At 46.8% G+C, this 288,358-nt stretch overlaps 7 protein-coding genes, 1 long non-coding RNA gene, 1 other non-coding gene and 2 pseudogenes across 13 annotated transcripts in view; 4 read left to right on the forward strand and 7 right to left on the reverse strand.

Annotated features, from left to right (window-relative positions):
- Positions 1–2,381: 2,381 nt before the first annotated feature.
- Positions 2,382–31,503, reverse strand: LOC144112791 (uncharacterized). Its single transcript, XM_077645602.1, has 18 exons — positions 31,252–31,503; positions 29,855–30,148; positions 28,829–28,963; positions 26,479–26,778; positions 25,540–25,746; positions 24,718–24,879; positions 21,249–21,435; positions 19,654–19,790; positions 19,235–19,355; positions 18,392–18,556; positions 17,365–17,511; positions 16,852–16,973; positions 15,448–15,744; positions 14,145–14,257; positions 7,549–7,783; positions 6,430–6,765; positions 5,274–5,521; positions 2,382–4,143 (listed from the first exon to the last, which is right to left on the reverse strand). Exons 2-18 carry the CDS (start codon positions 30,053–30,055, stop codon positions 3,867–3,869), a joined length of 3,390 nt encoding a protein of 1,129 aa, XP_077501728.1. The 5' UTR covers positions 30,056–30,148; positions 31,252–31,503; the 3' UTR covers positions 2,382–3,866.
- LOC144094023 (uncharacterized) lies at positions 31,116–33,939 on the reverse strand. The gene is made up of 4 exons (XM_077627904.1): positions 33,312–33,939; positions 32,387–32,789; positions 31,252–31,509; positions 31,116–31,151 (listed from the first exon to the last, which is right to left on the reverse strand). The coding sequence occupies exons 1-4, from the start codon at positions 33,614–33,616 to the stop codon at positions 31,116–31,118; spliced, it is 1,002 nt and encodes a 333-aa protein (XP_077484030.1). The 5' UTR covers positions 33,617–33,939.
- A 6,344-nt stretch (positions 33,940–40,283) lies between these two features.
- Positions 40,284–46,888, reverse strand: LOC144112793 (inactive selenide, water dikinase-like protein; annotated as a pseudogene). The gene is made up of 5 exons (XR_013310473.1): positions 46,720–46,888; positions 45,966–46,115; positions 45,516–45,626; positions 43,743–43,936; positions 40,284–42,416 (listed from the first exon to the last, which is right to left on the reverse strand). The product of XR_013310473.1 is annotated as an inactive selenide, water dikinase-like protein (transcript).
- LOC144112792 (uncharacterized) lies at positions 46,888–88,734 on the reverse strand. The gene is made up of 13 exons (XM_077645603.1): positions 88,392–88,734; positions 84,033–85,449; positions 79,672–79,818; positions 78,992–79,084; positions 78,429–78,514; positions 77,773–77,859; positions 77,217–77,323; positions 74,636–74,785; positions 65,084–65,273; positions 64,296–64,457; positions 62,313–62,451; positions 54,664–59,592; positions 46,888–49,447 (listed from the first exon to the last, which is right to left on the reverse strand). The coding sequence occupies exons 8-12, from the start codon at positions 74,775–74,777 to the stop codon at positions 59,581–59,583; spliced, it is 645 nt and encodes a 214-aa protein (XP_077501729.1). The 5' UTR covers positions 74,778–74,785; positions 77,217–77,323; positions 77,773–77,859; positions 78,429–78,514; positions 78,992–79,084; positions 79,672–79,818; positions 84,033–85,449; positions 88,392–88,734; the 3' UTR covers positions 46,888–49,447; positions 54,664–59,580.
- Positions 88,735–89,080: 346 nt separating this feature from the next.
- On the forward strand, positions 89,081–89,244 carry LOC144116545 (U1 spliceosomal RNA). The gene has a single exon (XR_013311878.1). It is a non-coding gene; the product is annotated as a U1 spliceosomal RNA (small nuclear RNA).
- A 2,571-nt stretch (positions 89,245–91,815) lies between these two features.
- LOC144112794 (uncharacterized) lies at positions 91,816–99,972 on the forward strand. Of its 2 annotated transcripts, XR_013310474.1 has the most exons (3): positions 91,816–92,113; positions 96,885–99,683; positions 99,775–99,972. XR_013310474.1 is itself a non-coding variant. In XM_077645604.1 (2 exons), exons 1-2 carry the CDS (start codon positions 91,843–91,845, stop codon positions 98,963–98,965), a joined length of 2,352 nt encoding a protein of 783 aa, XP_077501730.1. In that variant the 5' UTR covers positions 91,816–91,842; the 3' UTR covers positions 98,966–99,972. The 2 variants fall into 2 exon arrangements, 1 of the variants encoding a protein (XP_077501730.1); XM_077645604.1 differs by having other exon boundaries at positions 96,885–99,972.
- A 14,537-nt stretch (positions 99,973–114,509) lies between these two features.
- Positions 114,510–115,102, reverse strand: LOC144112798 (uncharacterized). Its single transcript, XR_013310475.1, has 2 exons — positions 114,986–115,102; positions 114,510–114,902 (listed from the first exon to the last, which is right to left on the reverse strand). It is a non-coding gene; the product is annotated as an uncharacterized LOC144112798 (long non-coding RNA).
- A 548-nt stretch (positions 115,103–115,650) lies between these two features.
- On the forward strand, positions 115,651–171,815 carry olf186-M (Ki-ras-induced actin-interacting protein-IP3R-interacting domain olf186-M). 2 transcript variants are annotated; one of them, XM_077645605.1, is made up of 14 exons: positions 115,673–115,827; positions 122,864–123,100; positions 123,494–123,928; positions 129,607–129,690; positions 131,544–131,619; positions 134,916–135,058; positions 137,805–137,856; positions 139,050–139,145; positions 140,742–140,950; positions 164,614–165,341; positions 169,021–169,136; positions 169,767–169,914; positions 169,980–170,043; positions 170,349–171,815. In XM_077645605.1, the coding sequence occupies exons 3-14, from the start codon at positions 123,805–123,807 to the stop codon at positions 170,357–170,359; spliced, it is 1,851 nt and encodes a 616-aa protein (XP_077501731.1). In that variant the 5' UTR covers positions 115,673–115,827; positions 122,864–123,100; positions 123,494–123,804; the 3' UTR covers positions 170,360–171,815. The 2 variants fall into 2 exon arrangements, with proteins under 2 accessions (XP_077501732.1, XP_077501731.1); XM_077645606.1 differs by lacking the exon at positions 129,607–129,690 and having other exon boundaries at positions 115,651–115,827.
- A 209-nt stretch (positions 171,816–172,024) lies between these two features.
- Positions 172,025–228,091, reverse strand: LOC144112797 (uncharacterized). The gene is made up of 2 exons (XM_077645607.1): positions 227,923–228,091; positions 172,025–176,134 (listed from the first exon to the last, which is right to left on the reverse strand). The coding sequence occupies exon 2, from the start codon at positions 176,080–176,082 to the stop codon at positions 175,444–175,446; it is 639 nt and encodes a 212-aa protein (XP_077501733.1). The 5' UTR covers positions 176,083–176,134; positions 227,923–228,091; the 3' UTR covers positions 172,025–175,443.
- A 49,240-nt stretch (positions 228,092–277,331) lies between these two features.
- LOC144112799 (sushi, von Willebrand factor type A, EGF and pentraxin domain-containing protein 1-like) overlaps positions 277,332–288,358 on the reverse strand; it is a 132,399-nt gene continuing 121,372 nt past the window's right edge. For both annotated transcript variants that reach the window (XM_077645608.1, XM_077645610.1), the window contains one exon: positions 277,332–277,485. In XM_077645608.1, coding sequence (XP_077501734.1) covers positions 277,436–277,485 — 50 coding nt within the window. In that variant the 3' untranslated portion in view covers positions 277,332–277,435. The remainder of the gene's footprint in view (positions 277,486–288,358) is intronic.
- LOC144132707 (CCR4-NOT transcription complex subunit 7 pseudogene) lies at positions 283,480–284,233 on the forward strand (annotated as a pseudogene).

Below are 288,358 nucleotides of genomic sequence, written 5' to 3' on the forward strand. Positions count from 1 at the left end.
GAACCCCAGGTGGTCGAAATTATTCCGGAGCCCTCCACTACGGCACCTAATTCTTCCTTTCTTCTTTCACTCCCTCTCTTATCCCTCCCCTTACGGCGCGGTTCAGGTGTCCAACGATATATGAGACAGATACTGCGCCATTTCCTTTCCCCCCAAAACCAATTATTATTATTATTATCAACGACCGCCGCGTCCCAGAGGACTGCTGCTACGCCGAGCACCCAGATGATTCCGGTTAGGCCCAGAGGGCACATGACAATCGCTGGGTTTAGCGACCGCGAGAAGCGTTCACACTGCACAGGGATTCATTCAACTGCATAGGGCCTCCCTTACATCGTGGGCCAAGATTGAATAAATACCATGTGGATGTAAAATATAAGTTTTACATTGAAGGCAAGATGCATGTCGGTCGTTTTAGTATGCTGGCGTGTTTGAATGTATCCAGAGACGATTCATACAGCAAAAACTGTCTGAGCAGATGAACAAAGAGATTTTACACCCGTGCACATGGTAATAACGAGTACTTTTCTTCACTGACGGCAGACGAGAAGGGTCTGCTAGCAGATGGTGGAAGGCTACTGGCCACTGCCTTTTTATGCGCCCAAAATAGACAGTCGGTTGTGAGGCAGATGTATTGGTGTACTCCAGACTGTTTTGACCATATGGGGTTTTGCAGTGTGCACGGAAATATAAGAATACAGGTGCTTTTAACGCGATAGCTTTAGGGAGTTCATGTGGCAGAACATTCGACGTCGGCATCGGCCACAGTAAGCGAAAAATCCCCAGAGAAGCAACTTAGAAGGTGGGTGGGCCAGCTAAGTCATGTCACCTTGTGGCGGCATCACAACATGCCCACAGGACTGTGCACAAACTGCCCACCGTGGCAATTATAATAATTATTGGTCGAGAGAGGCTGCTGAGAAGAGAAACCTGGATCGCACATGTCCCACCAGTGGCAGCATCGGCCTTCACAGGTTAGTGGCGCATTGCGTAACCGCTGCCCTACTGCTCCAGGAGTGGTATGAGTACTCCTAGGGTTCTATGAATGCTAAGTACAGGATGCCCAGTTTTGTATATATGGGGCATTGATCCATTAGCTTGCGCATTATACCTTTATGGTGAGGCTTGAGTGCCCCCCGGTTTTTGAATATATTTTTGCCTCATTTGAAATATGGTTATTGCAGCTGGGATATAACTCTCAAACATTGCCGCAGTGGTCAGATACTACAGCAACCAAAACCTATGATCATACATGAGAACCTTCAACAGTATTTATTATACTTGCAACAGAAGTTGCCATCGATACTCTGATGGCAGTATCATGTGCAGGTTGGTTTGCATCCGCCATGTTACAGCATGTTGCATCGCTTAGCATTTATGTGCACCACGCAGGAATGTGCAGGAGCGCTATATGCACTGTTAACATGCGCAATGCCCAAAGTAGACAATGGACCAAGCACCATGTTCATGTTCCGAAATGAGATACCGTAAACAAGTCATTTTTCTCAAGGTTAATATTTCACACATTCAGGCAAACTCACGATACCGGAATATTTCGAGAGTGCTAAATTTTGGAAAGGATAAGTGAGAAGCTCCTTAGTGCTCCTTTTTACCACAATATTCACGGCAGCGATTTTTTGCAATGTGCTGTTTATGTGATTCGGGACAAAACGAGAAAATTAGGCATTCACAGAAATTAAAGGTGCACTATATAGGAATCTGAACTCGTCTTTTTATCACGGGAACTCTATCTACACATCCCGGGCATTCTTAGAAACTTAGATCGGATTAAGCGTCCCGGCTCCCCCCTTTTTTTGAACTGAACGCGCTAGGTAGGCGGAGTTAACCAACGCGTCGAGTGCCTTTGAGTGAGTACAGTGGCAGCTCACTTTCGCTTTTATTTAGTTTTTATGTTTTTGTGAATAAACAGTTTAAGTCACAGACAATATACCCGAAAATTAGGCCCGCGGAAATAAAGATACACGTGGACTCTGATTTACGTATCACTCCACCAATGGCAGAGAGACAAGCCGCCGCGGACTCGACGCGTTAGTTGACTCCTCCTCCCTACCGCGTTGAGTTCAAAAAAGGCGCGAGCCGGTACGTTAATTCCAATTTATTTAGGGTAATTGGCAGCACAGGACAATAAATAGAAGTTTCTAAGAATGCCCAGAACGTGTAGATAGAGTTCCCGTGGTAAAAAGCTGAGTTCAGATTCCTCTTCAGTGCAACTTTAAATCGTTTTACAACATAACAGAGGCGAATGGGGCAACTTGTCCCTAACGGTGCTAAGTAATCTCTGATCTTTATGATGATACTCATGGATAAAGCTTGAGTGTGCCCACCCACTCTCTCAGCACAGACAAGAGCCAGAACTTTTGCAAAATATTTTTATTCCCAATGCATGGCGAATGGCTGAACAGGCTTAAGCAACGACAGGGGACAAACCATCCTCCACACCACCGTTATCTTTGGTCAGCGCAGATTCATAAAGGTCTCATAGAGGAACAGCCAGACTCTTAACCGAACAAACCAACACCACTATATGAAATAAGGGGCAAATACTTTACACAACAAACGTACGTAGAAGACTGTTTCATGACTAACAAAAATATTGGTGTGCTCATAAAGTGCATAAAATATCACAAACACAACACAAAATGTTTGTATGGAGCCCATTTAGCTCATGTTCATTTCAGTGGCATGCAGCATAAGAGCAAAGCTGTCACCACTCGTGTATGTGGCATTCGTAGTTGCATGTCAGCCATAAGGTAAACCATCAGTAAAAGCTTCATCGCTCACTCTTTCAAAACTCCTTGCAAGGCTGGAAACCTTCCTCACAACCAATTCATTCCCTGTCTCCTACTCCCAAGCCTGAGTTACCACAGCTCGGACTCCTTGTCGGCTGAAGGCACTTCGAGCACGCATGGAGAGTCCGTCAGCCTTGCTACCCGCTCCCCTTCAACCACATCCCCAATGATCCACGCTGGGTATCCCTCTTGCTGCTCACTTTCTTAGCATTATGCTTTGGCTTTCTCCTTTGGAAGGCACATCAGCAGACCACACGAGAAAGGGAAAATGCAACTCACTAATGCCATACATTTCAACGGTATAAACTGTCACTGCAACAAACGAAATAAACTTGAAATGAAATTGCCGCTGTTTTGCCGCAATTCCTCTATTGCTGCTAAATTGCTGCAATTCCTGTGTTATGATGATAAATATATTATTGCACTCCACTCCTTCTCTACCGCCACAGGGGCCTTTTAGTTATTGAAATAAATAAATAAATAAATAAATTCTATATCCTAATATATTGGCAAGAGGATTTGAGAAAACACCCAAAATGATGCTTTAACACGTTCATTGCATCTTGGGTGACCGGTGGGTGATCCAAGATACTGAATCGCACAATGAATCCGTCGCTATGCTCTGATTTATCAAAGAGCCTGTGGAAAGGACACATGCCACGTCGCTGTAGCCATTTATTGGCGTTTCCAGGAAGTTGTAATTGCCAAGTAAAAAAAAAGTTTGCAACAATAGCACTAAGGGCAGCGTTATCTGTGTGAAGACAAGAAATTTTCTCCATGTGAACCCTCAAGAAGTGCCAAAGACCTCCCTACTCTGCCCTCCACAAGAACCATGCATCCATCACCAACCCGCCTGCCTCCACACACCAGAAGCCCATGCAGCAGCAGAGCAAAAAAGCAACAGTAAAATCAAATCCAAAGACACAGTGGGAAAGTCAGCTGCCCTCCAGAAGCATCGCCAACCGGCCACAGCCTCACCATGCCCCCTGGCTAGGGGGCTGCCAACCTAGACACCTTCAAGAAAAATTCTGTTGCTGGTGCAAAGCATCAAGGCAATCACTCTAGTGTTCCACCGATGGCGTTCTTCTCCCGCTCGAACGCGAGCAAAAGCACCTCGCGGAAAGACGGGTAGACAACGATCTCCTTGAGGCGCTCCAGCGCCCAGCGGCTCCCGGTGACCATTAGCTGGAGAAACCACTCGTCCATACGGTCCGTCTTGAGGTCACACTGGATGTCCTCAACGCCGGACCAGTCCATCATGATCTTCTTGATGATGTCCTCGTAGCGGCGCAGGATTTCGAAGAATTCTTCGTCTTCCCGGTTGATGTAAATCCTGGGGACAGCCAACAGGTTGACAGACTACTATTAACGCATTTCAGGATACTGCGGTGAACACAAATATCGATGCACTGCGAGTAAGGGTGCTTTAAAAAAGCTGTAAATTCGCAGGTTGGATTTGCGAAACATGCAGTGGCTGTTTCTGTTAACTTCCTCAATAAATGGCACTGAGACGGCGTATGCCGATTTTATAGCACTTCTCCAAGCATGCAGGTAACGTACACACGTAACAAACGGCAGTCACACAGCCTGCCAATTGGGGCTCATGGCACGGTTCGTTAGCGTTTCGTTAGAAAACACCTCAAGGAAAGCATGAAAGCAAGGCATTGAGGAGGGTAATGAATATATGACGATTATCGCCGATTGATGCAATATCTGATGAATGTGCAGTGTATTCCCAAGCAACTAGGCCTCACCAATTGGCCTACATCTTTGCTCTCCTTAGACTCCTTGTGAACTGCGTAAGCATGCAGCGGTGCGCACGGAAAAATGTTCACAGACTCACGGACGTCTTTCCTGTGTCAGTGGTGTTCTACGTTAAGGTTCCGTAGAACATGAGCACAACGTAAGCCCTCAACAAAGGTGACGCGAATGTTTAACGACCAATTCCGGGTTTGAGTCAATAGGAGAGAGGAGCATTACTGGTACAGAATTCCCAGCAGTACCCTTGCTCAAAACAGGAATCGATGCCTCCGCTGCTGCCTGGAAATCTTTAGAAGCTGTCTGCTACGTATTTTGATTGTTCTCCCCTTTAAAGGGTAACAGAAAAAATCCTGTGTCAGTTTCTTTGCCTTGAAAGAGGTCCACAGGCCTAGTAATCATGACAATGAGCTCGACCCACCGCTGCACAGAGACAATAATTATTTGCAAATAATTTTGTACAGGCCGTTTCAATCTCCATCTGAGGCTTAAGTGCGCCTCGATGTCAGGATTGCCTGGCCAACCCGGACATATTCCTGATGATGTCGGCGACACCGGAAAGCACCAAACACTGGTTGTTCACAGGTTTCACAGGCGAGTTCGGTAACGTCACAGCGTTAAGGGCAAATGCACCTTGACGTCACTGGATTCATTCAGTTCTTCAAGCGACGTCACTCCAGTTTAGAAGAAAGGTGTGAAATATACCTGATCAGCTCTGTGGAGGGGCACCCCTCGGGTGCCCTGCGCAGGTAGGCAAGGTTGCCGGACATGGAAAGTCGGTTGAGCGTGATCAGGGCCAGGTGTCCCAGCCGGTAGCGGCGCCGGCACTCCTTGGAGATCACCTCCCCGTCGCTTCCGCCCTGGAAGATCTTGAGGCACCATGCGCACGCAAAGCGCAGGCACAGGATCACCAGCTTGTGCGGCGGCATGTCCCTCGAGATGGAGCGGGACACCTGTGATGGGAGGTGAATAGTGAGCCTCCACCGATAACTCCCCCACGCTGAGGATGGCACACAATATTTAAGTGCATTTATCTACGAATACGTTTTTCTTGGTAGAGCGATGACATTCGCTTACTGTGTTACCACACAGAGTCGCCTTCACTTCATACTGGGAGCGTGCGAAATGTCTTGAAGGAGCTTGTAAATACCCTCTCAGCCTACTTAAGCTCTCGGGATTTTCACAAAATAAACCTCAATCCAGGTTACGTGCCCAATCGTGCACATTTCCCTGTTGTTTTAAAAAAAGCCGAACATAAGGCAGGAGAAATCGTCAGTGTAGAATGACTGCTCGTTATTACTCAGTTATGACAGCGGAGACGTACTATCCCAGTCGTGATCGTACCAGCCGATTGTCTAATGCAGGTGCGTCTACTTTACCGCTGGCCAAGAGCAGCTCATCCGGTACATGCCCAGTACGTGGGTGCTATGTTAAAATGTTATATTCATACCACACAACACAAATTGGCGCCTATACCGAGTTACAAGGTCGTCATCATCATCCTGGTAGACCATCGACGCAGCTGTGATATCAGAACACGAAACAAAATGCCAGCACTTCGCAAGCTTCCCATACAACAGCACATGGCGCCTCCTTTCAAAGCTGCCACATGTAGCTGTATGCTACGTTTATGTTTAAAAAACAGACTGAGTTTTGTTCGAACAGGCGAACCACATTGCTGCCTCCACCCCGCTTCTTACGGCCGTTGGATGGCGAACTCTAGGCAGCAAACGGCGATGCAGAAAAGAACCTTATGCACGAAGCACATAAAGGAGCCAAGCCCTCTAGCTTGTAGGTCTACTCTTTGGTCTCGTAGCCCAGGAAATCCACCCAACGCAGCTTTTTTGCTGCCATCACGCACCTTAAAACAGGCCTCGCGCATGATACTCTTGTAGACGCCCAACTCCTCTGTGTTCTTGACAAAGAGAAACTCGCGACTGGAGTCGATCCAGTCGTACATGAGCCTGAGCAGGTTGGTAAGCACCTGCGTGTCGCCGTGCTGTGTGCCGTCCTGGTCACCGCCACCAGGGTGCGGCAGGCCAAGCAGCAGCGCCCCGAGTCGTTGGCAGAAGCTGTTGCGCGATGCCGGCACAGGGAGGCAAGAGGACGTGTTGACCACGATGCGCATGAGCACATCGCACACCACCCAGGGGAAGCTCTGGATGCCACCTTCGGAGGACTGAAGCTCGTACGTCACCTGCTCCCCGACACAGCATAATACATTTACAATGTGTCTTCCACAAGGTGTTAGCCTTAAACTAGTCGCCGTAAGGTGTTCAGTGTGCAGTCGCGTCGAACGAAACACGCCGAAGCAAGACCATGGACCTTTGGCAAAACATGCATCGCAGTGAAATGTCTTCAAAAGACGCTGAAAATTTTGCGGAGACACTGCACCTCCACCTTTAAGGGCGTGATGTGACATCGGCTCCTTTTGCACATGCAGACACGCACACTCAACCGCAAATGAAAGTTAATTTGTAATACAGATATATCTCCTATCTTGCATTGTGACACCGCCCGCAAGCTTAACAAGATTTATCGAGCGTGTCTCTTCGAGTGACATCAGCACCGTTAACGACGATAGAGACGGCAGGCCATCCTATGGCCACCCGTTATCGTCAGCCGCTGCAAACACACTGTGCAACATGGTCTCAGACATAACGGCCAACGCTCCGTGGCACTGGGGTCAGTCCTCCAAGCCACATGCTTCACCATCCGCGTTAAATCTGCGGGTGCTGGTATTCCTCCCTGAGATGTTATTTCAGCCATTAAGTTCTACATATGGCTAAATAACAAAGCGAAGGACAAAGAAAGTGAAACGACTACAACACCGTTGTCAAGATTATAAAGCGGCAGCCTTTATCGTTGCGTTCATGAGCCATATTTTTTTTCGGCTCGTTTGTTCGAATGCCCAGCTTCCCTCAATATGCACTGACGATAGCACAGCTCAATACCAGATTGAAAGCGCAGTACGCCTCACCTGGTACCAGGCGGAGGCCTTAAGCTTCTCGTGAGCCTCGTCGAGCTGCTCAGCGAAAAACTCTTCGCGCGTTCGGCGCACCACATGCTCGACCTGGCTCTCGAGCACCATGGCCATGTCCGTAGGGTCGTTCTCCTTCATATATTTGCTGAGCTTGGACACAGCCCCGGAGAAAGCCTCGCTTTCGGTTTCGATCCGGTACGACTTCAGCAGTGCCCGAATCTTCTTTGCATACCTGGAGCAATGAAAAAGGATGAAGCACTGTCACTGAACTGTGATTTGTGACTGGAAACGGGGAGGAAGAAGTTTGCTTGGCTGATGTGTTTTGCTGGCAGCTGCTGTTCTCTGGTTCTCCTGGTGGTTCCGGCTTGTTCATCATTGGTGAGCCCGCACTATGTGAGGGGGTTTTGGCCAAGGTGTAGGTTAAGGCACAGTTCATGTGAATCTGACGGTGCGTTTTGCTGAAAGATGTCGTTGACCTCCCCAGGTGAAAGGTTGGCAGCTTGGTTTGCCAGCTTGCCAGCCCAAAGCCTGCCGCTTGAGTCCTTCCAAAAAATGGCATTGATGCAATTCCCGTGGATCTCGTCCCAATCGGTGAGGGTGCAAACAAAATGAAAACCCCCCAACTAAATCAACAGGAGCTAAGACCATTGACAGTCCATTATCTGCAGATCTCTGAAATGCGTCAATTTGGCCATTCAGGCATTGTGTGCAAGCCCTCAGGCGCCTATTGTGTTGCTAACTTGCTTTAGTGCAAAATTTCCAGCTCATTGCCGGTGAAAGCATTCATTCCTGAACAGCTTGCATGTTTCAATGGTATCGTACGTGGTGTTGACCCAGCACCATTTCTGCACGAAATTCTAGAAGAATTTCCGGATGCAGGACTTGGGGTCCTTTAAGTCTACCGCTGTAGTAGAGAGGCAAATGGCTCATGTCTTGCTGCTGAATCTGTAATAACAACTTTTGCTGGCTCTTCCTGCCCTTCTGAACTAAAATCTGGCCAATTGTTTACCTTGTGGACCCACTAGAACCCCGCCCTCTTCAATGCATCAACTGCTCTCGGTTCGGGCATAGCGGCAAAGCATTCAAGTCGGAGACCCCTTGCCATTTATATGGAGAAGGTCATTCTGCTGATAACTGCACCTCAGAGCAGCCTCATTGCATCTGCAGCAACATTCACTCAGCTGATGATGCCAATTGCGCAAAACGTAGTGAAGAGCGTAGCTTGTTGGACATTATCAAAGAGAACCGGTGCTCTAGAGTCGATGCCTACGCTGCTCTTAACAGGAAAGTCTCATACGCTAGTCGTGTGCGCGCTTCTGTTGGGGAGATTGAGTCCAACAAGACTGCCTCAACTGTGACCACAGTGTAAAAAGCCCTAAATGATGTGGTTGAGCGAATGCTCAACACATTTTCTGAGGCGGTGGCTCAGTTTGTTGTAGTTCAATCTGTGTCACCATCAACAACCGTCCTTTCAGCAACGTCTGCATCTGTTTCAGCTTGTGCAGGACCACTCAAAATCACCTCCTGATGCACCCCAGGTCCCACCTAACATCTCTGTTCCTAGCAGTGCATGTCGCACTGACACCTGCACACAGATGTCGAAATGTCGTGCCCTACGCTCAAGCGCCTTGCTTCCTCGTCACTAATTCTAGTTCTCCACAGATGAAAGCTAAAAAAGGACCACCCAAACTTCTTCCCCATGTTTACATCCTTAAAGAGACGGTTTCTACCTCTTCAATTGGTCATTAATCATGGCAGGTATTAAAGTGTTAAAATGGAATTGCCGATCCGTATTGTCTTCTCTTCCAGATCTAGAAATACTTATTCACAAACATAAACCTGATATATTGTGCTTCTACAAGAAACTTGGTTATCACCTTGTAAATCGTTTTAAATGAGGAACTTTCGAGTTTTCAGGTCAGATCGAAATGTTGGCAGGGGAGACGGATTGGTAACCATGCTATCTAAACATTTGTGTCATCAGGCATCTATCTCTAAGAAAATTCTCCCTGACTGTGACCTTCTAGCGATCAAAATTTTATTTCCGCATTGCGTCGATATTACAATTGCTAACCTCTATTTTCCTTTAGGTGCACAGAGGACAGACTCTTTAGACAGCTTGGTGACAGGCACAAGCAGTGCAGCCATCGCAGGGGATTTTAACTCTCACCATGGTGACTGGGAAGTCGTACTGATTCCTGTGGCAAGCTTCTCTGGTCGTGGCTGTCTGCAAATTCTGTACGCTGCTGCAATTCTAGAGAAATAACCTTTATGCGAGGGGTTTCTCGCTCTACCATTGACTTAACAGTATCAGCAGGTAGGCTAGAGGTGACTGACTGGTCGACAGAGGATTCGGGTACATCTAGTGATCACCTTCCTATAACATTCACTATCCGGTTATCTCCGCTCAAAGCTAGTTGTGTAACCCATAAAATTGTCAACCACCATATCTATAAAAATCTGATGTCTTCCTCATTTAACTCTATAGTACAAGCTGGGAAGACAGAGCTCAGCAGACGGTTTCATTTTTGTAAAATGCAGTAGACCTCTCAATATTCGCTGTACCCACAGCAGTCTCTAATAAACAGCCGTCTCCTTGGTGGACAGAAGAAAGTGAGAAGGCCTATCGTCGCAGAAAAGGGGCCTGGCACCGGCTATTCTGCAACCAGAGTCCAGCTAACTGGTTTAGTTACAAATTCTTCTCAGCATCTTTCAAAAGAACAACTGCAAAAGCCAAGGAGGAACATAACCAAAATTTAAACACATAACTTTCAAATCCTCGCAATCGGAAGGCCCTGTATAGATTCATGGCGCATAACAAGAGTTCAGTAGTCTCTCTCCTCACTAGTTCAACAGTGTTATCACCACAAAGGCTCAGGAAACCATGGAGCGTATTGCTCAGGGATTGCCATTACGCTTCCAGATGCAGAGAAACGTCCCTTTGTGCACAATCTCACCATCTTCGGATTATACCGAGGTTGATGCATCAGAGCTCCTCTCAGTCCTGGCAATGTTGCATCCTGCAGGTCCTTGACCAGATTGTGTCACTGTTGGTACGATTAAAATTTTACCCCAAGATTTTACAAGCGACCTCTTAGATATGGTCAATGCTTCGTTGGAAAATGCATCGATTCCAAACATTTCGAAGACAGCGGAAATGATTTTATTCATGAAACATGCAGGAAAAGGATACGTCTTAGATAATGTTTGGCCAATTGAGCTGACTTCAAACTTAGTCAAATTATTAGAAAGAACAGTGCACAGTCACTTCACAAAACATATTCATGACGTCAATGGTCTCAGCTCAGCCCAGATTGGCTTTCGCCGCGGATGCTCTATATGGTCCGCACATGTGGATCTAGAGAGCAGAATTCGGCTTTCGCTACACAGAAGGGAAGTTTCAGCTTTGGGCACTCTTGATGTAGCACAGGTCTAAGACAGCGTAGAACATACTTTTTTGCTTAACAGACTTGCTCAGTAACAACCTCCAACCTGCATTTATGCGTGCATATCTGAATTTCTCAAGGACATATACCTTTATTGCACTGAGTGAACCCTATGTTCTAATACATATTATCAATGAAGAGGTTTTCCGCAAAGATCGGTGCTATCCCCGCTGCTTTTTAATATTTTGCTCAGTGGCATCCCCATTCGTCCTGATATAATTCGTCCATTCGTCCTGATCTGTGATGTATGCAGATCACATAGCTTTTTTCGCCTCGTCCAGGGATATCCATTTGCTTTACCAGATTCTGCAGGGATATTTGGATGCTCTTAGAGTATGGTTGCAGGGTAATAATTTAACCCTGAATGTAGACAAATGCAGCGTTTTGGTATTTCCTCCAGACACGCCTTTGCACATTTCATTAGTCCATCACTCTAACCTGATTCCACAAGTGGAATCCGTAAAATATCTAGGTGTTACTGATCACCCTGCATTAGATTGCAGCCTTCTTAAAGGAGAACGCGCTCCAGGCCGGCTGACAAGAATCGCCAATAAAAAGTTTGGGATGCGCCGCGAAACATTATTGTTACTATACAAAGCCTATGTAAGACCTATACTTGAATTTGGTTGCATTCTGTTCTCTGGTAGCGCAAACTACAAGATTCAATCCTTAATCTTACTAGAAAGGCGAGCTCTACGTCTCTGCCTTGGCCTCCCAAAATAATTTTCAAACGCCCTGCTTTATCTGGAAGCTCATATCCCTGATCTAAATTCCCGCTTTCAAATATTCACGGTGCGAGCCTTCCTCAAGTCGATGGACCCGGTGACTAATGTCAGCACTCCTATTTTTGTGTCTCAGCCGGCCGTATTCTTTTCTCATCATTGGCCACGGTATCAAATGCCACAAATTATGTTAGTACAGAACTTTTTAACACCGATTGCTGTTGATCGCAGTTCTTTCCAGTGGGTTGACGACACGCCGGCAGCTGTGGAATTCCATTTTGACCACATCGTCCCATCTCATGCAAAACACATGCCAGCAAACATTTTAAATGGTCTTCTCTCTGATCACATAGAGGAATACCCCTATCATACGGTGCTTTCTACCGACGCCTCCGTCAACTGCCAAAAAGCTGCAGTTGCCATCTTTTCACAGCTTCTCGCATGGAACTATTCTGTCCGCATCCCAGATTATATTCCTATATTCTTTGTGGAATTTTTGGCTCTTGGAATGAGCCTGCACAAAATTCCATGTCATGTGTCTGACGTTAATATCCTCGCTGATTGTTTGTCAGTTTGTCTCCCTTGAAACTTCAAAAAAGATTTTTTGAGCCGTTTCCTGCGATTTTTGTCCCATGCACGTTGAAGGATGTCCGTTTTGTCTGGGTCCTTGGCCATACAGGTATTCATTCAAATGAGGTGGCTGATTACGTAGCAAGGTCGGCTCCTGACGGCTCATTGACACTTATATGCCCCGAATGTCAGCCTGCTGGCGATTTCCAGGTTTCAGTGGTTCCAACACATATCAGCCAGGTTACGTGATCCCCTACTAAATAACACTAATTATCAGCACTTAGCATATAATTGGAAAGTCCGTTCATGTAAATCCAGGCTGTGTAAGTAAATATGACGCGGTTGCGGTGCAGGATTCCCAATTTGAATTTATATCTATGCAGGTGTGGGTTGACACCGAAAAACCCATGTGACTAATGCGGGGAGGTTGAATCTGTTTAGACCATTTTCTCCTCTACTGTACAAAGTTCGCACTTCAGAGAAAGATTTGCCTGGAGGTCCCTCTCTCCAGGTTAGGGCTCCCATTATCTCTGCCAAAGTTATTATCGTTTGGTGCGAGCGCCAAAAGATTTGCATTGGGTTCAATTTTTGGGATTCTCCATGAATAGATAATTGCAACTGGTAGGTTGATTTGCTAATTCTTTTAATATTATTCGAGCTCTTCTTTTTCTCACCAAAATACTGTGTTATTTAAATTTAAATATTCTTCCGTCAATTTGATTGATACATTTTTCAAAATACATGCTTGGTGCTAAAATTTTGTCGTAATCTCCCGTGGAAATTTCTTTGTTTATGCCACTACACCTTGGCCAATCCCCCCCCCCCCCGTGGGTATGTGCCATGTTTACTGAGGTAAAGAAGAACTGTGAAGGTGAAGCAGGCCACTAAAAAGGATGAGGTACTATCACTGAACTATGAAGCTGACACAAACGGAATATGATGGTGTACTGTCAATGAACTGTGCAGGTGGTGCAAGTAATGGAAAATGCAAGCAACCGAAAACGATAAGGTACTGTCACTTAACTGTACAAGTGATGCGAGCAAGCACGGGAATTTTTAACAAACGGTCCTAGTTCGGACGGCTGCAACCATGTGGAGATAAAAAATAAAAATGAGCAAGGAAATTTTGGTCGTTTGGTGCATCCCATTATTTTTCTACGGCTGTCGGAAATAGTTGGCATGAGCGCACGAAGCATTTTTGCAGGTCAGAGTTTGCAGCCAGAAGAAAGAGTCGGCCACGATAATAACTATGTTCGAGCAGAATCTCTCAGGACTCTCCAGTTTTCACAATATTACAAGCTTAATATATTCCCATTGAGTTACGCCGTCTTTCCTGCCGGGGGATAAAAGAAGGCGCTAATTGTTGAATGCCTAAGACCTTCAACATGTTGCAAGAAGCTGTGTACTCTCCATGGTATATAAAGTTGTCATTTTGAAAATATTCAGCACCCTTCGTTGAAACAGTTGTGGTAAGGTCAGTATGAAGCTGATGGTGCCTGCTATTATAGAGACTTGGTATTACCGTAGAGACTGTTAAATAACAAAAACTTGTCAATAAAATAGAACTGTGAGCACTAAATTGGGGTAATATTTCCCCACGTGCTATTTTAATTCCTTACAGGCCTCGCTAGTGCAAAAACAGATTATTCACAACCCACGGCTCCGAAGCAGTCTGTGCTTCAACTAACTGAGAGAGGCCTAATACGACTAGTGATTTCCATGGTTTTATGACCGCATTTTTACCCCACAGTAGTCAGAGCACATTGGCCTAATAAGATAAAGGGTGCAATTTCTGCCATCTCCTTTAGTGCAACACACTTCGTATAGTGTAATGTTCAGAGGCATTAAAGCGTACCGCTTATAGGCGGACGTGGCTTCTTTCAGGAACTGTTCTCTTCCCTCGAGCATTAGTCGGGGGTCCGGAAGGCTCTCTTCCACCACTTCAAGGCACTCGGTGCTCAGTTCAACCTGTTCATCGGAACCACACAAGGATGACACAACAGTGTGTTGCACGCATTCAGCACATCAAGACTAAACAATGCAAACAGCATCCGTGAACGTACAATCGGGGACAAAAATTAACTGGCCTCCTTTTTCAAGTTCACAAACGTGCCACATTGCATGCGAGCGCGCATGACTGTGCACTGGTGGTGTCGATCCTCGGCGCGAGGGACAGGCCAGTTACTTTGGTCCCCGATAGTCGAGGAGCACTGGTCCTGAGACCTCATAACTACTGCTAGATGCGACAAGTGACAAGATTTTCCCCGTGATAATACTGAACGGTAGTCGGTAGAGAGCAACCGAGTGCAGGTTAAACAAGTCAAAACGCTTCTACCTAGCAACACTGGCATGTTGTATAGAAGCTCATTAATTGCACCCTGATGGTTGGTGCTCCAGCAATGACACACAGAACGAAAAACCCAAACAGGCCGCCAGAGTTCAACGGACTTCTTGAGCATCTCGAATACAAACAAACGCTACAGTTCTACTCGTCACTGTCGATGAACAAAATGTACAAAGTACATCGCCAGAAGCAGCCATGGGGTATATCTCGAATATACTATGTGCTATGTACATAGAGCAACGTATTCAGTTCCGACCGTCAAATATATTGCTAAATATCGTGTAAAAAGCACGGCCGCAACAAATAAGTTGCTTATGCAATGATCGACATGCGATCATTCATGAAAACATATAACCTTCATGTCAGAAGCTTCACGGCTCTGTCATAGTTGATGTTATGTTATAAATTGAACCTGCGTAAAGACCGACAGGTTCATGCAAGAGCTCCAGTGGCCCTAAGCTACAGGTTGATGCAACGTTGCTCAAGTGTTTTCAAACCGGGATCTTGCAGATTCCAGCTTTGAAGCAAACATCGGCACTTTCAGAAGTCCTGTCGCTCATTTGAAAACGAGAAACCTAAACATCTTGGAACAGTCACAGATGAGGCCCTGAGATCTAACACCTGAGTGAGCAGTCAGGGAGTAAAGGCAGCGCCAAACAACACCAACCAGGAGCAAGCACGAGTTACAGAAGAGACGTGGGCATTATGAACTGCACTATCCTCGAAAGCAGAGTTTTTCGTTTAATTCCGCCGTCTTCGCCATTAGAGTAACTGCAGTCGCCTGAGCCACAAGTTGGGAAACGCGGAAGTATACCTTTTTGCAATTTCGGTAGAGCTGCCCGAGAACCTTGCGCGAACAGTAGGTGTTCTTCGTGTCCAGCTTCTCCATGAAGTCCGGGTACATGGGTGGCTTCTCAGAGTTCTGAAAGCCCTTGAGGTCACCGCACTTGGCGAAGTCAAGATTGACGGCACATTTGCGTGCCAGTTCGCGGCAGCGGTGCGAGTTGATGCCGCTGTCCAGTATATCAGCCCAGACGAGGTGCGCGTTGGCAATCAGGCCGATCTTGTCACCCTTGATGTACTGGCAAAAGAATTCCACCATGTCCTGGACCTGTGGCCACCGTAAACGAATGGCAAGTTCTCTCGTGAGACGGAGGATATACAGATTTCATGCCCCGTCCATTTACATTCGTCTGAAAACTGAAGGTCAGGGTCTTTACACGTGTGCAAAATATTTGGTGGCACCTTTAAGGGAACGAGCACAAGCGGGAACCTTTTAGGCCTGTGCTGCTCACTTTACTTTTGAGCCGGCGAGAAATGTAGACTTTTAGCAGCCGTCCCCTCCCAGTCAACTACGTATACACTAGCAAAGCCGCGGCAATGCGTTACATGTGCTTGTTTTCTTACACAAAGGTGTCATTATTTAAAGTGAGCCATGCTGCACACTCTCTTGACGTCATCACTCGCATCTCGCCGGAACTCAGACAAGTTTGTTCCTAAGAAAGTTTTGGATGATTTCCTTAGCCAATAATCATCTGCTTGGATCGGTTTGGTTGTGTCGACTTAGCTGCACACAGTCATATTGGTTAACATCGAGGGCACACATATTAGTAAACCTCAATACTCAACAAGACACACATACTGGTTAGCCAACATGATACAATTAGCCCGACAGCTCGTCTTATTCAACTATGGACACAGTCCGATGGTCAAGCCACCGCTCCAATCTAAAATGGTCAAAAAGACGCAAGGTTTGCAAGGTAATGTCACCATTGAGCAAAGAGCATTGCCTCTTGCGAGCGAAAAATGAGCTGCCAGGAGTCCTTTATTTCTGCTTTCTACACGGAAGTAAAATTTCGGAACGTAGACAATAGGTTCACCGCTGTTACAGTCTATTGTACAATGGAACCAAAACTCGACTACAGCCTCTTTTCGAACCAAAAGGCCGCATCTAGCAAATTAATACTCCATTACAACCCATTTGTGATCAATGTTAAAAATACAGCGACAATTCAGATTTCGTCGTATTCCACCGCTGACCGTTGATGTAGCTGAAAAATTTCGAATATATTTCATTATAGACAACACTGCAGTCGGTACAACTGGACTAATAGCACCTAAAATAGTTTATCCAGAATTATGTAGCCCTTCCCCAACCCCACCCCCCAGACTAAGACTAAGCAGACTAAGAGACCACAAAATAAGCAATATTGCTCACCCCAATGGACGCCTTTCGTTCCTTTGGCGGGTCGCTGTGGTAGTGCATAGGATTGCAGTTGTTATTGAAGATGAGGTCCTCGTACCACAGCACTGAGTACTCGTCACCATCCAGGTCAGAACCTAAGCACAGGTAGAGACCACATTAAGGGGTACCATTGGAAACAAGCTGCGTCCGGCCGTCTGTCAAAGCAGTGATGGCGAAGGTCCTTGCTTAATGACCCAATTAAACGGAGATCAGTGAGTGGAGGAATAGTTGCGACGCCGAAATGAGAAACTGAGAAATATTTTATACCTCAGGTAATGGAACCTCACAGTACGTTTTTTCTCACGCTGTGACTATGCTCACAACATACATCAGTCAAAGCCCGCAGAGTCCTGGCCTTGGCAGAGCCCTGACCTAACGCGCACGTAAACTAAGGCACGCTATCCGTCACAAGCGCAGAGAGCGACGGTTACATCCGTCTCCGCATAGCACAGTGTCAACAGGGAGCGCGCCAGGAAGGGTGCGTACCGGCCATCTCGTCGGGGTGTGGCCGCTCCCCCTTTTGAGGGAAGACAATGCAGTCGCGCACGTGATGCAACTGCGGCACATTCACCGCCTCCAGCTTCCGGATGTCGCCCGGGTTCATGCACGGGTTCTTGGTCACGATCACGTCACCTGCGTATCCCACCGTGCATGGAATACTCAGTGACTTTAATGCAAAGTTCGGCTGAAAATTCAGGTGAAAAAAAAAACAATCTCATGCGTCAACCTTTCGGCTCCTCTGTGCGATGTAACGAAAATAGAATAGTCCTTTCATTCCAAGCCAATGAATAAAATGGATATACTCGTGGACAGCTTTTTGTGGCTATGCAGTGAAGCTACGAGGGCGACGCGCAAGGTTTTCCCATGCACAGTCTTACCACGCTCTCACGAGAAAGAGAGATAGGCATTTAAGCTGGCGGCGAGTATAGTATGCTGTTTCGGCTCCAGATGCCGGTTCCTCAAGATTACCGCGATTAGCTGCGCACAAAGCACGGGTACCTCACCACTGTATATATCTATTGCGTATCCGGTGCTGTCAACATAGAAGCATCGATCCGTGCAAACCACGGATATCTCACAAGATATATCCGGGACATTTCTTGGACAACTGAGCATTAGTAAGTCCTAGCTTCGGCTTCAGATATGAGAATGCCGTAACCAGAGAAGGAGCTCGCAAGCGAGGCCAAAACAAGATAATTTCGTTCAGAATCAGCACACGAGAAAATTAGGCGTGCGTTCATGTATACAGACTACAATAACGTGGTAGTACCGTCGGAGAATTCTACTTTTAGATCCGACTACAAGAATCTATATTTCTGCGACAACAGCCCTCGAACACGCAGCACGTTTGCATATGCCTTCGAAGCATGTACTCGGGCACTTTATTCCCCTACCATTTCAACCACGTTCACATTAATGGATCCTTTCGAATAAAATATGAAAGGTGCTGCCTAAACGCACCGAGACAATGCTGCACTATGCTTGCTAGCACGAAAATAGGTTGCTGTGATACCTTCGAGGATGGTCGCAGGGTCGTTGACCTTGTACTGCAGCATGTCGTTTGAGTACTGGACAAACACCTGTCCGTACTCGAGCGTGCCGGTCTCGTCCAGCACGCCAAACATGGTGCGCCCGTAGTTCGGAGGAACCAGAATACGAGCCTTGGTCCTCAGTTCCTCTGCAAAAGGTGTATACATTATCCGGCGTGAAGAGGCAAGGGTTCGTCGTTCACACATGCTGTTGTAGAGAAGTTCAGACAAGCTCCCTGAGGGCCATTCAATGCCTTACGAGCTGAAGTTCTTTGCCTCAGGAAACATTGATCTTTATGGGCAATCTTTGACTTGACCATAATCTTTGTCGTCAATTCGCTGAATGTTAAGCCGGTCATTTCGCTGCCGTATATGCGTTTGTGGGCTATTACAAGGCTCGTACACGGGTCCAAAACATCTCTGCTTTTCACTGTGACACTGATTGAAGGCATTTAAGACCAGATACTACCTTCCAGAAATGTGTGGTTATGCTAGATGCAAAGGGAACGACTGTAACGATTACCACAATAGGCTGGTTAATGCAAGCGACAGGTTCTCGATGGTGTCACCTATAGCATTTAATCTATTTTCCGTAACATTAACATTAGCCTCATAATAAGAACCTTATTTTTGCGCTAAACATCGCACAAAACTGACAAGGAGGATCCGGTGAAGAAATTGGAAATTTGAGATAACTTTGAAAGATCCCGGAAATTAGCGTAATTAATCGGCAAAAGGACGAAGTCAGGGCCAGGGTGCTGCTTCTCTACACTTCTTCCCCGACGACGAAATGAACAAAAGCGGTTAAGCTCATGCGTTTCACTCACTCAGGACCTTCTTGTTGACGGCGCGAACTAGAGCCCGAAAGAAGGGCTCGACTGTCAGGTCAATGCCCACGCCGGCCAGCTCCTTGTACGGGAGATGCAAGGCGCAGTAGGAACGGAGAACCTGCACAATTAGTAAGGCGCACAGTTTCGTTATCAGTATACAAGCACCTTCCCACTTCATAGGTCGTTGACCCTGTCTCCAAAACCCTGAATCCATCCTTCAATGCGACTAAAATGGGATCGGATGTCGAACATGGGTTTCAGTAATTCGACTAAAATAGGATCAGCTGTCGTATATAGGGTTCAGTTATTCGTCTAGTATGGGATCGGCTGTCGTACATGAGCTTCAGTTATACGTAGAACAGTGCACTGACACCACACATGGCACAAAAGCTGCGAAGATGAAAAAAATTTCTCACATGCGCGGCCTCATGGGGATCCATCATGCTGTCGATGAAGGAATCGAGGATTTTGTTCTGCAGCATCAGGAACACCTCGGCCTTTATGCCGCTCTGCTCCAAGATGGTGATCATGGGTCGGTTCAGGTAAAGAACGCCTGTGAGGAGCACGGTAAATCATCACGGGCGTAAATATACTGTCGCGGCAGCACGCTCAAAATGTAACTCTGTTGCAGTAATCTATTCCTACAATTTGCAATGCATGTCACGGATTATCCTCACTAATGAATCAGCGACGTCCACCGCAGAAGGAAGGCGTGCCCTTTCACGCTTTGTAACATACTGTGGCTCAATGACTATGCCTTCTGTCTACTTGTGGTAGCGAGGAGCCAAGTACAGAACAGTGCACAAATGCCAAAATTTCAAGCTCTAAGCCCGCTGTGTAACTGCAACACTCAGAGGCAAATGTACATTGAAATTTTCGCGCAAATAAGCAGTCTTTCGTTGCTCTGCTCCAAGATGGTGATCATGTGTCGGTTCAGGTAAAGAACGCCTGCGAGGAGCACGGTAAATCATCATGGGCGTAAATATACTGTCGCGGCAGCACGCTCAAAATGTAACTCTGTTGCAGTAATCTATTCCTACAATTTGCAATGCATGTCACGTATTATCCTCACTAATGAATCAGCGACATGCACCGCAGAAGGAAGGCGTGCCCTTTCATGCTTTGTATCATACTGTGGCTCGATGACTATGCTTTCTGTCTACTTGTGGTAGCGAGGAGCAATGTACAGAACAGTGCACGACTGCGAAAATTTCAAGCTCTAAGTCCGCTGTGTAAGTGCAACACTGAGAGGCAAATGTACATTTAAATTTTCGCACAAATAAGCAGTCTTTCGTCGCTATCCATTCATTTGGTATTCATTCCAGTGGGTAGAGAATAAGTACCCCTCCCGTATTCTGGCCTTTCAGTTATCAGGTTTATCTGACCCAGAGGAAAATTTCGTCTACAATCCTGCTTCACGTAAACTTTTCTCGATGACTGTTCGTGGCCACGTGAAAAAACGGCACTACACTTCAACAGAAATTGTGGGATACTCTGCACGACAATTCATTGTAAGCGTGGAACAGCACCCCGAACTATGGATCCCTGAAAATTCGCTAAGATGCTCATAAGGAGCCAAGCGCAAGCCCACTAGGACACAGCGTAACTGCAGTCGGATACAATTGAAGAACGAAGCGGCTTTCCCCCATAAAAGGACCCCCTTCCAGCCAATGGCATCAGCAGATTTCCATGACCCTGCTAGCGTGACATGCGGGAAGCGCCAGATGAAAAGAGATTGTCCACTCCCTCTTTGGTCGGGGACAGTCCCCTCCCTGCATTGTCACGCCGCTCCTTGCGTTGTCTAGCTAGCAGGGTCATGAGAGCCGGCCGTCGCCAATGGCTGGAAGGGAGTCCTTTAACTGAAAGGAAAAAGTCGATTCGCTCTTCAGTTGCATCCGACTATAGTGGACTGCGGGAGAGAGCACGGGAGAATTATGTGTCTCTGTGTCCAACTGCTTCTCTAAGCGCTTTCTGTCGATGGTCGCGGTCATAGGACATGAAGACAACGCACGCGGCTTGCTCGTCTTCAGCACGTATAGGTCGGAGTGGTCCGAGTGGAACTTGCGCATGCTCTCGCGGAAGACGATGCGGCAGCCGCTCAGCGTCGGGTCCAGCAACAGCATTCCCTTGCAGCCACCGTAGCGGATTTGTACAGCGCACGGCTCCTCACCCTCCTCTAGCTCCAAGGCGTGGTGGACCTGCGGAAGGGCGGACAATGAAGGCTTCTACGAACGGCTATGTACTTAGGTCACTCCATACATTATATTTTAACAAAAATAGGAAAACCGCCAGGACCTTGTCTTATGCGGGAGCTGCGGGATTACAAGATAACCAGTTCCGTACCGGTACAAGCTTTCTCCTGGCGTTGTGCTCGTGTTTCACGTAATTAGGGTCACAATGGCCAGATCCGCTGGGTCATCATAACCACAAAGGACACATTGCCGAGAGCACCGTCCCTGGACTTTCTAAACGGCAAAGAGGCGAGTTTTAGTCAGGACATAGTAGTCACCACCGATGGCGACACTGCCTGCCACAGAGGAGGTCTCGTATACAGATATCGCTGCAAAAATACCGTCCTATGCATCACAGGTTTCTGTAGTTCATGGAGCAGAAACGTATCTCATGTATGGTGGATGACTAGACATTGGACTTGGGCAGCATTTGGACATTGATGACACGTCCACTGCTCACAATAGACAGGGTTTATGCTGGTGTATATGACAAAAATTCCAGGGTTTTCAAGGACTTTCGAAGCCCTCTGCGTGATTTTCAAGGACCACATTCGCAGTTAGAAATCCAAATAAGACAGATGTTCAGCGGTAGAAAGAGGCGTGAAATGATGAGAATTCACTGAAAAAGGGGATTGTCATTGGAGCCAATATTTTAACAAAGAAACTTGTCTTCGGATAAAACGATGGCAACAGCATATTTCCTTTTTCAACCACTTCTCATCATTGTTTGTTACACGGATGACCACTTTCAGTTTGTTAGATGATGCAAACATTTATTCGCTAATGAAGCAAAGCAAACACTCAATCAGTCCTTAGGTGGCCCCAATTCGCTTCTCCTCAATTTTTATGTCTATGTCCAAGACCTCCTACTGCTTGCTCTTGGCAGTCTTCCTTAGGATGTCCGACTTCATGATGCAAGTCAGGCCACTGGTTGCCTCTGCTTTTTCTGCATACAATTCTGCTGAAGCTGTCAATTCTGCAACTACGGCTTCTAGTTTCTTTTTCCTCCTTCTGAGAGTTTCAATCTCTTCATCAATGCACCGTTTTTTCCGCTGTTTCGCATCTTCGCGCTCCTGCTTTTTATGTGTTTTCAAAAAGGCACGGTATTGGCTCTTTGGAGAAGTCACAGATGCTCTCAATTCCTTAGTGATGGGAACATTGAAAATGCCACCTGCTACGTGTACAGCATCACAGCTAATCCGCTGTGAAATGCCCTGCGTCCATCACAAGTCCATGCTTCTTGCACGCATCCATCAAGTTTGACGACTGCGATGGCGCTGTCTGTGGTTCATTAGCTTGACATTCAGATATCGTCACGAAGCTCCTTACCATACAGCTACTCCCGGCGGCTTGCATGTGCTCTCTATGCTTTGCACTTTTTAGATGGCTTTCTAGTGCCGACTCCCCCATGGCAGTGATGTCGAAACACTTACAGCAAACTTTGCATTTTGCCTTGTGCGGATTTGACATGTCCGACGCAAGCCACTCTCGTTAGTCGTCGTTGTGCAGCCGTGACCTCTGAAATTTGCATTTTCCGGGTATTGTTTCCACGCACGTTGACTGGCACACACTACGCTGCAGATGCACAAAATGTCACGATACCGCCGCACACGCACACCCAAGCACTACACGGGCAATAAATCTCGCGATACAACCGCGCATACACATATCAGCGCTACGCGCGCAGAAAATGTTACGATGGAACAGCACACGCGCGCATAAGCGTTACACGTGCTCAAGACGTGACGATACAACCGCACACGCAAGCGCTAAACGCGCACAAAATGTAACGCTTCGACCGCGCAACCACACACACAATGGCGGCCATTTATCTACTCAACTGGAAAGTGGATTAGATTATATTGGATCTTGGGGCTTCCAACCAGAGGACCTTACACTGAAGTCCTAGCCAACTTTTTTGGGACGCTACGACAGAGTCTGCCCCGCCGTGTCGTCACCACCACCCATCACTTGAGCCTATTCCAATTTTCAAGGCGGCGTTTAGTTGTTTCGACCGCTCTGGCCTTGGAAAAGGCTTCTTGCTCATTCACCTCGCTGTCGGTCGTTCCGCCCTCTGTCGGCTGACCTGAGTCGAAACCTAGCGCCTGCAGAAGGGTACATGTATTCGGTTGGCAGGGGTGGAGTGATCTACACAACAGAATAACATGCTCTATCGAATCCTCATCCTGCCCACACATTGTGCACATGATGTCCGCATTGATCTGGCCGGATACCGGGCTTGCCACTTCTTCGTGCGCAGCACCCCCGCTCGAGCCCCGAAGAGTAAACAGCCCCGAAGAGTAAACGGTAAACAAGCCAGCGTCACTGTGGCTAGACGTTCACGAGCGTCCGCTAGGCACGCGCTTACTTGACTGTACGAAACTTACACTCTATTTTTAACAATATCGCAGCGGGATTTCAGGTGGGTTGATATTTTATTATATACAATCACTTAATGTTTATTAAAAATAAAAATTTTTAAAATTCAAGGGTTTTCAAGCATCTTCAAAACTTCCATGTCCTTCAAGGCCTTGAAAACAGTCCTATCAAATTCCAGGGTTTTCAGGGGTTTCAAGGACCCGCACGAAATTATTTAGACATGCGATGGCCCCTCCTGTCCAAAAGAAGCGAAGCATTATCATGGGCGGCAGAGTTTTGGGATATTGTTCCTGTCAAGAAGTTGGATCGGATGAGATGGCTGTGGGAGGTGCGAGGCATGAAAAAAGGCTTCTGCTATTAACAAAAAAAAAAACTCGCAGGACTGTGCCCCCCCCCCCGTTAAGTGCAAAGTGAAACCATCAGTCAAGCTCTGTCTGCTTCCGTGACCTTCGGGATCCCGGCCGACGGACAGACACACTGCGGAGGATGACTACTTTGAAGTGCGGATTTGACTCGAGGTAATGTTTTCTCTCTCTCCCTATCTCTGTTTCTCACACAGGACAGTTACCGGGTGTCCAAAGCGAATGTATGAGCGTTGGCAGCGGTGTGATAACAATGAATTTTTCAGAAAGCCCTGCCGCTACTTGGCATGCTGCCAATTTCTCTAGTCGATTCATGCCGAGGCATAGTAATTGCGCGGGAGCGTCTTGGCACCAGCGAAGTTCGTCGCTACCCGCGCGGGAGCAACTTAATTGGTGTGCGGGCAAAATCACCGCCGGCACCGCCACGCTTGTCTTGGTGACCTGAGCGACACATTAGCAAAGGTTGTAAGTTTAGACTGGTTGTCGATAAGGACGATAATATACATACCTTGCGCAGCAGGCCGTGCGATATTCGCCCTATGCCGTCGCTGAAGATGTACTCGCGATGGGAACCATCGCTGCTGCGGCCAGGGGCTGCGTGGCGGATGTCCGGTTCCACAGACGTGTTTTGGCTCGGGACCGTTAACAGACCCAACGACTGCGAAAAAGCCTGCATGCAGGAAAAGAGGTCTCCCGAATGGGCCATTTTGCCATAGCTGGCTGGCTATAATAATGGTGATACAGAATTCATGTTTGTGCAGCTGGGAGTTGTGAAATTTGTGAAACCTTTCGCAAATATAGAGAACATTAAAGAGTGCCTTCTCAGCAGTAGAAAGTGTGTAATGGAAACAACACCTCCATAATAGGCATTGGTACTCCGAAAGGAGGCTGATTTGCCTGGTTAGATCTCCGGACACAGTCCGTGCAGTGTCGTAATTATTTATGAACGCTAGTCTTACTTTCCATTCCCCCTCTGGAGCATTTTAACACTCCCACATTCGATTAGAAAACGCGCAAGGCATAACTTATGATGTGGATAATTTCACAGTCAGATATGAGTCACTGCACATGGCGCCTGATCCCTGCGGACCGCTGATCAATGAAGGGCTCACATAGCTACAATGCGATCCAAACATATATGGATTAACGCAATGCACCTGGCCATGAAAGTGTGATGAATGATGGTGAATGGCAGAGACACTTGGCTCAACCTTCTTGAAAACAAAAGCTCCGTTACTAAACGTGAAGAAGAGATTCCCTCACATACTTTCGTGCGATTTAGTCGCTTTTCCCGTCACCTCTCTCAACAAGAACGTGACTGGCCTCTGACCTGTCCAAGCCGTGCCATGAACTTGGGCACGCTGACGATGGTAGAGAGGTCGCCGATACCATCGCGTATCTGCTCCGCGGTGCGGCCCTGATTGTCGTGCGCGTAGAACCAGACGCCGTGGCTGCGTAACTGGCTCGTCGAGCAACCCAGGAACATGAACCGGCGGCCACCAATCTTCAGGCCGGACGACAGCGGAGGCTTGATCACCTACAGAAAACAAGCCCAAGGTAAAAGAGAGGAACTAAATGGACGGTTTACATTGTCATTTCAAGGAGCCCATCAAATGCATCATTTTCCTCAGTGTTCCTATCAAATATCTTCATGCAGTTTTGTGCCCTCCTCTGCACTTCAGCTACATGAATCCATACAGCAGCGGAACGAAAAAGCGACGGTGAAATCAAATTAAAATAGGCAAATAGAAGCTCATCAATGTGAGACTGAAATGTAGCACTACTGGCAATATAGATTTGTCGCATGGCATTCTGATTCCCTGTGCCCTTCAGTGCGAAAGGAAGTAGCCGCAATCCTCGGGTATCAGCGGTGTCTGTGCGTGTGAAGCCTTTCGGTAGCAAGTGTATTACCGGCTCACTAGGTGAGTGGACACGCCAGTCGCACTGTGAATAGGCGGCGCTGTTCACCTACAATTTGAGGCAGTTACATGCCTTTCCTTCTCTCAAAACCGGTGGCATGCCAATTTTGAGTAAAGGGAGGAACATAACTGGATCCCCGAGTAAGAGGACACCTCAACAGCGCTCTGAGCTACGTGGCGGTGGTGTACATGTGAAAAAAACAGTGCTTTCGCACAGTCTTTTGTGCTTAGCAATGCTAAACCGCCTGCCATTTTTTTTCCTTGAGACTTCAGATACTGCATTTTTCCAAAAATTAAGCACGCTACGGCTACTTGTTCACAGGGCGATCATGAACCCCCCAACAGCGTACCGCGCTGAGAAAGTCGTCCTTGCAGGCACCCAGCGAAAAGGAGATGAGCTTGCAATCGTCGTCCCGCACGACGATGCGCAGGGCGTAATCTGGGTCGCAGTGCTGAAGCAGGCGGCTCTTGCACACAAGTTGAGGGGGCATGTAGACGCGCCGAGTGGGCGTCAGGATCACCTTGCGCACCTTGACCATGTGGGATGGTAGCTCCTGGGCGATCACCGAGCCTGTGAAAACGTCGATGCGCTGCCGGTGCGCCCGATACCGGAAGTACAGGTGCTCCAGGGCACTGCGGAACCAGAACACCTGCGCGGTACCGCGCCACAAGGACACTGTTCTTGATATGCTGGATATATAGAAGCGTTGCACAAAGATCGGTAGGAAAAAGAGGCAATAGTGTTGATGTACATAAAGCATTGAAAGGAACTGTAGTCCGAGAAGAAAAACATTGAAAGGAACTGTAGTCCGAGAAGAAATGAAAAAAAAATTTAAAAACACGATTATGTTCAGGGTTCACCGGCACTTCTTATGTGTAAAGTGAATTTTTTTCCTCACTTTCCGCTTAAAATGACACCTTGAGATCAAGCTCCACAAAATTGCTAAGCTACACACCGTTCACTTATTTGTGTGCCCCTATTATCACACAGTTAGCATACTGCATTTCTGCATGCATTCTTTAACCGATCACATGTCTTAATACCGAGTTCCTTGTGTATCAAACTGAGCTCCTCGTTCAGTTCTGTAATATCGCGCACTTGTAGCCACCTTAAAGCAGCGCAGTCTACACCATGTCATGCAGCTCTGCACGAACATCAGAGGTCTCCCAGGCGCCCGCGTGGTGTTACGCTTAGACCTTTTGAATAAGCGCTCCCTGAACGTCCGTATGCACCGTACGCTAGCACAGTGAAAGAGATAGAACGACCTATCCCCTCATTTGTTCGCAACCGTTCAAAGAGCAGCTATATTAATATCAGCGTGCACACATTCCTATGCTATTTATCCGACGATCAGGCACACAATAAAAAATTTCCGACAACGGTGGCTCCCATGCATGAAAGCAAGCGTTATCCACATTTTTTGCGATATTCTGGGAAGACACAGGAAACCAGACTTTGAATTTTCTAACGAAAATTCTCGTGAGCAAGCTTGGTCACGGCATGCAAAGTGCCGACAATAATGCAGACACAACATCTTTGGAAGGCTCAAGTGAAACTTTGCTAAGGAAGCAGCATGCCACTTTTCGATGCAGTCTCTGGTAGTCCCCACTTCCGCTACCATTGCCCTATATAGCTTGCAAGCCGTCGTGAAGGAATGAGGCGGAATGCTGATGCCAACAGTGCACTACACTTGTAACAACTTCATCGGGAAAGAAGCAGGTGCCTCTCAGGTGTTCATCTTGCGGAAACTCGAGGAGGAGTTCAGGAGAACAACCTGCCGGGCTATTTGTTTATGCATGTGGTTTACTGGGAAGCGCAAAAAACGGACGAGGGACGGAATAGGGGACACAAGCGCTCGTGAACGTGTTTCTGTGTCGCCTAATCCATCCCTAGTCCGTTTTTTGTGCTTCCCAGTAAACCGCATGGTGGAGGAGGTCCATCGCTTCTGGTCGGTCGCGCGTTCCCAAGAAAGAGGATATTGCAAACTTGAATGTAATTTCTTTCAATTTAATTTTATATTTCGTTACACTGGCTTCCTAACGTTGCCACTGGCCTAATTTTACCGTCACTATAAAAAAAAAACAGGTTCCACTACTGCACACGAGCGCGTATAGTGTTGTCATGGGCATGAACTGAACATGCTCTGCTACATAAAACACATCTGTAGTTACACTCTTCAATTTTAAAAAAAAGCTAACAGAGGTTTAGCGCTTGTTTAACCTAGTGATACGAGCGAAAGAAATTGTTAAGCAAGGGTACATATGGTTTGGCCCTGGAGTCGGTCTGGTGCGCGTTATCCATGGCAAGACAGAGACCAAGCGCCAGCGAAGCAACTGTTTTTTGCAACATTTTGCTAGACACGTGGCAGAGCAGCGAAGAGGCCCGGAGCGAGCGCAGCTGTGGCGAATCCACAGCGAGTTACGTATTATGACGTTCCTTGCTACGCCTTCGTTGCGCCGGTTCAAGGTGAAACGCGCAGTAAACTTGACCTTGCGAGTTGTGGGAAGAGTCGAGCTTTCGCTCTAAGAAAACCACTGTTCTGCTGCTGCCTTCAGTACAGAATTCTGCAATAAAAGCTTACTTAGCATAGTTCAGAAAACAAATCTTACTGAACGCCAGGCCAGGCGAGCGGGCTGCGGACGTCAAGAGGGCCCTTAAGCTTTTGTTGTTAAAGCCAGCCTGAAAAACCGGGCTCTCACCTTTCCCTGGCTAAGCGAGAAATAGATCTCGAAGAGGGCTTCTTCCAGGGCACGGGGACACTCCTCGGCGCGCGCAGACAACTCGAGGAGCGTTTCCCGGCAGCTCTGAGCGTCCATCGCCAGCTCATCGGTGACCTGCAAAGGCGGTAATCCAGGTGTTGCTCGTCCGCGTTCGACAGTGCAGTTTTCAAGCGCCGTTCGAGTCGTACGCCCGCTTAATTCTACTTCGCTTCGGGAAGCTCCCTATTGAAACCCAAAATGACACCGTAGGTCCGCAAAAATGCGCGCATGGAATAGTGACGCAGTTTTATATTTACGCCAGGTCATGGCACAGAGCGATATGCCAAAACCGCCAACGCAGCAAATCCCCGAACGAAGGCCATCTTTATCCGTCAATAGCGTAGATCCGACCCATTGGAGTAACCCTTACTTTGGAAGCAATATGCATTCACTCGTGATAATCCTTATTGATTCTGCATTTAAAATGGTATAGTGTGGTATGGGGGGAACGTCCCGAAGCGACTTAGCCTATCAGGGACGTTGAAGTAGGCGACTCCAGAGTAATTCCGACCACCTGGGGATCTGTAACGACCAACGACAGCGCACACCGCACGGGCGCTTTTGCGTTTCGCCCCCACTAAAGCGTGGCAGCCGCGACCGGAATTGGAACCCCGGTCCTCCGGGTCAGTAGCCGAGCACCGTAACCACTGAGCACATGCGGCAGCTACGTTTAGAACGTACTTGACATTAATCTTGGAGGTCCTGTACATGTAAATTATGTGATGTACTTGATCCAATTCCAACGGGTATAGAGACACGCAAAGGGTGTCTTGTACTGTCTGTTTTGTATGTCTTTTAACTTATTCTACAGAAAACGAGAAGTTTGAAAGTGACAAGAACAAGAAATGTTCAAGAGGATCGAAGGTTTCACGCCGACGTCCTGGAACATTTCTAATTCGTCAGCTTTTGACCTTTGTTCTTGGGGTAGAGCTTACAAGAAATCCACGCAATGAGTTAAATCCCTACCTGAAAGCTCTCGGACCAGACGCTGAGCAAGGCGTACACGACGCCGAAGTCCTGCACGCTGGGCCTGGCCACTGCCTTCAACTCGCGCGCAAGCAGCTCGCGCACCGGCGCGTAAAAAACCTGCGCGTTTTTGCGCGTGCGCAGGATCAGGTTGCAGAGAGGTGCCCAGTGGCGTGGTCCACTGAGCGTCAGGCGCATCATGCGACTTCTGCCCAGAACGTCGGAACCGCACTTGAAGGGTCCTTCACCGAACTCGACGGCCCGGTCCCACGGGGTGGTGTCGGACAGGTCGAACTGCGACAGGAAAGGTGGTGGGTGAGCAAGCTGTAGTGCGGCTTATTTTGAGGCTGACACGAATCAATTTATTATTATTTCATGGATCAAGGAACAAACTCAGGTTACTGATGTTCTTGTTGAAATCAAGAAATCAAGAATAGCATTGCAGTCCATTGGCAGAGCACGTAATGCGAATGCACGATGACGGATGGTCACTTAAGGTAACAGAGTGGATTCTAAGAGAAGGCAAGTGTAGCAGTGCGAGACAGAGACTAATATGGGCGGATGAAATTAGGGAGTTTGCAGAGATAAGGTGATCGCAGCTGCAAAGAACAGGGTTAATTGGGGATAAGAGCAAAATCCTCTGTCCTATGCTGTCACAGTTACACTACTGCTGCTGCTGATGATGATGACTGACCTAAGTTCAGCGCCCATCATCTACACTAATGGCTGTATTAAGAAGGAGCTTCTAGAGCCACCACTGTCATAACTTTATGTTTGTGTAGCAAAAAACAGTGAGGTCACGACTGTACTGCCACACTATCACTATGCCCTGTGAATGGGATAAGGATATATGGGCTCTTGCCCCGTCAAATTAAACTATTGGCATACCGGCGTAGTCGTTTTGGAATTTTTGTGTGGATTCCCATTCCCCGATGTCCGTTACTGCCTCTCGAGAAAGAAGGGGAGCGGGACATGGTTGAAAAAAAAAATTCAGATACCAGTAACTGGAAAACAAAGGCTAGGCGGTTAGAGTGAAAGTACACAAGGAGCAGAGGACGCAGAAGCGAAAGGATGTATGTCCACTCTTGGTAGTGGTCGTGAAGCTTTACACCGCGCTCTTTTAAGCAGCAGAAGTCCGGTGACGCCTAAATTCGTTTTACGCCCATTACCATCCCCTTCACCACAGCAGTCAGTGGTCCAGTTTTCTATACAGCTTTCCTTGCAGTCCTGCAATTTTGCGTGTTGCCCCACAGCTGCCCTTCTACGCAGTGATGTAGAACTCTACGACTAAAGGAAACTGTAGCGGAAGGGGAAACCGTAAGAGTACAGGAGTGTGTTTGTCGGCAGGTTTTTTCTTTTAGTCCATTGAAAGCAATTAACGATATAGCGCTGCTCACCTGTGGCAGGTAGTCGCCCTCGCGGTTGCACTGGCTGGTGGCGCTGTTGCCAGCGCACACCTTGTAAAGCAGCGGCGGGTGCAACAGCTGCAGGTAGACAATAGTGGATGTCGGCGACGTCTTGCGCAGAATGATGCGGCAGATGGTCGAGTACCGCACCAGCAGCCGGAACAGCGTGGAGCTACGCTTGCGGACATCCACGAAGTACAGGTACAACCCATTGGAACAGTGCTCAAAGTGCGCATTGCACTGCGTCACCTGGTGGAAGAGAAGGCATTCAGAAGAAGGGCCTAAACCGAATTATTCCGCTCCGACTGCGAAACTGCCGTACTTTTTAAGTATGCCTATCCATGTTGGTACAGTTTTGCACTTGCCAATTCATGCAGCGTGGCTAATACGTTCCAGACCCTTGAAGAGCTTTATGTACTGTAAGCACAGTATATCAAACCCCTTCAGAGTCCTCTTTTAAGACTGAGGATACATTTCCTCATCATTTGCGATGTCATGCAACCTAGCCGCGTCACCCCAAATCGCTGCACCGTAAGAAAAATTGGACGACGAATTGCAGGTCGTTGATACAGGAAGGAGTACATAAAATTGGTTGTTTGAAATCATCCACGCAGTGTAAAGCACTCTCCCTTCCCCTCTCACTAGTGTTTCTAAATCTTTCTGGAGCCGCTCTTCGCAGAATTCAATCCCCACAACAATTTAGGCTGCGCGCCAAGCAAGCCAACTAGACATGTAAGGAACCAGATGAATGGATAAGGGGCCCATGTGCCAAAGTGCGTGACCACCAGGCCCGAAGCTCTGCTTTGCCATCACGTACCCAAAACCTGTCCAGGAAAAAAGGGTTAGATTTAATGTGCCTATGAGCTGCCACTGCCTTCCAGAAAAATGATGCATTGACAAGTCCTGACTACCCTTCTCATATCCCTCTTGCGACTGGGGCTCTCAGCATCATCGAAACTATTTGCCCAGCAGAAAAACACGCTGCTTTTAGGATACGACACTTTATGTCCTCACAGACTGCAATGCAGTTTATTCCCATGACCTTCCACCATGCAACCACCACTGCCATAACTCAAACTTCTGGACGGACGCCGTCAGAAAACACCCTACAGGAACATCATCTCACCTTAAAGCCTTCAGATGAGGTCAGCTCACTGTTGGGACAAGACGTCTTCGCAGATGAGCTTGTCCCATCTGAAGGGGAGCTAGACTTGACCGCTCTTCCCTTCTTTCCCCGCTTCACAGACATTGATTTGCCGGAGAGGGAGGACGAAGACTTGGCAGACGAGAGTGGCGATGGAGGAGGCGGCATGGTGTAGGTGCTGTCAAAGTGCGCCACAAAAGTGTTGTACCCGAGGAAGCAGCCGAGGGCGAACGCGTTTACGGGTACGTCCTTGTGCTCCGTGGCTATCTGGGTGCTGTACGGGTCGCAGAACTCCTCGAGCTCCTCGGATGCGAGCCACCATTCTGGCGGGCCGGACTTGCCCGCAGCCGCGCCGTTATTAGAGGCGTTCTGGCATTGGTCGCACCTGCGGAAGTGAATGTAAAATTGACGCGCGGAACCAAGAGCTGGTACAAGCTTAAGAAGCCATATGTTCGAACACAAATGGCGGTACTCTCACCACCCTAGCCACCTCAATATGGCGGCTATGAGCCCGCAGAAACCGATAGTTCATTAATTGCACCAGGCAAGAAATTTTGAATTGAAATGTCTGCATAAACACGCCCCACCCCCCTGATTTCTGAGACTGAATAGACGGAGTTGCCGATAATAATTTGCGCAGTAAGTTGTTTATGAAGCTCTACAACCTCTTCCTCTCGATCACCATATTCTGAGCAGTGCTTCACAATTCATCTGCATTGCTCAAAAGGCACTGCAGTCACCTTAGTTCCAGTGCGCACAAATCTGCAAACCTCCGAATTTTGGACCCATGTCAGCGCATATGAGGAGTTTCTCAACTTACGCGACAGTAGAGGCCTGACAATATGATTGTTGAGGCCGACCGAAGACTGGCTAAGGGGAAAGCCAGAAGTACTTGTCGCGCACTCACCACTTAAGTACGATATGCATGAACGAGTCCTTGGGTGACCGCTCCAGTTGCAGCGTCACGTTTGCCGTCCAAGTGGGGCTCTCGTAGACTGCGACCTCGCCACAGTCTCCGGCCACCACTTGGCCGACGGCGCACTGCAGACCGAGAAGCCGCCGAAGCTGAGACGCTGTCGGCGTGCCCCAGCCGGAGTCCAGACAATGGACGCGCAGCGCCATCTCCCGGCAGTTGTCCTCCCGGTCGCGAGCGCAAAACGCGGTCGTCGGTGCCATCGGCCCCGGAAGAAACGGCTTTGCAGGAGGCTCCATAGTGGCAGGTGACTATTGTGCCATTTCAAACGCGCCGACTGGCTTCTGAGTTGAGTTCAACTATGTCTTCTGCTTGAGCGGTCACACCAGAAGACGGACGGGTGGACCTGGAGCTGCTCGCTGTCTTGGCCTTTGGTGCGAGCTGCGAAGAGGCTTTGCATAAGTAATTAGGGCTGAATACAGCAGCTGCATTATGGGCATGAGTGACAGCATCCCTGATGTTGGGCACCACGACTTCATTCTTGCATAAAAACTGTGATTGCAGTTAACACACACCCGCCGCTGTGGCTCAGTGGTTAGCGCACTCGGCTACTGATCCGGAGTTCCTGGGTTCGAACCCGACCGCGGCGGCTGCGTTTTTATGGAGGCAAAACGCTAAGGCGCCCGTCTGCTGTGCGATGTCAGTGCACGTTAAAAATAATAATAATAATTGGTTTTTGGGGGAAAGGAAATGGCGCAGTATCTGTCTCATATATCGTTGGACACCTGAACCGCGCCGTAAGGGAAGGGATAAAGGAGGGAGTGAAAGAAGAAAGGAAGAAGAGGTGCCGTAGTGGAGGGCTCCGGAATAATTTCGACCACCTGGGGATCTTTAACGTGCACTGCCGCCGCTGCGTTTTTATGGAGGAAAAACGCTAACGCGCCCGTGTGCTGTGCGATGTCAGTGCACGTTAAAGATCCCCAGGTGGCGGCGGCTGCGTTTTTATGGAGGAAGAACGCTAACGCGCCCATGTGCTGTGCGATGTCAGTGCACGTTCAAGATCCCCAGGTGGTCGAAATTATTCCGGAGCCCTCCACTGCGGCACCTCTTTCCTGTTTTCTTATTTCACTCCCTCCTTTATCCCTTCCCTTACGGCGCGGTTCAGGTGTCGAACGATATATGAGACATACTGCGCCATTTCCTTTCCTCAAAGACCGATTATTATATTGTTAACACACCGATACCACATACTGACACATTAAGCACCGCATCCTTCTAGTCTTGTTCGGAATCGCAGAGGGGTCTAGCCAATTGACGAACAACGAACATCTCGCAAAACGCCCTATATGACTTCTGCAAAAACCAGAGGGTATCGGGATTCTTGCACCAGAAAGTTGAGCAATCGGCGCGTCGGATGAGGGTTCTTTTCTTCCAAGTAGTCTCCATCGATCAGGGAGGTGACCTACCAAGGTCTAAGGCCTACGTAGACTGCGAAACGGCATCGGAGCGTAGTGCTTCGGATGAACGACTGCCACGTGGGGCACTGCTATGTCTAGGTGGCCTAAGCAAGGCACCGTAGCGGAACGCTTCCGAAGGATGACGAACACGCGGGGCAGCATGTTTAGGTGGTATAGGTCGATTACAGGCCGGCACCTTAGCGGAGTGCTTTCGATGAAAGATTACCGTACAGGGCAACATCATGCCTAGGTCGATTACGGGCCTGCACCGCAGCGAAGTGCTTCGGGTGAATAACGAACACATGGGCACCTCGGCATCGCATCGGTATGCTTAGAATGAATTGAAAACACGAGCAGCCCCACTCGCCAATGGTTGCCCAGGGCCGACAACGGCGCCACACCGCCGCGGAAAGCTTCGGATGAATGAAAAGCTTGTAGGCCAGAAATACGTCAAGGGGCAATAGGTCTATTATGGGCCAGCACCGTCCTTCCGATGAAGGACGAGCGCGTCGAGAATCGCAAGGACTTAGTTGATTACGGCTCTTCATCGCAATGGAGTGGTTCGGAACAACAGCTACGTAGCGCATAGTCAGTGAGCGCCGAAATTATAGCTTGAGACCATTTTCCCACTTTCGTCTGCATTGGCATGAGCCCGAGCAACGAACCGGAGATCTTGTCATCGAGCAGGGCGCCGCTAAATTCTAACAAGCCTTGCGGTTGGACTACCTCTCCTGCCTGGCGCTGCTTCCATTGCTATAGTTTCAAAAGGGCAAGGATTCATGAAGGCTCAGATTAGCATTTGTTCACACTCTTTGCAGCACAAAAAATTTGGCCGAGGATTTGCTTAGCTAATCCAGGATATACAAAGCTGTTCATTAGCGTTGCCACTGACATCGAAGTCTACGTTGATTTTGAGGAAAGGAAAGGCGCATAGCTGGCTCTATGGGTCAGTGGACACCTCATTCGCGCTTTGAGGTACGCGGCGGTGGTTAGAGAGATGTGGACTGCAATAATTAGCGCTGACAACGTTGTGGCAGACACGCGGCACTGCAGCAATAGGCCGCAGCGTTCATTGGCTGAACAACCTCCCGCGATCAACCAATAACTGCCACCTGGCAGGGTGGGCCATGCCAACGTACATTCCAATAAATAAAATTGTAGAGCTATGCTTACGGGTTTCAGCGGAAGCCGACTGCCCCTCCCCCACCCCCCGCATACGAATTCTTTCAACACTCTCTTTCTTCCGATAGATATGGCCGCGTGGTCGACCAACGGCGCCGGCATATCGGTCGAAGTAGTTCAGTAGTTCCGTCTTCGCCACCGCTAACGGTGTGTTCTTGTTCAGCTCGATATCACGATGCTTTCGACTTTCCCGTCGGAATGTAAATATTCACTTCTGCCGGCATGGCGAATATCCGAGCACCCCACAGCACACACCTTTCGCAATATCCGACGTGGACTACCACGCACCTCGTTAACGCGGCATTCGAATGCGGGCACGTGCGCACGGCTGCGTATTTTGAGGAAAGTGCACAGTAACTTTCTCGTATTGCTGTGCAGGACTTAGCAGCCCTAGCTGGAATTGCGAGGAGGACAAGGAGGAAAGGAAAGACGCAGTATGGAGCCGCAGGGGCGTGCGTAGGCAGGAATGTGAAATTGAATGAAGAAAGATAAAAAGACATGCCCCGGCTTGCCGAGCTTGCTCGCGGAGCCCTCCACTACGCCACCTCTCTCTCAGTTACTTGTTTCACTCACTCCTTTATCGATGCCTGACTGACACATGTTCTGAGCACTGCAAGCATAGGTTGTTCTCCATATATACGTTTTGCCAATGTCAGTATTACAAGTGGCAATTTATACTGCACGTTGAAGTACCCCGCGAGGTCTGAATTATCAGGAGCCCTCTGCTAAGGCACCTCTCTCTCTTCTTTCACTCTCTACTTTCTCCCTTTCCCCATTGCAGGGTTGAGGTGTTCACCGATATGTCAGAGATTTAACCTACCTTTCCTTCCCCCCCGCAATTTTTCTTTCTTTCCATCCCGCGTCCTAGAACTCAGCAGCGGCACACTGTAACCACTATGAAAATGAAAATTGCTTTTGGGGAAAGGAAATGGCGCAGTATACGTCTCACATACCGGTGGACACCTGAACTGCGCCCTAAGGGAAGAGATAAAGGAGAGAGTGAAAGAAGAAAGGAAGAAAGAGGTGCAGTAGTGGAAGGCTGCGGTATAATTTCGACCACCTGGGGATCTTAAACGTACACTGACATCGCAAAGCTCACGGGCGCCTAAGCGTTTCGATGGAGGCGAAACGCTAAGGCGATGTCAGTGCACTATCCCTGCCCCGGATTAGGGGCGTAAGGATTAATAGTTTTCTTCATAACCAATAAGCCACAGCAGCAGATGGGTTTTGATATCACGTGCGCAGCTGCACCAGCATCAAAGTACAGGCAGCAGCATCGAAGAAAATCTCGTGGACAGCTCGTTTGGGAGCACGTTGCTAGAGCACACCGCAGGGTAAACGGACGGGAGGCCGCCCGCGTCCAGTACCTTTTAAAGCTCTAGCTTTTAAAGCGAAGAGTCATGGACCTAACCGACGATCACGCGACCACTCCTTGCCCATAGCCGGCGACTCGCGCTAGCTTGGTCCTAATCACTCGGGGCAACAAAAGAAGTCACAAAAATGGCTATAAACAACGACAAATGCGTCCCATAATAATAATTGGTATTTTGGGGAAAGGAAATGGCGCAGTATCTGTCTCATATATCGGCGGACACCTGAACCGAGGGAAGGGATAAAGGAGGGAGTGAAATAAGAGGTGCCGTAGTGGAGGGCTCCGGAATAATTTCGACCACCTGGGGATCTTTAACGTGCACTGACATCGCACAGCACACGGGCGCCTTAGCGTTTTTCCTCCATAAAAACGCAGCCGCCACGGTCTGGTTCGAACACGGGAACTCCGGATCAGTAGCCGAGCGCTCTAACCACTGAGCCACCACAGCGGGTACAAACGCGTCCCAAGATAACCTGCTGTGACTGGACGACGCAGCGTTCTGCGTTCCTGTGCAGTACCAACCGCAGCAGTTATGATAGAGCTACCACAGGCGAAGTGGCACATAAGACTCGTTGTGGAAGGGTCATAGATGCAGCCGAGGCAGAGCGTCATGCTCGGAACGCTGCACGTAAGTGGGAAACGGGAGCCACAAACGTGCTGCGTGTCTAACAGAAGACGAACGCTGTCGGGACGCTGCAATGCATCTCGAAGTCCTACTGGCCTCACGTTTTCTGGTGGCATATTTTAAAGAAAACTGTGCGGTCATTGCAGCTGGCGCGAGCAGTCTTTCACGCAAGACTAAATAGGCATTCGCGATAAAGGGCGCCGCTGTCGCGGAGCAAAAATTACTCACCTTAGGCAAAACAAAGATCCCTCGTTGAACTCAAGCTTCTTTAAGAGCAAAATAACGCAAGGCTGGCCACCCGGCGCCGGTCGTGACAGGGCCTTAGAGCAGCCAGGAAGGCTTGAGCACAGGACCATCCAGAGAACAAGCGATAGGCCTAGCGGCCGCAATCCGCCAGCTGCCGTGACACAACGTGCGAGCGTTCTTGGCAGCAGCCGTTCTACGTGTGTATGAAAATGTTGATGATGATGATTATGATGTCATACGAGTTTATATGTCATTGTTGTTAGCCTATCAAAGGATGGCACATGCCCACACTGGGGGATCGGCCAAGAATCGGGTGGCTGTTCGCCTGCACTCAGTTATTAAAAACGAAAAGCACGCGGCAATGCAACACCGGTGGATTCTACCTCCTGAGCAGAGAAAGGACAAGAGTTTTGATTTCGAAATAAATAAATAATAATACTAATAATAATAATGTGCGGGATTAAAAAGAATTATTAAGTCAAAATGTAATGATTTGTAGAAAATTTTGTTACACATAGCAAGGCATACGGTCCTTGCCGATGGTACGTGGTCCTGAACCGAGCCATAAGGGAAGGAATAAAGGAGGGAGAGCAGCGATGAAGCCACTCACTCCTTCACGGTTGCCATGGTAACGGCGCATGAGCACAATTGGCCTCTCCCATGTAACATGGTATCCGCGCATACGCACAACTTTCCCCTCGCGTGTACCACGAAATGCTCGACTGGTAGCCTAGTGTAGCTCCCGCTACAAAACATTTAGGACACACAGGTCCTTGAGCCCCTGCACGGCCTCACTGCACTCAAACGTTCATGTCCCGTATAACAAGTGGCAATTTATAGTGCACATTAAAGTACCCCGCCAGGTCTGAATTATCAGGCAGCCTCTGCTACGGCACCTCTCTCTTCCTTCTTTCACTCTTTATATACTTTCTGCCGTTCCCCACAGCAGGGTTGAGGTGTTCACCACAGGGTTGAGGTGTTCACCGAGATGGTACACTATCCTTTCAAAAAACAAAATTTTCTTTTCATCCCCCATCCTAAAGCTTAGCAGCGGAACACCCCTAACCACTATGAAAATGAAATTGGTTTTTGGGGAAAAGAAATGGTGCAGTATCTGTCTCACATATTGGCAGACACCTGAACCACACCTTCAGAGAAGGGATAAAGGAGGGAGTGAAAGAAGAAAGAGGTTTCCTGATAGCCGTGCACTGTGACACCTGCATCAAAGTACAAGCAGCAGGCATCGAAGAGTCTCGGGACCTCATTGCTGCAGCATGCCATGGGGCAAACGGAAGGAAGGCCACGCCGCGTCCAAAACGTTTGAAAGTGCTAGCTGTTAAACAGAGCCATGGACTTCACCTATGATCACGCGACCACTCCTTGCACGTAGCCGGCGCCTTGCGCTAGCTTCGTCACAATCACTTGGGGCGTGCAGTGGCAACAAGACAGCGCTAAAGACAACGCCACATGCTACAGCAACCAAAGCCCATGATCAGATATGGGAACCTTCAAGTGTTTAATGCACTTGCAACCGAAGTTCCCATTGTTACTCTCACTGATGGCAGCATCATGTGCAGTTTGGTTTGAATCTGTCTTGTTACAGCATGCTGCATTGCCTAACATTTACGTCCACCACGCAGTAATGTGCAGGAGCGCTATATGCACTGTTGACATGTGCAGAACCCAAAGTAGACACTGGACCAAGCACAATGTTCATGTTCCGAATTGAGATGCTGTAAACAAGTAATTTTCCTCAAGCTTAATATTTCACAAAATCAGGTAAAGTCCTGAGGAATAAATTTTGGAAAGGAATAAATTTTGGAAAGGATAAGTGACAAGCTCCTTAGCGCTCTTTTTAACCACATTATTCAGGGGAGCAATTTTTTGCAATGTGCTGTTTATATGAGTCGTGACAAAACGAGCAAATTAGGTCTTCACAAAAATTCAATTCAAAAGTCGTTTCACATAAAATTGGATGAAGCAACCTGTATCTAATGGTGCTAAGTAATGTCTGCTCTTAATGATACTGATGGGTAAAGCTTCAGTGTGCCCACACACGCTCTCAGCAAAGACAAGAGCCAGAATTTTTGCAAAATATTTTTATTCCCAATGCATGGCAAATGGCTGAGGCTTAAGCAATGAGAGGCTGTGAGAGATGCCCACGGGAGACAAACCATCCTCCACACCACCGTAATATTCAGTCAGCACAGATTCATGAAGGTCTCTTCAAGGAACAGCCAGTCTCTTAACTGAACAAACCATCAACACCACTACTATATGATAAAAGGGGAAAATATTTTACATAACGAATGCTTGTAGAAGACTATCTTTCATGACTAACAAAAATATTAGTGTGCTCATAAAGCGCATAAAATATCACTAACACAACACAAAATGTTTGTTTGGAGTCCATTTAGCTAATGTTCATGTCAGTGGCATGCAGCATAAGACCAAAGCTGTCGCCACTCGTGTATGTGGCATTCGTAGTTGCATATGACAGCCATAAGGTACCCCATCAGTAAAAACTTCACAGCTCACTCTTTCAAAACTCCTTGCAAGGCTGGAAACCTTCCTCACAACCAATTCTTTCCCTGTCCCCTATTCCCAAGCCTGTGTTACCAAAGCTAGGACTCCTTGTCGGCTGAAGGCACTTCGAGCACGCGTAGAGAGTCCGTCAGCCTTGCTACCCGCTCCCCTTCAACAACATCCTCTATGATCCACGCTGGGTATCCCTCCTGCTGCTCAATTTCTTTGCACGATCCTTCGGTATTCTCCTTTGGAAGGCACATCAGCAGTCCACATGAGAAAGGAAAACAGGAAACTTGTAACTCACTAACGCCATAAATTTTACGAGTGCAACATATGAAATAAACTTGAAATGAAATTGCTGCTGTTTTACCACAATTCCTGTATTGCCGCAAAATTGCTGCAATTCCTGTGTTATGATTATATATTTTTCATGCACTCCTCTCCACTAATGCCCCAGAGGCCTTGAAGGTATTGAAATAAATAAATAAATAAAATAAATAAATAAATTCCATGTGCTAATATATTGGCAAGAGATTTTGAGAAAACACCCCAAATGATGCTTTAACTTGTTCATTGCATCTTGGGTGTCCGGTGGGTGATCCAAGATACTAAGTCACGCGATGAATCCGTCGCTATGCTCTGATTTATCAAAGAGCGTGTGGAAAGGACACACGCCATGTCGCTGTTGCCATTTATTGCCGTTTCCAGGAAGTTCGCATTGCTAAGTAAAAAAAAATTTTTGGCTACAGTTGTACTAAGGGCAGCGTTATCTGTGTGAAGACAAGAAATTTTCTCTATGTGAAGCCTCGACAAGTGCCAGAGACCTCCCTACTCCACCCTCCACAAGAACCACGCATCCATCACCAACCCGTTGCCTGCCTCCACACACCAGAAGCCCATGCAGCAGCAGAGCAAAAAGAGCAACAGTAAAATCAAATCCAAAGAGACAGTGGGAAAGTCAGCTGCCCTCCAGAAGCATCCCCAACCGGCCACAGCCTCACCATGCCCCACTAGCTAGGGGGCCGCCAACATAGACACCCTCTAGAAAAATTCTGTTGCACTCGGCTTTAAGTAAAAGCATTCATTAAAGTAAAAGCATCAAAGTAATCACTGAGCGAAAATCCAACTGCTATTACAGCGTTCTCGCATCAGGTTTCATGATTGTCCTGTCAATTTTGTTTACTTTTCTCCTGGTACTACTCAGAGCAAAGCATCTGAATTACATTAAAAAAATCTGAAAAGAGTTTCACCCAAAACGAGACAACAACATATCTTTCCAAGGAACAACTGGGGATTTCCAACAGGAACACCATCACTTTCATGTAACTCTAAACTCTGCATACATTTTAGCACTTCCTGACGGTGAAAGTTTGAAAAATTGTGTTGTATCTATTTTGAAGAAGCTGTGAAAGACATGAGAAGGAAATCCTACAATAGAGAAAAAAAAATTCGACTGATTGTCAGTCAGTGGCTCAACAGAGGTCTCGGCCGAATGCCCGTGCGTTAGTTTGAAGGAGGTGCCCGTGGCGGCCAGCAGGGCAGGAAATTGGCTCTGATGGGCAGCGTGTGGATCACAAACCGCACTGAGCGTTGCTGCATCTGCACCAAGTTCTGGGTGTGGCCGAGCATACCGAAGCCTGTCACGCCTGTAGCACCGTGGCAGCCATGCTTGTGCATCAGCCGAGCTCCTGGAACAACAAAGGCAAAAAATTTGTTTTAACACAGTTTCTGCACAAGCAGGAGCGAAGTGAAAGTCAATGCTCACTTGGTCACAAAATACACAACTGATGAATAGTCATACAATGCCACTCATTTCATGATATAAAAGGAAAGAAATGTAGCTGGTCTGATAAAGGCCTGCTTTGATCAAAATGAAAAGTTTTCCTCGTCAAAAGTCTGCAATTTTGTGGTAGCCTTCTTGCATGCAGACAGTGAAGTACTAGTAAGTGGAACACACATACTAGCACTTGCAAAATGTGAGACTGCACAGATACTACCAGCATACCCTGTAAGGTGGTAGTAACTCAATTACTGCAGTCTTTAATGTTGGTCGCCAGGTTATCACTGTCCCCCTTCCCATGGGCTGCTAACAAGCTAAGATATTTCCATGTAATAAACAAGGAAGCAAAAACCAGATGGGCAAAATACAGTACTTCCCAGCCCCACCACCTTCTCAAGGTTAGTGTTTTCCAATCTAATCTAACCTGTATCCTTGTTTGTACTATCCAGACACGACTTTAATTATTTTCTTTTTTCTTTTCCTTATTTGTTGGCATAACACTGGAGTGAACGGCTGTGGTAGTAAAGAGACAGCCACAAGGATTGGATGCTTCACAACAGAAAACAAACAACTGGTGGTGGGGGAAGCCTCAGGCCCTTAACCAATATTTCAACAAGACGACTTTCCTTTTCTCCCACCTCTTGCCTAGCTGTGACAGCATCACTCTTCTTGCGTTCATCTTTTCACAACTTATCTTCTTCACTTCTGCCTTTTTAATCCTTCTCCCTGCTTGCCCATCCCTTCTTTTTCTCCAAATGAACTCCACAATTTCTTTGTGCATTTTCATGTCATGATGTCCTTTGCTCACGCATATTTTGCAGAATCTACCATGTGCAGCAACATCTCCTAAAGTGCGTGATCAAATTCTTGGAGCTTCTTTTTATTTGTTTGCACTAATGTCCTGCACTTTTCGTTTTCAATGCTATATCATATCCCATCTCATTATTTATGTTACGATTACTGTAGTGGAAGCTGTCTTCATCATGGGACACGAATTTATTATTGTTGCCCTGACCACTGCGCTGTACTTCAATTATCAACTATTTTGTTGTCACCTTCTTAAAGCATTGCTCACAGTTTGTATGCACTTTAGTATCTGTCCACTCTCTTTCTGTGAGTGCACATGTTTCACCTCTACAATACCTCAGGAAGGCATTGCAGAGACTGCCGTAAATAAGCACATAAGCAAATAGGCAACAAAAAAAACTGCAGACACGAACAAATCAGCACCAACCATTGAGATTGAGACGTGCCATGGAGTCTATTGCATGGAGGTAGACCCTGCGTACATCTTCTTCACTGATGCCAGCCTTGCCCAGCTAAGCATGGCGCTCCGGCTTCTCCAGCCACTGGTGAGCGTTCACTGCCACCTGGGTGCCAAGGGGCTTGGTCAGTACCAGCACGTCTCCAGGCTGTGCATTGTCTGGCCTGTAAAGGGAGCATAACATTTAGCAATTAGGTTAAATGGCCAGGCTGATGAACCTTCCAGTTTTTGTCTAGGGCCTTTCGTGTTGTTCTGAAATAGCTTGCCTTTAATGACGCAGTGACTACTTCTGTAGCAAACCTTCTAAAAGGATAACGTTGAGACAGGCATAGCATTACTATTGCTGTCATTCTTTGCTCTGGGGTAAGGCATATGTTCAAAGGTTTTTGCTGCAATTCTTTTTCTGTTTACATTATATTGCCATTTTCAAAATTTCACTGTCTATGCGACTGACCTGCTGGGCCTTTGCTACAAGTACTCTACTTGCAAAAAGCATCAGCGTTGACTTAGTGGAGTGCAAAATAGTATCAGAACATCTTTGGTGGGTGCGGGATAGCACTTGATATAATGACGACAATTCCAATAAGACATGGTTTGAACTTGTGCAAAAGTGAATTGTACAGTACAGTGAAAGCTCGTTAATAAGAACTCGACGGGGACGACGACAGTTCAAATTGACTGAAGTTCGAACAAACAAAAGTGAACAGAATATGCATTTGGGAAGCAGTCGGGTAGCGAGATTAGCCATTTCATTGTCCGAAAGTATTCCTTCATCACCTCCTACCTTTTATCTGAAGGCCCTTTTTCACCTTCAAAACTGAAGAGGCGCGTAGCATTCAGTGCATCCAAACTACCACAGCGGAGGGCCCCACTGAAGTTGCAAAAGGCATACAACCACCACTGAGCATGGTCAAAAGAACTACCGTCTCACGTCTGGCGCTTTTTGACCAAACCATATAGTGCAACCTCTGTGACTTGCAAATTCACACTTGTGAGTCGCGAGGTTGCGTAAGCATTGAAGTCGACAAGCAAAGGTAAACCGAGCGGCCACACGTATATTGCCCGATTTTGCAGCCTCCCCTGGCTCAAGGCGCACACTGCCAAACCAATGAGTGTGCTTTTTGGTGATATCCTGCTTCGATAATGCTCTGGCATTGACTTCATGCATGGTTCCAACCTTCTCTTCAAGCATTTTGGCACAGTAATTACTGCAAACGGAAGACAATTCTAAATGCGGTACACCGTGTAGGTTGACTGCTCCGGCCGCAACCAATCACATGCAAAGGGCACTGAAAAACCGAGACAAATACACACAGCAAACATCAGCCAAGCTCCAACTCATTCGTTTGGCACACGTCGTCGTTTCGCGCACGACCGCATGGTTTCGGATTTGGAGTGCTGGAGACACTGGGCTTTGTTTCACACAGACCCAGTGGAGCATGGCCAGACCCAGTCGTACAGTTCGAATTATCCAGAAATTCAAATTATGAGCTTTGGCTGTACAGTCAGGTATTTCCACGGGCAAACTACATCATCAGTGTGGTGATTATTTGGGTATTAAGTAAGGTTTATCTGAACTTTGAAAACGACGCTCATGCTGGAAAAATTCATCATAGTACCCAACAGACAGAGCCTCAAATGCTCACATTTTGCATTTCATAAATGCTAACACTGACAAAAATAGCATGAAAAACTTAATTCATTGGAAAAAGAAAAAAAAAGAGAAACGATTACTGCACTCACGAGATGATTTCAGACTCTGCAGACTGATGATGCCACACCACCAATCATAGGCCAAGGATTGAGCATAGTCTGCCCTCCTGTGACCCTTGTGCCTGCTTGTTCAGCCAAGTCCTGTGGAGAAACAAATGCCATTTAAGCTATTTGCACCATGCTTATGACTTCAGTACTGGGGCATGAACTCAGGCAGTGAAAAGAGTTAAAAGCTGAAACACTTGAACAGCTGCTCTTTGACATGGACATCTCTTGTAGATCTTCTCTCAAGTTATCTCTTCACCATGGTAAGCGCACAAACTTGAAAAAGAAATCTGAGACTGCATTCAAATTTTGAGAGCTTACACAACTAGTGCCCTCACACTGAAATTACCTCTGATAGGCTACCCATGGTCTCAACACACCTAAAAACATTGATGCAAACATCTTAGGTTTTACTGCAGAAGGGGCCGATCCTACCTTGACTCCCCTGATAAGAATAGGTACGACAATGTCCCTCTGCTTTTCAGTGAGCTTAGTGCTGACAGCCATTACCATCAGCACGTTATCGCAGCGGGTCATGCCAAGTGCATAAAGATCAGACAGCACATTGGCACACGCTATCTTGCCCTGCAACAAACAAAAACAATGAATAAGAAAACATCCTGTACACATGGTGCCAGCAAAGGACACCAACATGAGGCCTGTCACCTATTTGATTCATTATTGTGTAACAACGAAGATGTGTCAACGCAGTAGCGGCAGTGCTATCGCTGAGCGCGCGCAGCTGGCTGGCTCTAGAACAACCGCCGACGTAAGGTAACAAACGCTGCTATCGTATTGACACATCGTTACAATCAGATTTATTTACACGCTTATAGAAAGTATAATTATAGTGTGGTTTTGAGCCCAATAAGACTGCTCAGTAAGTGACCTGTTATCCAGACTAGCCAATAAGTGAACAAACTTAGCACTTAGAAACTCAAATTATAGAAAAAGTTTGGTGATACTCTTACGGCTACAAGAATATATATTTAATGCTGCTTTGTTTCGTTTTATCGCCTGGTATTAAAACTACAGACACATAACTTTCTGCAAAAAAATAACACTTAGTATTTTTTGTACAGTCGACTGAAGTGACAGCAGAGCACTGTGATGTTGAAGTTCGAGTATACAATCTGCCACCAGGTTACTAAATGCAGGTAAGCATTTTTTTACAATGTTGAACACTTACAGCTATGTAGGGGTCTTCAACAGATGGATAGAAGTAATCAATAGTTTGAACCAGAGAATAACCAGAATCTCCCAAGGGGCACAACACTGGAATCCATGCCAATGTCTGAATGGAAAAAAATATGTATATTAGTCAGGTTGTTATGGGCAGCTTCTTGAAGAAAGGGACATTTTCAGGGAAGTTATCAGAGTTACTACATTTAAAAGCACTGTACAAGGAACCCAAAATGTCTTCAATGAGGTTAAACTGTCCGCACACCATCAGTGTTGGGTTTTGTTCCCATTATGACTTAGAGAACTATAGACACCCAGCATTAGTTCGTTTTATTCTTTCAAATGATGCGTTAAACATTAGAATACTTATGCCACCATGTGGACAACTATTAGCAATAAGTAATTTGTATCTTAATTTCTTCTTTCATGATATTTCACTTTAATCAACCGAACGAGTGCTGAGACATGGGGTTCACACTTAGGTAGCATGAGGCACGAAAAAAAAACCTGTAATATAAATGCTGATACATAGTTTTAATTCACTAAATCAATTAAACCAGCTTGCTTCAAGAGCTGGAATGACAACAAGCAACATATCAGCAGTTAAATTGCCGTTCTTTTCGTGTCTCATGTGTCCTACTTGTCACACCCATCATTTGGTTGATGAAACTGAAACTTAAACAGGGCCAAGAAGAAATTCAGTTATAAATTTAGCAGTCACAAGTGAGTACCAGGTGGTGATCTATGTATTGTAATGTCTAAAGCATGACTTGAAAGAAGAAAAAGTGCAAGCAAAAACTTTATTGTCTAGAGTGTTTAAATGTGAGGCTAAATTTGTACTGAAAGGGAAGATCATTCATAATCCAACACAAATACTATGTTGGGACAGACAAAAAGGAAAGAAACAGTCTACCGGCTTGTACCCGAAAGTGTAATAGCTTTATATCCAAACACCAGAATAAAGCTGGCCACTCAACTGTAAATGTTTAGTCAATCTGCTGTACCAGAAGAGAGTGTCGCGCATGTCTTCAGCTACTAAATTCTTTAATTAATTATTAATCGGTGTGTATTGTAAAACAGAGCACAGCTACTTGAGCGTCCGTGTTCAGTTTGTAAAACTAAAGTACACTTGGATATTTATCAACATTAATGTCATCTCACTGTCATATTTCAGTCACTGACAGCCATTGTCCCTCCCTCATGCTTTTAGTGCGAAAGCACTATTCCACATGTACCAACCCCTAGCAAGAATCTTGTCTTGTGCTTGTACTATCCCAAGCTCGGGTCAGTTCGGAGCAGCATCACGCAAGCTGCAGCCAATAGGATGAAGCTCAGGTAAGTTTGGAGAAGCATCGCGCCAACTGTAGCCATTGGGAGGAGGGCATCTCACCACCTAGGTCACATAAGCTTGTGGCAACATCACATTCTGCGCATTGGATTGTGAAAAAACTGTCCACCGTGGCAGTCAAAATAATGATTGGCCGCAAAAGGTTGCTCGGGAAGAGCAACATGAGTCGCACGATCCCTACCGGTGGCTATGATAGAAACAGACACCTGTCAATGCAGTGGCACATCCCTTAACCGCTGCGCCACTGCGCTAGTAGTGGTACGCCGCCATCTATGAATGTTAAGTAGAGAATTACCACCTCTGCCTATATGGGCATTATCCTACTAAACCCCTCAGAGTGGCACTTAAGTGTCCCCTGCTTTCACACGTGTACTTGGTTTAACTACGTTAAACCCCTACCACTTTTTTTTTTCTTTAAAGGATACTGAACTAGAAACATCACTCACTTTATGTGTCACGTCACTAGTGAATTTTAGGCACGACAGACTGAACAGAGTTCACTGAATGCCAGAGGTATTCTCTCACCAATGACTGATTCAAGAACTGCAATTTTATAAAACAGCAGAAGCATGGAACAAAACAGTCAATAAGTATATCCTGCATCACATAATATGTTCATTTCAATGCTGGTACAATGAAAAATCGTTAATTCCATCATGACATAAATGGCAGCCTTGTTGAGTGGCTGCACTGTTCTGAACAGAAAATAGCTAGATCAAGACAGTGATCAACAATTCCAAGTTGATGAATTTTGTATTTTTTGTAGGCTGAACTAAAGTGAAAAAATAGCAGAATGATGTTAGCGCCTGCTATAGCACACTAATGCATGCAAGTGAACAACTGAGTACTTTTGCGCTGGCACAAGTACATAACACCACGACATGTACTTATGTCCTGAATCCAGTAGTACGTTCGTTTCACTGCCGTACGGTTACAAAGCATCACCGCAGTCGAAAAATCTGTTGAGCGTGCCGTTCTAATGCTTGTACAATCAGGCAAAGACGACAATAAAGTATCGGCACAAGTGTTCGGTGAAACAAATTAAAACAAGCTGCTCTAAAGCTTGAACGCACCGATCTGTGATCCCTCAGGGTGGTACAACACGGTCTGCTGTGCTTCGCCGTCTTCCTTCAGCGAATTGAGCAGCTTGTTGAGCACACCCTGGGGAACCTTGCAGCCTCATCCTTTCATGTCAGCCAGGATCAGGAGCCAAAACTCTGGCTCGAGCCCGTGCTCGGCATTGTCGAACAGGTAGTAGATCACCGTCACGCCGCTGGCTCCGCGTCGGAACATGTAGCTCCGGCCGGTGACAGCATCGACATGTGCAGCCTCACCACTCATCCCGGCGAAAGTTCGAACGGCGGGCGGCAGTGGCAGCTTGTGCAGTCTAAGCAGAAGAAGAAAAGGAAGTAATGACACCTCCAGCCAATAAGAATTGACCACCGATCAATTCAATTAATTCACACAGTGGAGTGGCAGCGGACAGCTTTGCCCAAACTGACTGCTCGTGACAGCCAGCAGACTTGCCTGCTCGCGTTCCTTGGAGCCTGTCGAACGCAGCTCCAATGTCGACCGAGAACTGTCTTCATGCGCTTCACTTCCTTGCTTGCTGGCACTTCCCTATGCGCTTCCCCACTTTTTCTTTTATATGTAGCGCAAAGATAAGTAGTAGCGCTGCTACCTGCTCAAAACTATTTTGAGTTGCCACGTAGCGGCTATTCTTCAGTTTGCCATTTTGTTCCTATAGGCATTAGAAATACTTTTCATTTACTTTGTGATTAAAAATGCAAAAAAAGCAAAAATTCTATTGAAATTTCAAATGCACGCAATGTTACCTAAGCATGTAAGCTTTATGCACACACACGCAAAAATAACTTGCAGTCACTAAAAACCGCAGCGCCAGTAAAAACAAAGTGACAATACTTGGACGCCATCTGGATGGCATGTCTGAATGTTACGCCTAATCCCTTAGTGACCTGACAAAATCAGCAGGAAAGATAGTCGGAAGTGCTTCGGAAAGCCCCTTGAATGCAGGCGAAAGAACGTTTAACTACATCAAAGACTTTCTCTCCGATAGAACGGCTAAAATTCAAATTGGCACAATCAAATCCGACACCGTCAGTTTAGGAGACAGAGGAATGCCACAAGGATCTGTCCTGTCCCTCTTCTTATTCAATATAACCGTCAACAAAAAGGCACACGAAGTCGCCAAAATCCCAGCCCTAGAACACTCTTTGTACGCGGACGATATAGTCCTTTGGACCACTAAGGAGAGTATCGGCACGATACAAGATACGCTACAACAAGCGGCAGATGTAGTAGTAGAGGAGGCACAAGCAGCGGGACTTCCGTGTCCCCCCAAAAAATCCGAAGTCCTCATCCTACACCCAAAGCGTCAAAGAAACAAAGAAAAAATAAAGCACCTCAGATCGAAATCTACGCGGAAGGGGCAGCCATCGCAGAAGTGGAAACACTAAGAATATTGAGAACCAAAAAACGTCACACTAAATAAGAAACTGAGAAACACCGTCAACCAAATCTCCCTTATCATCAGATGGATTGCAAATAGGCGAGGAGTAATTAAAGAAGCCGAGACCAGGAAACTTATCCAAGCCTTCGTTCTTAGCAGAGTCATCTACTGTACAGCATACGTCACCCTCACAGTCAGAGAAAGAGATGACCTGGATGCTCTAATTAGACAATCCTACAAAATTGCGCTCAACCTCCCCCGTCATACCCCAAATGAAAAACTACTCCAGTTAGTTTTCCAGCTGAAAACCGGGAGAGGGCCAAGATCATCTTGATCTGCATGCAAAGGATGCCTGCGTACGCCTTTTGGCCTCAAACACGCAAATTACAGTCATCGAATGCCGGCGCTGCTTCTCAGACAGGCAAAATGTTTAAAACCAAGCACCTGAGGCACATGTACACAGCCAGATCTCAACGAAGGGCATTTCAAGAAATGTGAAATAAGCAGTCACAACTTGCAGCTTTGCAAGAAAAGAAAAGCCTTTATTCGATGCACTCTTGAAAAGCCTATAACTTAAAATTGCAAAATACAAGTGACAGCATCAGGTAGTAGCCAACAGAGATATACTGATACTGGTACTGACTCAACTTAAAACCAGCCAGAAGACACAACACAGGAGAAGACATGAGCTCAACAAGAGGCTGGACTAACAACTGAAATTTTATTGAAAGAAAGCCGCAAAAGAAGATCCGCAAAGACATGCGTGCGCACAGTACCCCAAAGCAGTGAAAGGAGGATATGCAATCGAAAGTCACTGGCATACTAGTGAATCTAAAAAAGCAAATTCCTTACGGCGAAAGTTTACCGACAGCTTAGCCACACGTGTCCTTAGCGTTACCGATGTAGTAAACCTCAAGTATCTACCGACAGATTTCTCCCTTCCGTAAACCACTGATGTGTTGCAGAAATTAGGCGTTCAAAGAGATAGGTCATCCTCATATTTGCGTTCAAAAGATTGAGTGTGTAGTGCCAGATTAGAATTTGCCTTCCCTCCTGTAGATTGAAAGTGCTCAGTCAGGTGCAAAATCAGACATCTACCTGTCTGCCCATAGTAGTTGCAGCCATAAGGCAGTGGAACACAATAAACTCTATTACTTCTGCAAGTGGTGAACGTTTTTATACGTGACACTGTCCATTGTGGATGATTACCCATAGTTTTATCAAGCCTTTTTTTAATGGCCACGCAAAAGCCTCTTATCTTGCACTTAGCTGTTAAGACGACAGCAACATTACACTTTGCCGAGACTTTCTTGAGACTGTGTGAAATACTATAGAGGTAAGGTATATCAGCATCATCCGAGTATGTGTTCCTTTCCCTCGAGCAAGTGAAAACACGCTCTGACAGGTTGGTGAGATGGGCAAGTGGGAACCCAGCTGCCATTAGCTTGGAAACCTGCTATGAGAATGCGTCCTCAGCAGAAATGGCATGACTTAAGTAAAGCTGATGTCATGCATGCGATTGCACACCCATCAAGTGTTTCCATCTTTACTGGCCTTAGCCAGAGACAAGTACACCTCTTCACCACCCTTCCCTAGCCACGAGTGGCCTGACTCGTACCTAAAAAGAGGCTTCCCAGATCTTGGGCTGTAGCCCCAACAAACATGGTCGTCCACAAAGCGCAGGTCTGAACCAAGAAACTGCTAATGGTTCTGCTTAGACAATTCTGACGTAAAAAAGAGGCCTTGACTGCACACCTTAAAGACTTTTAAAACATCTTGTGCCAACTTTTCTGGGCCCTCCATGCCCAGGAAATTTAGGTAGTCATGAAAACAACGAAATGCTCCTATGCTAAGGTCTTCCAAACAGGGCTCTAATGCCTTATCGACTTTAGATTAAAAAGTGTTGCTGATCAAAGGTACGACCTGGGTGTAAATAACGCCCTGACAACTGACAAATCCAGATTTGCGGTAAAAGGACAACAGCCCCATGAAGCTAGCAACCGAAATCACGCAACTGTCTGTAAAAGCCTGTTCATTGTCCACCCTGATGCAGTCTTGCACATGCCTCAGAAGTTTATCATGTGACAATGAATAGTACAGGTCCTCCATGTCGATGCTCACTGCAGAGCACATGCCCAGGTTGCTGTCCACAAGAAACTAGATCTCCACAGAACTCCACTCTTGCGAGTTGGCAGGGCAGTATTTACATCAGAGATCAGGCGTATGCAGAGGGTCCCAGGTCGCACCGTTCCTCCGCAACATTTTTCTGTACAGAGTCGATACGGCATCAAAGCTCTGTTTGGAAGACCTCGGCATAGTAGCATTTCGTTATGTTGATGGCTACCTAATTTTCATGGACAAGGAGGGCTCAGATAAGTTGCCACAAGACATTTTAGAAATCTTTAAGGCATGCGGTCAAAGCCTATCTTTTACGTCTGACTTTCACTAAGCAGAACCGTTTGCAGTTTCTTGATATAGACCTGCACTTTGTAGACGACCACGTGTGTTGGCACCATAGCCTAAGATCAGGAAAACCTCTTAGCTATGAGTTGAACTACTCGCGGCTGGTGAAGGACGGGTTGGCAATCGCATTCATCACGACCGCTTTACGGAAGTCATGCCATTACAGTGTTGAGAGCTCATTCTCGGAGCAGGTTTCCAAGCCAATGGCAGCTGGGTTCCCCTTTGCCCATCTCGTGCACCTGTCAGTGTGTTTTCACTCGCTTGAGGGAAAGGAACACCACTCGGATGATGCTCACGTAGTGGAGCAGCACAAAAATGTGCCCTCTATACCTTACCTCTATGGCATTTTGCACCGTCTCAAGAAAATCGCACCAAATTTAAGTATGATCTTGCTGTTGTCTTGATAGCTAAAAGCGAAGTAGGAGCCCTTTGCACCACCGTTCAAACTAGGCTCGATAAAACTACCGGTAATCATCTGCTATGCACAGTAGGAGATAAAAAAGGTTCACCACTTGCAAAAGTAAAAGGGTTTTTCACGTTCCACTGCCTTGTAGCTGAAACTACTATGGGCAGACAGGCAGATGTCTGAATGTGCGGCTGACTGAGAGCACCTTCACTGTATAGGAGGGAAGGCGAATTCTTACCTGGCACTGCACGCTCAACCTCGTCAATGCAATCGGAGGACGACCTGTCTCTTTGCACGCCCGATTTTCGCGGTACATCAGTGGTTTATGGAAGTGATAATCTGTCCGGACATAGCTGAGGCTTACTATATCGGTAAGGCTAAGGACATGTGCGTGGCTAAGCCGTCGGTGAACCTTCAGGAATTTGTTTTTTTAGATCGTTTACTAGTATGGCAGTGCCTTTCGATTGTTTTTCGCCCTCTCACTGCTTTGGGGTTTGTGCGCGTGCATCTCTTTGCAGGTCTTCTTTTGCTGCTTGCCTTCAATAAAACTTCAGTTGTTAGACCAGCCTCGTCTTGTGCTCATCTCTTCTGTGTTGCCTTCAGGCTGGTTTTAAGATGTAATACTGAATGCCAGAAGACAGCCATTTTAGAGTCAAGAACACTTATAATGGCTGCAATTAAAATGAGTGTTCATTTATTACAAAAAATAGCGCTTGCTTCATTAATTTATGCACGAAGTAAATGACACCACATCGCAATAAACAAGGACTAACCCTCATGGTGAAACTGCAGTTACAGCGAACAAGTGAACAGCGAACAAGTTACAGCGAACTAAACCTGCCACCACATCTAAAAGCTTGAACTTCAGGCCAACGCAGAAATCAGATCAGATTACTTCCCAAACCGCATGACACTGCCAAGCAAAGAATGTGACCACCAATAAAAAGCAACAAAAAGCAAACTGTAGGTAGCAGCCAATCTCAAGCAATCTCATGCAGAAAAGCTACAAGGTCAGGCCAACAAAGATGTGGAAAGAGAAATTTGACTAAAGGCAACAGCAAGCACATTATTAAGGTTTTTCACAGCACACTGAGCCCTTTAAATGGAAAATACTTTCCTGGAAAAACATACCAGAAGCAGCAAATTTTTTTCACCAATCAAGTTTTTTTCATGTACTTCACTGTTCTTGAAGCATGGGTAGGTGCAGAGTAGTCAGTTTAATACATGCATCCTTAAGCAATGCCACGCCAAAAACTGTACTTACAGAAAAAGCTTGCTTTACTGAGTGAATACCACTGGCCATTCACAAATTTCCCAGCCTGCTCCTGGTCACTGGCACAAATCGCACGCAACTTGCTGACTTGTACAACTTCCATGCTACCCTTGGTCTTTAGCTGGAAAAAAAATCTGAGGGATCAGCAAGATATCAAACTTTATATGCATTGCTTTGTTTCAATGACTAAGAAAAAAAAACAGCGTTTTCCGTGAGCATAACTAAACTATTTTTTCACACTAGCTTTCTGCAGTAATTCCCGTTTATCGCGACCTCGTTAACGCTGACTTGCTGCACGGTCCCAGCACTACTGTGTATAGCTCTATGGTTTCAAATGCTTGTTAGCTCTGAGCCCTTGGCCTTGCACTGGTTAATGCAGAAAACCTCGGAAAGGGCAATCAGAGCTTTGAGCTTTGAGCCACAGGTATTCAGAAGCTCGATGGTCCTGTGGGAGAACGTTTGGGCGGGTGACCCAGTAACAAACGCTGCTACAGTTACTTTCACTCCATTGCAAAAAACTCACACAGCAGAGACCTGTCCTCCATTTTGCAGTGCAGAAACAATCACTGAAATTCAAAGCATGCATACTAAATGCACCCCTACCTTCGAACACAGCTTCATAACTATGGGTATAATTATTGCAATGAAATACCAGTCAGTACATATAGTGTTCAATTTATCCTAAAATTATAAGCAAATCGACAAACAATAAACATTAAAAGGAAAATAAAATAACCAGAATTGTTAAAAAATTTGTCAGAAGAAATATGTGACTTCCACCACACTTCAGCAGTTCTTTAGCTTTGTGCACCATCAAACCACACTTTCTTACAGGCACATTTGCAGAAAAATTGGGCTGAACCTGGTCTTTAAGAATCTTTTTGGGTTCAACAGCAGGAAGAAACCAGGTTTTATCCAGAACCAAAGGGCCTTACACATTGCATCACAAGCCCAGATGGTGCAGTTGTCTACAGCCACTTGCATAAGTCTACAATTTTCCTGCCCTCCACAAGCTGCATGATCCCTGTCTGCTACTAGCCAAATTTCACTATTCTACCTGGCTCAGGGCCTCCCACTGCTTTTCTCAATCTTGGAATCCTGCAGCCCTAGCAGATCATCAGCTGTTTATTTATTTATTTACATTTCTGCAGTGCCACGAAGGCATAACTGCAGGGGGGATACATACATACACAATCAATCCTACAGCATGTGCCAACCTTTTGTACAGGATGGGAAAGAATCTATGGTCGATGATAAAAAAGTGTCAACAGCGCATTCACATCAGTCAATTCTTCAGGGAAGGGCAAGAGGAAAAGCAGAAAAACAGCAGCTGAGCATGCGTGCACATCACAATTCCAACAACAGTGCTCGGAAATTTGCTTTGGACTGGCATTCAACAATACATTGAGGCAGCTTACAACATTCATGTGGAAAGAAAAACAATTTGAACACATTAGTACCGCATTTTATCTCATGTATTTTGCAGTCGTGGTTGTGCCTTCTGGATACAAAATGAGGTGGCAGCGAACAAGTTTTGGGGTTAATAGTAGTTTCCTTGAAATAAATGTGGTAAAGGAATGCTAACCTTATTCGTAAACGGCACTCCTCCAGAGAGTCCCAGTTCAGGTCCTGCTTGATACTGTTATTTCGATAATTAAAAGTATATCTGTTGCTGACAAACCACGCCACACGATTCGGAACGCGTTCCAGCATATCACAATAGGTTCTGACTAGAGGGTCCCACACTGCACTGGCATACTCCATAATTGGTCAGATGGTAGTGAAGTATAAAAGTTCCTTAACCTTCTGAGGAGCGTCCCAAAAATTCTTTTCCAAAAAATTTAGCAATCTTGATGCCTCTGCCAAAATATATTGTCTGCTTTCTTTATCATTATTCTCGTTTTAGCACCGTACTCTCCACAGCAATACTGCTAGATATTGTACTATCAACATTTTTGTGTGGCATGCAAATGGCTTGTACCATGATGAATATGTGTAAATATAGCCTAGCCAATTTTCCATACCACAACTACAGCTGCAGCCAGATATCATTTTGTGGAGTAGCACAATGGCCTTCAATTTTACTGTGGTGAAGTATGCAGCATTTTGTTTCAAACATGAGCGTGAAGGGAAGACTTCATGTTTCATGAAAAGAAAGGAATGACACGCATACTGCAGTTTGCAAGAATGCCCTGTGGACATTAGAAAACACTGCCACCCTTGCTTTATCTTTGCCAGCTAACAAACTCATTTGAGCACAGAGTACTAAGCCAAACATGAGTACATGAATGTCTCACTATATTAGGCATATCTAATTGCAGTGAAGATTTGTAGCATATTCCATTGAGTCAGTGCATCACAGCAAAGGTTATGAAAACAAATGCAAGTTTATGAGCTTCACAAGCACATGAGCTTGCCCAATCTATTTATGCATGTAACTGAGAAATTTTCCTTGAAAAGATGTTTACTGCTGCAGGTCACAGCACTTCTAGGCCAGGTAGCCCATTACAAAGGAAGTCAGCATAGATAGCGTAATAAGTAATGTAAGTATGGTTGAATATAAAACTGACTATCCTTGAATATAGAACTTACTATCCAGACCATAGCTCTTGGATCTAAGCTTCACATCTTTCTGCATAATACAACTAACAAAGCAATAGAGCAAGAGAGTTTTTCGAATGAAATGAAAAACAATATTTCACTGGCATTCAAAACCACTGACCTGCTACTCAGCAAGGAGGGAATAAGAGGCAAAGATGAAGGAGTAGAGGTGCAGAAAATTGTTAATGTTTAGAAAATAATAATAAACTTAAGGAAATTTTAAGAAATTATGTAGCCACTAATTTTGCTTGGTTTTATGAGGTTTAAAACCACAAAGCGGCGCAGGCTGTTAGATATTAGAGAAATGGATAAATCTTTAAGTGTGCTAACATCACAGAGTTCCTGCACCTCTAGCATTTCGTCTCCATTAAAATGCAACCACTGCAGCTGGAATTGAACCTGCATCTTTCGGGTCAGCAGCTGAGTAACATAACCGCGGCTCCCATTTGGGGTGACATGCTTAGTTTTGTTTATTTGGGTTTAACATCCCAAAGCGACTCAGGCTATGAGGGATGTTGTAGTGAAGGGGTGACATGCAACAAAGTGGTGACTAACAGACTTTACAAAGTTCACTACAGAGAGAGTGAGCATTGATGAGGTATTAGAGTTTGCCTGGTCTACGAATGCCATATATTTGTGCAGATAATTCATTACAAGTACATGCGGCCTACGACAGGCTATGGCACCTAAAGCACAAAGCAATATGTCCATAAAATGAAGGCAAGAGCAGAGTTTCTTGCTGCCAGCAACCACTCCATAACCCAAAAGGCCAGTCAGCTTTTAAAAATGCATGTCCTACCTAAGTCTATTCAAGATTTCAGCTCTGATTTTGATTTGCATTTATTGCCAACTCACACAGCTCTCTCCTCCATATCTTAGCATTAACCCTGCTTTTCTTTCAGTGGTTGACTGCACTCCTCGCAATTTTAAACTTCTTAGTGTACCACTTTTTGCCCGAGAGATTTGTAGAAGGAATGCAGTTTAAAATTCTTTTTGAGTATACTGCAAGGCACTGTTCATAACTTCTGTGTGCATGCCAAAGGCCTTAAACCCCAATCTACTCGCACCCACTTCTCTCAAATGCTCTGCATTTGCGCACGACCTGGCTTAGACATGTGAATGACCTGGCCTAGATGTACTGTTACCACTTCCACTACCTCACTACCTATCGTAAAATGTTCTCTTTCCAGATTGTTTAGTATTTTAGCTCTCTTCATTTGCACTGAATACTTATGTCCTCAATCATGAACTACAATTCCTCATCACTGATACTACATCAATGCATTAAGACTAAAATATGTTCAGTTATTACAAGGCAACATTTACAAAATTAATTATCAATCTTGGGTGCCAACTTGGGCTTTTTGTCACGAAAGTTTGACTAGGAGTAACTTTGGTTGAAATTCTTCTAGCACAATAATCCTTGTCTTGTTGCACTCTATGATCCTTCTAGATCACTCTGGCAGGTCTATTCTCATCATGCCACAGAGTGTTTAGTAATTAGCCCACCTCCAAATGAGCAACATGAATTAGGTGAAATTTTGAAAACTATTTCATCTACAACAAAACTAATCAGATATTTGAAATTAGCATGCAAAAATATACAAATGGTGCAAGTTTCAACCAGATCCACCCATAAATAAGGAAAAAAGTTCTAAGAGGTGTGTCCCCCCTTAAGTAGACTTGGTCTTTCTCTATTTTGGCGGTTCGAATATTCATATCCTGTAGCAACCCAAACATATCACTTAGCTGCCTCTGCTGTGCATCGTCGTCATCTCCTGCATCGTGGGAACCGGTATTGCATAGTGGTCCTGGGTTTTCTTCCACATCACCGGACAGCAGAAGCAGCTCTTTAACAACAACGCACTCACATAACAAAGACAAAAGTATTCCCGGGCGTGGGAGCAGCAACAAGCAGGCATTGTCCGATTTACTTGCGTAAAGACAAGAGTCATGACTGACCTGGGCAAAGAAACGGACAAAATTGAAGAGCCACATCACGTAGCCGCACCACTGAACAGTTCCGGGACACGCCAGCAGTTCTTATCGACGACGAGTGTTGATGACATAGTCGATCCGGATGCCTTGATCCACGAGGAAGTGGTCCAGCAGGGTTGCCAGTGGTGATCAAAGTCTTCACCGTGAAAGCTGGCGAAACTTGTTGGTGAGTCGTTGCATTCCCGTGCTTCCAAAGTATACAAGGCGCCAAGCTGGAGACATGAAGTAACCTCGGCAAAGAAACGGACGAAATTGAAGAGCCGCATCACGTAGCTGCTCCCTCGCCCACTGAGGGTGGCAGGGTGGCAGTCAGTCATGCACCTATGAAGCAAACAGTGAAAGGAGGCAGGTGCTTCTGGCAAGAAGAATGTGATGCACCCTACCCCAAAGCAGGGCCACTGTCACTTGTGATGTAGCAGTGCCATACTCTACTTGAACACAGGGGCCCCGTGATCAGTACCTTGCGCACTTCAATTCAATTTTATTTACTTTGGAACATACACATTTACAAAAGTGGGCAACAAAAGCATCTGGACCCTTAGCCAGTTGCTAGTCTGGGCCCATGCAATAAGTGCACAAAATAGCATACCTGGGCACTAGTAACAAATAATTGTAAACCTTACTTGTTAGATCAGCAAGCCTGTTCCCATTTATATAATCACTCTCCTTTTTGTGTCTTCAGGCAGTAAGCACTCATAAAGAAAAAAATATGTTTGTTCATATGCTCCATAAGCATAGCATGTTGAAGTCCACTCTCCAATGTTATGGGAATGCAAGGAAGATGATGAAGACCATGCAGCCAAGCCACATTTCATCACCATCGCTGGTCGCCTCCGCACGAGACTCAAGCTTAGGCTGCTGGCATTCGTCGGTGGTTCCTGCCTACACTGCCTTAACTGCTTTGTGCGCTAGTCCCTTCTCCCCCGTCAATAAGTCCCCTCTTCAGAAGTTACATCACGTCAACAAAAAGTCCATTTAGCGGGAGTAGCCATCTTGACAACAAACAATACAGATGTACACAAACACACAGAGTTGCTCAATGACAATCTCACTGTGTCAGTACCATACATATGCTACACCCACTTCAAGCATGCTCAAAACAGACCAAAGTATCCACTAATGATTTTCTTATACTGAACATTAAACTCTTTTTCCACCAGGTTAATAAACTGCCAAGTAAAGGTAGACAATGCTGCTTTCTGAATAGTTCCTGAACTGCATTTGCCATTAAACCCAATTCACGCACCACATTTCTAAGTATTTGAAGCTTCAATACATTTCAAAATTAAAAATATCTCTGTTCATCCCACCTTGTAGCCAAATGCTGCGGCATTTAAAGCATCTCGCAGCTGTCATGTCTATTAAAAGAGTATCGACAACGCATTTTGGTGGCATGTTGTCTTCTTCGCAGTGATGTGTAGGACATTACTATAGATGGCTCACCACGTGGTATTTCCGTTCCGCAGCTAAATAATTTATAATAAAATTTTCCTCCCATGCTCTCTTGGTTTGAGTTTCGGCAGCTCTGTGATGTCAGTTTTGCATGCGTAAGGCATAAAAAAAATGCAATATAACTGCTGCTGCTTCATGCGTTGTCATTCCAGCTCTTGAGGTGGACTGGCTTTAACGTATTGAATTAAAATGATGAAGCAGTGAATACTTCGCATTTTTTGTGATGCCTTGTGTGAACTGAAACTGCAAGTTGGCATCATTCGGCCACTGAAAGTGAAACTAAAACAGCATGAGAGAGAAATGAGACTATAAATTATTCAGCAGTTGTAGGTGAATGTCATGTGGTACTCCACGTATACTAATGCCTGGCGCATCATTAGAAAGAAGAAAACACACATCCAAAAGTTAGCTGTCTATACAGCTTTAATTCAATAAATTAACCAACACAAGGAGGCAAGTCATTTGTTCTGACCACCAAAATGAACCAAAGGCAACCTGCACCCACATCTTGTAAGCAGCAACCAATGCCACTATCAGTGGTGGTGCGAATGGCGAAAGCTTTTACAGCGAGCTTTGTAGCAGAAAAAATGTCAATACAAAGCAGCTTCCCAGTGTTTTGCAACAACCTAAAGCTGAGAAATAAAATAAAAATGCTAAATTATACCCTTAAATGTGAAGTTATCTATTCACCACAAGCACTGATACCCGAGTGCCTCACTTCTGCTGAAGTATACTGTGTAATGTCAGCACCAGCTAAGGAATCTCCAGGTAGTCAAAATTTATCCGGAGTTCTACACTGCAGTGCTTCTCAGTGCTCGGGTGGAGCTTCAGGACATTACCTACTCTCACCAGGCCAGAAATACGCAAAACAGGCAGCTCAGGCACACAGATAAAAATTGACAAAAAAATCTGATACCGATACGACTTTGCCTGCACATTCTAAATGTTCAAAGACTGCGACACTTCCAAGTGGCATTTACTGCACCTTGCTGCATACAATTGATTTGTACAGTTAAACTGCAAAAGGGGGCATGCCATTTGCTTTTACTGGCGATATGAATGGAAGGCAACTCACACCTATGTCTTGTAAACTACTATCTGAACCTTTATCTCAACGCAACCAATGAAAACTACTTTTGAGACAAGGAAGTAACGCAATGAGCAACTCAACCAATCTCAAAAGAAAGCTGTCAAAGCAAAGCTCTCTTAACTTTCCATTCTGAAACACTTTGCTACACAAAAGACATTACATCAACCTTAACACACGTGGCACAACCAAAAGCCCTCGAAGCAAAATAGGTAAAAAAAAACAACACTGCAGTGATGGCCTTGACCATCTGCTTAGTACGGAGGAGGTGCAGGGTTCGATACCCAGTGCCACTACCCATCAGTTTTCTAGCAGATACAAGTTTCTCCTTGGCCTGGTGCTCAGCTTTCTCTGGGGTGAAATCTTAGGGAAAAAAAAACCTAGTCTTTGACTCCCACATCGTGCAGACCAAAAACATGACAGCCACTGTGCACCTTTGTCGCAGTGGCTTTCTGCCACCGAAATCAAAGCCCCCCGTCGTCATCATCAACAGTCCGCACACCTTGGAGTCAACGTGGGTCACCAGTTGGAGTATGCCATTCTGCATCGCCACAGGAACCTGAGGGTGGTTCAAAAGCACCAGGAGTGTGTTCTGCTTTTTCAGGCCATGACTCCATGTGACTATCAGCTCCAGCAGCTCCCTGCATGCAGGCACGACACAGAGCAAGGCTTTTCAGACACTTCATCAACAGCTACTGTTCATAAATGATGGCCAATTTTTCAAGCAGCTCCAGTCGGGGACTGCGGAACACTGTGCTGTCCTGGCACTAATTAACGCCTTGCTCGTTTGACATATATACTTGTGTAAGGGCTGTGTTAGTGCAAGGGCCGCAACCACGGCTTGGCAGCCAATAATTTAGAAAGAAATAAAGTCAGCCAAAAGAATTTCACTTCATGCATGTGTCATTTAAACACATGGTGCATTCCACCCGGAGCCAACAGATGGTGAAACCTGCCTACGACACTCTGTACGACCAGTGCGATCATGCTGATGACGTGTTGTTTCGTCAGACTGCCCCACTTTCTACTTGTGAGCAGGGTGTTACACCAAAAAAGGCAGAACGTTATTATTATTATCTCTAGCTGTACAAAAGTCGGAACAGGGTGCACCCATGCTAGTGCCGTACTTCACTGCAATGACATGCTGCCCGCCTGGCTCAGACGCTAGCGGTTGGGCATGCTTCGCATAGAAGTCGCAGCAAAGATGCTTTGAAACTAGTCGCGTTTATCATAAAAGGCATAACCATGCTACCAGTTAAGCACAACACAATAATCTGACATTAAAATGAAGGTACCACTGACGTTTTTCATGCCTTTGCCAGTGAAGCGATCAGAAAAGCAACCCAGGTAAGGCCAGCTCGCACCAATGGCTCCAGATCGCACAAGCTAAGCATTGTATCGAACCTTTGGCCAAACCATCATTACTCTCAGTAAAGTACTACGCCCCAACAGTTGTATGCACATACCTCTGCCAAGGAAGGGAAGGGAACTTTGGCCAAAAAAGTGGCCTACCAGCATCTTATTTTAGGTGGCTCGTGCTGGCTATCAAGTAATATAGCATGCTACTGTGCACTGTACCATCCATACCTTTAATTATTGCATTATGTACTTAAAAGATTCACCACGGAAGTGCTAATACGTCATAAAAAAACGTGCCACCCCATAAACAGGGCATGGGTTCCATATAATGGCTGCACACCGTCAAAATCGCAAAGATAAAGAGCAGTCCTTACACGAATGCCCACGGTACTTTTTACCTTTTCAGTTTCTTTTCATTCTGGCACCTTCTTTGAATTTCAGTTTGATCATACTTCAGCACAATGCACCTGCAGGGACTCTAAAGACAAGCATTGTAACAAGCTACTGTATAAGAAACTTGTGTAAGGGCCGCACTTTTTATTTGAATTTGGGAGTGAATTTTGTAGATGCGGCTCATACACGAATGAAAAAAAAAGTATAGCCACATTTTTTTCTCAATTATATAGTTCAACACTGAAGGTGTGGTCCATACATGGGTGCAGCCCTTACATGATATTATAAGGTATATATTTGTGGATCATCATTCTAAGAAATTTGTCACTCTACATAGGAACAATCGTCCACAGACCAGAAAAAAAAATTCACATCAAAGGCAAGTGCCAAATTAGGAAAAAAAAACAACAAATGCTACTTCACGAAAATGTGCTGGTTAAACTGTCCCTTCCAATAAAAACATTTCCCCAACTTCATCAATTTAACTCAACTTGGGGTAGGCATGATGCTTACGTAGCATTGCTCCTCATAAAAAATAAAATGAAAAGAACACGTTGTGAAGGCAATGTCCCTTTACTAGCTGCAATTTAATGTAAAAAATTCTACCAAATTCTTGTCGGGTAATGGAGCAAGCAACCAATTACTTGTTTGGGGTGGCGAGCACCACCCCTGACCTCCCCTTGTTGTCATCACTGAACCTGAAACACCAGCATTCGGGTTAGCAAGCACGTACTCCGTGTCAGCGGCCACTTCTGCAGCGTGCTGGTCGATCTCCTTGAAAAGAAGATGGGGCCTGCTGCACCCCTTGTGAGACGAGTTCAATGCCGCCTGTGCCAGGCTGACAGCCACCTCTCGGATCCCTTGTACTGGCGACAGTAGTGACAGCACGATGGCACTGCACATGCGGACAAAAAAACAGAGTTGTAACTCTCGCTAGTGGTGCTCGTAGTCTACTATATTCGGCTGCCATTCTGTGCTAGATAAGGTCACATGGTGTGGGAACGCAGGATGGCATCAAACATTTTTAGCTTCAAAAATCGAAAAAAAAGAGTAAATAAATGAAGAAGAAGCAATAGTGACCTACACACGCAGAGAATAAGCCTCTGCATTATGTGTTCTCCATATCTATCCACAATTCTTGATTATATTTTATTTCAGCAGAGTTGACTACCAATGTCTTCCTTTTTTGCAGAATATTTCTGCCAGACTTCTTGTGCACCATACAATGCACTGCTTCTGACACCCTCACTATGTAACTTCTTGCAAAAATACCGATCAATGACTTTCGCTGTTTGGCCCTGCGCATCACGGGAGTTAAAAGGTGTGCACTGCAACCAGCCACCACTTTTTCATTTCTCTGTAAACATTTTACTGTGCACAACATTCTTTTTTTCAGTCACAAACCACCTAGATTACAAGAAGCTCATCCAACCACCGAGTGTATCCCTTAAACACTCCCATGATTCCCGTCCCAAACATGCTTCCTTTATTTTTCTTTGCTGTACAGGCCACCATACCCACCAAGATTCTGTTCGACCAAGATCCACTTGATGTCCTCGACTGTCTGCAGCAGCTGGGCCGAAACAGCGAGAGCCAGAGACTGAAGCTTCTCCTTTGGAAGGGAGAGTGACGCCCCCTGGCGACCGCTGCTGGCGACGGCACAACAGCTGGCATCCAGGTGCAACAGCCACAGGCCACCCAGGAAGTGCACCTGGGGAAAGCAGGAAATTGAAACAGAACAACGGGCTTAGCCAGAAATGGCAGAGGAGTGCTAATATGTTCTCAGTTCAAGCAAACGGAAGTCAAATAATAATGACAAACTAAATGACTCAGTTCAGCATTTAGAGATATAGTATATCTGCTTTCAACTCAGAACAATCACGAATGCCAGCGTGGCCTTTAAGCAACATACCTGTTTCTTTGTTCAATTATTCATTTAAAGTAAACATTTACATATGTATTCTTTTTCTGTTTATTTATTTACCCTCAGGGACGTAGGGCATTACAGAGGAAAATGGAATACATCATAAGTACTCCACTTCCCTTATCAGAAGTCTGTTGGTGTAAACCTGTCAGTGCAAACCTGTGTGGAAGGATGGTGCTTTTCCTTTTTCCTTTCTTGTATTTATTTATTTATTTATTTATTTATTTATTTATTTATTAGTTACCTGCATCGCCCCGCAGGGCATTACAGCAGGGGGGTACAGACTTCATTTATAGGTATAAAGCAATTATTGCAGTGCATGGAAAAATGCTTCGTTAGATGTAATACATACAATGCTCGATGGCAAACTGTTCCAGTCCCGAACAGTTCTAACAAAAAAAGAATAACGCAAGACGTCACCCTTGCAAGAAAATTCTCTGACCTTCAAGCAGTGGTCCAGTCGCTTTGATATATAATGAGGTGCCTGGGTATATTGTTCGCGGTTTATGCCAGTTTTTGAATAATAAATCTCATGGAAAAATTTCAATCTGATGTACCTTCTACGGTCCTTCAACTCTTGCCAGTTAAGTTTTCGTTTGCTTTCCGTCATACTAACTTGCCAATTATAATTACCAAGAACAAATCTAACTGCCCTATTCTGAATTTTCTCTAATTTTCCTACACACTCAGATGTGTGTGGGTCCCAGCAAACACATCCATATTCAAGTATGGAGCGTACATAACTGAAATACAGCTGTGTTTTTAAGTTACTTGGTAAATGGCTAAAATTCCGCCGTAGAAAACCCAAACGTGACGCTGCCTTATTCGCAATATAATTAATGTGCTTATTCTATCGTAAGTCCGATGTAAAAAAGACGCCTAGATATTTAAATGACTTGCTTATGTTGAGAGTAAAATCATTAATTCTATACCTATACGGATGATTAGCACGTTTTCTTGTGAAGGTGACGTGAACAGTTTTGTTTATATTTAAGGACATGTCCCAACGTACACACCAGTCTGCCACAGTATCTAAATCAGTTTGCAGGATTTGTGAATCAGAAGTGGAATTTACTACTCTGTAAACAACACAATCATCGGCAAACATCCTGAATGAAGACTGTATGCCAGCTGAAATATCATTAATATACAGCAAAAACAAAAGTGGTCCCAATACTGAGCCTTGGGGAACTCCCGACGTAACTGGTGCATACTGTGAAGAAATACCGTTCAGAACAACAGCCTGCCTTCGTAACGACAGATATTCTGCAATCCACGCAATTACTTTACAATCCAGGTTATACGCTTTCAATTTGGAGAGAAGAAGACTGTGCGCGACAACATCAAATGCCTTGCGGAAATCCAAGAAAACGCAGTCCACAATTTGTTGCTTATCGATTGCCGATGCCAAATCATGAACGAACTCCACCAGCTGCGTACTGCAGGAAAATCCACGCCTGAAACCATGTTGACTAGTGCATAGGAGATTGTGTTTGGTGAGATGGGCCATAACGCAACTATATATTACATGCTCCATAATTTTACAGGTTATGCTGGTTAAGCAAACGGGTCTGTAGTTCTGAACAGAGTTTCGCATACCACTCTTATGTATGGGCACGACATGCGCTACCTTCCAATCAGCAGGCAAGTCGGTTTCATTAAGAGACTTCTGGAACAGCCGGGTGAAATACAGACATAATGTATCCGCACAATTCCTTAAAATTGCGGCAGGAATGTCATCAGGGCCACAAGCCTTAGCCTGATTCAAATCCTTCAATAATTTACGCACACCGTCAACACAAAAAGTAACTTCCGGCATGCAATCTATTTCAAGAGGTAATGCAAAACAGACAGAACGTGAACTAGGTGGCAAAAACACAGATGAAAAATAACGGCTAAACATTTCAACTTTAGCCTCATCATCATGGATGATTATCTCATCATTTTTCAGAGCAGGTACTGAGCTGTCATCCTTGCCATTACGCTTCACATATCTCCAAAATTCTTTGGTATCTCTGACAAGTTTGTGTCCTAAATTCGAAAAATACTTTCGAAGAAAACTTTCTAAGTGCAAAAAAATAGGGGCACTGGAATTGTATGCAGAACCTACACACCATGAGTGGTGAACCAAGTTGTGCTTACGGCACAAAATGCCCTACCCCCCCCATTTGCAAAAAAAAAACAGATAGAGGGAGAAAATAAAAGGCATCAGAATGACCTAATTGCATCATATTACAAGGAGCATTGCCAACACTGAAACAGCAAAACTCTCGGTTCAACGAACTACAGTTAACTCCTCTTGAAACAAACTCAGTTGGGATGAATTCTCAGATGAGGTGAACAATGTGTGATCATTTGGTTGGTTTCCCATAGGATCCAATGCAAGAGAAATCCGCATAACACGAACTGTTGTGCATGTCCTTCAGTTAAATAAAAAATAGTTTCACAGCAAGTGTGAACCACAGCGATTCTGGTTTGGTTTATGGGGGTTTAACGTCCCAAAGTGACTCAGCCTATGAGAGACGCCGTAGTGAAGGGCTGCGGAAATTTCAACCACCTGGGGTTCTTTAACTCGCACTGACATCGCACAGCACACGGGCCTCTAGAATTTCGCCTCCATCGAAATTCGACCGCCGGGGCCGGGATCGAACCCGCGTCTTTCGGGCCAGCAGCCGAGCGCCATAACCACTCAGCCACCGCGGCGGACACACAGCGATTCTGCACAGCAGTACTTACAGAATGTCCGCGCAAAACCTCCTAGGAGCGAAAAAAAAAAAAAATGTTTCCACGCCAAAAAGCACAACTCTACAAAGTAGCTTCTGTGCAGTACCTTCACTCCTGGCTGAGCACGGCGCAGGGATCTGATACGGCCAGAGCTTGGCATCGCACAAGCCACCTCCCTGCTGACTAAAAGGCGTGTAGGTACGAAGTGGAGCTGCTCATTGATTCAGGGCTGAAACAGTTGAGCGGTGAATTTTTCAACTGATGCGGAGCCGCAACAAACATTATCAAGGTGCTGAGGTGGCCAGATACTATCGGCATCACCTGGGCATTGCCTGAGCCGGATGGAAAGGCATGTGGTGCAGCTGCTCATAAAATTAGCTGTACAACTAGGGAAGGATTGAGATGTCAGACACATGTGCATGCCTAATCATGCAGTTGTGCTTTTGATTGCTTAGAGCTAGGGGGAAAGCAAAAACAAAAAAGGACAAAATATCAGTCGCTGCGGAAGAGAGAGGAAGAGATGCCGCAAAAATAAAATTAGACTGGTGCCGTTTTCAAGTACAATTATCACAGCTTATTTCATGCCCTCACTCATCTGCTCACTTGATCCCACAATAAATGTTGCATGTGTAACGGGGGCTTAGGTTAATGCTGAGGCAGCGGCGACCGAGTCTCTCATCTGTTCAGGTCAGCAGGTGCTCGGTCTGAGCGATGGCAGTGCGGCTACCTCCTCTTGTTGTTGTTGTTGTTGTTGTAAGCCTATCAAAAGATGGCACATACCCACACTGGGGGATCGGCCAAGAGTCTTCTTCTTTTCCTCAGTAAATATAGGATGATGCCCTTCTTCTTCTTCACAATGGCCCCGGGGAGAAAAGGTGCCATCCTGGCGACTCAGGGTGGCGACAACACAACCGGGTCATAGTATGGCTTCAGTCGTTGGACATGCACAGTCTCGCGACCACGTCGGCGAAGATCGGAAGATGGTGTGAGGGGCTTAATAAGGTAGTTCACGGAGGATGTGCGCTCCAGGACGCGGTAGGGGCCATGGTATTGCGAAAGAAGTTTTTTTGATAGGCCGGGATCAGTGGAAGGAATCCACAGCCAGACCAGTGAACCAGGTGGGAAATCCGGATCAAGCTGACCGTCGTCATGGCGGTGTTTCTGGCACCCCCGAGTGTCTGCCGTGAGCGACCGTGCAATCTGGCGGCAGTCTTCGGCGTGCTGGGCAGCTTCAGAAATAGTTGTACACTCATGAGGCAGGGCGGTATGGAAGAACTGTGTCGACGCGAGCGAATGGATGTTGGCCGTAGAGCAGAAAAAATGGGGAGAAACCGGTGATGGACTGAGTAGCAGTGTTGTAGGCATACGTAATATAGGGTAGAACGAGGTCCCAGTTCGTGTGGTTGGCAGCAACGTACATCACCAGCATGTCGCTCAGAGTGCGATTAAATCGTTCAGTTAGACCATTTGTTTGCGGATGGTAGGCTGTACAAGTCCGATGACTGATACTGCACTCGGCGAGTAGAGCTTTAACGACATCAGACAAGAATACGCGTCCTCTGTCACTGAGCAGTTCACGAGGAGCACCGTGGCGAAGTATAAAGCGCTGCAAAATGAAGCACGCCACTTCACAAGCTGTAGCAGCTGGGAGCGCGGCGGTTACTGCATACGGGTCAGGTGGTCAATGGCAACAATGACCCAGCGGTTGCCAGCAGCGGTGTATGGCAGAGGGCCGTATATATAGATGCCAACACAGTCGAAGGGGCGAGGAGGACACTGCAGTGGCTGCAACTGTCCAGCAGAGTGATGAGGCAGTTGCTTACAGCGTAAGGCTACAGAGATAAGGTTGAAACTTTCCAAGGGCCCAGACAATGGCCAAGCTCTTTTTTTCCGTCACGGAGTAGATGGATTCAGATTTCGTGAGGGTGCGGCTGGCATAAGCAACCACATATTCCTCAAATCCAGACTTGCGTTGGGCGAGCACAGCCCCGAGGCCAATGCCACTGGCATCCGTGTGTACTTCACTTGGGGCTTGCAGGTCGAAGTGACGCAAGATAGGTGGTGCCGTGAGGAGACTGCGCAAGGTGTTTTAGGCATCGTCGCAGGCAGGCGACCAACTCGAACAATCCACATTGCTGCCGAGAAGCTCAGTTAAAGGGGCAGCAATGGCCGCAAAGTTGCGAATAAAACGTCAAAAATAGGAACAGAGGCCTAGGAAGCTGTGCAGTTCCTAATGCAAGTAGGTTTTGGAAACGCAGTCACAGCATGAAGTTTGGCGGTGTCGGGGCGGGCGCCCTCTTTTGACACAACGTGGGCTAAAATTGTCAGCTCACGAGCAGCAAATCAACACTTTCTTAAGTTCAGTTGAAGGCCAGCATCCGTAAGGCATGTTAAGACATGCTTCAGCCGGGATAGATGAGTGGCAAAGTTGGGCGAAAATATCGCGATGTCGTCGAGATAACACAGGCACGACTTCTATTTCAGGCCACACAGAATGCTGTCCATCATGCGCTCAAAAGTAGCTGGAGCATTACAGAGGACAAAAGGCATGACGATAAATTCATACAGGCCATCAGGGGTCACAAATGCGGTTTTAGGGCGGTCGTCAGCTGCCATGGGGACCTGCCAGTACCCAGAGCATAAGTCGAGAGAAGAGTTCCACTCCTTGAAGGCAGTCCAGAGCATCATCAATGCGCAAAAGAGGGTAAACATCCTTTCATGTGACTTTATTCAGGCGGCGGTAATCAACGCAAAAACGAATAGAGCCATCTTTCTTCTTCACGAGGACCACGGGAGAAGCCCAGGGACTGTGTGAGGCCTGGATCACGCCGCTCTGAAGCATGGTGTCAACTTGATCTTTAACAACTTGGCGCTCACTGGCTGAGACACGATATGGGCGCTGACGCAGAGGGGCGTGGTCACCGGTGTCGATATGGTGGGCGACAGTCGACATGCGGGTCAAAGCGGGTTGGTGTGAATCGAAGGAGGAACGAAATTGATGAAGCAGAGCGAGAAGTTGAGTTCGTTGAGGTGCAGGAAGAGAGGCGTCGATGGAGGGAAGGAAAACGTCTGGAGACGAAGTGTCGGGTGCAGGAACCGGCGGGCTGAGGGCATCGACGTCAAGGGACGGGGAATCGTCATTTTCATCGCGGTAGAGAATGAAGTCAATGATTTGCACGGTACCCAGGCACTCACCGCGACGCACAGCGGAAGCATATGTAAACGGACCGGTCACGAACAACGCGCTAAGGCCAGCTGACAGAGTGAGGACGGCGTAAGGTATGGACCGGTAATTGCGGCACAGAAAGAGGGGCGATGGTGTAAAAAGTATGTTGCCGTCGCGAACAAGGTCAGAAGTGAGGGGTGCAAGAACAGAAGAACAGGCAGGCAGTTCAGTGTCTTCGGCAACGACGGCTTTGGCAGGAGCAGCAGAAGGGGCATCGAGCGGCGAGGAACCGCTGAGTGCAAAGAACTCAAGTTCAGCACGAGCACAATCAATGACTGCGTTATGGCGCGACAGAATTCCCAACCCAAGATGATCTCAAGAGAGCAGGTTGGTAAAATGACGAATTCAATCACGTAGAGGATTTCCTGAATAACGACGCGAGCCGTACAAGCCGCTAACGGCGCAATAGCCTGCGCGCTTGCGGTGCACAGCGAGAATCCAGAAAGTGGGGTCGTCACTTTTCGCAAAGAGCGGCAAGAGGAGGCGGCCATGGCAGCCGGTGTCGACAAACGCCAAAACAGAAACACCCTCTACGGGAACGGCCATCAGATTGGTGGGACATAACTGAGGCCTTGGACATTTCACCGGTGGCGCAGTTCTCGCCTCAGGAACTGTGGCATCTAGTTTTCCTCTTGCGAAATATTCGGGTGCCGACGCATGGGAGAAAGGGAGCGGCGACGAGAAGGTAAGCGTCGGGTGGAGAAGGTGGTGCGATCAGGGGAACGCGGGCGACTCTGTGGCGGCTCGGCTGGCGGTGAGTAGTCACTGGGAGGAGGCCAGTAACGACGACGGCAAAGCCGGGCCACATGACCAGGCAGTCCGCAAGAGTAACAAATAGGCCGATTGTCACCAGTACGCCAGGGATCGCCAAATTGTCAAAGCAGTCGCAAAAAAGGCGCCGGAGCGTGAGGAACTTGAGGCACAGACGCTTGAGGTGGAGCGTAGGTTGGGCAGTAGTTAGGCGGCCGCGGCCGTGCGACAGCGGCAGCGTAGGTCAGGGGTGCAGCGACAGGTGCGGGCGACTGTGCTGGTGCGGGCGGAGGGGCCGGTGGAAGGGCCTCAGCCACTTGTTCGCTGATGGCAGTGCGAAGGTCGGGCGCCAGGAATGGAAATTGCACGGAGGAGGATGGCAGAAGCGACAGCTGATGCGCAACTTCCTCAAGCACAATATCTTTGATGTGCGCCAACAGTTGCGAGTGGTCGGGTGCAGCCGACAGGCCGGCAAGCGACTCGACAGGCGCTGCTGCGTGCTGGCGAGTGATGAGCCCCTGCTTGCGCAGCTCGTCGTAGCTCTGGCAGAGACTGACGACTTCAGCAACAGTGCGGAGAACTCGCGACAGCAGCATCTGAATGTCATCATCCTCGATGATTTTCAGAATATGCTTGATCTTGTCCGCCTCGGACATCTGGGGGTTGACACGCGAGCATAGGTTGACCACGTCTTCAATGTAGCTGGTGAACGTCTCACCCGACTGCTGAGAGCGCTCGCGCAAGCGGTGTTCGGCGCGTAGCTTGCGCACAGCAGGACCTCCGAACACTTCGGTGAGGTTCGCCTTAAAAGCAGTCCACGTGGAGAAGTCTGCTTCGTGGTTTCGAAACCACAGGTTGGCAACGCTGGTCAAATAAAAGATGACATTGTTCCACTTGGTGGTATCGTCCCAATTGTTATATGTGCTCAACTGCTCGTATGATGTGAGCCAGTCTTCAGCGTCACGATTGTCAGTACCGCTGAAGAGTGCCGGGTCCCGCTGCCGGAGGGAGCCGGAAGAGAGGCCTGGTGAGCCAACCTGCACGGCTTGGTGGTGGGCGGTTTCAGGCATAGCGGGCATAGCGGGGGTCGGTAGCGTGAGGTTGCACAGGTCCAGGGTGTTACAAGGATGCTAAACCGAACCTCCACCGAATGTAACGGGGGCTTATGTTAATGCTGAGGTGGCGGCGAAACCACGGCGGTGACCGAGTCTCTGGTCTATTCAGGTCAGCAGGCGGTCGGTCTGAGCGATGGCAGTGCAGCTACCTCTTCTTCTTTTCCTCAGTAAATATAGGATGATGCCCTTCTTCTTCACACATGAATGAATTTTTATGGCGCAAGGGCAGCTGTGGCCAACGAGCGCCACGGAACAAGGTTTTATTTTTCTTTTACTCACGGTGGGGTCAAAGACCCATTTCCCAAGCATTTCACCCTATAGAAGCTGAGCACCAGACCAGCAGAAAACTTGAACCCATTTTATCTCCGGTGGGTACCCGGCAGCCCTGGGGAACCACAATAAATGTTCCATTTGCAATTGTCCTCTCATTGCATGGCCACTTTATTCAATTTTTCATATAGCATATATTTGGATACACTTAGCATTCTCACATATGCCTTTTATAGTGGCACATCTGCTAAAACAAACTTCTTATAAGACCCCAGACTATAGTCAGATGATGAAACAGTAAAATTCTGCTTTCAGGAAAAGGCCGAAATCTGCCAAAATTGTGGAAAAAATGTGGCCCTTACCCACATATATACAGTACTTCCAACTCCCTCTCAGGTAATTGTACAATATAATGCAACAACTTTTCCCACAAATGAACGATTTCTGAAATGCGGGTTCTGCTTCAAAGAAGCATTCGCAAAACGAAACTAACTTGAAAGCTTATTCTGCAATACAACTGTTAACCAATTCTTCAGACTTTAAGATTGGAATGCATTTGATTTTTCTGACTTCTCTGTACCTCTGTGAGACATTGCAGTAAATTGTGACTGAAATTTCACATGCGCCACAACTTGCTGCTCGACTTTTCGGAATGTCTTCATGTTCACCTGCACATCGCCCCAGCAATCATGAAGGCGAATTCTGAATCCTATTTGAACTACAAAACTTAAAGAATTTGTTTAAATCAAACTCGTTAACATCGGTTTAGATGACCAGACTAACACGTTTCCTATGGGATGACACACAGCTCACTAACTGCACATTGTGCGCTTTTTTTTATTCTGCAACGCCTCCATTCTTTCATTTGTGCGAAGTGCCACACATGACCCTGTATTAAGCTTTATGTACCCACAGTTCCCAAAACTGGCTAAAGCAGCCTCTGAAAACCTAAGTAATTGAACACTTGGATTTCATCTCATGAGTGTGTTTCTATGTAAAATGAGGACACATACACACAAGCATGCACGCACGCACACGTGCAAGGAAGAAGGCTAGGAATGCACCTTGAACAACTTCTGCATCAGCTGCCGAAACTGATCGGCTGCTGCCCTTGCTGACTGAGTGCTCCACAACTGTACCAAATATGTTGGCAAGAAGGTCAAAAGTAGCGCAGATGGCATCGTCTTGTTGCCTTAGAATCCACATGGGGCTTTCTGCAAGGTTTCAAATAAAAACGGTGCAGCACACGTCATACACAAAAGTTAACAGTAACTAACAAAGACTTGAGCATCAAAGCAGAGGCAGCAGCTGTGAAGCAGTACGCTTGTTTTCGATCACTTCCCAAAGTGACTCAAACAATAAAGGACACCGTAATAGAGGGCTTCAGATAATTTTGACCATCTGCGGTTCTTTAATGTGCACTGGCATCCCACGGTACACGGCCCTCAAGCATTCTGCCTCCATCGAAATTCAACAGCGGCAGCTGGGATCGAACCCATACCTTTTGGGTCAGCAGCTGAGCACCACAACCACTGAGCCACTGTGGCAACTTTAATGACAACAAAGGATGGCTTATGTCATTAGTGAATTATTGACAGTTCTGTCTAGAAAGCAGGAGGCAAGTAGCTGTTAGTGGCATCAGAACTGTAAACCTAAGCGGTCAAGTCAAGTCCCATGGGTAGCATTTCAGCGCATCTTGTAAATCATCTGTGCTATGCAGTCGAGTCCGCTTATAACGAACATGAGCGTCACAAGGCGTCCGCTTGTTATATCCCGAAGTTCGTAGTAAGTGGACCAGAGCTTTAAAGACAGCTGCTTGTCAAACAAAAAAAAATTTTCTTTGCGAAAAAGTCCGCGATGGTCATCTGTTTTTGCAGCGCAGATTCGATGATTGAGGTTTCCAGATTATTTTAAGCAGAAGCGTGGTATCGCCGAGGCCCTTGGCATAGACGAGTTGTCTGAGGCTCTCTATGTAGCTCATTGCTACAGGCGCGCTTATGGGTGCTGGCTCCGAAGCTTCATCCTCATCTGATTCCTCTGCGTCACTCTTGTCCCGCACTTCAGAAACGATGCCCTCGTTTGTGCACGGTTCCGTGGTGTTGGTGTCATCAACAGAAATAAAATCATTCCAACCAATGTCATGACCCCCCATGTCGGAGTTGGTGACACGCCGCCACAAATCGCCGCTGGGCTGGTCATCTTCCGAAGAATCAGGCTCGGCATCAGACACTGTGTCGACGAAGCCGCCCTTGCGGAAGCAGTTTTGCTAGCCAGTGGCCGTCACCACCGCACAGGCCGCTTTCATAATCTCTACCGCTGAACACAATGGAAGTGGGCTCGGTGTTCCCATCCGCCATCCCGAATTACAACCTGGGCCCAAGATTTGAACTAAGCCAACAAAACGTCCGCACCGCAACAAGAGTGACAAAAGCGCGCGATGGGGTGGGTGTGCAGAATGCACAGGCGGCAATCAAGCTAAGGATACACACGCACAGTGCCATCTGAGAGACCAATGAGGGGTCGTCCGTGAGTGTCAGTGCAGCCACCTCTTGGCTCCCACGGAAAGCCTGCTTCACAGTGCGTGGCCTCCGCGATCGATACTGGCGGCGGCGTGGTTGATCGCAGAGGCCATGCGTGGATTTGGAAGAGGGTGAGGATAAAGGAGTGGAGTTGCGAGGAGGGGCGGGAGGGCGATCTTGGATGTCGCGTCAGCTACGAAAGGGTAGCTCGCTCGAGTGCGGCACGAAACGGGGCGGGCAGTTCGCTCGCGATGAGGCTTGGGAAAACATACCGCACACCGGGCACACAAAGGGGTTGGAGACAGGTTATCCCACATTGCAGCGCCGGGTTTACACTGTCCGTTCGCTGTAGCCAATCAGCAGGGCTTAATGACGTTTGTTATACGTGTGATTTTGTGCCATTGAAATAATGTATATTTTGAAGGTTGCGCAGGTCTCGTTCGTTATAACCGAAAGTTTGTCTTAAGTGGGGCCGTTATATGTGGGCTCGACTGTACATGCAACTTTTTTAAAACGAAGATTTCCGGGGCCTGGTTACATGCAACACTGCACTGTGTTTTGCCGCTTGAAAATTCGTCATGTGGTATGAGATTACGGTGACCGTTGATGTTGCCAGCATGCAGCTGGCTGTAATTTGAAGGCAACACCGAGGCTACCAGACAACCAGGCCTGCACTCTATCACTCGTTCTGGAAGCAGCCAGTGGCAAGCTGCACTTGGAGCTGATGCTGCATGCTGGCACCAACATTGCAGAACTCCATGAAACTAGTGCAGCCAAATCAAAGAGAACTTATGCTGTCAAAGTGTTCTCTGATATGAGGCCACCCGTTCGTCGTCCTGCCTGCCATTGCACGCAGTCAGAGGTAAGCAAGCGACTATGCAGCATGAAATTCAGGTTTGAGTAAAGCTATTTCGACGATCTCCTGCCGCACCATTCATACCTGGACACAGCCTCCATTCGGAAGTCCATTTGATTTAACCGGTGTGAGATCCATTGCGTCTGAATTAGCGAGCATCCGACACTCGCTGGGACCGAGCCATCAGTTTGAATCATCCAGATTTACGAATTAACGGAGGCCAAATCAACGAGCTTTTACAGTACTTGAGAAAAAAAATTGTTAGCTCACCACAGTAAGAGGTTGGTCAATCTTTCCAGCAGCCTCCCCAAGATCAGCAAGAAGCAACTCCGCGATGGTGTCCACATCCTCAGTCTCCAAAGCGGCCGTTATCTTTTCTGCAACAAGAGTCAGAAATGAAATGGCAGGTGCAGCTTCCTTGGAACAGATCCTTCTCTGAATGAAGGAACAATGTTCATGAGCAGGCACTGCAAAACAGAGGACATTTCGTTCCTTCTGTTGCTTTTTGTCTTGCCTCCTATTAAGTACTATGTTCAAAGTCGTACAGTTTGGCACATTAGTAGACTATGCTAGGTGCCAAACATGAGCCAAACATGTTGCACTCAACAAAATGCACAAGCAGAAGCATAAAAGCTCGGCAAATGCAGCAAGGCATCACACAGTGTCCTCGTCATGGGAAGATGGAAGCACTGCCAAGAACCAAGAAACCTCAAAAGTTCTACCCCAGTTCTTGGAGCCCTTCGTTACACACATCAACAACTACTGCAGGTGATAATCAAGACCTCGCAGGTTCGTAACCGTGGCAAAGTAAAGCACTTGCACTCACTGTCAGCAGTGACGTTGCTGAGCTCTGGCAACCGCTGCAAGGCCGTGCTTGCGTACGCCAGTCGAGCAAGAGACACCTCCGAGGCGTCTGTCGGCATCAAGAATGGACGCACCATTGTGAGAAGTTGCCCCTCATCCAGTGAATAGCACAGGTCATCACACACAAACACCAGTGCGCAGGTCATACCTACAACAAGCCCTATGGCAGTTGTTGAAAAAAAGAATGGCTACTTCAAAAAATGGGCTCTGACTGGTCAGTTATGTGAGCCACTTTGATTAACTTTCTCCTCGCTTTCTTTCAATCTCCTTCTCCCCTATTCATGAAGAAGTGGGGTGAATGTATCATATTTGAAACTCCACCTACGTGCAGACCTCAGGCATCAAACACACCACAAGACAAAGCCTGTGAAAAAACTTCTTAAGCTGACATAAGTTATGCCCTACGCTAAGGCTCAATCACAATCAACCACAATCGAATGAACGTGCATGATGCCATTCTGACAGCCCCTCATGGAATCATGGAAAAGAAAAAAATGTGAAAGGAACCAGAGAAAAAGAAAAATATGCAAACCAGCAAAGGCCATGCGTCGATCAAATGCAGGACAATTATAAGAATACACGCATGCTAGGGGCAGAGAGGGGACATTCTGCACACACCATTTCTTGCTCTGCTCTGTGGGCTCAAACAGGAGGCGCCTCAAGGTGCCAAGGACAACTCCTTGCTCCAGAAACTTGCACAGATCCTGAAACAAAGAACCACTGCAGATTGAAAGAAACTGCAAAAGGATCCCACAGGTCAACTGGCGTGTAGACATGACTGAAACATTACCCAAAGGATGAAAATTTACAGATGGGTTGTAATTCTCTTTCCTGGCTAGTTCTACCACCATGCAGCCAAAATCAAAGAACCTGAACCGAGGGGCTACAACACAGTATTAAGTAGGGGAAAAGGCACAAACAAATAAAAAGAAAATCGGACTTGAATTACAGAAACATTTCTTTTTTTACTGTTTTGCCAACTGCTGTCACACTTATCCCTCACACTACTCCCAGTGCGTATGTCATTCATAATAAACTGCTGTTAGCATGTTTTCTGTAATGCTTTTATGCAGCAACAGCAAAGCAAAGGTGAGTAGGCAAACAGTGACAAGAATTCAAAGTGAAATCAGTGACAACTATTTAATGCAATCCATGTAACATAGCTGACACAGTGCACTCACCTTGCCAAGTGTAAGCACTGCTTGCACCAGCTCTGGTTCGGTGCCAGCTAGCCAAATTTGGAGAGAATCCCGAGCAAATTTTTCATCCATGTCCTGCACAGTAAAGGCACAATTCTGGCATTGCAACAGTAATTGAAACCTTGGCAACCCGCCATCCTCCCTTTCCAAATCTGTAGCTGAGCTGCATGTTAATCTGACCATTCTTTTGATAGAGGCATCCCCACCCAATGCGGAATATGAAACCAAAGAGCGCCTGATGACTGGGAGCTAGGAGCCAAGCTCCAAAAGCAGCTGGAAGCTGCGCCTCAATCTGTTATAGATTTATGTGATGCGAAGGAATGCGGAACTGCAACATGCTACCAACTAAAATCCACGTGCATCAGTTCGCTATTTAAGCTCTCAGGATGCATCAGAGAGAAGCGAGGCCAATAGGCAAACTTTTTAGACCAGAAATCAGCAGGTTTGATGGAACTATGCTCATGACTATAGCTCCTGGGATCAGTATGAAGCTTCAATACATAGCAATGAAGCTCTATAAAAAGTCATAAAAAGCTACTGCACTGGAAAAGCAGGAGATATGAGGAGTCTTTCCTTTACTGATGAAAATGGCCACAGTGCACCTGACCTAGTTAATGAGCAGTCTAGGAGAAACGAACTTGCTCTAAATGATCACAACTCACCTGCTATGGCTAGCAACCATTGTGTTCGTTGGCGACACAGAAGCATTACAGCATTTTATGATGAAGTCATTAAGAATGTAAGATGCCTTGGGTGTGGAGCAAGTGGAGCGCAGTGCGTCACTCAAGAAGCCTGTTGAGAACTTTGCCCTGAGAAATGATAAAACAACAATGCAAAGACATAACCGAAGCAACCAAGACCGGTTTGAAGGGTATTCCGCATGGTTAGACTCTGAACAAAGAAGTTCACAGCAAAGAATAAATGCAAGAAATTGTCGGACTCATACAGAACCAAATAAACTCGGGTCAAGTCATTACAGGCATTAAAGCAGAGACTATTGCACTGCACGCACTGCATCTCAGGTATTTGAGCATCCTAACAATTCCTGACAGAATGAACAGGACTCCAGGCACGCTTCGTCATATATATACCGAAACACATTATGACAGATGCTGAAGGCTACATATATACCCCGCTACCCACAATGAAGTGCCTTCATTGTGGGTAGCGGGATTGATGATAGCGCACGTGGCTTAGAAATTTGTTTAATGTTTTTTTTGGTGTCTTCATTGTGGGTAGCAGGGTTGATGATAGCGCATCTGCCTTGGAAATTTGTTTAATGGTTTTTTTTTTGAGGGCGGGGGGTTTATCGCATTTGGGTGATTACAGTACATCTGCGCTTGACGGGACAATCTTACATGTGTGTGTGTATTGTATAAATTGACTTCTTACTGTCGAATAAAATTCAGTTGTAAGTTCAGCGCCTTCCGTGTCTCTCGTCTCGTCCTCTTGTGTGTGTTTTAACGCTGGTTTTTAATGCGATGGATAACCACCAACTCGCCCAATCCTCAGTTCTTCTGCAAAGGTGTGCATGCAACCTTCCAAACCCACACAGATTTTTGTTTTTGCAGCCATACTCATTTTTGTTATGAAATTAAACTTCAGGGCCTATGTTTACGAACCGGTGTGGACAGTGGTGGTCCCCGGTCCGGCGCACCCATATCCCACATGCGGACGCTACAAAAACGGGCACTTTAGACCTCTTTCAAAATTTCAGAACCATTTTCTTGACGCTGCAACATGACGGCTTTATAACTTGGTAGGGTGGCTTCACCATAGAGCAGTGGTGTCGCGTGAAGAAGGCACATGCGAAGCCGAAGTTGAGTTTTTATTTTCAAAACAAAATAGTTGTCAAGGAAGTTGACGAAAAGACAATAACATGCCTGACTAAGCGTAAACTTCCTATAACGTCGCACATCACAGAATGATTTCCAGTGAAACAGCGCAACGGCACAAGGCCAGAGGACAAGAAAGGACGATACACAGCGCTGACTAACAACAGAATGTTTTATTCAGTGAGCCATGCTTATAAAGGCGCTAGGGACACTGAAAAAACAGAAAAACAGAAAAAAACACACACAGAACCGTGACAGATATCCCTCCAACCAGGCACGTATATGATAACACAAGGCTAACACATGTGCAAAAATTCATGTTCTTTCTGCAAGATAGCGACAGAAGGGGTGCTTACGCACCTCTGACCCATCTTCAAGATCTCAGACGCTTCGATAAGTTCTCTAGTCAGCTGATCTTTGTGTCTATCAACAATTCTGCTTTTGTCATACAGAGGCTGGCACGAACAATCACGACAGTGAACACCAATGTGGCGGGCAGCGTTTTTGACATCATTTTTGTGCTCCCTCAGCCTATCGTTCAAACAACGACCAGTTTGTCCAACATATGCACCACCACAACTCAAAGGGATCGAATAAACCAGATTCTCTACGCACTTCACAAATTTTACCTCATGCTTTTTTGTGCAGATGGGTTCACCTTCATTTGACTTTTTGGGGCCATTTACACGCGCGCACAGACTTCTCAATTTCACAGGAGCTGAAAAGACAACATCTACTCCGGCTCTCTTACCAATTCTTTTCAAATTATGCGATACAACATGAATGTAGGGTATCACAGACACATTTTTTCTTCTGGTACTATGGTCGACAGCGGCGGAAAGTTTTAACTTTTTCAGCATCCCCTCCGCTACAGCTGCTAAGACGTTGAGGGGGTATCCTGCAGTAACGAGCCTCTGAACCTGATAACAAAAACAATTGGCAGTCCTGTGGGTGCAAGATTTTTTCATGGCGTTACTGAAGCAAGACGCTATAATGCCCCTTTTTACGAGCTTCGAATGAGAGGAACTGTACGGAAGCAACGGCTTTTTGCTCCTAGGTTCAAAAGACCAGCACATATGTGCAACAGTGAAGTACAGGGTCAAGTCAAGAAATTTTATGCAGTCATCAACAGGTACTTCGTGTGTCACTTCAAGAGGCGCGAGGACTTGAGAAAAAACTGAAAGAATGGCATTAACTTCTTGATCAAAATTCACCGCATCAGATTTTATCAGAATCAGGTAGTCATCTACAAAACGGAAAACTTTTTCAGCATTTGAGCTAATGAGACGATTTTCAAGGGTCCTGTCTAGCATGGCTAAGTAAAAATCGCTGAGCAATGGAGCAATGCACGCTCCTATGCATATTCCTTTCTTTTGAATAAAAACACGTCCATCAAATTCAGCGTAAGTGGAATCAAGGTATGTTTGTAAGAGGGCCAAGAAGTTTTGTACGGAGATGCCGGAGGCATTCTGAAAAGCAACAGCTCCGTACCTGTCAACTACTTCATTCATGCACTCTAGCAGTTCTTCATGTGGGATAGAATAATACAAGTTTTTGACGTCAATTGAGAAGGCACGCAACCGTTTGTCCTGGTTATTCTTAAAAAAGTCAATTACATCGTCCGATTTTTTCACCTGATAAGGGTCGCCAATAGTTAAGAGAGCTAAGTTCTCTTGTAAAAACTTCCCCAAACACTTTTGCCACGCGCCATTCTCCGAAATAATTACACGTAAAGGCATACCTAATTTATGAGTTTTTGCTGTAAAAAACATGCTCAGGCCAAGGCCTCGACCAAAAAACCTCCCGATTACCAAGACTGTCAGTTACCTTCGGAATCATTCTTTGGTTTTGTTAACCGCAGATAAGGAAGGGGGTTTTGAGGTATTCCCCAAGGATTGTTTTAATCAAAAAGCGGGGGATGCGGTTCACTCGGTTTTTAATGAGCGCGGTACTGCCTGCCTTGTAAAAGCCAAAACGAAGGCAAAAAAATTGTGCAAGAAGCTCAATTTAGAAGCCCTGTGCTCCTCGATAGATAAGTGCAAAAAAATGAGCCTGAGCATGTTTTTTACAGCAAAAACTCATAAATTAGGTATGCCTTTACGTGTAATTATTTCGGAGAATGGCGGATGTAGCGGCTCAGCGTCAGGTCCGGACTGGTGCCTATGCTGACACTGTTGCCGATCCGCGTGGGCATCTGAAACGTGTTGTTAATAGTGAGTTGGAGGTTCTGCAGGAGCAGCCACAGCCTGTGACCTCGATGTGTCGTGGTTTTGTATCCCCAGTCAGTATGCTGACTGTTGAAGTCCCCACTGATTAGTAGAGGATGTTTCCCTGCTAGGTAGTGTAGCTCTCGCAGAAGTGATTCTAACGAGGCCATCGGCTGGGACGGGGGGTGGTATATATTTGCTATAAAGATTGAAGCAAGTGTATGTGTCTTATGTATAAGTTCAGTGATCACGCAGGGCGTCTCAGACGTGATGTGATGAGTTTCATAGGTGAGGCTGCAGTGGATGAGTGTGGACGCCCTGGGTGTGCTAGTGGTGTCTGAGTCTGTAGATGTGCAGCTGGGGAGGGTTGCCCGGTGTGGTCTCCTGGAGAAGTGTATGGGGAGTGGGTGTGAGGGTGGAAAGGAGAAGTTCCAGCGGTGCGCGCTTGGCCCGGAAACTGCGGCAGTTCCAAGTTAAAATAGGGAGAGAATTAGTGTTCTGCCCCGCCATATTGGAGAGTAGGGGGTTGAGGAGGGGAGTGAGATGGGTGTCAATTGGTATTTGTTGTTCAGCAAAGGGGGTTTGTGCTTGCGGAGGTAGGGTGGGAGGAGTGGAGGTGGCCTGAAATTGGGTGAAGTGATGGGTAAGGTTATGTTCCACGAGCTCCATCATCTTGGTAAGCATAGCATCCATGCGCTGCTCAAGTTTTTCGGTGAGGGTGGCGGCAAGGTGATTGAATCTGGCTTCAAGGTGGGCTTCTAGCTCTTTTAGTTTGTGGTCAAATTTGGCATCCAGTGCAGCGAATTTAGCGTCTGTTTCTAGGGGTATGGGAGGCAGTGTGGCGTCTGAGGTGCACTGCTTCTTTGCAGGAGGGGTGCTCGAAGTGTCTGTGGATGGGTAGGTTGGGTTAACGAGAGGGGGTGCGGGTTGAGTAGGCAGAGAAGGGGTGGGGGTGCTTAAAAGGGAGGAGAGACAGCTTACCTCGTGGTGCAAGGCCCGGAGTTCCTGGTCCCTCGAATCTTCTGGGAGGACTGGGGTGGCGGGGGATGACGGGTGGCGTTGCCAGACACGCGGTCTGCCCAAGTGAGACGCGAGGAGTTTTTGCTGCTGTTCTGTCGGTTTCTGGAAGTTGACCGGGAAGCCATCGAGCTGCGTCCGTTGGCTGTGCTTTGTTGATCGCGGTGAGACAGCCACGATTTAGACGGAGGAGAGAGAGCGTTCCTCGGGGACGCAAGTTTATGGCCCTGTGCTTTGCAGTTCCCAGTTCCGGTCATATGTGGGCCTCCACAGAGAATGCAGTTGGGGGTACATGAGGGCACATCTTCTTTGGGATGGGATTTCCCGCAGCGGGGACATTTATGAGATCTTGGGTGGACACATGCATCTGCCCAGTGGCCTGGGACGTGGCAGTTCGTGCAGACGTCTATATGCCCTCGGTACAGTGTACACCTGTGGAGGGCTCCTCCATAAAGAATGACACGTGGCACAGGTCCAGCATGGAGGGTGACTATAGAATGGAACGCGTGGCCCCCATTTGGTGGGCGTCCACGATGGGGGCTTCTGGGTTGCCGGTGATGAGGTCCTGGAGGAGAGCTGTCGGGGTCTCATTCCAGTACGTATTGGAGATGACTCCGCATACCGCTCCGTCCGGTGGCACTATATAAGCTGCGACTGCGAAGTCCTTGGCTTGGTGTTGTATCTGAGTTAGGCGAACCAGCGCGAGTGCGTCAGTTTGTAGGGGCGTGCTTACTGTGCATGTGTTGTTGAGTGGGTGAACCATGATTTGGGTATGCGTTGGTTCCTGAAGCTGGGACGCCACTTGGAGGATGGTTTCCCATAGTAGTAGGGGCGGAAGCAGGTCCAGCTGTAGCCCGCCTTGAGACCTGAGGGTAATCTAGTAGTCAGCAGACAGGAGCGGCGGCTGCTGCCGCGAACACTGAGCGGCTGCGTGCATTGCTTGCAGGTGCGACTTGTCAAGGCATGCAACAGGTGACATGGGGGCACCGCTTGCAGATGCTGCGGTTTCCTGGCTTCGGGTTTACGTACGGAGGTCCTTGGAGCGGACAGGCACACTAAGGACGTGAGTCCAGTTCCTTGGGTCATAGTCGCGGTGCACCTCCATGGTGGAGTGTTCACGGGGGCACGGCCGCGAGCGAGCGCGGACACAGGAGGAGGCGTCCTTGGCACAGCGCGCTTGCAATCCAGGAAACGGCACGCGCGCGCGAACGCTCAGGCCAAATGCTGGGAGGCGATTGCCGCCAAGATTGGGAGACGGTTCAGCGGGAGCACGAAGAAACGCGACCGCTCTCCTCGGAGGTTCCAGGCGGTCTCCCCGCGAATAGGTAGCAGTTCGAGTCCTGGGTCGCCGAGTTTCTTTTGGTGGGATGACGTCACGACCCTGTAATGAGAAAGTGTGCAGTGACGTCAGCCAAGCACTATGTACTGGTTTTGAATTACCCGCGCGAGGTCACACGGTATGCCGTAATATAGTCATACCCTCTCGGTAAATGATGAATGGAAGCTATGCGGTTTTTGGTAGTGGGGGGCTGCGTTCGCGCTATCCCCCTCATTATAAAATAAAAAATATTAGCGCATATTATACAGATTTAGTAAAACGAGCTCTTGGGCGATTTGGTCACTTATCTTAGGCATAGTAGCAGTGCAAAAAAAGACACACAAAAGAAGAACGAGACACTGAAACACAGATGAATTATTCATTTACTCTACTCCTTACCCATGTGTGCGTTTGTATCAGCATTGCACCGTGGCCAATCCTCCAATGTGGGCATGTGCCATTCAGCCCGAGGACATCATAATCATCATCATAGACACTGCTGTTTCTGTGTTTCGGTGTCTCGTTCATTTGTGTCCTTTTTTGCACTGCTACTATGCCTAAAATTATACAGATTCTTTCCTTTAATCCCACGTTAATAAGTGATAGCATATTCAGATCGTTCCGTTGGCGCTATCCCCCTCATCACACGATATAATAATCAGTGACTGGAAGGTAGATGCTCCACTTCATAGGCTGCTCCATCTGTGATTAAATGTAATCCATATTTGCCCGTGGGTGAAGGTGCCTTGCCCATGCCAAGTACAATCGGTAATTTCCGGTATTGAGAAACCGTTGTATCTGAACACAGCTCTTTGGGGCGTGTAGCGCTGGAATATGGGTTCGATGTTCTTTCATTCTATAATCACAAATTTGTTTTGCACTATGGAACAAAGAAAAACCCCTGCGGTCGAATATCGCGTACTAGTAGGATTTAAGGCACTTCAAAGCTATGCTTGTAGCAAAACGTTTTCTTGATTTAGCGATAAAAGATAAAGAAATATAGCATAACGCATCTGGTCACAGTTGCATCAAACGTCCATAGATGGCGCCGCAGCTTGGGTAATAAAGAAGCTAGGACCAAAATCTAAGCAAACATTAATACAGGTAGTGAATAAAATGATAGTGGATGGGAAAGTCCCCGATGAATGGCGATTAAGTAGAATGAACATGATATATAAGGCAAAGGGGGACAAAGCTGACGTAAGTAACTACTGTCCCATAACAGTGACATCTGTGGTTTACAGGGTGGTGATGCAGATTATAAAGGACAGATTACAGGCTTGGATGGAGAACGAGGGGGTGCTAGGACAGCTACAAAATGGGTTCCAGAAACAAAGGTGGTTGGAGGGCAATCTGTTTTCATTGACGCAGTGTACAGAGATTGCTGAAGAGGAACAAAGCCCCTATAGCTAGCATTTCTGGATATTAAGGGAACCTACAACAACGTTATTCAGAAAAAGTATCTGTTGGACATACTGGGCACATTGGATGTGGAAGATGGAGTAATTAATCTTATAAAAGATATATATAAAGGTAACAGAGTGCTTATAAAATGGTAAAAAGAAGATCAGAGCCTGTAGAGATACAGTGGGGGCTTAGGCAAGGATGTCCTCTGTCTCTTTTGTTGTTCATGTTGTACCTGCAAGGGTTGGAGACCAAGCTAGAGAGGAGCGGACTAGGCTTCAACCTTTCTTTTTTCAAGCAAGGAGAATGGATTAAACAGTCATTACCGGGACTAATATATGCCGATGATATAGTGCTAATGGCTGACAACTGGAAGATTTACAGAAGTTCAAAGACATATGTGGTGCAGAGGGAGATAGATTAGGTTTCAAGTTTAGTAAGGAAAAATCTGCAGTCATGATATTTAATGATGAGGGCGGCGACAGAATACAGGAGTTCACGCTAGAAGTAGTGGATGAGTACAAGTATCTTGGGGTGTGGATAAATAATGGTCCTCAGTATCTGACAGAGCATGAAAAATATGTAATGAATAAAGCTAGTAGGAATGCAGTTGTCATGAAAAATAGGGCACTGTGGAATTACAATAGGTATGAAGTGGTAAGAGGGATCTGGAAAGGGGTGATGGTTCCTAGCCTGACTTTCGGTAATGCGGTCCTGTGCATGAGACCAGATGTTCAAGCAAGGTTAGAAACTAAACAACGTGGTGTAGGGAGGCTAGCTTTGGGAGCACATAGCAATACACCAAATCAGGAGGTACAGGGTGATATGGGATGGGCGTCATTCGAGAGCAGAGAAGCTAGCAATAAGATAGCATTTGAGGAGCGATTGAGAAAAATGGGGAAAAGCAGTGGGGTGGGAAAGTTTTCAGATACCTGTATATAAGGAAAGGTGATACGAAATCGAGAAAGCGGACTAGAAATTTGACAAGCAAATATCTGGACAGCAGTAGGGGGGCAAATAGGCAATTATAGGTTAAGAAAAAGGCTAAAGAAGCAGAGAGAGCTCTGTGGAAAACAGGGATGCTGACGAAATCAGCACTGGGAACATACAGGATTTTTAAGCAGGAAATTGCCAAAGAAAATATCTATGATAATTGTAGGGGAAGCTTTGTTGTTTGAGGCCAGGACGGGAGTTTTGCGGACTAAGACATATAGAGTGAGGTACCACGAGATAGACACGTTGTGCGTTGCGTGCGGAGAGGAGGAGGAAACAGCTGAACACTTGATACTTTTCTGTAAAGGGCTTCACCCTACAGTGGAAAGCAGCAGGGCTGATTTATCCGAGGCATTGGGGTTTAAGGGCAGTGAAGGGAAAATAGGTTTTAAGCGGGTAGAACTAATCAAGCGAAGGTTATCTGATTGGTGGCTAAAATCAAGACAAGAGTAAAATTTCATAAGTCATGGCTAGGTGGCTTGAGCCACCGCCCGATTTAAAGGGTTCAGCCGTATCCATCCATCCATCCGGCGGTAACTTTTGTATCGCAGCATGAGAACGGTACGCGCCTAAGACCTCTTTAATAAAGTTTACCTCCTCCTCCTCACCTGGTTCAGCCGCGCGTGATGCAAACTCGTAATCATCTGCGCCGAGATACAGGAACTGAAAGCAGCCTGCGCCGGGTTGCCGCTGATGGGCGGTGGTGAGGTTATCAAAACACTGGCACACCTCGACGCCCGCCTCTACAACTGTCGTGAGATCCATGGAGCTGGTTGTCTTGGCGGAAACACTGACGGTTCGTTACGAGTTTCTCTGACTTCGTTACCTGCGGCACCATGGAAAAATTTCCAGCTACTCTACAAGTGTACTACACATGTATGTATGTATACATACATACATACATACATGTACACATGCGTGTAGAGTGCAGGCCGTAACAGGCGGTTTAGTGCACTGCAATGGAGGCATGGGAGGAGTGGCATTCTTTGTGAGGAGGCGCTTCAAGTGGCGCCGCCATCAGTTAAGCGTAACGTCTATCAGTCAGTAACAGTGAGGTTCGAGTCGGCGTCAAAGCTTTATTTAGAGCACATTTTAAGCGAGTAACAAACAGAAATCTGTTTAAGGAATTCATAAAATTAATAGCTCAGAGGTTGCTAATAGTGGCTATGTTATGCCGTCAATACAAACTTGCAATGCGAGACACAAAAAGCGGTTCTTTGACTTTCCTGGCGATGCTCGTCGGAGCAGGAGGCGAGGTTCCTGCCGGTGTGGTGAGCTGGCAATGCCGTGCTTAAGCATACTTACCTGGTGCCGGGGCTACCGTGATCAATCAGGCGGTGCCTCCAGGGAGAGGCGTGAGCATTGCACTACGCTCGTGCTGACCCCTGCCACTACCCCAAACTGGGGCAGATGGGGCATGCAATTTTTGGTAGTGGGGGACTGCGTTCGCGCTATCCCCCGTTTTGTGAATCGAAGATCAGACCCTCTTTACACATACATACCCTCATTATATGAGTTTCTAAATTTTATCCGTGTAGAGTTTTCATGCTGTGTTCGCTGCGCACACATCATGAAAACCGTGCGGAATGTGCGTTGGCCCTGCACGAAAGAGTAGACTCGAAGCTGACGGAAAAGCTGCTCTCCCTCGTGGGACTGCAATAATCCTGCGCGGACGCGCGTTTCGTAGGAAGATTCCGTTTATCACGCCAAAAAAACAGCACTGATGAACTGCTGCTGCATTATGATATAAACACCTGTGTAATGTTAGATACAAGCTTGTTGGATGCGAACGTGGCCATGAGTGGTATTCGTTGAGCAGGAGGCGGCACCAGTCGATACCTGAAGACGACTACTGTTTGCCCTGGCGCCTCGCATCCAACATGCATGGGCGTTATTTATGTCTGAATTTCACACGTAGTTGAACTGTCGCAAATATTACAACCGCATCGTTCTAACGTGCCGTCTGAAGAGCATCCTTTTTCATTTTTTTTTAGGGTGGGGGGAATGAGCGGCTGCTCAAATGTCATTATTATTTTGATCTTGAGGGCTGACCATAGTCGCCTGTTGATTGCACTGTAAGCTATGCATTCAATGGACAGAAATGTCAATTAACCCTGTGTTGGCACAGGGTTAATGATTCTCATTGTACTGTGGTGCCATGTTCAAATAAAACACATCATTCTACACTCACCTTGCAGGATGTCTAATGAGCATGCAGCGAGTATGTACTGTGATAAATGCGAGGAACGTTACTGAATTACTTCAAACTTGGCATGTTCTGTTGTCGTAGTAGTTTCGTATGCTTTGGCGCCTGCTGTTTTCCAGTGTAGGGGTGTTGGGCATGTCAATGTTCAACTTAGCAGCTTTTTTCTCTCCACACTCTACTGGTCAAATGGTAAAATAAACTGAACATAATGCGTGCTTGCTCAGGCTTAGCTTAGACTACATTTCATTTTTACTCTCAGGGCCAATCGGCATTACAGAGAGGAGTGGGCGACTAACAAAAATACATGTGTATAAGATCATTATACACAGCAGACTTGAAGCCTCAGTCGCTTTGGGACGTTAAACCCCCCATAAGCCAAACCAAACCAGACTTGAAGGCGTCGGGTGCAGAGGTGAACATGACGGAGGCGGAGACGGTTGGAAGTGTAGAAAAATAGAGATCTGCGTTAGTTGGTACACGACTTAGCTGAACAGTAGCAAAAAACTAAGAAGGTGCAGAGGACTGAGGCCAGAGTTAAAACTGTAACACAGAAAAGCACCTCCAAGCAAGCAAAGATGAGTACACGCAAGCAAATATGGGGACACAGAATTAACATGGAAAATCAAACTCCTTTAAGGATAGAAGAAAGACTCTGGATGCAGCACAATAAATTCAGGGTTTCCGGGTGAGTCAAACCGATTATTCAGGCTAACCGAAATGCGCGCTGTCACTAATGCTTTCCATTATTCAAACGAGCTCTTGCTCTCTATTAGTTCGCTTCTTAAAAACGAAGCACTCAAGGGTTGAAGCGCTTTTCGTTTTGGTGCGTTTTCTAGAACATATAGCTACTGACGCCGCACGCGGTTATCGAAACGCTTTGACCGGCTAGAATGGCTCAGTGGTTAAGGCGCTCGTCTACTGAGCCGGAGTACCCGGGTTCGAACCCGGCAGCGGCGGCCGCGTTTCGATGGAGGCGAAACGCAAAAGGCGCCCGTGTGCTGTGCGATGTCAGTGCACGTTAAAGATCCCAGTTCAGGTGGACGAAATTATCCGGAGACCTCCACTACGGCACCTATTTCTGCCTTTCTTCTTTCTCTCCATCCTTTATGCCTTCCCTTACGACGCTGTTCAGATGTCCACTGAGATCAGACAGTCAGTCAATCAACTTTATTTGGCCAAAGGGTGATAGCTTGCTCCCCCATGGGCCTCAGCCACCTCAGCCGAAACCCCGGGGGTTGGGCTACCGGGCCGGTGACGGGGCCGTTGGTCGGTCACAGCCTCGCGAGACAGTTACTGCGTCATTTCCTTTCCTCAAAAACCAATTTCCGACGCTTTGTAGACGCCTTCTTTTACTTCGTCACTTATATTTATGTTCACAAACTGCGCTGTAGATGTTGTGGCCAAAGGTAAATTACATATGCTTACGATGGGTATTGGGGCAAATTTAATATCCCCCAAAACAAGGGGAAATAACGCAAGAATGACGCACGGCTGCACGCTACTGCAACACAGCAACTACGGCAACTACCGCCACCTCTGCTCCTGCTGGGTGGCGCTGCCATCGTTTTCGGTGCTGCAGGTTTAACTGCGGGAAAAGCGAAGTGCTGACACAAGCGTTTCGGTGCAGGCGGGCTGGAAACGCTGATTGGTCAAACAAAATGTGACGTCACTCATAAAACGTCACGTGACGTCATAATCACGTGACTTTTAATGACGTCGTGTCCGGTTGGGAAGAGACATATTTTCTCTAGGTTTTTCTCGGAATTCCCCACGTTTTTGACAGCGCGCGCGGGTTCAAAAAGCGCACCTGATGCGCCGCGCTTTCACACACTGCATGCGCGTTTCTGTCCAGAATGGCGTCAGTGTTTCCAAACCAGAGTGAACGTCAACCTGAGCACGGTGATCATGATCGACGTTGCGGCGTCTGCGACAAAGTCTTCACTCAGCGGAAAAACATGCTGCAGCATATGAGGATGGTGCACAAGTTGGAGACGAAAGGAGCCTTTCTCCACTGCGACCAGTGCAGCAGCCTGCTATCAACACTCGAAAATTTGGTTCATCACTACAACGTGGCGCACAAATTCCCAGCCGAAAATCTGCAACTGTCCTTTGGGAACGACAAAGGTAAGGAGACATGTTTGCAACGCGACGTGCATGAATTTTCCTGCGCTGCCTCTTTGGCTTTTTTTTTTGTTTGTTTTGCTTTAACGTTCTTAGCAAGTCTGTGCGAATGCATCTATATATGTGCGCAGCGGGCGAATTTACAGCTTTTTGCAGCGAGCTAAATCCCGCATTTTATTTTTATTATATATGATATCCTTGAACTGCTGGTGTATTATTTTAGTGCGCTCGAACGGCGCGCTTCGTTGTGCATTTATTATAATCGCCACTGCCTGGCGGACCCGATACAGCTTTTGCAGACCTGAGAGGTTAAACACGTACTATCCATGCAAAGCCACGCAAATGCGCCTACAGGTGACCACGCCCGTCTATCAGCGCTCCGTCGAGTGCCTGCATTTACAATCGAGTGCTGTAGGACTATGAACCTGACCTAGAGCATACATATTATAATTTTTCCTTGTATTCTACATTCTCTACATGCAGGAGACTACACTCATAGCTTTCGTTAGTGCAGAAATTTCGTACAACCGTGTCAAAATTTGGCGGTCCGGTTTTGTTCTACACGACGTTTTGGAGGAGAAAAGCATTGGGTCTTTGAAGGACGACAGTCTATATAAACTCCTATTCACTGTGTCGTCGTACCCATCGTAATTAATGACGACATAAAAGGCTTTTGATACAACTCTCGTGATTTAAAACAAAACTGTTCGTTTCACTAACCCGCGAAAAAATATTGCGCGCAATCATTCGCCACAGCCCGTTGCTGCGTAATTTTTGTTTTGTGCGGATTTTCTTTTATAATATGACAGCTGCACGCGATAGCTTATATATATAGTTGCGCAGCCGACCACTGCAGGTACCAGTAAACACGTACCCCGTTTAGAATGAATTTAAAAACGCGGTCGGGAGTTGGAATTATTTGTCCGGGACGCTGCGGTCAAAGTTCGCAGTTTTGAAAATTGAAACACGGAAATTTTTGCGCATAGCTAGTCACTCTTGCATAAGTAAATATCTTATTCCTACCCATCATCCCTTTGTCAGAACACATATATTAATGAGAAAAACGACCCATTTGATGCAATTAAGTTCACAGTCCTACAGGGTGGGTTCCACAACAAAGAGAGCAACGGGAGTCGTACTTTATTTACAAATTTGTAACAATTCCTCACGGCATTAATGAAAGTCCGGGTTTATTGACCTCCATCGCCCCTTTCAGAGCCAGTGCTGACCTTAGGAGTGCCGGCGCGTCAAACCTCGGTCGTTTGCCGCCAGCGGCATCTTTTTCAAGCTTCGCTGCCCGTCCGCTTACACAAAGCTCATAATTCATCCCCACCCCTGTCTTCCCAGTTCGACGTACCACCTTGTCGAGCGGGGTGCAATTGAAGAACCAAGAACCCTTGATTAAATGCTCCTGCCATTCACCTTTACCCCCCCACAGGACACTTTCGCGAACTCGTATGTTTTGCCGCCTTTTTTTTCTCTTTTGTGTGTGTGTTTCATGCACAGTGCACGTGTGTGTAGTTAAGCTAACTGCGCCGCTGATTCCGCCTTCACTATTCGTACCGAAGACGCTCCTGGAACGTCTCCTGCCCTGTCTGAATTTATTGTTTATTTGTTTGCTCGTTTTGGCCGGCGGCACGGGCAGTACATGCATCTATGATTCTTATCTGCTCCGGGACTCCGCCAAAGTCTGTCATTGTTGCTTTGAGGGCCCGGATGCCCTCCCTCCCCTCGTTATTCCTTTTTTCCCCCGTGCTGGCCTCCCGCGCAAGCTCGCTGGGCGGCAGGGGACAAAGCGTTTTTCTTTTTCTCTTTATTTCTTTCTCCTTTTTCTAGTATTTTTCTTTTGTGCCCATCAAGGGTTCTTGGTTCTTCAATAGCACCCCGCTCGGCAAGGTGGTGCGTCGAACTGGCAAGACAGGGGTGGGGGATGAATTCAGAGCTTTGTGTAAGCGGGCAGCGAAGCTTGAAAAAGATGCCGCTGGCGACAAACGACCGAGGTTTGTCGCGCCGGAATTCCTAAGGTCAGCATTGGCTCTGCAAGGGGCGATGGAGGTCAATACACCCGGACTTTCATTAATGCCGTGAGGAATTGTTATTAAATTTGTAAATAAAGTACGACTCGCGTTGCTCGAGATCTCTTTGTTGTGGAACCCACCCTGTAGGACTGTTAACTTAATTGCATCAAATGGGTCGTTTTTCTCATTAATATATGTGTTTTAACAAGGGGAGGTAGGGATAAAATATGCGCGCGGTGGTTATTAAAGCGAATTCGTATAAAGTTAACGGCCTGCCCAATGTACTGCGTACTGCACACACTGCATCCTAGGAGGTATATTACGTTGCAGAAATCCCAATCAGAGTTGTCATTAATTTTCCATTTGAATCCTGAAGCTGTCCTTATTTCACAGCTTGATGTTTGTAATGTGTTTGCAGACGTGGAATCTACTTTTTCCACAAGGTCGACACCCCAAAACCGGCTCTTTATGTGACTGAGTGTATTAGAATGTTTCGAATGTTTTTCGGTCGTCTGTAGACTGCATGAGGGAGAGCAGTGAAAATTTTGGCGAGGCGCTAGCTCGCTTTGTTTGAGAATGTTGAAATGTTTTTTTGAAGATTTTGTTTACGTACGTTAGGCGGCTGGGTTACTGGTGAAGGGAAGTACGAGATTTGCCTGATGGTCTGTTTGCTCGCTGTATCGACGTCACTCCAGTATTTGCTCTCGGTTGGGTTTAGATGTCCTTTGAATGGCATCGTCGGCAATGGCGACGGGTATCGCTGCTTAATGAGGACTTCTTGCATGCGTTTGGAATTTTTTACGAAGTCTTCATCTTGGGAACATGTTCCTTTAGATCGATGTGCCTGAGAGTATGGGATGCTTGTTTTAGAGTGACGAGGATGGCAGCTTTGGAAGTGTACGTATTGTTGACGGTCCGTCGGTTTTCTATATACACTGGTGGTGAGTGAGCTTTCGTTTACCAAAATCTCAACATCTAGGAAGTTAATTGTGGTGTGGGCGCACGTGTAAGTGAAAGATATGTTGGGGTGGACGAGGTGTGTCAGTCCAAATTAAAAAGATATCATCCAAGTAGCGTTTGTATAGGGTGGGCTTAATGGGACAATCTTTCAAAAATTTAGACTTATTACTATGCATGAAGATGTTGACGTAGGTGTGGGCCATCCTTGTACCCATGGCTGTGCCGTTAATTTGTGAATAGTGTTGATTGATGAATTCGAAGTTGTTATATTCGAGTACGATTTTCAACAGTATTTATAAAACACGTGGAGCAGGGGAGCATCAAATCACTGATCGAAGCGTATGAACAAAACAGAAAGGAGGAATCCCCTGCTGCACGTGTATTAGATATGTTGTTCACAGCAACATCTTGCATGAAGCTGCAGGGAAGAGAAAAGTCGATGAGACGTAGCCAGTTGTACTTGAGCCGTCTACATCGAAGGAATCACCACCGATCCTCTCACCAGGTTTCGTGAAGCTTGCGCTTTATCGTGCCGGTTTACCACTGTCCTTCTTGCTAGTGAAGCGATTATTTTTTTAATGTTCTCTTTTTGCCCCATTTGCCATCTGCCATTTTTGATCGTGCCATCTTCTGGGCAAGTACTACGTTTGAGGTTCGAAAAAGATGCATAAGCGATCACGACCTATGCAAACAATAACAAAGACGAAACACGCTACAAGAGCACCACTAGCTGCATATCTGCTATAAAAGTAAATAATTCCAACAATACATTATCTTTTAGTATGCACCGTTTACTTGCCATACATACACACACACAAGCAAAAAAAACACGCCATAATGAAGAAAACCGCGAAAAACAACGATAAACAAACCGGCCTCCGAACTCCACTTGCACTTTTACACGCCAGGGCGCGTGGCACATTTCGGCGCGACATCTGAACCGCGCTGTGTGTGTCTTGTGTGTCCCTCCTGTGTCCGTGTCTTTTGCGCTGTTTAAAACAAGTATGCAGCACCAACTAGCCCGCACGTCTACCCTTGTAGCCTTCATTTAAACCGCTTTGAGCGGGCGCTCGAGGCCGCGCTTCCGCAGGACTGTTCCGCATAGTGTAGTCGATTTTTCTGTGCCAAAATTCCAAATTTGATTTTTGGTGGAGGGTTACCCTACCATACTCCCTTAAAAACGCACTGATATCATTGCCTTCAATACCTTTGATATTACTTTATTCATCGGGCGCACACGTCCACAAGACAATAACGATAACACGAGGGGATCGCATTCCAGGATTCCACCACGCAATTGCATGCTTCAGCGTTAAAGTGGGTATTACGAGATAGTAACTAGGGCCACATAGCAAACACGCGTGCAGATATTGAGCAAGGTGATGGCAACAGAAGCATATAGCGCAAGTATCGCAAACCTTCGTGATATTGTTGAATTGGGCATTTGAATGCTGTATTTTCTGCAAGGTACAAAGTTCCGCTTTTTGGTATGTACAGTGTAAACATGAAATTATGGTGCACATAATCCTCCATGTTTTTCGAATATTTTTCAAGCATTGTTCATTCGTCACTGACAATGACAGTGCCTTCAGTTTTAACACCTTGAACAAACAGCGCGAACAAAGACGAGCACAAAAGACAAGAAAGCGAACGACGCCGTGTCGTTCGCTTTCTTGTCTTTTGTGCTCGTCTTTGTTCGCGCTGTTTGTTCAAGATGCTTAACCAACTAGCCCGCCAAAACGTGTTAACACCTTTCTACACAATATTTTCTAAAGTATTTTTTATGCATTTTACAGAGTTCCATGATTGGAAAGGACAGGAGGAAGCGAGCCAGGTGTGCAAGTTCGTAATATCCACAGGTGAAAAAAGGCTCACCAACGGATGTACGAGGACCTACTACGCTTGCAACAGGTCAGGAGTGGCACGACCAGGTCGAGGCAACAAGACTCGTGCGATGAAAAGTCAGGGAAGCTGCAGGAGCGGCAGGACATGCCTTTCTTTTCTGATCGTTACTAGAGACGAGGGTACTGTCAAGGTATCGTACCAAAGGACGCATTATGGGCATGATGCAGATGTTGAACACCTGAGTATGACTGACCAGGAAAGGGCAAGCATTGCGGATGACCTTTCGAAAGGAGTGCCCATGAGGACAATATTGAAGAAAATAAGGGAATCGGTGACAAGCAAGCTAACTCCTCTGCATTTGACAAATCGCATGGACTTGCACAACATCAAGCGGCAATATAACCTCACAGTTCCTGAAAGATGTCATGATAATGATGCTGTGAGTGTAAGCATATGGGTGCAAAGCATGAGGAACAAGGGGCAACCTGTTGTTCGCTTGTACAAAGAGCAGGAAGTTGTTGACCCAACGAATACCTTTAGTACAAAAGACTTTGCTCTTGCCTTAATGACGGAGCCACAGGAAGAGCTGCTGAAAGTTCTAGGTACAGGAACAGTCTGTGTTGATTCCACACATGGAACAACGGGGTACCAATTTGAACTGGTGACTGTTCTGGTGCTGGATGAATATGGAGCAGGATTGCCTATGGCTTACTTCATCTGCAGCACGATTAATGAGAAAACCCTATCAGCATTCTTTGAATCCCTGAAGTCCTCCACAGGAGCCCTGTCAGCTAGAACTTTCATGACAGATGATGCATCCGAATACTTCAAGGCCTGGTCAACAGTCATGGGCCCACCTCAACATCGACTACTCTGCACATGGCATGTGGACAAAAACTGGAAGCGAAGGATTTCTGAGAAGATAAAAGGAAAAGAACTCGCAGTAGATGTTTACCATGCTGTTCGTACACTGCTAGAGTGCCCAAAAAAAGACGAAGTGGCTGAGCTTCTCGAGTCATTTCTTGCCAACAAAGATCCCAGGCTTCAGGAGTTTATTCAGTACTTCAGAGGAAATTATGCTCACCGCCTGGAGATGTGGGCCTACAGTTTTCGAACTGGACTTGGCATCAACACAAACATGTACCTTGAAAGGATGCACAGGACTTTAAAGCATAGTTTCCTGGAAGGTAAGAAGAATCATCGTGTTGACAGGCTCATCACTGCACTGATGGACATGACATACGAGTCTTTGATGAAGAGGGTACAACACATTGTGAAAGCAAAGAGAACGAGCAAGATGAGCCGGATCGAGAAGAACCACAGATCTGCTGTGGCAATTACTACGCCTGCCAAGAGGAATGAAGATGGAACATGGACTGTGCAATCCCAGTCCACAAGAGGCCTCACATACAGGATTTCAAAAGAGAAAGGTAGTGCCTGCTGCCCTCTGAAGTGCAGCGAGTGCATGGTGTGTGTGCATAGCTATTCATGTGATTGTGAGGAGCACCGAATGAGCTTGACGATCTGCAAACACATTCACTGTGTGGTCATCGCTGGCGCACCTGAAGGAAGAGATCAGAAGATCCTGAAAGCTACTGAAGCAGTGTCATCCAATTCAAAGGCAAGCGAGGCTTTCCACATTTTGGAAAGTGTTCAAACAGCAGAAGCCTCTACAAGCATGACAAAATCTGACTTGGTCTTGGCCAAGATGGAATTGCTCAAAGAGTATGTCGCAGAGCAAGAAATTCCTCAAGAAGTGCACAACAAGGCCAGCAAGCTTTTGGACCCTGTACTGAAGATTTATGAAGGCACTAAGAAGCAAGAAATGCCCCACACATCAAGGGAGCCTGCAAACAAGAAAATCGAACACCAAGTCAGGTTTCATTCCACTAAGAAGCAGAGGCTGTCCAGCTCAGGTACAAGTTTTTCAAAGCCAACTGAGCTTCAGAAGGAGAACATAAAAAAGCAAATCCTTAACAGCAATGATGAGGCAACTGTTATAATAACATCTCCAGGACACAACTACATATGAAAGATGAGATCGACTCTATGGCCCTCTCTTCTGGTTTACAACCCGTCTACAAGTTCATCTGTGTACTTATAGACCTCGCCTATGAGGTGTGCAGCTGTCTCGAACCAGATGGATGGTGTGTGCGTTAGAGCGCGAGAGGCACCTCCATACTGGCCATATATGCTGCAGGTAAGTATATTTTCCTTTCAGCAGCAGCTTTGTGGTACCAGTAGGATGGTGTGTGCGTTAGAGCGCGAGAGGCACCTCCATACTGGCCATATATGCTGCAGGTAAGTATATTTTCCTTTCAGCTCAGTGTGTTGCACACTTAAACAACTGAAGCGAAACCTACAGCACAATGGTTTCTCTGCATCTGGCTTAGCCAGACCATTTTTTTCTCTCGGCAGAACCTGACTGCTAGAGAGCGCGTCTCCCAGGTGGCGGATAGGGAGGCTCTTACCAAGCACCTGAAGTGTGCAGCTTGCAAAAGGCACAATAAGTTTGATTAAATGAGGGAACCTTCTGGCATGGTGTGTCTTATAAGTACAGAGTGCTCGGTAAGAGTGGTGCGTGCACCCGCGGACCAACAGGGGTTTCACTGCCTTGACACATTCCCCACCTGTACATGCTTCCTTTTTCCTCAGGTCCATGGCTACACATTGCTGGCAATTCACAAAGTTGCTGTTAGGGTGCAACTTGATGCAGACATTTTCTGAACAACTCTGCTAAGTGGCACATGGTACTATTATGCGCTGTCAAATAAGAGTTCGGTGTGTGCAGAGCTAAAAGCGACGACTGTTCTAATTTGCGCTGTTGTGATTGTCTTTCAGGTGACAAACAACCAAAGAGACGTGAAGACAACATTGATGGCCTTTCATGATTGTACTGAAGATGTCATTAGCATCAGTTATTGAAATACTTGGAAGATCGCAACTTATACTATGCCTTACCTTTCCTTCAGATTCTAGTATATTGCAATCTGCCTGTCATAGCACAGAAATAAACCTATATTTATTTTGTTCCTGCAACTACGTTGTCGTCCAATCTCTTTGCAGGTACATGCATCCAGAGATTTGAATTCATTACCAGCATTGTCTGGCGTGCAGTGCAGAAATAAACAAAGCTGCAACACTTTTTAAAGATGCATTGTCACCACAAGCAATCGTAAATTATTTTTCCAATAAAAACAATCTATACATTGTAGATTGTTTACATATTTTCTTAAGCACCCACATAAATTAAAGTAGATAAACTGAGGTGTGACAACTGAACAGATGTGTGAATTGAGATATGGTTAAGTGAGTGCACAAAATAGACAAAGGGACCACAATAACACTGTTCATAACACTGCTCAAAATGCTATACTGTTGCAGTACTGTAGAATCTGCAGAAAGGGCCACACAGCATTTCACTGAGTTAATAGGTAAGATAGATTAGCCTGAATTCATAGTGACAGTCATTAGAACAGCTGCATGGCAAACTCTTTAAGAATGCATCCAAGTCATCAGAGCCTTTTTTTATTAAATAATTATTGCATTAGCACTGCACAAATATTTACTGTTTACATTACAATAGACTACATTGGTAACAATAGCTTGGATTATCATCTCCTGATATGCGTATACAGTTGAGCTTAAAGTGGTATAGACACAAAATTTTTGCTTACATCTTCTTTGAAATGATGCATCAAACATTAGTATAGACGGGTCATCACTTGACATTTGCCTACGGCCGCTAAATAATTTGTAACAATGTCACTAATTAGGTTACATTGTTCACGATACAAAATGTGTGATGCATGTTCTAGGTTTGGGCTAGGATTAGTGTAATGTATGCAAGTCATTTTTCATTTACAGGAGCTTATTCTAGATGTTCAATAAAGCCCAGGAAGGTGTTAGCAGAACACACAGTTATTCTTTTGATTCCATGACAGGTATGACTTAAGATGAACACCAAGATATTTATATCTTGTGATAAGCACGCTAATAGCTGTTATCTGGAAACTATCTGGAGGATATTCGGGTACTCTGTGAATGATGAATTCAGCATTAGAGACATTAAGGAGCAAGAAATTGTTTCATCGAGATGTGACCTTTAATATTAGCAGTCCATATGAGCAATCACACTGAGGTAAATCAAAGCATCATCAGTGAATAATCTAGTCATGCAGACAATCTTATATTACGTGTCGATCAACGACTGGTTCCATGTGATGAGTATAGGGTAAACTGTGCTTGATGACCTGCTTCAATTCGAACTTCCTCCCCCATGAAAAGTAATGCTGATATTCATATGCCCATACACACGCCCATGCCAATATTCATATGCCCATACACAGAGTGTTTAGCGTGGGAGAGTTGAGATGCAAATATGCAGCAGTATGCAGGCCTCCATTACATTTCTGCTACAAAACAGCTCGAATGAGTTCTGCACCAATTGCGTGAATTAATTATCAACTCTTGCAGGAGAAAATATACAATTTAGATTTCAACAACATATATCATACAAATGCTCACACTGAATTCGAAAATTTTGCTGAGGCTCTTGAGTCTGCCATATCGAAATGCACATTATGCACTACCCGTAGGTACGAACAATTCTTTGTGCCTGTGGATGAATCAGAACATACTTGAGGCTATACAAGAGAAGGATCAATGGTATCGTAAGTGGAAACGTCAAAAAGAAAACATTTGTTATTCAAACAAGTTCAGATCCTCCAGAAACTATGGAGTGGCATTAATACAGATGAGAAAGAAAGAATACAACTGTATGCTAATACAGAAAGCAGAAGGAAACTCCTGAAAAATGTGGGATGTGGGAAATAGCGTAATCGGTAGACAGTTAAAACAGCGCGTAGTTCCTGAACACATTGATGAAAACACAGTTGATAGGTTTGATAATTCCTTCACAAACATTGGCCCTGAGTTTGTAGCTCATATCCCTAATCTACCATGCTCTGTTAATGACCCTTGTGTTCATGACACCTTCTTACCGCAAGCTGTTGCCGATTGTGACATCACAGCAATCAAGAAAACTCGTTGCAAACAAGGCAACCAGACATGACGGGATTACTTTGAGAGCATTAAAGAGAACATCCACCAACTTGCTCCACTCCTATCAATAATAATGGATCATGCAGTTTACGAAGGTATTTATGCAAATATTTTGAGGATCGCTGCAGCTATACCAGTTCACAAACAAGGATAGTAATGATTCAGGCAGTTACCGTCCAATCTCGGTTTTGAGTATCATTAACACTGTGTTCGAAAAACTTGTCGGAAAGCAACTAAATGACTACTTGGAGAGAACTAGAATCATATCTCACTGTCAACAAGGCTTCAGAAATAACAGGTCTACATCTACAGCAGTAATGGCATTGTCTCAAGAGTTATGTTCATCTTTGCATAATTATGAAATGTCTGCAGCCTTGTTCCTAGACTTAAAGAAAGCATTTGATACTGTTAATCATAACATTTTAATTCACAAGCTAATGAAATATCTGCAGCCTTGTTCCTAGACTTAAAGAAAGCATTTGATACTGTTAATCATAACATTTCAATTCACAAGCTAGAGCACTATGGTTTTAGGGATTCCACTCTTGATTTCTTTACAAGCTACATTACTAACAGAAAACAATTTTTCCACATAAAACACTTAAAATCATCTCGACAGCCTGTGTGTGCTGGAGTGCCTCCAGGGGTCAGTCTTAGGCCCTGTGCTGTTGAGTGTTGCTTGCTAATACTTTGTTCACTGATCATTTATAACCAAGTTTCATGTTGGCATCTTCTGTTGCTGTAATAACAAATGTGTACATTGGGCCTATACTAGCTTCGGCTATTGACCCAGCAGTTTTTGCAAACGTTTTGTAGTATCTGAAGTTAAAAGAAAGTACATGCTCTGAATTAAGCATCTGTGATCACGACTACTGGTAGAGCCGGATCAAACAAGTGCATTACGTCACAAGTTGAAAGTAGTTACTTCACTTCATGAAAGCTTTGAACTGCCTCAGAGTCCCAAGCGAAAGCAACGTAGTGTCACAAGAGCCTGCGCAGAGGCTCAACAACACCTGCATAGTGAGACCACAATTGGGACCACTTGTTAAAACCACTTGTTTTGAGGTGGCACCACTTGAAAACAAGTGGGACCATTTGGAATCCCACTTCATATTTGGAATCATTGTCTATAAAGTGGGGACATTTGGAATCCCACTTCATAGACACCTCGAATTGCCATGAACTACTTAAGCGCACACTCCAAGGGAATGTTGAAAATCCGCTGCAGCACGAAGAGGCTCATGACTGAAAAAATGCAGATGCAGGAACCATTGGAAGCAAGCTGTTGTCAATGCACAGTGTTTAGAGTAAATGGTACCACAGGCCCACAAAGCGCAGATTTTGTTTAAAAAATCGGCCGTCTTGTTAGCATCAATGCCGCAGTGTCCAGGTATCCAGTGAAAGCGCATTTCTTTAACATGTAGTGGAATGAAAAATCTTAGAGAATGGCCCAGAAGAGCGTCCTTCGAGCCTTCGAGTGAGTCAGGACAGAAAGGCTGTCAGCAAGTATAATGACATCAGTAACGATGCAAGAGACCTTATCTATAGGGCCAACTGAACCCCTAGAAAATGAACAGCGAATATAGGTGTATAATCAGGGGCCCGAAACGAATAACTGCAATCTAGAGCCAATAGCTGCCTATAGGCGACTTCATGCAAACATTTAAAGCGAAAGCCTTTAATGGCTCTCGTTATCCATCCGTCCGCGAAATCTGTCACACTATGACGTCATCAATGGTATAATAATTGATATAACCCATATAGTCTTAGCAATTAAGAAGTAATTGGTGATTAGAAATTGCGCATTAGTTTGTAATTACACATTAATTTGTGAAGTAAATTAATAGCTCAACACGAAACGTTAAAAATAAAAATAAATAACAATTTTAAAGAAACAAAAATAAAAAGGAAAAATTAACTTATGTGACAATGCAGTTTCAGAAGCGAAAAATTAAAAATAATTAAATAAAAATTAAAAGAAGCAGCCACAGTGGGCGCAGAAAGGCTTTCGCCTCGCGCACTTTACATCGCCAAAGTGACCACTGAATTTTAAAAAAAAGTGCCTCTTCGTACAAGCGATTAATCGCCTTTTCCCGGTTCGCCCTGCACCTTCGAGCAACAATTCCATCCTATGAAGTTGTCCGACGCAACGCCAGAAACGAGCTGATCACGAACAACAGTGTTCACGGAATTGTCGAAGTCGCAGTTCTACGCAGGTTCGCGTAACTGAGCAATGTAAACCTGCAGCTGACAGGCTCGCCAGGGTTCTGTAAACATATCTTGAACCGCGGTAGCGTTCCGTCGTGGCTGAGGACAGACGGTTGCAAGTGCTGAGCGCGGTTTGAAACGTATCTTCGCCTTTCGTAACTTCACTTATGGCGAATTCCACTGCTGGATCTGAAGTGAGGCGCTCGAATCGCAAAAGAGCGCCCCAAACCGCCTCGGAGCAGATCCGCCACTGGTCGGCGTATCAACCTTGTGAGCTCCGTTGGAACGGAGTTGCTCCAATCGACCAGCGGAATTCGCGCGGTCGGTCCAGGTCGACCAGTTGAACTCGAATTCGTCGTCGCGGAGCAAGAAAAGCTGCTCCAGCACGACCAGTGGAAATCGCCATTAATTTAGGTCCCTGCTCCTTCATTTTGCGCTCGTGGCAGGAGGCGTTAATTGCGGAACGACGCTGACCTTCGACGCGAATTCGTCGTCGCGGAGCAAGAAAAGCTGCTCCAGCACGACCAGTGGAAATCGCCATTAATTTAGGTCCCTGCTCCTTCATTTTGCGCTCGTGGCAGGAGGCGTTAATACCTTCGACGCCGCGCGACTGCAAAGGCATGGCTTTGCGCCGGGTTGCAGCAAACTCAGGCCAGACGTCTCCTGAAAGTAGGTAGAAAACAGTGCCTTCCACTGGTTCCATGGTACTGGTGACTGGCCCGGTGTTTCTAGGAATGTACGAGGGGGCGTAAGATCCCGTGCAACTCATAGGTTTACCTCGTCGACACGTTGTTGTATTGTAGATGCAAGATCGAACGACACACCGGAGCGAGCGATGTCATGATGACGCCAAGTTTCCGCCGAACCCCCCCCCCCCCCCCCCCTCTACTTTTCTTGCGTCACGTATACGTGGTGTCAAGAGACATGCATGTGACTGAAACTCTGAAGAAGCGAAACTGAAAGTAAGACAACCGAAACTGAAAATAAGAGAAGAGAAACTGAAACTGCCGCACAGTTCATTGCCTGATGGACACATGCAGTATCACGTATTATTTAACGTCTTCATAAAACCGCTGTTTGTTCTTCTATAGGATTAGCAGCATTAGTATATGTTTGCTATTAATGACACCCAGGTAATGAACATGATTTACCAACTTAAGTAGTGTTGGTTCTGGTGTAACGCACGAATAATTTATAGACATGCCTTTGTGTATACGCCAGAAATGAAATTGTGAAGCAAGCCTTGAAACTGCCTGTGCATTTCTCATAAAAAAAAAGAAAAACATTATCTTGTTTTCAAAGCATGCGTGTCATCTATATCAGATGTGACTAATGTTGAGCTATAACTTTAAATGGCTCATGCTGGCTGCCATCAAAAATCACTTTTTTTGATTCAACAAACCTCATAACTCATTTCTGTCACGAAAGCAACGAAATGCTTCACTTATATCTCATTGCTTTGGTGCAGTCATGGTTCATTATGCAATGTAAAATCTGATTCACGAATATTTTTGTTACTTGTTGCACGATACGTTTGTTCCTGAAATTCAGCACATCCACCAGTATTGCGTTCCCGCGCGGCTTTCTTTTTTTTAACTGAGTACAGGTGAATAGCCACCGGATTCTTGGCTGATCGCCCAGTGTAGGTATGTGCCATCTTTTGATAGGCTAACAACATCAACAAAATTCGTCTTTCACTTCCAATCATGTGTGCTGCGGTATACTTTTTCTTCGACTTTGTATTGATTCCATCCGTAGTAGGCATGGGAGGCATTGGCCACGCTATCAGCTTCCGCAAGTTAGGTTCACGCAGAATTTGTTAGCTCCGCTTCAAGTTGATCTGATCTCCTTGCAACGAGTTGCTGAAGAAAACGGGTGGACGGGGCAGTGCGGGAAGAAGAGTCGTCGAAGGAAGACATTTGTAATGTTTCTTGAATATAGCCAAAGTTTCTGTTACCGTTATTCAGTTTTTGTCCCCCTGTGATTTATCAGCTATTATTCGAACCCCCAAAGTTTAAAGTTCAAAGTAGTAGCATTACTTTTAAATTCAGAAGAAGCTACTAAACATTACAATTGGGATATATTCGCAGGATCTGGCTTGGAGCTATTCTGCTTGTATCCCTGATTATACTCCTATATTCTTCGTAGAGTTTTTGGTTATTTTGGCTCTTCTCTTAATTCCCAGGCATGTAGCTTGAGTTCTCATTCTTGCAGACTGCCTTTCAGTTCTAGTCTCCAAAATTCCGGAAAATCTTTATTGAATTGGTCGCTTAGGTTTTTTGTTCCGTGCACAGTGCGTGAGATCCGCTTTGTCCGGGTACCTGCAGGGACTCGGCGTCTATTTTAACGACGTGGCTGATTTATTGGCAAGGTCAGCTGTCAGCGCTCCTGTAATCTATCCCGTCCCTCACCTCATTCTGTTGGAAACTTCACGTTTCCAGCTTTTCCAAAATATTTCAGCCAGCTTGAGTGATCCGTTGCTCAATACCGTGGATTTTCACCACTTAAAGTCACCCATGGAATGTCCTGTGGTGTAAATCCAGGTGTTTTGAGGTCTCAATGAGGCTTCTGCGGTGAAGAATCCCTCACTTAAATTTGTACTTACGCAGATGCGGGTTCGCTGCGACAAACCCTTGTGTCTCATGTGGGCAAGTTAAAACATTGGATCATTTTCTCCTCTCTCGCCGGCGGTTCGCAGTTCAAGGAAAGCAGTATTTGGAGGTCCCTCTTTCGAGGTTAGGACTCCCTCTGTCTCTTCCAGTTCTTCTCTCGTTCGGTGCGAGCGCCAAGGAATTCCCGTTAAGCAGTGTTTGTGGCTACCTTCATGATTACATAAGTGCGACTGATCGGTCACCTTGTCAGCTGCATACAAAATTCTGTTGCATGTCTAAAATGCTTGATTCTATTCTCGGTAATTCATATTTCTTAAATTTTATTGAATTTTCCAATTTTTATCCTGATTCAGTCTTCTACGCCGCCGCCTCACGTCTTTTTTTTCCCCCGTGCAAATATTTCATTGGCAATCTCCACTGTACCTTGGCAAATCCCCCCGCGTGGGTATGTGCCATATATATTTACTGACGTGAAGAAGAAGAGTGTGGGCTACAAACACTGTCTGTACTTGTGCTCTTCCTTTTATTTGTTGTCTGTTTGCATTGTAAGGCATTAATAGGTAGAAAGGCATGCACGTAATGGGCATACCCTGTACGCATGAATGCGGAAGATGGTCATGGTTGTCCAAGCATTGCCATCAAAGCAACGGGACCTTCAAGAAACAGCTAGGATATGGTTGTGACCCCTCACATGCAGTGATGCTCACACAATTTGAAAATGTTGCAAGTTACAGCAGTCCCGTGGTTATATTGCTGCAAAACAATTAAGCTAGCCCATTCATGCGGAAATATTTTTAGAGGCTGCCAAAAAGGAACATGTCAAAAAGTTACACGTCCTGTTTCATTGTGTTTGAAATGAGGCTTAAGATTAAATTAATGTTACAAATACGCGCTGAAGAAATGAAACGATTAAACTCTCATGTGAAGGAAATACAAAAGGGTATATTTACGAAAACTTATTTACAAGCTAAAATAGCATCGCACACACACTCTCACGGGTTCCTTGTCGTCTGTCACTTGACTGAGTCGCCTCCAAGCGCTGCAGGTTACCGCGCACCTGCAGTGCACCGGAAGCGCACACACACACAAACACACACACTCTCACCCGCACACGTGCATGGGTCCACTTGAAAGGAGACGCCGCACGGCTCTCCGGTTCGTACTTCTGGCAGCGGCGGCATTTCCCGCGGCCCTAACGACCACACCAATAAGCTAACGAAGCGGGCGCCCATCGGTCCGTTCGCAGAACGGAGGGTGCCGCCAAGGACGCCCTCCCGCACCGAAAGCACACATGCGGGCACAAAAGAACGCTCGCTGCGCAGAACGACACTCGCAGAGAAACACATGTATATGAGAAATGGCCCCTTCTTACAAATGATGGAGGTAAACGAAATGAACAAGCAACTGCTGTGCAATCCATGCACTGTCATGCAGTACTTACACAATCACAGTCCAGTGACTGCAGAGCGGTCTGCAACCAGTAACTTGCAAAAAAACTATACTATGCAGCGAGCTTGTTTGCACGGTATTTGTTACATTTATCGAACGATCACATGAAATTGGTATGGCTATTTCTACACAGTGCATTTCCTAAAGATTCCTTTCTGCCATACTGTACTTTTTACCCAAAATGCTTCTTACAGAGTCATAAATTGTTACGTACGCGTATAAAGATGTTTGTAGCAGGTGTGTGAGCGTGAACAAAAAAAACTTTTTATTTTCCTTAATTCTTCAGTATTCCTGATTATGACGACATATGGGCATTTATAAGTTAGTACAATTTTTTTCACGCATCACAATTAACTGATGCACCGATGTGTTTGGTACACATTCATCTTCAGAAATTTCATGTCTGTTTGGTCAAAAAAATACGTAATAATAGTTGACTGCATTAGTTTTGACTAGCATCACACAGCATGCTCTTGAAATTCCTCTAGCTGTTGTACAGAAGTCTGTAATTGGCTTCATTGCATAGCTTCATACTTGAACCATTTAAACTCTGCAAACTGTTCTTTTTACCGCACATGGCGACATGGCATGCGAAGCCGCGTGGGAACGGGCGAGGAGGATTCGGAGGTACAGCTGCAACTTCGCTGGAATCCAAAGACAGCTAGGCACTTGTCACGGTTAATTTCGGAAAGGCGGCTATGCCCCAGTAAAGTTGCGTAAGGTCTTTCCTTGCAGACCTTACTAAGTCCCTTGACTTCGCACCAGAAATGCTCACCGCCCGAGACGGTTACTTGGTTGGATGACCAAAGGCTTCTTGGCACCAAAGGTGCTCCGTCAGAGACGATATTGCGACTTTGCAGAATGCAGGTATTTCAGGGGAGTATAACTTGACTGTATTTACACAAATATTTACATTGCAAGCAGATTGATACACATGAAAGACAAGTTAAAAGTGGCAAAAAGGTTAGAAAGGTTAAACAGCAGAAAAGTGGAACTGGCTACCACTAGGGGAGGCCCCTACTCGGCATAGCCGAAGATGCATCACATCAGACCGTAGCCCAGAACCCTTTTCCATGGCTCCGGGCCCTGGTTTTAAAGACCTAAAGGCCCGGCCCATCCCTTGCATCACCCAATCACAATATACCACATGATTGGTTCATGAGCCGCGTGGCACGCCTTCAAGTTTCAGCAAATTTCCAAATCTGCTCTCAAAAATATATAGCATGAAAAAACATCAAAACTACTATGAGCAATTGAATTCCGAGAATGGACCCTCGGAATCATTGGCCCACCAGGTTTGCATGCCGTGCCCCCTACATCCACAGCATTGCGGGACTCTCTCCCCAGGTAGTACCGAACATTAGAATAGTGTTATAAAAATGTTATCCAAGTTGCAGTAACGTTACATGTTTCATTGTAATACGTTAAAAATTAACATATAACGTGTGTTATGCAGAAAACTCTATTTTAACGCTCTAAAGAAGCGTTTTAATATAGTCTTCAACAAACATGTAACATTATTGCAACGTTTCGGTGCTACCTGGGTCCCTCAGGAGAAGGCAAGCAAATACCACCCGGCGTCGTGTCCGCATGTGCACTCGGTTAGCACTCCTCTCGGAAGGAAAGCAAACACAAGTGCGGTTGGTTTCGTCTTTCTCGGGAGACGAAAGCACCAACGCTTCGCGCGCGCACACGTGCGACTGATTTTCGCTGACGATCGGCCGCTCCCGCTGTATTCAATTAGCTGTGTCGCCAGATCGTCTGTCGCGAGGCGCTTTCGCTGTGCCCGCATGACCGCTTGTCTTGACCTTCCAGGGGAATTGCGCGTTGCTCGCGCGCGGCTTAGCCCGAAGCCGGTAAACCGGCTGGCCACCGCCACATCTGGACCTGGTTTGACTCAAATTGGTCTCAGCCGCGTCTTGTTCGGTTCGGGCGCGAACAATACGCGAGATTCAAAGCGCTCGGCCGTCTCTGTCTCTATGGGGGGGGGGGGGGGGGGGGGGCACTTGACCCCAAGGGCGCTCCTTTTCAACACCACCCCGCCGTCGCCCGCCTCCGATTGAACAGGCGGGGGGTTCAAAGGGGAGCTGCCGCGGAGAGGCCGGGCGGGCAGCTCGTCCTAATGACAGCGCAGAACATGCGTCACTGACAGCCCCCTTCCTTTCGCCGTCTTGTCCATCGTGCGTCGCGCCGAGCCCGAGAAAGAAAAGGCCGTCACCCCCCCCCCCCCCCTTCCCCTTCTGAATCGGGGGGCGGGGGGCGGAAATTCCGCAAATAGTTTCCCAGAGGCATCCTTTTTTTTTTTCATGGGGTCAAGAGAAGCAAGCTTACACTGCAAAATTAAACCTTGTCTTTCTCTTCCAAATGCAATTAACTAGGAGTCCTGTCCAAAACCATTTCAGGTTGTTATGTGGGCACCCCCAACCTTTTTTATTTCCGTGTAACTCCAGCACTTCTTCACCTTTGTCATTGTAGCCGCTATTGTTCAAGTACCATGCAACATCTTGTTATTAAAGGACCTTTTTAATTGGAAATGAGAGCATGTGCAGAGGGTGGAAAGCGCGTGATCTGCCAGGAAACACTAAAGCGGCTCCGAGAAGGGATCTTTATTAAGGATGACAGCCATCTTGCGCCTCTCCACTTGGCAACGACGACACAGCGTGTGCGGTCCCTATGGTTAGGCCCCAGCTGTGGAAGCCATCCTCGGACACGACCATGACCTTCGACATCTGATGTTTTTATTTAAAAACACAGGGACCAAAGTCGTGCTGTATGCAGTGCGATCGCCATGTGGTTCCATAATCATCCACCTAGCCCGGCTCTTTGGACGGATTCAGGAAACGACTGAAAAGAACAAAAGTAACGAGCAAACAAAGGTGCGCTGCATAAAAGTTAGAACGCAAAGAAACGAAGGCGCGCTGCGCTGGGATAATGCTGTAGCGAGGTCTAATATGTAAATTTTCATGGCTGGCGTGGATTTCCACAAAGCGCAAGTAGTCGCTACGGAGACAAACAAAGGCGCACTGGAGCTGGGTATGTATCATGTTTAACTGCGAAAAGAAACGAAGACAGAGAACAAGAAGGCACGACACGAGCGCAGACTATCAACAGATTTTTTCTTCAAGGAAAAAAGGCCTATATATGCATCTTCATCCCGCGAAAAACATGCTAAAAACCCGAAAGCGCAAACCCTATCACACACCATCTTGGCACATGTAACGTGATGCCACTGATCACAACCTGAAAGCAATCTCCGCATCGTCAGAGACAAGATACAAAACAAACAAACAGCGAACTCACAGGCACACTCCTGCCAAGCTAGCGCTCCACACCGCCTGCTTGCGCTAAAGAAACTGCGCAAAAAAGGTATCTCCCCATCAATGAGGCCTACAGATGGTGATGCTACACAGTCATCTGATTCCTTGATCTGGTACGCTTCCACCAACTCCCTGCAAACCTGATCCCTGTGTTTAAACAAGACGCTGGTCTTGTTCAATCGTGGGAAGCAATCTTTGCACTCTTTGCAGTGCAGGGCGAGATTAGAGGAAGGTGCGCCCTTCAACGACCTGCGATGTTCTGCTAACATCTCGTTAATACATCGACCCGTCTGGCCGATGTACTTCTTCCCACACGAGAGGGGGACTTCGTATACGACTCCAGTCTTACACTCTGTGAGCCTGGTTTTCTGTCTGTGCGCTATCGAGCACTCAGCTCCAGCACGATTGCTCTCAGGCTCGAGCTTCTTTTGCACAGCACTACAAATCCTTGAAAGCTTATTCTTTGCCATGAAAATCACGTCCGCCCCGTATCTCGCCCCAACTTTTTTGAGCCGGTGTGAAATTACATTCCCTGAACGTTCAGGACAATCATATCCGAGCGCAACACTTGGCAGCATGTTGTGTCGGGATTTCTACAGCGACATTTGAGCTCACTCAAGCTTTCGGATCCTTTCTTGGTGAACAATTCCGCAAGTGTGGTTAAGTACCTGTCTGGGTTGGATAAGAAAAAGTACTCTACCTTCAGCATCGATGTGGAGGACTTATTTTATTCGCTACCCCATGCTCAGCTCATGCAGAGAGTGAAAGACTGCATTGTAAAAGACAATGACGAGTTGGTGTTCGTGGCGGGGTGCGGGGGTTTCCATAGAAAGTTTCCTGGAGCTGCTATCATTTTACCTAGAGTCAACCGTTGTTGGGCGGGGCGAAAAGGTGTACGTCCAAAAATCGGGTGTGTGCATCGGCTCCCGTGTGGCACCCGTTTTGAGCGATATTTACTTGAGCAGGATGGATCAAGAACTGGCACAAAATCTTGCTGACCTCGCGCTAAAAGTGTTCCGTTACGTCGATGATTTTTTTATCATTCTTAAGTCGAACTCTCCCAGGGCAGTTCCGGACGTCGTCAAAATCTTCAAAGATACAGGTAGTGGCCTGCGATTCACCTTCGAACTACCCAGCTCAGCTACCCTACAGTTTTTAGACCGACCGCAGCGGTGGCCAAGTGGTTGAGCATCCGCCTCGCATGCGGGAGGTGCGGGGTTCGATCCCCAGTGCCGGGGATACAATGGGTACAAGCTTTTCTCTGGTCTGGTGCTCGGCTTATTTAGGGTGAAATGCTTGGGAAATGGGTCTTTGACCCCACCTTGAGAAAAAGAAAATACCTTGTGTCAAGGCGTATTTGGCCATAGATGCCCTTGCGCCATAAAAAAAATTTTATACCTCCGGATCCATTATCTAGAGAGCAGGGTCTGTTGCGAATATCACCATAGGACAAAAAAAAAACCTCTCTTGAACGTCAGTTAGGGGCATTCCACACTCGTCAAGGCGGGTATAGCGACTTCATGCTTAAAAGAGCTCTTGGGAAATCCTGTACACACAGAGCGGAGGCTAGCTTCCTGGGGCAGGTAGAGAGGCTGAAAGAAGCCGGGTATCCTGATCTGAGTTGGCTCAGATCTCCGAAAGGATCCTGTTCAAAGGAGGGAGGCCCATGCTAGTAAAAAAGAGGACGGTGGACGTAGACAAGTGGTGTGGGCATTCCATACATCCATTGAATTTCACACCGGCTCAAAAAAATTGGGGCGAGATACGGGGAGGACGTGATTTTCACGGCAATGAATAAGCTTGCAAGGAATGTTATCGGCGGTCGCACGTGCATGACAATCCTTTCGACATGCGTGACGATGCCCACCGAAGGCATTTCAGGCTGTCGAAGGGACTTGTACGCTGGCTAAGCGAAGAGCGCGGAACATGCGTCACTGACAGCCCCCTTCCTTTCGCCGTCTTGTCCATCGTGCGTCGCGCCGAGCCCGACAAAGAGGAGGCCGTCACCCCCCCCCCCCCCCCACCCACCCTTCCCTCCTGAATGGGGGGGGGGGGGGGGCGCGGAGATTCCGCAAATAGTTTCCCAGAGGCATCCTGTTTTTTTTTTTTTTTTCATGGGGTCAAGGAAGGTGGCCCAAGCAGTGTGAGGCAACGTTCTCTGTTCATTCTAGAGAAGCAAGCTTACACTGCAAAATTAAACCTTGTCTTTCTCTTCCAAATGCAATTAACTAGGAGTCCTGTCCAAAACCATTTCAGGTTGTTATGTGGGCACCCCCAACCTTTTTTATTTCCGTGTAACTCCAGCACTTCTTCACCTTTGTCATTGTAGCCGCTATTGTTCAAGTACCATGCAACATCTTGTTATTAAAGGACCTTTTTAATTGGAAATGAGAGCATGTGCACAGGGTGGAAAGCGCGTGATCTGCCAGGAAACACTAAAGCGGCCCCGAGAAGGGATCTTTATTAAGGATGCCAGCCATCTTGGGCCTCTCCACTTGGCAACGACGACAAAGCGTGTGCGGTCCCTATGGTTAGGCCCCAGCTGTGGAAGCCATCCTCGGACACGACCATGACCTTCGACATCTGATGTTTTTATTTAAAAACACAGGGACCAAAGTCGTGCTGTATGCAGTGCAATCGCCATGTGGTTCCATAATCATCCATTTAGCCCGGCTCTTTGGACGGATTCAGGAAACGACTGAAAAGAACAAAAGTAACGAGCAAACAAAGGTGCGCTGCATAAAAGTTAGAACGTAAAGAGACGAAGGCACGCTGCGCTAATGCTGTAGCGAGGTCTAACATGTAAAATTTCGCGGCTGGCGTCGATTTCTACAAAGCGCGAGTAGTGCCTACGGAAATAAACAAAGGCGCACTGGAGATGGGTAAGTCTGTATACAAGCACGAGTTTTTGTCTCTACCAGCGATTTACTAGCTCACACCGCGCGATTTTGATGTCTGGCGTCGATTTCGACAGAGAGGGAATACGGGCACGAAACGGGACGCTCGCGATCTGCCAGGAAACAATGAGGTGGCCCTAAAAAGGGCCGTTTGCAGGAGCACTTCAACCGCGACCTGCAGCGGCGTGGCGGCGCGGTGAGCAGTAGGCCCAGCAGTGGTCCGTCTTGTGCCCTTTGGCTCCGCACCGACGACACCGGTGCACGACGTACACCTCTCCTGGTCTTGCCCTTGAAGCCGACGCTATCCCTGGTCCGTAGATCTTGACGAGGGCCGCGACGATAATCTTTGACATCTGGTCGATGCCCCGGTCTGCGGCAAACAAGGACAGCATCGGCTCGCCAGAAGCATCCAGGAAACGATGCTGCAAAAAAAGTTACGTTACAAGCGCCGCAATTTGGCGAGTTCTGCACGAGAAAACTTGCGAAAACGTTGTTCAACCCTTACCTCGTGATTGAGAACGTGTACGCCCGACAAGCGCTTCATCGTGGCTGTCAGACGGCGGTTCAAATGGCGACGCCGGCGGTCCTCAAACCGCACCTTATGTGGGTCGTCGTAATGGAGTTGCAAAATTTTGAACACCAGCACGACGTGCTCCTGCAGCAGGAAAACGAGGTCCTGGAATGCGCAAGGCATGTAGGTAAGCGGTACAGATCTTCATGAAGCGAAATTTGAGATAAAATGCGTACCTTTATGTCGCTGGCGATTTCTCGCGGGTCAGCGCCTTTTGGGGGTCGTCGCAATGTCGTGGAAGCAAGAACTGTACAGAAATTTCAGCTGGCTGCGCCGACGAGCGCACCACGCAAAAAAAAAAAAAAGCCATACCTGGACAGCTTCCGAAACGCGCGCGCCGCCGCCTACGCTCACGAAGAGAATGCCCGCAGACCACGCACGCCCGGCGGCCGGCCAGCCGGCCCTAGCGATTCCCTAGGCACTCTAGGGACAGGCCGAGAGAGGCGCGGCGAACCCACGTCCGGTTGAGAACGAGGGAGAAGCAGAAAAACGTCACGGAGAAGCGCATCCCATCGACCAATCAGCGTTTCCAGCCCACCTGCACCGAAACGCTTCTGTGCTGACAGCCGACGGCTTCTCGTCTGGTCTGGCAACATCACGGGGAATTTTATCGGAAGTTGCGGTGTTGCGGTATCCATGCTATCCATGCGGTAGCTGGCTCTTTCGAGCGTTGTCCATGGGTTTGTAAATTGTTTGTTGTAGAGTTGGCCATAATGATTTGTCGCTTACTGACAAATGTCAAGACTCGGGACGTGAACTACCAAGGCTGTTCCCAAGTGAGTTTTGTGTTCCTGTCCTCCTCCGATGTCGAAGTGCCGTGATATGCAGACGTGAAGATTGAGCTCGGCGTGTAACCTGATCTTTTGGCATTTCGGAACACTTTTCAGACTTCTTCGAGAAGCGTTATCAGCGAGAATTTTTGTGCTGAGTGTTTTCAGCTGCGTAATGCAGATGTTTTTTTTTATCATCCTTTGAAAAAACATTGATGCAAGCCGAGTAGCTTGTGGTTTCAGCGCATTCATGTATTCCGTTCTTAGCTTGTGTTGGTGTACCCCCGCGTCAGCATAGAAATGTCTCATCTTTTGCCACCGGTGGTAAGTGCAGCCCTAATAGTAATCGTCATGAAAGAATAGTTGCTTCGCAAAGTGACACTGTTTCCTAGTGCTTTGGTACGATTCTTCGTTTCCCTTCGGTACGCGTAAAACGAGTGATATTGGTCGCGAGGTTTCCAATGTTTGATGTTATAGCAGTGTTTACCGCGGGCGAGACGTGTAATGGCAGTACTTGATTTTATAAACCCCTGACGTCTTAGTATATCTCGCAAGCGCCTTGAAACGTTGCGCTGCTGCAGAATTAATGTTCTGCGTCCGCGTAAGTTTGCTCTGGCCGAAAAAGGAAGACGTAATGCTGCTAGCTCGACGTGAAGTTACATTACTCGAGTATAGCGCAGTAGCTCGCAGTTATCTGTGGCTGACAGTATGCGCAAACCAAATTTCTTGTGAATGTCCAGAGGTGTGCCATATTGAGGCCGTAAAATTCTCCCAATTTCAGGGCTACTCTGGCCATTGTTATGATTACAAAAAATAAAATAAAATGTACGTGTGTGTACTGTTGTCACCCATTCTCGTTTCTTGTTTGTTTTTTTCCCTAATGCAAAGCTGGCTTGAAGGATGTAGCCACTATTGCAATGGCTGCCCCCTCAGAGGAGCGAGGTATCAGGTGTTCATTCTTCTGTTGCATGACAGACCGGCGTTCATTGCACGCTCATCACAGATGTGAAGGTCACAGTATGGATGCATGCATTCTAGAAAGCATGCTGTTTGATTCACATGGAGAGTGCATGCTACACAGCCGTAGTGTTGACCCCATAATGTAAACGCCAGTGGAACTTGTGCTTTTCTTATTTACTTTCATAGTGAAATACTGGTGCAGACTTGCTTCAGCTGATGTGGCCATCATGTTGTTTTTGCCTTTGCTTCATCGAAAAACAGTAGCAGACATTTGTGACATAGCCCATGCCCTGTGCTTTAAAACAACATATAGTTTGTTTTGGGCTGTTTTGTTCTATTGAGCACATTTAAATACTGTTAATGGTTGAATTTTTCATAAGTGCTCTCGTGTGCGACATAAAATTTGTATATATTCAAGCTCTTTGCTTTAGCAGTATAATTTGTACTGCCAAATGGCACATTTCAGTCCTTGTGCAATGGTGGCGGTGTTTTGGCCAATAGTGCATTAAGTAATAGTGAAATCTAGAATTGATGGTCATTTTGGCGCATTCGGATATTGTTTAGTTGTTTTCACAAAGTTCCGGATGCATGTGAACATCTATGAGCTGTGTGTGCTCTGTGCACAGGATCCATTGCAGTAGCTCAAAATAACTATTGCATTGACTGTGCTCAACCCTTCTCTGTGCCCTCTTGCACACATTGAGGGTTTGTCATGGCTGTTTTGAACACTGGTTAAGTTGACACAGATTAAGAACTGTGGCATCCTCTACTCCAACAGAGACTAGCGAAGTTTCAAAGATGTTGATATTTAAAGTTTCAAACAAACCACAAAAACTAAGTATTTCACACTTTCTAAGTTCGAATCTTTCCATTTGTAACCATGCAAAAAAAAAAACTTATAAAGAACTGACGATATGTTGATTTCCTGATGTTATAGAATTATCCTCCTCCTACATATGCTAGTTTCTGGATATCGATTTTTTTCTACTGAACAATTTTAATTTGGGCCGGAAAGGGTTAAAGACGTACACTAGCTCCCAGACACGCCGACACAGACCTTGCCACAGACACCAGTCCTAAGCAGAAGTCCCCTAAACACATAACACCCATCAGGAGGTCCGCTCGGAACAGGCACAAATGTCTCAAAACTGGCAGCACTAACTGTGCTGAACCCAAAGGACGAACTTTCCTGGTTGCCACAGAACTAGCCACGAAACAGACCAACTACAGATTCCATCGACACACTTCCGAATCCTACTCGCTGCACGGAACAATACCCAAAGGACTTGAAGCAATGTCAGGTGCTCCCTTGGTGCACTTTGGTCTGAACTGCTTACCCGATTGAAAAAGGTTTCAGATGACTCATTCCTGTCATTCATAGCTATTTTAATAGAACATTGCGAAGAACAGCTAAATTCTCGTAGAGACCAACTTAGTAATATATACAAAATTCAGACGAAAGGCAGCCACTAGCATATTTTGTAGTGAGGAAGGAACATAAGCTTCACAATAAATAACAGCGTAAACATATCTGAGATAAACTTCCGATAGAAAATAGACATCTAGATAGCTCAACAACTGCTCTTCGATTCCGATACAGCCAGAAGATACTCTCTTGACACTGCAGGACGATGACAGCAATGTAGTTGATATTTCAAAACCCCTAAATGATGTTGATATTTCAAAACCCCTAAATGATAGTGACACAGACTCTGAAGCGTGGTGTCATGTTTTTCCCAACTGACAATAATTTCGACAAGTATGAGCTTCACCGAGATCTCGCAGAATTTTCGCGAGGAATGTGTATTAAGGAGTATTTCACCGCAGAAGCGAAAAACCAGATTCCTGATTTACAATACATCCTCTAACTCGTGGTCAACACGTGTTCTGCAAACTCAAGCGGCCTGCCTTAATTCCATTGCTCTCAGAGCCCACAGCACATGGACACCGGACGTGGAACAGAGTCCCGGCTAGACCTTTATATTAAATCTGTGTCCAAAGAAATTATAGAAAAAAACAAAGCAAGCTCGAAAGTGAAGAAATCTTTCCTCGGCAGAACAGGCTGCTCTCGAGCAGTTAGCCTCTAGAACCGACATAGATATTAAGCGAGCAGACAAAGCTGGTAGCATAGTCATCATCCTGCTCGCCAAAAAATACAAAAAAGAGACCATCAGGCAACTCAGCAACGCTTGCCATTATAAGAAATTAGATTGCGATCCCACTTTAGGGCTCTGCAATGTAATTTTGAGCAAACTGGCAGACTTATTATCCAGGGAACGAAAAGCGCAGCCAGAATAGAACTTCTTAAATCCGTCAAACAAACAAGCAGGACGCTTCTACCTACTTCTTAAAACCCATAAGGTTTCCGCAGAAGACTTTTACAGCAGATATTCCAGGCAGGCCTACCGTTTCGAACAGTAATACACCTACAGAGAACTTCGCTACCTTGCAGACATTCCAACCATCCTTCCTTCCTTCCTTTGTCCGGGACAAACCACACCTTTTACGAATAATAGAGTTTCTTAATGGCGCAGCCATTATCCTAGCGGATAGCATACTGGTTACACTTGACGTTGCCGCTTTGTACACACACATTCCCATAAATGAAGGGGTCGACATTCTCACGAACACTTAACTCAAAATTTAAACCCACATGAAACTGAAGTGTATCTCTCGCTACTTCAATTGGTACTCACACTCAACTATTTCAAGTTCGATTCTTCTTATTACCTTTGAGTATTTGGAACAAGTAAGGGCACTCCCTTCACACCGACTTATGCAAACATTTTTATGGGGCTACTGGAATCTAAACTTCTAAATTCATTTTTAGCAATGCTATGGCACCCGTGTGCTGTGTGATGTCAGTGTCTGTTAAAAATCCCCAGGTGGTCGAAATTATTCCGGAGCCCTCCACTACGGCACCTCTTTCTTTCTTTCTTTCTTTCTTTCTTTCTTTCTTTCTTTCTTTCTTTCTTTCTTTCTTTCTTTCTTTCTTTCTTTCTTTCTTTCTTTCTTTCTTTCTTTCTTTCTTTCTTTCTTTCTTTCTTTCTTTCTTTCTTTCTTTCTTAGTCCCTCCTTTATCCCTTCTGCCTATATGTGAGATAGATAGTGCCCCATTTCCTTTCCCTAAAAACCAATTTAAATTAAAATTTTAAAAGTGCTCATATACCTGGGTTACACAGATGACATTTTTATGATTTGGGAGGTCTGAGACCCTAAAAGCATTAGTCTCGCACTTTAATTCATTCCACTCTAGCATTAAATTTACTTTCCATTACTCTAAAACGAAAGTCAGTTTTCTCAACACTACCGTCCGTTTAGAAAAAAGCCAGCCAGCCTTAAAACCACACTCTACAGGAAGCTTAGAGACCGACAGCAATACTTGGATTTCATTAACCATCATCCAAGACACTGTAAGCAAGGCATATTTGTAGGACAGGCAACATGCCGGAGAAGAATATGTACCGACGACAACAATTTGAAACACCTTCACTCACTAAAATATGCCCTAATTGATGGGAACCATTCCTAGAACTCCCTCAATAATGCTCTCCAATGAGCAACCACTCTAAAATAACGCTAGTTACTTAAAAAACGAACAAAAGCTAACAGTGAGTGGCTTCCTGCACTTATACTGAAATACTCGAAGGCCTTCCGAACATAAACAGTATTCTGCAGAAGTACCACCCTATTTTAACTGGCAGCGATCGTCGCAAGAAAATATTCCCCGACGCAACAAGGGTAACATACAGAGGGAACACAAACCTGAAGGATATCCTAGTACATCCTAGGCTCGTTAAGAAACTCCTACCGACAGTAAGCTCATGCTCTCCGCCTAGATGCAAGACATGCAAGCCTTTACAAAGTGACACTACTGTTGGAAGCACGGCAAGTGACTTCAGCTTCGATATAAAGACTAGCTTGAACTGCGTGTTGTCTATTGCTATCTGCATGCTTCAATGCTCTTCTTGTCAGAAACAATGTATCGGAGAAACCGGGCGATCAATGGGTGCCAGAGTAAATGGTCATCGAGCTGACACAGCAAGGAACGTACAGATGACAGTGTCAGAAAATTTTAATCAATGCAGTCACAACTTCGATGAATTTAAACTGTTCATTCTTCAGCCAGGCATCAAATCTGCAAGTTACAGAAAGTACAGAGAGGAATTCCCAATCCACAAATTTAAAACCTTACAACCAGCAGGGATCAACACATCCAGAGGAAAGTTAGAATCTCTCAGTTACATTCGGGCACTGGTGTAATTCTTTTGAAAAGGTCTTGCAGATGGTCAGAGCATTTCCGAGTATTTCATAATGCTGCTTTATCGTTTCTTTCACCCTACCCCTCGGCCTTGACCCATCCTTCCTCCATCAATTGTTTTTTTTTCCCTCTTTTTTTCTCTCTTTGTTATGTCCTGCAGCTCTTGCTATCATTTCTCTGGAACCCTTGACTTCCACATTCCTTCCTACCCTTCGCTGCGATGGTGGCTTAGTGGTTATGGTGCCCGGCTGCTGGCCCGAAAGATGCAGGTTCGATCCTGGCCACGGCAATCGCATTTCGATGGAGGCGAACTGCTAGAGGCCCGTGCACTGTGCAATGTCAGTCCTTGTTAAAGAGCCCTAGGTTAAACCCCCTAAACCAAACCAACCTTCCCCCCGCTTCCTTTCGCACTTTCTCTGAACTCGCCCCCATTTTCTCTTTTAAAGCGAAGGCTTTACTGGCCCTCAAACTTGTGGCAGTGCTTTGAAGAGGCACATGACATGGGATATATCTCTCTCTCTCGCCCCCTAGTCACTACTGTGCATGGGCGTTTCCTCAAAATCCAACTTTAAATTTTTAGTTTTCTCCTTCTTTTCCTTTCTGCTTTATTCCTTCCTTTACAGCGCCGCAACCAGTGTCCCCTGAGATATGTGAGACAGTTACTGTGCCATTTTCTTTCCTCAAAAACCAAACAAAACAAGTGAGCGAAGGCGTTCATAGAGTTCATTGGCATTGACAACTTTGCAAAGGCCTTTCATTTTGACGAAAGGAAAGGCGCACAACCGGCTCCACGGGTCAGTGGAGACCTCAATCTCGCTTTCATATACGTGGCATTGTTGTCCAACTGCAAAGGCCTGCTTTGATTGGGTTCCGCACACTGGATAGGCAGCGCGCCCTCCCTGCCACCCTGGGATGTTGCATGCAGTTAGCGGTTGATCGCAAGATAGATCACCAAATGAACGCTGCGGCCTAGCTATTGCTGCAGTGCCGCATGTCAGCCACAATGCTGCTGGCGCTAATGCATTCAGGCCACATCTCTCTCTCACCACCGCCACATGTATCAAAGCACGAATGAGGCGTCCGCATATCCAGGGAGCCAGTTATGCGCCCTTCCCTTGCTCAAAGCCATCGCCGTCAACGCCAACGCCAATGAACACAGTGAAAGCCGACATCTTTCGCTTTGTATATCCTGGATTAGCTGAGCTAATCCACATTAATTTTTTTCCTTCATTTGTTGCCACTGTTGCTGACTGCAACAGTTAGTGGCAGGTTTAAGAAATATAATTCAGTCATCATCTGAAAATGCTCACAAAGCCTTTGGCGTTGCCCTTTTATAGTTGTTTTATTTGATTGCATTTAGTGAAAGGAAAGGAAAAGTTTGATTGTTGAAAAGTGTATAAAACGGAATTCAGTGCCACTTGGTTACATTTAAAGGATATTGAATGTTCTTGGCGACTTTAATTACAACTTTATCACATAAATTTGTGCTAGTAGTCCTTGGGTGTTGTGAAATTAGCTAAGTGAGATGTTTACTGTTATGTGTGGTGTTTCCAAAATTTAGTTACTCTTTTCAGACAAACATTTTCTTGGTGATGACTTTTGCTGGAGGAAGCTTCAATATCATTAAGTCACTAGTCAAGTGCAAAAGATGCTTTACCCTTTTTTATTAGCTTGGGAGAATTTAGAGTAGTTTGCAAGTGTCATCTTAGATTTGTACTATCATTTGTACTACTGTGGTTCCTTGGCTTTAGAAAGGATGAAGCCTGTAAATTCTCGGTGTGGCGTCTGGCTTTTTTATAAGCTCTGTGTGTTCGGTTGCAGGCAGTAGCAGCTCATCGCAGGGCTGCGGAGTTGGCCGGTCGGCGCAAGCGTGGCTCTCCCGGGCCATTCAAAGCCTGAGCCCCAAGCTTGCCCGCAAGTTTCAGCAAAGCCCCAGCTCTGCTTCTGCTCGTCGAGCCTCGTGCAGTCGTGCCCCTTCCTCCGAGTCTCTGCTGAAAGCACCAGCTGTTCATAAGAAGAGGTCTGGAAGTGCAGCAAGACCGAGCTCCTTGCCTTGTGGTGAGCTGCAAAGCTTAAGTTAAAAACAAAATTTAAACCATTACTTACCTTGTAAAATAGCATCAGGTGGACTCTGCAATGGGTGTATTTGTCTAGCAGGTGCAGATTTAGTTGTGATGTAGTATTGAAATCAAGAAATGATAATGTTTTGTTTGACAGCTTTGCTTGGTACTGAAAATAACAAAGCTGCAGCGCATTGTTGTGCAGGGAAGTACCCTATTTAATTACGCAGCACAGCCCATTGAAAACCTTTTATGGCTTGTGTGCTGTTTTCTGGCCTCCCTTTCTCCCCCTTCTTCAGGACAGCTGTAAGCATTGCACTTCAAAGATAAAAGCTGTATCAGTGTATAGTGCCAGTGGTGCCTTAAGTTTTCCTTCTTTGTACTTTTTCAGATGAGTTGAAGCGAACAGGTGGAGTTTCTAAACAGCGGAAATGTAACGCATCTGCTGCACCCGTAGCAGATGGTGAGCCCCCTTCCTGCTCATTGGTTGACACCACTTCTGCGGCTGGTCCCGTGGCACCACAGCCTTGTGTTGAAACAACATGCCCTGACCCGTGTAGTACCCAGCCGAGGAGCTCAGAGCTATACGGGGTTGCACGTTTGCGTGAGGTTTTGGCGGTGCTGCGCAGCGACATCAGCTCAGAAGAAAAGTTGGTCGCCATCAAGCGCGGCCATGACCGCTGGCTGGCACTAAGCTCGTCAATGGGTGACACACCTAGCCCAAGTCCAAGGCCACAGCAGGGTGCTGAGAACCAGCGCTCGCGACGCGGTCTTCACAAGCTCCAGGATATGAAGCAGCTTTGCCCCATCCTGGAACTGCCCAAAGGTCAGTGTTTCCAATAAGCTTAGGTCCTCCCACTTTCTGAGGTGTGGAAGCTGTGCATTTCAGCACTGCCTTGAGGGAAAAATTTGTCATAGTTTTAAGGTATTAACTTCATGCTGATGTATTAGCAATGGCTGCATAACCAAATTAGCTTGAAATGTGATACTGCTGTGCCTACCTAGGTATTTTCTTAGACCGCTCATGTAATCTGAGACTTTTCTGCGTTTTGTATTGGTTTACATCAAAAATATTCCAGAAAGCACATTCATCCAGAAGTCGCAATTGCTTATTGTGTTCGAAGCTGGCTGGTTACCTGTCTATAAAGTTGAAAGCCAGCCGTCATGTCAGAGTTCTTTAATCTTTTAACCGCCAAATTAATTCCCGAAAAACACCTTTCGGCAACATTTCGTTTGGCATAGTTTTTCTTTTGAAGACGATGTACGGTCGGAGCTTTGTGCCATCTGCCAAGCATGATACCATAACAGTGAACCGAAGTTTCTCGTTTCCTGTCGTCAGAAGCTTAACCTCGCGAGCTCCCCTCACGCTCACTGTTGTGTTGCTCGTCATGTCGAAGTAGACGGGAGTCTGGTCCGCATTGCCGATTTGGCCGAGCAGGTATCGCCGTGAGTCGCAGAGCTTGAGGTAGTGCCTATGGAAGGCGAGAACTTTCTCCTCGTAAGCAGCAGGCAGCTTCTGGCATACACTAGTACGCCGACAAAGAGAGAAGCCAGCCCTCTTCATAAATTTCGAAGCCCAAGCCCTGCTGGCTTTGAAGTCTGTTCGGAGTATTCCCGCTTCTGCAGCAAAGACTCGGGCTTGTTGCGTGGTCATTTCGCAGTCACTGGAAGGGACCGATCACATATTTCGGTGACATACGCTGCAAGCTTGACCTCCAGCTCCAGAAAGCGTCCCGACTTCGGCCCGCGGAAACCTCTTCGCTTGGAGTCGCAATAGAAAATTTTGTCTCCCTGCTTCCGCCACTCCCGCACTAACTGTTCAGAAACGTCGAACTTGCGGCCCGCCGCGCAGTTGTTGGTTTCTTTGGCGTAAATGATGGCCTCCCTCTTGAACACTGCAGTGAATGAGCGCCGAATGCTTTTCGAACCTGGAGAGCTCATGGCGAAGCGCGCGGCCGGCAGTCGAGTCAAAAGCACCAACTCCAAGCACCACCAAACAAAGAGTGATCGGTGTTGGGGCGCCGCTGTTACGTATTAAGCAACCAACTGAAATAGCGGCTCTTCCATCAGCTAGAGACACTCCCGGGCGCTGGCGCAGACTCCGCGATTGGAACAGCAGGACAGCAGCCCTTCCCGCGAGTGAAATGAGATGAAATTGGTTTTGGGGGAAAGGAAGTGGCGCTGTATTTGTCTCAAATATCGGCGGAAACCCAGTTGTAAGGAAAGAGATAAAGGAGGGAGTGAAAGAAGAACGGAAGAACGAGGTGCCGTAGTGAAGGGCTCCCGAATAATTTCGACCACCAGGGGATCTTTCACCTGCTGTACTGACATCGCACAGCACACGGGCGCCTTAGCGTTTCGCTTCCATCAAAACGCTGCCGCCGCGGTCGGGTTCTAACCCGGTTATCCTGTTCAGTAGCACTGAACCATCGCGGTGGGCAACGGTGTGTGCAGTAAAAATAAAAAATGAAAAATCCTGGCCAAAAAGCCCGCGGAATACCTGAATGCTACGCTTGGAGCCGTAGAGCAAACAAAAACTTCTAGCATCGCAGTAGCGTCCCTGATAGATTGTTTTTCTTGCTTTTATTGGCAGTTCAAGGTTTTGTTTCGATTATAAGTCGATCCCCCCACTTCGGAATTCTAAATTTCAAAAAAAAGGGTCGACTTACAATCGTGTAAATACGGTAGTCATAATTTTTTTCATGTAGTTTTGATTCTGAAAATATGTTACTTCATTGGTGTCTTAACGCTAAAATTTAAAAAGAAAAAGCTGCTGTTGAGGGCGGCTCTCCCTTAGTGCATGTCATAGTAATGGGTTATGATGTACAGAAATGTGCCGTATTTCTTTGCTCCCATAAGCTGTAACACAGTGCAAAATGCATAGATGTTGCTTCATCCTAACACAAACGGGGTTTCATCATTAGTAAACGTGCACTACCCAGCGCGTCACCGTCGTTGTCGGTGTGGCTCTCTTCGGCATCTGAAGCCGTCTGCAGCTTGCAAACGAAGTCAGGGTCGCTGTTAAAAACTAATTCTAGATCGTCAGCAGTGCTGCTGTCAGAACTGCTCCAAGAAGTATCTCTTTTTCTCTGGATGTTGTTGCCATCAGCATTCTACACGTGTGATGTCATTATAAAATGACTGTTGTCAGGCTTAAAACATGTGCTGAAGGCACGAGATGGGTTTTTCCATGAATAGCTACAGACTTCTAGTGTTGAAAATTGCAAGTTGCACAATCACCAGCTCTAACTTGACTTTGGCGGTGGGAGCAGCGCAACATTTGGCCAGACGAGTGTGACTTGTCATTAGGTCATTGGTAATATTGCTATCTCCCATGACGGGTACAGCTCGAGGTGGGCAGTTAAAGGGTTAAGGACTCTGGACAAGGTCAGCCATGTCACTTGGCAGTGCTGTAATGTTGCTGTATTCACTATGGGCATTTTTGCCACTTGGTATCAAAATTCTAGCCCACAGTACACCTGTTGCCAACTATAGACTGTTAAAAAGTGGCTACTGAAATAATGCATTTAATGCAATTGGGCTTGGTGTTGTTGGGCTATAGGTGCCCATACTTTAGCAGTTGCTTTTCCTCACTGTTGTAGTGTGCACTTCCTGCACACCACGTGCTCAGTTCCTGTGGTGCACACATCTTGCTTGCGTTGTTTGTGGTTAAGTACTAAAATGTAAGAACCACGTAGTGCATGTAATGAGACAGATGCCACGATAGTGGTCTACACATTGCTTCTACTGTGCATATCGAAGCAGGCTACAGTAAATAAACCAGATAAATGTGCAGCTTTTTGCTGTGCTCTTGGTATCCAGGATGGCGGCCACTATGACATGAGCATGACCCGTATGTGTTCTTGCATATCACCAGGCTGTTTGGGGCTACAAGCAAGCCTACCTTTTGTACTTTTTTAAAGTGGAGGAAGCCTCACTACGAGAGACATATTAGATTAATAGGTTGTGCCCACTGCTCCCTCCCTTGTCTCCTAAACTCAAGAAGGTTTCTCCAAACGTTTTGTTCAGTACATTACAGGTGTTTACTGCTTTATAGGTCTCGCATAATAAATTAGAACAGAAGGGTGCTGTGCATAAGCACTCTTTAATCTTTTACTGCTTGGGCTGATTGGCGCCATTGTAACAGCAGCAGTAGATTAGGGGAAACAGTTAATTTTTCTTCAGGTTTTGTGTTTGACACTGAATGTACATGTTACCTTTGAGATGCAATTTGACCATGATTTGATCCTTTGAAATGAAGTAAGCTTCATGCTTCGTGCTAAGTTTTAGAGGGTGAAGATCTGGATGTTTTACTGCTAGAAATGCAGTATGTTAATTTCACATTTCAGATTTTATGATATTTGCAACCTTCTTTGTGAGCTTTTTTACTTATTTTGTGGGTTAATTGGTTTGTGAGCAAAGCTTAAATAAAGGTAAAGAATACTACCTTGCGTATCAGATGACTGCAAGTTCACAGTGAAGGTTTAGTGTGACCTTTTCGAAGCAGTTTGTTTAGTTCTTTATTGAGAAAGTTTTGGTCCTCAGAATCAAGGAAGGGCCTTGCACTGTTTAATTTTGCATTCTGGGCATGTAAATTTAAAAAAAAAACAGTACAAATGAGATTGGCACTTGTCAAAATATTTTGTTTTTTTTGAAACGTTTTAAAACTTGGGGCAGTTTAGTGCTCGTAAACCACTTAAGGTATGAGGCCAGTTTTTTGTAAAATTTTTTAAATAGCAGATGAAAACATAAATTAGTTGTGTCTTAAGAAGGGTTTTGTTTTGTCCTTATGACAATGTCAAAACAGGCATCTTTTATTTTTATATTTTAAGAATGTTTTAAATATACATCTGATGCCAGAAGTCATAACTTTTAAGTCAAATGCAAGTCTAATTGCATTTGCTGTTACACATGTAAAGGCAGGAGCTGTGCAATGAACCAAAATAGTTATGAAGTGGAATGATAAAAAACAATAGTTTTCTTAGAGGCACCTGTTGAGAAAAAAATGCAGCAGTAAGAAAACAAACTGCACGATTTTATTTATTGTGGTTCATTGCACAGCTAGATATATAAGAAATAAGTGTACGAAGTTTACAGTAAAAAAGCTTGTGCAGGGGATAAAGCTAGGATTTCTCGCATAAGAAGGAATGGCAAAAAAGTGAGTTTCGAGAAAAACGAGAAGGAAGATTAAGAATAACTAAAATGCCATATAACTAATGTCCACGGCAGTTAAAATCCACCATAATTATAGCTCAGCTGCTTCATAGTCTTGGTGCTTGCTTGTGTGACAGCTCACTTTTTTTCTTGTTTTGCGGCATCAGTAGACCAAATGTAAGGTGTCCAGATACACTGTTGGTCACCTGTCAGGCAAGCTTGCTGTGTGTGTGGACCAGGTTCGATCCTAATGTGCTTCAAAATGTCTATGTACCTGTGACCACTGTTCAAATGACACACGCCATCATACACACCAAACTTCAGTGTTGGTATCCTGACATAACCTTCCAGTGTACAGCATTCCGAACATCTTTCATCGCTTTTGTGAGCATTTTAGTTATTAAATACAAACAGAAATAGACTTAGAGAGTAACAAACAGTTATTATAAGTCAGCTGAAAACTGGACAAGGAAAAATAACTGTTAATGAAAAAGTTTGGTTTTTATTTGGCTGGAAAACTTATGGGTTTGGTTTTGCGAGATGTGCAGGAGGTTACATCTTTGGCTGTATTTTTGTAACGATGTTAACTAAAAACAATTTTTGTTGTGGTTCATTCAGGAATGAATCGTTATTTCGATGCAACAAAATTTCAGAAATTTAATCAAAAATATTGCTTTTTAAAAGTGGCCACATACCTTAAAGGTCTTGACCCTGGAACTCCTGTTGTAGATGCTAGCATGAAAGGCACTGTAAACTTAACTTAAATATTTAATTGCTTTAAATCTGACTGCACTATAAATGGTTTAGTTATGAGAACATTTCTGTAATCCATGGTTGGTGCCTTATGGGTGTAAAGGATGTTATCTCTCTTTTCGTTTGAGTGTGGTATGGAATAACATTGTGCTTTTGTTTTCTCAGAGTTAGTTCGCCTGTGAAGGCTATGGCTGCACATGTTCGTCATGTCAGTTTGTCACACACACTGGCTGTACGCATTCGGAAAGTAGCTGTTTAATTGTTTACTAGAATGCTTTGGCACTGTAGTAAATCTTGTTTGCAATTCTCCTAATACAGCTGTTATTTAGTCTAGGCAACAGAAAATTTGGCCAGAAAGACATTGCTGCCACTGTTAAACAGGCTAAACACTGTTGGACATTCATTCCAGAATGGACGCTATCACGGGGATGGGCAGCAAGAAGTTTTACTGGTACTGATATATGCTAAAAAAAAAAAAAATTGTGGGACATACATGCACTTTGCAGGCCCGTAGTTTCAGCTGTGATTGTCCGAGCATGGCTACTGTTCGTTTAGTTATTTTTTGTGCTGATAACCAGAATGTTAGGTATGTTCCAGATCTTTCCAGAACTGTCTCTGAAGCGATATCAGTTGACGTGTGTTTGGTGGAGCGAACGAATCAGAAGAAAGTGATACCGACAGGTGGGAATGTTTCTGGTCTGCTGTCGCTTTGTTTAATTCATCTATAGATGAATACAGTATGGATGAAATACAGTAAAATCTCGTTAATTGGACCCCTGTTAATTCGGATAATTCGAACTGCTGGCTCGGTCCTGGCCGACGCCCATGTAAGTCTATGGCGTCGTATGCTCATTAATTCAGGCGCTATGGGTCTCGCACCAGTTAATTCGAACGGGCTCCTGAATGGAAGCTGCGTCTAGGTATGACCCATGTGACAAGAGATCGCTGAAATAGCCCTCTCAAAACCTGAATTCCGTGCTGCAAATGCTAGCGGCCCACGTATCACTTAGACGGCGTGCAGCAGCAGAGGTGACGATAAACGGACAGCCCAGTCTCTGAGAACATTCCAACCGCATAATTTCAGTTTCACTTTTCCGAGCTTCGTGCCATCCCACAGCAAGGGCGGCTCGATCAGCCGGCATCAGCCAGACAGCCAAAGTTTCGGACACTGAATGGCACGTCGCTGGTGTTCCCCCCCCCCCCCCCCCCCCCCCCCTCCCCTTACTTCGTTTTCTTTTAGCCGTTTAGGCACCGCTGAGCGTTTCCGTTGCTTCCGTCCGCATGGTTCTGTTCTTCCAGTGAGCCACAGAAACTGCGCACTCGTCGCATGCTGTTTGCAGTTCGTGTGGTGAAGCCTCCACACATGTGACTGCACCACTTCCGAGGGGAGGGACGTGAAAGCGATGGAGCTCCATCACGTCGCACCGCCAAGGATGCCGAGGAGGCCCTTAAGATTTTTGAGCGCTTCTGCTTTGACACTCCGGACAGTGTGCATGTAATAAAGCATTGATGGAGAAGTGAAAAATAGTCATTGCCGTGCCATTTTTATCTGAAAAGTAGGCATGCATTGACCTGTCTTTCACCAAATAAATTTACCGCGATGCAAGCAGCTGTTCACAGTTCTTTTGAGGTCATTCAATAATTCTAACATTTTTTTCGGTCCCTTGAAGTTTGAATTAACGAGATTTTATTGTATTACCTTTTGCTCGAAGGAAGTGCGATTGAAAGGGATAGTAGGATTTAATGTCAGGCACCTGTCTGTGCTCTGATTCAGGGCTAGAGCCCCAAGTTTAATCAAGATGATTAGAAATGTAGTTTGTAAATGCAAGCAAGTCGTGATAGTGAACTCTATGTAAATTCTTAGTTCATTTATTGCATGCTTGCTGCTGTGCATACCTCTCACAGGCCTGCAGATACACACACCTACCAGTGATGATCTTGATGAACACATTATTTGGCGTTAGCAGCTATGAAAGCCATAAAAAAAAATTGACCTATTACCTGGTACCCATGGATAGGAGTATTTCAGGTGTCCAAGGTGATCGTGTCTGTGTCTCTCTCTTTGTGCTGGAAGATAGACTTATTGCAGTAGTACAGCTTCTGGATTTTACACAAGTGCTCTTCTTATGGCTTTTACAGTAGGCACTGTTACTTAGTGCCTTTGCAGCTCACTTGGGGGTACGACCTCGCCACCTGGCGCTGCATTTGCTGGCCATGCTTACCAGTTCATTCCAGCAGGGAGCTTGAGAGATCTCCATGCAGTTTATGACCACACTAGCTGCACGCATGCAGTGTGCCTTGTATTCATGAGCCTAGTAGAATGGTGAAATAATGCTGTGTGCAGTGCCATACTTCTGAAGGGAATTAGGAACTGATCATTTTATTTTAATAGCACAGGGAGAAATACTACAATAATGATGTAAGGCTGCATGGAATGCTTCAATAAATAAAAACATCTAAAATAAAGTCTCAAGTGGCTGTTTCAGCCAGTGACATTTGCAAAACTGATTTTAATTCTTCTTACTGCTTCAAAGGAGCTGAAACGCCTCCAAAGTCTCCTACGTCTGTGCAAGAATGGGTGAACTCGCTTCCAGCTGATGAGCCGCACAAGTGAGTGCACTCTAGTTTCCATGCTGCAATCTTGATATTGATTTCACTGAGCATCATCCCAACTCATTCTTTTCATGTTCATTTCTGAGTTCACGTTGTATGTAAGAATAAATTAAATGTGTATTTGGGCTGGGTTATCATTTGAGCAGCTATGTGAGTCAGTTAAAAAGATAACTTTGTGATTCCTAGAATAGGCTGCTTATTGCTTCATTTGCAAGAAGAGTACACATGATCCTTCATGCTCCTTTCTGATTCATATGCTCAGCTTCAAGATCACTATTTTGAGCTGTCAAGCACTGGTGATGTGCTCTGATAGCTCACCAAAAAGGCACTTTCACTGACACTTTTCTGGTTTTCATGTGTCATTATCTATGTGTTGGGCCTGCAGACAAACAATGCTTGAATGAATAGGTCAAAAGCTTATGCATTTTCTGGTGGACCATATTGCCTCCAATTATATTAGCTAGTTTCCTGGCATTGAATAGTCGAATGGATATAAGCCAGTGGATTTATGTAGCTGATAGTTTGCTTCGTTCATACATTACTGCAGCTAGAGGCTTTTGTCAGCAGTTCTGAGTAATTCTAAGCAGTCCTGAACAGTTTTGAGAAGTTTTTCTTGAATCTTAGCAGTTTGGTACAAATTGCATGCTTCAAACAACTAAAGCTGAAGTAGTAACCATGTAGAGCAAACTTCATGCTTTTTTTTTTTTCATCTGGAGATTTAGCTTGCTTCTGTTACCTTTTTTTTCTACAGTTGATGCTGATGGCATCTTATACGGGTCTTAACAAAAAATCTTGAAAAAGTCGAGTTTTGGAATAACAATGTTTCGTACTGAATCTACTTCAATCCATATCCCAGCAAAATATCCGCACTCAAAATGATCCAAAAGAACTAAAAAAAAAGAATAGAGTCAAGCTGCTGCAAACGAAGTGCGAGTTTCAAAATGACGGTCCACTTCATGTGATCACAATTCCAAAACCACTCTTTGATCGCATCCATTTTGCTATTGTTTGAAAGCTCGTTTTTCACCCTTTCGTTTGTCACTTTTCAAGATGGCATCTCATCAGCACAGCCAAAGCTACAGGCATTTTTCCGTGACTCGATTTCCTGCGACTCATTAAGTGCGCTCAGGCACTTCAAGCCTCTTTATCTCTGTTTGTGATTTTACAGATATTGTCTCTGCCTTGCGGGCTTTTTCTCTGGTTTGTATCCGGCAGTTGAAATGCACTTAGTATCAAATTATTTGGGAAGAGTAAAGCTGTTCAGTGATGCTATTTTTACTGGCTTTAATGTAATGAAATAAATTTATTCACTTGCTTTCTTGAATTACCAGCCAAACCATTTTGTAAGTTCTATTCATAGGTTTTTTAAATGTATTTTAACTGAGGAAAGTCTAAAAACGGCGTCACCTCACAAAGTGCATCTTTGGGGAGTCAGTTCTATAAATATTTTAAATAATTTGTAAGCATTTTTGTGCCACAGGCCTGTAACAAAGAGCCCAATTAAAATCACAAAACTGCTTATAACTCAGATTCTAATTGTACTATTCAAACTCTAATGGGATATTTGGACTACAAAAAAAAGCAATGATTTTATTAAGAATCCTACCATGAATAAAAATAATAGTTTTAAGACCTGCACCGCCCTTATGCACATTTGGGGAAGTGTGGGTTTACTGATTGCTGCATTGCTGAGGGGGGGCAGCTGATGTTTTTTCATAGCTGAACTGTTGGCTTGTACGCACACTGATTTTACATGGAGGTGGCATTTAGCTGTGGGTTTTGTAATTCCTACCTTTAGGCTTGGTATTTACCTATTCTGACAAGAATGAATTGGTAATGCACATCACCTGCTGGGGTGCTAGACGGAAAAAGCAAACTCCCGCAACTCCTGAAGCAGCTACGCCATCTGTCGCTCTGTTGCTTAACAGGAAAACTGCCTGCATGTATCAGCATGACTGAACCATTGCCTTCACAGCCGAAGTAACTTTGCGTCATTTTCACTGGTTATTTATAATAAACTGCACATCTCCAACCAAAAAACTTTAACTTCAAACCCAACGTTTTGAAGCCGGCTCGTCTCCTTCATCAGTGGTGATTGGGGGCAGTAGGTAGCGACGTTTAAGTATTGGGGGTTTCAAAGGAATGGGCGTGGGGGAGGGGGAGGAAGGCGGGGGGGTTAAGGCTATGAGTCACGTTGCCGCACTGTGGGGAGGCAGTCAATGGCGACTTTTTTTCGTTGAGTTGCAGAGCGAAGTCCCTGGGCATATACTGCGGGCAGGTTTCCTTTTGTGCGGTTGATGTTGTTCGGGGTGGTTTGGATGTGCAATGATTCGCGAAGGAGCCTTTTATGGTAATTTGTTTGAAATTAAAGTTTTTTGGTTGGAGACGTGCAGTTTATTATAAGTTTTCAAGCCCAACCAGACAGGCAAATCTGTTGAAATGTTTAGTTTTCACTGGTTATTACGTGACAGTGTATACAGCTCGTTCGGTCGAAAAGCCGTCGGTGTCGTAGTTGTTTGCACTGCGCAGCTCGTATAAATCTGTGTAAAAATCCACGCACACTCAATGAATAAAAAAACCGGTGTCTAGGCCGTGAATCGAACCAGGGCCTTTGGTGTTCGAGACAAGGACGTTTCCACTCCGCTACGCGCCTCGACGTTTGAACATGAATAGAGGCGCGTCTAATGAGTGCACGGGTTTCTTAGAAAGGTATCTTCGAGATTTGTACTGAGGCTTATATGAGTAATTATGAGCATGTATAAATTACAGATGTCGGAATTAAGTGAGTACCATGCGTTTCCGGTAAATTTCCTCCATGCTTGGCGTGCAGTCGTAATGCCATCCATCCTGTGGCACCTACTGAAACCCCCCTTTGACATGCACGGCACTGGCCCGGCAGATGGCGCACGTGTAGGCGACCTTTCTGCGTCCGAGTAGTGTCGTTCGTTTCTGAACAGGTGTGATGGAACAAGGATTCTTAACATCAAGTTTATTCTATGCCGAGTTCAGCTTAGTGAAGCAAAAAATGAGAGAAGGGGGAAGAAGTGGCTATAGGGAGTTGCAAATGAGTACGTACCTGTGCATCTGTTCCCCTCCTGTATCACTTTGTTTGAAATATGACGTCCCAATTTGGTTTTAGTGGTGCTGCTGATGAGAATGTTTTCTTGCTCATTACAGACTCCGCGTCGGGTGTTTGCTGTCTTTGTGTGTTTTGCTGGCACTGCATTTGAGGAATGACTCCATGGTATTTTTCTGCCTCTGTTCCCTGTCTTGTGGCACTGAAAAATAAAAAGGGCGGAGACAAGCAACATGCAGCCAGCTGAACTGGCATCATTTCTACACCAGGATAGCGGCTATCAAAGCCACTTGGAAGGCCACACATTGGAGGCCCCAATCAGTGAGACTCAGGATGACAACCTTAGCCTGGGAGCTGAAGGTGAGCCTGCGCTACAGTGCCTAACCAGTGACTTGCACAGGTCTTTCTTGACTAATCAGTCTTCCCTCTGCAGAAGCTGAGAGATATTAGAAGTGCTAAGGTAGGCCTAAATTGATCTTCATAAGTTCTGAAGCATTCTGTGTGAAGGCTTGTGCTACTTCTCTCTCTCTCTGGAATGTGTAGGAGGGGAGGTGGTTGTAAGTGCAAATTGTTGAATTTAACATCCTGAAGCAACGCACCAGCTATGAGGAATTCTGTATTAGTTTAGACCTCCTGGGATTTGTTAACATGCACTGACATCACATAGCACATGGGCACGTTTTTGTGTTTCACCTTCATCAAAATTGAACATGGCCCTCTGGTTCAGTAGCAGAGAGCCATAGCCACTGAGCCACCACCATGGGTGGAAGTGGATGTGCAAGCGTAGGATTAGCCTTCTGCGTATAAATTTTAATGTTGACTTGTTGAATTGATGCCTGCCTAAACAAGGAGCAGGTGTGAAACATAGCAAGCTTTCAGAAAACTGCAGTTTTTGAGCGGCAGGTGTTGTTTAGTGTAAGCTGTCAATTTCTTTGGTAGCACCTTGCAAGCGTCGACCAAATACCCATTGAGTGCCATAGCATGGAATGGAGTGGGAAAATGGGTGAGAATATACGCATGTACTCAAAGCACATGCCCATTGCAGTGTCATCTGCCAAGCTGATCACAGCACAGTGCCTGCCGTGTTTCTGCTCTCTCTGCAGACATGCGGAAGGCATATTTGTGCCATTGCTCATGCACAGTACATTGAAGCTGCTCCATTTTGTACTACAGAAGCTCCATGGTTTGCTTTCATCCTGTCCATTTGCAACTGCTGTATGTGGCCACTGTGTACACACAGATAAAAAGGAAGGAACTGCGACAGCTGCAGAGACAATTCTGCCTATATGAGGAAACTTGTCTATCTGCTGGACTTGAGTAAAACCTGCAGTATAGTACCATTGCACCTATGGTGACACAGATGAAGGAAGGTGTGGAAAGCCACTGTTGTAGGAAACAGCTTGCATTTTGTTTAATAAATAATTTAGTAAATTTAGTAATTTAGTAAATTTGTTCAGTGAGGTTTGCTTACAGTGGGGGGTGATGCATGTATGTGGGTAAAGCTGAGGAGAAAAATTATAGTGCTTTTTGTTCTTGCAATCTCTTAGAGAAGAGCTGACAGGGTTGTGCTGACTGCAGTTATAAAGCAGTTTATTTTCATCAGTTGGAGGTGTGGACCGCCACCACGCCATTGCTGGCGTCATTTTGGCACCTATAGCTCTCGCGCGTAGGGAATGGGGATAGTGGAGAACGGTGGCGATGCAAGGCGAAGAGTACGTTTCCTGGGGCAACGGTGGTGGATAGACCAACAGCGAGAACATGCGGGAAGAAGCAGCTACCTCTGCGGCTGGTCTACCGGCAGTGGCACGATCGTGCGCCCTCTTCTCTAGCCCTGCCATGTGGCCTCAGACTCCCTAACGGTCCCCACCCCACTCTTAGCAGCGCTGTGCAATGTGGTGGCAGCTGCTGACCGCTATCACGTAACGTTCACTGCATTTATGACCTTGAGTAACAGGGATTTACTCTAAACATTTCTAAGGTGATTTCACCTACATTTATTTCTTAATTTGGTTTCTGTTGCTCATTGTTCTTTAGAGTTTCACGCATAAACTGCATGTATCGAAAATCTGGATGCAACGAAAAAGCGTGGCCTTTTTTCTATTTCATTATATCGAGGTCAGTCTGTACTGATAAAGTATTGCCATCACTTTGGCCAGATTTTAACTCGAGAGATTTTCTGAATTCCTAATGGAATTCTGGCCTCATGTACTGTGATATCTTTAGTTTTAGTTGACATGTTCAGAATCCGAAGACAGTTTTGAAAGAACGTATGATTCGTAGTGCGAAATATCAAATTGAGGTTACCGACCGTTAATCGTAGAGCATACTGTCAGACTTCAAATGCATTTTCCTCAGTTTTATATTTTTGTTGGTTTCTTGAACTTTATGCAACTTTTAGATGACTTCCTTTGTTTCATAAGAACAACTTTTGCACCATTTTTTTCGGAGACAATTCTAACACCTGATGACTCTTACTTTTCTTGTATAAGCCGAGCATAAATAATAATTAGCAGTTCAATGAATTGCAGTGTCAAATACTGCCACCTTTTATTCTTGAGATACTTTTTCAGGATGACATGTCTTAAGAGGAAAACGAATAATGTCTTCTGGTATGGGAAATATCTGGCTTTCAATTCATATAGTTAAGAGCAACAAATAAAAAGCTGAAATAAAGCTACATAAGAAATGACCTAATTGTGCTCTAAACGTTGCAAATTAACTTTTTATTTAAGACCAGCAGCTCGAATATGATTGCATATATGAAACCTACAAAGAAAAATACATTTGTGTTTAAAGTTTTATGAGATTCTGGTCATAAAAAAAAGTTAGTTTTAAGACGCTTGTTCTCCCTTAAATGATGTCAGCAAAGCAGTATGTTGTTACCAATTAAATTATCCTGTGTTTACCTGCTGGCGGATGAGTGTTGTGCAGGGTGGGCTTTAGGGCAAACACTCATGAATATGTGCTTTTTCTGGTCATGTGAGCAGGGTAAAAGCCCAGGAGTTTTTTTTTTGTGTGCTGTTTGCTCTCCTGAAGACATTTCACTTGCCTTTGTTTCATCTGCCATGGCTTTTTGTGCGTTAAAAATTTTATTCGTCTCTTGTAGCTCGCACAATGGACAGTGCATCCCTACTTCAGCCCAAGTCTCTTCAGTCAAGGTAATCAGTGTGTGGTCTGAAATTTACAACGGTGACAAAGTCCTGCATTAGTGAAACAGATAAGCAGTCCTATGTTAATTAAATGTGTGTTGCATGGTTGCCCATTGCATAAGAGAACAAATATCTTTTGGTGCATGTTTAAGCCTGTTGTTCTTTACATTTTGTCAGGTCATTTAGTTCTTTGCTGATGAGTTTGATGACTGCTTCAAAAAACTGTGATGAAATGCTGAATTTTTGCCTGCTAAGTCTATGCTCACGCTTTGATGCACGTCATAATGGAAAGTTCTGAAGTAATTTTTTCGATCCCATGGGTTCCTAAAAGTAATGATTTCATTGCGTGTTAAGAAAGTTCAGGTAGTTGAAATTGGGAATCTTCTGGGTGTACCTCACAGCCACCAGTGTAGTTCTGACACGTGAAAATTCATTTTTCTTATTTTGCTGCCCTCAGAAGGTGGTTTTTCCCCTTTCTTTTGCTACTAAGAGTTGCACTTGCAGTTGGCTGTATTTGAAAGCCTCGTAAAAGATGGAAGCAATTCAAGTTTAGTATAGTGTACTTCTCGTGTGTGTACTGCCAAGTTTTGCAACAGATTGAGCTTTTATTATAACATATTTTCTTTGTGGTTTATGAACTGGCTTGTGTGAGCTCACCTCTTGCGCATAAATTTCGCTTTGCAGTAGGCTTTTGGGCTAGTTAGACACCTTTTCATTATGAGTGCTGCTTCATTTTTTTTACTGTTTGTATAATCTAGCATTGGGTAGTATGCTATTACAGAATATTAGACCGTAAAATGAATTGGAATTCTTTTCTGATTGTTGTTGTCTATGGCAGGAGTTTCTAGTGGCAGAGTTACTGCCATTGATCTCTCACATATTAAAATTGAGTGTAGTCTACTATGTGTGAAAGTTGTGAACAGCTGAACCATTCAGGTGTTCATAGCTACTGCTAAATTTATAGCTATTGAGCAGTTATGCACGAACTTTGCGTACTTATTTTGATTTGTTTTTGTGGAGGCTGTTTCCTTGTTTGGAAACAGTGGAGTGTTTGGGCAGGAAAAGGGTATTTTTGGAACTGGCTGTCGAGGATAAAAGTAATAGCTTTTGTGGGACCATACCCTTGTATTCCTGTATTCTTGTTATTTTTGTTTTAAGCAACATCAACAAAGAAATGTTCTCTCCTCCTTTTCCACCCTTAGTGGTTCGGGGAAGGCTATGTTGGCCGAGCTACGAAGTAAACAAAGCAGCTTCAACTCTGAAACTTCTGGGTTCTCTACTATTTCAAGCATGTCCAGGTGTGTCCTCCTTTCATGTTCTCTTGTTGGTTTGGCGTGATTGTCCCAAGATTTGTTGTCGTGTATATTTTGTATCTTACTTCTAGCATGTGATTGAATAGTGATGCTTTTAGTGCCTAGTGATTTCTTGGCTTGCAAGAGTGTATATTTTCTGAATGTGTCTTTTTTTTTACTTTGTTGAATGACCATGAGAAGCAGTATTTGCGAATGGAATAGGTGAAATAACTTAGCTATTTTCTTTAACATTGAACATCAATGTATTTAGAGGCTGTTTCTCCGCTTGTGTTGCAACTTTTTTGCTGCTTTCTGCATGCTGTGACGTTTTCCAGTAGGATAACTGGGCAAGATAAGGAAGAATGTGCCTTGTCATGTATTGATACATGTAAGCTTGTTTTTTTGTTGTAGTTATTAGCAGAATCTGACAGTGGTGCTGTGGCTGGTCTGGAACACATTTGCGCTCCTTATGTCATTTGCTCTCAGTCTTGTCGTTTATTCGTGGGCCATACTGGAGAGAGCTGGAGTTTGTTGAGAACTTCATTTTCCCCTTCTTCAGTGGCTGAGGGTTGGGCTCGCTTGAGCTAGCAAAGTGACCGCATTTCTGGAGCAGCACTGAAGGGATTGAATCCTGACCAGTTCAGTGGTGACAGAATTAAAAACGCAGGGCTCACCACGACATCTGTGATAACTTCTTTTTGTATCTGTGAAGGAACTCTTCACTCCCAACACAGTATGGTTTAGTGTACTGAACAAAGTAGCAGTTTTTATATTCATGTGTTACTTTACACAGATTGTCTGACAGTTGTAAAAGATGCGGATCCTATCTCGGCTGCGGTGGTCGAATTTCGATGGAGGCGAAATTCTAAAGGCCCGTGTACTGTGTAATGTCAGTGCACGTTAAAGAACTCCAGGTGGTCGAAATTGTCCGGAGCTCTCCACTACGGTGTCCCTCATAGCCTGAGTCGCTTTGGGACGCTAAACCCCCATAAACAGAACTAAACTGACATACGTAATGCTGGGGTTAGGCTAAGTGACACAAAGGTGTAGCGGAGATAAGGTAACCTAAGGGTAATTGCAAGATCAGGTTAATCAAAAACTGCATGTTATTTCACTTGGACATCTGAAGCAAAAACAGGGTTTTGCTTCTCAGTGGTAAGTTGCTCGGCTACTGAGCCGAAGTTCCCGGGCTCGAACCCGGCCACAGTGGCCACGTTTTCATGGAGGCAAAACGCAAAAGGCACCCGTGTGCTATGCGATGTCAGTGCAAGATCCCCAGGCAGTCGAAATTATTCCGGAGCCCTCCACTACGGGCACCTCTTTCTTCCTTTCTTCTCTCACTCCAACCTTCCTCATTCCCCTTAGGGTGTGCTTTGGGTGTCCACCGAGACGATGCGAGACAATTACAGGGCCATTTCCTTTCCCCAGAGACCAATTTTCAATTTCTGCGCTCGTTTCTTTTTTAAATTTAGTTGTGATTTTTTAATGCCTGGTGCCTTTGTGTTCGAATATGAAACGATTATATTTTAAGCTCCCATGCGGATAGGACAAAAAGGTGTTGATAAATATTACAGTGCTAGTGCACAATGCTTTTGGTTTCAGTGTGGAGTCTTTGCTTGAAGCCCGACGTGAGGACCCTGAGGAGCTCCTGCTTGCACTTGGTTTTGGTGGGCCTGTGCGTGATGAGAACCCCGTCTCTCGCATCCCTGAACGCTTCTTGGCACACCCGTCACAGGCGCGGGGAGTTGACATGCGCCGCTTTGTCACCCACCAGGAGCAACTGAGCCAGCGGCATGAAGCCGGTCTGCCAGGTCAGTTTGGTGACGATGCGCGCTCCCGCTGTCAGCTGCGTGATGCTCAGATTCGTTGGCTCCAGCAGCGTGCCATCCAACGATTGCACGCTCAGCGGCTGATTGCTCGGCGGCAGGAGGAGGAGGGTGCATGCCTTGTTGCATCTGATCAGGCAACGGCTGATAACAGCTGGTCCACTGCGAGTGGGATGTGGGGTGGCAGTGGTGTGCCAAGCATATCTGTAACCTACGGTGGCACGACAATGACATGGGAGAACTACATTGAAGGTTTGGGGCGGGGAAACACTGATGGCAGAGAGGACAGCGTTGTGCTTCCAGTTGGACATCGGGCTGTGCGGTCAAGCCTGGTCTGATGGCTGTCATCAACATGGAGCAGTTGTAGTGGTTGGTAGATCCTTTTCACAGTGTGTTAGAGTAAAATATGGACATGCTTATATGTCTGCTAGTTTGTCATTGCACCTGGTGGCATAGCTGTGGAGAGTTTCAAAACTCCCTCTGCAAACCTGATCCTCCGTAGTTGGTTACTGCTTTTGAGTGGGAAATGATCTGTTGATAAATGTCTCTGCTTTTTTGTGTTACCATGGTATGAAGATCTCTATGGTTCTCTGGTACCATTCGTAAGGCCACATTTGGCATTTAACTTCCATGGAGGCAGGGAGGTGATATGTAATGAAGAGATGGGCCAGTTTTCAATATCAAGAACAGTGAGATTTTGTAGTTTGCATGAAGTAAACAAAACAAAGGTATAAGGATATACAAGTACTATGTGCCTCACATGGTGCATGGATTTAGACTGGAGGCTCACGGTAGGTAACGTGATGACAATGCCCAGCATTTATCCAGTGCTGTTATTATTGTTGGCGTCGGGAAGTGGAAGGGATGATTTATCGATCAATGCAGAGCATTTGTTAAAGCTGAATGGCCTTTGAATTATCAAATGCAGCTGCTTTAGCTGCAGCTCGAAGGGTGGTGGGAAGTGTTGTAAAATATGCTTACTAAGCATAAGTTGAGATTCATGTGTGATCTGGTTGCATTAAATAAGCTTGTTTCAGCATGCCACTCCCCTATGCTGCTCCGGCTTTTGCACATACTGTGTGCACAACCATTTAACCTGTGAGTGGTTAAATTGTGAGTGGGATGACCTGCAGAGTGTTTTTTCATTTCTCTGTAAGGTTGGCCCAGGTGTTGGCATGTCCTTCAAATGTGCATTTGGCATTTAAACGCATATACCTTGGAGGACTGCCATTGTTATCTGGTTGGCTTCAGTGTTTCAGAACACTGAAACATTTGCTGCAGCCAGTGTGCATCCAAAATGTATTACCTCTATTCGATCATTTCCTGTGCTGAACGTTTGTGTGTTAATTTTGTTGATAACTGCAATACCAAAAGTGTGTGTTGCACTGGGCATTTCAGCATCAATTTGAAACATTGTTGCTCATAAGGCTGGAAATAGTTCAGAGTGTTGTAAACATTTGGGCAGTAGAAAGTTATACACTAGTGGTTCTTAGTGCCACATTGATGTCCACGTAGATATTAATCTCCACTTGGTGAAATGAAAAAGCAGAGCTGTGCTGGCATGTAGTTCATGTGAACGTGATACTACTGTCACGAAGTACAATTTTTTTCTATGCTGGCAGCTTCGTTGCAGTTAGAATTGTTATTATCATAGTCTACTTTAAGATGACCTCAAGCACTCTTTAGATGTTACAGACTACCTATTAAGCAGACTATTTTCGGTAACCTATCGGTCACCTTGTAATTCCTTTAATGTCACACTGTTTCCGCTAGTGTGCTGTGAAAGGAATTGGGTGGATAAAAAGTCCTACACCTCCCAAGTTGAAATAAAACAACAAAAGTTAAAATTGTTAATATGAATTTATTAATTTCAAGCGGCCTGGGCGTTTTCAGACAGGAACATCCTGTCGGCACACCAAAACTTCAGCCAAGCTAGAGAATTTTTTTTGATAACCTTTAGCTGCGCACTGCATGATGCATAATAGGAGAATGCTTTGTTTGCATTTCATAGCATCCTTTGTCTAAGCTTTGCAAATGTGTGTGTGTGTGTGCATGTGCGTGTGAGTGCATTGTTCACGCTGTTTAAAACTGTTGTGACCACTGGCCTCCCATTAGTCCTTTTGTTGGACCTTGCATTCACTTGAGCACTGGGAACCTTGACTTTTGCTCAGTTACTTTGTAGTACCTGTTGCACTGAAGGAGTGTGTTGCTGCTTTTGGTGCACTCCAGCTTATGCGTTTGTCAATCTTTCAGTGAAGTGTGTTATGCATGGTTCAATACTGAGTCGCTATTTTTTAATGTAGGTTCTTAATTTTGTTTTGTTGTGCATTTCTTATCTGCAAAGACTACGATATACAGCTTGTGCGAGTGATTATAGAGGCGTTCACTTCTAGAGGAGCAATATACCTCAGTGAGCTGGAGATTTGGGAGTTAGAATTTGGATGTGGCGAACAGATGTTTGAAGCTGTGGCATAATTTTGCTGATGGTGTTAGCTTGTTTTTGGGAAAGCTTTATAGTTTCTGGTGTGATTTAATTGCTTACTGAAGTACTTGAGGAGGCACGATCCACACAGGGACCTGAAGCCTCACGGGGCATTGATTTTTGTAAGTCTGTACAGAGGTTCACCTTAAATAATTCAGTAGAATGAAATGTTGGGTAGATTAATGCAAGCTCATACTGTTAAAATACTCCCTAAAGGGCAGTTATTTCTGGTGTACGTGTTTATGCCTGGCTCTGTATTTATATTGAGTAGCAAGATCCTTTAAACCATATATGCCTGGCATCCCGGTCGTGTCGGTCGAATTTCGATGGAAGTGAAATTTCAGAGGCCCGTGTACTGTGCGATTCAGTGCACGCTAAAGAACCCCAGGTGCTCAAAATTTCCGGAGCCCTTCACTACGGCGTCCTTCATAGCCTGAGTCGCTTTGGGACGTTACACCCCCAGAAACCATTAACCAACCCATATAGGCCTAGCGTCCTGCATGTAGGACACCGCTTTTTTTTCTTTTTCGCAGTGACTCTTTAGTTTATTCTGTAAAAGCTTCAGTAAGGTATGTACTTGTGCGAAAAAGCAGGACAAAAATGAAAAAAAAAAGCACATACGACATGTAAAGAGTCTAAACTTTTCCTTTCCAAGGGTTGTGTGAGTTCAGAAAGATCTGTCAGTTTTTTCGTTTTTTCTGGATGCCATTTTTGAAATTCGTCCCCATCGTCTGCATTGTAATTCTGCAAGAAATCAAATAGTTCTTGCACATTGTCATAAGGAAACATGAAGAAAAATGTTATTTTAAATTCAATGTCAAATGTTTGAAGCTTTACCACACGCAACAGGTAACAAATTTGCCTAGGATGGCTCAAAAGTCTGTGTTGATAAAATTATTTCCACCAATAAAAGAATGATTCTGAATTATGAAGGGAAGTAAACATTTTATACTTGAAAATATTTTCATTTTTTGGTATTTTTGAAGTTTTAGCCTATATGGGTCAAGTACCGTGTAACGCACCTGCATGGATGAAATAGTGTACTTTTAAGGTTTGTTTTGCTATGTGTTAAATGTAGATAACGTAATAATTCTATGTCCTGAAATAGAGTGCATTTGTAGCTGCCTTATTGATGTATATGGTGCCGCCTGAGGTCATGTTTATTGTGTCTCACTTGGAGGCCACCCAGATTTTTTCACCGACTGCATTTGGTATTTTGCTACTCTGCATACAACCATGGAGTAAGGTAGACTGGAGTGCCGACTCTGCTGGTAAGAGGGGCTCAGTACTGCTACACTGAAGAGAGCTCGGTGGGGCATGATAGATGGCGCTTGGATTTGGCTTTGGCACTGGTACAGCACCCTTGCCGGGCCATTGTTTGCTGCGGTTCTGGCTTCAGTTCATTTTGCAAACGTGCATGCATCGTGGCATGCATCGCGGTTATTGTCTGCTTCGTGACGCTGCACTGGCACCATCACCTGTGTCACCGCATTTGCTGCCTGCTTCTGCGTGCTTCATACAGCTCACCTGCCATGTTGCACTGTCTCATGTACACACGCGCTGCAAATGCAGGCGTGTTTTGCTTCAGTTCTTTCAGTCTTTCGCGTTCTATAGACAGCCTTGGAGTAAGCATTAGTACTACATCAGGAAAAGGGTGAGGTATGTCAGGTTACGGCCAGTCTCAAGGGGGGGCGCGCTCTTTCCTACTGCCTTTGCATTCGCCGCTGAAGCAGTGGGAATTTTCGTCTGGGAGTTACGCCGTCTGCCGCCGCTAGAGGCACGACGACCCCACCGCTTGCTCCCCGCCTGCATCTGTGGCGGCAGATGGCTTTCACCTGGTTTAGCGTTGTTTGTAGCCCACTGATTCATGGTGAGCTCAGCACTGAAATCAAAGAAAACAAAGTGCAGATGCTTAAGCTGCATATCCTCAACACAGTCCACATGTGCGCAGATTCTTCATCACAAAATTTGCTCGATGAAAACATTTAAAAAGTGCTGTTATTAGCTAGTGGCTTGAGGCGATACTTGTAGAGTTTAAGTCAGACTCATGTGCGCAAACATTTAACTGTCAAATAAATTTATTGCTGGGAGATGTATATATAGTACCTAATTATGCCGATATTGCTTTTCTCACGTCCTGAATATACTTTTACTCTCATAAATGTATCAACCTCCTTAAATGAGAGGCCTGTATCAATAGCTTAAAAAAATATCAATGACTAATGTGTGAGCAATTGTCATGAATTATAATGCATTGTTCTCTGCTCGAATCCGCTGGCACGTGGCCTTAAGCTTTAATTTGTCCTATGAGAGGCCACCAGATTTCTCTGGAATAATTGCAGCCGCACACAAGTCTCTCTTCGATGTTCGAAGTAGTCGTAATTTTTAGGTGTCTTATGTTTGAAGTTCATTGTTGCCTTTAAATTTTGCAAGGCCGAGGGAAACCGTCCTTCTGACCTTAGTTGACCATTGAGAGCACTTGCTTTTATCGCTGCTTCCGAACTGCTTTCTGTTTGAGGGCTCTAGTTCGCCCTATAAACAGTTTTCGAGTTGGACGCAAGCTGCTTGTTGTCATTCTGGCCTGCCTAATGTCACCAGAACATAATAGAAGCAACCAGTATAAGTTGCATGTGCTGGCACAGATATTGACATGTACTGAGTATTGCAATTTCAGAATTTACATCCAATGAGTGACTTAAGCTACCATTAAGAGGGCCCTTTTTTTGTTGCTGACGCATATTCAACCTGCGGCATGCCCTGAAGCTACATATAAAATATTTTGTTCAAATATCTTTGTAAAACAAGGGCTGAGATTATGGTCAGCAGTGCAGTTGAATGTTCAATGCCCCCTATTTTCTTAAATTCAGGGACTTTTTATTAACATGTAAACATCGCAAACCTTAATTTTCGGTTCCTTACAATGCAAGCTGAACCAGCTGGTATAACTCATTGCTGCGAGGTGTAATGCAGCTATTTTAGGTTGCGGAAAAGATACTTTTCGAGGTGTTGCCTCGTTTCCTGAATGATGTGAGGAAAGGTCATGTCCTGGGGAGGTTTATTGAAAGCGATGAGGAGGCTGCAGAAATGCAGGAGAATGCACTATACAATGCTGGTAGTCATCGCCTCTCAGATAAGTCTCTTTGCTTGTAAAGGCCGATTTTGTTGAGACAGAGCACTGTTCTGAGCTAATTTTGCCTTGCTGGTAGTTACTGTCAACAATTGACTTAATTTTTGCGTTGTCATGGGCCAGCGGTTGTGAGACGCTACCAAACTTCAAAATGCCTTTCCATGAGGAGCACGTCTGTTCCTTTTGGACGTCATGTGCATGCAACGTGCTCCTGATGCCAGGGTTGGGTTCTGTCTACAACATTGACACATTGCAATGGTGTAGACAGAACCAATGACACATTGCACTTTCCAGGGGAGCACCACGAATTCTTGCTAATGCCGCTGTTGTGCAAAACTAAAGCAGCTGCGTTTGAAATTTCAGGATTTATATTTACGTTGCAGAATCTTTCACTCTTTCAAACTTGGCATCCAAGTGCATGTCATTGCATATCATTCTACACACTCATTCAGATCTGCCAGACGATGAACCACAGAGGCTGATAGTTTTGCTTTTCAGCCAATGAGGATTGAAGGTGTTGACATTTGTGCTCTTAGAATACTTTCGACCATGCACAGTAGGACTAAAGGTGAGCGCGCAGATGTTAATCCGTTGTTTTGGATTTCTTACATTGCAAATGGGGGGGGGGTCTGATCATGCGTCCTTTGCATAAAGCATAAGGGGTAAAATATAAAGGCTGGACTGTTACCACTGATGCGGGCCGAACTCAAAGCGAGCGCGCATTCTCCTTCCGCATGAACAGCGGACGCAGAGGCGGAGCGGTGGGGCAGTGGCGACCCCACCGAGGTGTGGTGGGAAGCGTAAACAGACGAAGGTCGTAAGAAGAGCTTGCGCTCCCCTCAAGACTGGCCGTGGTCAGGTTTATTGTCCGGCATCTGCAGATGAGCTAACAGAGAGTAGTGGAGGGTTCTGGATTAATTTTCAGCCATTTGCGGTTCTTTTATGTGCACTGACGTCACAGAACACTCTGGTACTGTGTGTATTTAGGAAATTTCCGCCACTCAGCTTGGTAATACAAAGTCGGTGGCAGAAAGGCTCTTCACTGCTGAGCGAACAACTTTCCTTCTTCATATCCTGGTTTACAGCTGACGGCAGAACAGTTCATCGTCTACCCTCACGTACGCAGCACCAGCATATAAATAACACTGCACGGTATGTGCTTCTTACGTCTGCCATGCCGTCTGTGTACTGGCAACCTTGTAGGTTCGTTTGTCGTCTGCGTGCCCCTATCATGTTCACCGCTACACACAGACAACACCCCAAAACTACACGGGCGGTGTGCAGACGACACAGCCTCAGGCCAGATTAGTGGGCTGCTTTCTGCATTGGACATTTTATTATATCAGTAACAAATGAACAAGAGAACCGAAATGCGAACATAATAACAAAAATTGATTACTTACTGAAAGAGGAATAAAAGCGAGGTTTATTACACTTCTAAAGGACAGTCATTGCACCATCAAAGTGAAATTTACGCGCGCTTGTACTGAGCTTCTCACCGCTCGGATCATCTCGTTTTGTTGTTTGGGATTCAACTGTCTTGTCCACGTTTCATTTGTTGCTGATGGTGCATTGGCCGATTCATCCAAGGAAAAGTGTTATCTTAGCAAAGAAAAAGGCTATTGTGGGCTCAACGATAAACGTCATTCCTTTTATGCGTTTCCTGGCTAGCAGACGATGCGCAAAGGTGTCATCCAGTCTGCTTTTCGCCAGCTGGTCACCACAGCATTTCGTTTTGGGGCAGTGTCAACAAGGGGCGCATCATTGAGGCCATTTCTGCATGCAGGATAGGGTGAGGAGAAATCGGGCACAAAGCCGCGTCTGCGAGCAAAGGGGAGCGGAGGGAGAGAGTGCAGCGCAACGCTGAGTGTAGGACACACGCTGGGCACCTGTGTAGCTAAATTGCGCCTGCCGAATACATTGTGGCGCGTCAGAGTCAGCGCTCCTGCCTGTCTTACTCCATGCCACAAGTGCAGCCTTACAGGTGTTTGGCATGATTTTGCCTCCCACATGGGCTCCACATTAATTATTTACATTAGCTCAGACAAAAATTATTGTGGGACTCAAAAAAGAATGAAGAATAAAGTGTCCCTGCCCATAAAAATATTAGGTTGGGGCAACCTAAAAAGATAGTAGGAACAGATGATTTCTTAGTTTTTAAAGTTGCGGCTTGTACATTAGACCACAACAAATGTACAAGCATGCTGTTCCTTTTTTTGCCATGCCCCCCCCCCCCCCCCCCCCCCCCCCCCCCCCAAAAAAAATCTTAGTGACAGAAAATGACTGCATGAGACCATCGGTGTGGTCACTTACAGATGCAGAATTCAGAAACAGCTCGCTGCTAACAAAGCACAACTTGTAATTGCCCTTGCTTGTAAAAGCTACTGTCTTTCACATAGAACAGAAATCATGGCTTCTGTAGCATAAAAATGTGTACAAATTGTCATGGATCAGGTAGTTCCTTTCAACTTGAAAGAAAAGGAAGACAGTTGCATGCATTACCTCTGACTGTGTTGCATGCATTACCTCTGACTGTGTGGTGTCTTAAACATGCGCTTGACTGAAACAGCAGACTGGTTCATTTAGCTTGCTTTATGATCCATTTTTTGGGGGGCAATATGATTACATGCAACATGAGAATATGCACACTCGATGCATCCCCATATGTAGTTTGCAGGCTTGTGAATAAGTTGCATGATCATGCTAGCTGTGGTTCCTTTGGTGGGGAGGCTGGGGCAAGCACAGCACCTGTGCTATTGTCTATTCTTGTTTGTAGCTCTTCCATGGCAATTCTGCCTTGACCTTCTGTGCCTGATTTGCCTTTTATGCTGGCATACTGTACTGAATAGGAAAGCTATAACTATTGGCCACTATGTCTGCATGACGTATGACAGCTCTGTGAGATTTGATTCTGTTGCCACAGCTGAAAGTTTTCTTACGGATGATACTTGTGATGATGAGGGCCACATCAAGGTGTGCATCAGAAACATCAGTTTTACTTTACAGCGACAGTTGTATAGGAGGCTTTTTCTGGGGTTAAAGGTGTCGTCAGTGTGGCCATCATATGTTGTCACCGAAAACCCGTAGCGTGTTATCCAAGTGGGCCGAGGAGTGAGCACTATTTTTTACTGCGAAGTGTAGTGAAAAGTCGTCTTTATTTTTTTGCTGTATTATTTTACAGTAGGGGAGGCTGTTGATATTATAGGTACCTTTGACTGAAGGACAATGGATCGTAGCATAACTGAAACTTAGTGGCTTTTCTTAACTTGAAATGTTGTAGATACTGCAGGCGTAAGGGGAATATGAAGGCGTTATAACTTAGCGATGCACGTTCATGTTGAAACTGATAATGAGTAGCGCACTATGCTTCTCGTAAATGTTGTCCACTGGGTCCATTTGTACAAGTCCAGCTAAAGGCTTCATTCTCAACTTTTTAATTAAAGGGGAAGTGGGTTGTTGAGCAAACATTTTTATTAATGAAGTCACAATAATGAAATCTTCAGTGAACATGTACCGGGTTCGAACCCGACTGTGGCGGCAGCGTTTCGATGGAGGCGAAATGCAAAGGCGCCCATGTGCTGTGCGATGTCAGTGCACATTAAAAATCCCCAGGTGGTCGAAATTATTCCGAAAACCTCCACTGCAGCACCTCTTTCTTCCTTTCTTTCACTCCCTCCTTTGTCCCTTCCCTTAAGGCGCAGTTGTGATGTGAGACAGACACCGCCATTTCCTTTCCCCAAAAACCAGTTTCATTTCAGTTTCAGTGAGCATGTAGTACAGGGTTGGGCAAAAGTGCCCAGGCCACAGGGTCTGCTTTCCTTTGGTGTATCCTGGCACTTAAGATGCTGATAAAGCTATCAAGGTTGTAAGAGGTTGGAGCGATGCTCCTTTTATCCTCTACAGATATGAACTTTGCGGGTGTCGTAACTGCCTGACTACACTGTTCAAAAGCAGACCCTGTGGCCTGAGAACTTTTGACCGACTTTGTACTTTTGTGAGCCGATGCTAAGTATGTAATTTAGTTTCATTTAAAACAAGCCCTTGTGCATTTATGTAAAATGTTATGTAAGTTTTTGTTGAGAGCTTTAAGATTTTTTTTTCGTCAAGGAACTTGCTAAAATGTATGTGATTGACTTCTCTTGACAGCAAGGAGTGCAATAAGGGTAAAATAATTATCCTGCTTATCATAGAAGTTAGAAGGCCTCGAACTTACCACTTCAGAAACAGGAAGAAAAGCTTGTATTCCTGTTTCTGAAGTGGCAACTTCAAAACCCTACTTGTCATAAAACTGTAGTTTTATGATAATTCGATGATAATTATGATGATAATTTTACCCTTTTTGTATTCCTTGCTGTCAAGAAAAGTTGGTGGCATGCACTTCAGCAAGCTCTTTGCTGCAAAATTTCTGAAGAGCTCTTCACAAAAAGCTGCATGACATATTGCACAGGTGCACAAGGACTTGTTTTACATTTAAAAAAAATAGTGCGTTTGGAATCAGCACACAAAAATACATGCACCCTGACGATTTTGTAACTGTGACTTAATTGGTAAACAAAATTTTTGGTACCCTCTGCTCCCCTTGAAGACTAGTTGCAGGGGAAATATGCTCAAACTGATCTGTAGGTACCAACTTGTGAACAAATCTTGTCTGAGTAGATGTGAAGCTGGAATTTATTTATATTCATATTTTGGGTTCCTTCTGGCACATTTTTGTTTCATTGCTTTAGTGGCAAAAAAAATACCAGGCTCAATCTTTGCTGTTAGGCAGTATAAAATTGCATTTGGTTTTTGTGCCTCCTTGTGTTTAATTAGCACTTCTGCCTTTTACTTTTGTGTGTGTGTTCCCTGCATGCTCATTAGTCGTCACTTTTTTGCGGTGGGGTGCAGCACTTTGCTCTGATTGCAAGCTTGGTTTGACTGAGTCAGGCCTCTTGAACCTTGTGACTACTCTGTGTCACACTGCAGCTCCCATTGTTTACAACCAGTTTAGTGAAACAGTGTAGTGACATTGTACTTCAGTGATCACAAACGGGTCGACTAGCCCAAATCAAACTTCCAAAGTAACACCCATTGTTTATAGAAAATTGGTCAGGGTCATTCCACACCAAACGTCCCAGACATTGCACTCGACCATCTGCAATTTGCTCAAAAAAATTCATGAATACTTATCCTAATGCGCGTAATCAAAGCCTGAAATATTTATGCCGAAAAAAATTTATTCGTTAGGTGAGGGCTGTTTGAATATTTAGAAAATGCGAGAAACCAGGCACTCCTCAATAATTAATAAAAAATTCAATTTTTTAGGAAACACTTCACAATTTTTTCATTGATATTTATACATTTTCTGGCTTTCGATATAATTCGGAGCATGCAGCTTTATATGGCATAAATATTTTTTAAAAATCGTAAAAAAGTACGAAAATGTACTATTTTTGTCGTTTTTTTTTGTTTTATATAGCAACTTGCTCTTATAAATTCGGAAATAGCCGTTTTATTTCTCTAGATGTCTAGTATCTATAACAAATGTTACAGGTGATGAAACTGCGTACATCGAAGTAAAAAAAAAATTCTAATGATGCAAAAAGTGCGTTTTGAGCCAAAAACACCCATTAATTTCACCCTGAGGTGGTCCAAGTAAAAATACAAACAATACCGGGTTACATAGAACAATTTATTGCCTTTCAGTTCTGGAATTTTTATAGTGATAATTTTTGTTTGAAGCGAGAAAAGAATTTTTGAAATTGAGCTCTCACGCCGCAAGTTGCGTCATCTTTTAACGCCTCTTCACCGCAGAACATGGCTCTTGGCATGCCACGACACTTATGGCCAGATAACTTCAGTTTGCTGTCGTTCGCTGTTGTGCATTTTTAAGGCTGGAGCTAAAGAAGATATCGCGTGACATTCGGTGGGTGGTATGCAATAAACGAGATCGTTTTCACTTTCGAAGTTCGAACAGACTCGCTTTGGCGCAGGGCAGCCAAGAGAAGAAAAACAAGTGTATTCAGCATGCTGTCTCGCATGGACCACGAGGAGGGATGACCAGCTGGCGTAGCAGGTGTATCACGAGTGCTTTATTTATATCCGAATAAGATCGCGGAGAGCGCGTGCCTCGTAGCGCACGTGAAGGTGCGAAGTGCACGCCGCTGCGGCAAGTACTAACGCGTGACGCGCTGGCAGTGAACGCGGCCCGCTCGTGCGTAGGTGCATCGCTCGCATGAAGGTGCTTCGCCAGCATAGTGGCTCGTCTACAGTTGTCGCTGGAGTAATAATGCAGAAATTGCGCTTATTATATAAAATGCAACGAAGACCACATTGGAAACAACCGGGCACGAGCCTGTGACGGCCACAAGGGTCAGGTACCACGTGGTGCTGCTGCGTCGCGGATTGTTTCAACACCGGACCGTTCTGGTCATTTCCAGATCGGCGTCTCACGGGCTCTTATGCTGGTGATTACGTCTCTCATGGTGCCGACAAGAATGGCTGACTGCGACAGAACCACACCGAACTAGTGCACTTGGGCATGTGCCACCTTAGCAACGTTTAAGAAAATATTTTCCCACAAATACCTGTTCGACTACTCAACATTCCCGTGCTTGCCTGCAGTGCAAACCTCACGTAAGAACAACTCTACATTTCGTCTGGCCACAGAGTCGGCAGGGTCGTGCTCTGCAGTGAAGAGGTGTGAAGAGGCAGTGCAACTTGCGGTGTGAGAACTGAACTTCAAAAATTCTTTTCTTGCTTTAAACAAAAATTATCACGATAAAAATTCCAGAACCGAAAGGCAATAAATTGTTCTACGTAACCCGCTATTTGTATTGTTACTTGGACCACCTCAGGGTGAAATTAGTGTTTTTGGTTCAAAACGCACTTTTTGCAACTTTAGTATTTTTTTTACTTCGGCGCTCTACCATCAACAATTTGTTCAAAAAGATTCATGGAAACTTATCCTAATTTGCGTAATCAAAGCCTGAAATATCCTTTCCGAAAAAAATTTATTCGTGAGGTGAGGGCAGTTTGAATATTTAGAAAAGGCGAGAAACCAGGCACTGCGCAATAATTCATAAGAAGTTCAATTTTTTAGAAAACACCAAGTTTTTCATTGCCGTTTACACATTTTCTGGCTTTCGATATAATTCGGAGCATGCAGCTTTAAACAACAAATATAAAGAGCTTGTCGCAGTTTAATGTGCTGAGTTTGATGCATGTATGAACACTGACTGAGTTTTCGTGGCACTAGCGAACCAGCAATTTAATGCTCATACCGATGAACATTTATTTCGAGCCTGTAATGCAGCCAAACACAAGCATATGCAGTTATCAATGTCTGAAAATGACTTACTGCTGCGCATCTAGATGGTAAATCTTACACGAATGATACCACAACGTCAAGAAGCCGCTTTGCTGCTTTAGAGATGCACGCTATATGGCAGTGGCGCCATCACCGCCTCGTCCGCCATGTCGTACTGCTGCCGCCCCACCTATAGGAGCTGGACTGACCGAGTTGTAGCGCATTTCTTCATTAGCTTTTATTAACTAACTGTGCAGATGTGACAAATGGTGTAACGATTTGCAAAATGCTTGCGTTTAGTGTACGTAGTCATGCGTATGCTTATGGTACATAGATAGTGCTGATTTATACTCTTTTCTAACCATACCTGTGTAAGCTGCAAGCAGGTGACACGCAGACGCAGTGGAACATGGCAGAGGAGAGGTCTCTAGCATCTGTAGTGCTGCAAGGAACTTATGAGAGGGAGTATACGTCTCGTCATTAGTGATGAAAACATCTGTGCACTTTGTGGATCGATTATTTCCTGTGTTATTAGTTCACTACACCAATCTTTACAGTTTGTTGCCCTTCAACATTTTCTGAAAAGTGTTGTTTGCTTCAAGCTGCTGTGCATTGAGTTTTGCAGCATAGTTAATCTGTGGCTTCCTTGAAGCATGTGTATCTTTTTTTTTGCCTTGGATGCAGAATTGAAAATTTTCTGTGAGTTGCGACTTTTTTCATCTTATATTTTTGGAACATGTAGCTGTGCATTATAATGTAGGAAGGCTAATGCAGCTTTTGCATGATATATGCATTAGAAAAAAAAAGTTTTCTCAACTCTAAAGTTCATCTTAAATGCGGAATTAGTATGGCTGAAGCAGTGAAATGGGTAAAGCATATTAAATAAACACACATAGTGCGCCGAATTTTTGTGAAAAAACACTGACAGCACATATAAAACATTTCAGTTCGCAGACTGCAAAAATAAATGCACTCTTTGTTGTGCTAAAGTGAAGGCTCCTTCTTGACATTCAAAATTTCAATTGCTGCATATGACAATCAGCTTTCTTCCAACTTTCTAGTTGCCACATTGCTCTTGCTGGCTGACACTGATATTGGACTAATGACTATGGGTGAGCCATAGAACTTAATATATGTCCAACTGCTGTTGACCATTTAAGCTTGCATTGCACATCTCAGCTATAGTTAAGAATTAAAAGCAAGAATCTGAAACTAATGTCCAGCTAAACCTGCTTTACATGACAAAGCTGACAGCTGGTGTACTTCTTTTGCAAGCTTCATGGCATCTGGCTTGGCTGTACAATACATCGTAAGATATCTTGGGAACCCAATGTAAAAATGTTTTTAAATACATATGCTTGTTTTTGGCTCTGCAAAAAAAAAGACGAACGACATCATCATCATCAGCCTGACTACGCCCTGCAGGGCAAAGGCCTCTCTCATGTCTCTCTAATTAACCCTGTCCGTTGCCAGCTGTGCCCACCGTAACATCTGCAGTTTGACAAGTAGGGCTTTGCAGCTATTGATTACCTCAGGTTGATGGTAGTTCACTTAGTTGGAAACAGATTTTTTTTTTCTTTTGCATTTCAGTTGGAACTGCCTATGCTTATGACAAGGAGTTTTGTTTGCAAAGATTTTAGATATTTATGGCCTCTACAGTCAACTTGGCCTGTGTTATACATTAAGACTTGTTTGTTATTGCAGTGTGGACGTATATACTGGAGGCAGGCTGCCGGTAGTGAACTGTGCACGTGGAGTGGTTGATTGTCTGGAAATGTTTGATATAGGACACGGGCAAATGATCAGTCAGAGGATGACTTCCTAGTGAAATATAAGCGCAATATTGTCTCTCAGTGCAGCACATGTTCATGGAATGTTTTTCACTGGTAGCGTGCTTAATGCAAACAGCCTCTCTGCTTCTGCCCTGCTGATTAGCAGGAGTGGCTTTTCAGAGCTTGGTGCCATTTCTAGCAAAGAGCTAATTTAAACAAAAATTAGGTCAGCATCCCTGTGAAGTTCGCTTATTGTTACTCCTCAGATGTCGCAGTTCTTTGTGTGATGGCCGAGTGCAGGCTTGTAGTGTTGAATTAGTTCTGCTTACATGGCCTCTCTGGTCACTTGGAGCATTTTGTATTCATTGCTTATCATGAAACCTTTGTTATTGTTAGCAACTCATGACCTGATCAGGAGTATTTGCATGGTAGCTAATATTTTCCTGAATGTTCGGGCTTTTTTTTTAGAAAATATGGCTTGTTTACTCAATAGAAAGAGCTGTACCAGAGAGACTAGATCTGATTATACATTTAATTGGTGAGAGTTCCTCATTCATATTTCGGTACCTCTTGGCTACCTGTTTTGTTCCAAGTCGTAGAGTTTCAATCCTCTCTTTATTTATGCAGACACCTAATGATCAGTCCCAGGTTTGGATCCATTGCTTCTTATTATGTCATTACAATTTTGTAGGTGTTGCTTTTCTGTAATCTGATAGTTAGGATAAAAAATGGCTGCTATGCTCTCAAGTTGGTTTGCTTCAGTCACCTGACTAGTTTTTAGGTTCCAAAGGTATTGAACTTGATTGCCATTAGTGTCTTGTGTAGGGCTCACTTGAATGCCTATAGGAATTTACTAGCCATCAAATATGATGCTGTCAAAACTCTTTTTGTTGTGGACGTGCCTAGTGCCCTACATATTGGACACTTCGCTTTTTTGCATAGTAGCTCTAAATGTTTATTGTGGTGAAGCTTGCACCCGCTAGCGTAGGTTCATGAGGCTCTAAACTTTAATTCTGCAAGAGTTGTGTGCGTTCATTCTTGTACATTGTGTATCAGAAAGATCTGCCAGTTTCCTCTGGACACCATTTTTCAGATTCGACTCTATCGACTACATTGTGATTCTGCGAGAAAAACAAATTTTCGCACATTGTCACTAGAAACGACTTTTGTGATAAAAAATGTGATCTTAAAGTCTATTACAAATGTTTGAAGCTTTGCCAAACTTAACAGGTAGCAAATTTGCATAGTATCCTACATTGTAGGACAGCTCAAAAGTCTTTGTTGAAAAAAATATTTCTGGCAATAAAAGAATGATTCTGAATTCTGAAGAGAAATAAGCATCTTATAGAAAAAAAAATATATTTCTTTAATTTTTGAAGTTTCGGATAATTTGAGTTAAGGGGGGACAGTGCTCTCAAATTGCGAAAAATTGAAAAAAAATAATTTTTTTAATCATTGTATCCACTCGTACGCTTCGTTTTCTAGCTGTCTTCAAGTTTCTTTGCTGAAATCCACCAGGAAGTACCCTAAAAAAATTTTTTGTGTACCGTGGTCGCACTGCATATCAGGGAAATGCTCGAAAAATTGGCGTTTTTCTCCGTTCCTGTTTTCTGACTAGATGCTCACCTTGTGGAGCAGATCTGTTCATGACTGTTTTGTCTATTTTGACCCCATTTGTTTCGTTGCACTAACAGACCTCCACAGTATGCGATTTAAGTATTAAACCAAATTTAATGTTTCTTTGCCTGGCCAGCATAGTGAAATGACTGGGTGTGGTCTGTGCAGACCATTTAGTTTAATGGATAGGGACACCATATTTTTAGTTTTCTGCTCTTTCTAAGCAATCTTGCACAACATATTAGTAAATATGGATCGACACATGAAATTCTCCTATGCCCGGTAAGTAACTTGTAATTGAATCCCTTATTTTATGTAGTTTTGGTTTCAGCAGCCAAACAGTGGCAACAACATGACAGGTAGCTTTGAGTTCATGTGAGGGATGTGAAAAGTGCAAGGTAATGGCTGTTTTTTTGCCCACTGTTATTCCAGCTCCTGGGACAGGCTAGTTCAAAATTTGGAGCTAATTAAAACAACAGAGCAGTGATCATATTGCAGTTTTACCTCATGAAGTCAAACCTCATGACGTCAAATGGTGGCTGTGACAACACAGCCACCATTAGTTGCTGAAACTGAAGCAGAAGTCGCATGGAAGAAATTCAGTTATAAATTATTTACAGGGTGTAGGTGAATTCTGTATAGTGATCATGTTTACTTATGTCATTTTCATCATTAAAAAAAAAGCATTCAGTAAAACATTTTGTGTCTCCTCCCCTTTACCTTGCCTGAGGCTCTGGAGCCCGTTTTTTTTTTTTATTAATAGACCTTTTTTTATCATTATCATCATGAAACATGTGGCTTGGCTTTGCACCTCATTTGGCTGTCTGCTACAGGAGAGTCTACTTCTGTTTGCTCGGTTACGAGTGAGATGCATTAAGATGCAATGGTGTGTAGTGTTGGCACCATCCTCAGAATGGCAGGGCAACTTGATGCGGGCGTACGCGTTGCTGTACGCTGTGATCATTTGTGGATAGCCACATGGCCGTTTTTGACACAAAGGTAGCTGATTTTCGTCTGTTTCTTTAATGGAATTGTTTCTGGATACCTTTGGGCTCCTTTGAATGGTTTCTGAACATGGATGGATGTTCAAGCAGGGAATGAAAAATATAATGTGCTGACCAAGTTGCTCTGCCACATTGAATGCAAAGCTAATGCTAGACACTTCCTCATTCAAGAGCATCACTGCCAGTTAAGCTAAGAACGACTGACGACGCACACACATGCAGGGGCCACTTCTAACACCTAGCCGAAGGAGCTGCAAGCTGAGCCACAGGTTTCGAACATGTTAAATTGGGTTGGATACTTATTGGATGGAGATCGTGCGTTCATGAATTGCTAATATAACTTCAGAGTAACGGTGCAGGTGTTTGAACTTCTGTTAATTCAGTGTATAGGAGCATGGAAAATCAATTTGAATGAAAACATGTATTTGAAATTTGCAGCGAGTTAAGCCCTCATTACTTACCTTATGATGATGGTCTTAATGTATGCTTGGTAGCAGATGTGGGATAAAGGATTTTACGATACAGATATGTACATAAACCTTGGTCAGCATTGTTGCTTTGCATCATCGAGTGGGTATCTTTCAGCTTGGGGGTCGGCCTTGGCTTGTGCAGGACTTCGTTGTCATCACCACTCATTTAACCATGCAGCATTTTTGGCACTATAGCCTGCATCAGCTAATCACAGGGAAGGAAAGGGAAGGAAAATAAAGCTGTTAGCATGAATGAATGATACGCGACTGGTGAGGGCAGATGTGGTGACGGTTTGTCACAGTGATGAACAGAGCAAGAGGTAAAACACTGGCCAGTCACAAAGAGTTTTTATGTACAGACAGCTCTTGTGACTCTATCCACCATTAGTCTATAACCGGGTATAGCTTCACTGATGTTGTTTGGTTTCAGTGAGGCGAAATCATATGTACCGTTTTTTTTTCTTGGTGCTTTAGGGCTTACACTCTAGTGGTGTTGCTTTTCCTTCATGGTTGTTGGTAGGTGTGGCAAGTAGCTTGTTTAGTGTGCGCCCAGTAGAGACTGTCTTGTGTCCATTGATGCAGATGACATAATGGGACATTTCTCCATTAGCACCTTTGGCACAACTGACAATGCCGGTAATCTTGTAATTCAAATTAAAAAAGTGCAGCCACTTGTCAGGACTTTTAAATACATTACAATTAAATGAAAGAAAGAATTAACTTGATGTCAAATAAAGAAATCTGACCATATTTGGTGCTTATAACTTGTATATTAACTTAGTCATGTCGTCATGATTTGATACTGGTTGTAGCATTGCATGGAAATGGTACTATTGGATTTTGGCAGCTAGACGTCTGATATAGCAAGTAGCAGATATGCTCTTTCATTCTTTGGGCTGATTGCTGTTGAAAAGCCTGGGATTCTTTATGGAGATCTCTAACTTGCATGAAGAGCTTGTCACATGTGCCTTGCAGTGAAATATGAAAAGAACTTTAGCCGGCCATTTCTTTGCACAATGACTTTTCAAAGAGAGTTAAGTGGCTACATGTAGGACTGCATGCTAAATATGTATTTTGCTGTAAACCTACTGGATTCTTTTAGTTTTTTATTTTTATGTTAACCTTCGAGAGTAAGTATTTAGTAACTGTAGGTGCTGTTTCAAATACAGAATATAAGCAGTTAACGAGCTAAAGGAAATACCAGAAGTGCTTCGGTTGGAACATGAGGAAGTGAGGACATTGCCAGGCAATAACATGTTATACAGCCCATCTGGCCGTCAGCCAGCACTTATATGCTGCCAGTGTAAGAAACACAGTTGGTGTTGCTCACTTTGCTGCCCGTGAATTCAAGCTTTGTTGTGGACGATGGCTGAGAACATTTGTTAGTGTATGCACCACATTTAGCAGCAGTTTACTGTGCGCTGCACTTGCGACAGTCCTGTGTTTGTTTGACTGCTCTCTGGCTGTGCAGTTTTTCAGTTTGCTGTCCAAACAGTCCAGGATAACTTTCAGAACCCAAGTAGCAAAGGTACCTCTGTGAGAGTTTTAAGTGCCCCAAACTGCTCAGTACTAATCCAAGCTGACTTTTGCTGAGTAACTAAGGTGTGCCGCTGAGGTCATTGCCCGTGTTTGAGTAATCACTAATAAAACAATTTGAAAACTGTGACATGCTTTAGCAAGTAATAGTATATTTGATGACTGTGTAACCCCATCTTGTTCGTTAGTGGGTTGAAATACGCACTACCTGCAGGTGGGCTAAGTCTGGTCATGTGCGATGCCTTAACCACCAAATCCAAAACCGTGAATGGTGCCAGTCTCTTGTGTGGGCTTGATCATTGGGGCACTATACAAGTGTAGCTCGATAGCCAAACCTGATGTTTACATTTGCTGGAGGTATCTTGTTTATGCCACTGGTTACAAGCTAATCTAATTGTGATAACAAAAAGCTACAGGAGGCTATGGCTTCAGAGCAAGAGTGGGATCAACGCTTTTTTATAACCCTTTTCATGAAAATGTTTCACAGTCGCTGGTTGCACCCTGTGATAACATATGAAAACTTGTTTTCTTATGCCTTGTTAAGCACAGTGGCATGAATGCAGAGGTATTGAGTGTGTGGTGGCTTTTGCTGAAGCTGGAGAGATGGTGGGTGTTTTGCTGCTTTGACCATTAGAGTGTTGAGCACTCTGCTGTGTTTGCACACCTTTGTGCCCTTACATTCAGAGTGCGTTTCGCCAGTATCAGCATCTCTCATTTGAATCAAATTCTCTCTGCTGCGAACCAGTGTCAGCTGTTTTGATTACAGATATTGCTCTGCAGAGGAGCTGAAGTGACATGTTACCCTTTATAAGCATTCAAATGAGACTTTCTAATTGTTCCCAGTAAATTTTTCTTTTTTGTACAGTAGGTAAACCTCAAAATTATGATTTGTTAGTAAATATATAGGATTGAGTATCTAGGACTGCACACTTTAGTTAATGCTTGAAAACGACAGTTGAAGTCTACCTATGGTGGCATTGCCATTGCTTGATTTGTTGAACTGCTCACTCAAGTGACAAAATTTAAAGGGATCACTATGATAGATGTCTATGGAACTATAAACACCGTATTTACTATTGTAACCCACCCCTCACTTTTGTTGTTGAGAATCTACTTTTTTTTAAGCATTGGCTTTTTTTAGCATGTTCCTCAGTTTCGCAATGTCCACAGCACTGACCTTGGCAGCGCGCCAAGTTGCTGCACAAGCCAATGACATCACGACCACGTGTTTCATATGACCAGAACTCCTGAGGAGATGGCGCCCTCAGCGAACTTGGCAGAGCGCCAAGACACTTGGGCCTTTGACAGGGACGCCGGTGGCTTGCTCGGTGCATTCCTGCGTGCCTGGCTGTGACATTGTATGCTTAGAAAGCCGTCGAACTCTCAAGCATCAGAGAGTAGCGCAGCAGTCTAAACTAGAATGGTATAAAACATTTCCACTGAAATGTTATGAAGGATGCAGGAGCTTCACACCCCGAGGGGATTTGGAGAGCTTGAGATCGGGAGCAAAAATGCCTGATCCCTCTCAGACCGCTGCTAATGTTTAAACACTCGCATTACACACTCGTAACCATCCTGCAAATTTTTTTAACCTCCCGTAAAGAACGTGTACCTGACCTTCAGAGCTGGTGTTCAGCATAATCGCTTTATATTGCCGCTATTTACTGGCGTCGTGAACTATCCTTTTGAATTGAATAATGCTGAACACCGGCGACATGGACGCGGCTGACCGCATGCTTCTTTTGATGACGGACGGACTGAGACGGCCGGGCAGGCGGACAGACGGATGTACATGAAGTTTAGACTCTTGCAAAAAAATTTGTCAAAACTTGTTTTTCCCGTTTAATGAGCCCTCCCTCTAAATTAATGTCAACTTTTCTGAAAAAAAAAAAAAAGAGTGCATAAAAAGTGCGTGAGTAAATATGGCAGAGGCTGTATGGAAGAAACGTCTTTGTGAAATTAGCAGCGAAGTACAGCAACTCTATTTTGTGTCCAGGCCCTTGTTTTGTGGTGACTGAAAATTATTGGCAATCACCTGCATTTTTTTATTTCTAAATATGCCTGCATGTTAAGTGTCGTGTAGCATATTTTGTCAGGTCTACAAAATGCCTTTGAAGTGGTTAAGTGCTGTTCAAGAGAATCTCTGACAGGGCTTGCTTGAAACACAGGTTGTGGATAGCTTTAACAGTAGGTGGGAGGGGGGCACCTGATGACAGCCAACTAGTGAGTCTGCATCTTTCATGGTGCAACAGCTGAGGGAAAAACTGTGGTACTTAGTTGGTGCATAGCACTTTAGCTCCTCTGCATTCCATTCTTGTCAGCGATGACATAACCCTGCAGTTTACCATCCTGTTTGATGTTCGGGCGAGGGAGATTGCCATAGTGTGGCACTTGACTGTACTGTCAACTTTTTTTGTGTGTGCGTATAATTATGTATCTGCCTATTTGTCAGTTTACTATCATGGCTGAATACAAGGACATTTCATTTTAAATGGCTTTTTCTCTTTGTATTTTTTATGCTTATGTGCTTTTAATGTGTCCTTTATTTCATGTCATGATGCTGTTTATTATTTCCATGTGCAACTTCTACAATTTTCAAAGCCATTGAACCTCTGCAGTTGATTATTTGTGATCTGTGCATTTGGCAAGTTAAGAGTTGAATCACGTTGGGCCTGGTGGGTGTGGTTGATATCTGCGATCTTGCATACGATATAAACTGTGTTAGCTAGACAGCCTCTCAAATAGTCATTGACGTAACATACCATCTTCCTTGCATATACACAGAATACACCTCTCACTGCTTGTTTAAAAGTGAACTGTTTCTAATTGGCCTTTGGCAGCATTTTTTGAGTGGCGTATGTTCTCTGCTTGTGGCCCAGCAGAGCATTTCCAATGGACCTTGTGCTGTCACTCTTCATATTTTCTCTGTCTGTGCTCTGGAGCAGAGCTGACTAATGTTCTTATGTCTTGCCTTGAAAATCCATACTGTACCTGCTGTACTGGTAGCTGCACCACCTTTAGCATTAAAATGCTTCTGACTTCATCTGGCAGCACTGTCTTCGCTTCTCTGTGATAGGCTGCCTTGAATTCTTTCTGCAGCTCTGAAACTTTTCAGAATTTTCTGTTCTCTTACCACAGTCATTGGGTCTGTCTAAGGCCTTTCCAGTGTGATGTGAGTATCTCACCTGCAGCATGTTTCTAATGGGACATATTAGCACTCTTCATTGCATGTATTTGATGGTGCATGGGGTAGCCTTTTTCATCTTATTTTTGCACTGTTTTAGTTGTTGGGCTTGAATTATTTTATTGCCTGAGCTTCCTGGTTTTGACAGGCTAGAGGTGACAATTGTCAACGTGTGCAGGTCATTACACAAGTATATTGACCAGATTGGTGCCTCGTGGAATGTGTATAACATGTGCTCTACTCCAGGTTTTCTGCACTGCATTTTGTTGATGATTGCATTGTGTTCTTTGCACTTGCACGAATTTTTTTTTTCTGTACTGGTTTCTTGGTGATATTTCTTTACTGCGGAAAGTCATTTGGTGTGCCAGTGTCAGTGTCTTTGGGGTGGTTAACATTTCTTGCTTCATATTTACAGTACGATTGTAGAACATGCAATTCTAATGGCCTCAGCAGGTGACTGGCCACATGTTGGTTTTGTTGAGTTTTTGAAGGGAGTGGTTTTCATTTTTCTTTTGCTTTGAAGCTTTACCTTTGTTACAACTGTCTGTTTGCCTTACTGTAGCATAAGCAGTAAGAACTGAATTAATCACGTATGAGAAGCTATGAATTTAACCTTCTAATACTCTTAACAAATGTATTAGCTCGGGCCTAATGCACTGCTGCTGTTCTTTAGTGGGGTTTCTTGATTACTGCATGAATGCCACTTGTACAGTACAAGTTTCTTGTGATTTCTTTTGTGCACTAGTGAACGTTTTCTTGCTCTAATGAATTTTTGGAAATTGAATGTGGGGAAGCACCTATTCATGTTTACGAAGTTATTTTATTACCGCATGTTGCCTGCATGCTTGTTGGTGCACTTGTAATTGTATTCATCTTATCTAGTTTGAGCTTTCGAAGTAAGGAAGGACAAGTCTAAGTGACTAAATAAGGGTGCTTATGCTTGCTGCCTGTACGAGTAGGCTCACCTTGGAAATGGCACTATGCTGATCCTGTGTGCTAATAGGTCAAGTCCAGTCGTTTCCTGAAGCCATTTCCAACCTTGGCCATGGTTCAAGTGTAAAACAATTTAGTCGTAATACTGCATTATTTTATGGCAGAAAGATGATTGGAAAGTTGGCTTTTTCCAGACCCTGCTTTAGCAGAATCTATCTGCTTTGTTCTCCTGCAGCACCTATGCATCAGTCCAGTCCACCTTCTGCAATCAGCTCCAAGATTATCGAGGCCATGGAGCAAAATCAGAAGACACGGTCTTTTGCTGCCACTGCAAAGTTGGCTCGAACCAGCAGCCTCTTGCTCAGCAGTGCCAGCCGAGGCAGCTCTGACAGTATTTTGGAGCCAGCAAATCGAGAGTTTTTAGAGCGGCAAGGTGAAGACAAGATGTCTGGTCACAAGAGGCTTGTTTTGGGACACCAGACTTTCAGCTTTGACCTTGAGTCGGGCCTCATGCTTCTCACCTCTGAACGGCGGCGCATGCGTTGGCGTTGGCGTCGTGCTGTGCGTATCATTCTTGACAAAAGACGGAAGGCACATGATGTCGTGTCAGATGAAGCATTGAAGTACCCTGAGCATGCACACGCAAGCTTGGATGGCCCAGCTGGTGACTCTGGGCTCGGCGAGCTGATCAGTGTGAATGGAGGCAGTGTGGACTCTACTTCCAGTGACTACTGTGCCACCAGCAATAATGGTCACAAGGACTTGTCTCAAAAGGAGGACCTGCTGAATGCAGAGGATGATGATGATGATGGTGATGGTGAAGGGGATCTCGAAAGTATTCCTATCGAGCGTCACAAGAGGCCACTACTCTACAGGCAGTCCACCATAACAGAAGAGGTTGGATCAGAACAGCCAGCAGACCTCTTAGATCCCAGCAACCAGGATGGCAGTGAAGAGTCCGGGGTCAGTTCTGAGTCTATTATACATTTCACTGTAACTCCGAATTAAGGAATAACGTGGCCATTTTCTAGTGCAACTGATGAACCATGTAGAAAGGTTTTTGTCTCTCTATACTGTGTAAGTGGATTGCACATGCTCAAACTGAATAGCAGACATTGCAGGAGTTATTGTAGTTGTTGTCTTCACATGGGGGATATTTGGTGCTGTGGGTGTGCATCGGGGAAAGGTGAAACATGCAACCAGACTACATTTGTCTTAGTACAGCAATCAAAAAGACCAGAAGATGAGCTTTAGTAGAAAGGTAGTCATAAATCTAGCGAGTTTGGCGACACATTAAACATGCCAAGATGCATTTAAACCTGGTATATCTTTATAAAGGGCAGCTGCAAAGGATTTAGAATTTGACGAGCTTAGAGGGGTTGAATGTACTTACATATGAAGCATGTGAAGTCCTTTTGGGCTAGCATTTGAAGTGGTGGCATAATCGCCTATTAAAATTGCGATGGCCTTCAAGCCTCTCGGTAGTGCACAGCGCAAAGTGGAGGGGGTCACATGATGACATCATCTACAGTACTGGTACATTTCCAGATCATAAACACTTGCTTTGAAGGGGAAAACCAACGCCACCGAAGGCAAAGAGCCCGCCGAGCGTTGTTTGGCAGCATCCAACGATGCACGGCAGGGTATGGTTGACGGCAGCGGAAATTTGAAATCTTACCTCTCCACACTCCTCCAGTGCTACGAGGAAAAGCCTAAAATTTAATTACATCGCCATTTTTGTTGATGTCATTTTAAATGCTAGTGCAAAAAAAAACTTGGCATGATTTATCTACAGCCTATATAGATTTGAATTCTTGAATTGCACAGAATTCTCAAAAAATGGTGCAGTTGCCCTTTAAATAATCATATCATATTTTCCACATGCTTGTTTTTAGCCACCTTCTCACATTGTTAATTTGTGGTCATTTATTGATTGTTCATTTGTATCACTTCAAAGATTTTGCTGAGAAATCTGATTTATTTTTGAGGCTTCCCATTTACCTGATTTGTAATTTCACAAAGCTTTAGACAGTGGCAGGACTGCTGCCTCAATTTTGACAACCTGCACCATTTCATTAAACCTCTACATCCTGCTACAAGTCAGTAGCTTTTGATGAAATTACACCAATGCTGCGCCAAAATGCCATTCCAGCAATCAAGAACCGCGGTGAATCCGAGGTGGCACAGGCTACCACTTAATATTCACTGGCATGACTCTGGTTTCTTGTCTTCATTTGTGATGAGAAAGATGACCTACGGAGCTCAAACTCACCCCATTTCACTGGCTAGCCCTTTACCGCTTACTGTTAGTGCACAGAGTGCACGCGTTTTGCATATCTGCCTCAACTCCACTGCCAGCATTATCCAAAACAAATATGGCGAATGCACATGCAAAAAAAGTGCATTTGAAGAGTCTTATATAGCATTGAATTTTAGTCCTGCTAGATTTTTCAGGCTTTCGCAGCACCATCACCTGTCCCATAGGATAAATGTGTGGCCTAACGAAGGCCATCGTTGGCTGGCTTTCTTTTTAACTGACTGAGTTAAGTAATGGCATTTAATGTAGTGATTATGACTCAGCATCTTGATAGCTGTTGGCACTTTTAAGCCATTGTAGTTGCGAGTAAGCTGCAGTTCATCTGTCTACTGTCTGAAATGTTTATGCTACACTGCCAAATCTGCAGGCCTTATCAGCGAATCAGGGATGCAAATGGGATTCTTTGGGGCATGTTGGTACATGCCTGTGTTGCCTGCATGCTCCTCAGCACATGCTGCAGCTTCTGCAGCATTGCATGGGGCTGGTGAGGCTTCCCAAGCAATGTGTGGCGCTCCTTTCAGTAACCCAAGACATGAACATACCAGTCTCCAACATTCTGGTAACTTCTTCTAGAGACATAATTGCTCCCTGGGAAGTGTATACAGTTGACTGCGACACATCTTTTCGTGTGGTTGGCAAGGATGGGTCACCAACTGGCATAAGACAGCATTTCCTGTCCCTACAAACAAAATATCAGTGCACAGAGTTTTACACTGATGCCTCAAAGACATCCTCAGTTTCATGTGCAGTTCACAGTTGTCAATTTTCTGAAACAAAAACAATTAATAGACACACAAGCATATTTACTGTGGAATGCCATGGTATTCTGTTGGCTATTAGATTCATCATGGAAAAGAAAGCCCCAAGTTCTGTTATTTACTCAGATTCTTTAAGTGAGAATTTGGCCCTGTCTTCTGGGAAACCATGTAAAAACCCTCTAATGAATTTCCTCTTGAAATGCCTTATGTCTGCATGCACATTGAACCTTAAAATTCCAGTACACTGGGTGCCAGGTCACTATGGAATAGATGGAAATGAACAAACAGATAGGTTTGCAGCATCAGGTGCCGAACTGAGTAGGGTGGATATAAAAAAACTTCCATCCATACCAGGACCTCAGGCCATATATTAGGACTGCACTTCGCAAAGTGTGGCAGCAAAATTGGGATGAACAAACAGACAACAAACTGAACGCAATAAAACCATGGATTGGGAGGTATGCCACAGAAAAACAAAATAGATTCAAAGAAGTTGCTCTCTGTAGATTGAGGATAGGACATACATCACACACTCACATCTTTTGCAGGATACTCCGGCACCACAATGCGCGAGATATCGAGCCCAGATCTCAGTTGTCCAGGCATTAATCATATGCCCTAGACTGGATACACTAAGACAGCAGCACTTCCCCAAACTTTACACATTTGAAATACCAATGCACCCTTCTTTATTCTTCTGTGATAACCGCATGTTTTCATTAGGTAGGGTTATTTAATTTTTAACTGATATAGGTTTCTTACGAGAGATTTCATATTCAAAGTAACCTCAGCACCTCCTCAATGCTAAGGAGAGTGCTGAGCTTACCCATGGCTGCCAGACGTCTCGCCCTTCTTGCTCAAGCAAGGACTGTGGTTGAGGCTACGTGGCTTCGTCTTTTATCTATAACTCCTCTTAAAACAAGTTTTAGGCGCTATACATCACTTTAAGCCATTCCACCAGATATTTAGGCACCCTCTTAACATTCTATAATCATGCACATACTCACTACTCTTAGGCCCTATACACCGGGTGTTGATTTTATCATCTGTATATATTTTAGCCTGAGGCAACCAAAAACCTCATGTTTGGCGCTCTTTGGCCTTGGATGCCCTTGCTCCATGAATACCTATTATCATCATCATCATCCTTTCAGTAACAGGAAAATGTGCACTGTACAGGCACTCCTGGTGACTTGTCTACATGGCTGCTTATTATTTGTACAGCCAGTGTGCATGTGATGTGCATATTTTTATACGTATATAGTTATTAAGCATGCGAGTGGTGCATTTTTTAATTAAAACAGTGTATTGGTTTTTAATGAATTCCTACCTTATTTATGCAGTTCATTTTTTTGTTTGTTAGCAGTGCTACTTGTGTTAAGTTTTTCATTGTTCGTGTTTAGTGGTGGTGCACACAGTAAGCTGCAATATCTTGTATGCTTGGAAGATGTTTGTTTTGTTACCTGCCTGACTACCACGACAATTTTTGTTCTGTAAAAGTGCCACAAAATTGGTTCCTCAGCATTGCTTTGTTGAAAAGTGGTCATTTGCCTGATTCTTCCTGCAGGAGCACACTCTTACTGAGCTTTCCGACTTGCATCGAGCCTTGCGAGAGTACAAAGCAAAGCATTTGCGGTGTGGAAGTTCCCTTGCTGATCTGGGGCGGAAAACACTGCAGCCAGCGTAAGATCCACATTGTTCTTGTCTGATTTTCTTGTTTGCAAGGCCAGCTTCCCCAACTGTTTGTCTCGGTACCCCCTTGCCTTCCTGTGCTTGCATTGTACAGTTGCCAGCAAAAGTTTATGGGATGCATGTCCCCAGGAACAAATTTACTGTAACACTTCCTCGTGGCCCATTCTCCTGGTATATTGATAACAGTGGATCGATCATGTGCATTCTCTCATACATGCAGTCATTTCAGCCTATCGACTTGCGCGACTGTGCCAAGATAAAATTTTTTCCTGCATGCACACATTCTGTAAACTTTTCAGTTCAATTTCTTTATTATACGTCCATTTTTTGGACACAATACATGGGCATCACTGTACAATGTGTACTTGTCGACTGTACAACTTGCACACCTTATTTGGTCTAAATGGTTGGTAGAAGCAGTGCATGTCAGTTTCAGGGAGTAGCACTCTCTTTTCTCTTTTTTTTTTTTTTGAGGGCAACTGCTACTAATATGTCAGCAATATTGGAAGCCCTGGCGTTTTATGCATGGGTTGCATGATCAACTAAATTAATTCATTAAAAAGTTCTGCTCTTTATTCATTCCATCTAATCTTTATTTTACTTCTTTGTGTTCATGTGCAGGTCTGACCTTGAAGCCATTTGGCAGCTGCGTGAAGAAATATCACAAGAAGTGAAGCGAGCTGATAGCATGCTTTCTTCGCATGAAATGGCGGCTCTGCTGTCTCAACCTTGCAAGGACTGCGTGAGCTATACTGAGCTGAAAGAAAAGGTATTAGCCGTGACCTTTTGTCAACCCTGACACATTCTAACCCTTCTTTTACATCTCTTTTGCAGCTGTCCAAAGTGCTTAGCCTGCAGAAAGATTTATGTTCTCGGATTGCACAGATACTTGAGCAAGGTGAGGCTCCAACGCTAGGAACTTGAGTTGTGCTGCATTGAGGCATAAAGTAATGTAAATTGCTTTCTTGTAGAGAGAGTGGAAGCTTTGTTATCATTTTGTTCACCCAGTCATCTATTAAGCCTTGCTCAAACGAAATAGAGCCGTCGCCACTACCGGCCGATTTTGCAAAAGTGCAGCCTTATAGGGTATTGGTACTTGTAGGCTTTGTATTATTCACTAGCTGATTAGATATCATGGTAACTAAGGTAATGTGCAGTTTAGTAATCTGAGCTTATATTTTTTTTTATTTTTTCACTTTGCAGGAAGTGTCTAGTGCATCAGAAGAAACAGGATCATTGTATTGGTGCACTCTGTTACCTTGTGTCGGTATGTGCAACCACTAGAGTACAGGCATTCCAAGTCATGGCTTGTTCTGCCCTTTATTGAGCATTTTTCTCAACTTTGCACTGGCTAGTGGCAGAAGCAACTTTTTTTTTTAGTGTGAATGTACTGAAGCAGCTCAAAGTGTCTGTCTAGGGCTAGTCAACATGTGAGACCTACTGCAATTACTTTGTGTCACAGGGCACTCTGTTGCATGCTGCTTAGTAGACTGTATTGATTGTAGTGTGTCATTACATCTTTCATGAGTTTCAGGCTAGTCAGTATTTCAGCCTGCATGTGAGGGCAAGCTTAGAGATTCCTTAGTGCCCATGTGACAGCGTCTGCTTAGCCATGGCTCATGAGAGTATGTTGTAGCCTTTGCTTGTGATAATGTCCCATTTCAGCAGGAGTGATCAGTGGGGCCAACCACAGTACCAGCATTTTGCATATGTGAGAAAGCAGAATATTTTCCTCTGCAGATATTTATGCTTTCAGTATTTATAGTATTTGTTGCATGCATAACATGTTGTCACTGTTACAAGTAACAGCAACTTTTTGACCTGTTTTGAGTGCCTGTTTATGTCACAAGTTTGTATTGGTGGGATTCACAATGTATTATAGCATCATAGATTTAGTTGTGTTGTGGAAGTTGGAGAAATAAATGCCAAGAAGGTTCATAAAGCCTTATTTTGCAGAGCTTAGGATAGTTGTAAATCTATAGCGCTGCACAAAACATATTGAAGCGAGTGCAATGTCTACTTTCTGGAGTTAGCCTGGCTGTGCATTCGGCCTTGATTTTAAGGGAACAGGGTACATATGCTGCAAGTGCCGAATGCATGTCATCTTTGTGTACACTTTGTTTAGTGTTGTTGTCACGCAAGATTATGCTTATAATGGTTCCTTTTTTATGGGGTTATATTTTGTGCTGTCAAAACTCTTTCAGGTTTTCATTTATGTTAGGGTTTGAATTGATTGCTAAATTTCAATGGCACTTTGTTGTGCCTTCTGTCATTCCATGAGGGCATAGTTTTAGTGCAGTACTTAGGTATTTGCATCAGTGAGAGGAATGGTGCATTTGTCACTGTTGAATGCATAGAGATTTTAGTTTTTTATTTGTTTTTGGAGGCTTAAGAGCATATTTAGTGTGGACAAAGCTAGTAAGTTATTCTCACTGTTTTAGCAAGTTTGCTCAGCAGGTGAGCTTGTTTCATTGAAAGCATAGGAAAAGGATTTTGCATGAAAAAACACCACAAAAACTTCAGTTTTCCTTGTGGCTTTTAGTTGCCCTGTTCCCCTGGATTCAGTTTTTATTTGTACAGTGCCTTGTGTGCATAATTTACTGCCCTGTGATGTTTGTTTGCACAGCTATTGATGCTTGCACTGAATAAAGTGCATTACAGTTTGTGGAAGCTTCCTCCTTGCATTGCTTGCCATTAAGTTGTGCAGCAGTCACAGCTTAATCTTCATTCTACATGAATTTGTTTTGTAGTTACATAAGCATAGCCTAGCTGGATGTTGCTTTGGGTAAGTGTTATGCAGTGCAGTTTTACTTCTGTGTGTTGTTATTCTGAGCTGCGGTGGCACGTTATTTTATGGGAATGGAAGAACTTGTACGAAAGTAAAGTGACTTTATTCAACATAAAAATTGCACATGACCAATTGAAAGACGGTGATTTAAGCCTTGAGGGCCATGAGTCTGCTTTTTTTTAACACAATTTGTAGCAGAGCATGTAGGCCCATCAAGCATATTTTGCAAGACATATAAATATGAACGTAATTTTTTTTCTGTAGCATGGAAAGAGCGCTGAACATCTGAAGCATTTTTTTTTTTACATCACCACACATTGCACAACAGATTGAAGCCTGTGTTTTGATTCTACGAAGATGAGTCTCGTCGCACCTCCCATGTGAAGACTACATACAGGCTTTGATATCACAAACTGATCACCAGTTACAGGTGGCTGCTTATCCTACCTGGCAGAACAGCAGCAACACAAGAGAGTCGATGCTTGAAATGTGACACAGTGCTTTGTACATTAGTGCGTATGCCACTGTGCTGGCGACTTGTGCAAGGGCAACTTGTACACATACCATTCTGGTGACATGCACTTTCGAAGCTTCCTTTTAGCTTGCCACTATCATGGTGGACTTCTTCCTTGAGCAGACAATGGGCGAACAGGAATCTGGTCAAGTCAGCTGCAGTCACAGATACTGCTTTCGCTTTCTATGTCGGTGTAGTCATAAATGCTGCAAGGACCAATTTAGGTGGAGGAAAGGAGATAAGGCTGCGGGAGAAACTCCGTCATCATCCTGCCTACTAGCAGCTCCAGTTTGTCTTCCAGTAACCAGCACATAAGGAATGCAGCCTGAGGACTGGTGTGCAATGCACCTGTTCTCAGACTTCATTAGCAGCCACACCAAATGCGTTGAAAGTGTACTCGGAACCCATTCCTCCCGGTTTCGAGCTACACCGCACGTTTAGGTTGCTTTCAGCTCATTTATACATTTTGTAACACACCCAAAAGCACTGATCTTATGAAATGTTTAGTCATGATTGTTGTGTCTGATGATGAATGGAACTGATACAAGCAGTTTTGTCAATACATAGTCGGCCAACACACATACTGCTTAGGTATGTAGGAAGAGCTGCATATCATTCCTTGCAGTTACTGAATGTACTATCGCGATCAAAATATTACTGGACGTGTGTCCACGGAAAAAGGTTTATTGCAGCTCTACCTCGCTACGCAGCCACTCGGCATTGTTACCAGCGGATAGAGCATGCACGTTCCCTCATACATTGACACATTTCATGGAACTGAGTTGGATGACTGTGTTGAAATAATTTTTCCCTCATACTGATGTCGCATTAACTTTTGATCGCGGTAGTACTTGCACAAATATTTTTTCATGCATTGTATGCTTTATCAGCTGGTTTTACCACTAGAGAGCACACACATTTGATTTGCACATCTTTTTTTTAATTTTTTTTTTAGAAGGGCGAAAGTGTATTGCGCTTAATATGCTGGAAGCCAGTAATATGTGCTTGGAAGTCTTAAAGCAAACGAAAGCTTCCATTTATCAGAAAAGGAAATAAGCCACAATCAAGACGGAATTGAGCACGTGAAACCATGTTTCAACAGAAGTACCTGTAGGCATTATGGTGTCTGAAAGGGCTTAATCCTTGTTTTATCATGACTTGTAGATGACTTGCCCTGATGTCATTGTGACCATGACCACCACTCCTGGGTACTCCTGACAGCAAAAAGCTGCCTGCACATTTTGGCCAGCTTGCTTGAACGAACTAGATAGCATAAGGTCAGACCCTGAGACTAAACTGAATTGTAACAGCAGACCTTCAGTAAGCTGTGGCTCTGCCCACTTAATCTTTCTGTCTGCAAGATAGGTATGAAATTCAACTACGGTCTTATTGGTAGACTGTCCAGTTCACTCAAGCAAGCTGGACTTGGATGTTTTCACTGGAAACCATAAAGATGCAGAGAAGACTGCAGCAAGTACTTGGTAAAGGTGCCAGTGACATCGGGTACAAGCTATCGTTAGAATTGCATCTGTACACTGGACATTTTTCACGCGCAGAGTGTGTACTTATTTTGAACAAGAGAGTAGGGAGTTGTTCTTGGTGAGTGTAACTGTCCCAGAAACTGCATCCAGAAGTAGTCCTATGTGCGGTCTTGAATGTCGTGGTAGCGGCAGCGAAGGTCTTGGAGATAAGAGCTATGTGTCCTTGTTGAGAAAGCTCTCATTCCCTCAAGCTTGTAGGAAGATAAATGCCTTCGAGAACACGTCTTGCAAAAGTTTCTGGATCACTGCGGCATGTCTACACAGTCGCTGGTTTAGGCAGGGCAGCACAAGGGTCCCATGAGAGTATCCAGCCGGAAGGCAACCATATGTGCGCCTTTTCAGCTTGATACTGTTCGGCAGCAAGTAGACGAGTCGCTATGGCGCTGGTGCAAAGCATGGTCAACGCTCGGCTCAGAGGCATTCCATGTGACTGAAAGCTCTATGAAATGCTTTGTTCATAATTTTTGTTTTTCGTCAAATAAAAACGGAAAATCCAAAGAGCCACTCCTGCCAAAATTGAGCTAGTAGCAGAAATGATACTGTTTTAACAAATAGTGATAGCTGATTTTAAGACCAACATCTGTGTGCTCTTACATAAAGTGAAACGGTGATCAAAACACCATATTGTCATGTTTCTTGAATTATCTCTTATTTAAATGCTGTGAAAGGTTGTACAAGTTTACTCCTGTTTTCTGCATAAGGCAGCTTGGTTAACAAATGCAGCTTTTTGCTTTTGCATGGTTTGGTTAACCAGCTTCAGTTTCAATACTTGGTGTTCATTGTAAGAGGAATGAATGGTTTTAAATAGGATTACTGGAGTTCAGCCTATCAATCTGCTCAAGTGTTGAATAACCGCTTAAAATCTGTAGAGCTCTTGCATGTGGTTTTCTAGCATGTTGGGCTCTTGGAACTGAGTCTTGTGGTTAGACCCATCGTTCAACAGGAACTTTTGTTGCTTAGAACCTGCCATTGAGATTCGGGAATTCACCACAGTGAAAGCTTCGAGGACAGGCATTAAATTAGTAAAATAAAAATTGCCTACACAGCACTGCCTCATAAAATGAACTTGGGCCATATGAGTTTTGTAGCACTCTGAAATATCATTGCAGTGCCTGCTAATTGTAAAGTAGACCTTTCAATTAAGAGTATTTTTATGCCCAGTGAATTAGTCCCTATTCCTTGCCCCAAATGCTCAGAAAATGAAACTGCATTTCACGATTTCCTTTTCTTTGACCTACCGAAGCTTGCTTTCAAAGGCAACTCTTACTCTCGGTTGGTAGAAAAAATTAGGGAAAGCACCAAAGGCAACGTAACGCATTCCTCCAAAGAAATCCGCGTAGCCACTGCGTCGCCTTCCGCCTTTGTGCAGAGAACGCCCGCAGAAAAGGCGTTTCAGTCGCGTGGAATGCGCCGGTGAGCATTCGCGGCAGAGGCGAGCGCGGCGGCAGCGGCGGCTCAGAGTTTGTCCGTGCTGTCCTTGATCCTGTTCGAGTGGCTGGGGCTGGCCTCGGAGGGCGTGGTTTCCAGCCCCTTGGTTTGGTAGTAGACGACCACCGACGAAGTGGAGGCGGCCGAGTCTGGCCGCACATTGCACTGAATGGTGGCGCTGGAGCGGATGGAGCTCTGGTCGGCCATGCCGTATCGCATGTGCCACCAGCCTGCCTTCGGGTTCTTGAAGACGGACCACTCACGGTCGTCGGTGGTCTCCTTGATGGTCTCCATGATCTGTTCGTCCAGCCGCACCGAGCGGCAGTAAAAGGCGATCACGAAGCACACGGCGCAGATGCCGATGCCCGTGCCCGCAATAATCTTGCCTTTGTCATGCGCGCCGGGCTGTTCGCTCGAAATGTGCAGCATGAGGCCGGCCACCGCCAGCATGGCACCAAAGCAGGCGAGTACATAGCAGAAGTAGATGCCGTACATCAGAATGATGGCGCACGAACGGTCCATGCTCGGGTACTTGGAGTCCACTGCCGACGAGGGCCGCCGTGACCGGCCGCCCCCATGCATTGAGCGGACAGTACCCCGTCGCTGCTGCTGGTGGTGGTGGTCCATGGTCCGCCGGACCCTACCAGGGGTGGAGACTCCGTCCATGCGGAACGCCCATGCTACCGGCGACTCCCTAGGCTGTGGCCTCCTGCACGACCTGCAGCGAGGGGAATAGGAACAGAGACAAGCTTTGATTACTCGCAGGAGGGAGCACCGCCTCCCGCCGCGGCCCGTGTTTTACAAGTGATGACATTGTCTTTGTGCCATACAAAACAGACCGTCGAAAGCGTGGTACCGCTTTCAGTAGAACCATCTGGGGCGTAGCCAAAAGGGGAGGTTCAATCTACCCTCCCCCTTGAGATAATGTCAACAAAATGGGTCTGCTTGGTGACTGCAGTCGGGCCTAGTTAATATGGACAGTTTGGTTCCCGAGCTGAAGTGTCCATAAGGCGAATCGTCCGTAATAACGAATCATGAAAAACAAAACAATGATTGATTACTGGCAACTTCTTTACATATTGGCAGGCAGTGAAGTGGAAATCGGGCAATAATGGAAGCTAAAGGTGATTCTTTGGGTCTTCACTATCTTTAAAATCATGCGGTGCAGTCTTTAGCCCGATAGGAGCGCTTAGTGAGCCTTGAGGTGCGTTATGGCGCCTCTTGGTGTGATGAAGTTTCTCCTACTGCGACTGTTCACATCCCAAAAACTCTGTACTCACTCGGCTGACAGCTGTTGAATGTGGTCTTCAGTGTAGTGCACATATTTTTTTTTTTTCGCAGCGATTCATGCAATGCGCCAAATGGTAAGGCGTGTCGACCAGCACCTTGCCACTGTAAAGCATGAAGGTCGTGCACACGCAAAAAAGGCCATCACTACGGCATTTGCACTTTCGCACAGTCTTTCGCTGGTTTCTCTACTCAAAATACAAGAGCCGGAATAACTGGCAGAGGCACTTGGGCACTTGTTCTCGTCGCTGTTCGTATATGGGACAAATATACATGGATCCCAATAGGCTTCGTACACTTTCACCCTGTTCATTGCCCGGACTGTGAGTTTCCATATTAACAAGACGTAAATACATTAAAAAAGTTTGAGCCCCAGAAAAATTGTCCATAATTCGAATCGTCCATATTAACCGGGGTCGTAATAACGGGGCACGACTGTATACCGCTCATTGTATCCGTCGGTAACACGGCAAAAAATAAAACAACGTATTGACTTCATGCTCCAAGTCTGGGGGCAGGGTGGGGCAAAAAGGCAAGAGGAAAACAAGCGCGCGACAAAGTCCAAAAGCAAACCATAAGCGTAACGGTAATTTAGGACAGAGTGGGGAGGCAGCTGAGAGAAACTGCCAGCGGTCATGACCGGCAACACGACACGCCTTGCTCGTCGATTCTGGATGCGTGTGTGCAGACATGGGCACCCTCATGAGGGATTCAGTTTGTGAGTTGAGGGTCGGAGGATTGACGCGCAAAAATTGTGAGGGTGAGGGAGGTCAAGATGCATGGGTTGAGGGTGAATTCCACAGTTCGTTCCTGTCCCGGCCATTCGTCCGGGGTGCAGCCGATTCTAGAGCACGCGTGGACGACGGTATATGAAGTTGATCTAGGGTACGATTGCCTTATTTGAACGACCCTTCTGTGTTCAGCCGTACCCGTGGACGGTCGTATACTTAAGCCGCAGGATGTTCACCAGAGGCTATTCTGCCTCCTTCCCCGCTCGCACCGCCTCTGTGCGCGCGCCTGGCCGCGGATACTGCTGCACACGCTGCCGGCAGGGGCTACACACGCAGCTGCATAGTGGCGATACGGGATGCTTGGCACCTTCGTGTCGAACCCCGCGGCACCCTGCTGATTCGGTGCTCACTATAAGAGGGCCTGGGCTTTCTCTCGCGTTTCCTCGCCAAGAGTGCAGGGGTTGCTGTTGTGACTTGGGGCTTCCATTTCTTCACCGTTTACTTTACTGAAGCAGAGTGTTAAGAAGCTCTGCACCAAACTTGTGTGCTCGATCACCTTGGACATTCCGCACATAAGAGCAAATACTCAAGGTTTAAAATAGAAGCCTTCAGAATTAACTGGACCCTTCGATCGCCGTTGCTGGAACATAAAAGGCTTTTCTCTCTGCTCTTCTGCGAACAAGCAACTTCAGTGGGCCACCTAGGTCACGCGACCTTCTGACGTCATCACAGCCTGCCCACCGTGGCAGGTGTCAACCTGGCCACCGGATTGTGAGCAACCTTTCCACTGTGGCAATAAATTAATGGTTTGGTTTATGTGGTTTTACGTCCCAAAGCAACTCAGGCTATGAGGGACGCCGGGGCTCCGGAAATTTCGACCACCTGGGGTTCTTGAACGTGCATTGACATCGCACAGTACACGGGTCTCTAGAATTTCGCTTCCATCGAAATTCGACCGCCGCGGCCGGGATCGAACCCGCGTCTTTCGGGTCAGCAGCCGAGTGCAGTAACCACTGAGCCACCGCGGCGGCTGGCAATAAACTAATGCATAGTCGAGAGAAGTCACATGACCTTGAGACATCACAACCTTCCCACCGGGTTGTGTGCAATTTACTGCCTAGACAGCAACCTAAATAGAGGATTGAAATCAAAAATCACCCGCCGCGGTAGCTCAGTGGTTAGGGCGCTCGGCTACTGATCCGGAGTTCCCGGGTTCGAACCCGACCGCGGCGGCTGCGTTTTTATGGGGAAAAGGCGCCCGTGTGCTGTGCGATGTCAGTGCACGTTAAAGATCCCCAGGTGGTCGAAATTATTCCGGAGCCCTCCATTACGGCACCTCTTCCTTTCTTCTTTGACTCCCTCCTTTATCCATTCCCTTACGGCGCGGTTCAGGTGTCCAACGATATATGAGACAGATACTGCGCCATTTCCTTTCCCCAAAAAACAATTGTTTATTAAATCAAAAATCAGAAAAAAACGTGGCATGCAAACGGCACCGTCACAGCCAGAGGTGGACAAATGTCCTCATTTGCGCCTTTGCTCATCTTCAACAAATCCTTGGCCCTTCATAACACTCGCCTCGTAAAATTTGCTCGTCCTCCCTCGCCCTCACCTTGACTTTTTCAGCCCTCCCTCATCCTCACAATGAGTAGTTTTAAAATTCGAGTTGTATTTTTTTACAGTCGCTAAATGCCGATGTTACTGAGTCGCACTTGATAAACATTATTGTTCATTGCATTGTCTTTCAGCTGTGTCCAGTCGCATGGATCTTTTAAGCTGAGCACTCCGATGTTCTCAGTAGCCATGGAGGAATGGTCGCAAGAAATAACAGGTACTACGCTCATGCTGTACTGACGTCTGGCAAGAGCCGGGTTAGTCAGGTACTTCTCCCGGCGGCGTCTAAAATAAACTGTGCCAAAGAATCGGAGCCGTGAAAAGCGCAGAATACTTCTTACGCCGCCGTAAGTGGCCAATCAGAAGTACGTGAGTGCCAGGAGAATTTCAGCTTGAAAATTCTCCCAGCTGCCCGCAGAAGAAACACTTCGTAATTAATCGGGCCAATCTGCCCATCGATGCGCGTTCCATAAGTTTCGAGTGTGCACTAAAAGACAAAACAAAGAACAAAAGCACCGTGCCAACCCTCCCCCTTTTCTCAAAGGTGAGCCGCGAAAAACGTGTCTAAGCAAGTACCCTTCGAGAAACATCGAAGGCGCGATGAAAAACAAAATGGCTGGCGGTTTAGCATTGCTAAGCACGAAATATTTATTATTTACAATACTGCTAACTCCTATTTAAGGAGTTGTGGGAGGATGGGATTTGCATCGTACCACAACAGCGAAAAAATGCAAATAAACATTCGTACAACGCTGTGATGGTCCTAACAAGACCATAAAAACAGTTTACTGCAATAAATCACGCCACAATCTCGGCAACAAATTCCTCGAAATTATTCAGCGATACAACAGATTCATCGAGTTCATTCCAATCTACCACTGTACGCGGAAAGAAGGAATATTTAAACGCATCGATCTTGCAGTGAAGCGGAAATAAAGGAAAGTTATTCCTATTTCTAGCGGGGTAACCAGACGAAAGCGCAATATAGTCGGATGTGTTGCTCTGCAAATGACCTTTTAGTATTTTAAACAAGACGCCTAAGCCGCGTGCGCACGCACGCACGCACGCACGCACGCACGCACGCACGCACACACACACACACACACACACACACACACACACACACACACACACACACACACACACACACACACACACGCACGCACGCACGCTCATATATGGGTGCAAGTCCTGCATTCAGAACTAGGCTAGAAACTGACGTTACGCTGAACTTATTAAAGATAGTGCTTAAGGTCTTGTTTTGTACCTTTTTCGCAGTATTTATGCCAGTAAACGGATCCCAAGTTACAGCATATTGAATGATCGGAAGTACAAGAGATTTATATGCCAAAAGCTTTGTTACTGGAACTGCATGTATCGGGGAAATGTGCGAAAGTTCGGTTTATCGCAGGTGGACACCACCGCCACGTACCTCAAAGCGCGATTGAGGTGTTCGCTGACCCAGGGAGCCAGTTGTGCGCTTTACTTTCCTCAAAATGAACGAAGTTGTCTACAACGCTGTCAACGCCAATGAACGCCGACAGCCTATTGCTCTAGTGCCGCGTTTCTGCCACAATGTTTTCAGCGCCAACGCATGCAGAGCACATCTCTACCGCCACATAGCTCAAAGCGCGATTGAGGTGTCCACTGACCCAGGGAACCAGTTATGCGCCTTTCCTTTCATTTCGTGGCTATCTCAGAGGCTTCACGTCCACTTGCGCAAAACATATGTGAGCACACCGGAGTGAGAACGCAAATGAAAGCGCGCCAAGCAGAGCGCCAGTCTCGGGAATCCGATATGCGGCAGAGGTACAAAAGCCAGGAGAAAACCGTGGCTAAGACAGTATTCTGTATTGCTGCAAATCCACCCGGGAAGAGGGGGGGGGGGGGGGGGTTGATGAAGCAGAAAAAAAATGAAAAGGAAGCTTGAAAAAAATATGGAGAGGGGGAGGGGAAGAACAGGCCTTAAAGAACACAACCCTGGAAATAAAAAAAAAACGTCGAAACTTCGACGACTGCGGTCGTCGGAAGGAAAAAAAGAAAGAGCACGGAAGATAGGGAAACAAAGAAAAATCTATGTTCGGTGACCATCCCCGTTAGCGAATGGTACGCCTTTTCTCTTTCAGTGATGGTGATCGAAGGGGCGCTCACGCAGAGGTCTTTGTAGACATAATTTCCCTAATCAGTGAATTTCCGCATATTCGGATTATGGAGCAGCTTTCGAAGGACGGGAGGCAGTCGGAATCCATGCAGTGGGCATCGAGGTGCCAAGAAATCACTTTCTCCACTTTGCAGTGGACCCGCCGCGGTGGCTCAGTGGTTAGGGCGCTCGACTACTAATCCGGAGTTCCCGGGTTCGAACCCGACCGCGGCGGCTGCGTTTTTATGGAGGAAAAACGCTAAGGCGCCCGTGTGCTGTGCGATGTCAGTGCACGTTAAAGATCCCCAGGTGGTCGAAATTATTCCGGAGCCCTCCACTACGGCACCTTCTTCCTTTCCTCTTTCACTCCCTCCCTTATCCCTTCCCTTACGGCGCGGTTCAGGTGTCCAACGATATATGAGACATACTGCGCCATTTCCTTTCCCCCCAAAACCAAATATATTATTATTATTACAGTGGTGACGCACCTACCGATTTGGCCAATGTAGACTGCGCCATAGCCCAAAGGAATGGAGACAATTCTGACAGCACACGGCAGGAATTGCAATATGTGGTTCATGGTGCGCACCCCGACCCACGCATCGCAGGAGGTGAGCGCATCGACAGCATCACCGGCTGTTGCGCACTTACACGTCCGCAACGTGTAGTGATCCTCCGCGCTCGCATTGGCTGCGTGTGGCCCGGGGAACGACGGGAGCGTCACGGAATCGCGACGAGTGATGTGTGTGACGGATGCGGTGCAGTGGAAACACTAAACCACCTGCTCCCTCACTGTGCCGCGTTCGCCGATGCTCGTTGCGATATGCTTGCGGCCTATAGGGCGCTGGGCATACTACCAGACTCCATCAAGACGCTATTGTGGCCGCAGGGCAGTGCGCGCACTCATGAGCGAACCTTGGTGAGCCTCTATCCATTCCTAGAACACACGGGCTTGACGTCCCGTCTGTTCTCCGCCAGGTAGTTACACGCAGTGACCGAACGCTCCGCGAGTTCTGCCTTGAACGATTAATAACTGGACGCCCCACTCCAATTGTAGCCAACACAGTGTTGTGCGCGTGTGTTTTAATTCCTCCAACATGAACTAATCAAGCGCAACCTGGACACATTTCTTATTGTGTAAATAGTTTGTACATATTACTTCTCTCCCTATCCTCTCTTCCTGTCCCCTCCCCTCTTTCATTTCATTTCTCCATTCTGCCTGCTATCCTTTATTTCCGCTGCTCCAGCTCAGGTGCTTCAGTATCGATGGCAGATGCTGGGGCTAGCAAAAATCTCTTCCTTCTTTTTTACTATTATTTTAATTAAAAAACCACTACCACCACCACCATGGTGCACACGCAATTTCCTATCTGTTAGGCAGGTTCACGAGTTGCAAAGCACAGAAAGAATTGCCTGGGGCGGAGAACATCTGCCCACGTTGGCACGTTGCCTGATTGTGGTGCACATTCTTTTAATGCGAAAGCATTACTAGTCCCATAACGAGAAAAGCCGGTGTGTGCGTGCGTGCGCGCGCGCGCGCGCGTGTGTGTGTGTGTGTGTGTGTGTGTGTGTGTGTGTGTGTGTGTGTGTGTGTGTGTGTGTGTGTGTGTGTGTGTGTGTGTGTGTGTGTGTGTGTGTGTGTGTGTGTGTGTGTGTGTGTGTGTGTGTGTGTGTGTGTGTGTGTGTGTGTGTGTGTGTGTGTGCACTCGCCACTGGCCGACCTCCATGTGGCGCCATTTTTCCGGACAAAATTCGTTCCAAAATTGTGCCGCAACCGTTTGTCGTACAGCATTCCGGGCGGTGTCATACGATTTTTCGTTGCATACAGCTTATATGTGATAGTCAAGTTGGAGGCTAGCTTGCGACAGGGATTCGAACCGACGACATATTTACCTTCAATTGAATGCCTTCCTGGACATTTTGGTTGAGGTGTCTACCGAACCCAGGGACAGTAATGCTTTTGCATTCTCACAAGTAAGCAATCTTAAGTGTCTTTGCTGGATATTTTACCTTTCTATTTCTTGGGAGGAGCGGCCTGCGACAGTTCCTTGCAGGCAAGCTGCTTCTTTAACTGAGCTTTTAGGTTCCCTGCCACAGCATCCAAGATATTGGGGAGGGAATCCGGCGGCGATGAGTCGCTCAACCTGCTGGCTGAAGCTGAACTATATGGAGTGGATGTAGAACCTGCAAACGGGACTCAGAAATTGCATTTTGACAATGCTTTGTCAGGGCGCTCAACTACTAACAAAGCATTATTAAAATGCGATTTCTGAATCATGTTAGCCGATTCTACACCCACTCCATGTAGTTCAGTGGTTAGGGCGCTCGGCTACTGATTCGGAGTTCCTGGGTTCGAACCCGACAGCGGCGGCTGCGTTTCGATGGAGGCGAAACGCTAAGGCGCCCGTGTGCTGTGCGATGTCAGTGCACGTTAAAGATCCCCAGGTGGTCGAAATTATTCCGGAGCCCTCCACTACAGCTCCTCTTTCTCCCTTACTTCTCTCAGTCCCTCCTTTATCCCTTCCCTTACGGCGCGGTTCAGGTGTCCAACGATACATGAGACACACACTGTGCCATTTCCTTTCCCCCAAAACCAATTATTATAATATAATGCTTTGTTTCCCTAGTTTCGAGTGAGCTATCCGAATGGTACCATAGAACAGGTTTCGCCTGTCTTGATCCATAGGCCCATCAGTCATGGGCGGAATGAAAAACCACCCTTGGGTCAAAAATTTTGAGTGTTTTAAATGGAATTCATGGGTCACTTCGAGGGGAGCAAGGGCGTCACGGAAATCCTTTTGAACATCAGATATGCAAGTCTGGAAAGGTTCACGGATATGATCCAAAAGGACAGTGTAGTCATCGGCATACCTGAAAGTCTTGGCGACTGTTGGGAAGGCTTCTAGTGCAGGGAAACACGACGGTCCTCAGACGCGAGAAGCATGCCTCTCAGAACAGCAGCAATCCAGGACGCCATACATATTCCATTTCTCTGGACGAATATGCTCCCTTCGCAAACGGAAAATGTAACTCAAGGAATCCGCTGACCGAAACACTGGCGTTGTTCTGAAAGGGCAGAACACCATGGGTTTCAATTCCCTCTTGAACGCCAGAAGCTATTCCTCCAGAGGGATAGAGTTAAGCAAGTCTTTGACGTCGATTGAAATAGATGGCCCTGAGTCTCATTCTCAAGAAAGTAAATGACCTCCAAGGAGCTCTTGATCAGAAATTGGTCAACCACTTAGAGGGATACATAGGTTGTTTTTAATATTCATCGCAACTGATTTCAGCCAAATTCCATTATCAGGAATATAACGTGAAGCAGACAATCAAATTTCAGTTTTAGCTGTGAAGAATATTTTCATTCCGTAGAATGCGCTGCAGTTCATGAACTGTGCAAGGCGATCGAGTTTAGGCTCAGTGTACAGCTCTTTTGCCCTTTGCTTGAATAGCACAAAAAGAAACGGTGATGAAATGGGAGCCCGAAGTCACAGAACAGCCTCTGCACATTTGGCGAAGGAATGCGAAAGCCCTGGCCCTCTTATGAGCAGCGAATCAGCAGGGTGCCGAGGGGTTCGACACCAAGCTCCCAAACTTCCTGTTCTTTGAAACAGTGGCCACCATGCAGCTGTGTGCGTAGCCCCAGTCGACCGCGTGTGTAGAATCACCCGTGGCCGGGCGCTTGCACGGGGCCGGCGTGCCCACCTCGATCACGCGTGTGGAAGAGCGTGCTGTGCCTAACATCCTGCGGCATAAGAAGTGCTTGAAATTAGGCTAGTCGGAACATGATTACATGCAAGACGTACGCTGCTTAGATGGCACTCAAGCCGTTCGTGTTGTCTTTAACTCTGTCAATCTAAGCAGCGCACGTCTTGCATATGGCATAAGGAGTTCCGTCCACGGGGTGGGCCGGACAGAACGGTCGTCCAGAAAAGGCGTCTGTGCCCCTGTCGCTAAAGTACAGTTCTTGTTTAGTTGCTTTGATTAAGTCGTACTCCCTGCGTCCATGCGTGTTCTGGAATCAGCTGCACACCATCTTTGTGACACACTCTCAACCCATCCATCTCTTCCTCCCTCACCTCACTACCTCCTCCATCCTCTCTCACAAATTCTTGTGCGCTAATTCTCCCCACCCTCATATCACCGATTGCAGTAATGTGATTCGCCGAAGTCACTTTGGAGCAGCCAAAAGTGCCTCTTGGGCAAAAAAGTAAGCGTTTGGCCCAGGTATATACCGTATTTTCGAGTGTATAAGTCGCGTTTTCTTTTTCGATTTTTCGTGGGTACAACTTACCTACGGCGAAAAATGACGCGCCACCACGCGCCATCTTTTGCCGTTCTTAGTAGCCATGTTTGAAAAGAGGATCGATGAGTAAAAGAGAAAAAAACGAATCCAGTTATTACAGTTTTGGCGCAGCGCGATCCGCTTCCGCGGGGACCCAACTACGCCTGCGCAGTGGCAGGTGTGTGCTCCTCAGGGCCATCTGCGCAATGCGCAGATCGTTCACCGCGGATGCGGTTTACGGTAGTGGAACGCGGATCGCGCTGTGCGAAAACTATTTCTTAAATGTTAATTGTCCTACGGCTAGAATCTCATAATCTTGCAACTGGATGCGTGACTGGATGAGGAGGCGGCAAGAAGTGCGCTGCATCCAGCCTGGTCACATTCTCAAAAGTTCCGATTTCAGCGTCGCATACGTATGGCTTCGAGCGCGCGTCATGCGTTAATTCTTTATACTACACATGACACCGCCTTCGAGGCGAAGAAACTGTGATGCACATTTGAAGTTGCGTGCCGTTGAATATGAGCTGCAGAACGTGAACTTCCGCACAGCGGGGAAACAGTTCGACATGAGTGAACAAGCTATCCGGGGGCTATCCGCTTCTTTTATGCGTTGCATATTGCAATCACTCAGTTCAGCCTTTGGGCGCGGCCGGGCAGCCACCAAACCACGTGACGTGACGTCACGACAGCCGGAGGAAAAGCTGGGCCCCAACTCGCGCGGCCGCAGCCACCACCTGACTCCCGCTCCTCCCGCTAGGGGCGCTGCGCTATGATTGACGTCACGGCATATGTATAAAAGAGCTGCGCTCCTTCGCCGGGACAGTCTTATACCCCTGTCACACGGGCATTTCGAGGGCCCTCGAACCGATAGTCTATCGACTCAAAGGCGGTCGAGCGCTGCTACACGGGCAGTTTCAATGGCGATCGAGTCAATAGCCTATCGAGTCAACGGAGCAGCACGGAACTCCATCGAGATATGCAACGCATTCTTGGCTTAACCAAGCTAAGCCTGGCCATTTTTGACAGGGCAACGAAGCGAAGTCCAAAATCGGCGCCCACTGAGAACTTCGCGGTAGTGTTACCCCACTTCAGCCGAGCAAGGACGTGGAAGTAAACAACGACGCTGTTTGTAAATGTTTGTGCCATGCGCACGTCAGGCGTGGCCTCCACGCCACGGGATGACCGGAGTAAATCCGTGCGTGTTGCAGGCCTATTTCGCTTGTGTTTTCATTGCGTGCGGCGACAACGCGCCGGGCCACCATGATTCGCGTTCGCATATGTATAATATAGATTGATTGAAGGATTCCCCGAAAATTTGCGTTTTCTGCTAGTGCTGCCTAACGGTTACAGAGGTAGGATAACCCGCAGCGCCCGAGAATTGCGGCGTCCTCTCCAGTGTTTGCTGCTCCCTGCGAGAACGCGTTGCAACGTGCTTGTCTCATTGCTTCAAACAGGAACGCCGAAGCCACAATGGACGCGTCTTCGTCTAGAGCGGGCCGCGAGGCGCGTGGCCCTCACTCAAGAGTAGCGCGTGCCTGTTCCCATGGTAATAAACGGCGCGGGTTAGTACAAATGGCCTCCATAGACGTCCATGTACGTGCTAGTCGACGTTTCGACTGCCGATTCATGGCTGACTCAAGCTGCGACTGACAGTTTTGCGCTAAATCTTACGCTGATTGGAACATAATCACCCACCACCTGTGCGACAGTTAAGGGACCCTCGCGCGAGGAAGTGCGTCGTTTGTATCAAATCCTCCAGTGTGTGCCACCTTAGGCGAGGGTTTGGGGTATCTGCCTGTTACCGCATCCATCGCAGTCGCTTTTGCGCAGGTGGCTGCGGTGCACGTCCTAAGCATGATGGCTGTCTGTAAACGCGTTTAGGATGTTATTACGCAACAGCCACCGCAAACTGAGCGCAACCCCTCTCGTCTGCCCGCGCCGTACCCTCCTCCTCCACTTTGCAGCTTACGCTTCCACCCTTCTCTCTTCCACCGCTACCCCCTCCTTGGCCCTTTCATCCTAGCCCTACTTTCATCCTTCGCCCCGCGTTGCTATAGCTCTGCATGCCGGTTACGCCGACAGCGCACAAGCCAGGAACGGGTGCCTTAAGAGCTGCGCTCTAAAAAGCCGTAATTGCAGACCTCAGTCGGAATAAATAACCACCAGCTTCATATGACGCATAGCATATTCAGCGGACTCTCTCTCTCTCTCTCGCTGTCTTCGATAAGGGGTGGGGGGTGGGGGGGGTGCGATTATTGAAATTTTCGAATAGCGAGTCGAATATCCTCCGATTCGCTGATCGAATTAAATAGTGCTCGTTCAAAATTATTCGAAACGAATCCAATATGCATGTTCTCAAGTATTCGAACACTTTTGGAATAATTGGCACAAAGTTCGAATAAAGCGCATCGTGTAGCTCTGTTCGATAACTGTGTCGGAAACGGCCCGCTCCGACGTCGCACAGCATGCTAGCTGCCACGATCGGTCTGCGCGGGATGGAGGGTTCGGAGCTGCGACGCGGTCCATTCGTGTGGCGGCGTTCATGATGCTCATACAGGGTCGGGCGACGCGTCAGGGCTCGGGAAGGTTTAGCACGTAGCTCGCGGCCCTCTGATCTACTGAGATGTGGCGTTATTCGCTGTACTCAATAGTATCAGAAGGTAATTTTCCTGCACGAATTACATGCCGATAATATAACTGACTTCTTGTTGCTCTAGCGCTTCGATATTTAGCGCGATAACAAACATTCGCACAAGTATTGAATATTGCTAAAATATCAGATTCTAATCTATCGCTAATGCGATTCGTGTTCGATTCGATTTTTAGCTGAGCTGTTCGTATTCAGTTTTGTTTTCTAAAAATGCCCAGGCTTAGCTTGGTTAAGCCAAGAATGCGTTGCATATCTCGATGGAGTTCCGTGCTGCTCCGTTGACTCGATAGGCTGTTGACTCGATCGCCATTGAAACTGCCCGTGTAACAGCGCTCGATCGCCTTTGAGTCGATAGACTATCGGTTCGAGGGCCCTCGAAATGCCCGTGTGACAGGGGTATAAGACTGTCCCGGCGAAGGAGCGCAGCTCTTTTATACATATGCCGTGACGTCAATCATAGCGCAGCGCCCCTAGCGGGAGGAGCGGGAGTCAGGTGGTGGCTGCGGCCGCGCGAGTTGGAGCCCAGCTTTTCCTCCGGCTGTCGTGACGTCACGTCACGTGGTTGCGCTTGGTGGCTGCCCGGCCGCGCCCAAGGGCTGAACTGAGTGATTGCAATATGCAACGCATAAAAAATGCTATCCCCCCTCTCTCCCTATTTCAATCTCCCTTCGCACTGACGCCAATCCCGACTGCCCCAAGCTGCTTGCGGCTATCCACGGTATACATTAAAGGAATTAGCGTTCAGCTCTCCAGTTTACTTGGGAAGCAGGGTGTTCAACAATTCCATGAGCCATTTTCAACGCTCTGACGATCGCTCCCGCGTCCCAAAAACCGACTCGCCCAAAGAAAACACACTGGTGGTTTAACAACTGTATTGCGCCGAGTGCCTTACATCGGCAACACGAAGCAAGTGGTCAGCTACACCCGGTGCGGTGGCTAGCGCGTCGATCCCCCCCTCCCCCACCCCCGCGCCTCTATCGCTGTGCTCACTTTCTGGAGCTTACTGCTTACCATACGGCAGATAAGTCAGCAAAACATCACGTGAAAAGCATACTTAGAGAATATATTAACCTCTTCATACAACAAGAAACAGAAAGAAAACAGACGTGTAAACAGATGTGTAAACTGGCGCTTTTCGAACAAATGAACGCTATAATGAAGAAATAAACGCAGCAGCGTTTTGTGACATGGATGATTGTGGGGATTGGCAGTGTGAAAATTACCGGGGCCAAGAAATAGACAGGCATTGAAAATATTGTTTAGCATTTAAAAAGTTTACATCGATGTGAGTAGGAACAGCTAGGAAGAGTTAAAACAGCAACCACCAAAAAACTATTTAAAAATCTATAAAAGAACTGTATTGATATCCACAGGGATGAGTGAAAACTAACCGACAGCCAGATTTTGCAAACACTGTTCAGCATGCGAAAACGCATGTACTGATTGCCTGGGAATGTCCATGGACAAGACAATTAACATGGCAAGTGGCGCAATGCCGATTCGAACATACAGAAAACAATCGAACTGTTGTCTATAGGTAGCACCGAGAACAAATAAGCATCCAATCAAGACACTTTACGCACATACCGGGAAATAGCTAAATTATAGATATGCAAGAATGGCAACGGACAAATACTTAATAATTAAAAACAAACGCCTCCAGAACGTCACGGCGAACTAAAAATTGGTAAAGATTTGTACTTAAAACTTCCAGGTCGACTGAGCTCTCGCTTAAATCATAGTGAAGCGATTCGACCGTACTTGTCACGAACCAATGCCTTTCGTTGTTCGTTCTTCCCAGAGGCAATAGAGCTGCGGAACAAGCTGCCTGCAGAAATTGTTCGCAGTTCTGATACCGCATTGTTTGCAAATGCAATCAAGGTTGCTTACTAAAATCTGCACCATGTGGATATTGCAAAGTGTTTTTTTCTTTTGTTTTTATTCTGTGTGCGTGCGGCAGATGGCTGAACATTTAAATACGTGTCTTATAGTCTGTATATCGTATCCTGTGTTGTATCCGTAGAACACTGTAGTGCATGTGCATATTTCTTTTTGTATCTGGCTCTTTATTCTTGTATGAACGTTATGTGCAACATTCCTCCCTGGAATGACCCTCGACTGAGGTTTGACAGTATTTCTAAATTTCTAAATTTGTTACACGAGAGGTGTTCAGTAAGTTGTAGCTACTGCAGTATGTTCTGTCAGTTCTTGTCAGCTGAGCTTGTGTGTGCAGGCTGAGACATGTCTGGACATGCAGTACATACTGTTAGCGTTACTGCTATAGCAGTTAAGCGTGATGCAAGTGCTTAGTGCGTGGGTCTACAAAGACATTGAGGGATATTGAGCTTCATTCCGGGATTAAATTCCTTGCAAAGAAAGAAAGGAATAGAGGAAGCTACGCGAAAAGACGAGGACGAACACACAACCTGACAAGGCAGGCGCCGACCAACACGTATTAAAGACCAACAAGCCCAAACCACTACTATAGAAGAAAAGAAGCCCAAAGACATCCATGGAAGAATGCTTGCTGTGAATGGTGATAAAGTTCTGGGCCAAGCAGATTAAACGATGAAAGTAATCAATTGAAGATGAGCCGTGTCTAGGGCAACCTCTCAAAGTATCTCAAAGAAAATGCGTCGCAAAGTGCAGGCCACGATTTTAGAATTCGCACGGTCAAAGCCAGTGTTATATTTTATGAATAGAGACCGGATTTTAGGCAAATGCCTATCTTTTTCAGTGCATCGCAGCCACACCATTTTTAAATATGAGCACAAATTAGTTGTTGAAAGTACGTTTCATACTATCTTTATAGCGCCTATAAATGCCTGTTTTCGGTTTTAGAATATATATATATATATATATATATATATATATATATATATATATATATATATATATGTGGAAGCAGTTAGGGTTGCTCAACGGGCCAGTGAAAACTTGCACAGTGAAAAGGTCACAACTGGTTCGATTATCTAGGTTTATTCACCAACGGTTTCGGACGGTGGACCGTCCTTCTGATTGGTTCGATTATCTAGGTTTATTCACCAACGGTTTCGGACGGTGGACCGTCCGAAACCGTTGGTGAATAAACCTAGATAATCGAACCAGTTGTGACCTTTTCACTGTGCATATACATATATATATATATATATATATATATATATATGTGTGTGTGTGTGTGTGTGTGTGTGTGTGTGTGTGTGTGTGTGTGTGTGTGTGTGTGTGTGTGTGTGTGTGTGTGTGTGTGTGTGTGTGTGTGTGTGTGTGTGTGTGTGTGTGTGTGTGTGTGTGTGTGTGTGTGTGTGTGTGTGTGTGTGTGTGTGTGTGTGTGTGTGTGTGTGTGTGTGTGTGTGTGTGTGTGTGTGTGTGTGTGTGTGTGTGTGTGTGTGTGTGTGTGTGTGTGTGTGTGTGTGTGTGTGTGTGTGTGTGTGTGTGTGTGTGTGTGTGTGTGTGTGTGTGTGTGTGTGTGTGTGTGTGTGTGTGTGTGTGTGTGTGTGTGTGTGTGTGTGTGTGTGTGTGTGTGTGTGTGTGTGTGTGTGTGTGTGTGTGTGTGTGTGTGTGTGTGTGTGTGTGTGTGTGTGTGTGTGTGTGTGTGTGTGTGTGTGTGTGTGTGTGTGTGTGTGTGTGTGTGTGTGTGTGTGTGTGTGTGTGTGTGTGTGTGTGTGTGTGTGTGTGTGTGTGTGTGTGTGTGTGTGTGTGTGTGTGTGTGTGTGTGTGTAGGGAGCCAACAGTCGCCGAAACCAAGGTGCATAGGGGAAACGTTAATTTTTTTTGTTTTTTTAATGTGTTATGCTTGTCAGTGGGATAATAATACTTAGATTAATAAATCGCTCAAAGAAAATTACTTACAAAGTAGCAAAAAAAACAACCATGCCGCCGGTGGGATACGAACCCACGACCTCCGAATATCGCGTCCGGTGCTCTTACCAACTGAGCTACGGCGACGGCTGTCCAATCTGCTGCTCTCGTGGGTGTGTATATATATATATATATATATATATATATATATATATATATATATATATATATATATATATACACACACGCAGACGGATATACACCACAAGAAAAAACTGCAGGGCACCAGGTAAACGTCCATCACCAATCGTTTTCGGCAGAATTAAGCCTTTAAGGAGAATGGGAAGAATGCATTCTGCGCTGATTTATGCAAGCCCTTAGTGGGAAAAAGTCGAAAATCCGGTATTAAATAGAGAAGTATTGGAATAAGAAATTGCCACTCGAATCTACGCTGCGAATAAACTACCTCCGGCCTTTGTATAACCCTTGGAAAAATACCAGATGAGCTCGGCTGCTCCTATATTTGGGTCTCCGTCGATGAAACCACAGATTTGAAGTGACGATTTTTTGGTCACTTCCTAGCAGAACAGCTTCAAGCCGGTGAGAAGACAAGGCCTTTCCTTGTATGGTCTAAGCTTTGGAGGGGACCACTGAGGAATACTTGAAAAGTACTATACCCAAATGGCGGTGAAGGCAGCAAAGCCTTGCTTCTTTACACGGATTCAGCAACCTGCATGCACAAGGCCGCACCAATGCCGGAGGCGTTCTACCCACAGGTGGTCCAGGTCACCTGCCTAACGCAAAATCTTCGCCGCATTTGTGAAGAACTCAGAAAGCATTTCCAGGACGTTAACGAACTGATTAGTGCGAAGGCACTACATTCCGATGGGCAAACCCCGAGCAAGATCTTGCGATGTTTGTGGGTTTGTGCCAAGTGAAATAAATAAATAAAAAGGAATCAAATAAATATTCGCGACTGGGATTCGAACCCGCGGCGGGGAGAACAGATCAGTTTCACTGGCCACTGCGGAAGGCCACTAGGCTACCGCCGCTTTTTTTTTTTTTTGCTTTATTGCACTAGGCTACCACCGCAGCCGAACATGTCTCGTGTTAAACTGCAGCACACTCTCGCGCTATGCATTGCAGATCATGTTTTGCATCAACTAGGACTACTATCAAACCAATATTCGCGCTTTGATCAATGTGCCGGTAGTGACGGAGCGATATGCGCTGCATGTGTAAGCGTGGACAACGATGTGGCAGAAACACGGCACTAGGGCAATGCGCGTTGGCATTGACACAACATTGTTGCAGAAACGAGGCATTGGAGCATAGGCCGTCGGCGCACATTGGAACTGACGATGGAAAAACATGTAGACGCGCATAACTGGTTCCCTAGGTCAGTGGACACCTCAATCGCGCTTTTAGGTTCGTGGCGGCGGTGGTCTTCACCTGCAAAAAAACTGTGCTTTCGCACAATATTTCGTGCTTAGCAATGCTTTTTTTTCTTGCTTCAGCCAAGGCTGTGTTTCTGAAAGCGCCTTCTCGTGTGTGCTCGTTTGAAGGGGCTCTCAATAAAGGTGCCTCTTCACGAATATCCTCCAGCAAGAATTTTTAATGCAGTCTATAGAAGCTGAATTTCAGCGTCTTCGCCCGTTTTTCTTTCCTCTCGTCACTTTTTGCACACTCAAAGGTAGGCGCTCCTCTGCCGGCCCCACCGCGGGAATTTGCCGGGGGGCGGAGCTTCCTGACCCGCCGAAGCGACACTGCTGACTGGCTGCGACCACGGTAGCTGCGTAACGCCTGAAAGAATCTATCCAATAGCCATCTTTGATCAGAATTACGCAGCAGTGTGTGACGGAGGAGGGAGTGAGCATGAAAAAGTCGCTTTAAAGAACTCGCCAACTTTCGCGTGCGATTGTGGGTTCTCTGCTGCGCGTAGAAGTGTACTATTTGGCCCAGGTCTTCATGACAAGAGAATGTAAGGATTTATCGAGTTTATGTACTCTCCTCAGAAAGTGAAAGTGTTTCAGGGCCCCTTTAAAGAGCAGTTGCCAGAAGTGCACGAAGCAATGTTATTAATGACCGCTGTATTAATGACCGGCTACGAGAGCATGCCAAAAACATAGAAAACAAAGACACTAGTGCTAATATCGTGCGTCACATTGCTTCGTGCACGTGTAGGGCAAGGTTGGAGAAAACCACGGTTCTAGGCAAGAGCGGCAATGATAAGGCTAGGCTCGTTATAGAGGCCTATTATATCCGAAAGCTGTCCGATCGTTGTATCAGTGACACGTCTGTACACGTTTATTCATCGGAATGTGCCTTTCTAGATTCTTTTTTTTATTAACTTGTGCGCATGCCTTGTGCGGTTTCTGTGCCTTTTCCACGCGCATGCTCGACATTCTCTTCCTATATAACCCCTGTGCCACAGCATGAATAAACAGTTGGTAGTAGCGCTCGTGAACCTGTTTTTTGTGTCCCTTACTCTGTCCGTCGTCCGGTATTTTGCGCTTCTTAGTTTACAACATGCATCACCAACTAGCCCGGCAGCTTGCTCTCCTTAATGTTTTGCATCTCTGCAGTACCGGCGTGGCACTACCCAAGGTGGGTTATTGATGGTGCTAGCCGCATTTTTGCGCTGGGTCTCATCGTGGTCATGCCACGTCACATCGAATGACAGCCTTGCTAACGCGCCCGTGTCTTCCGCAGCCCGCATGGGCTTCAGAACCTAGAAAACGGGCCTTGGAGTAATAATGGCGTAGATGACAGGGAGAAACCTATTCAGAATATCTAGCTGCTTTTTCTCGATGCTGAAGCCGATACAGGTCGCTGTAAAAGAGGGTGCGTAGCTGCGATTTCGTCTACGGTGCCTCGACGCAGCGTTGCATCGAGGCACCTTATAATTTCGTCGCGAGTACCTCTCGTGGTTGGCTTCACCGCACAACTAACCAGAACGCAGGCCACAACACTTCTCCGCATGACAGGGATGTCTTGTGGAAAGGGCGGACCGCCTACTGCTCAACGGAAATTGCTTTACGCTTTCGTATTCCGCCGCTTGGCCTTGTGAAACTAGCGAGATCTCGACACTGTCAAGCACACCAGGAGCACTGCCAAACGATTTTAACCTAAATGCGACTATGCTGCAAAAACAGAAAGTAAAATGCACACGGGACCAGAGAAGGAAAGCGCGGTCGCAGTGGGCCACGTGCAGCGAGGAGGTTGGAGCACGGGTGATTGTGAACCGCAATCTGCCCCATGAAATCGGCACGCAGGTGTTAGGCATTGTTTGAAATTGATATACTCAGCTCTAAATGGCCAACGGGGCTCATTCGAGGTTGATCACATGCAGCTGTAGGAAAATTTTGCTTCGTAAAAACGCGACATAAAAATACGCGGGCTTCTGTGCGAGCTTCCAAAGGAAATGGCTTTTCGTTCGTTATACAGATTATTTCGTTATAAACCATTTAGTTACAAAGAGGTGCGACTGTATTGGGCATGGAATCGCTGTAATGTTCACAACACTACGCGCTACCGCAGGTAACAGGATATGCAGGTTTTTTTTTTTCGGCTTCAGGTTCGGCGCCGCTTCCGGACGATGTTCGCCTGAATCTATACCGCGAACAGGTGCTAAAAGCATATTAAGCTTTTAGCTAAAAGCATATTATGCTTTTCATGGCGGCGACGTTTCCAGACACGCAGTTTTACGCATAATGTACTATGGTTTTATGCATAGATGCTGGCCATCATCGCAGTTGCGAAGTCGAGCCAGTAGGCCGGGCATCGTACGAAGAAATTTTCTGGGAAAGCCACTGAGTAGAACTATGGCGAATACAGATAAGATAGAACCATTGCTGGCCAAAGTAAGCGATATAACAAAACAATGGCTATGACCAGGCCTTTCTCATTCTCATCGATAACATATATGGCTGCACAATACGATTAGGGAGATTGATGCATGAAGCAAAACAATCTGCCCTCTCTTCGGCTTCGCCGAAAATTATTCTAAACCCTCAACGCCCGAAGGCATTACTGTGGAGGGCAAAAACAACAAGGAATGGTCACTTAGGAGACCGAAACGGGTTACCTGCTGCCGCAGGGTATACTGACGAAAACAAAAAATAAAAAGTTGTCAATAAAAGCATGACATGAAAGGAGGTGGAAAAAGAGTGCTCAGAGTCACACTTAACATTGAAAAGAAGACATCATTGGATAATACAACAACGTCACGAGGTAACTGGTATACGTTCTATTATCTCACTTTTTCTAAGACCCGCCGCGGTGGCTCAGTGGTTATGGCGCTCGGCTGCTGATTCGAAAGACGCGGGTTCGATCCCGGCCGTGGCGGCTGAATTTCGATGGAGGCGAAATTCTAAAGGCCCGTGTACTGTGCGATGTCAGTGCACGTTAAAGAACCCCAGGTGGTCGAAATTTCCGGAGACCTTCACTACGGCGTCCCTCATAGCCTGAGTCGCTTTCGGACGTTCAGCCCCCATAACCCACTTTTTCTTTAACAAAACCTGAATAATTCTGCATGACAAGAAATTGTACGCACATTTGAATGACGATCTACGCATTTTGATCAGGGTGTCGAACCGGAATTTTCTCGGGTTCGGTTGGAGTTCACGCCTTTCGGGTTCAGTTCCGGGTTCGCCTCCGGAGTAACATTCTGTACCCGTTCGAACCGGTTCAAACAGGTTCAGAACAAAAAAAAAATTCGGAGCATAGATGGGTTTTTAGTCAACCTTGTCATGCTGCTTACTTTTTCGTGTGACATTGGTATACAAAATAAAATACGCAAAAATTGTTGACGCAAAATCAAATAAACTCAAAATTAATGTAAATGGACTGTGTATACCCTAGAATCCATATGATGGGGGACATAAAACAAAACGATGTTGAATTTCGCACGTACAAAACCCTCCAGCTTCAACACTCTCGGAGACCCTGCCGCTAGAGTAACAGGTCACCCTTAGGCTTATTTCTATTAGTCGGGAATTTCTCCTACGCACAGTGCATACGCGGGCGCCGTCGGGACCGCTGCATGCGCCCTCCACATTACCGCACACTATTGATAGAGTAAGCTGTCCTGTATCGGCAGCTACAGACAGGCACTTTTTCACCGCTCCACAACCGAATTGCCAGTCACCTCACCGGCACACCTCTAAAATGTATCTTTTGAAGAGCCCTACCACCCCCGGCCCTCTGCCGCATGCATGAGAATATGCGAGCACCCCCTCAACCTCCCATCCACCACCCAACACGAGTCTCGTGAGAACACTGGCTCTCACAAACAACCAAGAGCTTACCAAACACCTGTTCGACATCGCCTTTGCAATTAATTCGCTTTATGTATCCCGACCCCCTATAGCTTAGGATGTTGAAAAACAGTAAATCGTGGCTGCTCGCTAGTGCATTGCGAAATTAAGTTTCTGGCCTGTGCTAATGAAGTCGTCCTCTTTTGTTCTGATGAAATGAATATGATAAAAGAAAAAGCAGGCTTGGACGGGTTGGGAGCACTTCATACCGGCGCGGGCAAATTTTTTCATCTTCGATGCCACCATGTTGCAAGTGCTGCAGTCTTCGAGGAAATGGGTACATGCACTGCATAAAAGTTTTTACTTTTCTTTTGCGCTCTCAAAGGGAGCATAAACGTCGACAGAATTTCTTGCTCCCTTGATAGAGTCTGGTGAATCTGTCGTGCAGTTTTTGTCCAGCAACTTGTTTCGGGCTTTTAATTTTTCAAAGCCACAAACTACCCTTTCCTGGCAGCTGTGCTTAATAGGCGACTAAGTGCTCAACTGTCTTTTCTGGACATGACTGCGAGAGAGTTTTTTGCCGATCCATTTCTCAGTTTTCTTTTTTCCTTACAATACCTGTCTGTATACGGCCTCTACAAAAGACAGCTGACAAAGGTTCTGATCGGTCATCACTTCCTCTACCCATGTACTTGCGGCCATAATTACCCTTTCTTGACGCTAGTGTATTAAAGCGAGTTCAGCGAAATATAGATGCAATAGGCCGTAGAAACCTTTTTAGACTACAAACGATGACATTACGCGTCAGGACGTGCCTTTGCTCCAAGGAGTCGTTTGAGCCGTCGTCAGTGAGTTGCTACCTGTGCGAGCAACAAGAAACTATTGAGCAAAGTAATGATTTTTTGTGCCGTGAAGTGATGCTGTGTTCTTTTGAGACATACTTCAGCAGACTTTAATAGAAGGCTTTGACATCACGCCTTGCACTATAAGATTTGTGCCTGTAACCGAAGACTCCGGAATTCCGTTGAACTTTTAATATTCATAGGACTGTTTAGCGTGTAGAAAAACAGCATGACGTGTGAACCCGCTGCGCAAGTTAAACCGCCTGACTGGTTTCCATTTCTTGACGTGTCCGCCTCCCGGGATCTTGATGCGCGGGTGGAGTAATGGGGTGATGGTGGCATGAGGCCGTATGACGAAATCGCTGAATTCGACCGGGTCATGTTAGGCACGAGGTGTGACAGGGAAGCTATTGTTATTCCATGTAACAACGACGGAATGAAGCTAAAAATGAAGAAAAAAGTTGTAGGGGTTGAACGTGGTTAAACCGAGTAGACGAGCGAAAGCACGTGTTCATTCTTGACATGGACATTCTTGACATTCTTAGGCTCCGCCTTAAATGTATCGCGCGATAGCTTTACGGGGTTAATGGCCATATATGCCTAATTGGTCATTTTCTACTCAACATTCGTAGATCGCGGCGATTCCCTCATACCACTAGCAGCGCAGTACTGCATTGGGCAGCGGCTGTTTTTACCACAGACACCGGTAGGGATCGTGCGAACCATGTTTCTCTTCCCGAGCAACGTCTCGCGACCAATCATTAATTTAACTGCCACCTGCCAGGGCAGGTTGTGATGACGCCACAAGGTTGCGTGACCTAGGTGGCGCGACGCTGGCAGTAGTAGTAGTAGTAGTCTGTGTGTGTGTGTGTGTGTGTGTGTGTGTGTGTGTGTGTGTGTGTGTGTGTGTGTGTGTGTGTGTGTGTGTGTGTGTGTGTGTGTGTGTGTGTGTGTGTGTGTGTGTGTGTGTGTGTGTGTGTGTGTGTGTGTGTGTGTGTGTGTGTGTGTGTGTGTGTGTGTGTGTGTGTGTGTGTGTGTGTGTGTGTGTGTGTGTGCGCGCGCGCACTCGCCACTGGCCGACCTCCATGTGGCGCCATTTTTCCGGACAAAATTCGTTCCAAAATTGTGCCGCAACCGTTTGTCGTACAGCATTCCGGACGGTGTCATACGATTTTTCGTTGCATACAGCTTATATGTGATAGTCAAGTTGGAGGCTAGCTTGCGACAGGGATTCGAACCGACGACATATTTACCTTCAATTGAATGCCTTCCTAGACATTTTGGTTGAGGTGTCTACCGAACCCAGGGACAGTAATGCTTTTGCATTCTCACAAGTAAGCAATCTTAAGTGTCTTTGCTGGATCTTTTACCTTTCTATTTCTTGGGAGGAGCGGCCTGCGACAGTTCCTCGCAGGCAAGCTGCTTCTTTAACTGAGCTTTTAGGTTCCCTGCCACAGCATCCAAGATATTGGGGAGGGAATCCGGCGGCGATGAGTCGCTCAACCTGCTGGCTGAAGCTGAACTGTATGGAGTGGATGTAGAACCTGCAAACGGGACTCAGAAATTGCATTTTGACAATGCTTTGTCAGGGCGCTCAACTACTAACAAAGCATTATTAAAATGCGATTTCTGAATCCCGTTAGCCGATTCTACATCCACTCCATGTAGTTCAGTGGTTAGGGCGCTCGGCTACTGATTCGGAGTTCCTGGGTTCGAACCCGACAGCGGCGGCTGCGTTTCGATGGAGGCGAAACGCTAAGGCGCCCGTGTGCTGTGCGATGTCAGTGCACATTAAAGATTCCCAGGTGGTCGAAATTATTCCGGAGCCCTCCACTACAGCTCCTCTTTCTCCCTTACTTCTCTCAGTCCCTCCTTTATCCCTTCCCTTACGGCGCGGTTCAGGTGTCCAACGATACATGAGACACACACTGTGTCATTTCCATTCCCCCAAAACCAATTATTATTATTATAATGCTTTGTTTCCCTAGTTTCGAGTGAGCTATCCGAATGGTACCATAGAACAGGTTTCGCCTGTCTTGATCTGTAGGCCCATCAGTCATGGGCGGAATGAAAAACCACCCTTGGGTCAAAAATTTTTAGTGTTTTAAATGGAATTCATGGGTCACTTCGAGGGGAGCAAGAGCGTCACGGAAATCCTTTTGAACATCAGATATGCAAGTCTGGAAAGGTTCACGGATATGATCCAAAAGGACAGTGTAGTCATCGGCGTACCTGATGTGTGTGTGTGTGCGTGCGTGCGTGTGTGTGCGTGCGCGCGTGTGTGTGTGCGTGTGTGTGCGCGTGCGTGCGGGCGTGCGTGTGAATTCTCCACCCTTGAAGCACGCTCCGGCGAGCGCATAGCCGGGAACTCACAGGTAAAAATGCATATTCCCACTGTATAGTCGGATACAACTCAAAAGAGGCCCTCCAGCCAATGGCGCCAATTGGTTTTCATGACGCCGCGGTTTATCCGATTAAGCAGTGGTTATTTCCCATTCATCTGCCACCCCCTGCGGCTTCATGGTAGCAGGTCCAAGGGGGACAATCGGTCAAGGTGGAGAATCGGTAGACCCCATTGGCTTTGAAAGGCGTTTGCCGCTTCGTTTTTGAGTTACATCCTAAACCCTCCACAAGCTTCATCCGCCACCACCTCCAGCTTCCAGAAAGCCTCAAACCATCCACCGCCCACCATCACCCTCAAGCCTCCGGGCTCCCGTTGTAAAAAAAAAATTGCTGGCGGTTTAGCATCGCTAACCATGAAAAATTGTGCGATAGCAGGTTTCTGTAGGTGGACACTAACGCCACGTACCTGGACGACGTGCAATGCACCGCGCGAGAGTGTGTGGCAGTTTTACGCGAGGCGTGATCGTCTGCGGCGATAGCCATAGTGCTCTCGTGCAGTGGCCAGCGAAGCTGATCTGTTCGCACCGCCGCGGTTTCGAATCCCAGTTGTGGCAGTATTTATTTTAATTATTTACGGTTTGGCCAAGGTTACCCGCCAATTCCCGCCATTTTCTGCATCACGTGACTAACTTCAGAGGCTTCTCCGCAAACCGGCATTTTTTAGGTAATGAGGACAAAAATGCTTTCGCACTAAAATTCATCTTCCAGCTGCGAGCCTTCGCCCATCAGCCATCCACCTCTAGGCCTCCAAAAACTACCCTTCCGCACACCTTCATCGCACGGAAGGCCTACACCCACTACTCGGCACCCCCCTCCGAACCTCCCCCCCCCTCCCCTGTTGATGCACTTTCGGGCACCCACCGGTAAAAATGCATGTCCCAACTACGAGCTGAACCCACAACCTGCTCACCGCCATTCTCTTGTGAGTACACCTTTGAGCGCCCACCGGTGAAAATACATCTCCAACCTACGCTCTTCCACCCCCTACAGGCTACAACCTTGAGAAGGCTTCCATCCTTCTGAAACCGCCTCCTAGGTCGAAACTACGATGAAATGAAATTCGAAGACGAAATCGGAGACGATAAGTGTAAAATCGAAATGTAAGTATACCAATACCGCATGCTAGCGCAGATTTGTCGCATCACATCGCATCGTATTTTTTTTTTTTGCGGATACCATTCTGAAGACATTTCTTGGAATGTTTTGGATAAGTTCTGCTTCATGCTCAGCTTTTTTGCCGTCATGCCATGAAGTTCAGCGCGGTTTCCAGGCGATTTTTTCATTTTTTGCCGAGAATTCATGCTAGAAACGTTTCGTTCAGTGCAGCCCAGGAGGGCTGTGAATGCCCCACGTGTTCCGTCGCCCAAGCGTTCTGGAACAGTACGCTAACAAGCCCCACTCCATTTGTAACGCCCCACTCAAGTTGTAGTCAACACAGTGCTGTGCGCGTGTGTTTTTATTTCTCCAACATGAACTAATCACGCGCACAACCTGGACACGTTTCTTATTGTGTAAATAGTTTGTACATATTACTTCTCCCCCTATCCTCTCTTCCTGTCCCCTCACCTCTTTCATTTCATTTCTCCATTCTGCCTGCTATCCTTTATTTCCACTGCCCCAGCTCAGGTGCTTCAGTATCGATGGCAGATGCCGGGGCTAGCAAAAATCTTTTCCTTCCTTTGTATTATTATTTTAATAAAAAGACCACTTACTACTACTACTGCTACGACAAGCATAAGCCGTTAGTCTCAGACGCCAAGAACCCTAAGTGCTACAGCGAGACAGCGAGTCCGAAAGAGAATTCAATAGCCAGCAGTTCTAGAACAGCGTGACGAAGCCGACTTTATTTTTCTCTAGGCAGAACCACCGCAGCCCGCCAGCATACACAAAATCATTTCCTCACTGTTACATTTCATTGCAAAAGCATCCTTCTGTACTTAATAATTTCGCATGTACCAGCGAGCGCATGCATTTCCGCGTTACCCCTTTGTGTAATAGCTATTTTAATTTCTCTTACGTACCTCTAACTCTGTCACAAGCCCCTCTTTCTTTGCTTATTTCTGTCGCGTGCAAACAAAGAATTTCCGGACTCTGAAAAAAAAACTGCAGCAGTGTATGCAGCCTTCATTTATTTTTATGAGTCTGTAAATATGCGAAGCATGGGAAAGCGAAGGTGTTTGCTAAACAAGCGGAGAATGAATTTACTTGGGTAGCATTGGATGGGGAAGACTTATTTTCTTTCCCATATCTTCGATTTGCTGTTTCGTCCTTTCCCCAAGCTTTGATTGATCGAGTGTTTGGGAATTTACCGAATAGGTTGTGCCCACTGGCGGCAGGGACGTAAGCCCTGTTTACATGAACCCGATAAAGTCGGGTTGAGTCGGTGGTCGGGCTGAGCAAGGTCAACCAAACTCGAGGACTGCGTGTTTACATGAACTCGATTTTAGTCAGTCGAGACCGGTTAGGGAACCTACATGGCACCTGTAGGCTCCCTAAGACCGGTTCAACTGCAGCGACAGCAAGCGTCGAGCAGCGCAATGCGAGCGAGCAGTGGCAGCCTCCAAGATTGCGGAAAGCAACGCTGTTCTCGGAGGCGCGACGGCGCAAGCGGAAAACAGGTTCGCATTTATCCTCTCCCCTCCCGCTAACCTGACTCTTCGACCACCGCCACCTAGAGGAATTCTTGCTTCGACTCGACAGCGTTTACAAGCACATCGGGGAAGGGTCAAGTTGAGCCAAACCTGTCTTTTGCGGCGGAGTTGACTGGACCCGACCCCTCGACTCCCGACCCAACCAATACCACCTAGATAACTTTGAGCTAGTCTAGGTGGTGTTAATTGACCCAACTCGGCGCACGTTTACATGAACCCAGTAACCGGGTTTCAACCCGATAGCTCGACTCAATCCGGCCTTTTCGGGTTTTGGGAGAACCGGAGGCTGGTTTCGTCAGGTCAGTAGCGAGGCAGACATGTGTAATTAATTTTCGTCTTCTTGTCCTTCCGTTCTGTTTTATTTGTTTTTTCTTTAGGAGTAAATAAACAGTTAACTATCCCTAAGTTGACTTTGAATAATGTGATCGAGCACGTTCGACCCTGTAAGACATTCTTCAATATTTACCATCATACACATTATTTTCTTCCCAATAACATCAAGGGAGAGGGAAGGAAGATCGCAACTATGGCGAATAGATTGCTTTATGAGTTCGAGCAGTGCTAACTATTTGATTCGAACTATCTGCAAACATGTTAATTTAATAAACTCAAGAGTTGCCGAATTCGCGTCACAGAAGTGCCGATTAGGCTACCTTCCTAGACGTCAGACATCCCACAGTTTTGTTGTCTCGCAGTGGGGGCCATATTAGCCCTGCCCAGCGCAGACAGCCTTCGCTGGCTAAATTTACGTGGTAGAACATAACGTTTTGTCGGGAAAAAAAGTATTCCGTGTTGCAAGAAAAGTGGGACTGAACCGACTCCCGAACCGGTTAGAAACGGTTCCTTTGGATTCTTCCGGTTCTGGTTCACTTCCAAGATAGCGAAAAAAATTGGAGGGGGCACTTAAGCTCCGGCTTAAGGGTATGACGCGATGGCGTTAATGAGTTCATTCCCACATATGCTGAAGCTAATTGTCTACTTCACCTTCACAGATACCTGGGAGTCCTCATACCCCTCCTGGCGCAGTGGTGCAGTGGTTAAGCGACGCGCCAGTATAACCTGTGATTGCAGGTGCTCCCAGCGGTGGGCCTTGTGCGACCCAGGTTGCACTTCCCGAGCGACCAATCATTGGTTGAACTGTCACCTGCCACGGTGGTCAGTTTGCTCACTATCCGGTGGGCAGGTTGTGATGATGCCGCAAGGTCACGTGACCTAGGTGGCCCACCTGCCTCCTATAGGTTGCTCTCTGGGGACCGCATGCCAGAGCCATGCTTGTGATTTTTCGCTCACAACGGCGACGCCTACAACGTCGAGACCGGATTTTCTGTTGAACGGGGCCTTTAACGCTATCGCGTTAAAATATGGGTTCGGTTCAGTTCCGGTTCCGGGCAAAAATACGGGTTCTGTTCCACTTTCGGGATCAGGTTCAGTTGCGGTTCGACACCCTGATTTTGACACATGAAGAGGTTGCTTAATGTATTTGTTGCTTTCAACTCAGGCTATGAGGGACGCCGTAGCGAATGGCTCCGGAAATTTCGACCACCTGGGGTTCTTTAACGCGCCTTGTCATCGCACAGAACACGGGACTAGCATTTCGCCTCCATCGAAATTCGACCACCGCGGCCGGGATTAATGTATTTCTCTTTCCCTGCCAAAACCAATAACTGGTATAGGTAGTTTCCATCGTGTATAATGCCCAGTGTACTTTAGGAGCTATAGGTCTTAATGTGGCACTTGTTTTGTTCTTGTGGCACTGAATTGTAGTCCGAAATTTTCAGAAAAAGAAACAAAGCGATTAGCCGTACTCTGTACACGCTCTAGTTACTGTTCTTCCTAGAAGCGGCTTTCAGAGGCGCGCCAATTGCGTCAAAGTGTTAGAGGGCGCCTTTGCTATTGCAGACGGTGGTGGCAACGAGCGCGAGGTTGAAGCTGCATGCGCCCGACATAACTGTTTGAGACAGGGAGGGGACCAACAAGGGAACTTAAAACGACGGAAAAATGCATGTCTGCAGACGAGTTCTACTGAGTGAAAATCGAAGTAGGCGTATGACAATTAGACAAGCAAATCTCGCTTGAATCAAGCGCAGCAACTAAATGACGTTAAGATATTCAGAGTATGTACTGCGGTAAGCTTTCCGTCGTGCTAGACGCGATTGGTCGTGAATAAAAGCGTGCATGTGGAGCTCTCCTGCCATGGTGCAGAGACAGTATGCGGGCAGGGACCGTTTTGTGATTAGTGGCTCTTTCGTCACACTACGACAGCTTAAACAGCAGCCTATCCTTTCGATTTTTTGCGGTTTTTATTTCCCTGCCTGCCGTTCCTTTTTTTCATTACTGCACGGTAACCTCGGCCAGGAAGTATACGTGCCGAGTCTTTCAGGTTGCGGATTGAACGCGCGTCATCGTCCGCCCCAATTTTTTTTTGTAAAAATCCAAGTCGCTTCCTAGGCTTTCATATTCGCCATACCGGAGTATTACGTATTCAAGCCGCTCTATGAAAGCAGAGGCACGAGCTCTTTTTCTCCTCGACGCCAGAGCTGCGGACTGCTATGGCGGCAAAGCCAAAATGTTCCGAGGGGGGGGGGGGGGGGGGAGAATTGCGTTTAAAAAAAAAGAGAGACAGGCGCATAACAGCAATGAAATCGATTGATCAGGCCTTTGCGATGTAACAGAGAGGACGCCGGTGTGTGCTCTTTGAACAATACGGACCATGTTTTGATGACATATTCTCCCTCCGCCACGCATTTAAAGTGTGTGCACGGATGCGACGTCAAGCACAAGAACATGACGTTGCGAGAGCGAATGGACAAAAGACTGACAAGCGACCATGTCTCTTGCGGTGTGTGTACACGCGCGAGTACGTTATTTCGTAAACCCGAACCGCTGCGCACGCACGCGACGTGTTTAGACATAGGGAAATAAAACGAGTTCCAGGAAACGGGGACGAGCCGCAACGTTTGGCGGTGCGACGAGCACCTGAATTTCTAGGCCGACCGGTGTATTCCATCAGTGAAACATATTTAGTCTTCCCATTACTCCCAGCAAGCAAGAGCGACCTCTGCGGGCGCTTCTCAGTGCCAAAGCCGAGAACACAGCTCAAAGAGAGCCCCGGATGAGAAACGAATGTGATTGCGGGGTCTTTGGCTGATTACTTTTTTCTGAATAGATTAGCAGTACATACTTTATTCTCGCAGCAGCGTTCACTGGACCGCCCACGCAACCAACGAAACGTTGTCCTGTATACAGGCGTCACCACCACCGGCCGTTTTCCCAAACAAGCTGCGCTGCGTCAAGGCAGTTTCTCGAGAAGGTATCCCTTAGGCCATGCCCGGGGCTTAGAGTTGCCAGGTCAGCCATATTGCTCTCCCAAGCACCCCAGTTGTGAGGGAAAGCCGCAACTCTTGCATGCAGGAGGCGGGCTTGGTGCAGTGGTTAAAACGAGTGCACGCTCAATCCGCATGTTTCTGGCTGCCGAACTTGCTTTATTCTAGGAAACTTACTGTTTCATTGAATGGCAAAGCTTGCTAGTAATGCGTCGGCTGCACCAAGGCCTATCTCGGTGAGTTACGAACAAAATACTCGCCACGCGAATGGGTGGCGCCATCTTTTGTAAACGCCAGAAATAACAAACTTTTTGTTTTTAACAATTAGCGAACACGTGATAAAATTGTGTGTTATTGATTAAAAAAAATCATTTTCAGTGAACATGTGCACTTGGACAAAACAAAATGCCGCTGTCACTAACGGTCTAGTGCTAAACGATGCAAAGGAGTTGGCTTCTCCGCAAAGCGTGCATGCCTTTAAAACATGTGATCGCGTTCGAGCAATAGAATCGCGAGGGGTGCAGAGAGCACAAAGGCGCATCTCTAGGTGCTTACGCAGTAACTCTGCTGGGGCTACGGCATCAGCACCATTCAACGATGAAACCGCACAATTAATTTCGTTCTTGACATCAGGAGTTTGAAGCAAACGGCGGTAAAATTTTGATATCCAATATTCTCGGCAATAGATGCGCCTTTTGCTGTCTGACAATCAACAGTAAGGCCAGAAAGAGAGCAAAAACTGGCTGAAGTTGTATGGCGGCATTGCTTGGCGACACGAAGTCAGCTGAAGAGCGGACGTCGGCTGAAGAGCGGGATGTCGCACGTGCCGTGACAAATAATACTGTCCACTGCTACCGCGTACAGCGGATCACAGCTCCCCGAATCCATTTTCCAAGCCGTCGCTGCAGCAAGAAATAATAATAATTGTTTTTTTTTTGGGAAAGGAAATGGTGCACTATCTGTCTCATATATCGGCGGACACCTGAACCGCGCCGTAAGGGAAGGGATAGAGGGAGTGAAAGAAGAAAGGAAGAATTACAGGTGCCGTAGTGGAGGTCTCCGGAATAATTTCGACCACCTGGGTATCTTTAACGTGCACTGACATCGCACAGCACACGGGCGCCTTAGCATTTTGCCTCCATAAAAACGCAGCCGCCGCGGTCGGGTTCAAACCTGGGAACTCCGGATCTGTAGCCGAGCGCTCTAACCACTGAGCCACCGCGGCGGGTTAATGGAACGCGACAAGTTCAGCAGGGCTCGCAAGGAGCGCTCGTGGTGCATATAGCCGACGCTTCGCTCTGCGTTATGTCGACTTAGTCACCGTTGCTTATCAAAGGGATGGAATTGCTGCGCCATTATTCCCGTTTCACATGCTGCGACTAGAGCGATAATATTCAGCGTAGTTGGTGACGTCATAGTGCGATTTTTGGTCGGTGCTTTCACATGCAACGCGTACCCAGCGAATTTGGTCAGAGGGACACGCAAGGTTGCTTAATGTTCGCATAGGCAACCTATGATTAAACGCGACAGAAACGCAATACGGAATGTGTTGTTGCTGTTATAAGCAGCGTATACCTTTAGATGAAAGGCAATGTTTCGTATGACTTGGTTAGAATAAACAGTTTTGCTTCCGCCGCAGCAACAACTCCCACGTGACCGCACGTCGCACGCCGTCTGGGCGCTCCTCATTGGTCAGTCGCGGAGCGAACACACCGACGCTGCGACTGAATACCAACCGGACGGAACTCGATCGCAAGTCGTCTGCGGCTAGACCGACGGCCCTCCCCAGTCGCAGACCGACAGAATTCGCAGCGTCGTAGGCGAAAATCGCATGCATGTGAAACGGGCCTAAGAATTTCTTGGCGCCATCATGCGCCGTAATCACCCTGCGCCACACAGCAAACGTAGCGCTACAAGCTTCCACCCAATTTCGGATTTCGCTTTTGCTGGCGACGGCTTGGCTGAAGCTCCTTCTTTGTTTCACCACAGCCGCGCAATACCAATGGATGCGTAGTATGGTGTGACCGGCGCCATGGAGGAATTTCTATGGCCAGCGACAGCTGTCTCTGCTCGAATAGACATGACAGGAGCCATGAGAAAAATTGCCATTTCGTTACGCTAATCAGTGCAGCTTACCGTATATTGCTGCATACAAGTCGGCGTTTTGTTTACAAAAATCACCATCAGAAATTGGGAGTAGCGAAGCCGACCTATTTGCGGAGTCTGAGCAGTTGCGGCCGAGCCATGGTGGCCGCGGGTATACAGTACGCATCCATCGAGCGGTAGATAACATGAAACCATAGTCCCGGTGACCTCCGACTGTGCGTCGCGCCAGAATCCGAAACTATACGACCGTCGTCTGTCCAGTTTTCCGCGTGCTATTCAGTCGGTATGCACGCGGGTACGGAAGGCCGGAATGTGCGCCGTTTAATCGCCTTTGATCTATGCTGGCCTTGCGATTGCGTCGTTCCACTTCTGTTGCTTCCGCGCGTGTCGACTATGCATGCGCGTGTCAAAAGCATTTGGCTAGCTATAGGGAGGCGGGAGCTTCCACTTATCTTCGGAGTCAACCTTTTTTTTTTTTGCCAGCGAGGGGCGGGTAATCGACTTACATTCGAAGTCGACTTATACGCCGCAATATGCAGTACCTAGGAGGTGCAGGAAAGCAACGGTGATGTTATGAATAAGGCCCGATTAGCGTTTCGCCCGTTACACAGCGTTAGAAGCAAGCGGGCGGCCTTTCACCGGCGCGTAATGTTGCTCGTTTGTTCCTTTACTTTGTCACTATACATACACAAGCGGCAATTACCGGCCGCGATGGCACAGGGGGGCTTGGTGTACCGGTGCTGATCCCAAGGTCGCGGGATCGAATCCCGGCTGCGGCGTCTCTCATAGCCCATTCATCACTTAGGACATACCATACCGTGCAGTACCGTACCAGACAAATAGAAATCGCTAGTGTTCACGGTAGTTAAAATTGTTATCACAAACAGGAATTCTACAAATTGATTTCTGAGCTTTCCTGTTGGCGGAAGCGAGTCGCATGCCGCCGTTTCTGAATATTTGCACTTGCGTAAGCGCATTCAATTCAGGCCAGCTGATTTACAGGACAGTAGTTGAATGCTGTTACACGCGAGTGATAAAGAAAAGGAAGCATTGGTTGAAAACCTGCCTTACGCACTTCCTTAAGAGCTAGTTTGTCCTACTCGTAATTAGTTGGGTGCTAATAATCATAGAAAAATGCTTCGTTATTTGCGTGCGATACGTCGGTGACGTAAACTGCAATGTCCCGCTTCAGATGACGTGTTCGGGGATTCTTTCTCTACTGCCCATTAACATGCGGACGTAACCCTCGCACCCGAAGAAAAATACGGGGACACGAGAGTGGCAAAAAAATGTTTGTTGTTGAACGCAACATAAAGTCATATTTTCAAAGGCGGTGTTAAAAATTCGAATGCCATCGCTCCGGCCTGCCGGCGATGTTAAAGAAGCCGCTGCTGCCCAAATGCGGAAGATGGGCGTAATCATTTGTTCAAGCTTGATAATACCTCGTTTTCCCATGCAGCCATGGCAGAGATTGCTGGCACTACGGAATAATGACAGCGCAAGATTTACCTGTCGTGAGCCATTCGGGGGAACATAAGAATTATGTTCACCGCACGCTGTATGCCCACACTTCAGCGGATGTGTATGTTGTGAATGTATACCAGCTGATTTATCCTGATTTAAAATACAGTTTGGGAACTTTAAATCTAAAAACACATGTTGTCGGTGCTGCCGACCCGCTCAAAAAGTTCATTTTGCCTGTTCCAAGCCTGCTACAAAAAAATTGGCGATGGTTTAGCTCTGGTTAACCCTGGAGTTACGCGATAGCTACAGCTGGCCGAGTGGAACTTGCTCGGTTGAATTGCAAAGTCAGTCTTTCGCCGCTCCGTTTTCCTGGGCGTTCCTTAATCATCTTCGTCCCAATTGACACAGCGCATGCGCACAGCTGTTGCAGCTATAGGTTTCGCCGGCGCGCCGCGCCGCCGGCAGCAGCAGCTGCTCCGCACCACGTGACCAACCACGTGACAGCGTGGCGGCGCCGGCACGCTGAAGGCTCAAAATGCTACCGTAGCTATCGCTGCAAAAGCAATTTTCTTGTGCTCCCGGGATGTGGTCCGGGAGAGAGTTTGTCAGTTCCACCCCTGCCTTTGGGACTCAGCTGCCGCTCTCACAGACCTGTCGAGTGTCTCTACATTGAGCATACACGTAATGCATTGCTACTTGACGCCAAGAAGCACTGCACACCGCTACAGCACATTCACAGAGCTCAGAGCTGTTCGCCCCCAAAACGTGCGTGGGAGCACTCGTGTGCTCAGTTCCTCGGTACCGCAGTCGCCGCGCTGGACCGCGAAAACCTTCCTCATTGGCTCTGAAGCTCGATCACGTGTCGTCCCCGAGGCTGCGCATGAAAGGTGCTTCCCCAACCCCAGTCCCCAATTCTTGTCAAATCTGCCCTCTTTCACGCGCTGCACACAAAGCCGGGAACCGCTGCGGGCGCTAAGAGGTTTTCGCATCGCTGACGAGACGCGGCCGTCTTTGTGGTCAGCGAGGCTGAAACGTAAAAAGGCCGAGTCAAAATTCGATCCGGGTCATTCTACTCCGCTAAGCCGTCTTCCGAAAGCGTAATCACGAAAGTGCGCTGCTTAGTTCCGGCGCCCGCAGGACGGAAAATTTAATTTGCGCGCTTTTTTTTTTTGTCTCAGCCTCAGTGGGTTTTCCAACCAGGTGCGAGCCTGTTTTTGCTTTCTCCCCGAGTTCCTTCATCAAAACCCACAAAAGACGGGGTATTGCGCGGCAGGGAGTAGCAGAGCGAAAGGAGCAGCAAAGGAAGAGAACTTATGCCTTCAGGAGCCATTTCGGTCTGTTTATGTTGGCCTTTAATCGGGCCGCCGCCGACTGCGCCCGCTGTTGCGTGCAGTTTGGCAGAGCCGGCGGCCGGGGGAAAGCTCCGCTCGACGCATTCTTTCGCGCGGCTCGTCTTCCAAGCGCGACGGTTTACACGCAGCCGGTCGACAGAATACCATTCTCGAAGCGAAGCTCTCGGTGAACTCTGGATTTCGCACTTGGCCATGGACGCAACTATCCGATGTCTCGAGGGGCGAGAACGTTCCTCGCCCCGCGCAGCCCAAGAGCCGCATTGTGTCTTGCCACGCGTCCTTCCGTACATCGAACCGAAGCGGAGGCCATAAAAGCTATATATACGTCCTTACGTCGGCGCGTACTTGCCGGCGCATAATTCAGCGCGTTGCACGGGAGGCGCTCTCGCGGGGAGCGCTTTCGCGTAATTAAGCGGGCTTGGTGAAAAAATTGCGCGCCAAACCGCCGGCTGTTTGGAGCACGGTCCTGGCGCTCGACAGACGTCGTTTTCGCGGCCGTTTCGAGAAGACACTCTGGTCGCGCAGTATATGCCTTGCCTGTGCGCGATGAATGATAATTTCATGTTGTGGCACGGCGCGGCGGCCCAGCGCGCGAAATGTCCGCGCGTTGCTTCACGCGTGAGTCTCGTCGCGGCCTGTATCAAGTTATCATATTTCGCCGACAAGCCTGTCCAGCGCTGTCTGTCATTAAGAACGGCGCCTGGCGCGTGAAATGCGCGCAGACGAAAAGAAACGACAGACTGCTCCCGCCTCGGAGGCATAGGCGCCGAAAGGTTTTCGCGCGCGTTGGTCATCGGTTAGATGTGTTTAGGGCAGACCACTGTGGTTAGTTCAACACGGTGCGCGTTCGGGCTAGTTGGCGAATGTGGCAGTTGCATGCGTCAGTATTAATCTCCATCGCAAATAGGGACAGGCTAGTTAGAGCCACGAATGGGAAGATAATGCCGTCTTTGTTATCCGCTTTTACACAGGGCTCACAGATATGCGTTTTTTTTTTCTTCAGTAGCGTGGTTCACATGCTGTGGATACACCGGGCGCACCTTCGCATTGTTGAGTTTCGATACTTGCTTCTTCGACGCGGTCCACGTGCTATGCACGTAACAGCCGCAGCTGGGGAATTAAAATCAGCTGGAGTCAAGTCTGGCGTCTGAGTCTCGGTCTTTAGTGCTGCGGCTAGCTTTCGGGAGTGAGCGAAAAAAGAAAAGTGTTTATTATTACGAGATGAACAAAACCTCTCCGGGTGGAGTTCGTAGTGCGGGGACCTGATGGTGGGCCTGTCCGCGCTGTGACCAAAAACCGAGGGTCGTTAAAGGCATCCGCGCACTGCGTGGTCTGAAACCACAAGCGCACCTGCTGCAGTCGCAGCAGTGTGATTGGACGCAAGCGGCGCCCTCGACAAGCGCAAGGGCGACCTTTGTGATGGCAGGTGCTGCCCACCGGTGGGCCTCGTGCGACCCAGGTTGCTCTCCTCGAGCAACCTCTCGTGGCCAGTTATTCATTTAACTGCCACCTGCCACCGTGGGCAGTTTGCTCACAATCCGGTGGGCAGGTTGTGATGACGACACAAGGTCACGTGGCAGGCCGCCGCGGTGGCTGAGTGGTTATCGCGCTCGGCTGCTGGCGCGAAAGATGCGGGTTCGATCCCGGCCGCGGAGGTCGCATTTCGATGGAGGCGAAATTCTAGAGGCCCGTGTACTGTGCGATGTCAGTGCACGCTAAAGAACCCCAGGGGGTCGAAATTTCCGAAGCCCTTCACTACGGCGTCCCTCATAGCCTGAGCCGCTTTGGGACGTTAAACACCCATAACCCAAACCAGGTCACGTGACCTAGGTTGCTTCTCGGTGATTTTTCGCTGCACAACAGGAGCCTTAACGCTGTCGCGCTAAATGGCCTCTGAAAGGGGATCTAATAAAGTTGCGGTATACGCCGCTTCACGAATAGCCTACAACAAGAATTTTTTTTGATGCACTGTGTAAAAGCTGAGTTATCTGTAGTCAAACTTTGAATTTTAGCATCTTCGCGCCTTGCTCTCTCCTCTGGTTACTTTTTGCACGTTCAAAACTCGGCGCTCTTCCGCCATCCCCACCTCCGGGGGCGGAGCTTCCTGACCCGCCGGAGCTACGCGTCTTACTGGCCGCGGCCATGGCCTGACGTCTGAAAGCAGCTAACCAATAGCCATCTCTGGACTGGTATACACGCAGGTGCGGTGCGGCGCAGGGGTGTCCGAGCATGGAAATGTCACCGGAAGGGGCTAACAAACTTTCGCGCGTGATTGCGGTACGCTGCTGCGTGTAGAAGTGTATTATTTGGCCCAGGTGTTCACGACAACACAATGCAGTGATTGAGCGAGTTGATGGGCTCTCCTCTGAAGGTTTGAGTTTCTTGAAATTTCTGACAATACAGTGCAACATTGCCAAGGCGCCGGGGCAAAAGGGGAGAAGTAATTCCCTTGACTATAGGCCCCTGGCACCCTACAGCTGTTGCAACACAAGGAGCACAAGCAACGGCACAACATTCTTGTCCATTATACACAACAACAAAACATAGTACAACTAGTGCTTTTAGTGAAAAACAAAAATATAAGGCATTAATCACAAAGAAAACACACATTCAAACACTTTTTACTGAAGTATTAAAGCAAAACATTTTATGCATGAGAAGAAAGTAGATGGCTTTCAGTGCGGTGTAAGGAAAGAAATGCACTCATTAATTGGTAAGAAAAATGTAACTTTGACTCTTTTCTAAATACAGGCAAGCTTGGAGACCGTTCCATTAGGTCAAGTAATGAAGGATGGCAATTTAAAAGCTCAGGAACATGCCATGATAGTAAACGTGTGCCACTGTTTGTCCTAAGTTTGCTTTTCTTAAAATGCACGTGTCTTAAAAAAAAAAATAAGCGGGTTCAGTAGCTATGTGTGCAGAGAGGAAGCGTTCAGGGTCGACTCGAATTCACAGAAGACCAGCTCCGACAAATGTTGATCCTATAGGTTCCCTATAGTCAGTATTGCGTGATTTTTAAAGTGTTTCAGAGCCCCTTAAAAAAAACGAAATGGTATGAGAATCCCTGGGCAGTGCCCGAATTCTGACGTTCGGCCTTGGACAATGCAACGAGTGCTTGGACTGAAAGACGCTCTGCCATACATTCTCCCGACCCTTGGTGTAGCTTGGTTTTCGACATTTAGGACAGTGAAACACTCAAGAACGCTAGAGAGGGTGAAACTGGTGACGGGTGTCCTCGCTCGGATAAAGGCAAGTCGCCTTGCCAACGGGCTGACACTCTTCCCAGTGTTGATTTTCTTAGAGATGGCGCTGCGAGGTGTTCGCACCAATGCGCAAGGCACGTACGTTCGGCGTTGTTCGGTTTTTATTTAAGTCTCCTGCGCTTCTAATAAGTTGGTTATGGTGCCTATGACATGTCGTCAAGTGCTCATGCAGAGAATTTAGCTTAGTACTCTGCTCGGCGCATGCTGGTCGCATGTCCCATCTTTCTGAGCATGCCACTTTTTCTGTCATGCTTAGGCATGCCTTAGCCGCTTTCGTATAATTTGGTGTGTGCGTGTGCGTGCGTGTATGTGTGTGTGTATGGGGGGAAGGTACCGTTGTTGTGTCAGTTTCATTCACTGATGCTCAGCAACAAGTCCATGCTAGCTGCAACTCGTTGCTATGCCAGTAGCCATCCTCGTGCAATATTTATTGAGGTTCTCAACTGTGGCCACTTTCATTCACTTGAATTCAGTTACAGTTGGGACTGTTGTCTTACTAATTTAAGCGATTTGACGCTATAGCTTAAGTTATCAGGCGAAAACAATCCTAATCAGAGACTGTGCAAACACTTCGACGTAGCAGTTATAAAAACGCCTCTCCTTCCCTGCAACGCACAAACGCACCATGCCAAATGTGAGCATTTACTCTCAAACGCGATGCGTTTATTGCATTTCTATCTGTAGCTGCGTGGGTGTTTGAATGAATGATTAATTGATAACAAAGATACAGTAGCAACGGCAACAGTCGTGTGCACAGCCAGCCGCTTTCGTGTGCTGAAATGAATCAACGTATCCACGAAACTCAGTTACCTTCAACGAGGTGGCCTCAACGACCCAGCTGTGCACATTCCACCATCCGAAAAGGGCTTCTTCGAAGACAAGAACGTTTTATAAAGCATTGGTTTCGCGCCTTTCTGGAGCACTCAACGAGAGAAAATAAAAATCGCTCCTCGAAGAGCTCGCATGCATTTTTATCTATCTTTTCATTTATTTCGCGCGAGAGAGCCTTACACGAGTCGATCGCGGAGGCAGGAGAGCGCTAAGGCGTTTCCCCAGAGAAGCAGCGGCTCCTCAGATGCGCATCCCAGTCACGTCGGCGCCTCCACCGCTGGCTGCAATACGACTTCGAGAGCGCTGACGCCTTTTTAAACAAACATACGCGGCCGCCGGGCGAGCATCACCAAGTGTAATGGCCAGTATCGGATGGGGTCAGACTGGAAGATCTTGGTCACGCTCGCACACGCTGTGTCATAGCTATGGCTGTCGTGGATGCAGACGACAGCGCTTGGGCAGAGGTCACGTGAGTGAATTCTGACCGCGTTGCGGATGTTCGGACAGCATGGGTCGCAGCGTTAAAGTTGACAGGCCTCAGTACATCCAAGGAAGATTATTGTGCCCGCGCTTTTCTTCAGGAGCGGGCAGTTTAAAGTGATAGGCACTTTAAAGTGATGGACACAGTGCGATGGCCTATCGAAGCGCTTGTTCTATGCTTTCTTATGACATCGATGTCCTATGCAAACAAAACTGCAGTCTCTATCGTCGTCGAGAGTAGATGCAAGCATAATTTTTTTTTAATTAATGGCTTAGAACTCTCTAGTGTGGGTTATAGATAGTTCTAGCCGCATTAATGAAATGCACCTCGTCCAGGTCATGCCATGCCACTTCATACAGAACTTCTGCCATCCGCGGTACCGCTCAGGCGCCAGAGCGCGCCCCGGACCGCCCCTTTCTTACCCCTTTCCGCCGCCCACACTCCTTGCGTCTATGCGTTGTGCAACCCCAAGTTGGGGCGCGCACAAACACATCCGGCCGGAGTCCCGGCTTGCGAGTGATGTGGGGAAGGAACTGCTGTAAAACGCGCAACGCTATGTGCTGCCTCCGTAACTAGACCTTAGCCGTGATTGCAGAGCCCTCGAAGGCCACATGACGTGCTTCCGCTCGCGGCGCACCGGTTCCTGGCGGGAAGCTGCATTCTATTCGGACAGAAAGTTTCGGAAAGTTCGGCTCATGTTCGCCCTCCGGTTCGGCGCCGTGTTCTCCCTCAAGTTCGCCATGTTTCCCGGGTGATGTTCGCCCGAGTTTTCCGAGAACGGGAGCATCACACCGAGCGCATTATTAGCAACGCTAACCTCATGTTGGGCTGCGTACGCCGAAACTTTACGAAAGCCCCGTCTTCTCTTAAATTATTGCTTTACAAAACGCTGATTCGTTCAAAACTGGAATATGCAGCTGCCGTATGGGATCCCCACTACGAAGAGCTAATAACTTCGCTGGAAGTGGTCCAAAATAATGCCGCGCGTTTTATTTTATCTAACTTTAATCGTGGCGCAAGCGTAACCAGCATGAAAACTTACCTCTCCTTACAGCCTTTAGCATGCCGCAGAAAAATAATTCGTCTCAGTCTTTTTCATAAATTGTACCATCATTCCACTCTACGGAACGCACTCATTGCTCCTGTCCACTATGTTTCAAGCTGCACTGATCATCGCCACAAAGTTGGAATGTCAACATTTCACACCTTATCAGCATTTAATTTCTTCCTGCCTCGTGCTTCACGTGAATGGAACCACCTTCCTGCTGAAATTATCGACATCAATGATAACCAGCATTTTCGCAACGCAATAGCTAACATTGTATAAATAGCAGAAATTTCTTGTAATACTCATTTTCTTTTCTATGTATGTTTTGTATCCACTCCCCTCTTTAACGCCCCTGGCCCTGGGGGTTCAATAACTGAAATGAAATTAAATGAAAAACACTTCATGCTTAGCACTGCAGCACTACGCACACCTAGAAAGCAATTCAGAACACAGAACATAGTGGTGTGTCGTATATTAAGATGCGAGGCAACACTAGAATTACGAGTAAGGCACCGAACTACCGAACTGGGAACGTCCTCGAAGCAGTTTAGTTGCGCAACGGGAGAGTCCATTTCCCTCCAGAAATACGACCCCACATATGCCGTGTTTCTTAAATGAAACTGTTGTATCAGCAGCCTGTTGTTGAAATCAGTGTTTCAATGCAGGTGGCTTTCTAAAAGAAAAAACACAGAATGTTTCCTTCCCCTCCCCCTCCCTTCAATTTTTTTCTGTAGCCTGTAAAGCATGCTTCTTTATTTACTTTATTGCTGTGCAAAAAAGCCAACACAATCTTGAATACTCGCAATTTTTTACGCTTGCCAATATTAAGGCGGAGCGCTGCATTTTTCTTCCACTTAATTTTGCCACATAAACTAACTCTGCGTTAACCAGTATCGCCGTAGTTAAAACAAAAAGCCGAGAAAAGACACGCGCACGCAATGGACGCGTCTGCTATGTTTTACGGACGCTCCCATTCACGAACCAGTACTTATCCGCCATCAGTACGGCGGGCAGCCTTACTTGCAACGCCTGCGACGACGAAAAAATAGAAAATGACGATGTGCATTAAAAAGGAGGAGCCACAAGTGGAACCAGGAGTGCGTTGCTCGCCACCTGCGTGACCTTTGAAAACTGCCGTCCATTCGCGTCGGTCTTGGATATCATCCATTGCCAGTGTCAACACCTTCCCGAAGGGGAATGCAAACGCTGGGAAAATTGTCTCAGTACTCCTTCTTCAAGGGAGACATTGCCATCACTAACGGAGACGGATTCTTGCGACACGGGAGCTTTGAACGGGATTTCAGGTGTATTGCCGTTGGATAAAGAGTGTAGGGTCCAACTCTGGTGGCTACTGCTTCTTAGCCCTGTTTTGCTGAAATGAGTCTCGCGGTAATGTATGAGAAACTAGGCAGATGAGGTACCATCCGCGTCAAATTCAACGCGAAGGAGACAATTGAAAAGCGAGCTGCAAGATAAAAATGTCCTAGTCGGAAAGGGAGGGGGGGGGGGGTGTACTAGCTCAGTTGACGTACACTTGGAAGACACGACGAACGCTAATATGTTTTTTTTTATTGGCGTTTGGGTAGTACCGTTCTTGCTTCGCTTGACGCTCATGACTTGTATATGCCGTTGGCACGAACCTCTCAATCCTCAGCTGACAAAGACCCAACCTTGCTGCATCTCTTGCAACAACACGTTTTTTACCGCAACGCAAGCGCGGACACATGTGCTGAAGAAATGTGACCAAATGGCGACGCATACGGTGGCATAGGCAGGACGCACAATGAGGACTCCTGGCGCGGCGTCGTGCAAGTGGATATAGACTTCCTACACTTGTCGGCAGATTCAAGCGAGTCCTGCATTTAAGTGTCACATAACACGTGATGAAAAGTAGGTCACATAACCGGACAGCAAGTCGGGCGCGGAATGGCCGGTTCTGTTCGAATCTCTCAACAGGACGGGGCTCTGTAGAAGACATCGTTTTTCCGCTCGGAAACCAGGTTCTTTAGAGGGAGAGTTCCCGCCGTCCTGTCAGATGTATTTGCGATTCTGAACCGGGCATCAAATGATGACGACGGGAATTGGAAGCGTTTTCAGGTACCTAAATGAGCAGAACTTCGCCATTAAAGTTCTGACTTTGGCTAGTTGGTTCATGTTGGACTATTAGAAAAATAGCGAGAAAAGACGTGGACGACGAGATGGAACACTTACAGATAAGACGGGTGCTCACTACCAATTCATTCATGCAGCCAAGGTAGGACATATTTTATAGGTACAACCATCACCCGTGCGCAACATCTATCACACGATCAAGCCATAAACTATTATCTTTTTCCGTGCAGTCATTACTTATTAACAGCACACGCCACAGTTCTAGACAGCAAAAAACAAGAAAAACAGTGTAAAACCGGCCTATAACCTATAAACAACAAAGGATATGTGCATAATAACAACGGAAAATCGTATATCTCTTAGCCAGGCTACGTCAAAAGTGAAAAATGAGAAAGGCGAAAACAAGGAACCATTGTAGATATTTAAATCTATTCGTAGCAAAGCAGTCAAGAAACCAAAAAAAAATCGCGATCATAGTCAGATATTCAAGACACATGATAGTCATAGTCATAGTCAGGACACATAAAAAATGCAGAAAAGACGGCAGGAATCACCTTCCCGTCCTGTCTGTAAGTGTTCCTTTTCGTCGTCCACGTAATCTCTCGCGCTGTTTCTAATAGTTCAACAGAGCTTCACCGTGAATGATGATCGGTCTTATCTTACATTTTTCTTAATTCATGCTACGGCGGAGCAGTTTCTTTCAGTACAAGGCAAGGTTAGCCCCGAGATAACTAGCCGGTTAGTGTTGACGCAGCTTCAAGCACAAAGAATGCGCGGTAAACAGTTGAACGAATCTTCGAACACTATAGGTTTTTCGTGAAATGCCCGCATAAAACTCCGGCGTGCGTCGGAAACCGATGCCGCTTTCAAATACCAGTGTTTGCGACACAGTCTCCTTTGATAAATTGACAGGGATATAAAGCTGGCATATACGTAACGACACGAGCTTGACGCAGGGCGCACAAATTGCATTGTGTAACGGCATCGCGAGCCGGCAGGATCTAGTTGCTTTGTCTTTCTCGTTACCTCCTTTTTCTGCGTTCCAGCTTAGGCGGGTGGGGGGCTTGAGGCGTGTTCTGCGCTGGGATGCCATTGCGTAAACCCCGTCGAAAGTATCCGTGCCGCCTTCTTATGCGCGTCACGTTGTCCGCTACTCAGTCACGCTTGTTTCTTCTCTTTCCTTGCTGACGCCGCTTACACCTGGGCTGCTCCCGAGAGCGACATTGTTTTGTTTTGCGACGGCCGCGTCTTCATGCAGGCAGCTCAGAGGCATCACTTGACTGGCCCATGAGCGCCCAAATCGCATGCAGCGCGAGGCATACGAGACAGGCAGCCATTTTGTGGACACGATATGCGGTCTTCGACTGCACATTTTGTCCCAATGGTTTGCAAATCCAGTTTAAAAGGTCAGTCCGGAGCAAGGTCAAGCCTGCACGGCCTAACAACGACGCGGGGCCAATTATCAGGGAGTTTGCGCCTCACGACGCAGAACTTTGAGGGGCTACGCGTTCATGCGGGTGCTTTTAACCCCAGCGCTTGCACATTAATGGCGGCAATGTTCTACTTAGGGATCACCTTAATGCGAGGTCTGCGGGCTGAACTTACGTCTGTGTGAGTTTCCAGATGACCTCTCTTGAAACTTTGTTTCTCAACCGTCTGCGGCTGCATGCATCAGACAGCGTGACAGTAATTAAATATTCTGACGGCTGGGAAATTAATCGTGAGTATAGACAGAGTCTTTCATATGGGTACACGTGCAATCCTCAGGCAACACCAAGGTCAGATGAAACGTCCGGGAATTAAGGTAAAAGGAAATGTATGCGTGGTTTAGCCTTTGAACGGAGCCAACGGGACGTGGAGGATGATGTCCTCATCTCCAGTGGGGTTGACTGCACTGCCGCATCTTTTTAATATATGTTTAGGCCGCACAGGAAGCGGCTGTCAGAGATGTGCCTCGAAATAAAAAATTAGGTTCAAGCTTATAGGCTCTGCCTTTAACGGAATGGCGCGACAGCATTAATAAAGGCTTTTGGAAAAGGGGGACCCTATCGATTAAGAGGATAGGAGAATAGTGAGGCGCCAGTGTGCATGGACAGGACAAATACCCAAGGGCGCTATTGTCCCGCGCGCTACCGCCCCGTCATTCCCCTATGCCCCTAACCGATAGGGTCACCCTATTATAAAAGTTTCTAACGGCTTCCTTCAGCGGTTTCTCTTTACACGAAATCAGGGCTCTTTGTTCACAGTCACACATTTGTCACAATTATCACAACACGGTTTCCACATTCTTGTTTTTGAACTCTTGTACGCTGCAGTTTACGCACATAATGTTACTCTGATTAGTATCGAACTAATCATCACGTCTCTGGTTCACTCCTCTAATTACCACATTGCTAAGCTTCAAATTAAGTCACCACCACACACATCACCCTCCTAGCATCTCATGTGCCTACGTGGCGTAATGCGTGGCCTGCCTCCTGGCTGGCGACCCAAGGGTTGTGGGTTCGAATCCCGGCTAAAAAATACGTAAACGTTTCTTCACGTAAAATCAATTACTGTGCAAAATTTATTCGTTAGAGACATGCGCCAAGCTGACGTCTATGAGCAACGCCACAAGTGTGCAGACGCGATTTTAAAACTAACTGGCATTCCTTGCAGTGAAAGGCCGTGTCTCTGCGCGCCGGCTTTGTACGCACCACTGCTCCTTCGAAATGCATCTGCAATGGCAGCGAATCGATCGATTGCACCACTCCGGCGTGAGTGGCTTGACACGCTAAACACATCGACCGCTTGACCGCAGTGCGTGCAAAAGAGGAGTCGGGCATAATCCAATAACGACAACGCAGAAAAGCGGCCGTCGATGAAGCAAAGCCGAGGATTCCATTGAACAAACGCGGTGGCCTCGAGGGCAGCAGTGTACGCGCCAAGTTGTCGCTCTGGAAATGAAGCAATACACGGGCCATCCTGCTTTTCTGAGAGGCTGCGGGAGAACAGGAGCGTATGCGCTTGCTTACTCAAAATAATGACATAAGAGTTGCAGCTGCTCGCCAGAAATCAAATGGCAAAGGAATGACAGGAAAGCACGACACTAAATTGCCAATGTTTGGTCTTTCCTATCAGCAAGCGGCAGAAGTTGCTGATTGCATTGACCGGCGAGTGCACCACTTATGTTAGAACATCCGCCGCGGTGGCTCGGAGGTTACGGCGCTCGGCTGCTGGCCCGAAAGACGCGGGTTCGATCCCGGCCGCGGCGGTCGCATTTCGATGGAGGCGAAATGCTAGAGGCCCGTGTACTGTGCGATGTCAGTGCACGTTAAAGGACCTCAGTTCGTCGATATTTCCGGAGCCCTCCACTACGGCGTCCCTTGTAGCCTGAGTCGCTTTGGGTCGTTAAACCCCCATAAACCCATAAAACTTGTGAGGGAACAACGAAAGAAAAATAGCAAGTTGAGACCAGGAAAGGCCCATGTTTGCCTAAGGGCTCGCCGCAGTCTGCCTTTCCGCACAAATCCGCAGGAACATAAGACGCGAAATAAGCCGAGTGTTTGCTTCGGGAGTCGAGACCCTTTGATCATGTTTGCGGGTCCGGGCCACAGAGCTGACCTAAACGCTTGCAACACCAGCGCATTGTTTCTCGCTCTCATCTGTCACCCCTCGCATCGTTTCCCAGCGGCGTGGAGGACCTTGCACGGCTCGATCAACGCGAGCGTGAGCTCCCTCCAGCAAGCTGACACGGGACGGGGAACAATGTCACGGAGCGACATTACGCACGGGCGAAAACTTCGTCTCGAGGTTCTACGCCGTGCCGCCGGTTTCGGTTTCTGCCCCTGTGTATAAGGCCAGACTGCAGCGTTCGCTTCTGCGCTGCTGGCGTGAATAGCGCAACTGCAAGGCAGCGTCGTTCATGTTTACGTAAACATGCGGAAGGAAGCAGCCGAGAGCAAGAGCGGAGGAAAACCGAGGAGATTTATTATTGAGCACGCAGCGAGACCGGGTAGAGTGGTCATTGTTGTGCCGAAGCTGGATGCAGTAGCATTACTTGGCGCACTTATACAAGAGAGCGCTCCGGACGCTGCGTGCAGGAGGATGCAGTGCTGAGCTGAAATAGCCCCAACTCGGATGCTCGGTTTCCTTTGGCGCGAGTGGGGAATTGCTTTTAACTTGGATTAATATTTTATCGCTATCGATGGCGCCGCTAAACACCGGCGGCCGACCGGACGCGAACATCTTGCCTTATCGGCAAACTACGGGCGGTGCATGCCGGCCTAAGAATCTTGATCGCCTTTCAAACTCGGTGGATGATAATGCGCTCCTAAATTAGTCACTCGGCCTAAATTAGTCCCTCGCAAGTATAGTCGCGTTGCAGCAGGTGTGTTACCGTAGATATCACTTGCACAAACCGAGTTATTCGGAGCTTCGCCTTCCGTCGATGCGCCCGTGCACAGTCTGGCTTCCCGCCGTTCGCTCTCCGCGGCCGTCGACGTAGACGTAGCCGCCGCCTCCTCTGTCGCAAGGCCCGGCTCGTCGATTCAGATCACGTGTCAGCGTCAACGCTGCGTCTAGCCTAGCCTGCTAAAGTGAAGAAAGGATGCGACAAACGACTGCAGTCTCTTTTTTTGTTTCATTTCGAATATCCTCACGACTCGGTGAGTGGTACGTGAAGTAGGCGAATGAAGAGCAACTCCAAGTTAGTACTAATGGCGCCCTGCAGAGAGGTGTAGGAACCTTGAACCACTGCCTTGCTGTGCACATCCCGGAGATGATGCAAACCCTGTCGCACGCATGCTCCGCGTGCTCTTTGCACTCTGATTAGATGGCGGCGGTACCCGCAGCGAACGGAAAGGGGAGTGGTAGACGTAACGCATAAGAGAAGCCGCAGGGGTGAGTTGGCCGGCCCTGCATGGGTGGCGCGCGAGCATAGTGCAAAGTAAGAACGGGGCCGGGGCTCAGCTGGCGACTGGCGCTTTCTACTCAGGGGTGTCTTTACAGGATACGGGCTGTTGTGCGTGCGAATAGACGAGCAAACACCAAGGCACAGTAAGCACTGCTGTGCGTAGTGTGCAAATCAAAGTCGAGAATGATTTAGGTTGCGAGGCATCAGTAATACGCTGCGGTGTTGGCTTTAAGCAGTCGTGATGCCTCCCAGTGCACAGAGTGTTTAATACATTTTTATTTTACAAACACGTGGCGTAAACGTAAACTACCTAACACGCTGTGATTAATCTGTATTGAATAAAACGCTAGCGCAGACCGCCTAGAATTTGATGCAGGTTTGACATGGAAGACTGAGTCAATTGGTCCCTCTAACAGCCATAGTAGTTATATGGGAAAAATAAGAAAGGATGTTCGCGGTGTTTTGCAGACCTCGGTAGATTACTGTTTCTTCGCTTAACTGAAGCATCGTACCAATTGCGGCAATGAAATCTTTACTAATTGCTCCAGATAACGGATTTATTTCCTACTTGCTGAGCGTCAACAACAACCTTTAATGTTTTCTTTGACGAAGTAGACCATTTTGGTTATTAGTAGTTGTCGGCTTTTGTTATGGGTTATTGGTTATTTTTATTGCGCTATGGTTAGTTTCCATAAATGTTCATAATACACATAAAGACAACATTCCCTCGTGTAATCAACAGCTGCAGCTTAAATTTGCACACAATCTCTAAAAGCGTGTGATGTTCAGTTAGCTCCCTAACGTTGTAAACTGTCGTAATTTTTTGCGTTTCATTTACTTATTCCAGATGGTTGGTTTATGGTTTATGGGGGTTTAACGTCCCAAAGCGACTCAGGCTATGAGAGACGCCGTAGTGAAGGGCTCCGGAAATTTCGACCACCTGGGGTTCTTTAACGTGCACTGAGATCGCACAGTACACGGGCCTCTAGAATTTCGCCTCCATCGAAATTCGACCGCCGCGGTCGGGATCGAACCCGCGTCTTTCGGGCCGGCAGCCGAGCGCCGTAACCACTCAGCCACCGCGGCGGCTTTATTCCAGATGTATACAACTCGTAATGTATACAACTCAGTGTGGCAGTGTGTAGCTATTTTACAATTCCTACAGTTAACGTGGTGCAAGGGGCGGGGGGCAGTAATGTCAGAGGACAGATTAATTAACCAGCCATGATTGCATACCTATTTATTTTTACGCAGCTCGGGGTACGTGGTGAAATTCTGGTGCACGTAACAAAAAAAAAATGCTTGCAGGCGTGATTGAAGTTACCGCGTACGGCTAGGCCAGCCGCAAAGGCAAGTCATCTTGTCGGCACCACAATTTCGCCTTTGCTACGACTGTCCACCTGGCCATTCTCTTCTTTGGAGCATCATGAGTGTGCACAGCTTATGCACGCATGATTGGCTGACGCTGTTTTATTTTTTTACCGCAATGACTTTGGCGATTAACACTGCTCGAAAAACGTCGGCTATAAGGGTAACCTTGTACGGTGCGGTTGAGCAACATATTGACCCTGAGACTGAATGCAACTGCGTTGAAACAATTCTAGAACATATTAGAATATATGAATTCCTTCCATGCGTCACGCATTCTTAGCGTAAGCTTGAACAACCGCGGAAAACTTTTGACTTTTTAAACCGCCTCGAATTTAATGCTGTTAATAATTGATCAGCGAAAGTGGGCGGCCGTAGAGTATCGCAAGGGCCATCGCTAAGAACCGCCAGACGACGGTAGTATAGGGAAGCGTCCCTAGTTGGTCACTAATTGCGTTGCTTTATGACGTCAAGGTGTAGAAATATTTTGGAAGAACAACGCCGTGTTCGTGATTCATCGTGGAACCAGCAGCCTGGACACAAAAGCCGCAACAGTTCACCGAGTACTCTAGCGCGACTGTTCATCTGCGAGCACTCACGCCTGAGCGCCCTCAGCCTCCGCTGCGGCACGGTTATCTCCAGAAAAGCGCCCCACGTGGCACAAGTTTTACAAAGTAAGGCCTGTCTCTGCGCCATGCAGCGTGAGGCATATCATTACAAAGGCCCGGCTCTGGCTGAAGGCAAGCGCTACAGCTGGCGCGTTGATGCTGAAGTGAAGCGCTGCTCAATGCGAGGCTGGCCCTAAGGCGTTTTATAGCGACAGCCACGAGCCAAGAAATGTCCCGCTGCTGCAGGACAGCAAATAGTGCAAGAAGGAAAAGTTGAAGTTGCAATTATAGCAAGTGCGAACACGCTCCCCGCCAGCTGGGCGTGGATGCACTTTGTATAGACGCGTTTGGGTGAAAGCAACGATAACGGACGCCCATATAGAAAGTGCCCATGCGTGCGTACCAGCGCCGGATAAAGAGGCCTGCGAAGCGGGTGCGCGTCCGCCCCATTGTTGACTTATTGCACTCGTGCGCCCCATTCTCTAACTGCGGGACGTGTCTTGGTCAGGGGTTCTGCGTCAAGCGCCCCTCATCAGCTGTTCGCTCCGGCGTTCGATCCAAAGTGGAAAGGGTACCGCCTTTCAGAGTGATACGCCCTGGCGGCGCAAGTGTTGGCAAGATGCGCCTGGACGGCAAAGCACGCTGTCAACAGCTCAGTCGTTCGGCGAAGGCAACAGCGCACATCAAGGAGGAGCCTGCCCGTCCGAATACAACGTGACCGCAGTACAGCCATAAGCTACGAACATCATTGCGCAGTGCTTCAGCTCCTAGAATACGCAATGACCCGCGTGTGCGATGTGATTTCGCAACAAAAGTTGTTTCTTTTTATCTCTGTGCTCGAGAAACCGAGGGGGGCAAGGGAGTTCTTTGCATTATACATTGAATATTCCTCCAGCTTGCGGATTCTGGATTCATCGCCCGGGTGCATTTGCTATAAATTTTGCTCACCCCCCCACCCCCCCCCCCCCCCCCCCCACACACACACACAAACACTTTCATTCTGCTCAGAGAAATATGCTCCTTCGCGTCAGGTTCCCTAAAACTCGGCGAGGTGCCAGCGGCCGAAGCAGTCACGCGCTTTCACTGGAATGAAGTCCCGTGCGGATCCCCCGTCGGGCCAGCTATTGAGTTACGCCCAGAAATTGAGCAGCGCAGTGTAGACGACATTCTGGTTTTCCCCTTCTTCGGAGTCCACGAGCAGCCTTCTCCCCTCTTCTTTTTTTTTTATTCTCGCTCTCTTCTCCGGAACGGGATCAGTATCGACCCGAACTGCATAAACACAGGGTAACACACACAAAGACACACACGCACGCTCGCACACATTGGAGACCGCGCGTAAATGACGCTGTCCGGCGGGTCACTTCGTTAACTTGGGCGAGAAGGCCGCGGCAGATATGATTTCGTGAAAAACAACCTTGAGGGGGCGGGGGCGTCGCCTCGCTTTCGCCCGAGCTGCCTTGAGCTGAAACACTGTCCTCGAATAAAGAGGATGACCTTCTCTTTTCTGCCTGTGCGTGCACTTTGCACGGAGGGGGGCTCGGCGTGCCCGCGCAGTGGCTTCCTCTAGGCAGTCTCAATGGGCGAGATTGCCTTTGGCTGAGAGTTTCCTGACCGGGGTCTTTCAAACAGCGCGCGACAAGCGTGGCCATCGCCGGGGCAACAGTTTGGAAGGAAAGAGCACTCCAACTCGCCTGCGGGACTTGGGTGCACCTCTCGCGAGGAGCAAGAGGAATCGCTGCGATCGCTCCTCCTGGAGGCAGCCGAGCAGTGCGGTAAAAACGCAGCGAGCTCCCGAAGCGGGCGACGGTCGTGGTGGTGCCTCGGACCCCTCACCTCCACCGTCGCCCCTCTTGCGCCACGCGTCGTCCCTCGAGCCCTGCCTCCGCGATTTGTGTTTTGGTGCGCACACGAGGAGACCGCTGGTCACGCGCGCTGCCCGCATGACGCACGGGCGCCCCCCGCTCCTTCGGAGGCGCGCGCGCTGCCCTTTAGCTCACCGTGGCTGCGTGCTGCTGGTGCGGGAGGCCTGCGACCGGCGGCGAACGGGGCCTGCGGGGCTGCGCCGCCTCCGGGCGCCCCGAATCGCGGTGCAAGCGCTGCTCGGGCTCCGGCGCGGCGACTCGCTGCGAGGTGAGGCCTAACCAACAAGCGGACATGGCGGTTTGTCCAGCCGGGCACCTCGACGGCAGCGTCGCCCTGGCGGCGGCGCCCGGCAGCCCCCGCCTACAAAGGAATATCGAATTTTCCCCCTCGTCCCGCGCGGGAGAGGGTCGGCCGGGACGCGCGGGCCCTTTCTTCCCGCTCGGGGAAGGGGCGGACACAGTGAGCGGAGGATCGTAAGCGAAGGTCGTAATCCGCTCCGAGGAGGAGGGCTGCGCTCCCGACGATCGGGAGCCGGGGCAGCCCCTGGCGCTGCTGGCTGCCGCTGTACCTGTTGACAGGGCGCCGTTGCGTGATCGGATGGTGGGCGCGTGCCACACGCACGCACAGCGGATGCCGCAGGGAGCCTGGCTCTGCTCCCACATCCCGCTTTGTTCGACTGCTTGCACAATCCGCCAGGTGGCAGAGCACGCTTGCAGGCTGTGCACATGACAGTTCGGCGTAGATCCAGTCTCCCATTAATTTGTCGGGTAAGAATGGCTGGAAAAACGACTTCTGCTCACTACATTAGCGGGTTGAAGAGACGCGGTAAAGATCAAGTATCTTGGACGCGGCGCTTGTAAGATGAGAAAGAGATGCAGAAAGTGGTTTTCCTTGTCCGCGGCATCTCCGGACAAGCAATGATGACAAAAATCTGGCCCCTGGCAGCTTGCTCAGTTCCAGGAAATGTTCGTGTAGTGGGTCTTCGCCTTACACAGGCTTCTTCCTGGCAAGTACAACAACACACTGGCGGCTTTGGCTAGGTAGTACATGCTGTCTTCGTTTTGTCTTGCTCTGCACCTCTCTGCTCGGCCAGGGCAGTTGTTAAGGGAGACTACATATTCCACAACTGCGAAAGCAGTACCCTAGCGTAAGTGATGTGTGTCAAAGTAATACACTTTTGTAACACCTTGCTAATCTGAATCCAGGTTTTGTGTCTCTTTCGTTTCGTCTGTGATCTGAAAACTACCCACTCAAAAAGGTAGTTTCGCAACCGTATGAAGACAAATCTGTTATATATATATATATATATATATATATATATATATATATATATATATATATATATATATATATATATATATATATATATATATATATATATATATATATATATATATATCTTGATCGAAAGCAAGGCGTCACTAGTTCCCGAGCTCCTGTGTTCACGTTGGCAAACGCAAGGTCAGCTTTGTTTTCGTGGCCTCAGAGTTTCTCCGTTTCCTTCTTACAACGCGGCGCGACTGTTGGAAGGACAAGCGACAACGACTCCTCGCGGTGCGCATTGTCTTATCGCGTCCTGCGCAGCGGGCGCCTCCATTGGGCTCGCTTTCCGCTGGACCGAGCTGTTGGCGTCAATGCCTCTCGGCCTGCGCTGTAGCCACCGCGCATGCTTCGATCAGGCTCGGCAGCCGAAAGCGACGCGTATACAGAGGCGTGCGCTGGAATGTCGGTGGAGTGCTGTCTGGCCAACCTTATCTCCAAAGTGAACAAACGCGGGGAGGCAGAAAAAAGGAAGTGCTTGTTATGTGACGTTCTGGCCACCGGCCTGGGTCTCGTTGCTCGAACTGCGGCCGTGCTGGCAAGGGCGCTTTGTGGGAAACTTTCGTCGGGGCTCTGCAGCGGGAGGACGCCCCCTCACACGCACAGTGCATTTTTGCATTCTTTTGTTGCAGATGTGATGGCCCGAGCATGGTTTAGACAGGCGTAGTTGTGTCAGAAATGTTTACCGGAGTTCACGGCGTAGCTTTCGCCGTCCGTAACATGGCTTTCGTAACCGAAAACATCATGGTGTCACCCCCCCCCCCCCCCTCCCGAGCAATGTGATTCAGGTTTGTATCCTGTCTGATAGGAATGCAAATGGTGAACAGGAATGGGGAAAATGGTGAACAGGCCGGCATTAGAACAATAGCGATATGCCACTCAACACGATGGCATTCAACTTCACATCGATGTGATGTAAACAAATATTAGTTTGCAAAAAATAAGGTAACCAAAGGGACAAGATGTAAATTACAGATTTACGTCTGTAAATGAACAAAAAGAAGCAGCTATCCATACTTATTTTTTTTCGCCTTGAAGTTAAGGGAAGAGTCGTAAGACTACACTCCGGGCACGAAAGGCTGCATGAAATGTCACGAACCGGTCGCATGGTTCTGTCTTGCAAGACTAAACAAGACGCAATGATTGTTTTGGAAGGACACACCTCTGAAGCAGTACTTCCAATAGAAGTGCATTAAAGCATATACTGCTGTGTTCAACAAGGGCTGATTGCGTAGTAGTCTGCAGTGTGTGGCCAGAGAGAAATCCTGCCCAAAGCAGGTTTCGCAAAAGGGCAGGGCCACAGCGCGGCCTCTCGCGCCGCTTTTCGCAACGAGCTCGGCTGGCCAAAGGCGGCGAGACGAGCTCTGTCGGATCAGCGCGCCAAAAGTGTCACCCAGAGGGGAAAAGAAAGATGGGGAATAAGCGCACTATGCGTCATAGCGGGATGTAGGTGGCCGTCGGTGCATGGAGAGGGCATTGCTGCGGCCTGACAGTAGGCAGTTTTAGCGTAGCCGGACAACGGTATACGGCAAAGACGGTAAAGCGTTGACGTTGCTACCGTTGCCAGGCTTGCCTAGCCACATCTACCGTACGGTAGCATTTGCCGCATAGTTACCGTGCTCACCATACGGTGGGGCTAAAACTCTCTAACGTGGAGATTATGCGAACGTACCACGTATGGGGCGTAGTTCTCTACAACGTCGAGCAAGAGTAACAGCGAGAGCCACCTAAGGGATTGTTGCGGCGTCTCGTTCGGCTCTCGTTAGTTTGGCGCTTGTAAAGCGCGATACGCTGTTCGCAGCTGTCTGGCGTTGTTTGCTCTATCGGGGTAGAAAATCTGGCGCCCTTACAACAAGCGAACGCCTCTTGAGGGCCGATGTAATGAGGCCCTTCCTCATGTCCGAAATAACGAACACGTGAGCACGTCTCTTGGCCTTTAGCGCAGAGAAACGGGCGAAATCCAGGGATAAGCTTTGAAGTTCAACAAGAGATCGCTCATGCTCTCAGGCAATGTGCTCCTCTCTCGTTAAAAGTGCAAAAAAGAAGGGAGCAGAGAAGGAAGTCCCGTAGCTCAAGTCCGCCAAGTGTCCTCACATACGGGTCTCCCCGTTAATAGCCCACATCTCTTCAGTTCGTGCCTAAGCCATGGTGCGGAGCTCGGTCGGGCGTGCCAGGAACACTTTTCGGTGCCCGCGGTAATGGCATCTTTTTTTTCGCCCGGCTATGCGATAGGGAAATGGTTGCTGGGGCTTCCTTCGCTCGTGGTAAGCGGTTGCGTGTTGCCCTCCTTGCACCTGCACCCCCCAAATCCAATCGCACTCGTCGTCGGTGTCTGGCTTCCCTAAACGGCTTTTAAATTCCGCCGCCGGAGGCAGCTCGAGCGTCTCCTATCCCCGCACAATGACACGCGGTCTTTTGAGACGGCCTTGATTACATTCAGGGCTCCATCTGTCGCGTCTGGAGAGGGTCCATTCAGAGCGTGGCCTCGGCCGCGTCCCCTTTAGGGGCCCTCTTCCCCGTTCTTAGCGCGCGCACTGGCGATGCGCGATCGATCGCTGTTTCGGTGATCAACAGAGCGACGCGCCGGCACGCTGAACAAACGACGCCGCTGCTGCCGCCGTCATTTCCGCTTCTGCTCCCGCACTCTGTCGTGCACCTGGACGCACCCTTGCAACTGTGGCGACCTTGAGGCCCTGTCTGGCGGCCCGTTTATTTTATTTTATTTTTTTCCTTGAAAGAGAAGGGAAGACCACGAAGGAATGGAAAGTGCGGAATTCCGCGTCAGGACCTCACAGCCAGCACGCACCTTGAGACTAACAAGCTCTGCCATTTGCAATGCTCATTCTTTCCGAACTGCTATCTTGCGGCTCGTGACGTTTGTTTCAATAGGAGCAATGCTTTTCTTTGTAACTGTGGACAGAACCATGATATGTAGCGCGAACAGGACGAAGGACAAAGTACTTACTCCCGACTGAAGGAAACCTAATGTGACCGAGGCAAAATGGAACCCTAAAGGACAAACAAGTGCATGCGCCCGAAAAACCGGTGAAAGAAAGAAAGCAACAGGTGAACGCGGTAAGACGACTCAAAGATTTGCTTTCCTTAAGAACGCCAGCTCTCTTTTGGACAGGGAGATAGACGGCTCGCTAACACATTTATCTTCCTATGCAGCGATCTGCGCTGCTTCAACGATTTCACGGGTTAACTGATCACGGTGCCTGGCCAGGATCGAGCACTTATCCGAAAGCGGAACACAACCACACATTTTACAGTGCACAGCCACGTTACTACCAGTGAAAGTTTTCATGTTGTTTTTGTGCTCACGGAACCTATCATTCAGCCGCCGCGGTGGCTGAGTGGTCATGGCGCTCGGCTGCCGGTCCGAAAAACGCGGTTTAGATCCCGGCCGCGGCGGTCGAATTTCGATGGAGGCGAAATTCTAGAGGCCCGTGCACTGTGCGATGTCAGTGCACGTTTAAGAACCCCAGGTGGTCGCAATTTCCGGAGCCCTTCACTACGGCGTCTCTCGTAGCCCGAGTCGCTTTGGGACTTTAAACCCCCATAAACCAAACCTATAATTCAAGCAACACCCGGATTGACCAGTATACCCTCGTGAATTATACCATCCTTGTCTGTACAGAAGGCTACGTCCATTGTCTCTTTTCGTTCGTCCTTGTTCTGCTGGGCGCATCTCAAGTAACTAAGTACAAATACAAGCCTTCTTGGAATCAATACTGAGACAGATGACAACAGACGCAACTATAGGAAACCAAGCGCGCAGCCCCTGCCGACGTCATGTTTCGCAAGCGGTCTTATAAGTGGCATCAGCAGCATGGTTGCGTTTCCTTCAGAAACAAATACAGCCATACCACACACGTGGCACTATCGCCGAATACCCGTCGTGGTCTGGAGCTTTTCAACCACGTGCGGTTTTCCGGTTCACGCTACAGCCGTGAAGCTGGGGGTGCTCGCTGCTGCAAGAGAAGCGTACAGGCTTGCTTGCGCGTGTCTGGGTTGGTGCTTGCGCCATACATCGCTCTGTTGTAATTAGTGTGAGCACGGCTGTTCTGAGCCGGTGTTGTACCGACGATGTCTCAGCAGGGGGGCTCTGCTGCATGCCTTCGGCGATTGCGACACGTCTGCGAGACCTGCTGAACTCAATATATATATATATATATATATATTAGCAGACAAGGCAAATGAAATGAGGGGCTCGTTTGACAAACATATTAAGGAAGCCAACAGTCACCGAAACCAAGGTGCATAGGGGAATGTTTTTTTATTTTAATTTCTATTGCCAATCAATTGTTTTTTTTAAAGAAAATTACTTATAAACCAGCAGAAAAAACAACCATGCCGCTGCTGGTTTATAAGTAATTTTCTTTAAAAAAAAAACGATTGGCATTAGAAATTAAAAAATAAAAAAAACATTCCCCTATGCACCTTGGTTTCGGTGACTGTTGGCGTCCTTAATATATATATATATATATATATATATATATATATATATATATATATATATATATATATATATATATGGAGCTTGTCGTATACAGCGTTTGTCAAAAATGCACAGCACAAGGTGTCTGCTCCTACGCTGCGTATAGTCCCTGGAAGCACTGGGAAAACAAGGGGGGGGGGGGGGGGGGGGTCCATCTCAGATTTGAGAGACGCTGACCATGCAAACCCAAGGAGCTGCACATTCTTGAAGTACTTGATTTGCATGGTTTGTTATATAGAGGAGGATGCATGAAGGGCAAAGGAGGCCAGGGGAAATGAGCGGAATAAAGAACGCGTCGCTCGGAACAGTTGAAAGCAGCTACAATTAATTACTTGTGCCGAAAGCACTCTTTCCCCTGTCAAGCTGGCATTCTACAGGTAGGCGCCAACAAATACTAAACTGAATGTGTTTCTAAACAGAGGAACCGAAAGAATAGAACGAAATATACACACAATGTTAATTATTGCTTAATGAGCCAATTTAAACGTCATGCTAGAGTGACGAAACCGAAAGCCTGCCCCGAATGAGCGTCAGCCTCATTTCTTGGGTTTGATAATAAAGGCAAAAAATAGATGGTCTCAAAATAGCCTGCTACGCCTCTGAGAGATGATGGACAGCCGCAGCCGGATAAGGGGGCGTGGCAAAGAAAGCTCCGGAGGAGGAGGTAGATGCGATGGAACGCCGCCACGGAGAAGATTAATGCACTGCGGACTTAACGATGAAAACCACGCCAGAACGCACGCTTGCGCCGCGAGCGAAATGCCGTTACGGCGCGGCGGTGGTCCGCAGACTGTCGGAGCTGCTGCTTTCTTCCCTGCTTATCCTCTGAGCGGCAATGGCGGGACGCGCGCTCAATCAAACCACGCCTCCGGTTTCCCTTTCCGGCGCGGTGGTTTAACTGGCGAGGTGGTTAATCAATGAACCATCTCCTGCGTTTCTTTAAATGGCCGTCTTGGACGGTGAAGTTGTAACGCATGCTGCAGACAGCACGGAAAGCGGACAAAAGAGATTCGCTTCCCCTGAGCACTGGTTTCGTTAAAAACGGAGACAGAGGGAAGAGATATTAATCGAATAAACTTACGGCTTAAGTGAGGAAACTACGGCGCTGTGGATTTCTATTAGATGAACTCGTCGTGAACGCCGCGGCCCAGTGCTGACACCGCCATACAAGGGGGACGCAATGCAGACTTCATAGCGGGCGGCCTACTTAGGCGAAATAGCAGCGATAATTGCCACTGATACCACACCTGCACAGCAGCTGCCGCTACGTTTAATTCATCGAGTAAAGACAAAAACAATAAGCAGACAAATTGTCTTTGTGCACATGACTTATGTGAACAGGTGGACATGAAGCAAGGTAGGAGCTGTAATGAGAGGTTAAACAACTACTGAAACGTCAGATTAACTTTTAGTTCCTGGGCGCATTTTGTAAAACCATGCCAACGAGCACGCGCGTCAATATATCGAAAGTCTCTGCTTCTTTAAAAGCATGGCAATCCCGGCCGCGGCGGTCGAATTTCGATGGAGGCGAAATTCTAGAGGCCCGTGTGCTGTGCGATATCAGTGCACGTTAAAGAACTCCAGGTGGTCTAAATTTCCGGAGCCCTTCACTACGCCATCTCTCATAGCCTGAGTCGCTTTGGGACGTTAAACCCCGATAAACCAAACCAAACCTAAAAGCATGGCAAACACTGTGGAAGCCACAGATGGCGCCGAAAAACACGGGACCGGTTCCTGAAAAGAGTCTGCACGTGGGTCTAGAGTGGCCAGCAATTGGTCAATGCCTTGGCTATCGAACGCTGCGCTGTCGTGATTTCCTATCTAGTCACGAACCGTCTTTAAGAGCGGAGTCATTTGAAAATCCTCCCCTTGGTTTGCCTGCGCCAGCAGTGGAATCCACAGTGCTTGCTAGCTTTTAGTGAGTTTGCCATGTTTTCGTGCGCTTACATTTTAAACATCACTCTTCAATAGCCAGTTATCATTTGCTGTTCGGGGAGCCGGGATGAATGGTCTTACACGTTATGCTATTTGTACACGAATAAGTTGTTCGGAGACACTCGTGAACGCGCGCAGCCTATCCTGCGACGTTCCAGACTGTTCGCGACACCGCGTCGCCGGCAAAGCTCCTTTAGTTGAGCATAAATAGAGCGCGACTGACGCCCAGATCCGTTCCGATCCCGATGATGGCCATTAAGCGGTATGCTCTGCTGTCGCCGGCGCCGCCGAGGCGCAAGGTGGCCCCAATTTCAATGCAGTCGTCAGCAAACTGGTCAACAGTCGACACCACTACGTGACAACGTGTTGGCGCTTAATTAGCTTCATGTGTGCCGCTTGCGCCACACGCGGCGTACGCACTGCGGAGTAAGGTGATGTGCTAATGCCGAGCAGCGTTGTTACACCCCCGAGGGCCGCAGCTGGTAGCAGCTCATCTGCAGATAAGGTCTATGAAAGCGATAAAAAAAATACCACGCTGGTTCCTTGCGTCCTCTAGGTCGGGCAACGGTATATGGCGGAAGGCTTCTTGCTTTGGAATGCGCGAACCCTCAAGTTGCAACAAAACTGACAACCGATATCCGAAGCACGTTAGGGGTTCCAAATGAGCCTAGTCCAGCAAGCGAAACTAAGTCAAATAAATTTTGCTGTAATTAAAAGCTCATCCATGAAATAGCTGAGAGAACGAAAGGCGCCCAGTAACGCCTACAGGATACCCGGGCGCAAATCCTATGTCAAATAAAAAATGAGCCAAATAAGAGCCGCCTTTGCCAGCCTCATAGGCCGGACTGTTTGGAGCGTGGTTTCATTTATTCCTTCCACAACGCTCGCTTCTCGCATGAAGAGATCTGCGGAATATCAGAACCCAGAGGACGACAACGACAATGTCATTAGCCCCGTCGCCGATGAATCAGGAATGCGCCTCTGCTGCATTGAACGTTGAATTGTTAAGTCGGCTAGCTGGCAGTCACTTTCTCAATTCATTATTACACGCGAAATAGGAGAGGCAGACAGGAAACTATAGTACTAGCCGTTGTCCCGTCATTTCGTGTCCTGTACGCGTCTACCATTTCGCTGCTACTCATTGATTTATAATTATGCAGTAAAGTAAAATATATTCTATTTCCTATGCATTCTAGCTAGTTTACTTTTCCGTTACTGAAGTGTGCAGACGAGAAAAGTAGGCTGTCACGTCAGTGAAAATTGCGATCGAAGCCCAGCTGCTATTCGCATTTACTGCCTGTGTTGGAAAACAACGATGCCCCTGATCGCACACAACGAAGTTACATTTGTTTTTCTGTTGTATTCGCAGCAAAATCACTTTTGAGGATTAATTTTCATAAACAGAGCTTGAATACAACTGTAGAAAAAAAAGAAGCTTTCTGAACAAAACTGGGGCTTCACAGAGCTTCACAAAGAAAAGGTGAAATTCCAAGCTTATATGCCGATATCGACCAAATTATTTCCATAATTTTTTCTTACATCGTGGTGTAGAGTAGCTCTAACAGGCAAAATATATCGTATGACAGTTTGCATAGCGCTATTATTTGTGTGAATAACAAACTTTGGCGTTTTTCGTGGTTCGCGCTTAGGTGTATTTGGCTCATTTCGAAAAACAAAACTCTTCACAAATGCTACTTGAAAGAATATCAGGAAAAGCATTTCAGAGAGGTAACACTATACTTTGATGTTTGAATGTATGGTTTAAAAATAAAAGTTAACTTTTCGGCACGTTCAAGTCAATTATTCAATTAGAGGACGCAATTATCTATACCGCTTGTGTTACCTGACGATGAAACGAATGGAACGATGAAATTTGGCGACCGGCCGTAGGACCTTTTCATGAAAAATGCGCTCGGAATATAAAGATATATTAAGAGCGAGCAATTACAGCTAGTCGCTTTATGAAAGCGGGCAGCTTATCGCCGTCATTAGTTCTGCCGAAAGCGGACGGTCAGTTGCGCTCTTGCCAACAAACTGCCCTTCTTTCACCCTTTCCTATAACGTTTACATCGTTAGCGAGTTACCTGGCCGTCGGAGCTCTTTCTCTCTCCCTCTCTCACCTGAAACGAGAGAGCGCGTGTCGAGAGCGAAATTAAGCAAACGATCCTTCTCTCCACCCTTGGTAGGCAGTTCTTAGCTGCACGTGGCTAACCTCGTTTTGCTAATTGGAAAAAGACTTCCGCCCAGTGCTTCCCACTGCTCGTTCTTCCAGCCAGAGCGTGCGGCCTTTCCCACAAGAACCGCTGGCCTCGTTCTTGATGTAAAATCATGAAATGTGCCGCCGTAACCGGAACAGTGATCTGCCTGTCGTCGGGGAAAGCGTGGTCGGTGCGTCTTGTGGGGTGATTTATTTTTAAACCTTCACGGATGTTTGCTTTAAAAACGGTGAGAGATACGTCGGCGTGGTCTGTTGAGCTGGTCTGTACAGCAAGGCAGTCATTATGATCTATCGCGATCAAAAGTTTACGGGACGTGAGTGTGCGGACTTTTTTTTTTTTTTCAGCGCAGTCACGGGATCCAGTGGCCTGAAATATGTCAATGTATGTGGGGACATGCATTCTCTATCCACTGGTATCAATACCACTCAACTGGGTTGCGGAAGTGAGCTGGAATGATTTTTTTTCCCGAGGATACCCCACCCGCAATATTTTGATCGCGACAGTACCTCATATGGATAAATAATTGGGCGATTAATTGACTTAAATTAACTAATAAACTTTTTTATTTTTGACTTTAGGAGGCAAGGATATATTGCGAAATTGATGGTCGTCAACATCGAAGGTGAGTCCTGTCTTCATATGTTCCTAATCGGCAGTGTGGTTTATTTTTATCTAATTTTTATGTAAGAGCATATTTATGTAATTTGCGTTTTTTGTCCTTAGTTTTGTGCATATTTCATATGAAGTCAATTGCTATCTATGCCTATTTCCTGTTCACGTTACTTGCCTTGTAAAAGAGGCTACGGGCTCTAGCCAAGTCGCTTGCTTCTAAAGCTACTTTTACCCGCAGTCTCCTTCGTTACTGATAGAAACAAAGAAGTTATTATTGTTTATTATTAAATATCGAACGTCAAAAATACGCTTTTGAAAGCTTGTTGAGTTGACTTTACCGCATTACCTAATTATAAAATGGCACCGCTGCGCGTGGTATCATTGCCGAAATCAAGTTAACTTCTTCTACATCATCAAGTGCACCAACTGCGGCGTACTTGATGCATAAAAAGTTCAAAACGCCATTTTATAAATATGCATTGAGGGGAAGCCAACTCAAATAGCTTTCAAAAGCGTATTTTTGACGCTCGATATTTCGTACTACATTGTCGATTAAGAACATTTAAAAATAGGGTTCACCTTTGATGTTGGCGGCCATTAATTTCTTAACACATTCTTGCCCCATAAGATAAAAATTAAGTTTATTAGTGAATTTAAGTGAATTACTCGCGTAATTATTCATCCATATGGGGTAGGTAGTGCCTGCCTTGATGTACAATCCAGCTAAACCGACCGCACCGACGTATTTCTAACAGTTTTTGCAATAAAATTCTGTAAATGTTAAAAACAATCACCCTATATATGTCACCTATGCGGCTGACAGGAATGAATTTTTCGTAGTCCTCCCGAAACTTTCCCACATTTGGAACCATGACTTGAGCCCCACATGACGATTCTTCCTGTGTGAACTATTCTTCAAGGGTTTTCGTTATGCGACGTACGTGGAAAAACACAAATGACAGCATTAGGTCTTTTAGTTGGGGCGCAAATGAAATGTACATTAACCTTTTACCCTCAAACTGTTTTGCAAAAAAAAAGATTTAAAAAATGACGTTTATTTTTGTTGCTCCATTTGATTCAACGATGAACACAAAGGACAGAAACAGCGAAAACTAAACTTTTTTTTTTATTATGCGTAAAGCTCTAAAATAAATTGTTTGATACGCAACAAAAACTTCGGCTTCGTCGCAAAACTTTTGTGGCAGGGAAAGTTCACTTTCGCAAGTGGTTATCACCAAGAAAATTGGTTGAAAGGGAGTACTTCCGGGAAAGAGCCGGTGGCAGTTAAAGGGTTGCTTTTTTATGATACTCTCGCGCCACAACTTAGTCTTGGCACCAATTCCAAGTTTCCCCTTTTCGTGTGCTTTTCGTTTTCTCACCCTGTGACCGGTTGAAACGAATGAAGCAGCCACATGTAGACTACGAACACAGCGCCGCGACAAGGGACGAAGAAGGAGGGCGCGGCGATGTGCGTGTAGTCAAACAATGTGCTAACTAGCTCGACTCTCCGTTTTAGCAGCGACGTGTAGGTACCGCGGAAAGCGATACCTGAAGACCTGGCGCTATAGCTTCTGGCACACTTCCTTTCCTATTTAGGCTGCGAGGCTGAAGGCTTTCAGCTGTCCGAATCCCCACTACGTTCAGGCTGAAGTACAAATGCGTCTCTTTTCCAGCTCTGCATAGAAAACATGGAGGCGAAGGCGGGGAATAGGCGACGTTGACTCTCGTGCACAGGCGGCGCACCGCAACGTCGTCGTCTTCACAACCCGTCGACTCCGAAGCGAAGCACAACAGCTCACTAGCATCACCCTTACCACAAGAAGAGAGACTGATTTCGGCTTCTGAATCCGAGGAAACATCGACACACCTTCGTTTTCGTCCCGCTTTTCTGGGCGGACTCTTCCGCGCGGGAAGTTTTCCCCACCACAGGTCGCCGTGTCAAGTTGCCTGTTACTGGCGTTCAAATTATTTTCTTCCGGATTTGCCGGCCCATTAAGTTTGTTTGTTTTTCTGTAGCGTAATTTATCAATGGCAGCGCATACACTAGAAGCATTGAGACAACCAAGCGTGACGCGCGGTTCGTAGCCCATAATATGTGCGTACAACTGTGCTTCTGTCTGTCCCGTGCATGCTGCTGGCTGGGAAATTTTATTTTTATCCCTTTTTTGAGCGCCCGCAATAATTAATGTCCCGTGCATGCGCCAGAAACGGCCGGCAAAAGGCTGACCCACACGACTGTCCGAATCTCGGTTCTCGTCTGAGAACTGCACATCACGTGACATAGTGGCACCCAACCGTTTCGGCGGTAAGCTCGAGGCGCAAGAGACGCACTAGGTATAATCCTAGATTTCTCAAAGCCGTGTGACGCGTGCTCCATGGCCACGCGACGATGCCAACCAGTCCACGGAGCGTGTGCCGTGGGCCACGGTGACGTGCAGTTTCAGCCAGCGCCGGTTCAACACATGGCAGCCGCATTTAGAGAAAGAATAAAGTACAAGAAAGAAGGTTGCCTGCTGAGAAAATTCATGGAACGTTAGGGAACATCAGCCATGGTGTAATTTAATTCGGGGGAGGGGGGTGGAGAACAGCTCCTCATCATGACACGTGTTTCGCTTCGAGAAGCAAAAGTTCCGAGCTCGTTATTTTGCTCCCTCACCGTGCATCATTACGGCAACGCGAAGGTCACTTTTTCTTCTCGGGAGACCTGCTTCCCGGAAGTTCTGAGCGGCGCACCGACGTCACGGAGCCCGTGGGCTTCAAAGGATTAACGGGCCACCTTCTTCTTCCGTCCGTGCTGCATTCCCTAGGCTTCATTTGCCGTCACCTTGGAGCCGGCTGCCCGCGGCAGCTGGCGCCGCTGAGCCGGCCAATCTGGCCGCTTCCCTCAGCGGGGAAATATCCCGGATAGCGCGCGTGCTTAGGCAGTCGCCCAGTTTCGGGACATCGATACAGCAAACATCGCCCGCGCGCCTGGGCGTCTAATCAGGCTCCGGCGTATAACCGGCAGCTGCTTCGGCGACCGGGCCCTGTAGTAGCACGGCGTATTTAGGTTCTCGGGGACGGAGTGCGCGGCTTTTACACAAGCGCAATGACTCGCGTGCGCACTTTTCCGCCGCGCAGTAAATTGCAAGCAGGCTTTGTCGCAAGAAGAAAGGAGGCCCAAACGGATTCCTTTGGTCGCTGTGGTCGTTGTAGTGAAAAATATTTCATTTGCGCTGAAGAGTATGCGTTAGTAAGTTGTTTAATTAAGCCCAGGTGCACCTACAGATTGTGTAGGAATCAGGAGCTTTGTACTGATGTAGTACACGGAGGAACGGGAAACAAAACAAGTAGCGCTGCGCGCGAATTTACAGGCAACTAACTGGCCACTGCACAGAATCTGTAGCTGCTCTGCCAGAGCTGCAGAGATTCTTGAAATTGCTCGATGTTTATTTATCAGACGGGGCTCGTAAAAAACAAGCGGCAAAGCGTGCTCCCGGAAGCTCACGGAAGCGTTTTTTTTTCTTCGTGCTTAGATGTTTCTCTTCGCAGATTCCACTTCTACCGTCATTATTTGGCCACGTAATGATGGCCCTCTTCATTCTGGCAGTCAATGCTCGGTGAAGCAAAGTATTTTTTCTTACAGGACTTGGCTAATGGAACGCGAAAGGCGCCTTTAGACGAAGCGTGCTACAAATGAGACTGCACTGCGGAACTGCGGCCAGTATTTTTTTTCTATTTTATTGTTATTAAAAAAGATCTTCCTTTTTTTTTTACTGAGATATCTGGATGACGCAGACTTCACTCGCTTGCCAATCCATAATCAGTTTTTCATTCCAACCGCGTGAGACACTCTAGCGGAGCAGTCGACACATTTATTGCACGGTTAACGGTGCCGGAGAGGAAAATTTACCTTTTGCCTAATTGCAGCCATTAACCGCTAAGAAACTCGCTCGGCTGAGCAGATGCCAACGGAGCAGCTGAAGAGGAGTTCGACCTGAGCCTGGCGTCTAACCGAAGCCACCGCCTTGGCAGGCGGTTTTCTTTCAAGCAACTGCCTTGACCTTCAGAATTCCTCCAAGATATATCTGCCTGCACACGGCTGCGAACAGATTTATTTGCCTGAACACAAGTTTATTTGCGTGTACACACTCCCCCTCCCTCCTTCTACATTTAAGCAAGATCCAGCGATTGTCGCACCGCTTAAGCAGAAAACAAGCGACAAAAATTGCCCAGTCACTGTCGTTTGCGATTTAGCTCATAAAGCTCTCCCCTTTCGCGTTTTCTTTTTGAACTCATAAGTTATCTTAAAAAATTGCTACTTTAAATGTGAATGTAAATTTATAATCCTGTGCACAACAGGTAGAAGGCGAGAACAGTGCCTTTTCCGCGCACTCGGAGCAATTAACTACGCGTTGTGCTTTTAGTTTGTGCGTAAGCAGCAAGTGTTAATGAATGTAAGGTCGCTATGATAGAATTATTTTCAATCTATTTATTCAAAATAACCGACTGATTCCACCAGTTGCGAGGGCATGGGGAAATTAATAAATGCAAAAAGAATCAGAATGAAATGTAGTTCGAAGCAAATAATCATATCACCCTGTCCCCCTTTCCGTGGATACCAAAATACCATTTAACCGTATACACGCATGTCACTTTCAGGCCTGTCATTACAGACAGTCACGCATAAAGTCTTCGTATCGACATAGGCCCTTCTAGTCCAGGGAAATCAGCTTTTTAGAAACATAGGCTCAGTTCCTGATAACAACTGCGCTATCATGGTCCTGGAAACGTTCAACTACAGTGCGGAAACTTCCTGTTCCCATGTTCTTGCTACTGGAAACTCAGTGACAGTGGCTCTTCTGGCTGTTTAGTGCGCAAACATCCATCTAGTAGCACTCCTGAGTTGTTGTTTTTTTGTTTTGCAGGAGAACTCTGACAACAGTGTCTGAATGTGCCGGCGAAGCACAAACGCATCGGAGCAAACGACGCGCGGCGACCCTTCTTGGACAAGTTCGCGGCGCCGCCGCAGCGTGGCGTTCATATCGTGAAAATCACCAATAAGCTGCCAACCTGCAAAAACCACTTCATCACAGATATTTCACATCATTGTCATCCGCCGACTTGTTGCTGCAGCCTTCTTCTGCCGTGCGCCCCTATAGAATTCGCTAAACTGGATGCCGGGACTTACTCATATTTTGTACTGCATGGACGACAAAACGACGCACAAGAAATACGGACAACGAAGTAGTACGGGACGGCAGAAACTCCGCTGCCATTTGCACACTTACTATTTTAGCCAGTGTGTACATCGGGACGTGTCAGGGCATCGAGTACCCTATGCCTTCCAGACACGCCACGAAGGCGTGGAATGTGTGGAAGGCATTCCGGTGGTTTTTTGTGCAACCTTTATTTTCGTCACGGCCTTGGCTAACACGTTTGAAAAGATTCCAAAGCTCCACAGGTGCGAATAAAACGACATCTACCCCACCTGGCTAACCCCGAACAACTACACCGCCTTCCACCCAGCGCCGAGTTCAGACACTTAAAATACTTAAAGTGGCAGACGTGTATAATAACAAACTACTAAGATGCTATAAAAGTGCAGTCCATGGAAAACTGGACTCATTTTTACCAAGTGCCAACCTCAAACACTCCCACTACGTGTACTCATATAGAAACCGACCACCATGGCAAATACCATTCTCACGCACAGAGTACGGTCGGCAACGGGCAAGTTGTACTCTACCTAAACTAATAAACTAATTTGATCAACTAGGTATCGATGTATTTACACTAAATAATCGGCGCCTAACAGAATTATTTTTGTAGGTAATATGCATCACATTTTCCTAGACAAAAATGAATGAAATATTCAATTAGAAGTGCAATCGTGTTTTTCTGTGTCTCTTGTGTACTGCATGCATCTGCCTTCCAAGATTTACATATTTGATAACCATGTGCTATTTCGTCACAGTTTTCTGTTCAACATATGTTATCACAAATGACAGATCTGAGTGGTATTTCTGTTTTTGTAACTCTTGATCAGCATCGATTATATGTTTTTTCTTTTGTTATCAGTGTGTGTGCATGCGCGTTTTTTTTTTTACATGTACTATAGCCTGTCGCTGATCGAGGGGTGGACGGGGCTTTTGTCAAGCTGCGAAACTTGCAGCTTTTTCTCCGCCGCCCTTTTTCACCACCTCTACACTTTGTTGGTGAAATAAATGCTCATTGATTAATTGATTGATTGATTGATTGACTGACATTTTACTGCTCCACGCCCTGCATGCACGGGCAGCGGCGAATAGATTCTCTTGTATTGCTCGGCTGCACGCTGTCCTCGAGATAACACTTTAGTCCCTACATTCCCTACGCAGGCATCAGCCTGGCACACTGCAGCAGGGAATAGATCCACCATCAGACATCGGGCTTCCGAGAGCACTTCCAGGAACAAGAAGGACCTGGCTATTTTTTTTTTTTTTTTGCAGAGCCGACCTCGGACCCACCCAACCTTGAAGACGGAGAGAATGCCGCTTCCTCTCGATCACCTCCCTAGTTCTCCTCACTTCTGTCCCAAGGTTTAAACCATTTTAACGCAGAAATAAATAAGAATCTACACCTACTCGATCGCCAATTTTCTTCAACATTTGACCTCGTTAAAGACTGTGGCGACAGCAAAGGTTGTACTTAAAACCACAAAAATCTCTTCGCGGAATGCGTGAAGTGCATAGTGCACTCGATTTACTCGACATGTGACGATGTGTACATTGACCGAACTGCATGATGGGAGGTTAAATGAGCACCATTATAGTGTGCACAAAGTTTTCAGGGATCACTTGGAGCCTCATTGTCGGAAATAAAACGGCGCGTCAATGTTTGCGCGATGTGCGCCTGAATTTGCACGCTACAAAATCCTTAGCAGGAACAGTGAAAGGCCGCTGCGCTAGCTAATTAGTAACGTGTCTGAAATTTTCAAGAACCAGGATCACTGCATTAGCATTCCTTTCGTCGCCCTCACAGAGAGAGCGTTGTCCGGTGCCTTTAAACTGCTCATAAACTTGTTTTTGTTTTCACTCTAACATACTTTCCTCGCGGCAATGACGAAGCGTCTTTTGTTTGTTGTTTCCTTTCCTTGGCATACATGATGTGCGTTCCAATAGAGCGCTTGCGTCGTCCTGCACTGTTTCGATCGTCCGTCTTTTCTGCGCTGCTTCATCGACCTTTTCTACAGTTCGGCCTCGCTCGTGTTTACGCCTGCGGAAGCACTTTATTTGGCGGGCTCTTTATTTGCTCTCTCGATCCCTAGCTTGGGTCAAGCCTCCAGCTAGAACGTTATTGAGGAACTGTATACAGCTGACCTCGTTCGGAGGCAGCGTACAGCGATAGTTATTTTCCTCGGCCGTCTTTTTAAAGCTGCTGTAGTCGTTATATGAACAGAGGTGATCCCGTGGAAGCGGCTTGAAGCATCTTCCTTGAGCGGGCGACAAAGAGACACTTCCAGAAACAGGAAGGACCTGGCCGTTTTTTCTCCAGAGCCGACTTTTGGTGCGCCGGCTTTTGGCAGCAGGTTATCCTGTGTCGCTTTTTGACAGCTGTGGCTGAAGCCCTGATCCGGAAACATGCGACCAGAGCGCCAAAAAAGTGGGCGGCCGAATATGAAACTTACAGGCCAGTGGTGATGCCTCACCTACATAAGGACTCCCACCAACTCAAGAGAGTGGCTGGCAGGCATGGAGTCCCTCTGGCGTTTTCTGCGCCGAACAAACTTTCCAAGCTGTGCTCCCGCACGTGCGGTGGTGGAAGGCATGACTGCCAAATCAGGCATGGGACAACCTTCGTCCCTTGCTCCACCGGAGTCGTGTGTGCTTTCCCACTCTCGTGTGGAAAGACGTACTACATCGGGCAAACAGGGCGCTGCATAAATGAGCGACTCAGAGAGCATGCGCTAAATGTGAGGAACAAAAGTGACAAAGGTGCGCATCTTGTGCCACACATTATTAACTGCAGCAACTGTGCACCGCGATTCGAAGAGACGGCGATTCTGGGCAGGAGCAGAAACGAACACGCGCGGCTGGCTCTCGAAGCATTCCATATTACGAAAAAGGCTGAAGGATGTGTCAGCGATACTTGCATATCACTTTACTCAGCCGAATTGAAGTTTTTGTGCTCGCGTCGTTGCCAGTAATCTCACATGACCTGAGTTTTTTGCTCGCTTGCGCAGGTGTGGAAAAGTGCACACACACACACACACACACACACACACACACACACACACACACACACACACACACACACACACACACACACACACACACACACACACACACACACACACACACACGCACACGCACACGCACACGCACACGCACACGCACACGCACACGCACACACACACACACACACACACACACACGCACACGCACACACGCACGCACACACACACACGCACACGTCGGTAGGCCGCTTGATCGCGGCCTACCGACTTTGAGGAACATAGGTCACTATGAGTGTACTGAAGTAGCTCATCTTCTGCTGTGTTAAATACTACTCCCCACTTCTTAAAAGCATAATTTCCAGCCCTATATTTTAGTAAATCTTTTTCCCGTCATCCAAATTTAAGCAACGTCAATTGCTGATTACAGTTTTTCAAGCGGTCGCGGTTTCGAATTCCGGCCTAAGTGGTCGCATTTCTATGGAATGCAAAAAAAAAAGCTGGTATGCTGTGCAGCGTCTTCGCACGTTAAAGAACCCCAGGGAGTGTAAATTAATGCGGAACCCTCCTCTGCGGCGACCCTCACAGCGTATGTGCAGCTTCGCGATGTTAAACCGCATGCATTAGCTTACCTATTTTTATTTATTTTCGTTTTCGCACTTCTACAGTGGCTTTCTAAGAGTGTCAAGCAAGCAAGCGCAGAGCTTAACCCAAAACTCTAGCAGTTCCACGGTGGCTCAGTGGTTACAGCATTCGGCTGCTGACCCGAAAGACGTAGGTTCGATCCCGGCAGGGGTTGTCGAATTTCGATGGAGGCGAAATTCTAGAGGCCCGTGTACTGTGCGACGTCAGTGCGCGTTAAAGAACCCCAGGTGGTGCAAATTATCCAGAGGCCTTCACTGCGGCGTCCCTCATGGCCTGAGTCGCTTTGGGACTCTCATAAACTCATATAAACCACAAACCAAACCAAACTCAAAACTCTCTCAGCAAAAATAACAATATTGTTCTCGTCACGCAGTCACGGCTGTCCGTTAGCGGTGGAAAGGAGGAAGATGGTTTGGTTTGGTTTATGGGGGTTGAACGTCCCAAAGCGACTCAAGCTATGAGGGACGTCGTAGTGGAGGGCTCCGGAAATTTCGACCACCTGGGGTTCTTTAACGTGCACTGACATCGCACAGGACACGGGCCTCTAGAATTTCGCCTCCACCGAAATTCGACCGCCGCGGCCGGGATCGAACCCGCGTCTTTGGGGCCAGCAGCCGAGCGCCGTAACCACTCAGCCACCGCGGCGGCCGGAAGATGGATGACGCGCATCGTTAAGAGAAATGGTGCGAGCGGTGAGCATCATAGGTAACATGTGCCCCGTGGGTCAGGTGACTGCATCCGTACAGAACGAGTGACGGCGCTTCTTTCCGCACTGAGCGGTGGTGCGCGCCGTCCGCAGCGCCGCATCAAGCTCTGCTCCGCCGGAAGACTCGGGGATCGCAACTTGAATTGAATACGGCGCATCTTCCGGCTTCCGTGCCTCATCATTGACTCTGAGACCTGGTAAAAGCGCACAGTAAAAAAGAAAGCCCTTCTACGAGAACGCTATAGAGCACCCTGCACTTTGCCTTTATTCACCATTCGCGCTACGGGCCTAATTGGTCTCGGCGCGCCGGAGATACGAAGTCTGAACTTTGTAACTTGTGGCGAAGTATAGGAGCCTCAAAGATTGTAGGTTATGGAGACTTATTTAACCCAGTGTTGATCTTGTAGCAGCGATGCAGCTGGCCATATTGGGAGAACGAAGTTACACGAAACGATGCCAAGTTTCTTTTGCGCCGCCGCGTTCGAGTGTCACAACTGTATCTTCTCGAGCAGTTTAGAGGGCATTACATGGACTAGTACGAGTGCGGGCAAGCGACAGATTACATCGAGTCAAGCATATGACGTTTTCTTCAGCACGCGCATTGTGGCGAACTCGCGAAGAGTGTCAGTCTAACGAAATGAGCGTTTGTTTTATTTCCTAACATAAGTCTTGCGCGTATAATGTAAGCGGTACTTGTTGTCTCACTGTCTTCGTCTTAGTTTTTATGCACCTGATATGTTACATGTTGGACGGGTGTAGAGGCGCGCGTTTTTATGCGGTTTTGTGTTGGTTTCTGTATCTTATGTTAGCGAGGTGCAGCCAAGAAATCCGCGACGCCTCCAAATTTTTCGTGACTTCCCTTCAGTAACGTATAATACCGGCGCGACACGTGCGCTACATAGCCGCTCCCACCTCTTCCTGCTGCCTGGCACTGTCACAGTTTTATTTCGCCGCAATAAAAAAAATCAATAAAAAGGAACAAAGGAAAAGTGCAGTAAGCACTCTGACCACCCACTCAGCATTCGCTTTTTCTTTTCGTGACGGCGTTCATTTTCCACGGCAGATCTACGCGACAGCGTTGGCCGCAGCGCGCCATGTTTTAGAGCATTAAAGCAGAGCGCAGTAGACGCAGTGTACGGGGCCCTCATTGGCATGTACAGTACTCACGGATTGAAATAGGACATTCGGAGCGCGTGGCCGTCGCTTCATGGAGCGCCGCCCGTAGACGCTCATGGAACCAAGGTGGTGCATTGTGGTATGGCGCGAGAGGGAGAACATCTACAAAGCAGAATTGTTCCTTCCAGTAGCCAATGAGCCGGCCTGTGGTTTACCACATGCCTGCGTGGCACTGCAAGGCTAGCGCTCCGAATGTCCTATTTCAATCCGTGAGTACTGTACACTGACATGTACAGACATGCTCGCATTGCAGGCATGCAGTGGCGAGCGCAGTAGCTGTAGGAGCAAGAAACTTTATCATGCGGCAAACGGCTCTCGGCGCAGCAGTTAGTTCACAGCGTCGAACAGTATAGACTGGCTGAAGGTCCCAGCCTGCGCGCTGGCTTTGCCGCATAAAGAGTCTTATTGCAGGCAAGCGACATAGCAAGGCAAATGCTTATACCGCTCTAGCCGGGAAGAAAGCATGGCAGCGAGCGAAGAGACCAAAAGACTATAGTTGCTTTCACGGGACCGACTCTTTGTGAACGCACATGCGGCCTCTGGGTAACATCGAGTTCTTCTTGGTGTGCTTTCGGCAGTCGAGCATCCGGAAACTAGTGCAAACTTGCCCAGTACGTGCAACCTGACGAAATTTGAGAGTAGGAAGCCCCTGATGAGCGGTTTTATGATGTCCAACGTCCCAATGTGACTCAGGCCATGGACGACTCCGTAGCGGAGGACTACAAATAATTTCGCCCACCTGGGGTTCTTTGACGTGCAGTGACATCGCACAGTACACGGGACTCTAGCATTTCATCTCCATAGAAATGCGACCGCCGCGGCCGGGATCGAACCCACGTCTTTCGGGTCAGCAGCCGAGTGCCATAAACACCGGGCCACCACGGCGGCTGGCCAGATGAGAAGGGCGCCAGCCTGACAGCTGAGGCGAGTGACATGCAAAGTGTGGGGTGCCGCCTGCAGCGCGGCCCTGTATCGCCATGGTGACAGCTCTGCGAAGGACATTCTGGCTTCGGAGGCGCTGAGCAACGACCTGGCATCGATATCCGCGCTACCTAATGGTCTGAGGGCGCGGCACCCCTTAACGCTTCCCGGAAAGAGAGCGCGCTTCGTTCGAGGTTCCCCCCGCCACTTAGGTTCGCGTAGCGACGACGGATTCACCCGCGCGATCGAACTCTGCTCTGCCGGCGCCATCTCCCTGTCTCTCTGTGACCCGCCTGCATGCACGGCCGCACATTACGACTCGCTCTTTGATACAGCGGGCACGGCCGTCCCTTCGTCGAGATTCTAGCTCCAGGAAGTCCCGTTTCATCCCTGGGAGGCCACTGGTGCGTGAGATTTCCTTCGCGGTGACTTCTGACTGCGCGATTATTACGAGCACTTCGGCGCAGTCGCCACGGTTGCACTGTCCAGCGACTTCACATGTACCTCGACACTTCTTCACTTCTTGCGTGCTTCGTCATTGATCTTACTCACATCTCCCTTATGTCCTGATCATAAAGGGCTTCCACGCGAGATTTCTGCCTGACCGCCGCTACCGCGGCCACTCTTGCTGGCAGGCGTGCACAGCGCGGGCTTCGCCTCGTCTGCATGCCTCGCCCACCGCCTGGTCGTTGACATTCAAGCCGTCGCCCTGCGTCTCGGGCCGTGGAGCAATAGCAAGAGACGGTGCAGCAGACGAGGGCGAAGGAATGGACAACGCTCCTCGTCCGCTGCGCCGCCTTTCCTCATTGCTGCGAATGAACCAATTCTTGTATTCAAGCAGTCGGTGTTTAGCCCGGTGTAGGCCAACAGCGACGCCGTGGGGCGAGAGAAGCGTTGCACCTGCTGCTACCGCCAGTGTGCAGAATGTTTTCTCTTCGCCAGTCTGAGAGCGAGCTTCGAGAAAACGGAGGGCTCAATCACTATCATTTTCTCTCTCTCTCTCACACACACACGCACACACGCGCACGCACACGCACGCACGCACACGCAGACACACACACACACACACACTCTCTCTCGCTCACTCACGAAAGAAAGAAAGAAAAACAGAAAGAAAGGAAGAAATAAAGAAAGAAAGAAGGAAAGAAAGGAACGAAGAAAGAAGGAAAGAAAGAAAAACAGAAAGAAAGGAATAAAGGAAGAAAGAAAGAGAGAAAGGAAGAAAGAAGAAAGAAAAACGAAGAAAGAAGAAAGAAAGAAAGAAAGAAAGGAATAACGAACGAAAGAAAGAAACGAACGAAGAAAGAAGGAAAGAAAGAAAAACAGAAAGAAAGGAATAAAGAAGGAAAGAAAGGAAGAAAGAAAGAGAGAGAGAGAGAGAGAGAGAAAGAAAGAAAGAAAGAAAGAAAGGAAGAAAGAAAGAAATAAAGAAAGAAAGAAGGGGAGATAGAAAGAAAGAAAGAATTTCCTGCTGTCGTAATTTTCCTCCTGATTTCACTCTAGATGCAGCTGCGCTGCCTTTTTACTCTCAGAATACGGAAGCGCCCCTAACGAGAAAATGTTTCCACTCACCTTTCCACTTTGCGAATGAGGCGGCACGTGAGGAAATGAAAACCTGAATTTATTGTTGTTTCATTCGTGTTTTCGTCCATGCTTAATCATATGGTCATGCTCTGACGAAGTAAATATCCAGTAGTCGACGCAGTGGTGGCGTGTATCGCGTATTTTCCAGAGGGCTGATTTGCGTGCTGCTTTACGACGTCCAAGAACGTTGCATATGGAGCTTTGCGCGCGAGCATGCGTTCTGTTTCGGCAGTAGAAAATTTCTGGTTCATTCTGTTGTCCGGGAGGATTTATTTAAAGAGCTCATACAGATTCGTTTTTGACAGAGCGAACTCCACAATCACGCACATTCTGGCTCATATTTGAAAAAAAGGAACAAAACAGCAATAAAAAATTCACAGGCGATCAATATGAATGATACGAAGAGTAATGTGTTAGCATGCGGACTTCGATGTAGTGTGTGCTTTCTGTTGAAAAACTGATTTCATTCACATCATTGACGATGTTTAGTTCTTTTTTAATCTGCTGCAGAGTTTATAATCCCCGGCCTTTCCGTGTGAGTTGCTCCATGGTCGACAGGTAGCGCTTCCATGGGCCTTTTTTTCCGGGGGGAGGGGGGGGGGGCTCCAAGTGACCGCGTGATCTTGCGTTTGGACTGCCTTGCGCAGAGCTGAAAATTGATAAAGACGACGATATCCAAAACACAGCGCGAGAGGCTGACAGTTTGACACGTGGGACGGACGGCTGCTGCGATGGCCGCGTTGTTTTGGTAATGCTGGTTCAATACTCCATTGCGAATCGGGTACATTAAAAACGGGTTGCTTGGACAATTTACGAAAATAAGAGAGATAGAGATGAATTTATAGAACAAAAAAGGTTGGCTCGAGGCCTAATAGGGTCCATGCGTTCTATCAGTCACATGACAAACAGTTGATACAATAAAATCGGTACAGCTCTTGCCAAGCGAGCGTGACAAACAGTGGGTGAAAACGGATCATCCCCATCTCGCAAGAAGATGAACCGGTTGCCAACTTCACGCATGAATAAGTGTGACAAAGAAATGCCACCAGAGTGTACGCAGCGGTAACGATTCGTTCGAATTGTTTTCTCATAAGATGAAGCCCCAATAAACACTGCAAAAATGCCATGTAGGTTTTGTATATTCATCCTTGAATAGTGCAAAACCTGCAGCTCATACCAGACTGTGCTGACAAAAAACAAATTACATGAAGTTGTGTGTTTGCCTTTTGCCTCCGCCCATTCTTCTGATTGGCTCCCCAACTCATCTGTCCACTGCCTAAAATATGGGTCACTGCCCCCGTACTAGATACTTTGTTGGAGTCGATATCCAAGTCACATTCTCAAATATCCGAGGCTTTGTTTCCTAGACCCCACACGACAACCCTACGCATTTTTGCTAATTAACAGAACTTCTACAAGATGTGCACATGCAGCACATCTTGTACGCCATGCGCACGTCCTCCAAAAGAACCGAGCCAACATTTATGGGCTCTAGTATAGCAAATAGAACTTCATGTGAGACCTGGTCAAATGCATTCTCCAGATCAATCCGGAGCATGGCCGCGACACCACTCATACAATCACAGCGCTCAAGTATGCTCCGGGCCACGTAAATGTTTGTAACAATTGAACGACCTTTTATGCCGCATGTATGAAGAGAACCAACAATATCTCTGACTACAGTTTGCAGCCTCCTAGCCAGTATTTTCATAAGTGTTTTATAATCTACATTTGTCAAGCCCGAGATTTGTTTCAGCTTTATACAATCGCCGGTATTTGGTATAAGCATCGTGTGCGAACACGCAAAAGATGAGGGAAGCATGTCGCGATCACATGGTTCAGTAAAAACCTGACATAGCAATGGGACTATCTTATGTTTAAACATTTTTGTAAAATGATGCAGCGAGCTCATCATGACCTGGAGACTCAGAGATCTTGTTGAAGTAGCCTTACCTGTTACTGTGTATCGGTCATTGTACTCTTTTGGAACGGGGCAAAATATACTGAAGCGTGTAAAACGAATGCCTGCACATCCTGCTGTGAAAATTTCCTTCTTTTCAGCTGCTTGTTGGGGCTGTCCCCGTAAAAGACATGGATGGCAGAAAAGGGAATTTTGGTACCATGGGGTGTCGATTGTCTTTAGTGGATAAAGCCAGAGACTGTTGAACATACATTTCAAGATTGTTGTGATGGCGTTTGCCTTTGAGGTGTTTTACAGCGAACTTTGATCAAATATTTCCCTTTAGATCCCCATGGAATTCGTTTTTTGGCAGTCGACAATGGCGATGGCGTACCGTATGATATGCTAATGCTATTGGGTTTACACAGCATGTGGAAACGACGAATGGCTGTTCGGCATGCTGATGTTCATGTCACAGATATCCGTCAGTATTTTGGTGATTCTGTTCGTGAAACCATAGAGGTTTTCAAAACTCAGCCATGGGTACCTGAGTCGATAAGTGCACCGGAGGAAGTGACAAAAATGAATCACTTATAGTGAGACCAGTTGTCTGTAAACCGGCTCACCTTTCCGATTCGCGCAGTATGTAATATGTTTTGTGAAATAAAGGCAATAAAAAAAAGAAACTAAAGCCAAATGCGGCGATGAACGAGTGCTCTAGAGCAGCGACAAGCACATGTAGTAGCTGATTGGTTTTCGCCGCCGCGGGTTCGATTCCCGCTCGAGGCTGTAGTTATGGCTTTTTTTTTCCTGCTCACTCTACACGCTCTGTGCGACAAACGCAGGGCTTAATAGTTCACACAACCACTCTATATATAATACTAGCGCATTAATAAAAAAAAATAACGACTTGGTTTTGTCTATGGGTGTTTAACGTCCCAAAGCGACTCAGGCTATGAGGAACGCCGTAGTGGAGGGATCCGGATAATTTCAACCACCTGGGGTTCTTGAACGTGCACTGACACATCGCACAGTACAGGGCCGGTGTGGAACCCACGTCTCTCGGGTCAGCAGCCGAGCGCCACAACCACTGGGCCGCCACGGTGGCAGGACAACAAAGCATTTCTTCGCAGCTCGCACCTACATTTCTTATTGTGTAAATAGGTTGTACATATTACTTCTCCCCCTATGCTCTCTTCCTGTCCCCTCACCTCTTTAATTTCATTTCTCCATTCTGCCTGCTATCCTTTATTTCCGCTGGCCCAGCTCAGGTGCTTCAGTATCGATGGCAGATGCCGGGGCTAGCAAACATCTTTTCCTTCCTTATTATTATTATTATTTTAATAAAACCACTTGCTACTACTGCTTATACTCGCACCAGTGTCCTCTAACCGTAAGGTCAAGCTGCACCGCTCAATTCCGTCTCGTACAGGGGGCTGAGCCACCGCAGTATTCGCACTTTCTCCTCGCTGTACGGAGTTTGCGCCCCGCATGCAGCGCTCTGTTCTTCTAACCTTAAATCTCGGGCTTGTTTAAACGAGCACAAAGCGAAGCTCGCGCGCTTTTGCGACACAGACTGCTCTTCTGCGTGCTTCCGTGTCATTAATGGCTGCGAACTTCTATCGTTATTTAGCTTAGCGGGAGACTCGCTTTGTCAGTTGTGTCGGCGCTTGACGCAGTACGGATATACAGCTAAAGGTCAATAAAGAGAAAGACAGAGGGAGAAGGAGAATTATACTATACCCCGTTTCGCACAAGCGGCAACTTCGCGACGTGCCCCTGTCACCCTCCCGAAATGATTCCAGCTGCAGCGGAAATAGGAAGGCACGCCGCCTTGCGGCGTCCGTACTCTGCAGCTTCATTATTCTTTCGAAGGTCAAACCGTGTCAGGCGCGGCGCGCGTTGCCGCCACCTTCCCGACAGCGGGCCCAACTTGGGCCACTTTTTGCCATTGCGCGTGGGAGCGGCTGTCAGTCAGGCTTTTTCCCGGCCTCGATAGACCGCTCCCAGGTTATCCTGTGAGGGGAAGGAAGTGGGGAAAAAAAATGAATGATTCTCCCGCGGCATTTAGTGAGAGCGGGAACTTAGTTTCAGATAAGTTTGTGTTTTTTCACCGCATGCCTGCATGCACGCGCTGGTTAAGTATCGTTGCCAGGCGACGGATTTATTAATTTATTTGTCACCGATGCTTTCTACCTTTAGCGCAAGTTGCAGGTTGCAACCGGGTAAATTCACTTCTCTTCGACGTTTGTAGTCATTTTTTTTTCTGTTTCAAAGCGGGAAGGCGCCAATCTTTTTCTCCCCGATCTTGCGTATACTGCGTTCTTCTCGCGTTTCGCGGGCCGGCCACCGTTTACCAGCCATTCGTGCAGGGGTCGCAGAAGAGAAGAGATCAGTAATAAAGGAGAGCAGGTGTGGCGGTTTCTTTCTGGCTGCGAGAGCGCTGCTTGACCGTAAAAGCCAAACTCCGCTACACTGACACGCCTGGTCCGTGGCCATTATAGAACGCTCCGTTTCGCCGACGCGTCTTCGCTACAAGACGCTCACCGCGCCGCTGGGCGTAGCAGCTGGGCAGTTGCGTGCACTATGTCGAGGGCTCGAGACGTGCTCGGACGGTGCAGTGCGAGAACCCACAAAGCAAGAGCAATTCTGCCACGCACCGCGTAAGACCCGTCTAGATGCCGTGCGTCTATCCTTCGGTTGCGTGCCGCGCTTGAAAAAAAAAAAAAAAAGCTCGTGTAGAAGTTATTTTAGCGCCCGCCGTCTGTGATTTAGCGCCGAAGCAAACACCCGAAAAAGATCGTTCGCCGGCTGTTCCGTCCTCCACCCGCGAGAGCTGGAGCTTTCGCAGCGCTGCGGAGATTTACTGGCACGATGTGCGAAATTAAATAAAAGCGAGCCCCGCGTGCCAGGAAAATAAGCAGCGACGGGGAAAGAGGAAGGAACGATGCATGCAAAGCAAATGAGCGTGAATGGCAGTCGTACTATGAGTTTCGGACTTTTTGTTCTCGCTGTTCGCTTAGAAGCTTTTTGGTTGGCTTTTTTTTTCTTCTTCTTTCTCTCTTCCCCTCTTTCGCTGCGGCGAAACTAGGCGCGGGAGTGTGGCGAAAACGCCGCGGCGCGGCAGAAGGCAGACTGGCGGCCGACAGTGGCGGGAAAAAAGCCGCCCGGCGCGCCAGTGAGAGCGCTCGCTTGTCGCCACCTCGGGCCCTTGATTAAAAACGGCCGCTCGGGTGACAGTCGTAACGAACAGGCGACGCGAATTAGGCGAACAGGGGGAAAAGTGAAAGGTAGCGATAGCGAGATAAACGGAAGAGGTGGAGCAGCACAGGGAAGGAGCGCGGCTCATTGCGTGGCGCCGCGTAAGTGGCGTCGCTGGATTGAAGCGGAGCCAATACCGAGATTCGGTCGCGGTTTCTAAAACGAAAGCGCTGCAATCGATCGCCGCTGGCCCGGCGAGGTCACTCTGGGCCGCTTAAACTCTTACGCTCTTTTGTTGTTGTTGTTTTTTTCCCGGCGCGAATCTGCCGCGGTTAGGAGATCACGGCTCCATGAAGCTACAGCCTTTTCTTTTTTTTTTAATGGCGCCCTCCTCCTCATCGTTTCCAAGTCTAGTGTCAACAGCAGGCGAGGTCGGGGGTTGACCGCAGGTGGCGTGCTACTGCGGGTGCGGACCTACAGGGGAAAGCATCGCTTGGGAGAGGCACCAAAGCTTGCGCTCCTGTATTTTATTTATTGATTGATTGATACTGCAATAATAATAATAATAATAATAATAATAATAATAATAATAATAATAATAATAATAATAATAATAATAATAATAATAATAATAATAATAATAATAATAATTATAATTGGTTTTTGCGTGAAGGAAATGGCGCAGTATCTGTCTCATATATCGTTGGACACCTGAACCGCGCCGCAAGGGAATGGTAAAGGAGGGAGTGAAAGAAGAAAGGAAGAAAGAGGTGCCGTAGTGGAGGGCTCCGGAATAATTTCGACCACCTGGGGATCTTTAACGTGCACTGACATCGCACAGCACACGGGCGACTTAGCGTTTTGCCTCCATAAAAACGCAGCCGGGATGGGGTTTTCGCACGGTGGGCATAGAGAAATGAAAATGCAGGTACAATATTCAGTGAACAGTACAAAGGCTACATATGATTAATACATAAACAAAACAAATCGGCAAAACAGAAGAAAAAATAAAGGAATCAGGGCAACAAAACAGTCATGGCAAATTAACAAGAACATATCAAATCTCGACCGAAGAAATTAATACTGGCCACGAAGAGCACCAACTCGACAATATTAATCAATTCAGAACAAGCCGGGAGCCAGGAGCGGATTATAACAGAAAATAGTAATTAATTAACGCTCAGGCTTCCGATGTATGATGTCAGAGATTGCTGTAGAACTTCGTTGTTAGTCTTAGCTGATTCCACTCCGTTGTAGTCCTCGGAAAAAAAAAAGGATCAATATTTAAAGCAGTTATTGCGCTGGAGAAAAGGTGTGACTGCGAGATTCTGACGTTGTCTTGTAGTGTAACCAGAAGAGAAAGATATTAATCCATCAATTTTAATCTTAAAGCCACCTTTGACTAACTGATATAATAATTTAAATCTAGAAACGCGATTCCTTTCGGTTATAGATATTAGACCAGCCTTATTTAACAGGTCACTTACTGATGAACGTCCATAGATATTGTAAATATAGCGAACTGCTTCCTTTTGCAATTTTGAAATTTTAATTATGTTTGTTTTCTTAAGTGGATCCCAAATTATCCTCGCATAATCTAATATTGGAAGGATAACCAATTTTTAAGCTAGAAACCGGACTCGGGGTGTCGACAGCTTCAATTCAAGCGTAAGAAAAAGTTTACAGTTTGCATTCTTTAAAACTTGACCAGTGTGTTTACTCCAGTCAAGGTAATTAGTGAGCCATAGTCCTAGATATTTGTAGTGTGAAACTTCGGAGAGAATTTCATTAGCACAAGAATAATGGAAAATAGGGGATTTTTTTTGCGAGTGATTCTGACGTATACCGTTTTATGGAAGTTAATCGTCATCGTCATCTGCCAGGAATCGCACAACGCAATAACTTTTTGGAATGCTTTGTTAAGTTTTAGCTTAACAAACGTAAGGACGTTCGAAACCCACATCTGAGGTGACTTAGTTGCAATGTTAGATCAACAAAGCCAAGCTCGCTGGTGTCTTTCTTAGCTAAATTATGTGAGAAAATCGAGACTTATTTTGTTTTTACACACAGTACGCCAGAGTCACATTGTGTGCTTTGACCCATGGATGTTCTCGAATACAAAAAAGATATATCTATTTAGCCAAATAAATGTTCTCACATATATGCCAATTAAAAGTGTTATGATTTCAACTAGGCGGGAGAATTTTCACGTTTTGCCTTATAGTGTTCAACCAGATTATGAAACCTATGTTTAATAGTATCCTGCCGTTTCAGTGGCTTATACGTATGTGGTGCGGAGCCCATGAAATTGATAAGGACTACTCGAACAGCGCATACGGAAAGATGGAGATACATACGGGCGGGCGCCATTTGACGTCATGTGCAAAATGTGAAAACCACACAAAAAACTTCCGTAAAGCACACGTATTTCAATATGTTTTTTTCATATCAGATGGACTTCGTATTACAATAATAATATATGCATGGCTCATATACGGAAACGGTTCAGTAGCTATGAGGGGTGTTTTGCCGTATCTTCTATTGCTTTTTTATTAATGTTCTCCTGGCGCTCCTCTGTTACAAATATTCTGTTACATACTAGGGTGGTTATGAGACAATGTCCAATTGGGTAACGCGCTCCTGAAAAAATTTCCTGTCATGATGTGTGCTGTTTCACGTCCCGCAGCTACACAAAGGCTGCACGAGGGATGACGCAGTGAAGGCGGGGCGTCTCCGGATTAATTTACAGGCCTGGGGCTCTTTCGTATCTGCTGACACCGCACAGTACAAGGACGTCTTTTTGCATTCCCTCCCGGAACGTCGTAGCCACTGACCCACCACCCAGGAGGGGAAATTTCCTACAAGGAATCATAGATGGCGAAGCTACACCTATCGCAGCCAAGCAATTTTTTCACGAATATCTCAACCGTGCCCTCTCCGGGACGGTTTCTTTCCCACGACGGGCGACTGGCTTCCACGAGCACAAAGTCGTCTTTTTTCGGGAAAAGTACAATTGCAAAACTGCACGAAAAGTCACAGAAAGCAAAACAATACGTATATCTTATAAGAGAGGAAGAAAATAGTTTGGAATGCCAAAGGACCAGGATAAGACTGAAAGGTAAAAAGAAAATACAAATAAATCTTATTTTATCTTTGACATAAATAACCTAGGATAGGCTAGAGCTGAGCACGTCATCCACTCTACGCAGTGATGACTCAGATACGACAAATGTTAGATTTCTCTTATGTACAATCATATGGGGACATCGGCAAATTTACTAGGCAAGGTGACTCCAGCCACCGCGCTGATTCAAAGGGGATGCCGATAAAATGCAACCCCCAACAAGATGTCTGCGTTATGCTACCCATCTACGCCATGACGACACTTCCCACCTGGATGCGGCGGATCACAACAGCGCGCCGCACATCGCACTCGGCAAAAGAACGGCTACTCGAACATAGCTGTAGATAAGGGCAATACGTGAATAACACGTTTAGAATGCGGCTGCGTTTTTCAATGCATGCAGGAACCTTGTTTGCGCCAGCGTGCGAAAAAGCTCTCCATATGCTTGTTATGTAAGAATTCACATTCCTTCAGAGATGCCCCTCCTGCCTGCACCATGTACATGTATGGTCTTCAGTATCTGCAAATAAATAAAAATAAAGAAAGGTACAAACAAATGAAGCAAGTAAAGAAAAGAACAATACACAGGCGTCAAAGAAACGCAAAGGTGCTAGAAAGAAAAGCTAACTCCAGCATGCTGGAAAACGAAAAGCGGAGTCAGCGTGTGAGCCCGGACAGCGCGGACGTCTCAACGCCGGGAAAGCGCGTCGCTCTCCAATTATGATGATCGACCGGTGAAGTTCTGGGTGCGCCCGCTTTGCCACTGCCGACGGAGATGGAGATTGGCTGTGTCAACAAGGTGCACGGGATGGCTTCGGTTCAGACCTGCATTGCCTTTCGCGGCGCGCACGACCCTAATGTATTCTGCAGAGACAACCGTAAATCGTGCTCCGTTCCTTGCCTAAAGTCTGCAGCGTGGTAAGAGGTCTTCTCAGCGATGCAGTTGAAAGGCCCTACATTCAAGTGTAAGTTGGGAATCCGCTCTTTCCGAGGACGGCATCACTTTTTGATGCGCTGTCAGCGTCAAAAATGTTGAAATTGGAACAGTACAACGAGAAAATCTTAGCTGAGGGAGACTGAATCACTTCGATCGACCGGGCCTCTGTCTCTTCCCCAGCAGCCAGTAATTTCGCGCTGTTGCGTTCGCGTTTCGTTTGACGCTGAACGCCCGACAAGGGGCGATGCATTCGCGTGATGCCTTCGTGCAGGAGAAGAAGGGCAGATGTTGGCGGAATGCCTCGCGCAGGGAGTTATGGGACTTTTGCAAGGTGAAGAAAGAGGGAGGAGCATCCTCGCGTCCCGCGAAGGGGTGATGAGTGCAGTGCAGCTTTGGTGCCATCAACAGCCGCGACCCCATTCCTCTACGACGACATGTGGCGGAAGTGCACCACCGCGGGTTAAAATTATGCGCTCCCGGGAAAGAGTGCGTTCGAAGCTTTCACTGAATGTGACGTTTTCAGTTCCATCGTCTGCAGCTGCAGCCCAGAAGGCAGAACTCTTTGCACACCCCTCGTGTTGCCGAACCTGAATGCACTGGATTGCTTGTTCACAAGTTCGATGCTACACAGGGCAAAATACTTGTTCAGAAGACCCGCGCTGCGTGCTCCAGGTAGCGAAAGCAGCGGCTATAGCTACGGCAGGAAAACACGATGGAATACCGTGAGTATAGCTGCGCATGCTCACATCGAGCCCGGTTCGAATCAGGCCTTGTCGCTAGTTGTCGTGCGTGCTATCCACGAAACATGTCGACAGCACGCTGCTCAGCCATTCTAAAAAAGCGTTTTGCCGTCAGTACGGCATTGAAGTGGTTGCAATCAAAATTTTTACGTATTTCTTTTTTCTCGAACCAAAATTCAGCGTTCTCCACGCGTTCCTTTTATATATATGCACGGTCACGCGCACAAACGGAGGTTAGGCGCCAGCTTCGCGCCATTGTATGTCGTCGTCATAGCGCACGTACACCTTAATGCACATGCGTTTCTTACCGTCTCTAATAGAAACGCATTAGTTCTGTAGCCGGAGTGCCAGTGGAAGTCAGAGGGTATTCTCCGTGCTCCAATGTAGTCGCGTTATCGAGGGTTTTGTAGCTATAGTGGTCCTCTTAACAGCTTTCTAAGTTTGTTGCTTTGTCTAAATCAGCTTTCTGCCCCCCAGCGACCGAACAACTCCCATGTTTATCGAGAGTAAGGATGAGATTTCTTCTAACTTTGATTCAATATGCATTCTTCCGTATGTGTACTTAATTAAATGTGCTTAATGAGACGTTACTGCATGTTTCTGACGGCATGGGGACCTCTAACACTAAGCATGGAGAAAGGTCGTAGAGAAAAAACTGCTGGATCTATACGGCTGCAAGGGGCTTTGTGCACGTTCATGAGAACAACCAGACTTGAGAAATATATCCGGTAGGCAGTTACGTGGCGTTCTTTTTCTCCGGACTGGACAGGACTGAAGCGGATATACATCTTGCATGACGATCAGACTCTCCAGGCTAAGTGTTGCGCGATGCGAAATCGCTGAGGTGGTGCTCCATTTCCTTTAAGTGTCCCCCACCCCCGGGTTTTTCGTCACACGCCTAAGAAGCATTAGTTCATTGCTACCATGGCCATTTTTGTTAGGAGTACAAGCCAAAACCAATTAAAGAGCTGTTCATCATCAGCCTGACTACGCCCACTGCAGGGCAAAGGTCTCTCTTATGTCTGTCCAATTAAGGTTGTCCTTTGCCAGCTGCGCCCACCGTATGCTCGCAAAGTTCTTAATCTCATCCGCCCACCTAGATTTCTGCCGCCCCTTGCTACGCTTGCCTTCTCTTGCACATACTGTGCTATCGCGGATTAGCGGATAGACGATAACTAGGTGTGTGATTCCTCATCAATCAGGATATGGCTGGCAACATAGACGAGTTCTATAGTATTAACGAGAGAGTGGCAGCTATCGTAATTGAGCTCAGTAGGAGATACAAGGTGAAGGTGGTACAGGCCTACACACCTACATCCAGCCATGAAGACCAGATCGCTGAAAGCTTCTATGAAGACGTGAAATCGGCAATGAACAAAATAAAATCCCATTACACTGCACTGATTGGCGACTTCAATGCGAAGGTGGGAAAGAAGGAGGCTGGCTACCAGGCAGTAGGGGACTATGAAATAGCTTCTAGGAACAGCAGGGGAAGTTATTAGTAGAGTTCGCAGATATAAATAATTTACGTATCATGAATACCTACTTCCGCAAACTAGAGAACAGGAAATGGACCTGGAAGAGCCCTATTGATGGGGAGACTAAAAATGAAATAGAGTTCATACTATGGCTCACCCTGGCATTGTGCAGGACGTGGAGGTCGTCGGAAAGGTGCGATGTAGTGACCACAGAATGGTCAGGTCTCGAATTAGCCTAGATTTGAAGAGGGAACGGAAGAAACTAGTGAAGCGGAAGCCCATTATCGAGTTAGCGGTAAGAGGAAAAGTAGAAGAATTCAAAATTTCGCTGCCGAACAGATGTTCAGCTTTAACTAAGGAAGGCGATCTTAATGCTGAAACAATGAACGATGATCTCACTGCCATCATCACGGAGTGCGCCATAGAAGTAGGTGGTAGGACGGTTCGACAGAATACCGACAAGCTACCTCACGACACGAAAGATCTGATTAAGAAGCGCCAAAGCATGAGGGCATCTAACTCTACCGACAGAATAGAAATAGCAGAGCTTTCCAAATTAATAAACAAGCGCAAGGTAGCCGATATAAGGAAGTTTAATGTGGAGAGAATCGAGCATGCTCTAAAGAACGAATGTAGCCTAAAAGCAGCAAAGAGGAAACTAAGCATAGGTAAAAAGCTGTTGTATGTGCTAAGAAACAAGGAGGGAAATGTCATTAGCAATATGGATAAGATAGTTAAAGTAGCCGAAGAGTTCTACACAAATACATACAGTAGCCAATGTAATCAGAGCGTTAATGAGATAGACAGCAGTGCACGGCAATGCGTCATCCCGTCAGTAACGAAAGAGGAAGTAAAGAAAGTCTTAGGAGCGATGCAAAGGAAAAAAAAACAGCTGGTGCGGATCGGGTAACAGCAGATCTGTTGAAGGATGGAGGGGACATCGTGCTAGAAAAACTAGCCACCGTGTATACGCAATGCCTTATGACCTCGACTGTACCAGAAGCTTGCAAGAACGGTAGCATTATCTTAATTCATAAGAAAGGAGACGCCAAGGACTTGAGAAATTACAGGCCGATCAGTTTACTGTCCGCTGCCTGCAAGGTATTTACTGAGTTAATCGCTAATAGAGTCAGCGCAACCTTAGACTTTAACCATATGATCAGGCAGTCTTTCATAAAGGATATTCCAGAATATATCATATTCACACCATCAATCAGGTGAGAAATGCTCAGAATATAACCAATCCCTATACATAACGTTTATTGATTACGAGAAAGCATTCGACTCAGTGGAAACCTCAGCAGTCGTAGAGGCACTGCGGAATCAGGGTGTAGAAGAGCCTTATGTGAAAATACTGGAAGATGTCTATAGCAACTGCACAGCTACCATAGTCCTCCATAAAGACAGCAATAAAATTCCAATAAGGGCGCGCGTCAGGCAGAGAGACACGATCCCGCCAATGCTATTCACCGCCTGTTTGCAGGAGATGTTCCGAGGCCTGAATTGGGAATAATTAAGGGTAAGAGTTAATGGAGAATACCTAAATAATCTGCGCTTCGCTGATGAAGTTGCCTCGCTGAGTCACCCAGGAGATGAACTGCAAACCATGATCAATGAGTTAGACAGAGCAGAACAGTGGGTCTAAAAATTAACACGCAGAAAACCAAAGTAATGTTCAACAGTCTAGCAAGTGAACAGCAGTTCACAACTGGTAGCGAGATGCGTCAGTGAGTGAACAGTTGGGAGGAACAGTGAGAATAATACCACTTCTTGCGGCATTGACCAAAGGGCTGTTAGCGGCCAAGTAATGACGCCTCGGTGCGGAACGCTTGTATCACCATGTCGTCGAAGTCTTTGAATGGGCGGCGGCGGAGATGGTCCTGACAACTTGGATGGCCTCGGTGTATGGCATGAACCGTATTATCCACCTGGCTACTCCATGATCCGCTCGCTCGCGCAGTTCTTGGAAGCTGCGTAGAAACTCAAGCAGGCCTCCATTTTCCCCTTGTATTCCGGCGCAGAGCTCGTCTTTTATCGGGATGATGTAGCCAGGCGGCAAGAATTCTTTCTGAAAACGCTCTGTGAAATATTGCTTCGTTACGAACGGCCGCTGTCGTCTACGTCTCCAAGTTGCGGCAGAAGCAACTAACGCGACAGGTAGTGCACGCGTCAGCAAAGCGCACTCCGAAGAGGGCCGATCTGGGTCAGTCGGTGCATGGTCTTGAACAAATAAACTGGTTAAACGACTAAGTACAGAGGAGAGACGAGGCACACATTGTGTACCTCCTCTATCCTTCGTCGCAGTCAGAAATTGCCATTGCCTTCTGATAGTCCTCTAATTCTTAAAGGAAATCACGGACAGATTGTTTATCAACGTATCCATCATGCCTTGGAACTGGCAGCTTTAGCCGCTGCTCATGATTCATATACAAGTTGCCTACACCGCGCCCAGGAGGTGAGATTTGAACCAAGTGCCCGTCATATGAAACTGCATCCAGTGACAGTCGTCTGTCTCCCAACGTCTCTGTGTATTGGCCTTTGATTGAAGCAGATCAGACAACATGCTAAGTACTCGGCGTACAAAATCGGATGAATCCTGCCACGTTTCCCGCAAATGCACCTCCACACCTTCTGCATTCCGGGACGGCTCCTCTTTCATTGCAGAACGGGAATTGGCTCTCCTGAAGCAGTGCCAGGTTTTCGTCGCGTGTTCATCGAGCTTTGCGTCCAAGCGTGACGATAGAGCGTCTAGCTGGCCCGACGGGCCCCACCTTGCCGCGCTCAGGAGTGAGCGCCAGTTTTGCCGTAGCCATAGCATTGCGCTCTGGAGAGCTTCGACTTCATGCTCTGCTTCGTCGCTGCGTTGTATGTTCTGCTCCTTGGGAAGCGTTGGTTTGGCCCTGAATAAACCGGTATCTTTTATGCTGACAGTGTGTGTGCCACTCGTCGTGCGAGTGACACACAGTGACACACTCGATGGCAAGGCGATGCCTTTATCCCAGGAGGCCTTCATTTGTTCTTTTTCTTAAATCTATAACACCCGTAATTCAAGGCATAGTTATTCATAAGGCTAGGTATACAACAACTTCACAAAAATTCTACAATATATAAAGCCAGAGTTCGAAATTCAGAAGCCAGAACTTCCTGAAGTCTCTCTGTCTCTCTGTTCCCATCTTTGAGTCCTGCTTTCAATATTTTTTTTTATTCAGATGTACCAACCAGTTCACCGGAACGTCTTATTCTCCTGAAACAGTGACCAGCCTTGAAACATCACCTCTTTAGGCATTTAAAAGTGGACATGTAGCAATGGCGAGAGCGAAGACGCAACTTTCAACTAGTAGTAGTATAGTAGTAAGCGTTTAATGCAAAATAAAAACAAAAAGGAAGGTAACAGATTTTTGCTAACCCCGGCATCTGCCATCAGTACGGCGGCGGCACCTGAGCTGGGGCAGCGGAAATAAAGGATATAGCAGGCAGTTTGAAGAAGTAAAATGAAAGAGGTGAGAGGACAGTAAGAAAGGATGGAGGGAGAAGTGGTAAATACACTATTTACGTAACAATAAATTTGGACGAGTTGCGCGCGTGCAGAGCCAATAAAGTAAAGAAAAACACACGCACACAGCACTGTGTTGGCTACAATTGGAGTGGGTGTCCAGTTATTAATCGTCCGAGGTAGAGCACGCGGAGCGTTCGGTCACAGCGCGACACTACCTGGCGCAAAACAGACGGGACCTCAAGCCCGTCTGTTCGAGAAATGCACAGAGGCTCACCAAGGTTCGCTCACGGGTGCGCGCACTGCCCCGCGGCCACAGTAGCGTCTTGAGCGAGTCTGGAAGTATGGTCAACTACTCGTTAAATTCACTTTATGGTTTTGGCGAGCAGCACGTTTGGGCTGCTGTTATTGGGTTTTTGCTGCTCCTGTTATCTCCGCGAATCCTGATCAACCCTTGCAAAGATCGCAATGAATCAGTGTACTATGGCGATCAATATACTGGGAGTCCCATGTTCTCAGAAAAACGCTTACTGCAATTCAACCACGCTACCCAGTGGCGCGGAAGTGTTACCAGCGTATAGAGCCCACTCGTCCCCTCAACCTTGACACATTTCAGGCGACTGGATCACGTGACTGCCGAAATAAAAAAAAAATTCCGCACACTTTTGTCCAGTAAACTTTTCATCGCGATAGTACAAAAGAATGCATTTGCAACACAATGCGTGCATTCACGCAAATTTTCTCGCATCAAGCATAGAGTTGTTTGCTTGTAGAATAGTGCGTAGATCACAAACGCGTGCACATGCTAGATACTCTTTCATTAACTCACTAAAATGTGGCGGTGCTATGGAAGATACAACTATAGCGTCACTTAAACTCAATACATCACAACTCAAGAGCTGGATTTACAAAACTAATCGCAAATAGGAACAGTTCGTGACGACTTCTACTTGTCGCATTGTAAATCGTGATAGCACAGCTCTCAGTCGCCACGACGCTAGCCAACCAAGGACAGTTATGACATGCGAGGAGCCCTCATTGTTGCTTTAGCTCATAAAAAAAATACAGCAATCAAGAATTCGACCTCCGATTTGCTGAAGTCAACTGTAGCTCGCACAGTGCTGCCACACCTTAGCGGAGAAGCGCGGGCATGGAAACGTTGCGGCGTCGCCGGCTGGGCGCTGCTGCCATCTGTAGAGCGATGCCGACACTGTAGCAGAACGCAGCGAGGGAGCCTATTTCGAAGTCCGCTCACGTGTCACTCAATAATCAGCGATGGGTTCCAGAAATCGAAGGACAACCTCTCCGTGACCGCATTACCAATCAGTTGCATTTAATTGACTGAGTGAGTGGCGCATGCAAAACTATGATGGATGACTTACAGAGTGCGAAGTTTCCTGTTTGCCTCATGAGGCGACCGTGTGATGTTCCTCGCGACACGGTTAGCGATCTCGACGGCCGTCGCCTACCGCTTGCCACTGGAGCACCCCCACGAAGCGACGAGACTTGGCGACTGAGCGGCGCGTTTTCAGTGTTGCCACCGCCTCACTGTTCAGTCACCTAACGTCATCAGTATGACCGTTTTTAAGACTTAACAGCATAAAATGTTGCCTAACTACGTGCTGAGACTCGCAAGAGGTGAGGCTTTTCTCTCCCACACCTTGCCATAATAATTAACAAGATATACGCCACAACAGCCTGTCTTCTTCCATTATTCCTACCAAGCTTTCACTGAACTATTTTTGCTCTCAATTTCAGATGGTTATCATTTTTATCATTTTTTTTCATGCTGTGAGTTATTACACGCAAACTCGATTGGGCCCATGGCTCAATTGGCTAGTTAAGGGTCCAAATACACGGTAATCACAGAAGCAATGGCAGACATTCCAACAAAAATATAAAAAGGCGCTAAACACTACAATCATGGTATTGCAAATATGAAAACAAAATGCAGAAATATTGTGTGCAAAAATGAAATGTGTAGAAAAAGGACAAAAAATGTTACAAATGCACGAATTCCAACGCAAACACATTCACTCCCACAGTTCCGGGCAGGTGAGAAAAATACGTCTCAGTAATGATGAAAAATTGTTTGAGTTTTATGTCATCGGGAACCTCATTCTATAATCGGACACTTTTGAATTCTAATAGCCTTTGACCGTAAGTGTTGTGGCATGCTGGCACGTTAAATCTGTCATGAGTAGTGGCTCTTTTTTGTCTCGTTGGTGATATAACAGTGTAAGAGGCAAGAGAACATTAGTTCTAATTAGTTTGTTTACTACTTTAGCTATCTTTAGTTTATATGCAACTGAGACGGGTAATATTCGCAGTTGTTGAAAGAGCGGCCGGTTAGGAGCATGCAGTTCCCTTTGCGAAGCATATGGTGCGGACGGCAGGTTTCTGCAAGCGAATAATTTGTTCTAAATGTGCTTCATAGGTACGGCCCCATGTGTCTAGGCAGTAGCACAAATTACTGTGCACAAACGAGAAATACAGCATAGACAAAATCGGTCCCCGGAAACATTCTCCTGCCCTTAATAAGATGCAACAGCCGTATGCTAACTTCGAGCAAACATTTCAATTTGTTGTTTCCAGTGCATCTCAGTCTCTAAGACGACACCCAAACACTTTGTGCGCGAGACATTAGGCAAGTATGTGCCATTGTGGGTTGAGACTTAAATGGTCACAACTGTAATGTTCTTTTTTCCTTGAGTGAAAGACGGTGTACTTCGCTTTCCCGGAATCGAGTGTGAGCCGACTGTGGCGAGCGCCGGCAGCTTATTTCCTGAAACCGCGCTGAAACTTCAGTCACAAAACAGCTAGATCAGAAGTTTCATATACGACAAAGCCCTCTGTTCTCGGCTAGTCTCGCGAGCTGCCTTTGGGCGATGAGCGAAATTTTCTGCAAACCCAGAACCTGAGCGACGCGATGAGCGACAATGGTTCGACGGCAGCCAGCCCAACGCGCGATGCTATCGCGTGGAATGTCGCCGCGAATTGTCGCCTCGTGCGGTTAACGCTTTGTATTTTCCCGAAGCGATGAAATGAGAAGGCGAAAAATTATTTGTGCGTGGCGAAAAACTACATACTACTAGATACGCTAACCACTGTGGTTTCTTTTATTACCGACGCTATTTCTTTGCAGCGAATAATATACTGTTACGTAGTAAATACTCACCTCAGTAGTAAACGTTGGTGTGTCTAGTGCAGGTCCGATATTTTGCTGTGCAGCTTGCAGTGCAAAGCGTAGCAATGGAGCTGTAGCGCGATCGTAGGACAAGGAGGCTTGAATGAGAACGCAGCAATTAACTGACAAGCTCAAAGTTCCTGCGAACCAAGAATTCGTTCATGAAGTCTAGTTTTTTTAGTTGCCAGCTATAACCTCTAGAAGCCTCGAGCAGCCAAGAAGCTAAAGCGAGGACTGGCGCTTTTCTTTCATGTGTCTCACACTGTAAGCTCGCACTCGAGAACATGAATAGCGTTCTTACTTCATTTGAACAGTCTTTTTAACCAGTCTGATAAGCTTCTGTTGTTGCTCAAGTATTATCATTTCAGGAAGTGAATTACACCAAAATAACGTGAAACACCAGCAGAGTTAGCATTTCGGCTGCTATAGTTTGGTTTGGTTTGGTTCATGGGGGTTTTAACGTCCCAAAGCGACTCAGGCTATCAGGGACGCCGTAGTGAAGGGCTCCGGAGATTTCGACCATCTGGGGTTCTTTAACGTGCGCTGACATCGCACAGCACACGGGCCTCTAGAATTTCGCCTCCATCGAAATTCGACCGCCGCAGCCGGGATCGAACCCGCGTCTTTCGGATCAGCAGCCGAGTGCCATAACTACTCAGTCACCGCGGCGGCTTATTTCGGTTGCTAGTGCAGCGCAGAAGAGAAAGTACCTGTTTGCGTCTGTTCGTAGGACGACTCTGAGTTGAGTTGCCCATATTACCGCTGTTAAAAAAAGAAAAGAAACGATATTATTTCCTTGCTTGTCTCATTTGTTTGCGTCTCCTGTGTTTGTACTGCATATATAGCTTCACAATTCTGTGCTGCCACACTGGATACTTACCTGAACACTCTTGTGAATTTTCTTTCAGCGCGTAACCGGTACATCAGTATTCATTTATCAGGGCCCTTGTTGTTCACTACAGCTGTGCGTAAATGGAGGAGGGAGCAATGTGTTCTGTCCATTAATTACCAGGTTCGGGACAGCTCCCAGCCAGTGCAGCTAGGTCTATGTCACATTCTGTTCTGCAGCCACTCGGTCATCCTCTCACGTCACGGTTGATATCGACGCAGTTTTTTTTTTAATGTTCAAAGCCGAACACCACGTGGTGACAATCAAGAGAACTAGAAGCCCTTATCCAGAATACCTGGTAATGTGGCGGTGTTCTTGTTCGACTAAGCAAGCGTGCGGTTCAGCGAGACTGGCACTGCGGAGAGGTTCGCACCTCAGCCGCTACCTCCCTTGCTTTGCAACCTACTCCGTCTGTATGCCCAGCCGGCACTATCCACCGTACGAATTTCACGCATTGCTGCGCTGGATTCTAGAGCATAGCGTGCAAGGAGATGGTATAGGTGCGTGACATTCGCTTCCGAGTTCAGGGCTGGAAGGAAACAGCCTGGGGAGTAAAGTTTGTGCTCGACGGGGGCAAAGAAGCGCTTGCCGAAGTGAACTAGGTGAATTTTTTTAGCGGTTGCTTGTAAAGGAGGAAGGTATCGCGCGGAGCGTATTTGTATCTGGGGCGCATTACCTAGCTTCCAGTTGACTGCAGGCGGCTTTGCCTGTATGCGCAGGGACTCAGCGAGGAGGCGTACTTATAAATATTTCCCTTTTGAAACTGCGCATACGGAGTCCCAGTCAGTGGTATGGCTCTTATTATTACCTTTTTTGACTGGCCAGACCACACACAGTCCATACCGTTGATTGAGATTCCACCGCGGGATTCCAAAAAAAAAAAATGCTGGTAGGGTTTTAACGTAGCTAATGCAAGGAGACGTGCGAAAGCATGTGTTTAGCCTGGTTGGCTCATGGTTTTGCTTTGCTGGGTCGTCGGCACGTCTGGTGACGTTATTAGTTTGATACTAGTATCAGTTGATGAAGACGAAGACGTGCAAAGCACAACGCGAGAGTTGTATTGCTCGCGCAATACTAGTATTAGATAGTATTAGTTGAAGATGACGAAATGCAATGCACCGAGCGACAGTGTGTTGCAGTGTAACAGGAGGCGTGATCGGCTGCACCGACAGCCTACAGCTCTTGTGGTGTGGCCATCGAAGCTGATCTGTTTGCACCACCGTGGGTTCGAATCCCAGTCGCGGCAGTATTTGTTTTATTAGTGCGAAAGCACTGCATTCCCAGCTCTTGTGTTCCTCCACGCCACATTCAACTACCTTCCTGAGCATACTCTCATTTTTTCTTTCTTCGCCACACCCGAAGTGACGGCGACTTCTCCTTAATGGAATGACTTGCACTCTTTTGCCGCCATCACAAAGTTTCAAGCGTTGGAAGCAGACTCGGACTCCGTGATGATCAGTCGAATTTTATTGCCTGAAAAGCGGCGAACGCCGCAAGTTCGTGTAGATGCTGAACGAGAAAAGCAGCCGAGAAAGAAGACCGAGAGGACGCAACAAACGTAGGAACTGCGCGCCGTAGAAGTGGATGCAATACCCAGCGACGTCAGCGCCGTCCGCCCGCCGCGAGCGGCGCGGCGGGCGGACGGGCGGGCTGCGCTCGGCGATATGTCACTGGCGGGGGGCTCTTGTGGGGGCGTGCCCGTGTCAGCGCGCGGCTGGCGTCGTAGAAAAAGGGGACAAATAACGGTCGGCTACTTTGATTGGAGAGGGCTGTCTCGCGGACCGCACACGCCAGGACATTTCCCCACCCAGCGGGGGGCAACGTTTTACCTATACGACTTCCTGCACGACTGGCCGCACATCCTACGACTATGGCTTTGAGTGATATGCTAATAGCGTCCCACCTGCCGGCAGCAGCTATACGCGGTGGAATGAGCTATTACGTTCCCTGGCGCTCAAGGCGCGAGTATACGATATGCGCTGCTTTCGAGTATATGCAGCCGGGGGACAAAAGCTGGCATTCGCTTTCAACGCCGGCATGAAGAATGACGCCTGGCTTCAGTTCGAATTGTTGCGTAAAACAGGCAGGGCAGCCATTGTTGCTCAGCAAAACGTCCGATGAATGCAAACACCCAAACTTAAAGCGATTTCCTTTCCCCCAAAACCAATTATTATTATTATTATTATTTTCAAATCGTGATCAGGACCCATTTCGCAAGAGAAGTTACAACTTTCAACGTTTTTTTGAAAGAAAATAACAGGCATAGTTTGTACGGATAAAAAATCCTTTACGAGCCGAAAGTTCCACGGTAACCTGGAGTTCACTGGCCCTAATTTTGGGCTGTTTAAAGCATCCAAAGCAACTTTTGCTTCGTTTTTTGCCTGTTAGTATCTGTATAGGGACAGTTGATTGCTGTCTGGCATATACGTAACGCACTCAAGAAAGAAGTAAATATGAGCGATAATAGTTAATATACATTAACAAATCTTTCCTCACTGTTACAGTACCGTAAGCAGATATCTAAAGAAGCATGTTAGCCTTATTTGCGCAACTCTAGAGCACGCATAAAAGGAATGGAAGGCTTGCTGTTGATTACTACGCGTTTCTGACGTAGACTAATTTACATCCGCTTGTATAAACAAAACAAAAAAGGCACTAAAGAAGAAAAATTCCCACTTCTGCTCGACTTACAACCGCGCCTATAACCAGCATTGAAGAACTGTTCGATTTGTGAGTTTTAACATAAACTGCCCGCTTAAACTGAACCATTCGCTTATTTTAAGACTATCAAGCAGCAAGGAAATCACTTTTGCAGAAAAATTGGGTTAGTTAAACAAGGAGCCTGCTTATTATGACGCAGCTCCCGCCTGGTTCCTCAGTTATATCTTACTCAGTGGCAGACGCAAAGGTCGGGCGGTTGCGACCTCTTCCTTTCGTGAAACGTCACCCCATTGGAAGCCGATGGCTACGTTCTCAAATTTACCACGCAACGGCCGAAATTTAATTTTTCCGTAAACATGGCTTATCTGCACGTGCAATCACTTTGAAACGAGGAATTCATATCAGGGACGATAAGTTCGCAATCGTAAAGTATAGGTCCTCTTGCAAAAATTTCGCTTTTTGAGTCAAAATTCTTGTGCAAGAATATTCTTCCCGAGCATATTTATAAGGTAATAAGAGAGTGGGTTGTTCACCGCAACGCTGTGATTAAGACAAACACCCAGTCAAAAACTTCCAGCCTGGAGGCGAACTTGCAAACCACGCTGACAAGGACAGATAACAAATTGCACAGTGTCTTGGCTCAAAACTTGACTGCGCCGCTCCGTGCTGCGTGTGGCAGAGAATCAACGCTCTCAAAGGATAATCCGCTTATACCCCGAATTCTACGAACAGGAACGCCTACTGTCAATGCATGCAGAGTCGCAGGCTGGAGTAAAGCGACATGTCTCGCGGATTTCGTGAAAATGGAAAGAATGATTGCAATGACCAGCTTCATCTGTCATCGAATCATCAGCGCCCGAAAGGGGTGCATCATGCTGCGGTTTGTCTCTGAAATCTCTGAGCTGTTCTCGCACCAGTGCATGCTGCGTGCACATTTTTGCAAATTGGCTTCAAACACGCAGCCGCACTTGTCGCTTAGTTTGCTGCTGCCCCGTCGTCCAATTCGGCAGTAAGAAAGTTTACAGACTGCACTGCTAAGATAAGGTGAGATCAATGCCAACATTGGCTAGTTTATTTTTCTGCGTTCTATAAATACTTACTGGCTTAGATGCACCTGTTTCTACATGAAACGCATCTGAATAAACGCGAGCAAACGGGGAATCCATCTACGCTATTTCCTATCAAAGGGCAATCTACGTTGCCATTTTTCGGGTGGCGAAATGTTCGGCGTGGAGCGGGTGGAGGTGTGGAGAGGTACGTACTACATGCGTCAAAGTCGGAAGCGATATGGCAGTTACTTTGAGCAAATGTGACTTGTTCGGAAGCGTCTGCAGAGTATATATGGGGCCAGCGCGAGGCGCATGACCTTGAAGCAAAGGACGAAAAGAAGTTCGCACGCTTCGTCACCTCAGCCGCTGAGTTTCCCGGATTGTACGGTGCAAGTCTGAGCCGGAGATCGATGGTGCCAAGACGCAGTGGTCACAGTGAGGTTGCTTTTGGGGATCGTTCTGTCTCGAACGTTGCCGAGCTCGAATCTAGCAAGAAGAAAACAACAAAGACAGTGTCGGTATAGATCTACAAAAAGCGGGCATACTGTGGTAAAGCACCAAGACTTGCGTGAAAGTCGGGCTTCGGCCTCCCAGGCTATACGGGCATCGTTCCCGTCTTCGTACCATTACACAACTGTCGCCGTTTGATCGTGTTCAGAAGCTTTCGTCACTGGTCACTGAGCCCAGGGAAGCGTGTCATGTGGGAAACACCAGAGAAGCGGTTCTCCTCAAACCGCCACTGGCTTATGGCATAGAGTGACGGACGCGAGCTTACCGGAAGATGTAGAAGCTGCCTTTGTACTACAGTCTCACCTTTGGACGCGAGCATTCCATGGCAAACTGCAATGGTCGAACCGCATCAAGGATTCTGCTCTAAGAGCGAATGCTCCAAATGAACTAGCTCTTCGCACTGACAGTTGAACCCAGCTGGATTCAAGCCATCGATTCAGCCATCGGAACCATCCAGGACCAGTTGCACAAACTCCACTCATCGGTGACCTGAGCTTAGCCGCAAGTGTGGCAGGCACTCAGTAACATTACACTGGATTCGTGGTTGGACGGGACATGGCTCAAGAAAGCTAAGTTCCATTTTCCTCGTGGCTCAGCCTTGTTCTTAGGAATTTGCTGACTAGGCTGTTTGCGATCAGTAAACGTGCACTTATAGGATGAGCTTCGTCGGTGCAACCGGACCATCAACAGTCGAGCAAGCCACCGTCTGTGCTAGGCAATGGCTTTTTGTACTGGCCTTCACACTGACGTTTGCGGGCGCGGCAGAGAGGCCGCGACGGGACGGGCCCTCGGAAATGAACAACGGCAATCAAGCGCTGCTTCGACTCCCTTACCGCAGTGCGAACGCTTGGTGTTTGCTTAACTGGGTTCGCTTAAGGTGACGATGGAAAAGTTGGACCTGCTGTAGGGGCTGCCGCAGCCTCTACCGAAGTCGCTGTTTTGTTGAAGCAAGGCACACGTCGACAAGAACCACTGCTCTCCGTTAAGCCATCGCTCGTGCGGGCCTCCACCGCGAACCTGAGTCCGCAACAGCCAGTGTGAATGACGGCTTAGACAGCCGGCGGATCGGACGATTCGCGTACTTCACCCGAGGCGTCCGGCAACGACTCGGCGCCCAGTGCCGAGTCACGCTCAGCAGCCGAGCCCCCGGGTTCCACGAAGGCGACAGTCTTGGCTCCGCCGGCCTCCGAGCGGAGGACGCACAGCATGACCACCTTATTGGAGCCGGCCTCGTCCTCATGCAGACGCTGCGGCGTGAAGGCGCGGTTTTCCGTGAACAGCGCCTTGCATAGCTCGACGGCCGCCGAACTGGAGCTGAGTCGCGACCGCGACGTCAGCTGCCCCAAGAAGGAGCCACGCTCCTGGCGCGAGCGCTCAGCCGCGCGCTGTCCGGCCAACGCGTATAGCGCCACGAAGAGCAGGCCCAGCAGGCCTAGGCCCAGCAGCACGAGGCCGTCCTCACGCACATAGCGCGGCGTGCGCTCGGCCAGCAGGGAGCCGGCGCCCAGCAGGGCGGCGCAGAAGACCACCGACGTGGCGTAGATGCAGCAGCAACCGAGCCGCGTGGAGCGCACCACGCTGTCCCAGCTGACGAAAACCAGGCCGCAGCATCCGCCCAGGGCGAACAGCACGGCGCCCAGGAAGACCTGCGCGTCAGGCCTCTCCCTGTTTCCTCCAGGCAAATGGGCCCTGCTCGTCACTGCCGGCCAACAAGTCCAGGCCGCATTCTGGACGGCCAGCTCCGTGCGATATATGGGTCAGCACGGTAGAAACCAAGGAGTTTGTTTTGTCACGTATTTTAATCATACTTCCTTTGCAACTTGAACTGAATGCTTAAAAACTTTTCCTCCTTGTTTATGGTTATCCTAGGCGTCGCATAATATGCTGGCTGTTCAAGCACCAAGGGTCTCTCAAAATGCCAAAACGCTCGTGCGGTGAAATTTCGATGCAAGTTTAAAAATCACATGTGGCCGAAATTATTTTGGAGCCCAGCATCAACTCACCGAATTGAGACATGGACTTTGGGACGAAGAAAAACACTCAAGAACGAGTGTTGTGTCTCTTCCTTCGTCTCAGTCTCAACTCGCGCTATTTTAGCTTGAGACATGGGTGGCGCAATAGTGTTTTCTCTTTCTCTCCACTACAGCGTGCCTCAAAGTCCCTTTGGCAGCAACATGTCCAGAAGACTATTTCGCAGTTGGCATCATAAGAGACCACATGTCCAGGGTACTGGTACCGTTAGTAGCGAGGATAATGTTGCTGCACCCCGTGTGGATTCGGCCCGGTAAAAGGCGCGGCTGGCTCTTTCTAAGCTGCGTTTGGTGCCCATCTCGTCACGAGAAAAATTCAGGCTAGGCTGCGGCAGTGGCATGCAAACACATCCTGAATGAAGGTGGGCGTTTGGCTTTTTGGCGTCTCTGGACAATCGGCTCGCGCGTTTCATGAGATATGCGCGGCGGCTCCTGACCTGCGTGGGCGTGGGCGGCGCCCAGAGCACGAGCACGGCCACGGCGGCACCGAACAGCGCCAGCATGAAGAGCAGGTAGAGGCCCCGGCAGAAGCGGCTGCAGAAGCCGCCCAGCGCGCGCTCGGCGCCCAGGGAGGACTCCTGGGGTGCCTCCTCGTCGTCCATGCGGCCAGACGCCGCCGCCGCAGCCGGCAGCGCTCAGGAGACGGCCGTCTCTGCTGCCGATGGCCGGGGCTCGGCCAGCTCACCTGCGGCGACGAAATGCCCTCTGGGCGTGCCTAGCAACTAACGGAGCGCAGTGCACTCCGGCATGCCTCTAGGGTAAAAGAAGAGGGGGCTACACTCCCTAAGGAGGGAATAGCAAATGTGAAATATTGATACCACGACGGCCGGTTTGAAACTGCGACCTTGAAATCGGGGTTTCTTGATGACCCGGTGGTTCTAACTCGCGAACATTCACGTTACTCGAAGAAAGGAGAAGGTTAACTATTTATTTGCAACATAAATAAAACAAGGAGAAAACTACTTACAACATGACTCAACCGCTGATCCGACGAATTCAGCCCTGGTTCAACCCAGAGCGCTTACTTTCAAGCCCTCTGTCTCCGCCCTTAGCGGGGACAGCAACCAATAAGATAACAAGTGACCCTTCTCACCAATCAGTGGTTAGGGAAAGGAAAATAAGGTTTCCGCCAAATAATCACAGATTGGGGAAAGCATATTGATTAAACAATGGTCGGGGAAAGGAAAGGCTAAACAAACATTTGGGAAAGGAGATGTTGCAAACACACAAACAGCACATACACGACTACCATATCCCACGGCACCCACGGCACAACAGTTACTACAATCCTAACATTGTCATCTGTTCTCTCTTTCGCACACGTGCATATGAGACAAACATATGCCGGAGAGACGATCACTCAAGTTCTTTACAGAAAAAAAAGAAGACAGTCATCAAGGGAAGAATGCGCTTCATAGTCACTTGATCCTGCGTATCTCTTGCATCCCCACGCGTATCCTCACCAGTGTTGTAGGCGTTACCAAAAAAAGTAACTAAATACGTTACTCGTTACGTTAAGAAAAAAGGAACGCGTTTACCGCCCTACGTTACCTATAAAGAAAAGTAACGCGCTAGCGTTACCGTTACCTTTGCCGAAAAAAAGTGCCGCACGTTACTTTGCCGTTACTTCATGGCCATCAATTTTAATTAGTGCGTCTACGCCTTAAGGACTCACGATAACAATTTTAGAAAGCTCATATTTCACATATATACTTCTAACCCAAACAACCATTTTAAGCGATATCCTGATTTAAAGAGAATACTTTGCACAAATGTGCAGGAGCTTAGCAATGTTATAGTGGCCTAAAGTTGCCTGTAGAGTTACATGTGTTGGATTTTAACTCTGTGGCACATGGTGGAGCCATCTTCTGAATGTGGCATTAAACACAAAATGGCGCTTCATCATCAATTCCAACTTCATCAATTCTAACTTCATAAAGAAAACATGCTCCTCGCCGCGGTGGCTCAGTGGTTAGGGCGCTCGACTACTGATCCGGAGTTCCCGGGTTCGAACCCGACCACGGCGGCTGCGTTTTTATGGAGGAAAAACGCTAAGGCGCCCGTGTGCTGTGCGATGTCAGTGCACGTTAAAGATCCCCAGGTGGTCGAAATTATTCCGGAGCCCTCCACTACGGCACCTCCTTCATCCCTTCTTCTTTCACTCCCTCCCTTGTCCCTTCCCTTACGGCGCGGTTCAGGTGTCCAACGATATATGAGACAGATACTGCGCCATTTCCTTTCCCTAAAAACCAATTATTAATTGTTAAGTGAGCATAGGTCTCTAACACAGCAAGAAGCAGCTAGTTGGCGGAGGCTGCAAACGGGAACTTTCTTTAACTTACACATCCTACATAAAATGTATCCTACACAATTCAGGGACACGTGCCCGTGGTGCGGGGCAACCCCCACGCTATACCATATCACCTGGGAGTGCGAACGCAACTACGCATTCCACCAACACAAAACCCCGAGAGCGGAGCAATGGGAGAGCCGGCTCACCAGCTGCGAGCTCACTGCCCAAAGGGCACTAGTGCAGCACGCAAGCGAAGCAGCTAGGCTCAGTGGAGCCCTGGAATAGGGGCCCATCCTTGCTGAAAGAGGTCAAGCGTCGACAGCGATGAAGACGAAGACCGAACCGCCAATCTCTTAAACGACCTCAATAAAGTTTCTTTCTCTCTCTCTCTCTCAAGTGAGGCCACTGACCCTCGCACGTCCCTGGCCCCACGTCTGCTTCATCACTGCATTGGTGACGTGCAAAAACGCCAGACATCACACGCGTATGCAAACGCAGCTTCGCGTCCAGACGTTACGGGCAAGCGCGCGATGAGCGACGGAGAACCCTTCGCGTTTTGAAGCGAAAAGCTTCACTATGCTAGTAAACACCGCGCTACTCGCAAGCCGACGCCCGCGTAAGTCGGAGCACGGGTGACGTCACGCAAGGCGCAGGTGGCCGCCGCCGACTCCGTCGCCTGACCTTTCGCCTCTATTTGAAGCGAAAAGCTTCACTGCGCTAGGTAAAGCAGTCGTTCGGTAGGCCAGAGAATGGCCTTGAACGACCTTCTGCCCAAGCACGTTTATCCCTTCCTTTACTGCGCGGTACGGGTGTCCACCGATATATGAGAAGTCACTGCGCCATTTCTTTTCCTCAAAACCAATTTTAAAAACCAATCTTCAATTTTCTTCGAAAGCAAAGAAAAGGTGTATAGCTGGCACCCTGGGATAGTGGACACCCCAGTCGCGCCTTAACCTACGCATTCACAACGTTGTAGGAGAAACGCGGCACTGAAGCTATATACCTTCGGCGGCCATTGTGTTCACTGCCGTTGACGTTGACAGCGTTCTAGACTCCGATGATTTTGAGAAAAGAAAGGCGCATAACTGGCTCCCTGGGGCAGTGGACGCCTCAATCGCGATTTGAGGTTCGTGGCGGTGGGTAGAGAGAGATGTGGACTGCATGCATTAGCGCTTACGACGCTGGGCAGAAGCACCGCACTGTAGCAATAGGTCGCAACGTTCACTGGGTGACTAACTTCTCGCAATCAACTATTAACTGCCACCTGCCAGGGTGACAGGGTGGGTGCGCTGCCAATACAGTGTACGGAACGCACTCAACGTTACAGACACCAAGCCGCGTCTATAGTTGCCCGATACACCACAGCTTTCGCTATCTAACCAGGTATAGCAGTAGTTGAACCGCAGGTAATTTTTTTTTCTTTAGCCAGGCACTGAAACAATAAAGGAGGCACTGGTCTAACCGACCTGAAGCCAGCCGATGTTTCTCAACTGTCATCCGTTCAAGCGTCAGGCAGAACCGCCAGATGCGTCGCTCTCCAAAGAGCGAGCGAACAAAGAAAATATGTTACCCCCATACCGAACACAGTGCAGTGCCGGCGTTCCGTAGCCACGGTTTTGATCTGCAAGAAACCCGGTGAGAGAGAATGGGGGGCGCCGTCGGAGTCATTAGCCGTTTTGATGTTTTTTTGTTTCTTTGGCGCATTTGACCAACGGTTTGGCATGCCACGCAGCCAATAAGGAAAAACATCCCTCCTTTTCTTGCCTTCACTGTGTTGATGTCTCGTGATTTGTTTCAGCCAATCACATGAGGCAGCCCGCAGTACGAAGCTTAAATTCGTATCCGTTGGAGATGGTTGCGTCTCTATAGGCGCGCGTTTCAGGCGAGGCCGTCATTTGCGCCTGAGCTCTTCTGGATGCAGCCAGCCCGTTGTTCCCCACGAAGCATACTGGTCATTGTATCGCAGTTACCGTGCAGTTTTCTGAGCAGATTGGTGTGGTGTTGAATGTATGTGGGCCGATTCTGTGCGTTTGTGTGTGGGAAGTGAAGTGATTTGACCAAGGCTGAAGCCTCAGAGGATAACATGGCAGTTTATGGATATTTTTAAGTACAGGTGCGTCCGAGTTACATCGAGTTGCTCTTCAAATGTTGTTACGCATTTTGCACGATAACTTCCCGTACCTTTCTTTTTACGCGAAGGTCTCCCTGAAGGTAAAGAGCTAGTTCGTAGCAGCTCGATTCGACCACCTTGGTTCCTGACGAGACCGAACGGACGCCGTCCTCTTTCCTGAAACGTCTCGAAGCTTTTTAGAGGATGTGTAACACTACTAGGCAGAACTTGGGCCATTAAACCATGCGGAAGAATGCTGTATGGGTATCTTTATCAGGAAATCTTCGGTGACAATTTATGCTTCGGTAGGAGGCAGAAAGCTTGCGCAGCGCGCACGAAAAATATAACGCAAACGGCCGGAGTGGCAACATAGCATCGCGCGTCTCTGAAGCTTGCAAACGCAGCGAGAGCGGTCCACTTTGGCTCCATTCGGCCTGGGCGAGTCGTGTTGAGCAAAAATTAGCGCTGCAATAAATTTCGACAGCAGTAACGTGGTGATCATGAGGTTTATGCCAACATTATAATTTAGACGCCATATAGCCAAGCGCCGCGTGTGTTGTCTAGAACGCAGGCAGCGTTTCTGAGCCCGCCGAGGGAGGCGAAAAGAACGCGTGGCAGAAGAAGCTGCCGCTTTTCGTATTTTTTTGTGAGCAGTCATCTAACGCATCGAAAAAAAAAAACCCTTCGCCTGGAATGTGGCGCGCAGCCCACTTCTCATGTAGGCTTATGCATGGTTTAGGGGGTTTAATGTCCCAAAGCGACTCAGGCTATGAGGGACACCGTAGTGGAGGGCTCCGGAATAATTTCGACCACCTGGGGTTCTTTAACGTGCACTGACATCGCACAGTACACGGGCCTCTAGCATTTCGCCTCCATCGAAATTCGACCGCCGCTTCTCATGTAGCGTGTCGGCGTCTGAATCTTTACGAACTTTACCGGAAGGATCGGAGACGCCGCAGGTAGGTCAGCGCCATTGCAAGCGCCATTGCGCGCGCCAGCAGCACTGCGAACGCGTGCCTCGGGAACGGCTGCCTTCCGCTGCCTTCCTCCACTGCGCTGCAGCCACGAGCTCTGAGCGGCATCCGTGCTCTCGCTCTCGGTGCCTTCGCGAACAGCAGCAGCCTCGTGCACTGCCACGTCGCCGCTCCGGTCTTCATTCACTTGAGGTATTTGTTTTTTCTTTTCCGTCGACCGCGCGTTAGAACGATTCGTCCTTGGCCCGCACCGGTGCGTCGGCCAATCGCGGCAGCGAGCGAACCCGAGGCCGCCATAGGCCTTCCTCGAGGTGTCCCTCGATTCCGGCCTCCGATCAGCTGACCCAGCAGTGGTTTTTGGGGAAAGGAAATGGAGCACCCCGACCGCGCCGTGAGGGAACGGAAGGAAGGTGGAAGTGGAAGAAGAGAGGAAAGCGGCGGGCCGTACTGGACGGCTCCGGGATAATTTCGTCCATCTGGGGATTTTTAACGATGCACTGACATCGCACAGCACGCGGGCGCGTTTTGAATTTCGTCTCCATCGAAACGCCGTCGCCGCGTTCGAACCCGGGTACTCCGCCTGAGTAGCCGAGCGCCCTAACCTCTGAGCCACCGCGGCGGGTTGACCCAACCGAGGCGTTCACAGTGCTGCGTGCTATTACGGTGAGGGTATACGATCATCGCTCTCACACTTGAGAAACAGCCGCGTCTCGCCGCGATCGAAGCCCTGCGTTCGCAGTGTTTTAAGATGACTGCGGTCTTCGAACACGTTTGCACCCATGGGGGAGCCACACCGGTGGCGCATCTCGGCAGCACCAAACGCAGCGAAGAAGGCGTACGCACTCGGCTTTCGCCCATGTGAACTGCCCTAGTTGCGGTCTTGTAGAGGCAAAAAGAAAGCATGGCGTGTACGAAGGGCACCTGCGGCATATATTGAAATCGGACCTTCATTCAGTAGCAGAAAAAAAGATTTGCGCGAGTACGTTCGTAGCAATGTCAATCATAGCACGGCGTAAACCGGTAGAATGCCAAAATCCTTTGGTAATAAGTGTTGCGTCTCTTGGGGAACAAGTTCTGTCGTGCTCGAACCGAACGAATAGTCCGCACGCCTGCCGACAGGCGTCACCACCTCTTCGAGCGTTGTGAAGAAAAAAAGAAAGCGGAGAGCACGAGCGGAGCTTCTCACGAGGCCCGTATTCTTTGCAGGGCCACGTCACCGTATCAGTGACCAGCGCGCGCTCTTGGCAGGCTTCGTGAGCCGCATCGCCAGGGCGAGCACCAGCGTGAGTGGGCAGCGGCAGCGCTTGTTCCCAGATCGGCAGCAACGTGGCTTACACGATCCGTGATGTCTGGGCGCCGAACGTCGAGGACGAGTTCCGCGTCCTTGCCGAGGTCGTCCAAGAGTACAACCATGTCGCCCTCCACACGGAATTCCCGGGAGTCGTGGCGCGGCCGATCGGTGAGTTCCGGAGTGAGGAGGACTTTCAATATCAGGTCCTCCGTTGCAATGTGCGCCTGGTCAAGGTCATCCAGATCGGCCTCTCCTTCTTCGACCACATCGGGAATGCGCGTCCAAATTGCTGCACATGGCAGTTCAACTTCAACTTCAGTCTCTGGAACGACATGTATGCAGAAGAACCCATGGCCAGGCTCGCCAACTCTGGCATCGAGTTCAAAAGGCACGAAGATGAGGGCATCGACCCCTACGACTTCGCCCAGGCGATCACTGCTTCTGGGCTTGTTCTCTCCGATGAGGTCCACTGGCTCACTTACCAAGGCCGCCACGACTTTGGCTTCCTGCTGAAGGTGCTCACGAACCAGGAGCTGCCGGAGGATGAGTCCGAGTTCAACGAACTGATGCACCTGTACTTCCCGTCCTACTGCCATGTCAAGACCATCACGGACACCTTTAACATCTACCTGGGCACCCTGGAAGAGGTATCTGCACAGTTCCAGTTCCAGCAGATTGGGCCGGGACGGCTGGCGGGGAACAACAGCTTGTTCACGGGCGCAGCTTTCTTCAGGATTAGGGAGATGTTCATGTAAATAAAGGCCGTCCCACAAGCAAAACTGGCTGGATGCTCATTGATTTATTAATGCCGGAGCGGTTCCGCAGTGTTAAGTGAACCAAGCCGTGGCTCCGGCGCTCGAGCGTTTGACCGGTTTTTGACGGACGCAAGGCAGCCCAGCGCGGCGGCAGTGCCCCGCTGCGCGAACGCCGCCCCCGTCGCTGGTTGACCGCGGACGCGTCTGGTTCACGTCAGCAAATGTGCGTACAATTTATTGTCGGGTAGCGGGCGGGAATGCGTTCAAACGTTCTCTTAGTCGGTTTCTCCTTCGCCATATTTGGTTGCTTACGTGGAGGTGGACTGATGGGGGCCACGCGTTCCATGCACGCGCGCGTGTCTCGTGCCTCGTCGTCTTCGTCTCGCGGTGGGCGCTGGTTGAGGCGTTGTCCGCTTAGCCTCCGTTGCGCTCGCTTCTTGTCGGTACCCGCTAGGCGTGCGCAGTTTTTCTTTTTTTTTGCAGTATAGGGCCACTCCCTGAGGTTTCTTCCCAGCAGTGCATGAAATCTGAGTGCTTGTAACAAACGGAAGAAACGCGCACAGGAAATCGTAATCCCCAATGCCTCTCCGTAAAGTTTGAATCTTATCGCTGCCTAAGAAAAAAGTTTGTAAGACGTTAGCGCATTTGAATCACTTTTTACCGCTAATTAAGACGATGCAGCGACAGAGAAATTGCGCGTTTCGAGCCGCATTGCACAGTGACTCATCCGTCATAATTGTAGCATCAGTTATCATCACCATCTTCGCCGTCTTCGTCACTGATCACCATCACCTCGCCTGAACGAAATTTATTGCGCAGCGCAGCAGATATGTACATCCACGGGGGCGAACCGCACGAGGGTCGACAGATCAAGGGCGCCTGCCTCGACGCCCAGTACCGCCGGTGGCACCGACGCGCCCCAGAGCGATCGGTCGGTCAGATCCGCGTGACGGAGATCGCAAGCGGAATAGGCTAGAGTCACTGGAAGCTTTTCCCCCTACCCCTCCCTCTCCGAGAAAAAAAATAAAGAAAAGAAACAAATGGGAAAATCCTTTCCAGTGGCTCTAGTGAGTGAGAAAAACGCTTAATGCACAGAAAAAAATTCAGAGAGAAAGCATTTGTGTGTCATCGTGCGCGTTCGACCTCGATGCAGGTTGCACACTGAGAAATGAACGGAGAGGTGTCCAACGATATATGAGACAGATACTGCGCCATTTCCTTTCCCTCCAAAACCAATTATATATATAAGACGCGCCTCCGAACGCTCATTCCACAAAGGGCCGAGTGAAACACTCGGTTCGAATACCGGTCTCGAGCTACCCTCCAACCTGGCTGAGAGACTTAGCAAGGAGAAATCGTATGACACCACCCGCAATGGGGTATGACCAACGGTTGGGTAACAATTTTGGCAATAATAATAATAATAATAATAATAATAATAATAATAATAATAATAATAATTATAATTATAATAATAATAATAATAATAATTGGTTTTGGGGAAAGGAAATGGCGCAGTATCTGTCTCATATATCGTTGGACGCCTGAACCGCGCCGTAAGGGAAGGGATAAAGGAGGGAATGAGAGAAGAAAGGAAGAGAGGTGCTGTAGTGGAGGGCTCCGGAATAATTTCGACCACCTGGGGATCTTTAACGTGCACTGACATCGCACAGTACACGGGCGCCTTAGCGTTTTTCCTCCATAAAAACGCAGCCGCAGCGGTCGGGTTCGAACCCGGGAACTCCGAATCAGTAGCCGAGCGCCTAACCACTGAACCACCGAGACGGGTACAATTTTGACACGAAAATTGGTTTTGGTGAAAAGGAAATGCGCAGTAACTGTCTCACATCTCGGTGGACACCTCAAACCGCGCCTTAAGGAAAGAGGTAAAGAGTCTAGGAAGGTATACAACTCAAGGTGCGTATGTCGTCGGTTCGAATCCCTGTCGCAATCTAGCCTCCTACTTCACTAGTGCCTCTATATAGATTATATGCTACAAGACGTCGCTTGACATCACCCGGAACGCTGTACAACAAATGGTTGCTCGCAATTTTGGTACGAATGTAGTCGGGAAAACTGGGGCCACATTGAGGTCAGCCAGTGGGTGTTATATATAGATGAACGAACATGTGTACGATTGTCTGAAATGTCGGTGCTCGGCTTGCTGTTTGCGTCCTACGGTTGCTTGATGACGTAACCTGGATGCGCTGCCGGCCCAAACGTCGGCAGCGCCGCAACGTGGGCACTGGTGGAACTGGATTTATTGGAAATAGTCGTTACCGGTGTGATGCGAGCTCTGAACAGTCCCCAAAGGGTGCGTCTCCCGTACATCGCTTTTGGGGTGCACGCCATCTGTGATCACTGCGGTACGTTTTCGGACTTCCATGTAACGACGTCTCTAGACATGGTAACGGGCGGTTTCGTGTCGCGACACTGTCAGTGAACTGTAAGTGTGAGTGCCTGCTCTTTGTGCAGTCGTTTGCCGAATTTTCATTGCGGTCTGACGCTACAGCAAGTCTCGAATAATAATTCGCGCGGTAGAGAGTGAGGAAGGCGGGGATAATACAATATATCTGGAACCGCAGCGGTCGATTTAATAAGAAAACTGTCAGTGGCGAGAGGTCGTCCATATAATAATAATAACAATAATAATAATAATAATAATAATAATAATAATAATAATAATAATAATAATAATAATAATAATAATTGTTTTTTTTTTGGAAAAGAAACGGCGCAGTATCTGTCTCATATATCGTTGGACACCTGAACCGCGCCGTAAGGGAAGGGATAAAGGAGGGAGTGAAAGAAGAAAGGAAGAAAGAAATGCCGTAGTGGAGGGCTCCGGAATAATTTCGACCTCCTGGGGATCTTTAGCGTGCACTGACATCGCACAGCACACAGGCGCTCTAGCGTTTTTCCTCCATAAAAACTCAGCCGCCGCGGTCGGGTTCGAACCCGGGAACTCCGGATCAGTAGCCGAGCGCCCTAACCACTGAGCCCACCGCGGCGGGTAAGACCATATTGTTGCAATGCTTTGTTTTGTTCATTTTTTTCCTTTTCCATAGTCGATTACCAATGGTGCTACCACTTCATCGAAGCGAGTTATCGTGCACATAACAGTTTGCTCCAGAATAATCGCGATCACGCGCGACCGACTGTATGATGTCCAAGACTGTTGTGTACGCGCGTTATCTGGAGAGTTCCGCATCATGTGCAAATAGATTTCACTCGGCGGCTATGGTTTTTCTGATCCTGAGGACCGCCAGATGCATGTGTCGCTATGCGGCCGCTGTCTGTTTTTTTCATTATGCATAACAAAGCAAAGTAGACGAGGTGTGCACAGCAAAAGACCACGGAGAAGCTCTGCCCTCTCGCTGGCTGCTTGCTCACTTGCGCAGAACTTGCTTGTGGGCTTTCTCTGCACATGCCTCGTGTACTTCCCGGCCGGCCTGCCGGCTGCAGCCGATCGCTTTCTTTCGTTGCAGCGCCGCACATCGTCCAGCACACGGTGTGCTTCTGGAGCCCTCGTTCGTCTTCCTGCCAGCTTGTCGTCGCCGTCACGTGGAAGATGTTCCGTGGCAAGGGAAGCTTCAGCCATTTTAACGCGACAGCGTTAAAGGGACTATGCAATAAATTAATTGAGATTACGTAAAGCAGACGAGCGATAGGCATTCGATCACTCGTCACCCGAGTGCAAGAATTTTTGAGCTAGCATCTACAACAGCGAAGATATAGACGATTAAAAATTATGCTCCTTCTCTCCCCCTCAACTCGTACACGAGGAGCACCAGAAAAAAATAAAGAAAACAGCTCTGGGACTGGGCCCCGCCCATGAAAACGTCATCCGCTGACGTTTATTTTCCAACTTCCGGTTGTCGCTCCTAGCCAATTCCTAGCCCCCCCCAGCAGCAGCGTCGGCGGCGTGGCGGCATCTCTCCGGTCTCTTCGCCTTCCTGGATTGCGGCGCACGTAGGGTTTCTTTGCTTGTCATCTGTGGTAATTAGCAGTAATAAACCCGGACCTCGAGGTGCGACTGCTCGCTTTTACGGCCGCGATGGGCATCGAGCCCTATGCGCGCCCACGAAGAGCCGTGCGAGTGGCTCCGGAACTCCCGACAGAAGGAGGCGGCAGA

The sequence above is a fragment of the Amblyomma americanum genome, chromosome 1 (genome assembly GCF_052857255.1).
Source record: "Amblyomma americanum isolate KBUSLIRL-KWMA chromosome 1, ASM5285725v1, whole genome shotgun sequence".
NCBI classification, from domain to species: Eukaryota; Metazoa; Arthropoda; class Arachnida; order Ixodida; family Ixodidae; genus Amblyomma; species Amblyomma americanum.

Bases quoted from the DNA above. Each gene is read 5' to 3' on its own strand.
- LOC144112791 (XM_077645602.1), bottom strand. From the start codon at position 30,055: ATGATGCGCCTGACGCTCAGTGGACCACGCCACTGGGCACCTCTCTGC. The intron at 28,964-29,854 runs GTAGGGATTTAA...CCGCCTTTGCAG, and splicing joins TCTGGTCCGAGAGCTTTCAG to GTCACCGATGAGCTGGCGAT. The intron at 19,791-21,248 runs GTGCGTTGTCTT...TGCTCCTCACAG, and splicing joins GCTGAAGACGAGCAAGCCGC to GCGTTCTTTACCTGAACCGA.
- LOC144094023 (XM_077627904.1), bottom strand. From the start codon at position 33,616: ATGGAGCCTCCTGCAAAGCCGTTTCTTCCGGGGCCGATGGCACCGACG. The intron at 31,510-32,386 runs GTGAGATGATGT...CTCTTCCACCAG, and splicing joins CCTCATCTGAAGGCTTTAAG to GTGACGCAGTGCAATGCGCA. The intron at 31,152-31,251 runs GTGAGCAGCGCT...CTTCCGCTACAG, and splicing joins AGGGCGACTACCTGCCACAG to TTTCCTTTAGTCGTAGAGTT.
- LOC144112792 (XM_077645603.1), bottom strand. From the start codon at position 74,777: ATGTGGATTCTAAGGCAACAAGACGATGCCATCTGCGCTACTTTTGAC. The intron at 65,274-74,635 runs GTGCATTCCTAG...TGCTTTCCCCAG, and splicing joins TGATGCAGAAGTTGTTCAAG to GTGCACTTCCTGGGTGGCCT. The intron at 62,452-64,295 runs GTACGTGCTTGC...GCCTGCATGCAG, and splicing joins GAAGTGGCCGCTGACACGGA to GGAGCTGCTGGAGCTGATAG.
- LOC144112794 (XM_077645604.1), top strand. From the start codon at position 91,843: ATGGCGTCAGTGTTTCCAAACCAGAGTGAACGTCAACCTGAGCACGGT. The intron at 92,114-96,884 runs GTAAGGAGACAT...TGCATTTTACAG, and splicing joins GTCCTTTGGGAACGACAAAG to AGTTCCATGATTGGAAAGGA.
- olf186-M (XM_077645605.1), top strand. From the start codon at position 123,805: ATGGGTGACACACCTAGCCCAAGTCCAAGGCCACAGCAGGGTGCTGAG. The intron at 129,691-131,543 runs GTGGGAATGTTT...ACTGCTTCAAAG, and splicing joins GAAGAAAGTGATACCGACAG to GAGCTGAAACGCCTCCAAAG. The intron at 140,951-164,613 runs GTCAGTTTGGTG...GTTCTCCTGCAG, and splicing joins GCATGAAGCCGGTCTGCCAG to CACCTATGCATCAGTCCAGT.
- LOC144112797 (XM_077645607.1), bottom strand. From the start codon at position 176,082: ATGGACGGAGTCTCCACCCCTGGTAGGGTCCGGCGGACCATGGACCAC.